Source organism: Mesocricetus auratus, unplaced genomic scaffold, assembly GCF_017639785.1.
Source record: "Mesocricetus auratus isolate SY011 unplaced genomic scaffold, BCM_Maur_2.0 Super-Scaffold_2245, whole genome shotgun sequence".
NCBI classification, from domain to species: domain Eukaryota; kingdom Metazoa; phylum Chordata; class Mammalia; order Rodentia; family Cricetidae; genus Mesocricetus; species Mesocricetus auratus.
This window is the reverse complement of record NW_024429180.1, coordinates 19,830,893-20,072,568: the sequence shown is the minus strand read 5'-3', so window position 1 is coordinate 20,072,568 and position 241,676 is coordinate 19,830,893. Positions and strand designations below refer to the sequence as shown.

General features: G+C 38.3%; 1 protein-coding gene and 1 long non-coding RNA gene across 2 annotated transcripts; both read right to left on the bottom strand.

The window, feature by feature from the left end:
• Nucleotides 1–11,472: 11,472 nt before the first annotated feature.
• On the bottom strand, nucleotides 11,473–224,905 carry Mycbp2 (MYC binding protein 2). The gene is given in 87 exon segments (XM_040750559.1): nucleotides 11,473–12,299; nucleotides 16,476–16,641; nucleotides 17,481–17,588; nucleotides 19,912–20,121; nucleotides 20,736–20,843; nucleotides 21,533–21,721; nucleotides 22,514–22,617; nucleotides 24,356–24,488; nucleotides 24,814–24,942; nucleotides 25,631–25,732; nucleotides 28,080–28,199; nucleotides 29,984–30,080; nucleotides 33,338–33,621; nucleotides 34,262–34,528; nucleotides 35,687–35,767; nucleotides 37,637–37,726; nucleotides 38,167–38,406; nucleotides 39,747–39,812; nucleotides 42,164–42,388; nucleotides 42,547–42,703; nucleotides 43,603–43,763; nucleotides 45,265–45,414; nucleotides 46,336–46,532; nucleotides 47,877–48,034; nucleotides 49,268–49,435; nucleotides 51,469–51,512; nucleotides 51,514–51,675; nucleotides 51,677–51,715; nucleotides 52,456–52,625; nucleotides 53,466–55,109; nucleotides 69,062–69,217; nucleotides 71,835–71,957; nucleotides 73,022–73,154; nucleotides 73,980–74,201; nucleotides 76,601–76,675; nucleotides 81,658–81,798; nucleotides 83,797–83,913; nucleotides 84,416–84,513; nucleotides 85,448–85,563; nucleotides 91,481–91,536; nucleotides 94,681–94,896; nucleotides 97,760–97,904; nucleotides 98,993–99,165; nucleotides 100,805–100,854; nucleotides 102,489–102,576; nucleotides 103,112–103,230; nucleotides 104,182–104,407; nucleotides 107,344–107,562; nucleotides 108,143–108,243; nucleotides 109,521–109,663; nucleotides 111,486–111,664; nucleotides 113,653–113,784; nucleotides 115,172–115,378; nucleotides 116,548–116,739; nucleotides 120,781–121,002; nucleotides 121,933–122,207; nucleotides 122,578–122,770; nucleotides 123,701–123,797; nucleotides 127,157–127,240; nucleotides 128,097–128,231; nucleotides 130,732–130,823; nucleotides 133,353–133,480; nucleotides 133,564–133,689; nucleotides 134,931–135,103; nucleotides 142,640–142,793; nucleotides 143,286–143,490; nucleotides 147,563–147,680; nucleotides 154,053–154,134; nucleotides 156,360–156,479; nucleotides 162,210–162,317; nucleotides 169,360–169,461; nucleotides 169,750–169,895; nucleotides 171,050–171,254; nucleotides 172,325–172,483; nucleotides 174,650–174,814; nucleotides 175,153–175,357; nucleotides 176,098–176,174; nucleotides 177,345–177,483; nucleotides 177,605–177,678; nucleotides 181,457–181,553; nucleotides 184,028–184,099; nucleotides 184,317–184,559; nucleotides 185,790–185,986; nucleotides 188,389–188,542; nucleotides 191,125–191,340; nucleotides 202,282–202,357; nucleotides 224,509–224,905. Coding segments are annotated over 87 exon segments (14,253 nt in total). The 5' UTR covers nucleotides 224,811–224,905; the 3' UTR covers nucleotides 11,473–12,183.
• Nucleotides 224,906–236,130: 11,225 nt separating this feature from the next.
• Nucleotides 236,131–239,191, bottom strand: LOC121141940. Its single transcript, XR_005878922.1, has 2 exons — nucleotides 238,595–239,191; nucleotides 236,131–236,272 (listed from the first exon to the last, which is right to left on the bottom strand). It is a non-coding gene; the product is annotated as an uncharacterized LOC121141940 (long non-coding RNA).
• Between the last annotated feature and the right edge of the window lie 2,485 nt (nucleotides 239,192–241,676).

The window sequence follows — 241,676 nt, the reverse complement described above, 5'->3', positions numbered from 1 at the left end:
ACCAAAAATGAATCATCACCAAGTCCTGTGTGTGCACTGTCTCTCCCTCATTCCCTCCTCCCTTCTCATCCCAGCTGCTTCTTCCCCGAGAGGGATCCTTCTGACTGCACGGATCACACTGATTAATCCAGTGTGACCTCATTTCAAAGTCTAGCCCTTCCATTCCCAGATCATACATCCCAAGGACCTTGCAAGACCTGGCAAACCTGGGGAGGGGGTTATGCTGTCCCCACACTCAGGCCTTAGCACAAAGGTTGGCCACTATAAGTTACCAATAAATAATTTATCTCATTAAACTACACATGCGGTTCTTGGTTAACACTGTGCCGGTCTCTGTGTTCGAGTTCGGTGAACGTCTCATTCCCACACTTAGCACAGTGTGATGCACCTATTAAGTCACACAACCCATCGAAGCACTTGAGAGGAAGTCAGGGTTACTAAGCAACCGGGAACACAGCCTGCTGTCCCCTCCCCTCCCCGGAGTGTTGTCAGGTGCTGACCTGCACAGAGCAGGTGTTCAAATATTTATTAAAGGAACCAACGAAGCGGAATAGTTGACATACGTTTCTGAGGAACACTAACGCCTTGGTTCTTGCTAAACTCTTTGACATCATCCCTCTCATTTTTGCTTTTTAAAACATCACTTTCCTCGGGACTCTACCCGAATTTGCTTATTTTAAGAAAATGTAGGACCCGCTGTTACAGAACCAGTTCAGCTGAGAAACAGTACACGGCCTTAGTGACTCTGATTGCATGGCTATTTATTGGACACTGACTGATCTTCCAACTTGACTTTTATTTAAGGTTTCATGAAACCTATTACGGGTTTATTCGGGGCAGGGTCAAACGTTGTACTGTATGGGTGCCCATGAACTGTACCTGTGGCGGTCCAAGGGCAGGTTGCAGGTATTGTTTCTTACCTTCTTCTATGTACGTCCTCAGACAGAATCAGTTTCCAGGCTTGGTGGCAAGTGTCTTTACTCACTGAGCTCTCTTGCTGGCTCTATTTTTATCTTTGTGTTGTGTGCGTGCGTTTTCCTGTGTGTGAGCACAGTGTGTGCACACCACAGTGTACTTGTGGAGGCCAGAGAAAACCTTCACTTGTGTGTCCTTGTCTTCTACGTGTTTGAGGCAGGGTCTCTTTGTGTTTCACCGCTGTGTGCACCAGGCAAGGTGCCCATATGCTTCCCAATATTCTCTTGTCTCTGCCTCCCAGATCGTCATAGGAACACTGGCGCGGCAGAGTTGCTAACATGTCTGGCTTGTATGGAGGTTCTGGGATTGTGAATTCAGGTACCAACGCTTACACAGCAAACGCCATTCTCACTGAGTCATCTCTCCAGCCCGTGACTTTTATTTCCTAACTTCTCTTCATTGGGGCTTCCTCTAGAAATGAGTTTTGCTATAGTTGTTTTTCTAAGCTACCTTCGATTACAATATGATTGGGTAAAAAAAAATGTCTAGGTCTAGAATATGGCCAGGTATTCCTGGAAGACTGTGGCTTTCTGGAGGATACTGGTAGACACCATACACGCTAGAAGCTGGAGGCTGTCACAGACCTGGAGACGGGCCAGAAGGAGACGAGCCGTAGCCCCTCCCCCCCTAAATTCCTGGAAAACAGAATAGTCTCTTCCTCTTGCAGCTTAGTCCAAGTCCATGTCACGAGTGTCCAGCTGCCATTACATCATTACAGCAGTGGTTTCGTGGCAGAGCAGGCTTGGGCTTTATGAGCAGAAAATTTTAGATTTTCACATTGGGATTATTTTTCCCCAGCAAAAAATTGTGGTAATAATTCTCCTGCAGCTGATGCATTAAATAAAATGCTAAATTTAGGATATATTAAGTAAAAGTTATCCTCACCTTTGCACTCATCTTCCAAATATTTTATTGTGGAATTAAATCACTTTTGTGAACACTTTTTAACTTGGTTCGGTTTCATTTTATGAAAAAGAATAAAAATTAGTTAAAACAAGCAGCTGACAGAAGGTCACACAGGTACACAGGACACTAAGGAGTGGCTTAGAAAAGTCAGGGCTTGCTTGGCAGTGGTGGCTCATGTCTTTAATCCCAGAGGCAGAGGCAGGCAGATCCCTGTAAGTTCAAGGCCAGCCTGGTCTACAAAGGGAGTGCCAGGACAGGCTCCAAAGCTACCCAGAGAAACCTTGTCTCAAAAAACAAAAACAAAAAATGAAAAAGGAAGGAAGGAAGGAAGGAAGGAAGGAAGGAAGGAAGGAAGGAAGGAAGGAAGGAAGGAAGGAGGGAAGGAAGGAAAACCAGGACTTACACTCAAGTCCTGTCCCATCCGAGCCCTCATTGCAAGCTACTAAAAGGAAATTGAGCTGTAATGCCCTGATGTACAGTCACCACATGGAACCTGTGACTTCACCCAGGCAAAACACAATGACAAAAGTTGGTAGGAAGAGAGGTGGAGGATGAAAAAGTAAATTAGTAAACACTGAGTCCAGAGTACTGCATATGTTTTTATCAAATAACATTACTAGCAAAATAAGGGAGATTTTGGACCTGAATAACTAAATAACTTTTCTTCAACTTGGAAACAAGGAACTTTTGTTTACAGAAAGAATCACTCCCTTTGGCCTAGCATATTATACAAAGCATTAGCAGGCTGGTCTGTACTTGGATGTATGAGCAGGGGGTTGGCCACAAACATCCTCATCATGTACTCTGTCATACTTTATCCCTAGAGCGTGGGGATTATATGATGGAGAACAGCTTCTTCATGAACACTGCTAAGTCACTCTGGGCACACACTGTAGTCCTTTGTTGATTTTCTTGGTCATTACTAACTCTATCATCTGAGATTCTTTCTGGCCAGGCATCTCACCACCTTTCTGTCAGCATCTTTTCCTAACGCCATGATAAAAATACTTTGACAAAGGCAACAGAAGGGAGAAATGGCTTGTTTAGTTCACAGATCCAGGCTAAAATCCATCATGTCAGGAAAGTCACAAGGCAAGAGCTCAAGGGAACAGGTCACATTGCATCTGCAGTTAAAAGAAAGGACCGACTAATGCACCCTAGAGGTCAGCTGACTTTATACAGTCCAGGGTCCCCTTCCTAGGAAAAGGTGCCACTCACTGAGGTCTGGTCTTCTGACTGTGGTTAATTTAACCATAATAACCCCTATAGGTCAAACTAATGTACAGTTATTAAGTCCCACTATAGTGTCTCTGCACCACAGTGAGACTGTCTTTCAGGTGATTCTTCATGTGTCATGCTGACAATTAAACCATCATTTCCCACTAGAATTGAGCTGTCAGCCAGCAAAATCAATGGGTCCAAGATAGTCTTTCCTACATGTCTCAAATGTGTAGGAAGCCTCTTACATGAGTGGCATTCTTCAGGTTAGTTTCAATCCCAGGGACTGTGAGTTAAAGTTTAATGCTTCCAGTGGCCTCATTATAATCTCCTGTTTCCCTGGAGGTACATGAAGGGGTGAGTTTCATCTTGGTACCGGCCTGTGTCTCCTGGAAACACGATAGTCAACTCTGAGCATGTGTTCACCATGAGACAACTCACTGCTCTCTCAACATGAGGAAGCTTCCACATGTCCAAATCTGTTTCTTCACCTCTGTTTCTCCTTCTCCTTCTCCTCCTTCCTCTTCTTCATGTTTTCCTTTTATTGAAAATATATTCTTTTCTCACACAATATATCATGGTTATGGTTTCCCCTCCGTCTCCTCCTCCCAGCTCCCCTCAGGATCCACTCATCTTCTGTCTTTTATTAGAAAAGAACAGGCTTCTAGGAGAGAACAACCAAACACGACAAAATAAAATGTTAAAATGAAGCAAAAACTGCATAACACAAGGAAAAGAGCCCCCAGAGCAGATACAAGAATCAGAGATCTGCTTGTTTTTAGACCCAGGAGCCCCATAAAAACACTACGCTGGAAGCCATAACAAAGAGGCAGAGGATCTGAGGCAGATCTTGCAGGTCCTGTGCTGCCTCTGTTTTTGTGAGTTCGTATGCACCTTGCTCAGCTGATTTAGGGGGGCCCTGTTCTCCTGGTGTCCCGAATCCCCTCTGGCTCTTACACTTCTTCTGAAGGGTTTCCTGAGCTATGGGGGGGCATTTGATGAAGACATCCCATTTAGGGATGTGTGCTCCAAGGACTTTCTCTCTGCATAATGCCTGGCTGTGAATCTCTTCATCTGTTCTTGCCTGCGGCAGGAGGAGGCTTATCCGATATTCTCTGATGATGACAGAATAAGGCACTGATCTATGAGTACAGCAGACAGCATGGACTCATTTTATTATTTATTTATAGCAGTATGTTTTGCTTTACCCTAAGTTTCTGGGGTATCTTGTTTCTGGCTCTTGGTCACCCGTGCAGCGCTGAGTATGGGTTCTGTCCTATGTCATATGTCCTTAAGTCGTAGTAGAAATTATTTGGCGACTCCCACAAATTTGGTGCCACCCTTATCCTAGCATGTCTTTGTCGGTCAAATGTTTTGTGTCTGAGCTGGTATTTGTGTTCCTCTTTTGGTAGCCTGCAGAGTGCCTTTCCACACTAAGGACCCTAGTAGATAGGAGTGAAGGCTATATGTAGGCACAATGTTGACTTCTTCACCATCAATGAGTTTTTTGGGTATTTCTCTCAGCAATGGGGCCCAACAGTCGGTCTGTGGGAGTAACCCGTCATCCTAGCAACAGCCTGGGTTGTTTGGGGATTTCCATGGGACCCCCTTGGCCAAAAACACAATTGAATGCAAGGGAGTCATGTAGTTGGAGGTTTCTTGTCCTGCCCACCAGTTCCCAAATAATCACTCTAAGGCTTAACATTAATTACAGTTGTTTGACCAATGGCTCAGGCATATTGCTGGCTAGCATTCACAATTAAATTAACCCACTTTTACTAATCTGTGTATCACCATGGGGCTGTGGCATACTGGAAATGTTCTGGCATCTTACCCCTGTAGGGGTTATATGGCGTCTTCCTGACTCTGTCTTCTTTCTCTCCTTATTTTTTGTTTGGATTTCCCCTTAGCTCTATTCTGCAAGACCATTGGTCCAAACAGCTTTATCCATCACCCAATAAAAAGCAACACACATTTGCAGCCCACGGAAGGATGCCCCACCTCAGAATCCAGTACTGGAAGCCTCCTTTGGTAACAGGAGATGACCAGCTGGGTCTCTTTCTCCCCTGTTACTAGGAGAAATAATTTGGATCACCTTCATATGTTTTAGGATGTTTCCACTGCACTAGGTTCCTATCTCTCTCAACTCCAGCTGTCTGTCCTCTCATTCCTTCCTTTAATCCTGTCTCTCCTTCCCCTCCCCACCTATCTTCCCAGTCTACTCCCCACCTGACCTGAATCAACCCACAAAATGTATTCTATTTTCCCCTCCCAGGGGAATCCATGGGTCCCATCCTAGTCCCTTCTTCTATACCTAATCTCTCCAGGTCTATGGTTTGTATTTAATGGCTAATTAATATATCTATTTAATGGATAATATCGACTTATAAACAAATACATTTTATATTTATCTTTCTGGATCTGTGCTACTTCACTCAGGATGATTTTTTTTAGCTCCATCCATTTGCCTGCAAATTTCATGATGTCATTTTTTTTTGGCAGTTAAGCAATACTCCATTGATTAAATGTACCACATTTTTTTTATCCATTCTTCTGTTGACAGACTTCTAGGTTGTTTCCAATTTCGGACTATTATCAATAAAACCACAATGAACATAATCAAGCAAATGTCCTTGTGGTAGGATCAAGCATACTTTGGGTATATGCCCAAGAGTGGTAAGCTGGATCTTGAAGTAGATTAATTTACAACTTTTTGAGGAACCACCATATTGGTTTACATAGTGACTGTACTAATTTGCACTCCCACAAGCAATTAAGGAGTTTTCCTCTTGCTCCATATCCTCAACAGCATTAGCTATCATTTATGTTATTGAGCTTAGCCATTCTGACAGGTGGAATAACAAAGTTGTTTTGATTTGCATTTCCCTGATGGATAAAGATACTGAACATTTAAGTGTTTCTTAGCCATTTAAGTTTCTTCTATTGAATTATTTGGTGTTTTGATATATCAAGTTTCTTGAGTTCTTTATATATTTTGGTCCCCAATGGGATGTGGAGTTAGTAAAAACATTTTCCCATTCCACAGGCTGCTGTTTTGTCCTATGGTGTTGTCCTTTGCCTTACTGAAGCTTTTCAGTTTCATGAGGTCCCATTTATTAATTGTCAACCTTAGTGCCAACCCTGTCAGGGCTCTGTTCAGAAAGTTGTCTCCTGTGCCAATGAGTTCAAGGCTCTTTCCCATTTCTTCTTATATCAGATTCAGTGTATCTGGTTTATGTTGAGGTCTTTGATCCATTTGGACTTGAGTTTTATGCAGGGTTAAAGTATGGATCTATTTGGATTCTTCTATATATTGGCTGGCACCATATGTTGAAGATGCTGTCTTTTTTCCATTATGAATTTCTGACTTTATAAAAAAAATCAGGTATCCATATGTGTGTGGATTTATGCCTAGGTCTTCAATTCAATTCCATTGATCAACATGCCTGCTCTTATGTAAATATCATGTGACTTTATTACTATAGTTCTGTAGCAGAACTTGAAATCGGGAATGATGAGACCTCTGGCAGTTCTTTATTGTTTAAAATTCTCTGGTGGAATTTTTTTCATTTTTGTATTTCAAAAATTTTTTCCTTTTAAAATTTATTCTTATAAATTTCATTTTACATTTCAACTAGTTTTCCCTCCCACCCCTCTTCATACCCCCCTCACCTCCCCTGCAGCCCACCCTCAGTCCACTCCTCGACAGGGGTAAGGGCTCCCATGAGGAGTCAACAAAGTCTGGCACATTAGGTTGGGTTAGGACCAAGCCGCTGTCCTATGCATTAAGGCTAAGCATAGCATTCTGCCATACGGAATGAGCTCCAGCAAGCTAGCTCATGTTGGTGGAATTTTTTTAGGGTCATTTTTGTATACTATATCATCTGCGAATAACAATACTTCTGTTTTCAATTTGTATCTGCTTGATCTTCTATAGTTGTTTTATTGTTTTAACTAAGATTTTAAGTACTACATTGACTAGTTATGGAGAAAGTGGACAACCTTGTCTTGTTCCTGATTTTAGTGGAATTGCTTTAAGTTTCTCTCTGTTTAATTTAATATTAGCCATAGGTTTGCTCTAAACTGCCCTTATTATGCTTATGTATGACTTTTTATTCCTAATCTCTTCAGGACTTTTATCATGACAGGGTTTTGGATTTTGTCAAAGGACTTTTATGCATCTAATAAGATGATCATGTGGTTTTTTTTCTTTCAGTTTGTCTATATGGTAGATTACAGTCACTGATTTTTGTACATTGAACCATCCCTGCCTCTCTGGGATTAAGCCATTTTGGTCATGGTGGATGACCTATTTGTTCATGGATTCAGTTTGCAAGTATTTATTGAGTACTTGTGCGTCTATGTTCATAAGGGAAATTGGCCTGTAATTCTCTTTCTTTGTTGGGTCTTTATGTGGTTTGGGTATTGGGGTAACTGCAGCCTCATAAACTGAATTTAGCAATGATCCTTCTGCTTCTATTTTGTGGAACAATTTGAGGATTATTGGCATTAGCCCTTCCTTGGAAGTCTGTTAAAATTCTGCACTAGGCCGATTTGGTTGGGAGAGTTTTAATGACTGCTTCTATTTCACTAGGGGTTATAGGCATGTTTGTTTATCTGATCTTGATTTAATATTCCGTCATAGTAGAATATTCCTTTATACTATTTTTTTTTTTTTGAGACAGGGTTTCTCTGGCTTTGGAGGCTGTCCTGGAACTCACTCTGTAGACCAGGCTGGTCTCGAACTCCCAGAGATCCACCTGCCTCTGCCTCCCGAGTGCTGGGATTAAAGGCGTGTGCCACCACCGCCCGGCTCCTGTATACTATGTTAAGATATGTTACTGTTTAATAAAGAGCTGCAAGGCCATTAGTTAGGCAGAAAGAAGTTACGTAGGACTTCTGGGGACAGAGCTCTCTGGGAAGAAGAAAGGCAGAGTCTCCAGACAGATGCAGAGGAAGCAGGGTGGGCAGTGTAAAGGAAACTGTGCCACATAAAAGTATGTAGATTAAAATGAATGGGTTAATTTAAGTTATAAGAGCTAGTGGGAGAAGCCTAAGCTAAGGTCAAGGTTTCATAATTAATAATAAGTCTCTGTGTCATTGGGAGCTGGTGACCCAAAGAAAAATTCAAGTATATTTAACTTTAGTAAGTGGTATCTACCCAGAAAATTATCCTTTTAGATTTTCAAAGTTGGTGGAGTACAGGTTTTTAAAGTATGTCCTTATGATTCTGTGGATTTCTTCTATGTGTTTTATGCCATCCTTTTCAGTTCTGATTGTTAATCTGGGTATTTCCTCTCTTAGTTAGATAAGGGGCTGTCTATCTTGTTGATTTTCTCAAAGGGCCAACTTGATGTAATTGATTCTTTGCTTTGTTCTCTTTTATCTTATTGATCTCAGCCTTCAGTTTCATTATTTCTTTCCCTCTGCTCCTCATGGGTGTGCTTCTTTTTGTTGTTCTAGTGCATTCAGATGTGCTGTTAAATTGCGAGTATGAGATCTGTCCACTTTTTTTTTTACATAGACACTTAGCTATGAATTTTTCCTCTTGTGTCCCATAAGTCTGGTTATATTGTATATTCATTTTCATTGAATTCTAGAAAGTAATTTTGTATTGACTCATTTCTTATTCAGTAGAATTGTTCTGCTGTATGAATTGCAAACTTTATATTGTTTCTGTTATTGTTGATATCTAACTTTAATCTGTGGTTGTCTGATAGGATGCAGAGAATTATTTCAATTTTCTTGTATCTGTTGAGACTTGTTTTGTGTTCAAGTATATGGTCAATTTTGGAGAAAGTTTCATGAGGTACATAATCGAAGGTATTCTTTTTTGTGTTTGGGAGAAATGTTCTGTAAATATCTGTTAGGTCCATGTAGTTTACAACGTTATGTTAGTGCTGGTATTTAACTGTTTAGTTGTTGTCTGGGTGACCTGCCTATTGGTGAGAGTGGTGTACTGAAGTCTCTCACTATCAGTGTGTGAGGACCAATATTTGATTTAAGGTAATAGTGTTTCTTTTACAAACTTGGGTGCTTCTGTGTTTGGGGCATAGATTTTAATAAGTGTAATATTCTCTTGGCAGTTTTTTGCTTTGATGAGTATGTGGTATCCTTCCCTACTTATTCTGATTAGTTTTTTTATGTCTATTTTGTCAATATTAAAATGACTACATCAGCTTACTTTTAGCTCCATTTGCTTGAAATATCTTTTCCCACCTTTTTGTCCTCAAGTGATATGTATTCTTGATGTTAGTCTGTCTTTTTATTTGGAGTATTGAGATCACTGATGTTGAGAAATATCAGTGATCAATAATTGTTGATTCCTGTTATTTTGTTGTTGTTGGTGGTAGTAGTGGTGCTTCCCTTTTTCTTGGTTTTGCTGGCGTGAGATTATTTCTTTCCTGTGGTTTCATGGGTATAGTTAACTTCCTTAAGTTGGAGTTTTCCTCCTAACATATTCTATAGAGCTGGATTTGTAGATGATATTGTTTAAATTTGGCTTTATCATTGAATGATCTTATTTTCACCATCTATGGTGACTTAAGGTTTTTCTGTTTACAGTAGTCTGGACTGGCATCTGTGGTCTCAGACTCTGCAGCACATCTGTCCAGGCCCTTCTGGCTGTTAGTCTCCATTAAGAAGTCTAACTCTGCTTCTTATAGCTAACTGGCTTTAGTAATGCTCTCACAACCAAAAAAACTACAAACCAATAATGACTTTTCATGAATTTTGAACCTTTTGGCTTGAGCATTTTTATGAATTTTATTAGAGCATGCAGAGACAATAGTGTTAATAGTAACCTGTGTTAAAAACTGGTATCTTTCTCTCACACACAACACACACACACACAAATTTTATTAAAAATTCATTTTGGGTACATAATATCATTCATCCCATGCTGGCTTCAAAGCTGCTATGTAGCTTAGAGTGATCTTGAAATTACAATCCTCTTGCTGTACTAAATTGTGCACCACCATGCCTGCTTTATGTGATGCTGTGGGTGTGGTAGTTTGAATGTAATTGGCTCCCTTAATCTCATAAGAAGTGGCACTATTAGGAGGTGTGGCCTTGTTGAAGTAGATACGGTCATGTTGGAGGAAGTATGCCAGGTGAGGGTAGGCTTTGAAGTCTTATATATGCTCAAGCTATGCCAACTGCTTCAGTCCAGTTCCTGTTGCCTTCTGATTAAGATGTAGCCAGCATCAAGGCTGCCTGCCTACCAGCATGCTTCCCGCCATGATGATAATGACTGAACCTCTGAACTATAATTGAGCCATATTTTCCTTGTAAGAGTTGCTGTGGTCATGGTCTCTTCACAGAAATAGAAACCCTAACTAAGACAGTGGGCAAGCCATTTTTGTGGGAGTGCATGTATGTGTATGGACAAGTTCTCAGAAGCCATCTACCCTGCCTTTTAAAGACAGGGTCTCTCACTGGCATGAAGCTTGCTGAGGATAGGTTGGCTAGTCATCAAGCCCTGGAGATTCACACCCAGAGCTAAGATTACAAGGTAGTGCTACTACACATAGCTTTTGTCTCCCTCTCTCCCTCCTTCCTTCATTCCCTCCCCATCTATCTAAAAACTGTGTGTTCTGGATCTCATGTTCATGGCAAGCACTTTACTGACTGAGATCTCTCCCCAGTTCCCAAAGTTGTTTTAAATTTTTCACAGCTGCTTAATGTAAATTAATGCCACAGTATTTGTTAATAATTTAACAAATTTTAGCCGGGTGTTGGTGGCCTATGTATTTAATCCCAGCACTTGGGAGGCAGAGTGAGGTGGATCTCTGTGAGTTCGAGGCCAGCCTAGTCTACAGAGCGAGTTCCAGGACAGCCTCCAAAACAATACAGAGAAACCCTGTCTAGAAAAACAAAAAAAAAAAATTAACAAATTTTAAAAGAATGGATCAAATCTTTCCTTGATGTCATGAAATACATAAAATCTGGCTTAGCATGAATTATAAATCCAAAATTTAACAGTTTCAATAGCTCAAGTGGCAAAAAAACATTCAACCAGCCAAATACCAGCAACATAAACAGGTTAACTAACTAATAACTGCATTGAAAGCTGTGCCTACATACACTGGGGTCTATGGAAGGTAACTCTATAGAAGACAAAGGCTTCTGGCTAAGAAGACAGATCCAGACCCATTCCCTAAGTGCTTCCTTCTGTCTTTGGCACATGCATCTACAAGAAGACATACCTCTAGGCATTTATTTTCATGGTTTTCTACCCATTGTTTAAGATCCCATCAATGTACTTTGTTGAGACTTTTATTTTCCCAAACAGGAAAGTAATGAGTTTGTTATAGGTGGGTTAGGGTTCATAAGCTGTTTAAATTGTTTTTCAAGAAATTCTTCACACAAATATTAGACTTTATCACTGTATAAAAATGTACAGTGGTTTTATTGACATGTACATTCCAATATGTTTACAGCTGCAAGATAATGAGGCACACTCAGTATTGCACTTCATTAAAATTTCAGGCTCAAACTTAACCTAGAAGTTTAAATGAAACTGCTTTTGTAATTTAGTAATTCTTATACAGGACAAACATTGATAGCTTTATATACAGTGTGATACTTATTACATTTATAGGCCTTACTAACACAATTTTTTTTTAAATAACAGTCTAGGAAATAAACCAGAATATTCCTCTTTTTATCCCCACCCGTGATGCAATTGTACAGGATTACAAAAAGGCAGTATACAATAAACAGTGATTATTTTTCTTTTTTGCTTGAAAGCCAGCATCATTCTTAGTTCATGAGTATGGTGATCCTTTTATATCAATTATCTATAAATGTCCAATGCTTCACAGGCCAATAACGGTAATGGCCACATGCAAACACCTCACAAGTTTGATATCTTGGTTCAAAAGAAGATAAACCAAAATATTAGGGCAATGTTCCGTAGCAAGAAGTATATACATTGTATTTGGCATCATTCTTGCACTGCGAATGGTTCGTTTTCACGGATGTAAAATGGTCCCGTTCTTATCCTGAGCAGAGTTAAACCTCACTGCATCCTCCCAGTGGATGAAGGCAACGTGCTCTCTGTAGACAAAGGATCTGACTGTTCTAAAAAGTGTGAGCATTTCTGCACACTCCACACCCCAGAGCAAACTCTTCCCCAGTGGGTGGATGGACAACATGCAGGGGACACTCAGTTCCTTCCAGCTGTTTGCCTTTGGGACCTGCAAACATTTTGAAGGAGGTAAAGGAATGTAGTTTTAAAACATACACATATAAATGGCAGATGATAAAACAAGTTATTCAGAGAACTAACATGACTATCAGTAAACTAAAAATAATTTTCTTCTTACTACATATATGTTCACTATGAAAACTTCAGCATGGCAAGTATTTGTATCTAATCAGATAACAGGAAGTGAAATGTCCCCTGACCCTTAACATTCTGCCCCGAGGACCACTGAGCTACAAAGCTTTTCCTATTGGTGGATGAGATAGTCATTTTAAAGCAAGGAGCAACAAGCAAAAGTGGACACAAAAGTCTCTCACCTTAATTTAGCAGAAATTTATTCTGCATGGGAAAATAGGACATTTTTGTTGGGAGAAGTTTTTTTTTTTAAAACAAGTAAAATCAAATTCAAATATAAATGGACAACATTTACATTTACATTCAGTGAAGAAAAATTTGCACACTGGTAAAATGGGAAGACTGGTAATGAGTGTCAGTTGTTAAAAAGTGTCTGAAGCAAGATTAGTGGCAAAGTCAAGATGAGTTTGAAATATGAACATTACAATAACAGACTGTAGCAGACTGGAAAGAAATACCTTGGGAAAGATACCAGTTTGCAATCAAGTAGGCTTATGCAAACATAAAAGAAAACCTGACCTTTTCTATTAAAAATTTCAAGATACATAATAAATACAGAGCGTGGTATGTGATCCGTGTTAGCCAGTATTCCAGTACTGAACAGTGACAGACTGATCTTGTGAGGTTCACAAAAGAAGAGGAAAAGGCATGGGTGTAGGTGAAGACGGCGAATCTCAGAGGAAATACCAGTTGCTGGCTGGGAGCAATGGTCTGAGCTCATGATGACCAAAGCAGTTACACAGCTTTAGACAAATATGGGCACAGGTCCAGGACGGGTCAGCAGGGAGGACAGCAGACACTGGACAATGAGTTGGTTATGGTCGTCATATACTATAAACGGAGCAGACCCCCATCTCCAACAACACTGCGGGCCATGTGACCTCCATCTGCTGCCTTCCGCATACTGCAGTCACTGGGTTTGCACGGGGAAAAGACATGGGGCGATTTACTTCACAGCCATTCACTGCCTACGGGTGTGAATGCTGTTGCCAGGTACTTGGGATTGAGAGATGAACGAACAGTGCATAGTACGTGACTTGCACTTTCAAGGAGCTCAAACATTACCTGACACAATGGTGAGAAACAGTAACAGCAACAGCAAAAACGAACAAAATGAAGGAAAACATCTGTAAGCACTGCAACCCTATGACCACATATTTTGTATAGAGTCTGAGGTGCAATTAACTTTCCTAAATCTCTGTCACCTGTTAGATGGACACAGCAATATTACACATACACGGTGATACGGACATTAAGTATCCTGGCACCAAGGAAATAAAATTTTTAGGAATGGACATGTGGGATTGATTATATTATAGCCTGAATATTTGATGGCCCTCAAATTCATAGCTTGAAACCCAGTCATCAATGTGATGGCATTAGGAGGTGGGGCCTTGGGACATGCCTGAGTCATCAATAGGAATGGGATCACTGTAAGTGAATTGACCTGAAGGCCTTCTGTCCTATGTGAGAGCGCAGCAAGAAGGCACCATGCGCCTAGGAACACGAGTGTGGGCCCCCTAGACACCAAGCTGCCAGACTTCCCCAACTCCAGAGCGGTGGTAGACAGACTTATCGGTAAGTTTGTGATTCATGCTGTTCTGGTAGACTCTAAAAGACCGTGGCAGTCAGTCTACTTCAGCTCCTCATCTCTACTCCTGTCCCCATACACTTTTAGACAGGCCCACGGACAGAGCGGAGGGTGGCTGGAGAACTGCTCCTCCATCCCTTCAAGCACACCCTGCATGTGGCCTCTTCTCTACCGGTTCCACTGTGTGCTCTCTTAACTTCTATTCACTCCAGTTCTCCCAACGCCTCGCAATGGGGAAGGTGTGGTGCTGGGAGGGAAAACTGTATGCTACATGCATCGGTTTCTGCCAATTCACCAATTTCTTTAGGCTCAACTCTCAATTTGTAAATGTGGAGACAACACTCTCCACTCTGGAAGTTTGCAAAAATTAAATAAGAAACTAAACATGAAAATGCCCAGAGGATGAATATTAATTAGTTCCTTCCTTTTGCCTTCTTAACTCTCGGGCTGTCTCACTCCTGTGATTCAGAGCTGGCTGAAGGACAAAGTCCCTTTGCAGTTGAACCTGGTCATCTGCACACATGGAAAGCCTGCCTTGGTTTGACCTCTCATCTCAGCTACTCCCCCCACTACGGTATCCTCTGGAATACTTACTTCTTTGCAAACGTCATCGTTTTTAAAAAAAAAAAACAATTTCCTTCATTAGTACACTTTGAATTTTCCCAGCTCACCTTCAAATTTTCTCAGCTCAAAACTGATTGCCCAGGCTCCTCCCATGTCCTCTGGCCTTTCTCCTGGTTCCTGCTTATTTCTAGACTTTGACCTGCAACTTCTACTGAGTCTCTACTTGCTTCAAGTGAAGACCCTCTCTGACACTCTCATTCCTCACCCCACTTGCTGGCTTTAGCTCACTCCTCTTGCTCATCGTCATGGCTCCCATCTTCATCTACTGACAATCACCCTAAATGCTCTGGCCCCTCCTAGCACTCTCAATTTGCTTCTTTCCAAGTCTGCTACCAACTAGAGGGGGTTTTGATGGAGATCAGTAAAATAATTTTTATTTGACACAAAAAATGGCAATATATTTCATATGACTGGAAAGTCAAAATGTTAATTCTTTTTAATTAATTATAAATCACCTGTTTATCTTCCCATCTCTACAATAGCTAATCAATGAAAATTTTCCTGTTTCTTGTCTATTTCGTGACATTTACCTGTGCACATATAGATGAGTCTATATCCGCACTCTCCCCTTTCTTCCCAAGGCAACACAGTGCTTTCCCCTTCTCACCTGTGCTGTGTTTGAGATCTACGCAGATCAGTACACAGAGACTCATTCTTTTTAAGTAGTAACTGACAATGTTTAGTGTCGTCCTCTGTTGGACACTAGTGCTACTGACCCACTTTTACTATTATACGAAGTGTTGCAATGGGTCCTATATACTTGCTCATTTGCATTATTCCCTGAAGTATATCCCATAGTCAGGACCGCAGGGTGGCGAGTATGATAGGTGGAGCTACGGCAGCGCTTTCCAGGGGACCTACCATTTGTACAAGCCACACGTGGGAGGAGGCTGTGCTTCTTAGCTGGAACAAAACCATATACTGTCACTTTGTACCTGTGTACACTAACTACAGAACAGCTCACATAAAATTCTCCTCTCTTTCTCATTTACCCTTCGCTACCCCCTGACTCTCAAGCCTGGTTTCTCTTCTCTATGGACCATGAGAGGCTCCTGGCATCTTACAATTTTTTTTTTCAGACTCTTGGGTTCTGTGTTTTGTTTTTTTCTTAGTCTGATCTCCACGGACAGTCATTTGTTTTATATTCTTGGTGAATTCTTTAATTTTCCTAGGTTTCTGGTCCTCACTGCAGCTACTTCCCAGGTATTCAACATCAAATCACTTGTCTATTTTATGAAAACCTCCTTGAGGAAACAAATAAACAAAACAAAACAAAACAAAAAAACCCAAACCACCCCCCCACTAAAAAGAAAAAGCACCAAAACATCACAAGCTGGGCCTGGTGGCCAGGTCAGTAACCCAAAACAGTCAGCAGGGCTGCAGGTGTGGGGCTCTGCCTGGTCTACAGAGTGAGTTTAGGCTAGCCTGGGAAACTTACTTAGACCTCGTCCCCAAATAGAAACTTCCAAGACTGTGTTCAGTGGTATGGAATTTGCTAGGCACCACAGTTAATCCCCCTGCTTCAAAAATCAATGAAAACAACCCTTTCACGTTGTTCGGCCGTGAATTTAAGATATTAACTTTTAAATGTTTGTTCTCCTTTCTCTGACAGCAGACTTTGGATTCTCAGTAGATACCATTCTCCTTCCTCAGGAGATGCGTCACTGGAGAGTCTTACACCTGACACATGACCTCTGCTTTTTATCAAATTCAGAAAGCCATCAGCTGACAATGGCGAAGAACCCTCCATCATTAGAAACAGTTTAAAACTCCGTACTACATACATCATAATTGTGAGCTGAAAATACTGAAACACACCTGCAGGACAGTGTGGGAGTTCTTCTTTAGGGATGCTAGTCATTCTTTGAAAATCATCATGACATGCATTGCAGAAATGTGTTGTTCCAAAACAGAAGAAGACAGCCACTGAACAGCAGTAGCGACACTTGTATTCTAAAAAGTCTGTTCCATGTTTGGGACACATCTATAACAAAAGATGAGAGAAACAAGATTATAGTGAGCTATCGCAACTATACTTACAATAGCTGAATACATGTATAGTAGACTCAAGTGCATAGCTTATTAATCAATATTTTGAGAGAATATGTAGCTCCCAAAGCTGATTAAAAAACCAATGGTTAAAAAATTAATGAGTAAACGTGTGGCCCAAAAGATCTGATAAAAGCCTTAAGTTCAAGTTTAATCTCCCACACAATCTATCTTAATGAGCAAACTAATTTCCTCATGAATGTTTTATTGAGCTAGAAAGCTGCACAGTAATAGTTTACTACCTACCAATCTCATAGGTATACGGTGAAAGTTTCATTAAAGATGGGAGAGCCTAAAAGTTTGAGAGCAGGCTTATGAAATGAAATTAGTAAAATGTTTTCCTCTTCCTTAAATAAAGTGATCACTTCATGGAAGACAACTATAGAATGAAAATATCGAAAGGGAATAACATACGTGAACAAATTTGAGATATCATGCACTATCCTGATTAGTATCAGAATACACTACATGCAGGGGTAGAGTCATGTATAAACGGTCTTATTTTACAGACAGATAAGGCTTATTTTCATTATTTTTAATTCTGTGTAGGTGTGTATATGTCTGCATGTGTGTTTGTGAATATGAGTGCAGGTGTTCTTGGAGGCTAGAGGTGTCAATCCTCAGAACTGGAGTTAATGAAGTTAATGGAATTAACTGGAGCTGCCTGATGTGGATGCCGGGAACCAAGCTTGGGACCTCTGGAAGAGCAGCAGCAAGTGCTCTAAACTGCTGAGCTTTGACTCTTTGGAGTGTCTAATAAAATGCTCTGCCTACCTGAGCCCTGGACACGTCAGAACAGGCACCACAGATGAGCTCTCTGGGGTCGTAGTCATCTCCTTGTCCAGCTTCAGCATCACAGCGAGCTTCACCACCGAAATATGCCTATGGAGAAAGCATGTTCACATGAAGCTAGAGCACGGGACATACTCCCACGTCATGCCATGTAAATATGTCTGTACTGACAACTGTAGGGAGAACTGGGGTCAGAAATGAAGCTAGTTATTCATTCATTCTTTCGTCTTGTTTCTTCCAGACAGGCTCTCTTGGCTGTCCTAGAACTTGCTCTGTAGAACAGGCTGACCTGAAACTCAGAGATTGGCTTGTCTCTGCCTCTGAAGTGCTGGGATCAAAGGTGTGCACCACCACATCTGGCTTAAAATAAAGCTATTCCAATTTGGGAATGGAGACACACATTCAGAAGGAGGGAGTCAGAAAAATTGTGACGTTAAAGGAAAATGGTGAGAGAACATACAATATTCCAAACAAGAATGAGGGATAGGGTATCAAATAAATACAAATGATGCTTTTTCAGGGCAAAGTTGGAAATTTTTCTCATTTTAAAATCTTAAAAACCATATTCTTTTCTAGTGTTTGAAACATGCTTATCAGTTCCTAGGTCACAATGACACGTAAGAAAATGTGCCTGACATAAATTAGGACAGAACTAATATCAATAAAGTCAATTCAAGCATCTTCTGGTCATACAATTTTTAAAATGAACAGAAATTTAATAAATTCTATTCAGAATACTGTTCATACTTACAAACCTATGCTATATTCAGAATCTTAATAATATTCAATATGAACACTAGAATGAATGAAATTATCATGATGGCCAGTTGGTTGTTACTTATTTTGGGCACAAAATAAATGAGGCCAAGAAATTGGGACAATTTACATGTACATTATGTCTGTAGTCAAAAAGCCGAGGATAAATAAGGTGAGTCAACATAAATCTATTATCTGTCCTAGAAAAACAGGCCAAAGCCAGGCTCCATTGATGCAGAGTTTACAAATGGTCACTTGTCAGCTAAATCTGGCTTTACTGGTATGTCACTTATGCCAGGCCATTTGCTTATTCCAGCAGCTCCCGTTTTCCATATCTTCTCCTTAGTGTGGCTTCTTAAACATATGACTGTTACCCCCGTGGAAGCACAATATTCATTTATGGTATGTGCACAATGATCACACATAGATGCTATCTTACAAATATATGTCCTTGCTCTTTCCTTGTGTATCTGTGTGTATATTCATGTGCCTATCATTTGTTTAGTCCTCCATTCATTACTTATTACACTTCAGAACTGTATGTCATTCTTTCACTACCTTATTCATTCTCTAATTAGTACAGTATTCATAGTATTGACTAAGCATCAAGTACTGGGTGTAGAGAAACGGAAACAATTCATCCTTTTTCTTTACAGAGCTTATGAAATGGGGCAGACAGACAAGTAAGCCAACAGAAACAGCGTAGGCTACGTGCTGTGATGGACACATACCAGACAGCAGAACTGCAGGCAGAGGGGGCGGTGCGGGGGAGTGCGAGCACATTACAGAGGAGAAGAAACAGGGGCTGAGCCCTGAAGGAGAGTCATATGTGTATAGCTACGGTGAAAATAGAAGAGAAGCGACTGTGTTCTACCACAGGGCCATCAGTGGTGGAGCAACCGTGGCTGGGTTTGGGGAAATGTGTGTGTTCAGCATGTTATTGGACGTGAGTCTGCAGAAGTAGACAGTGCTGCGCGATCAGAAAGAAGAAGGACCCAGACAGATCTGAGATGTACAAATACTAACCTACTAGCAGCACTCCAAGGGAAGGAAGGGAGTTTAGGGATGCCACAGAAAAGCTCAGGAAGACAGAGTTGCTCAGGCGTAACACAAAACACGGACTCGGAAACCTGCAGGCAGATGCAGAGGACTCTGCCAAGGCAGCCTGTACACGGGGAAGTGAGGGTGGTGTAGATTGTGTCAGACGCCAGGACTGAAGCATCTGTGAGAACTTTTAATGTCTGGTAAGTAAACCTCAAAGAATTTGGAAGGTCCTAATGGTGTAAGGGGCAGGAAAAGTCATGAATATACCAGAGGTCATCCAAACTAAGGAGGTACAGATTAGTAAGTAGGAGAGCTGGTAAAACAAGAGAGATTCACAGAGCGGCATTATCTAAGAAGCAGTTGTACCAGGCAGCAGGGATCAGTCATGGTGGCAAATATCCTTTGCATGGAAATACTACAAACTTTAGAAAAAGCCTGCTTAGGTAGAAAGTATTTCCTTCTCCCCAGTTAAGTAAATTACTTGCATTTGAAACACTGCACCAAGCTTCCTCATTTTTAATTGCTAGCTTACGGGTTAAGAATAATTGAAGAATAATTGTGTCAATATACAATTTCTCCAGTGCTTAACTCTTTAGGATACTTTGCAGCATACCTTTCTGCATTTGTAGCAAACGTAATATGCATATCTATTCATGGCATAGCCAGCCGGGTCATTATAAAACCTGACCCCAGGAGTTGTGATCGCTTCACTCTTATGTAGACCTTCGTATTCCAATCTCATTAAGGCTTTTCTTCTGACATCTTCATAGAGTTCTTTTATTGGATCAAGCAGGTCTTTTAATACTACATGATTAATTTTGTTCTGAAATACAAATAATATTTTTAAGAGAAGCATTTATGGAATATTTCAACAAACATTTTAATGTGTATTCAAGTGCCAACCATTCTAACAGGAGATCACTAGTTAGAAATGTGTTGTAATGCCAAAGAACTGTTCTTCTCTTAACTAGTTCAAGAAGTATTAAATGTCCACGGTTCACTTGTTAAGAGCAGATCTCAGGTCATGCAAGCAGCAGAGGGTCCTTTTCCTGTTACTCACTCACAGCCACGTCATATGACACAGCCTTCAGTAGGTCTGAATAGCGAGGCACCCACCACTAATACACGATGAGCTTAAATTAACATTTCTCCTGCCATATATCATGTTTAATTCAGTTTAGGGAGCTTTTACATGACAATTCGGTGACAATAACTGTGCCCCCTCAAAGGCCTAAATGGTAAGACAACAGTCTACCACTGAGGGCTATCTCTAATAAACCATAACTACTCTGGTTCTACTTGGATAAGGACAAAACTAATTGAGGCTGGGGAATGGAAAACAGGAACAGAGATCACTGGAAGACCCTGGCAGCTATCTGAGATGAAAGCAAAGAGGAAAAGAAATAATTCATAGGTAAATAACTTCAGGTTCCATACCTTGCAAATGGGGCATGATATGAATCCAAACGTTATCCTTGGACCAAGCCATCTGTTTTCCAAAACTCGCCGACAGCACTGTAAGTGGAACACATGACTGCAGTCGAGCTTAAAGAAAGAAACAAGAAGGACGTAAGCAAATGCAGTCATGACAGCACTCAAGTGATGGAAAGACTCCAATGCAGGACGGCTACGTGAAGCAGGCAAGAGAGACATCACGCACTTTAGTACCAAGAGAAACATCACGCACTTTAGTACCAAGGGATCTTCAGACTTTCAACACTTACTCATGGTACAGTACTGACTAGGATTTCAACTTACAATTTTTTCTAATCATGCATTAATGCCACTTATATAAAAACTACACATGTAATGGAGACTAGGTCAGGGTTAGTCAGCCACTATATAGATGAAAGAAATTACTGATTTAATGACTTACAGTTTTGTTGAGAATATTCATTATCTCAGAATCAATTATAAGAATTAAAAATAAACATAAATGTCAAAAGTTAAAACTCTTATTTAGAAAACAGACTGCTAGCTTCTATTATGTACGGAATTATATGTCGCTATGACATATTGTGTATCACAAAGATTAAGAAGAGCTTAGCTACTTGAAACTCTAGTCCTTTTCCCCTTCATATCAATTTATACATGTTCAGAAGCCACCGAGTGATAGGTGGACCTGCAGAACATACGGTAACAGAATTCCTTCTCCACGTATATGAATGAGCTTATGTTAACATGCTTATCTGTGCTCCTGTTAAAGCCTAGGCACATTTAGAAGCTGAGGCCACCTGGATGGCTGGAGCTGCAGAGAGCGCTTCGGTGAAGCAGATCATGCACATGTCGTCGGCGTCCTGCTTCAGGGTGCTAGCATTTTTATCGCAGCCGTGCAGACAGGGCAAACAGTGTTCTTCGTTTTTAACACCTCCACACGGATGCCCACAAGGATGCGTCTTACTACAGGCTATTTTAGCATATTCCTGTTGAAGACGGATTGCAATGGTTTACAATGATTGAAAAGGGCAAGTACTACTTTACAAGAAATTCCTACTAGAACAAAATAACAATGATCATTCTATGCTTTGGCTATAAACGAGGATTAACAGAATTTTCCTTTTAATATGATTAAAGGATTTGATTCCACATAAAAGAAAGGCACTGAAAACAAGTGAACTGTGACTTTAGCTGGTTTGGCATCACACATAGGCATGAAGCATAAAGTTCTGATGTAAACGTTTCTTAGTCACCAGCCTCTTTTGCCAAAACAGGGGTTAAAAAACCAAAACAAAGAAACCACACCTTACTTAATCTCTCACTCAAAATCTGAATTCTATTCAATCCAGAGCAGATTTATTCAGGATTCAAAAACTTTCAAACACTACAGGTTTACTTTAGGCAAATGAATGAGCAAAGGAACTCTGGTCAGATATATAACAAGTTTGTATATGTGTGTGTCTGCTGTCTGGCAAGTGTGTTGTGTGTGTGTTTGCCCATGGACGCCTGTGCTGGGAATCAAGCCTGGGTCCTCTGCAAGAGTAGCAAGTGCTCTTAGTCACTGAGTTGTGTGTTCTGTCCCATGTGGTCAGATACCTTAGCTGTTTCCAGAGCAAAATTAACTATGATGATGGTGATGAATAAGCATCACAAAAAGTCCCGTTTGGGCTGTGAGAGGGGACACTGCACGGAGGCAGAACCACACCCCTACAACGACTAGAGACTCTGTGAGACTACATGCTTTGCCTTCCTGGCCTAACCTCTAACGAGACACCTACCTGGCAGTCTGCATCAGAACAAACACTGCCCACAGCAGATAGCTCCGTTCCACTCCTGGACCCACAGAAGCGGCATGCTTCTGAACTACTTGTGGTGGGTTTGCCTAGGTTCAAGTAGAAGAAAAACCTTCCATGAAGGCATGCTTTTTATATTGCAATATAGCTAATTTTCAAATAGCAAACTAGATTTCTTTCAGTTACTAAAGGCTGTAAGCCACCTTAAATATAAAGTGAACAGTCACCAAAGGGGTAAGAAACTTAGGATCCATAAACTTTACAGGTTTATACCTTTTTAGCAGAAGAAACAGACTATATATCTAGTAAAGTCAGTAGGCTGAGCAGATCTGGCAAGTCCTTACTCATGCACACTAGATAAACATTCCAACTAAAAAATTAGAGTACACAGAATAAAGGGAAATGTTTTAGTATTTTTATATAACAAAATTATATGACAGTGAAAAATCTGACTAGATTAAAAAAACTGAAAAACAGAAAAAAAAAATCTGCCCCAGGCACTCTGCAACTCTGAAAATAATTTAGTATGTGGCAATATTTAAAGAAGGGTAAGATTTCCCTAAAGCAACAGCCTTGGTCACTTTCACGTACAGGTGCACACATTTTAGGACCAATCACTGATTCCAGAGATGACGGCAGAACACACTGAGGAAAGGAAAGGGCAGTTGCATTGTCAGCAAGGATGGTTCAATACTACATTAACTAACGTAGAGAACTGACAGATTGCAGGAGAAATTTTCATCTTGGTTGTAACATTAAGTTTGTAATATGTAGGGCTTTATGTTATAAAAAAGAAGAATGAAGCCAGGTGGTGGTATACGCCTTTAATTCCAGCACTCAGGAGGCAAAGGCAGGTGGATCCCTGTGAGTTTGAGGCCAGCTTAGCCTAGAGAGAGAGTTTCAGGGCAGTCAGGGTTGTTGCACAGAGAAACCCGGTCTCGTAAGACCAAAAACCAAACCAAAAAACAAAATCAAAAAAGTAGAATTAGAGTTTAAAGCATTGCTTAGTCCTCTATATTAGTTACTACAATTAGTACCCCAGGACTGTTCAGGAAGTCCTGAGACGCAGTAAATGTACAAAAGCCTCTAAGAAGTGCCACAAAATCAGAGGACTTTTTAGTTAAGATAGATATTAGTGACACAGACATGCTATCCACAGTGGCACATTCACATTTGTGCTCTTCACGAATGTGGGAGGCTCACTTATAAAGATGTAAGTAGGATAAGACAATGATTTCACAGAGGCTAATGGACCACCCAAAGTCACTGTGGTGGTTTGAATATGAATGGTTCCCATCGGCTCATGTATTTGAATGCTTCACCTGGGAGTACAACTGTTGAAAAGGATTAGGATTAGGAGGAGTGGCCTCCCTGGAGGAGGTGTGTCACTGGGGATGGGTTTAAAAAGTCCATGCCAGGCCCTGTCTGTCTCCGCCTGCATGCTTGAGGGTCAGGATATAAAGCTCTCAGCTGCTTCTCCAACACCATTTGTGCACATGATGACAACGAACTGATTTCTGAAACTGTAAGCAAACCCCCAACTACACGTTTTCTCTTGTAAGAGCTGCCTTGGTCATGGTGTCTCTTCAGAGCAATAGAACAGTGAGTAAGACAGTTACACGGCAGGTTAGTGACAAATGGGGTTTCTTGACTTTTAGTCTGATGCTCTTTCTAACATAGATGACTGTGTCGACCAAACACATGTGGTCAAATGCCATCATCAACCATCTATTTGCAATGAATAAACTAGTATCTAATTGATTATACAATGCAGACATAGTTCATCCTCCCTCTTTGAATTTATGACTCAACCTTTAACTCTTTTACCTGTGTGTTCTCGGAATTCCACCATTGCCTTCATTGTTTTAGAATCTGCTAATGCCATCAACCAAAACAGTTTTGTTCTACCACAGCCTTCATGAAGGTCAACCTTTATAGCTTCTTCTTCTTCTTTGAAGACCTGTTGTTCCATTACAGAAAAGGCACAAATGTGTTTGTGTTTCTGGGTAGAAGCATAGACTTAATCACTCAACAACAATGCTTTCTTTATAAAGCACTATAAGTTCCAGTCATCTCCAGTGTTCTTGTCAGTCTTTACGACAGCTCCATGTTTATAATTAGGGTGCTAATTAAACCTTGGAAAAAGCATTGGCTCACTTTATAGTTAATAAGCACGACAACAGAAATCTCACGTAAGGCCACCGATTCCACCACCCGTCCCATGCTACTCCAGAGTTCTTTCCATGCCCCAGATGCTTATCTGGGTATGAAGACAGAAATCCCACCTGTCTTTGATGAGTTTTGGTTCGCCGGTGCAGATGAAGGAATCTGTCACAGTCAGTACATAAATTTCCACAGATGTTGCATAAGATGATAGCTGCAGTTTCACCATCGTCATGGTTATCACACATGGGCTGGAATAAGGTATTTTCACATGCTATGTTAGACTTACAGCAAACCTCGGACAAATATTTATGACACTGACAGGCTTTATTCTAAAATCCGTAAAACGCTTTGAATTTGAATGTTAAACAGAACTGTTTCAGGTATATACTGAGCAATCAAAATCTCTCAAAACTATCCAGTAAGATTACTGTACACATGGTGTCAACGTTTAAAAAGATGTAACATTTTATTGACTTAATGTTCTTCTAGCTATACATCCAAATCTTCTGAATGATATATGAGTACAATTTATTATAAAAGCCCAGACATTCATCAGAAAATGTTGAGAGGGCTGACATCATGTCCCCTCTGAAATGACTGAAGCAATTCATAAGCCTCCTCTAGTTACATCTTGAAAAAGGGCATGTCACACTGTTCCTCTTACTGTTTTTCTTCCTTTTAGTCCCAAGAATAATCACATTTTGGCACAAATCAATCAGGCTACAAATTTTGTTGATATGAACATGAATCAGAAAAGGAGAAAGTTTTTTATATAGTCAAATACAAGGCCCTAGATTTTGTAAAGCGTGCAGTACTTTTATGAGATGAAATTGGGCAAACAGGACATGCTTTCAATAGTTTGATCTGTTGCTTTCCCCTACACACTATTACTAACTATAAAGAAAAAAAGTACTTACAAAACAATCCTGACCTTACCATTTGTTTCTGCTGCCCATCTTTTCCCATCCACCTTCCTGATGACAGGCGGTCCACGTGGTCCTGGTCAAGAACGCACAGTGATGCTAGAGCAAGCCAGAGCTGTGGAGGAGAAAGCTGTTCTACTACTGATATCTATGGGAACGCAGTTATGAGATACTCACTGACTCACACATTAACAGTCAAATCTGTGCTGGCTTAGTTTGGGAAGGCAGAGATGCTTAGGAGCAACTGCATTATCCTGATGTCGCTGCGTATGTGTGCCATGGGCCCAATGGATGCCAACTGAGCAAATGATTCTTTCTTTCTATGCAGAACCACTGTTTCCTACCTGACGTGAAAGTATCCTTCATCAATGATGTACAAAAATCAATCATTTACAGGAATATTTACTGTACAGGTCTACTGTGTATGTTTCCAGCTAGTACATCTCTATCCAAAGTTCTACATTCCCAATGAGATGATAAGTACCTATTTAGTTTTGCAGTTCCACAAGTAGTTTGGTACTTCTACATAATAACAGTTCTTCAGAAGTTTCTGTTGTCTCATAGGGCCTACTTTGGACACTTTGTCATAAATTAATGTCTATTAAATTTCAGAAAATTCTCCTAAAAAATCTGAGGAGATGGGACAGGTGGCCATGCAAATGTGAGAACTCATGTTCAAGTTGTTCGAACTCACATAAAGCTGGAAACGAGAGAGTGAGTGCATGTCTGAAACCCCAGTGCTCCTGTGCAAGGCGAGAAGCAGAGACTAGGGAGCAACAGGAGGCTTGCTGGTGAGCTAGCCTGCTGTTTGCAGCAGTAAACAATAACGTGATTCTGTCTCAAACAGGATGGATGGTGAGGATCAACACCTGAGACTATCCATAGGCACACAAGCAGCTCTACTCACACAGATGAACACCACACACAAACATACATGCACCTATCATCACGCACATATACACACATGCTATGAAACATTTCAACATTTCTGAGGCATATGAGAGTGAACTTCAGCTTCACACAGAACGATATATTCAATCATTAATGAAAATTTGAAAAAAAAAAGAGAAAGGAAATCTATACAAGTGAAAAAGAAACACAGAATGAAAGAATTCATGTGTGGTAGAAAGGGGTAACTAAAAATTGTTTAAGTGTCACACTCATTAGCATGGTAACATAAATTGGTTTTCTCTGTCCTAACAAAATATAACTTATCTTTTTTATAGACTTTGTAGAATGTAAAAAATTTCTATTAGTGTGACTGTTCCTAATGATGTAGCACTACCCTCTAATATCTTAAATCACCTTTGGATTATATAGCTCATAAAACCTGGTATGTTAGACATTAGATGTTTCATTTAAAGAATGTACTTCTATTTTGCAGAAGTTCAGCCCCACCGAAAACTGGTACGTGTTGTTTTTAAAAAACGTTTAGACTTATTTATTTTGTGTTCCTGAGTGCTTTGTCCACAGTGTATGCATATACATGTACAAGACTGGTATGTCAAGGGTGGGTGTAAGACCTGGAACTGGAGTCACAGCAGTTGTGAGCCACCGTGTAGACAGATGATGGGACCCAAACCCGATCCTCGCAAGAGTAACAATGCTCTGATTGCTGAGGCACTCTCCAAGCCCACACACTGTTTTGTAAAAACAAAGCAAACAAACCTAGTAGTTGAGTTAGGAGTTTTCACTGGAAAGAACTGTGTAGGAGGGAGTCTTATCTTGTAAGGATCATCAGTCTGTCATAGAATAGTGCTACGACTCAATTTACTGAGGTAAGCTACGGTAAATAGGTCATTAGAAAGATGATATACAAGGCATAACTTAGACTTTCCTAACCAGCACAGCCTCAGCTTCTTAAATTAATAACAAAAGTTGGTAAAAGCGCCATAGTGAGCAGTGATCACTCTTACACTCAATTCATAACAGTCATTTTTGACGAATACCTACTTAACTATACATGTGGACTGTGGTGATAAATTATTTATGATTTATTAAAACTTGCCTGAGGATTCAGAAAGCAAAGCCAGTCTCGAGCTATGGAACTAGGCAGTGGTGGTATACACCTTTAATCCAGACAGATGGATCTCTAAATCCAAGACCACCCTGGCTATCAGAGAGTGAATCAGAGCTCACACCTTTAATCCCAGGATTTGAGAGGTACAAAAAAGGCAGAGTCATTCAGTCATAGTCTCCAGCCATGCTGAGGAGAGTATAGCAGTCTGAGGGAATCTGGGGAGCAGTGAAGTAGGGAGCAGTTCGAGGATCACCCCTTTAGCCTGAGCTGAATTATAGGTAAGATCTTACTGGCTGAGCTGCTTTGTTTCTCTGATCTTCAGCTTGAAGCATGAACTCCAATATCAGTCTCTGGTCATTTATTTGTCATGCTACAGTGGACAAAGTTGACTTATTGATCACACATAATGATACAGACCAAATTTAAAAGGAAAAAAACTTACTCTAGTTGTTGCAATACACCTCACCGGAGACCTGAATTCTTCTTCCATCTTGGTCAAAGCAATGATGGTCTCCGCAATAGCATTTTTTGTCACCCGGGACCAAGCTTCTGACAGGTGACCCTATTGAGCAGAACAGAGTATCTTACTAAGTACCCAGAATTGTGTGTCACAGCAAACTTTTTTCTCTAAATTAACACCTCTCACCAAGGAGAATGCTTACTTATAGCAAGACCATGAACTTCTAGAGAGGGGTACAAACCATAAAGCCTTTACAGTCTAATGAAAATTCAATTGCTAATATCTATTTTGATGATTTTAAAGTGAATAAAAAATTAAAGCCTCAACATTGTATTTCTGTAGTGCTCAACACATTTTATTTCATATTTGGATCAAAATAAAAGGTAGAAATAAGGTTTCTATGCTTGGAAGTTTTGGCTATAAAATCTTGATATTTAATGTGAAACATATATCTAATAATTACTAAGAATCTAAGAATATACATAGGTTCAACCCACAAGTGCTTTTATTTGTACTGTATTTCTTTGTCTTCAGTGCTGGGAGTCCAACCCAGAACCTGTGCACAGCTCTGAAGAGATTTTGGTGTTAAAAAAAGATTTATTCATTTTCTGTGGCAGACAAGATGTCTTGGTGGCTTTGACTTGACTGCTGCTCTTCCAGAGGACCTGAGTTCGAGTCCTAGTAACCCATGTCAGGCAGTTCACAGCCTGTAACTCTAGCTCCAGGACATCTCACACCTTTCTTCTCTCCAGGGATTTGTACTTCTGTGTACAATCCACCCACCACCATAATTTGAAACCTTTTTTAAATTCATCCACTTTGGTTTTATATGTATGAATGTTTGCTTGCATGGATGCATGTGTACTGTGTAGTAGGAGATGCTGATGCCCCTGCAGCTGGAATGACAGACAGTTGAACCCAGGTCCTCTGCAAGAGCAGCTAGTGCACTCAAGGGCTGAGCCATCTCTCTAGCCCCAGCTACACACATTTTTAATGAGCACCAGTACTTTATTACAGAGTTCAGGTGTTCAAAACATTATTAAGCATTTCCATTTGACACACTTCCTGGAGAATGCCTATTTGCCATGGAGTCTAAGAAATTGTTCTCAGTTAAGAAGTATAATAGCTTGGCTTTTCTCCAGAATCTCATTCCACTTCTCACACCCTTGCAGTCAATCTGCTAATGGGCAACTGGTGTATTACCCCCCCCCCCTTTTTTTTTACACGAGACAGGGTTTCTCTGTATTGTTTTGGAGGCTGTCGGTCCAGCCCAGCCTCGAACTCACAGAGATCCGCCTGCCTCTGCCTCCCGAGTGCTGGGATTAAAGGCGTGTGCCACCACCGCCCAGCTTGGTGTATTCCCCTTTATGATGCCTGTTGTTCCCTCCAACTCCTCCCCTGGCTGTCTCCTAATGACAGTGACATTGAGCCAAGTGACCTTATGGAGCCAGCACTCAGGGGAGTGCATCCCCAAAGCCAACACCTTAGGATAGTGGTACAGGACATAAGTAAAGACATATAAAAGCTTAAAAACTCAGAACTGAAGAGGATGAGAAACTTCTACTTCTGGGAATATTTTTCATTCATTTTTGGATTTTCAACATAGGTTCTTTCTTAAGTTAGGAAGAATGTATTTTATTTTATGTTTTAAGGTTCTGGAAAACGTACCAAAATTTTTAGGTAAATTAACTGGGAGTTTGAAATGAACACAAATTTACCATCCACTGACAAGACCAATGGTACAGTGGACAACATTCTAAATGCAGTCTTTAAATAAAGCTTTAAACACTAGTAATGCACTTTATTAATGTAGCAGAGTAAGCTGTTTTCTGTGTCAATCAGACTCTTGCTTAGCTCACAGATGTCGTCAGGAGCAGGGGACTTACTGCAGCCATATCCTTAATGAGCTTAATGATGATCTCTGAGATCTGCGTAGGAGTTGATCCTTTCATCCACCAATGACTTTCACCTCGGCGGAGGTAACTACAAAGAAAACAAAGTAACTTTAGCACAGAGCACAGAGCACTGAATTAATTAGGATGTTTCCATTTTGTTGCACTTTCTTTCGTTTATTTTGGGTGTATATGTTATGTGTAAGGCCGGAGAACAACTTCCAGAGCGAGAACAACTTCCAGAGCGGGCTCTGTCTTCCCAGTGTGTGGGTGATGAGGCACAGGTCTGGGCCGTGAGGCTTGGCTGCAGGTGTTCTTCCTCATGGACCAGCTCACCAGCCCCAATTTTTTTTTTTGAGATGGAGTCTTGTTACGAAGCCTACACTGGCCTTTAAGTTACTAATCTCCTTCCTCATTTACACGAGTGCTGGCATTACAGGTGCCTTATCCAATTAAGACATTTTATTTTGTTATTCAGCTGTTCATTATTTTCATGTGTATGTGTGTGTGTGCTAGCATACATGTACATGCACCTAGGTATGCAGAAGCCCACAAAAGTCAGAAGAGGGTATGTAATCCCTCGGAACTGGAGTTATAACCCTGTAAGTGTGCTGGGAAGAGAACCCTGGTCCTTTGCAAAAGCAAAAAACTCACTCTTAACCACTAAGTCGTCTCTCCAGCCTGCAAATGTTTTTTTTTTTTTTTAAGTTAAAACATTACCCGAGGACTCTTTCTTAAATCTTAAGAGAACAATCTGCTAGGTCAGCACTATTCCAGTTACAGTCCATGGCCATCAACTGGTGCCGGTACACATGGAATAAGGAGGAATGCCAGCCTGGGTAGAAGGACGCTCAGGAGGCAAACCACTGCTTCTTAGCTGACTTTCTGTTCCTGTTAGCCACACTCTCTACGTGGAGGAAGTGACACTGATAACATTCTGGATTTAGCTGCTTATTGTCATGTGTTGGCTATATAATGTACACTAGTCTATCATTTAATTTTGTACTATTGCATACAAGTACAGAACATCCTGGCACATGTACCTCTATGCATGTATATAAAGTCTAGGAGAGATAGTGGAAAAGGTCAAGCATATTTAAAATATAACGAGGCATTAGTAACCGACACCCAAATTCATATTAGATGAAAATGCCTGGGGCTGGAGACGGAGCTCAGTGGCTAGAAGCATTTGTTGTGCTTGTGGAGGATCCAGGTTCAGATTCCAGAAGCATCATGGAATGTACAATTGTAATTCCAGTTCCAAGACAGCCAGTGCTCTCTTCTGGCCTTAATGGGCACTGCATGCATGCGGTGCATACACATACATGCAACAACAACACTCATACACCAAATAAAAATAAAATCTTAAGAAAGTCCATTCTTAAGCACTATACATACTTTGCTATTTAAAAAAATTCACATATGTGCTTCTTCGCAGGTGTGGGTGCGTAGGTGCATATGTAGGCCCAAGACTAGCACTTGGTGTCTTCCTTAATTATTTCTCACCTTATATCAAGGCAAGGTTTCTTACTGATCTGGAGCTCATCATTTTGCTTGTTAGTCTGGTTGGTCAGCCTGTGTAGGGAAATTTTTGTCTCTGTCTCCTTCCTCTGGAAACAGGCAGGGCCGCACCCCACAGGCTTTCATGATGATGAGTTCTGTGAGTTGGGCTTTGGTAGTCTCATGCTTGCTGCAAGCACCTTCCCGGCTGAGCACCCAGCCTGCAGCTGTTTACTCTCTAGTTCCCGGGATCTTTTCCTTTGGTCACTGACATTTGTAACTTTTTCTGTCAACTGTTACTGATATTTACTTATTGGTTCTTTGCCCTTTCATAAACATTATTTTAACATGTGTTATATCCGTTTATGCTGTGGAATATTTGTTTAATGGTGCAAAGATTCTTCTATGTTCCATTTAATGCTATGGAACTGTGTAACTTTGCCTGGCTAAAACACCTGATTGGTCTAATAAAGAGCTGAATGGCCAATAGCTAGGCAGGAGAGGGATAGGTGGGGAATGTCAGGCAGGCAGAATAAACAGAAGAGAGAAAGAGGGAGGAGAAGGAAAAGGAGAAGGAGAAGAGGACACCAGGGGTCAGCCACTCAGGCACAGGTCAGCTATGGAATAAGAAGGAAAGAAAGGTATATAGAATAGAGAAAAGAAAAAGCCCAGAGGCAAAAGGTAGATGGAATAATTTAAGAAAAGTTGGCAAGAAAGGAGAGAGAGAGAGAGAGAGAGAGAGAGAGAGAGAACCCAACTACAATGGCAGATAGTTTATTATGTAACTTTAGAGATTATCCAAGTAGTGCTTCAATTTAAACACATAGTATACATGCCAACTATAATCACTGTTATGTATCAAATCTCTGAAGCTTTTTCTACATAGCTTTTGGTATTTACACTTTGTAAATTTGAGATTAGAAAACGTTCTTCTGTAATTCGCCTCTGCAGAATTTGTAAAGGAATATATATATAAACCATTAAATGATATGAAGTTTATCCTTCTCATTATTTATTTATATTGTGGGAAATATTAACATAATTTGTTTTTGTTTCTGTACACTAAGGGAGTCACATTTAATCTTTTTCAACACAGATACATAAATACTGAATGTTACATATAAAGTTTATTTCTATATTCTATATGATATTCCTTTTAATTTAAACACATATTATTAGTGTGTGCATATATACACACACACAATAAGTGAGAACAAGCATACCCCATTGTGTGTAGAAGGAAGAGGACAACTTTGTTGAATCTGCTCTTTCCCTCCACCTTTATGCGGATCAAACTCAGGTTACCAACCACGATTGCATGGCAGGTGCCCTTACCTGCTGACTTATCTTGCTGGCCCTGGCATTCTTTTTATACATACATAGCCAACTGCTTATAGATGTTATTTGGTAAGTGAGCCAACAGGTGAATGTTGGGGGGGATAATCTTTTTATATACTGTGAAAATGTGTCTGGATCAAGGCACCTTCTGATTGATTTAAGTAAAGGGCCCAATGGCCCATATCTAGGCAGGAGTGGATAGGTGGGACTTCCTGGGAGAGACAAGAACTCCAGGGGAGAATCTGAGAGGAGGGATTTGCCAGCCTATGGAGAAAGTGGGATGCAGGGTATTGAGCAGAGGTAATGAGCCATGTGGCAGAACTTAGATTAATAGGTCAATTTGAAGTTTTAAGAGCTAGTTTTGAACAAGACTAAGCTAAAACTAAGCTTTCATAATTAGTAAGAAGTCTCATTGTCATTATTTGGGAGCTTGGAAGTTAAAAAAAGTCTGCCTACAGGTGGAATTTGTGATATTTAACTTTTTGATATGAAAATGAGGGAAGGCCAAACCTGGAGTTGAAAATCATTGGCAGGGTGACTGTTGTAACTCCTTTGCCTACAGTGGTACCAGCTGTCCCAGTGATGGTGGTCCCTTTGGCTTTGAGCTGGACAGTGAGTGCTTTGGCAATGCAGCCCAGAAACATGTCCAAGATTCCCAGCTTGTTCCAGTCTCCTTTCTCAGTTGAGTGAATGATGTCACTAATATCTGCCGGGGGAAGAGATTTCACTCCTATGATGCTGGCCAGACGACTGGGGGTCACTTCAGGCAATACTCGTCTTAGCAGGGAGGTCACCTGATCAGGAGATTGAAAGAATACATTTAAGCCCTGTGTTTACAGTTACTTAAAATGTGCCTAGTTTCTATTGTGTAGTTTCAAAATCCATGGGAAGAACAGAAGCATAATTTAATACTTTTAATAAGTTGTAATTTTCATTTTGAGAAGGAAAGAATATGATCTAAACATTTTTGAATTTCCAGAGTGGCAATGACCCACCTAAGACAGCATGAAAACAAACGAAAGAACAAACAAACAAACAAACAAAAAAAACAAAAAGCAAAAACTCCTTTACCTTTGTTCTGGATTAAATGACATAATATGTCTCTCAGTAAGAAATCAATCAATATCCAAAAAACTATCACACTACAGCAGTAAATGGGAACAGAATTTGCCGGGTGTGGTAGCACAGACCTTTAATCCCAGCACTCAGGGATTTCTGTGAGTTTGAGGCCAGCCTGTCTACAAAGTGAGTTCCAGGACAGGCAGGGATACACAGAGAAACTTCATCTCAAAACAAAACCAAAACCAAACCATGGAGCTGAAGTTTGATCCTCAACAAAACATAAAGTAACAAAAGTTCCCGTCTAAGGTCTAAGATTTTAGTTTCCAAGCAGCGGAGAAGGAGAAACACAAAAGGAGTGGCATGATGGGTCACCTGTCTCTGCACCCTAGGAGAAGCTGTGTGCAGCAGCGAAAAGAGGTCTTGAAGCAGAGTCAGCTGCTGAGCCAGGTACTGCCTTCCAACATTGGAGCCGCTCAGTGCTAGGACCATGGAGAGCAGCTCGAAGCAGTAGGCATCTGAGGAAGCGTCCTCATCACTAGGCTGAGAGTTGGCATTTTCCTTGCTGGATATGGCATGCTCCCACTCTTCACGAACTCTTGTGGCTTCCATGCGAATGGCTTGTACAATGTGAGCGCATACCTATGTGAAGGCAACGTAAGATCTTATTTGTAAGTCGTATTTATTACTATTATCAGAATAAGCAAGACAGGCAAAGAACGCAAGTTGATGCCTGATTTAATACTCCATTATATTATCCTTTTAACTCAACTTAAAAGCAATGGAAGAAAACTAGGGGAAACTATGGCAAAGAGTTCAATAATTAATTCGCCTGATATAAATAGCCAAATTAACGAGGCAGAAAAATAAAATATAAATTTTTGCTGTTTTCTTTCTTTTAAAGAAGATTTAATGCTATGTAAAAATAATAGACAGGGTAAAAAAATGAGTATTTCCATCTCTCTATTTCTTGATGAGTCTCCCTATGCTACCTACTCTAGGATTAAATTCAAGCCCTACTTCCTCTGTCATCCAAGCAGCTGAGATCGCAGATGTGCCTTTATGCCTGGCTTCTGTCTTCTGAAGTGCATATTCTATTTGCCTAGCATTCCTGTATGACGCTACGTACTCCACTACCTACTTATGCTTAAATAACGTTAACAATGGTATAGTTAGCATTATTAACTGCTCAGAACAGGAAAAAGGAATGTAATAAATGCAAATGTCATCTGTTATGGCCGGCTATTTACAACTAGAGCTGTAGGTTGGTATAGAAGCTCCCATCTACAGTCCCAGCATTTGGGATGCTGAGAGACGAGGACTGTGAGTTTAAGGCAGGTCTGGCTACTATCAGTCCATCCGTCCGTCTGTCTGCCAGGCTATCCATCAGTCTACCCACTCAAGGTAGCTACTGAAAACAGAGGACCAACAGAGTGATGCAACAAAGAATAGTGAAATAAGAAAGTTACTGTTTGTAACAAGTTTTTCCTTTGTTTTTGTTTCATTTTGAGACAATGTTTCACTACATATAGTAGGCTAGCCTTAAATTCTGGAACTTCCTTCCTTCCTCCACCGAAGTCTAAGTGCTGGGATCACAGGCAATGATACCATGACTGACACTTCAAAGGGATGCAGGTATCGCAATATAGTTATTCCTTTCTAGAAAAAGGCAGACACACATTCTACAGGACTTATGAAGAGGGAGCATTAAACAGCCTTAATGCATTCAGAGGACATTTTATAGACTAAAATCCCCAGACAACCCAACAGACGAGGACAATCGAACAGCGACTAACAAACCTGCTTTTGTAAGTTAGTCAGTTTACTCCTGCTGAATATGATTCCAACCATATGTTCTTTCAGGTCAGCATCGGATGTTGCCTTCACATAGAAAAGCAAAAACAAAAAAGTAGACTCTTCAGAGAAAATTTGTGTATTTGACATTTTAGAGTGCCCCAAGGAATAATTAGGCACATACTTTGAGGTGCATTTATTTTATGCAAGTATCTTGAGATATATTTATTTCAACTTGAAATGTAGAACACTAAGACAAAGGACAAGGCTTAAGGAAATGATTTTGACAAAGTGAACATAAAATGAACAAAATTTGAGAAAGAAAAGGTTACAGAAAATCAGAAAAAGAGGCAGAAATCAAAATCAAAGCAAATGTATGGAAAGAAATGGTAAAGGAGATGATTTATATAAATAAAAAGGTAACAATAAAACTGAAAGCTATTTCCTCAAAAACACTGAACACAATCTACACTACCCAAGAGAGAATGAAGACAAATAGCCAACACAAGGAATAAAGAAGTTTCAGGGCAGGTTTTACAAATATTAAATAGATAGTAACACTGTACTGTACATGATTTCTGCTAACAAGTCAGTAACCAAAACAAACTAGTTAACGGAACTACTAAAGCTTACTCAAGAAGAAATGGTTAACTAAAATAGTCCTGTACTTAGTATAAAAAACAATTTCTAGGAGGCAGTCTTTTACCATATGAGCTAGAGTATACACAACTCTGTTCCAGATAGTTATTTTCATCTGTTGTATTTACGTCTTTCCTCATTTACTTTTTAAAGAAAATATTAAAACAAAACACATATGCCATTAATCTCTCTGAATAGAGCAGTTTCAATTGTTCTGGTATATTCACAGATATGTATACCTATCTCCTGAGTTAACTGGAGATCATTTTTACCACTCCCAAAGAGATACTATACTACGTATCTATCATCCTCTAGGGTTTTTATTATTGCTACTATTATTTTATTAGAAAAGACAAGCCACCTACACATCATTAATTAGAGATCATAGATAGCATTGTTTATTTTACTGAATAGCAGTTAAGAAAATAACAAAGAGAAAAGACTATCCATTTTGATGTTATTGGTTAGCAAACTAGGAGGACAAGAAAACACCCTCAATCTGATTAACAGCATCTACAAAAAACAAAACAAAACAAAAAACAAAAAACTTCTGATAAGATCACACTTTCTTTTAAGATCCAGAACAAGGCAAGCTATCTGCTCAGTGGCTCTGCTCAACTTGACACTGCTCTGCTGAGTTTTTACATAATACTGTAACCCAAGACGTTGAGGCTTTCCTCTTAGGTGCAATGTTTCAGTAATGCAACTCTTTTAGAAGAAGGCCATAAAGCATTAAAATGCGTAGTTATTTCAGTGAAAATTTACTGCACACATGTGTAACAATACCCAAGGGTCAAATACAAATTACATATGTATGTGGCCTTTAAGCTAAGATTTAGCAGAAGAGGTAAGATGTATGTGTAGAGAAGCAACATGAAAGAAACCAAGACACGGGGCATGGTTACATTTTTATGAACTTCAGAAGAGGGAAAACTGTTTTCTGTTTGAGGATGTTGTAAAGACGTTTCCTCCTATTTTTGAGCTAGACCATGCAGGGAAAATACAATGGAGGAGGGAGAAGATAAGCAATGGGCAGAGTTTAGTGATTTTAAAGACACCAACAGCAACCAGCAAGCACCAATACAAAGCAGCTTCTATAGGTGGTAAAATCCAGCTAGCTCAGATATGAGAAGGCAAACTGCTTTCAGAAAATTCCCACACTTTCCATCTAATACAAGTTTAAAAAAAAGATACATATATACTGTTGCCAAATACTCATTAAAATGTAAAGTAACTCAAGAGTTAGTTGTCTTACCAAAAGTAAGAAAATGAAAATGAGAAATAAAATTTTAGGTTACAAATGAATACATTGTATACTTTTTCCTCTCCCTCAGGTGATGACAAGAGTGCTTTTTCCTCTTGTTCTGGTGTAGGTTCAGCATCTCCAGAGATGAGCTTTCCAAATACCTGACAAAGAAAGTAGCCATGTGAGAAAGAGCTAATGACAGCCATCACCTCTGAGAAAGCTGTATGGTGATCTAATTCTGAAGAGTCTTAACTAACTCATTATCTTAACACAGGGTGTGACTTTGTAGCCCAGGTTGTTCTAGAACTCATAATGTAATCCAGGCTGTCCTTAGGTTTGTGGCAATCCTTTTGTCTCAGCCTCTTGAGCACTAGGACTATAGGTGTCAGCCATGACACTCAGCCTGGACTCTGAAGGGCTGTTCTAATACAGGGTTCTTTTACATAGCACTCTCCACTTTTCTGAATCTACAAATGCAAAATTAGATACTGGTAAGCTTAAGAGAAGTGAAAACGGGCTACATTTGAAGCCAGAAAATTCTAATAGAATGATTTGCTATTCTCTCAAAATATATGTCAATTTATGCTATAAGGGTACTCACTTGAGATGTAATGAGTCTGAATACTCGGAGAGTCTCAGCTTCACAGTTCCTTTGCTGAGCTACACTGGCTGAAATCTGGCCTGCGATTTTTGTGCTTTCACCATCTTTCCAACCCAGGACTTTTACTTGTCGAACTCTTAGTGTATTTTCTGGGCCCTTTAATTCAATTTTGATGATGTGATTGTCTCCTCCTGGGAGTTCACTTGTTACCCAGCCAATATGCCTGGAATCCAAATCGACCTGGTTGAGCAGAAAAAGGACAGGAACCTGATACAGCAGAATCACTTTTATCACTGCCCTGGGCTTAGCATCAGTAACAGCAAGCTCAAATAACAAACAACTGCACAGACAGTAAAGGTTATCAGGTTATTCCCATTATCTTATTTAAGTTTTGTGAGGACAAGTATATTATTTACACGAGACAGAATAAAGGAGAAAATGAGGTTAACAGAGGTTGAGAGAGTCTCAGGTGATGGAGCTGAGAATTAACGTAGGTCTGACTATCATATGGTTTCCCTGTACAAATATGTGAGCAAAACTATTACAAAGACTTTCCATGACTCACCTGCATTGACTCTCAACAGAACAGTGTGAGCAGTGAGGTTCTGATTTATTTACCCTGCACTAAGCACCACTAAAAAATAGGTATTTTCATTGTGCTGATACTTCAGATGTGTGCAGCAGGCCTTTATCAATGACTGAATGTCAGTACAGAGAAAAATGGGTTTTAACACTTCTCCTCCAATGAAATTAAAATTACTCTCACTGTATTTGATAACTAAGAAGGGATCTGGAGACCTCTAGATGATTTATTTAGGCATATGTTATTAAATTCATAATGTCAACACTTCTAAATAGAGAAATTAATGGGGTGTGAAAAAATGCCAACTTTTTGGATAATTTTCAGATTCTTTAGTATTTGAATATTTCTCACATTAAATCTCAATATGATTTGAGAGAAGAAAAAAATTAAAGAAACTCATAAATTTTCATGTTATAAACTAACCCTAGAAGAAGAGCTCTGGCAGGGTTTTGGTTATGCACATCTGTACAAATCTGCAAATCTGCTTTCTGTGTTCCCCATTTTTGAAGCACACGGATGGAAGGTCACTTAGCTAGCAGAGACTTGTGTCTGTACATAATCTCAGACCTGTGCCCAGATATGACTTCACTTGTTTCTAGAATTGTTTTGTAAATGGACTTGCAAACTGGATATAGCTGCTAAGTTATAATGCATAGTTTTGTTCTTTCAATTTTTGTTTAGGTTAACAACCAATTTTAATTTAAGATGTAGGTACACGAAGTTGGGGACTATGAATCAGATCTGTGATGAATTTAAAGGCATTCAAATCTTTGTAAAGCAATGAGAGAATGGAGACTGTAGACCCAATGTAATATTGTAGGCTCATGACTGAGGACACTTAAGGGAAATAGTTGGGATGTAGTTCTTGGTTCATATACTAGTTGTTAATTTATTATTTTATAAATAAATGATTTATGTTCTCTTGGGAGTATGCCAATACTGAAACTCAACAGTAAAAGCTGAGGTTAAAGAAAAAAAAAGACAAAATTTCAATTACCTGTTTTATTCTGCACAAATCTTCTACTGCTTTACCAGTTAAGAAGGTCATCGAGGTAACTTTATTCTATAACAGACAATTCACAAGAGTTATACTATGTTCCCGCTCAGAACATCTATAACAAAACCACATTATTGCTTCTGTTTGCATTATCAGACTAATTGACCCCATACCATCTATCAAATTAACCAGTGCCTACAATTCCAGTTATCCCTTTCTCACAAACTCTTAGATTTTAGCCTTTATGTGCTTCCTCAGTTTCTCCTTTGCCTCTTTAACCAAGTTCTAATCATTCAATTCTGTATCTTCACATAGTATTTTAACAGTTCTGCTCTCTATGTGCCTCATTTTTGAAGCACATGGAAGGAAGGTCACTTAGCTAGCAGGGACTTGTGGGTGTCATGACTACTTCATGGCTTTAGAAAAGGACATCTTAGTAAGGTATATTCTATTCCTTTAAAATACACATCAAATGAGAGACGACAACGTTCACACAGGAAATAAATATTCAACAGTCCAAGCACTGTGTCTTAGTTCTGGAAGCCAGTCACCCTGGCACTAGAGTTGAGTAGTCTTATGAAAAGTACATCAAAAAAAAAGTCTAACATTAATTCCTCTTGAGTTACTTACTATGAATTATATATGTCAGTGCAACTCAAAACAACAAAGGCTATGGATAAGGCTCACTGGTGGGTAGTTTGGGAAACAAAGCAATATATTTTGTCAAGGAGCATATTTATAATACAGCTATCTCTTTTTTTTTTAATTTTATTTTCCAGTTTAAATTTAGATAAGAATCAAGGTTGCTTCACAAGTCAGTTCCAGGTCCCTCTCCCATTCCCTCCCTTCCTCCCGTGCCTTCCCTCCCCCCCCGTTATCCCCTCATTTCTCCAGGGAGGGTGAGGCCCTCCATGGGGGTGTCCATAGTGTGTCATTTCATATAGGGCAGGGCCTAGACCCTTTCCCAAGAGTTCAGGGTGAGAGTGCACCTCACATTGTTCTATTGGAGTCCAAAGTCCGTGTGTATACTTGGGATGGGTACTGATCTGCTGCCCAAGGCTCAATAGATTCCCTAGGCCTCTTCACTGACACCCAGATTCAGGGGGTCTTGATCAGTCCCATGCTGGCTTCCCAGGCTAATGCCTGGGATTAATACAGCTATCTCTTAAAGGGAAAGCAGACATTACCTGACATACTATACTTTTGTTCTGTTTTTTTCCACAATGAAGATGAATATTGTTATATTTATCTCTACCTAATAAATACAGAAATTCAATTTGGTTGCAATAATCATTGTGAGGAGAAGTATGTCCTGGTATAAAATGTACTGAGTCAAAGATAAATGTGTACTGAGTAATAAAAGATAGCCAGAAATGTTTTGACTTTTTCATGTAAGGTAAGTTATTTGTACCCATTGGAAATTCCCATTTCTAAAGAGGAAACAAGCTTGTGCCATGTTAGCTTAAGCCCCTTTGTGTATTTGGCACCAGGGCAATATGGACTAAGGCGTTAGCCTTGATGTGGATGGCAGATCACTGTACTTGGCTCACAGAGGGACAGACATGGCTGGCTTTACATCCAGCTTAGTTGAGATAAAACCCCACTATTTTCATTTTTACAAGAAAATAAACATGGCGCAGATCCGCAATGGATCATGGGAATCCACTAAAACCATCTACTTTGAAGCAAAAATTCAAATAAGTATTCTTCCCCAAGACCAAAGACAGAAAAGCAGTCTGGTAGCTGATGCTATTTTCTGGCTCAAGTAAACACAATTCTTTTCTTTCTTTCTGAATGCTTTCATTCAGTTGAAATGCTCTACTAGAGAGATTAGGCTAGGAAGACTAAAAATCATGAATATTTAAATTAGTTCTGGGACTATTTCACCTCTAACGTTAGGACTGAGGGTGTGAAGTAGAAGCCTGTAATTAATGATACTGTGGGCCTAAGCATGTTAAGTACCACTAGGTACTCCAAATAAGCAAACAGACAAACAGATAGAACAAAATAACCAAAAACCCAGTGGAGAGAAGAGAGTAACTTTTATACAGGTGTTATCATCTAAAGAGGATTTCTCTGCTGAGTCTTAGGATCTTGGGAACACATTTTAAAGGAAATTCCAGGCCGAGGGAATTGCTTAAATAAGGGCTAAAAGTAGAAAATCCAAGGATACATCTTAATCTTGTTCAGTTATAGCTATGGTATATTTGTGATCAGATCTCCTTTTAGATACAGTCCACAGTGTTTCCAGCCATATAAATCTATTCCTAGGCTTAAGGTTCATTTGAGGAATATAAAAATGTTTGTTTGGAGAAGTCCCAAAAGATAAACCTCTTTTGTAAACTCAGAAATGATAATGTCTAAAGGAACATAGTCTAAAATAAAGAATGAATCAAAAATTAAGGTTCCTTTCTCACCCCAAGATCCCGGGAATTGTCCACATGAACCGATACATAACGGGCATTAATTCCTTTTACACAGTTGATAGTGATGTTTTTAGTTTTGTTTTTATCTTCATCTCCTGATTCCCAAAAGGTTTCTGTGGAGCCATCTGTCAAGCTGCCAATCATGGCAGGTCGGCTTGATGTTTTTATGTCAACAATGCTGGTCAAGTCCTTTAAGCACATGACTATGCATAACTCCTAACAGAAAGAAATGTAAACATTCATAGGATTAAAAACGAAATCTTTCTCGATGAAAAAACAAGCAACCAATAGTAAATAATGTAATCAAATGGTTTATGAATCATTTTCTACATTTCCCACTGTTAACTATTAGAACAGACATGTAAGTGACTAACCTGACTCATGGCTTCAAAGCCAGACTGTATGCTGATACTGAAACTCTCCTCACTGTCTCCATCGTCTGACTTTGACAGGATATTATTAATGTGATGGAAGACATTGCTCTGATGGAGGAACTGATGATCAGACTGCTTGAACTTGAGGCTCCAGCATCTAAAAGTGTAAACAATACACAAAGCAATTATTTTCTGGGACGATCCAAGAGTTCTCAGAGAGGCTACTTCACTTCCCATTAAATATATTAAAAAATGCAAATACTTCAGTAAAAAATAAACATTGAAAAATTTCAGAGAATATAATGATGGAAACACATCTTTTGTTTGAGAAATAAAGGTAAGTTCTAAAGAAAATCTACCTATTTTAAATATAGAAAAAAGGGGGATATGGAGGCCAGGGCCACACCAGCAAGAATGAATGTGTGGTGAAGAGGAGCATTACACCACTCTAACAGCTTTTGCAACTTTATCCGTGTGGTAGTTCTGTAATGATTTATTGGGGTATAACATTTCCTGCACTTCAAAAATCTTATGAGGATGACAAAAAAAAACAAACCAAAAATCTGTTTTCTACTGGTCTTATCATTAGGGACATGGGAAACCAAATCTTTCTACCAGCTTATTTGTCATAGACATCATGGAGGATTTATAGATGTCTACAGTACACTGAATCAATCTAAAGTTACAGACTAACGCCACATTAAAATGAAGTGATATTACTTAAGGTGGCTTGAAATGGCCTCACACACCAGAGTCTAGAATCTACATTCAAGCCCCATGGCCCCATTTTGTTTCGGTTTCTGAGATTTCAATTACATTTGTCTCTTTCGGTTACACTGAAATAAAAGAGAGGGAAGGTGAGCAAGATGAGGACAACAGTCATTTGGGTTCTAAGAAGGGCAAACAGATACTAGCTAGAAAGAAAAAGGACTAGGACTTAAGAGATGAAGGCGGGGATCACCATTTCCATTCTTTGCATTTTACCATTTAAAGAAGTATTTAATACTTTGCATACTCCATAAATTTTTTCTTGTGTTAAAATAGGTGCACAGTTACCTCAAGGCCATCTGCTGCAGTGAACTGCCGCTGGGGAGGGACATCATAAGGTCAGAGATGGTTTGAAGTAAACAGTGGAATGTATGTGGTAAAGGGTGAGCAGCTTCTCCTGCAATCACTATGTCAGAGAGTGGATGTTCACACACTCTTGTATCTTTCTCCTACATTAGAAAGTGAAAAAGAATTCATCAGTTTGTATGCTAGAAGGGACATTTTAAAAAAAAGAATGTTATGTAACCACAACTTAAATGTAATAAGTACAGTTTCTAATTGTATTTGTAACATTTCTAGAGAAAACTGATAAATTATAAGTAAAATTATCAAACAAATGCAAATCACATATACATATGAATTCTAGTATACTTGCCTATCTTAGAAGACTAAATCTATGTGTGTATGCATGTATTTGTATGTGTATATGTTTGCATGTATTTTGTGTATCTGTTTATATATTAAAAATTATACATGTTTGGAAGTTGGGTACTCCCAGTTCACAGGACTTTTATGGGCACTACACATTAATAGAAAATTTGCAACAGAGATCATGACTATTATTATCTATGCACTCAATATATAATATTCTGGCAGATGTTATTCTCATGAATGGAAATAGCACAGTTTACTTCTCAGTGTACATCAGAACAAGCATTTTGTTTGTTTTCTTTCTTTTAAACAAGCTGTGTAATAAATCACATATTCATATAGGAAAGTTCATAGAAGTACAATTACTAAATCATTTTTAATTGGTTTATACAGGTGTTGCCAAATTTCTCTCCAAGAGGTAGTTACCACACAGTGAACATGAATGTACTTGTTTTTTCATTCTGTTGCTAATGGGTGCTTATCAAACTTTTTGAACTATGTCAATGGGCTAAGTAAAACACAAACATGCTTTTGCTTCTTTGAATGTCTTCTTGAGTAAGAACACCATACAAGTTCTAGTTTACAGCATCTTCTTCTAAAACATGTTTTATTCTCCGGATCCCATCTAGATTCGGTCAAGGCATGGCAGTCAACCTGATTAGACATGATATTTTCATTTCTGCTTTACGTTTGGACACTGCCCTCCCTGCTAACGTGTGTTCCCTACTTCGGGGCAGCACATTTATCCCACGTGTTGCTAGGCTACAATGGGAATTCTTCCAGCTTTAGATTCTCTATGTAATAGACACTGTTTGTAACACTGCAGTAATATACATCTTCTTCTTGATTACTTTATGACAATGATATTCAATTAGAAACCAGCTTTAGTCAGCATCTTTGACAGACAGAAAACACCAAGTATGATTAACACTTTGCCTATAACATCATTGTATTGTTGTTTTGCTTTTTTTTTCCAGGTCAAATAATCTGTCAGTTATTTCATGTAAAACATTATACTACACCAGAAAACATACTGCTTGGTTTCTACAAAAAACATGGAATTATGGCCATATACCCATGCACATATGGGAGGTGCTAATTGGACCGCGGTTGTTACTAGTAACAGTACCAACAACAAAGAGGACATAAAGCAGGAAGGGAGTAGAGTGGGTGGCACTGGAGGGAAACAGTGGCAGATGGGTGTGATCAATATACATCGTATCAATGTATAAAGCGCTCAAAGAATAAAATATGTAATCCAACGAGGAAATTATGGAGTGAAAAAGAACAAAAACTCACTTGCTCTGCATTTTCTTTGTTTGTTTTATTTTCTTCATCCTCATCATCTTCTGCTTCTACTGGAGAAGGAGTCAGCGCTGCCACAAAGTGCCAGAGAATATCATGCAGAGACGTTGTCTGGATGACGTTACAGAGGAGCCAGTTGAACGCCTGCGCAAACAGAGATAATGGGAAATAAATGTGAGCTAAAAATGCAGGCATTATTATTATTTAGAGATGAACATGCTATATAATGTGGCCCTCACAGAAAACACAATAAATTTGAAATAGTCAATTCTGGTCTTAATTAAAAAAAAAAAAAGGCAACAAGAAAACACCATTTACAAAATACAATAAAAATTCTTTTTAATATCAATTTATTTTGTTCAAGGAATTTTTTTCTAACCCAGATTTAAAACTACTACAAGTCCCACACAAGCAGCAGTTTGCTTAAATGTATAATTTCTAACAATGAATGTGACAAATTATTTATTACATACGTGTTAAAAAGAAGAAACATTTACCATATATAGGCCTGGGAAATACTGTATCCCTATTATTCCATAAAACGGAGGCCTGATAAGCTATTACTGGTAAATTTCTAACTCATCTTTTCTAATTCATCTTTTTTTTAAATTTACTTTATGTGCATTAATGGGAGGGCATCAGATCTCTTGGAACTGGAGTTACAGACAGGTGTGAGCTGCCATGTGGGTGCTGGGGATTGAACCCAGGTACTCTGGAAGAGTAGCCAGTGCTCTTAACCACTGAGCCATCTCTCCAGCCCCCTATTCATCTTCTTTACATGTTTATTATGTCATTTCATTCTAGTGAAATGTTCTGAATTAAAAAAAAAAGTTTAAAAGATAACCTCAGATTCAAGTAATAAAGTTGTACAGAAATAAAGATTTAGCACAATTAAACATAAAATTCTAAATTTATTCAAAAACCTTAAAATTTTATTTAGATGTGAACATTTTGTTCATTAGGCCAATGCCTTTAATTTGATGCAATCTGTGGTAAAAATAGTGGCATTGTTAAACAGGATTCCTATGTATTCACGTAATATTGGTATCATTAATGTATCTGTACCTCCATAGCAAACACTCGGCAAGCAGACTTCCTCAAGGCCTGCTTCATTGCTATTTCAAGGCCTTCTAGATCATGATGCTGTATAACAAATGCTAAAACTGGCCACTGGAAATTTCGCTCTCCTTTGGAGAGAGAGCTGTGGGCTGAGATTAGCCGGGAAAGCTCAGGTGATGGATGTCTCAAGAGGGAAGACCCAACTTCTAAAAAGGAAAAGAAAATTAGTCGTCTTCATAGCTAGTATATAATCAATGTACTAAATACTGAAAATATCTAGCCTATTCACTTCAAAGTCCTTTGTTCCTGCACATGACACAAATCATAACAATCTCAATTAGTGGTAAGGAAGAAACTCTCACTACACAGTTCTTACTTCCTTCAAATCACACAGAAACTATGTTGAAAAGGGAGGATTTGAACAGGAACTGACTCTTAAGTTCATACTTCCTACATCACTGTAAAAGCTAAGTAGCTTGCATTGTACCTGAAATCTACACCTCCCTTTCATCAGTTCTTAAAAGGCACAATCCAGGGTCACCTGTGAAGGGAACTCAGTGAGGATTGGTCTCAATTAGGCTGGCATAAGGGTATTCCTCAGAGATTTTTTTAACTGGCTTAATTTTAGTGGAAAGATGTACACTGAAAGTGAGCAGAACCATTTACTGGGTCAGGCCCAGGACTGAATGAAAAGGAGATAGAACGCTGAGCACTAACAGACATGGATTAATCCATTGCTCTCTGTTCTTGACTGCAGAAGTAATGTGACTAGCCTAATTAATAAACAAAACAAGCAAAAAAAAAAAAAAAAACGTTTCTCCCTTCAGTTGCTTTTGCCATGATGTTTTATCATAGAAACAGGAAATAAAACTAACACAGTGTCTCAATAAAAATCCTAAGGTATTTATTGAATAAGCCTACAAATTATTTAATAGTGCTCAATAGTATTTTTCTGGTGAATATTAACAAACATAAGCCATGTTCCTTCAGTCCATGCACTTGAAAGGCTGAGACAAGAGAGTTGCAAGTTTGAAGCAAGCCTGGGCAATACAGTGAGTATCTAAGAATAAGGTAAAAAAATCCTTATAATTGCAAATCCTTATAATTGTCCAGATTACATAACTTAAAAAACCCATTAAGAGTTAGTCCTGTCTCAGAAGTTCTGTGTCTGCTCTGTGTGATGCTGCCTTGAAGAGCTGTGAGCTTCTATGGATGGTGAGAAATAGCTGAATGCTTAAGCACATTTGGACCTCCTAGGTTCAAGGAAAGGATAATGATAGTAGCGTGTATGCAGGGGGTTAGATACCTAGCAAGTTAAGATCTTACAAGGCAATTTATTGAACAAACATTGATTGATATGAATATCTGATCTCACTGAGATACAAAATGTAGGAGCATTTATGACTGGGCCAGATAAAAGTACAGTCTATCACAAACTAGAAACAGATACACTGCTTTCCCCTCAGGTACTACATTTTACAAATTATCTGCAGGGAAAAAGTTTTTGACAGCCTGCTGACTAAATGCTTTTCTATATTTGTATCTACCAGTGTCTCCACTGTTAACTCTTCTTCTAGGGATGGCTTTAACTCGTGCAGGTAAAATGGAATGCTGCTTGTCATATTCAGAAGCGACGACGGAATATGACCTCTGGAAGACAGTCCTCTTAGCCAAGTCGGTGTCCGTTATGGGACTGGTCTCCAAACTGCAGACACATAAAAGAACAGGGTAAAAATTCATGAGAATCAAGTAAATGAAGTGCAATTATATTTACTTTTTAACTGTGAGTCGTCAGGCAATATTCATTATAAAAGATTTTCACTCTATTTCAGTACCCCATTGTAATCATCACAAAATTTATTCATAATTTACTTACGGTTCTACAGATTTCTAACTAATTTCTTAGTCTTAGAACAGTGTTGGCTTGACATTTGGGCTGTCTTTTTATTTCATCTGGCTTTTTACCTGATTTCCACATTTAAGCTTTTGTTTTTATTAAATTTGTCATAAACATCTGTTTCTAGGGTAAAGTAACTAGAGAAATTTTCTTCTTTTCCTTCAGGTGGATTTTCTTCCAGGATTTTTTTTTTAATTATTACATGACAAGCCAGTAATTTCATTTTACTAGCGTTTCAATGGGCAAACTGCTTTGTTTCCCAGCTTGCTCTGCTAAAGCAGTGTGTATTTCCTTGGATTTCTGTTCCCAGCCATACTTGGTACACACTATTTATTCCTCCCAGGGATAACACAAGCTTTCCTTTGCTCAGTGGAAGCACTCCCTGGGACCCGGATCTGTCTGAGCCTCGAATCCCTCTCACTTGATTTGATTTTCTATAACTGGATTTTTTTCCCTACAAAAAAACTTCTTTCTCCATCTTTTTCATGACTGTGGCCAGAGCAACTCCAATTCTACACGTCTAGCTGAAATTTATTACTAAATTACCAGCTTCTTAAATGATAGGTGCCACTCTTGCATTCCTGCCATGCCTTTCCTCTCAAGGATTCAGTGGTCGCCAAGTTTCTCTGTGCACTGTATTTCCTGAATCATGTCTGGCACCGACAACAGAGCTACATGGGAAGGCACTGAAAACAGTGATCCAAGAAGCTTAAGATTCATGATTCGTGCTCTGTGCCATTTCTCCATGGTCTAAACGTAGCCTCAAAGTCAACTTTCCCTCCTCTGACTAAAGGCATCACCCACAATTAAAGGTTTCAATATACTCTTTCATTGCAACATGAGTTGATCTTTTCTCTCCCAGTGGTCTGCCTCCCATCAAGAACTCTGTTCGTATTTGTATACTTTTCCATATCTTTCCATTAGCTAGCACAGCTGACCCACTGCTCTTCCTAAGACAGAAAGCCGTATAAAAGGACTGCAAGACTATTCTTTTATAGTTCCTCCAAACACTTGTCACTCAGAAAGACAGAAGTAAAGTACCTTGGTGGCATAGACTTCATATTGCTCTCTGGTTCTTCAAATACATTGGGACTTGCATCAGGAGTTACTGATATGTAGGGGGCAGGGACAGATGTCGAACGCAGATATCTCATTTCATCCTGGAACAGGTTGTCATCTTGATAGCCCACAAAATTTTCATGATGGTGCCTGCATTAAATTAAATCCAAGAATGTAAGAGTATAATGGTGATATATATATCTTCTGCATTTTAAATCTTCCTTGAAAAAAAGCAAAGCAGTACATACAAATCTACAAGTAAAGGGTAAATATTTGAATAATTGCAGAACAGACCAGTAGAGTCTGGTATTACTTTCCAGGTACCACAAACATCCCAAACTTAGAGGGATCTATTTTGTTTTCTCTTGAGAGCGTTTCCATCTTTTAGTTCTTGGTGAATGCCCACTGACTATCGAGGTGCTTAGGTGAGAACATCTGTGTTGAACCAGGCCTAGGCCTCAGTCATCACTAGTCATGCAGACCCATGACAATAGCCTCCTTTTACACCATTCTCTCTTCTCATTTTGTGTCATCACTGTCACAGTCCAGGCTTATATCATTTCTTGATGGGCTGCTGAAACATTCAGTTTTGGGTAGGAATATATGTATGTCAAGTTGGAAAACAACTGATAAGATATCCCTTGTGTTAGGGTGTATCTATCCGTGGAGAGCGGAGACTAAAAGCTTAAGTCCTCCATGCTGGCACTTTGTTTTCTTCCCATGTCTTATAGTTTGGTTTCTATTTTAATGCTACATTGCTCTACTTATTGTATGCGCGTGTGTGGGGTATCAATGCTTGTCAAGGTGCATGTGTGGAGGTCAGAGGAGAATAGTAAAAGTTGCACTATTCCTTCTACCACGAGGGTCAAGGCTTTGGACTCAGCTCTCATTAGGTTTGGTGGCAAGCAACTATCCAGCGAACCATCAGCCTGCCTTGACTCATCCTTTTTCAAACCAGAACAAAATATTGTAAACCTAAGATAACTTAAGATATGTTTGTATTTGGCATGCCTTATGATTTCTTTCTGGTCTTGAATGCTTTACATTTCCTTTCCCTTTCAATATGCCCTATTGTAATGAGTACAAACAATTTTAAAAGCCACATAACTTTGCCATTTAAAAAAAGGACACCTTTCAATGGAATGATTGGCAAGTCACAACGGCAGGCAATATCTAGAACCCTTCATTTATCAGCAAGTGGAAGAAACCCAACTCTGGAATGTGAAAGACTATTTTATAGTGTTAGTATACAACACAAGAAAGTGCAGGCTGCTCAGGCCAAGTGCAGTGGAGTCAAAGCGCACCATCAACATTTCTCCACCCTGACTTAGATCCTTTGTCCAATTTCTGTATTCGTTTCCACATCCCAAACTATGACCTTCCCATTGCAAACCACGGTGACTAGTTCCCTGTTTGAAATTCTTCCCTCATTGCCTCTGGTTACGGGAGAATCAGCACAAGCTACAGAGCTCCACATTCCACAGATCACCATTTCAAGTAGTCAGACAGAGAGAGTGAGATGTCCCTGGAGTCTGCTCTGCCTCAGTTCCTGGCAGATTCCTATCATGAGTCCTTCAAGAATCAGGTAAGCAGATGGCCCCCTGGGACGTGTTCCGTGGTTGCTTAGGAAGACTCACGTGCTCTATCAGTCCTCTCAGCACCCCATGCCTACTTCAATTTGAATGCACCCGGCACACCTAACAGGACACTGTGAAGGGCTTCATGACAAGTCTACCTTCCCGCCAGTGCTGAGTATAGTCAGGACTTTGACTATCCGTTTCAGTGTCCTTGGTGCTTGCCTGGTGCTTGTTTAAATGTGAACAGAATGAAGAAAGAAAAGACTTCTACAGGAAACATCAGTTTCTCTCCTCTTCAGTATTTCTGATTCAGAGACTGAAAGTCAACTAATAGAGACTGAAAAATACAAATCTTACTTCCCAGGATATGGTTTGTGTATTAATAGTAACAGAACAAATTGACAAAGTACCCAGTGGCATCAAATGAGCGCTCTACTCGCAGTCACGTGAGTCAGGGCAAGAGAGAAAGTGAATTCTGAAGGTTTGTTTGCTGCATACTATCTGCAGGAGTGTGCAGAGGAAGTCTTGAACCATTCTATGGTACGATATTAGTCATCAGAAGCTGTAACTCCGAAGGCGATTACAAACAGAAACAAAGCCTATTACCTAGCTAAGGTCTGCAAGTAGAGACAAGGCATTTTCACAGGGGGGGTCCTCAGAAACACCTTCTTTCACAACGGGCAGCTGAGACTGGAAAGGCCTTGCAGTATGGTAGCACAGGATGCTTGGTTCTGCAGCGCTGCTCAGGGACAGCAGGAAGAGGGCATTGGCTTTGATCACCTGGTGTGCTTCCATGGTGGGCAAGGCACGGGGGCGTCTTTACTTGCATTGGCTTTCTTCTAGACTGTTTGACCTGGCAAAGAAAGAATCGAAGTTACTGTTTCCTGCTTATATTATAGAGATAATTTCTTAACTTTTTCTGTTTCTAGAAATAAAAAATATTTAAAAACAGTAATAGTGATGCTGAAACAAACTATAACAAATCTAGCAATGGGGACCCTGGGTAGGGGTGGGGGTGGGGGTAAGGGGAGCTTTAGCAGAAGTCTCTGCCTGGGTTTGCCATTGGTACGAGCGATCTCCGATTTCAGAGTCCTAGGAAATGAGTGGGCATTAAGGAAAAGATATGAGGAGAAAGAGTAGAGAAGCAAAGGGGACAAGACAGAAGAAGGACGCTTCTTTGGTTTTGTTTTGTTTTTTTTTGTTTTCCAGACAGGGTTTCTCTGTATTGCTTTGGGGTTGTCCTGGAACTCGCTCTGTAGACCAGGCTGGCCTCGAACTCACAGAGATCCACCTGCCTCTGCCTCCCAAGTACTGGGATTAAAGGCGTGCGCCACCACTGCCAATCAAGAGTGAAGCTTTTTATATATGTGTAGTACAGGAGACAATAATAAAGAATGACCATAAACATTTGTTAACAAAGCCTGTGTACCCAAGGATATAACCTATTTATAAATTAAAACCCGTTTGCTTAACAAATACTGAGTTTGTATATTGTTTTTGTTATACAAGCTGAACTTTAATATCAATGACATGAAATTAAATAATGTACATCTATATCATGAACTATATATAACGTGAACGAAATGAAACTACCTTCTCCCTTGCAGCAGCCTGCTTTTCACGGAGGTATTTCTCTCTACAGCGATCACATACGAGGTACCAAGTGCTTCCTCCCATGCCCCCATCTCCACAGTTACCAGCCCAGCCGCCACAAAAATGCCCAATGCTATTGTACCCTTGTCCACCAGCGTACCGGCCACAACCTTGAAACAAACAGAAGACATGTGTTTAACGTTCTGGATGTCTTTGACCCTTAACATCAACAACAGATACATCTTTTCAAAGTAAGCAAAATCCTGAAGCAAGCATCTCATTTTTAATACATAAGAAGCAGTATGTTTGATTTTGAAAATAAATCTATCCATTAAATGATGTTCAAAATGTTTGAGATACTCTATTTTTGGATGAGCACATTAAAGAAACAGGGGAATATGGATACCTGTAGATTTATTTAAGAATGACAATTGAATATACACATATAAAAGAATGATATTTCAAAAATCAAATATTTGTAATACCATATGTGAAAAGGGAAGAAATATTCATACTGGAAGTTAATTTTAGTAATATTAATATATGAAAATATTTACCTAAATACAGTTCTCCGATAAAGCTAATGACACTTACATAAGAAAATCCCCCATCCCAATCAATATAATCTATTTCACTGATAATTTTTAACAGGATTCTAAATCAGAAGATCTAATTTAGAATTATATCTCCAGAAGACAGATGGAGGTGTGCCCTCTTGTTTAGACATGCTGTTATTTCTACTGCATAAAACCTTTGGGTAACACAAAATATTTTAAAATGTTTTAAAATTTGCTACACTCCAATTAAATAATAGTAAATTTCTTGATCCCATTACTATTAGAATTTCTCTATCTCTTTAAATAAACTATCCATGGTGGTCCATGATATAAGATTCTATAAATCTGTGCAACTGTTTCCCTACACTTTGGTGTAATTCAGAGGACAGTTGAAGTTAAAGTGATCTAGGTTACTGAAACTAAAGCACATACACACACAACTGCATCACTTACCTGGGTGAGCCTGTCTCATGTGGTAGGTCACTGGGTATGGGTGTGACTCTCCACACAGCTCACAGATAGTGTCTTTTTCTGGTCCGCCTACTGCCAGCTGGGCCATTTCTCCAAACAAATTGCCCCTTGGCCGAATTTCTGTCTTTTCTTTTTTCTTTTTTTCCTTTTTTGTTTTCTTATTCTCTTTCTCACACTCTTTCTTTTTAAGGACTGCACAGGAACCTGGACTTGGAAAAATCATATTCTGGGAAGCAGCCTTGATTGTAGCCAAAGAGATATCTTCCCAGAAAGCCACTAAGTGTTGTAAGGTTAAGGGAAGCGGAGACTTAGACTTCATCGTATGATGCACAGACATTTCAAAAGCGGCTTCGGACTTTCCATCCTCACATTTTTCATGGAGAGGTGGCTCCTTAAGCATAGATAAGACTTTATTTTTGTTGATACTCCCCATCTTAGATATATCTGGTCCATGAGGCGCAATGTTAAACATATTGAGAGCAGATGATATTTCCAATGAATGTCTATTTTTTAACTTTATTTCCTTTTCCTCTGTGGGTGGTTGGCTGTTCAAACTGCTTCTTATAGGAGCATGTTCTTTGGAAAGTTCAGGATTAAATTTCAGGAAGGAAGAACAAGCCATTGCATCGTGTACTATGCCTTCATGCCACAGAAAAGAGGCGAAGACGGCCCTGGCACACTCAGCCACAGATGGAGACATGGCTTGCTTGGCTGGCTCTAGAGGTTTGGCTCCATCTCCTTTGAAAAGGAAGTTAGATTTTTCTTTTTTGGGCCTGGTGTGTCTATTAGCACATTTCCGACTTATTTTGGGTGACGCTCTCATTTCCTGCTCCTCTTTCAGGGGTGCTTTTCCTATGCTGAAGTGCACTTTATTTGAACCTTCATCCACACTCTTAAAGTCACTGTTTTCGTCACAAGTGCTGTCTGTGACACTATTTGTTTTTAAAGTACTTGAAGTACACACTTCCACTACCTCACTGTGGAGGTTTTCCTGTACCACATGGGGAGACGGGGCTCTATTTTCAGATCCAGGGGAGTCTTTAGGATCCTTTGGTACTTGTTTTGGTTTTGGTGATGTGGATCGCCCCCTTAATGGTTCTGTGAGGGGCATTTTCTTCTTCCGGAGGGTATCTGGATCAAGTGTGTATGAGTCTGACTTGGAACGTTCCCGAGGAGGATCAAGTTTTGTCTTAGCAGGAGCTGTGCTTTTCTGAGGTAGATTTTTATCCTGCGGTGAAGAGGAGCGTGGAGAACCAGCACCAGATGGGCTAGACCTATTACTTGGGAGAGTCTTTGGCTTAGGAGATGATGACCTAGACCCTGGTCCTGGGGATTCAGATCTGAAGCTGGACGACACCCTCCCATCAGACTTCAATGTCTGCAAGGTGTTGTGGTTAGGGGACAGTGACCTACTGTGGGAATCTGACCTCAACTTTGCAGCATCAGATTTTAGCATGAGGGATTCACTAGCAGATAAACCTTCTGTGCCCCTTGGCTTCTTCTGGTCAGCAGCGGTCCGGCTCATGCGCCCATCAGGTTTAATCGATCTGCTGTGTTTAGAGGACAGCTCTGATTTGCCTGATGTAGAGACTGGTCTTGAAGATGTTGAGACGGTTCCTCTATCACCTGTATGATCCATTTCACAAAGAAACTTGTTAATAAAATGTAACTTAATGATAATTTTACCACTAAATACTAAAATAAAAACAACTCCAAAATCTACATTACTTATCATATATAAAAATGTTAATAATATAAAAAATATCTCATAAAATTTCTACAATATCATCATACATACAATACTACTATATATGTTTATAGATAAACTATTAGTTATATATATACATATATATATGTATATAAAATCCACGGCCCTTTTATGACTAATTAGAATTTAAACTCATCAAGAAACTAGAAAGAGAAAAAGCACTTTAAAAACTAAAAAAAAATATCATCCATATGAAATAATCACGTTAAGATATTGAGGAGAGTGAAACTTAGCATACTTAAGGTAATGACATAGGTCTTGTTGCATAAAGAAGCTTCATCTCTATAATTACAGTATTCAATTGTAAAAACACATACAATTCGGGTTAGTAAAGAGCCTGGAGAGGAAACATCTTAATTTACTGTTTTGATTAGAATGAGAGGAAAGTATGAGAATCCTAAAACTGTTGTGTATTTCACGGGAGTCAGGTTCTTTGTTATTTATAAACAGTTCCGTTAAGATCTCAGTAAGCTTAGCTGAAGGCCCCTGCAGACAAAAGAAAGCAAGGATCTCCCAGTGAGGACTAAAGTCTGAACTGGGCCCTTCGTGTCCAGAGAAAACAAAGAAAAACCTGGCTCTAAGTACCCTGGCCTGTCCTCAACCTTTCTCTCCTGCACAGCACACTTCCCTTGGGAGCAATACAGTCAGGGGTGGCCCTGGCTGGTGGTTCAGTGTAACACTACTTTCCTCCTTAAAACAAACAACAGCAAAGCCACTGCTGTTTATAGTGCAAAAGCTGTCTCAGAAGCAAAACAGTCTGGTCCAAGTGATTCCAGTGTTAGGAGAAAGCAAAAACCAGCTAGGTGTAATTACATGCTTTTGGAAAAGAGGTTCTAGGAACCTGAATTTGCTACCTGGGAATGTGAGTAAGTGTGGGTAATGTAGGAAAGTGTAGTCACACCGGAGTCATCTGTATATCAGAGCAGGAAGTGTTAGAGAATTTGTCCTCCTGGAAAGTTATCCAGGACAGGTCTGTGTCTTTTACCATTCAGTGATACAGTGTTAAGTAAGGTCTTGCAATATGGTTCAATCACTTTTTGGTGAACAATATATACTCATGTCCTTGAGTCTTTTCCTTCTACCATTCCAGCACATTCAGGTTCTCTGAGAATCCACTCTTTACAGTTATGGAGCCACTGGGTAGGGTTAGAATCAAGATGAGTAGCGCTGTAGTGAAATGAGAGGCATACCAGCCACGGAGAGCACAGTGGGCAATGAACCTTTGCTTCAGTTGCGACATTCCAATATTAGGAAACAGTTGCAATTCTTTGAAAGAATAAAGGTATTTTGAATACTATTTCTTGCAATGCTTTACTATTCCATCATGAATTTTCTTTCTTAAACATGGAAGTTGGTCTCTCCCTTCCTCCCTTGTTTTGGTATTGGCACTTTGTGCTCATTTAATTATATTCTCAAAATACATTTTGAGATTAGAATACATTTGCAAACAGCTATCACAAAAATTAAAAATATCAATGCTAACTGAGAGAACAAGGTAACCAAGTGTGCGTTTGACAAGGAAGAGCCACACGCTGTTTCCCAAGTGGTCTAAGAGGCTGCTGTTAGATTTATCTTCCCGATATAACAAGAGTGAAAAGCAAATTTAATTTATAAACAAACACACTGGGAGTTAACTAAGCCTACTCCTAGCCAATTTTAAGTTTGCTTCTTTGAGTTATAGGGCTTTTGTTGTTGTTGCTGCTGCTGTTTTTCACCTAAGACTTGCACGTTTTTAAATCGCCCATTTCACACTTACTTTAGGAACTGCACAGTAATAGTGAACAATCGAGGTAAGTAAGCAGTACACCTCATATTTCAAGACCTTACTTCAAAAATGAAATTTTACCTGGATTTTCCAGTTCATAGGAAATACCCACTTACTTTAGGACTCCCTCTCAGTTAGAAGGGCTCTGACAAGATTAGCCACAGCTGCTCCAGGTGTGAATAGACCTATCCAGGAGCACACGGATGCAGAGTGCTGGGACTGCTCTACAGTGCACACCCACTTAGCTCTAACAGGACAATCTGTCGGGTATTGGGAACACCACTTGTCCTATAGGCATGTGGGTTACCCAGAGGGTTAGAAACCACAGACATCTGCAGGCTCTACCTCCGTGTCTCCAGTAGAGCATGCTTAAGATCTGTTGGAATTCGAGTGCATGAGAATGGCAGAGAATCTGTTCCTAAGATGTAGTTATCAAAACATGACTAAATCTTTTTGAAGGGCATACGTCTTCAAAATGTTTAAAAAATATTTTTCCAAAAGACTGGTAAGAGCAGTAAACATGTAATCTAATTTTTGTTTATAGTTCTCACATGACTTTCAAAGGATTATGTAGCATGATTAAGTGTTACTAAAAATTATCATGTGGATGTCCCCAAATAACAATAAAAATATGTACTTCATTAAAATTATTGAACCATACATACTTTCACATGTAGAACATCATTTGGCTTAATACTTATATTTATAATATGGAAATCTAAACACTAAGCAAAAACTTCTAGCCTCTAAGGAATCATTAAGAATGGGCTATAAAAAGTATGTGGAGACAAATTAAATGTTACTGAACATGTTAAATTGGAAGGATTTATTCATTAAAGTACTAACATGATTTTTCTCAGCCAAATATTAGTCAGAGCATATGATGCCATAACAGAATATAATACAAATAATACTATATTGTAATATGATATGTCACAACATGTTGTATATATTTGGTTGTATGACCTAATATGCTAAATAACATATATGGATCATATATGGATCTGTTTCATGATTCTATTTACTGTACTTTTTATTTACTACTTATATGCTTTTTGTAAAATTTTGTTTTACATTTGTTCATCTGTGTATGGTGTGTGTGTGTGTGTGTCTAGTGTCTGTGTTTACATGTCAGAAGACAACTTGTGAGAGTTAGTTCTCTCTTTCCACAATGTGGGTTCTGGGGATGGAACACAGGTTGCAACACTTGGCAGCAAGTGGCCTTATGTTTAACTGAAGATCACTTTATGGTAAAAATATTTGAGTAAGCATTTGCAGTACTCTAAAGGACCAAATGTTTATTTTTAAATATTTTAAAAATGTGTCTATCAGTCATTTAACCCTTCTAAATTTAAAATATCAAAAATAAGTCACTGTAAAAACTGAAAAAATTTATGAATGAGGGTAGTGTGTATGCACATGTGCATATATTACTCCTTAATAATTAAATTAAAAAATCTTTTAACTTAATTTTCAAAATATTTCTAGACAATTAGAATGGAACAATGTATTCAGGCTATATACAGTAATACAAGTTTGAGACCAGGTTTGCATATGTGACACTACATTTATCCACGTTTATGATTTTCACGTATCATCTTGTGGCAAGTCTTCTCATATTCCTAGTTTATACAACCTTACAAAGACTTTAAAGACTAACAAGAATATGATACCCCAAATATGACAAACATGCATAATAGGATAATTTATAATATAGTATGAATAGGTATATCATAAATAACTTCAAATTCTAAATAAAATGATTAGCCTTAATTTAAAAAATGGAATGGCATGACAATGACTGAGGTGAAATGAAACTTTCTAGGCTCATCCTCCATCACTAAGAATGGCCCATTCACAGATGCATGTATACCCACCCTTCAGTTTGTGAGACAGAGATGAGAGAGCAGAGGCAGGCCCAGCTACACCAAAATTTTTGTAAATGCGCTCACGAGAAGCAAGGTTGCGAGATGGAGATTCTACGGTGGAAAACATTGGCAAAGAAGCAGCACAGATTCAATGGAAAAAAAAGCTTACAGAGAACACAAGCAAAAACAAAGCATTTCAAACGGTCTTCAATTATACACTTACTTAAAACTACTCTGAGCTTTTCAAAGGGTTTATATAAAGATAAGATTTAAAACAAAGGTCAAATTAGTGTATTTAGATGAACTGCATATGTAGTATGTCCAAAAATGTTATTAGTGAGGCTTACAGATCTGATAGATCAAATTTGATCATTTCTACTTAGACGACTATTTCTTTAGTTTCCTAAGTTTCTGTGCTTGTTTACCTGTTAATAAGGATTTATATATAGAAATAATGGTGGTAGAGAGATGTTATTTGTAGTTTACCTGTTGCCTCCTGGTTTTCAGAATGAATTCATTACTATGATCTCCCAGATATGTACCTCAGAATGGCCGAATGTTGACATCTGCATTTGTCTACTTTTCTTAAGGCTAACCCTAGTATTGAGTGTTTGTTTTATAGATGTTTTATCTAAGATATTAAATATTGTTAGTAATAAGTCTCATAACACAAATAAAGTACATTTAAAACTCACTGGGAATTATTACACATTTTACTGATTTTTCATGTAAAAATGAATGTGTATGCGATATTTAATAACATAAACTTTAAAGCAGAGTAAGCAAAACCAATCTGAATTTTCATCCCCCAACATCACATTTCAATCATGGCAATTAAAATTAATCAGTAGCTCTGAAATAAACTTTGGTAATCAGATAACTTTTGAAGACATTTTTGGAAATAAAAATCTAAGAGGGGGCTAGGGAAATAGTCCAGAGGGTAAAATGCTTGCTACGCAGGCACGAGGCCCCAAGTTTGGATGCTCAGCTCCCACATAAAAGCATGCACCTGTACCCCAGCACTGAGAAAACAGAGACAGGAGGCTCCTGGAGCTTCACTGACCAGCTGGCCCAGAGCAAACCGTGAGTACACGTTTAGTGAGAGACCCTGTCTAAACAAAAGATGGCAGAGAGCCATAGAGGACAATACCCAATGAAGACTTCCGGCCTCTACAATGGACATGCATGTGTATCTGCACACATAAAGGCACATACAAGCAATATACATGTATACACATGCCCACACAAATAAAATAACCTACACATAACCTATACTTCTAGAACAGTATGAGTAATGTTTTGGCTGATATATTTTATAGCTGATTTTAAAAATGAATTACTTACAAATTAAAACAAAACAATGAAAGACATTGAGTATTACATACCAGTGACTATTCTAGGCACTGAAAAGACAACGATGAAAAAAAAAGTCTCCACTCTTAAGGCACTTGTATTGTGTGACAGTTCAAACATAATGAAAACGCAAAGCTAGTTATCAAGAAACTTGGAAATTATTGGCACATACTCTTGACAATAGTCCAGGCCTGGATAGGACCGCCTAGAGGGTTGGCCGCACATGTGCAAAGCCACGGACACTTGTGGGAAGAGCACAGGAAGAACACTAGCAATGAGTCGTCAACCAGAGAACACATTCAACAGGGAAAGGAATATGCTTCTGGGAGGAGTGCACAGTGCAGGGCGGTCAGAGCTCACACAAAGCAGAGAACTCCCTGGGGGAGTTGACAGAGCCAGTGTAATAAAGCCTACACTTTATCTAGGGACATCAGAAGGTGCAGCAAGGAGATGCTCTCCCACGTAAATACCGTGTTGCAGCCTTTGTGACCATTGCTGATAACAGCGAGGAGGGTGAAGAATGTGATGTTTTTCTCTTCTTCAACAGGTAAGAAGCCAGAGAGCAGAATATAGCTCAGTGCTTGAGAGCCTATCTGGCAGGCTCAAGGCCCTTGGTTCACCGGTGTGTTAAGTGTTAAAGGAACCAACAACAAAGAGACAACTAGAAAGTGGCAGCTGCTGAATGGATCAGCCTGCCAGCCTGCCAAGGTTGTCCTCTCCTTCCAGACAGGCTGGCTACTGTAGGTAGGAGGCAGTCTTATCAGGGAGAAGGGGCAGGAGTGAGAGCTCCAAAGAATACCACGCTAACCACAAGTTTCCTTGTAAGACAAACTCCTGCCAAACTTTCTTATTGACATCTTCCAGGCTGTACTGCCATGTGTCACTCAGAATAAGTAGGAAGGACGTTTTATCAGGGTCTAAAGAATACTGTTAAATGACTAAAGAAATTAACATGCGACCAGAGGAATACTGATTCTGTTCACAAAAGAGACGCTTAACAAAAACAAAAACAAAAACCACAAAAAAACACAACTCTTTATGAGGATTAAATAAGTAATTAAAATTTCAACTCTATGGATGAAATAACCAATTATTTGATTATTTTCTACAACATTATTTCTCCTTGTGAACCTCGAATACTTAACCAGAAACATAACAATAAATCAATGAAATAAAATCAGGATTTTCTCCAGTGCCCACCTGAAGCTAATGCTACCTGTTCTATGTAAAAGTACCCCTCAAATATCATGGTTATGTGGGTGTCACTAGTTCTTACTTTCAATCCTAAGTATAATATTTGCTTTAACATAAAATTTACCCTTAAAACACTTTTTAAACCAACACGTCATTAGTTCTTTCATTTCTTTGCTTTGAATCTCAAGTATCAAGTTTCCTGATCACTTTATTTACTGTCACAAAACTGAACTTTCAATTTATTGGATACTAAGGATAAGCAAACAGTAAACCTTCCACATATTAATAAGGAAAGCATTCTAAAAACTTGTGGCTTTACTAAGAGCCTAACCCATGGCTTCTGGGGCATTGCTGAGGCCATAAACTCAAAGAATAAAGACATCTGTCGCCCTCTTGTGGCAAGTACACAAAACTGCAGATTCTTAGAACTTAAAATGTCATAAACAATTAAGCAATGGCCAAAAATGTTAAATTTCATAACTAGAGATAAGTAACTGATTAGAGAACTATGACAACATAACATCTCTCAAGGTTCAATGCTGTCAAGCTCTCAATTCTAAGGCTTTGGTGGCATAAGTTTTTTTCTGTCCCATTAAAATTAATGGATATAATTCTAGAAGAGAAATTTTAAAAACTTCAAAATGCTTTATGAATGATGTTACAATAATGCTGAAATTTGGATGCGGGCCCGGAAGCTTGTATTCATGCATGCGCAGTTACTTTTAAGATGCAGGAGAAGAATCTTCTAATTCCGTGAAGCCTTCACAGTGATAATAAAAATGTGTCAGTAAGGAGGAACACTGTTGCTGGGTTTTCTTACCCAATTTAATTCCTAGTGACTGTATATTTCTATTTTGTGAACAGGACTTTGGATATTTTTGACATCATAGGTTCCTACAATAAGCAGTAAATGGGTAGGCCTAACCTATAAATCACTCCCTTTACAGTTATTTATTAAAAAATTTTTTTTGAGACAGGGTTTCTGTGTAGCTTTGGAGTCTGTCCTAGAACTCATTCTGCAGATCAGGCTGGCCTCGAACTCACAGAGATCCACCTGCCTCTGTCTCCCTAGTGCTGGGCTTAAAGGTGTCTACCACCACTGCCTGGCTTATTTTAAAAATATTAAGAATAAGCTCACTGACTCTTGTAGAGACAATAAATCAAAACTTGGCTCTGGCCAAAGATGTAACTGAACATCTTGCAGATTAAAGAGTACATATAACTAGGCTGGGGATACAGCTCAGTGATAGGGCCCTTGTCCAGCATGTACAAGACCATAGGTTTGATCCTCATTGTTGCAAAACAACAACAACAAAAAAACACCAAAAACAAAACAAGATACAATTACATGTAGTGATTATTCTCACTTCTATCAATGTTTTAGAGGATTTAACATACATTGGCAGTGATCATTATTATATAATCCTAGTATGTCAGATGTCTGGAATGACAGCATATCAAAACATCCACAAGTTTTCTCTGTGGCAAATATATCAGGAGAAATACAGACTTATGTGACTAGGATAATTTTGTTTACATAAGCATAGTATACTAAAAGAACTTTAGAAGAAGAAAAGGGAAAATTTCAATGTAAGCACAGACTAGAAATAAATTTTCAACTAAAGTATGGCATTGTTCCGTATTATTGGAGTGTGTCCAGATGGAAGAAAACATAAAGTTGATAACCCTCCCAATATAACATTTCTATAAATGAATCTTCATAGCACATCCCTGATTATATTTTACATGAAGATATAACATAAAGGAAAAGGATTTATCGTTTGGAATGGGTAGAAAACTTATGAGCAGGGTTTTTTGGAATGTATCCTAGATCTTAGAATAACTTCAAAATGTTTAAGGAGATCCCTGTTGCTCTTTAATGGAGACATTCTCAGAAGAAAACTGCTTGTTATAAGGGGAAAACAGATTGTACAACAGAGAAGTCACCATTATGATCATAGGTGATTAACATTAACCATGATCATGCCCTGCCTCCGGATGTGCTACCCCGAGATGGAGCCAGGGATGAGGACATAGAACACAGCAAAATGGAATTCACAAGCAAAAATCGTCTAGTAAAAGCCACTTTTAAAGTACAGCACATGGAGAATGGGGGAAGGAGGTAAGAATCATCTTGCTGTTGCAAAGAAGGGATGTTAAATACTGATAAAGCAGAGGAACTATTTCATTCTTATACAGAGGGGAGAGGAAGGGAAGAAGAGAAGGGAGAGGCTGGGTGAATTCTGGCATGTTATTACAAGATAGCAGGAAACACACTGACTGTAAATTATTATTTACAACAGAAGTGTGAATTATTTAGCCAATGAATTCTCCATGAATGTCTAAAATACTTTAGAAAGTTATGGCACAAAAACAGTACTTAAAAATTAAAAGAATAAAAATACGGAATAATTTTTTAAGGTAATTATGGGTGGGCATGGTAGTACATGCCTCTCAACCCAGCACTCAAGAGGCTGGTTTCTCTGAGTTGAAGGCTAGCCTTGGTCTACAAAGTGAGTCCCAGGCCAGCCAGGACTACATAGTGAAACCCTGTCTAAAAATAAAGAAGCAATTGCTATTTTAGGAATGTAATATTCTTATTCACAGTTGTCCTTGCTCAGTTTAGCCTACTGGAGTCATATTCCTAAAGCACTTATTGTTTTTTCCAAACTCCGTAATTTAGAAGTAACTAACTGCAGAACAGTAAAGAAACTGTTGTCAAGTTGTAATATATGAGAGAAGAATAAAAGTTAAAAGGAAAAAAACCCTAACCTCAGCAGTTTTCCTCACATTCCTACACAGGCATACACACACAAGGGCAATCGATTTTTCTCTTCTAGAACAATAATTTCAGAAGAGTAATGGCATACTCTCTAAAATAACTTCTTAAACTTTTACTGATTCTTTGTGGGTTTCACACCATGCATCTCCATCCCACTTACCCCACTGTCTCCCCGCATCTGCCCACTGCACTGCCCATGCAACCTCCCTACAAGTCAACACCAAAATTAAAAGAAAAACCAAACCAAACAAAGAAAACACAAAAGAAGAATCTGGTTCTAGAAGCTGTAGTGTGGCCCACTGAGTCACACAGTTTACCCTTTAGCCCATTCATCCTTACTAGCAAGTGTTCACTGCCACGAGTCAAATAAAATAAAATAAAATGCTTCTGTCACCAACTTAAACATTATCAATTATCAAGCAGGGGACACGGGAGATAAGTCAGCTAGTAAAATGTTTGTAGTGGAACCATAAGGCCTTGGGTTTAGACCCCCAGCTGTGGCACACATCTTAAACCTAGTCTGAGGATGCCTAGCCCAACCAGTGGGTCAGTTGCTGGCTCAGTGAGGGACCCTATCTCAAAAAGCAAGGAGAGCAACCTGAAGTTGACCGCTAGTCTCCTCACAGACACAAACAATTACACATAAAAACCACACACATATAAACGTTACTAAATTATGCTGGTGGCCCTGTCAGATGAGCAGCAATCCTGGCAATCGAAGCTCAGGAGGTCGGCCCACCAGGAAGCAAAGCTCTGACGGGTGAACATTGGATGGACAAGGCCCCAAGAGCCTGGCCCCTTGGAACCGCGATGGCTTTGCATGTTGGCCACTGTCATTTTTCTCTGGAATCAGGCATGGTGTGAATGGGTGGGGGATCCCACTGCCTTTCAGGTAGTGTGATTGTCTCATGGCAATATCCCATTCTACTGGGCATTTATCTGTGCAATATTATGAAGATGACTTTCTTTTAAGCTGTACTGTTTAACTGAAGAAATGATTTCATACAATAATAGTGTTAGCTTAAATAGGATTTTCATGATTAAGGCTCTTAAGTATAGTAAGGGATTACAACAGGTTGACTTAGCAGATAAAAGCAAGATATGGTGCTGCCCCCACCCCTGATGAAGCAGGGGCTGCAGAGTACAGAAAATAAGAACAAGTAAATGTCACACAGCTGATTTCTTTTGAGGAGTCATATAGGCTGTGGTTTGGGTTAATGATTAAGAAAAGCAATTGAGTCCCAGAAGCTCAGCTAGCTCAAGTTCTTTTAATCTTAATGTTGAGAGATGTGTTCATGTATTTTGGTGTGCATCATAGCTAAAACAAAGCTTTAAATAATGACTTAGGTTATGTTGGGAAGTTTTTGTTAATGGCTTTGAGATAGAAAAATCTTGAAAAACAATTTAAAAAGTCATAATAGCTGAGCAAGGAACTTGTTGAGGTCAGGGAACAAGAACAATTATAGACTGACTACTGCTGGCTGACATACCTTTCTTGCTAGGATGGGTTGGTGATCAAGGGTGATGATTAATTCTTTGTATCCATTTTTTCCCTCAGTTTCCTAATATAAAAAAATTGTTGATGAGTGGGTATTACACTGAGGATTTAAAGTAGAGCTGACTGGTTGTTTTTTATATATAGAAGTCTAGATTTGTGATTATTTAAAAATTTTTTTAAATAAGATTACCTTTAATTAATTACCATAATAATAAAGTGATTGATCCTTTCTTTGTAACTGCAAAATGTAGCCTGCCAGCAAAAGAACTGGCTGAGAACAATACCCAACTGCATACACTCTGTTAATGTACAAGTTGCTTAGCTATGAATGCATGTGGGTTCCTGGGACAACTTGTTTTTCACCTGTAATTCATAAAATGTTTGATCACGTTAAGAGATATGGAAAATATGCTGGGCTTTACTTGAATTCATTGTAATAATTAACTTGAAAAGTAAAATGTGACCACATTGTAATTTTTATACTGTTTGAAAGATTTTGCTGGGATATATAAGTTGTAACGGAAAAAATAGTTAGAAGGAAGACATCAAGAGAGACAAAAGGGATACATTTAGATTGAGATAAGAAAAAAATAAAGAGTGTATGTGTGTGTGTGTGTGTGTGTGTGTGTGTGTGTGTGTGTGTGTGTTTTCCCTTTTTTTGCCAGCCCCAGAGAGTTAAACTTAACCCTACCTTTCTGGCCTGAGAGAATTAATTTGTACTCTCTCTGATAGAAAACCAAGTTGAGTGATTAGTCCGCAGAATCGGTGGCTTCATCCCCAGTCCCTAAGCTGCTGAACACTGGTCCTCACAGAAGAGGTAAAGTTAAATTAATGTACAAATTAAATTCAGTTTCTAGTCAGGGAAGACAGGAAAGGACTGAGCTGGATTTGGCATAGGGGCCTTCGAGAGGCCCCTCAAGGAGTTTCCCACTGTCAAAGAGTTGCCTTCAATGTCTCGTTGGTCTACCTTCATTAGTGCAGTGTCTGCCTTTGCATAATCCTGAAGGGAGGGGCATTCTGTTTGGATTATGCTTAGAAAAACATTGCTTCTAGGAATGCCCTGTTTACAATCCCTTTTAAAGTGACCTTGTCTGCCATAATTCAGACATTTAACATTTCAGTTTTTCTTCAAACTTCCTAGCATGCACCAACATAGTCATGAGGTTCAATATTACTTGTATATTCCTCTAAAGGTGCTGACCTTGCTTTTAAAGACCTAATTATCCTTTTGCATTGTGCATCAGCATTTTCAAAGGCCAGAGTTTCAATTATTAATTTTCTGGCTTCTGAATCTGATATTTACTGCTGATACCAACCTTTGTAAGGAATTTGTGAAGGGAGTATGAACAGATGGCTCAGTGGTTAAGAGCAGTTGAGGGCTGCTCTTCCAGAGGACCCTGGTTCAATTCCTAACACCCACATGTTGGCTCACAATCATCTGTAAACCATAGTCCCAGAGAATCAGACACCTCTTCCAGGCACTGAATGAAGTGGTATATGACATACATGCAGTCAAAAACATCCATACACATGAACTGCAAATAAAATAAAGCTTTGGCTGGGCTATGGTGGTGCACGCCTTTAATGCCAGCACTTAAGAGGCAGGGGCAAGTGAATCTCAGGGAACTTGAGGCCAGCCTGGTCTACAAAGCAAGTTCCAGGACAGACAGGACTGTTACACAGAGAAATCCTGTCTCAAAAAAGCAAAAAAACAAAAACAAAAACCAACCAACTAAACAAACAAACAAACAAAATCCACAAAGAAATCTGTGAAGGCTTCCTTTGGGCCCTGAATAACTTTAGTAAATGATTCAATTTTTCTTTCCCATTTCTTCAATTCTGTCTTAAGCATTCAAAGCTTCTGCATAACATAAAGCCAGGACGTGATCATCATAGTGATTGCCTGTCTATAGTAGCACCTCGTCCAATATCATTATTAGACAAATTCATCTTGTGAAAATAAGTCTGAATTAATTTAAATCTGTTTAATAAGAAGTTTTGGTCTGACTGTACTGTTTGTCTCCCTTTTCCCCTTTAAAACACCCTGCAACCAGAACATATCTAATTCTAAAACATTTGTTGCTTCATAAAATTAGTAAGGCAAGACTAAGTCTTCACATTATTTTCATTCTTCTGAAACTGCTTATCATAGATGGCAGAAAGGTATCTCACGCTAGTCTGTTTCCTTGAGAGTCTTAAGCGATACATGGGAATAGACATGTAATAAGGTAGAGAGGGACAGCAATTACATGTACAAACTACCTGTATTGATCACACCTGTTACATGATATTAATCCATGAAGGTTCACATTCTATATGTTTTTTAACTCATGTCGAGATTACTACAACAATGAACAATATAATTTGTTACCTAGTATTCTCTTAAGTAACTCTAGCAACAGTTATTTTGATAACTTGTAAAATAATAGTTTAGGCTTAGGTGTGAATGTACTGTAAACAAAGTGGTCATTCTTTTAAAATCATGTAAAGGGTTGGTAAACTGAGGCACAGGCAACATTCAGAGTTGAATTCCAGGCAAACAAGGAAACAACAAAAGGGCTAGGAAGTGAGGCTTCCATAAACTATCTAAGTCAGTGTATTTATTAGGACAAAAGAATTTGAATGCCAAAAGAACCTTCTGTTGTCATACAGCAGAATTTGTTTATGTGGGAAGGCTCAGAAAGCATTGAAGAGAAATGAAAACTCAGCTATAATCTATTTGAATTTATCATCTAATCCAATGTAGGCTACTATTACAGGTAAATGTCTAGAGTAATCCCAGACAGTAAAACTGGAATGAAATGATCAGTATAATGGATGAGGAACAAAATAAAGAAAGAGATGAAGAAACAACAAAGAAAATTCGGAAATCCAAATTGTTATACAGTTCATGGGTTCAAGTAGAAGAAGCAGACATGCACCTCCCTTTCTATCCAACTGCCACAGTGAAATGGGTTTATTCTTTCTGGGCATGTACCAAATAACAAAAACTCAATGCAAGTTATCACTATAACTAATGCTTACCAAGCCATGCATATTAAAAAAATAAAACACAAAATAAAAAATGTCTTTCTTAACATGTCTTATAGTATGAGTTTACTAGAATTAGAATAGAAAGAACAATGGTCAGATTTAATGACTCCATGTAATTTAAAAATATTTAAGTGAAAACAAATGTCTTAGCTGCAGATCATCTTAGCTCTGGATAGTTTAAATGTTTCAAAAGTATGGGAGGGATAACATTTAATTAAATGAAACCAGTCAGGAGAGTCCATAAGTAACAGACTGATCACTAACTCAGAAAAAGCTTCAGAAATGCTGGATGAGGCAGGTGAGGCTGGCAGACTTACTCTGAAGCTGAGGCTGCTGGAAGGAAAGGGGCTGTCCGAACACAAATGGGCTGTGGACTAGGGAAGAGGGAGGTTTTGCAGCTTCATCAAAGATGGAAGGAGCTGGGAGATTGGGCCGTGACTGAATGGAATTCAGTATGGCACTCAGTTGATCACCTGCAGTGGGCAAAACAGTCAAAACTACAACTTGTTACTCATTAACATCCAAAATGGCAAAGTCAATGGTGCTTTATGACAGTCAGGCAAATGAAACAGTAAATAAAGCTATGCCAATTCAGAAAAGGGGAAGCTGGTGATCGCTGTCCTCAAGTCAGGGATCTGAGTCTACATGCTGGTTAGTTTTGAGGTTTTTCGATGGGCATACTCCACCACTCTTACATAGTAGTCCAAAGAAAGAAACCCACCTGAAATTCATATATAACCTTCCCATTATTTATGACTGAAGAAAGGATCTGTGAGGGATGTATGTAAGTATACTGTGTTGGTGGGGAGCAACGAAATGAAGATCCTAGGTATGGAAAGAGGTATGTATTCCATGGTGCTCCATAACAACTAATGCACCCTGCTGAATCTGCAGAACAGTTCATGCAGAAAATAAGCACTGCAAGCTTCATTCCCTTAAAATGTATACTCAATGGGGACAAAGTACATTTTCCACTCCACAATACAACTACATCATAGCTATACATCAATACTTTTATTTAAAAATGATTACTGCCAAGGAAAATATATTTTGTAAAAGCAGGAATTATTTTTCTTAGATAATTTTGTAACTCCTGTAATACAAAATATGAATTACCTAATTTGATTGATATTTTTCTTATAATTAAACTTGAAGGATATTAAAAAATAGCTTGGGACAGAAATAATGCAATTAGATGAAAAACTGTATTTGTGAAAATATATGGATTTCAAATAGATTACATGATACTGAAGGGGGAGGCTTCATATTCAGATAGGCTGTGCAGAAACTGACAGTGCATTTACAGCTCTACTTAATTAAATAAGTGAAAATATCAACTGAGCTGCTAAGTGGCATAGGATTATATGGAATTATGTATTTACATTACACAAGTACTGATTTCTTTTAAATAAACACTTTAGATTCCAGAAATTATTTTATAGTTTATAAAGAGTTACATAAATTGTTCTAAAGAAAAACACTTTTGTAAACAATTTCTTGATCATGGGCAGTACAGAAGTCAAGAAAAAATGGGAACATTTGTTAAGCTAAGCAGTAGTTAGAAGTATTTCATTTTTCTCAATATAAATATAGCAAGTCCTAAATGCATGCTATTTTAAATAATATTTACAACAGCATTTAAAAAGTACTTTTGACTTCCATTTAATAAACACTTACAGCAATGCCTGTATTTCTTAAAAATTACTTTCATTTTTCTAATGCTTTAGTGAATTCCATTTTAAAGACTAACTTACAGTGATAGCGGTCATTAGTAGAGTGACAGGGACACTTTCAGGGTAAAAGCATACATTTGAATAAAGCATGGCTTTAGAATACTTTATTCCACAGGATCAGTGGCAGTAAGTAAGCACTTGAGTTTTTCACTTAAGAGCTGACGATAGCAGAGAAAAAGGAACATAAAGAACACACTACCCAGCACCTTCTCTTAAGTATGAAGAGTGAGCTTAAGTTAGCAGAAATCAGAGCGGCTGGAAGTATGCAAGCAGGCAAAGCCTCTGCCTGTGAAGGTGACTAAACCAGGAGAATAAAGGAACACTTGTGGACATTAATGAGGCTACCCATAAACGTGGCTTTATTTTAAACTAATTATTCTCAAACATCCAAACAATTTTGCATTTTTTATTATTGCTTTTTCAATAACTGCAAGTCAGGTAATTCACACTATATGTGTTCCTAGAAATGAAGCACTATGAATAAATACAATAAAAAAATGGTGGGTTTTTGCTTTGTTTTGAGAGGGTCTTGGTATGTATGTAACCTAGCTGGACCTCAAATCAACTCTATAGCTTTGGTTGGCCTCCTGCCCACGACCTATGCTGGGGTTACTGGACTACGGCACTACACCTGGCTTCAATAAACTTTAAAAGTCAAACTGCTCCCCGTAGACATCTTTCACCTCCTACCCGTCACTCAATGGGTTGCTGCCTTCTCACAGTGTTGCACATTTTCAAGGAATCAAGATTACATGCATTAGAAAGAACATCTGAATTCATCTAAAAAGGCAATTTTGGCTAAATTTCAGGAGCAAATTATCCCAGAAGAAATATTAGATTCTCGATGATGTTGACCCATTCATTAATATAGAGCTGTACACACTTTATATTCAAATGCTCTAGACTTTCCTGTTTTACTGCTTTCTCGTTCATTAAGCATACCATGCTCAAATCCATTATTTCATATAACTGTAACTACCACAACCAGGTTAGAGATTTACAATCACATATAACTCATAAAGCCCACGTATGATGTTACTAAGAGAAAATTTTAAGGGACTGATTAAGGAAATTCTTGGCTCATTTCCACTCCTCTCCTAGATATTATTTACTAGGTGTAGGGATTCAGATCTTCAGAAGACAAGCTCAGAATGAGTGCCTCTCACACAGAAACAATATGAAGAAGAACATACGCTGAAACTGGCATATGACCACACTGTGGAAAAGAACCCCTCTTAAATAAGTTGAGTGTTGGTTTCATATGCATACATTTTAACTGGATGAAGATATGTGGGAAGGTGTAAAAAGTAACAGAACTTACTGAAGGCACGAGGAAGACTCGCATTCAGATGCCTACCTTTATTATTGCCGAGGCCATAATCAAATCCTTGGGCACCGCAGGTTGCCCCTTTATTAAAAGCTTGTACTGAGAAAGGGCTTGGAGGAGGAGTTTGAGAGTTCTGATCCAGAAGAACTTGTTCTACAATAGAAGTCACAGCTATCAAGTTAATTTTGTATGTGTTATTCCCTATTCATATGTCAGAGAAAATTCTAATAAAGAGTTTATGATGGTTTAATTTAATCTGACCCCACAGATGGAACTAAGTTGAGCTCTCCATTCGATCAGCCTAACAGTTTAGAGTGTATGACAAATTTTGCTTTTGTCAATCAAATAAAGAAATTTAAAAACTAGATCTATGCTCTTAAGTAGCCCCTCTTGTTATGGCATGGCATATTATTGAGTATATTTCTGGGTAAGTAAATCTTATTGCAAACAATTTACATCAAGGGCAACTTAAAAATAAATAGGACATTAAGCTAGGAAGAAAGATATCTATCTATCTTCAAATAGAAAACATCTACTTTGATATGCTAATTTACAAATTAGCTCAAATTCACAGAACTTTGTAATGACACACTAGGAATATAAGGATAGTAGTCCTGTATCTATTCACAAGAGACTCAGCATCATTGTGAGACATTGAAAGATACAGTTTTGTCACCATCAGAATAAACAGAGGGGTACAAAAAGGGAAATCTTAGTGAGATCAATGTTGAAAACTAAAGCTGAAGGCTAATTCTAATAAAAAAAATAGGACCCTGCACCAAAGGTGCTATGTATTTATTACATTCTTTTCTTGAGAGAATATTAAGCTAAATGAGGTTTCCTTACACAATACTGCAATTGGTTTGAAAACTGAACTTCTAGCTTATGGTAGGAGTAAAAATTGAGGCCCAGACTTGCACTGAAGAATGAGGCATACAATTCACTTCAGTGAAACAAAAGTTTTTCCTACTATTAACAAAGTTGATAATTATGTTGTCAGTGTTCTTGTAATCTTCTCCTTCATGGTCATTCACTTAGTACTTATGTATTTTACAAGTCAATTTTGTAAGCTGTAAAATGTTTCAACCTTTAGATTTTTCTTTTATTTAAAAAATAAACATTCAAAACCTTCTTCAAGGAATCGATAATGCAATAAACATAAGATATATGTGTGTGAAAACTTAAGCAAAGTAAATCACAAATTTAAGCCAACTTGCCATCTTCATGCCGAAGGTACTGGTTTCCGCCTCTGTCTCTAGCTAAGGACCATGCCTCTCCTTCATCACTCTCACAGAACTCTACCATGCTGTTCTTATCCAGCTGCACCCATGTCCCTTCAGAATTGGTTACCTGGCACATAACAGAAAGCATCATTGATTGACTTGGTTCTTTCAGGCATCCAGCGGAAAACTAAAAAGCTTAAGTGGTTCTGAACAACACAATGATTCCAACACATTTCTATTGTGACATTAGTTTCTGAAATTAAGACCACAGCCTGAGGTAAAGACAAGATTGAAACTTCTGTAAAATGGTATTTCAGTCTTTAATTAAAATAATATCTTTAAAGCACAAAGCTCATCTCAGAGTGATATCAAGTGTGCCTAAAACCCAAAGCTCATCTTTTAGACCTATAATGTCCTGACAAAGAATACCTATTATTATGTCATTGGTGCCTACAGTGTACTGTGAAAATGACCCTGACCCTAAGAAATAGCATGACACACTACATCTTCAAGCTTATCTGCGGAGGCAAATGCCACAGTGGTCTAAAGAATAATTTTATTTGCTCAGGACTTCAGTGAGACCTGTGAATGGGAACAAAGAAACGAAAAATTTTGGAAGGTCACATCTCCATTCCAATTCATAGAAAATCTTTTAAATGCTGACAACCCATAACAGTACAATTATAATGATAAAAGATATATTCAACTATGAAGCACTTATATATACAATACAACTTATTTGTTAATATAAGCAATACAAATACTGTTTTCATGAGATAATTATTTTTTAAAAGCGCAGAAAGTTATGTTAGTATTTCCAGGACAAGTAAAAGTCAAGCAAGTGAACATTTAAGGACCTGAGATAGAAATGACAATCTGGAAGAAAATGGCACTTGATTATACTACATTAAAATGAGTATCATAAAAGTCATGAAGCTACAAGAGTCCATACCTCTCCCACTGCTTTGACTTTGTTTCCCAGAACTAACATTCCAATTGGGATACCTCTAAGGTTTGGGCAGCTTCTGATGTTGTGACCTGAAGGTCCTGTCTTCACTACCTTGTACATGCCTGGCCCGCCTCTCAAGAACGGCTTATCTTGTTCTTGCATTGCTGCTTCCTGTGGGCAGCAGTTTGCGTCTTTGAAAAAGTCATCAGTATTAGTTTTAGGTTCCTGAAAATTTGAATAGGAAAAGAAAAATGAGCAAAATATAGTCTATTACTACTGTCATAATTCTATTGTTTCTGAAGCAAGTCTACAATATTTCCAACTAAGAATATATAATTAAAATAGCAGCTAATACTACTACTAAGAAACCTTTCATATAAAAATGCATTTGAGGAGAAAAAGACCTAGCAGGAACAAGATATTAAATGAATTTCTGTCTTTTGTACCCCTACATTTGAGAAATACAATACTATAACATATGAAATAATGCTTAAAACATTTTAGCAAACCGCAGAACAAATGAAATATCTTTCTGGATTTGCTAGACCACCACTAATACATGACTTATCAATACTAGTGGCAGGGAAAAAAGGGGGCATATTTTTAGTAGAGAGGAGAGATTATCACTAAAGGCATATTTTAAAGAAAATAAATCTCTCTACATATTTAATATGTATGTATATATACATATTTAACAGCATTATTTCTAAAGGCGAAGACCCTACTGCATATTTCCTGCTGAATGTCAATGCTATGATGAACTGTCTCCAATGGAATACAACAGGAGATATACCAATGTACATGTATTTGCTTTGTTTCCCATTTGGGGTTTTTCCATTGTCCTCATTATTGCTTTCTTTGTGCTACTGACGATTAAAATCAGGCCCTTGAACAGATTAGGCAAGCAGTGAGCTACAGCCTACAATTATCATTTCCTTTAAAAAGAAAAAAAAATACCTACCTTCAAATATAAAAGTAGGAATTCTATGATTTGTATTGAATAAAAATAACCATAATGCATTACATGTAAAATTAGAATAAAATATGAATAAAGTTATATAAATATTGACAACACTAGCATTACACATGATAAACTTTTATAGCACATTTCTATTCCTATAAGTATCTTTATATTAGCAGATGCATATGTATTAAAATAGAAAACAAGCTATTAAATAAGTACTGGGCTAAAATATATGTAGATTCAAGAACTTTAATGTACCTTGGTAATGTAATAAAAATGATTACTAGCTTTTTAATTGCTGAGTTGAGACTAAGTCTTGCTATGTAGCCCTGACTGGCCAGTGATTAACAATCCTCTTAAGTGATGGGATTAGAGGTATATACCTATAATCTAGGCTCCTCACAAGATACTTACATGGTGGTAATGAAAGACCATAAATCTTTACTTAAACAAATATATACTGTGGAAATTATTTATTCATTATAATTACACTGCATATATCAATAGCCTTTACATATTAACAACCTATTGGAAATAAGACCTTTAGTGACTTGGAAAGAATATTAGATTTGAAAGTAAATTAAGCTTAAATTAGGCATTCATATTATCATGTACCTATATTCATAAAAATCTGTATATACACTTTTGTAAATGTAAAGAGAACATTAAAAAGTATAATAGGAATATAAACTTTGAATAGTGCTAGTATAATCACAGAGTTTTGAGTACACATTTAAAAATTCCTACTTGTCAGTGATAAATTTCAGTAAATACATTATGTTATAGAGGAGGCAACTTTTAGTCCTATTTACAAGTGCTTTTAAAGTTGCATGTTGACATTAAAATAAACAACAAATTGTATAAACAGGGGCTGAAAAAAAATTCAGTGTTATGTAATGATCTCCTTTCATCATTTACTAGATTTCACAGTAATTGCAACTTCAAGGGTAACAATGGGAAGTCATGGCAACGCTGATGAGAATCATAATCTATTCATCAAATGTAATATATGAGAAACTTATTAAGACAATTATCTTATCGAATCAATTAATTTTATCTAATCATTAATAAAGCTACATAAAATAATAGAAAACAAAGCATTTATAAAAGACAAAAGTAGTCCTCTTGTATTAAACTGTATGAAAATAATTGATGGGCATAAAATTATGACTGTCATGTTAAAACAATCTTAAAATGTACATTTTTCAATACAGATTGTACACCAGAATATAAAATTGGTGAATTTCAACTATATATATATATATACATATTTATATTTATTTCTCATTCAATTCCCAACCCATTGTCTAAAATAAATATTCAAAAGGTCAATTCAAAAGAGTAGACTAGGGGTAAAAACAAGAGTTACAAGGTCACAATAAAGTTCATTCTGAACAAAATAACTTGGAGCAAACTGTTGGAGAAGCTCATCAGAAAACGACTGCAACCATGAAGCCATGAAAAACTTCACTTCCTTTAAAGCGGTAACACATGTCTGAGCAAAACAAGGGGGAAACTCAATTGCAGTCCTTTGCAGACTTCGCCCCTGCGAAATTTCAGTTTACTAACCCTAAGCAAAGCCTCAAAGACACAATGTAAAGCCTGTTGTACATGCTGAAATACCTGGACAGTGTATGATTGTTCCTTACAGTTAACTCACCTGGGGGAAAAAAGCTTTGGAAGTCCATGAAAATACGTCCAAATCCCTGACTCCTTGGCTAGCATTAAAGATATTCTGAGCGACAAGGTTTAAGAAAGAAAAATATCAACAAGGAAAGGGATCAGAGTATCATCTGCAGAAGACGCATTCACAGTTACATTTTCTGAACTCCAGAACCAATTTGAAATATTATTTTGCTAAAGTGAAACTGAAGCCACCTGAGTAAACCACATGCCAAAATTCTGAAAAACAGGGTTTTGTCAAAAGCTCTCCATAGATATAGTGTGTCATGCCATTTACTAATATCAAGAGCCAGACTTTGCTGGAAGGCTTTAGAGTCAGTGCAGGAAAGAAACCTTGAATCTCTTAAATGAGAATGTTATTTGTTGTATAGCATAAGCGATATTTGTTTAATGACACAGAACAACCTGCTGTTTTATAAAGATGTCAACAATAGAGATTATATAAAAATGCACCTTTATAAATAATGGCATGTATGTAAAACATCACTTTTAATATCAAAATAAAAAAGTCAACACAAATGGGAAACAAACCATTTAAATATTTCCTCCCTTTTATAAGTGGAAGGAAAAAAGAAAATGAAAGGAAGGAAGGAGGGAAGGAAAAAAGAAAAAGAAAAAGGGAAGAAAAGAAAAAAGGAAATGAACAATAGATCTTTGGAAATGTTTCCAAAAACTACTAGCAATTTTTTAAGAAAAACATAAAGAAACACAAGCAGAATCTTTTATTAAAACGCTACTAACTAGTTCTAACTAAGCACTTAAGATCTCTATGTTGAATTCCAAAAATATTCTGTTAAAGAATAATTAATTCACAACAATATGGTTCAACTAAAAGTATTTTCACAAAACAATGACAATTACATGGTACATGCTTTACACAGATGCATCATACTATCAACCTACACTTAATTTTACTTAAAACTCAAATATATTCAATGTGCAGCAACCCTACAAATGTATTGCTTATGTAAAGACTGCTGACAGGTTATTTATTCTGTTTGGACCAAAAAAAGAGGACATTCAAATGTTAACTGAAGTATTTATGACTGGAGACTTAAACATGAAAGAAAAAATTTAAATTCCTGATCACTTATGTCATTTTAGACAATGAGAAGATACCTGCTACTTTCTATCTCTATTTCCTTAAAGTATGTGTGGGTGGATATAGTAACATATGTACACACACATACACACATGTATAAATACTAATTATATAAAATATATAAAAATGAGTTTCTAGTAATGTGCCTACCAATAAATTTAAAACAAAACTTAAACCAAAGTTGTCATTCCCTTAATTTTAGAATGCATGGACAATAGGTCCTCTCTCTTTAGGTAAAACAAAAACTTCACAAAGAACTCCAAAATGCTATTCTGAAGGAAAATAACACCCATGTTGGTGGATCAATGTATACAAGAACTTTTGGAGTGTTTTGTGGCTGTTCTCCCTCCCAGAGAATAGTGATGCAGACAGTTTGACGTAACACAATATCAAGATTTTAAGTTATTTTCACACTGATTATACATCTCTTTAGTACTAAGAGCAAGTGTTAAAAACAATGCTAGCTGATCCAGTATTAAAGACCGAATGTACTGATTTCTTTAAGCTTATACTCTCTTGAATCTCATTGTCCAACTTAAGTGTACCATGTCATTTAAAATGATGTGGCTACTATCTATGGCAACAGACTGCCAATGTAATAAATTTTGTCTATTCTAATTATATATAAATCCTAATTTTATAGATTTTACTTTAGTTTCTACAGTTGTAGAAAATTCCTAGACTACAAATGTTTAATGTAAAGTTAAGTTATTTATAAAGTATTAGGACATTGACCAGATAGAAGTCAGGAGATTAAAAATGAAATAATTGAAGAGTTTTCTTTTGAAGATTTGTAAAATTTGAGCTAAAGATATGAATGTTTACCAAAATAGTAATTTATCTAAAGTCTTAATTCTTGAGATAAGATAAATTTTCATACTATATACCTTCAAAGATTAATGTGACACAGTAATTTAAATTACTTCATTCTTAAATTCAATTTTAAAGATGGAATTTTTCAGTAGAATTAGTATATTAATGAGTTTTAGAAACCTAACTAAATTAACCAGCAGCAAAGTACAATTCTAAGATGACAGTTTCTCAAGACACAGAATATCTTACATAAATGAATAATTATTACCATGAAAATATATTATCAAACACATCGAATGTTCACGAAAAAAAATCACTCTGTTAGAAAAGCACAGAGCTAAGGGCTGTTAATTTTAATGCAGAAAAAAATACAAGAAAATCAAAATAGTGTATATATATATAAAATACTACAGTATTTCTTTAACTGTCTTGATCTCATTCTCATTAAGAAAATTAGTAATTAAAGAATGAAATAGAGCAGATTATAATAATTTAATAACAGCATATTTATTCATGCTGTATTAAATGACCTATCATTTATATTAAAAAAACAGCCTACCGTTACACATAAACACAAGCCCATTCACAGATTAAAACAAGGAAATCTCAAGTATGTCAAACATGTACTGCCAGACATTGAGCATTTCAAAAGGATGTCCATAAAATGCAAGAAACATTAGCTAACTACCAATCTGGTGATGCTACAAGAGAATCACAAGGTAGCAACGTTTCCCTTAATCCTACTCCATATCTTTAGTACTCCCTATTATTTTAATGTCATCATACTTTCTTTAGGTGGGAAACAATTAGTCTGGATAGGAAGTGATCTCTATACATGAATGCAAATGTTCAGACATTCTGATTGCTTCAGTAAGAATTCAGAATTTACTCACTAGCCCCTTAATATACATTCTTTTTGTCTTCAATATTCCTTACAATGTGTATTTGCCATTTTGATAAAGTACATAAAAATGGGTATTTAAGTTTTAAGTCATGAAAATCTCCACTTATAAGAGTGAACACATTTCAAAAAATTAAGTTTTTCACTCTAGGCAGGCAAATGTTTTGTATGCCATATGTATCTCTTTACTTATATTTTCCAAGATATATACAATTTTATTGTAAAATACTTTATAGCAGCAGTTCTCAACCTGTATATCGTGATCCCTTTGAGGGTAGTACATCAGATATCTTGCATATCAGATATTTACATTACGATTCATTAACAGTAGCAAAATTACAGTCAAGAAGGAGTAATGAAATGATTTTACAGGTAGGGGTCACCAGAACACAGGAATTGAACTAAAAGGTCAAAACATTAGGAAGGTTGAGTACCACTGCTTTATAGTTTTCAAATTACAGAAGTTAGTTTATGTTCATATGCGTATGTTGTCAACGTGTATATGTGTATAACCTCAGGACCACTCTCTACCTCCTTTGAGTCAGGGTCTCTCAATAGCCTGAGGCCCACCAATCAGGCCAATGAGTCTTAGGGATGGACTCTCCTGTCTAGCCTCCCCAGAGCTAGGATGACAAGCTTTTATCAGCTTGTCATGAATTTTTATGTGAGTGCTGGAGTCTGAACCCAGGACCTCCAACAAGATAAGAAACTTTATTGGCTGAGCTATCCCCTCACAGAACTTCATTTTTAAAACTTTCATTGACTTATCTACCATCAGAGCATGTTATAATAATTTCCTTCTTTTTTATTGGCAACTTTTTCTTCACATCTGCTTTAGAAACATCTATGTTAAGCCATTCCACAGCTTATCACAAAACAACATAACTGATTACATAATTATTTACCATTTTATAACTCTACTTATCTCCTCATTATACCAAGGCATACTAAACACAAAAAGATACACCTTGGAACCATGGCAAGTGGGGCTCTAGCACCTGTCCCACTAATACTTAAAATCTTGGAAGAATGAGAACAATCCATTTAACAAGACAGTGTCACAGGAAGAATGACATGAAACAAACAAGGTAAGAAGCACACATGTATGCCAGGAGTTAATTTAAGCAGAGTGATTATACCAGACAAAAGCATTCAAGTTAGATATCAAATAATACTGAAAGACTACTGTGAGCAACACTATAAAAGCAACAAACATGAGTAAGAATCTGTATTTAGTCCTTACCACTAAGGAGTTTAAGATTAAAATTAGACTCATGCATGCACATACTCATTCATGCGCACACGCACGCGCACACACATACACACATACACACACGTTAAAGATAAAGAAAACTAAATTCAACAAATAGCTGTAGTGAGAGAAAGAAGTAAGCCCTTTCCACGCTTACAGACTATGTACAACTTGAAAAAAAAGGGGAAACTTAATTTACACAGTACTTATCTGCTTTCTACCAAATGTCGATTAGCTATCAATTCCCAAGTATATCATATCAAAGCTATTTATTAGTGATATCATAAGGAACATGTAATAAAGAAGAAAATTTATTCTTTGTAGTTAAGCTAACAAAGTAGTGTGGTTACTACCTATTTCATGATATGGCACTCTAGCAAACAATGACTTAACCAAGTACTGCAATATCAAGGAACTCTAATGATTCTCTCAATCTAAGATTTAGTATCACTTGATATCACATGGTAATACAAGTCTAAAAATCACATCTTACATTAACACAACAGTATTGTAAATCAAGACATAAGGGATACAGAGGTAGACATAACACAGAAATAACTGCAAACTTTCATCATAACCAACTAACAATTATACCTATTTCTGAATGTATAGTAATACTAAGTAGTACTATTTTCTTAAATATCGGGTTAGAATTCACTATCAACAGCAGTGTAAATAAGAAAAAAAGTGTAACCATTTTAATTTCCAACCTCTTTGAAAGGAATTCAGTAGGTTTAGTTTTAATTTATTACTTAGTGTTGGTGACAGATCAAAATAAGCATTAGGAGCCTTCCCCCTGCCAAATTCTACTGTCTTTACACCAAAGCCCTCAAGTATTAAAGCACTTTGGAAGTAAAGGTTATATAGGTATGAATTACCTCAGAACTGAAAAGCCTTAATTAAAGAAAGATCTATAATGAGGACAGAGAACAACTATGATGCTTTTAAAAACCATCTTTCACTTACGTCAACAGGGACCAGAAGGCTCTTGCCAAGATGCTGATTAAAAGAGAGGCACCAGGCTTCCGTGTAACCATTCATGTTAGGAACATACTTCTTTATTGTCTCATCATTCAGCCTCAACCACACGCCATCATCATTGTGGATCTAGAGGGAGGAGAGCAAACAAGCTGGCTTTACTCTAAGAGCTAGCGGACCGAGAGTGCAAAGCAGGCACTCGCGGAGACTGCGTCTACTTTCACAACGGCAGCCGTGGGAGAAGCAGCCAGGAACACCAAGCAGCGAGACACTTTCACAGTGAGACTGTGAAAGCAACCTCTCACAGGAGCTAGACGTACAAAGAAACATGCTCAGGATTAATGATTTAACAGCAAATTTCATCATTTGCAAAAGAATGTGTCTTTCATACAGGCTACTTGGTTACATTGTAGGAAAATATTCCACGGACTTTCCAAAGCTAAAGCAGTTCATGAAGTATGTTTTAAACCCATTCTAAAATCCATTTAAAATCCCTTTAACTTTAGAAAGTAGTACTTCTATAGGTTCTGATTACTGTGTTCAACTCAGTTGTTTCATAAAGTACAATCTTCCCGAAAATGGAAAATAAATTAAATGCATAAACCTCAAAGAAAATGTCTATAAAAAATTCAAAAGACTTCCCAAAGTGTTTGAAACAGATGCCTTTCAAAATGGGTGGTAATTGGCATTCAACTACCAATTATGCAGGGAAGCTTTTCCAGCCACTTGCTACACCTTTCTATTCCACTAAATGGTATCTCTCCCTGATATATTTGTATATATAATTCTGTTTATCTATATTTTGTTATAGTTACTGCTGTCAGATAACATGAGTGGAATTTCAGGTAACACATTATTTATCGCAATCCTATGAAGCCCACTGTCAGGAAGGGGTTATTTCTTCATTTCTTCTGGAGTTATTGGCTAGTGAGGTCCCAAAGACCCCCAAACACTATTAGGTTACCTCCAAAGGTCTTGGTGACCACCATCCAGAACTTGACAGTAGGACCATATAGCTGAAGACATCACACACGTGACTCATAGAACACAGGTTTATCAAGCTGGTACTCAGGAAGCCTCATCCCTATTGGCTAACTCTCATAGAGTTGGGAGGTGCCATGCACACTACCAGATAAAAAAAGGAATCACTAATCTTACCTCCCTGTAGCACCATTGTCTAAACCAGGAACCTGTGACTAGACAGGGTACAGGCCCCAGGGAGAGCGTACTACTGTTTCCCTACTAGATGGACATAGAATTAAACTGACAGCTAACTGAGCTACATGACAAGCACACCCATCACCCCTCAGCAACTTCTTTTTTTGCAGCACATGGTGGTAACAGCAACCTCGACTGTTCAAGATGCAGACAGTGAGAGTGCTCAGACTTAAACGGAGCATCTCTTATCACATCTCCCCTCCCAAGCCTCAGGGATCACTTCAGGGAAAGACGGTAAGAGAGCCAGACGTGATGATGGCGAGAACGGTTTCCTGACCACAGAAGTGCAGCTGGGAACATGTAAAACGTAGTAGCTGTGAAGGCATCCACAAGACCTGCATCAGCTCAAGCCAGACAAAACCCTGGCACGGGGAGGGACCACGCCCTATCTAAGCAGCTATTGGCCACTGACAGTTTCTGGGAGGGACAGCGCAATGTGAACTTGATCGACTGAAAAAACAATACAAGCAACAATAAGGCCTGGAGAGATGGCTCACTGGTTAAGAGTACTGGCTGTTCTTACAGAGGACCCTGGTTTGATTCCCAGCACCTACTTGGTGTCACAACCATCTCCAACTCCAGTTCCAATGCACCAGGAACACATGTGGTACACAGACATACATCCAGGCAAAACAGCCACACACATAAAATGATGAAATAATAATAAAAATAAATAGAAGAATAAAGTTGAGTAGGTTGGGAAGGGGTGATGTATCTGGGAGGAGTTAGGGGAGGGAATGAATATGATCAAAATGCTGCGTAAAAATTTTTAAAGAACTGATAAACAAAAAAGACAAAAAGGTTCCCAAACTGTTTAGAACCCAATAACATTAAAGCAGTTTCCTTGTTATTACGCAATTATTACAAAAAGTGTCCAGAAGGAATCACTAATACCTATTTAAGAATTACCTCATCAATAAAAGTGATCGTTCCATTGACTTTTACTATGCCAATCTGCTCACTCTGAAGGGAAGGATGGCTTCGGATGCGGAGACCAGCACTGTCCTTGGCCACAAATTTTCGAATCTGAGAAAGGAAAAGAAATGGCAGTGGTAGAGAAAACAAAGACAAAGTATTGATGACCTATAGCAAAAATATAAAAGGTGACTTTTTAGAAGGGCATGATATAAATTCCATTACCATTGTTTTCATTTTTAACAGTTTACTCAAATTCCTTTAGTTATTTTAGATATAAGGAAATTAATATTTCTTTTAGTGGTAGAGAACATTTTAACCTTGAAAACTCAAATGTAATTTCAGTAGACTTTCTGATAATAGTACACTTTTAATACCAGAAAGTATATAACACTCATAAACTATTACAGAATACACAAAGAAACTAAACAGTAAAGTTGTACAATCTGAAATGATTAAAAATCTTAGGAACTACTTTTCAAACTGATTTACGGATACACAAAATCCAAATACTAAAATCAAGTAAAACATTAGTTAGTTCAGGGCTACTTTGAGGCATCAATGAAAAATTTGAAAACCTCTGGCAATCCCATGTTTGAGCTCCCTCTCTGACCTTATTTGGCTGAGGGTCAGCCTTTGGCTTGACCAGCTGTGTTCCTGGTGGGATCATCCCTTTTGGTGGATCTTTTACTTTTACTTCAAGGCCAGCATCTGAAAGAAAAGTAGTGTAGTTATAATACCTGACTACAAACGTAGGGGACTGTGAAGTCTAACCGTATCATAGACTATCTGACTTTTCATGTCATGTGAATGGGTGTTTGTTATGTCAATTATAGCATCTGACTACAAAGGTAGGGGACTGTGAAGTCTAACCGTATCATAGACTATCTGACTTTTCATGTCATGTGAATGGGTGTTTGCCACCATGTATGTCTGTTCACCACATTCATGCCTGGCGGCTGCCAGGACTACAAACAGGCATCACATCCACTGAAGCTGGAGTTACAGGTGGTTGTGAGACACTACATGGGTGCTGGGAAGTGCAATTGAGTCCTCTGGAAGAACATTCAGTGACCTTATCTGCTAAGCTATCTCTCCAGCCCCACATCATAGACTATTTTCAACAACTGAGATAAATATCTGAATTCTGCTTTCCATTTCTAAAGGTGGTTGATACTTAATGTGAAAAATAAGAAAAAGTCAGGAATAAGGTCTTGAGCTTGCAAAAGAGCAGGTAGTTCCCTCAGTGTTTAGGGAGAAAGGGAGTCCCCATTATTTAACTGGAACACATGGAATGATCCTGAACGAGTTCAAAATAAGAAGAAGAACCCCTCTTGTGACAAGTGCTATCCAAGAGCAGTATGTCAGAACACTATTCATCACCCACAGTGGTAAGCTCTGACTGACAGCCCCCAGAGCACGATCAGCATTACGGCTGGATGGCAGTGAGATACAGTACAGTAGTTAAGAGATGAGATTCTCCTGCGACACTGCAGCGGGATGTCTCTCTGTACACAGTGAATCTGTGTCGCTTGCGCTGCTTGATAAATAAAGCTGCTTTGGCCTATGCCACGAAAAGTAAACAACACAAGGATGACTTGACTCTAGTTCTTTGCAGCAACTTGCTATCTGAAATGATATTTACCTATTTCAATGCCATCGATGGTAACATGAATGGTGTAGAGCCCAATAGCCCCTGGAGTCCAGTTTGCACAGTACGTCCCATCGTTATTAACCCGAATCAGCATGTTTTCACTGGGCCTGAAAAGAGAAAACAAATGAAAAACAGGCGGATATCAAAAAAGGTACTTTCCATTATGCAGTTAGGATCAACAGCTATTTCAGCGAATATTTGTCTTATCGTACTGCCTGGCAACGCTACAGCTGTCACAGCATGCTCCCCAACTTACAAACAATCAATTTCACTCCGTCACCCCTTTCCGTCTTAAAGCCCCAACACTTCTCTTTTCTTCTCTCAGCTCGTTATGATTTCACTTTTCCCTTCTGGGAAAATAGAAGCAATCAGCTATAATTTCCACAAAGTCATCCGATTGTTAACCTATCTTGCCTCCTGTAGAAATGGATGGAACAATGTGGCTCTTATCCAAAGCCAGTTTTCCATTTGACTTGTGAAGCTGGTCCCCTCACTTTCTCTCATACCTCATTTATTTCTCCTACTCTACTAGGCCCTCTCTACTATCATAAAAAACTGCAGAATTTTCCATCTTAACCCTTATTCCTCTCTGTGCCACCCTCCTCTCTAACGAAGCCTTCATCTCTTCTCCCTGCACAGGACACTTACCTAAGACTGCCACACGCACTCCTTTCAATCTGTTTCTCCTCTCCACTTACCGTTACTAGAACTCTGCTCCCAATGCTTCACGGCAAATGCTGACATCTCCACTTACCGTTACTAGAACTCTGCTCCCAATGCTTCACGGCAAATGCTGACATCTCCACTTACCGTTACTAGAACTCTGCTCCCAATGCTTCACGGCAAATGTTGACATCTCCACTTACCGTTACTAGAACTCTGCTCCCAATGCTTCACGGCAACTGCTGACATCATTACTAGCGGCCCTCACGTCCCTGGCCTCAGGGCCATGTCTTCCTCTAGTAGTTTAATTTCTTGATAGCACTTATTGGCTGGTTACTCTCACTCTCCTGAAGGAATGTCCCTTGGGTGCAGGGACTTCCTGCTGGCATTCCTCTCACCTCATTAGTCACTTTTCAAGGGTTTGCTGGCTTCTCCTCTTCTGACTGGCCTTTAATTTATGAAGTTTGAGTCTAGATTTTATTTTTCCTGAATCATCTTTAGTTGGTCAATTACCTACCCATTAATGTAAAATACCATTTCCATATAGCTGACTCCCGAATTCACTTCTCCCTTGATCTTCAAACTATCTGCAGTTGCATAGCTGTATCTCTACCAAAATATTAAGTATCTGTGAACTGATATGGAATCTCAATTTTAACGTATCTAACAAAAAGCTCCTATTTCCCACTTTTCAAAATAAACAAAGAAAAATATAAACCCCTGCTCATTCCTAGGAATTCTTGAGAATCATAAAAATTATGATAATATATAGCAGGTGTCAGTAAATACTTTATGAACAATTTTAGTTTCTTAGGTGAAAAAGTCTTTGTCATAACTACTTAACTTGATCATTGCACTATAAAAGTGGCTACAGACAATGAACGAAATTGTGCTGTAGTAACATTTATGAAAATAGGCAGCAGGTAAAATGCGATGTATGAGCCAACACTGGCTGCAATCTGTTCTATGCTGTTCCTAAAGCCAAAGCAAAATCTGTGATCATTTTTAAAAATGTTTTTAATTGAAATAGAATTACATCAATAAACAGTTTTTCTTCCTTCCAAACCCCAAACCCACCCATGCTCCTTACTCTCAAATTGATAGCCATATTTTCTTGTATCATTATGAACGTATGTTTGTATATACAAGTATGTATACATATGCATATATATATATATACATATATATATATATATATAAATGCAACCTGCCAAGTCTGTTTCTGTTGTTTGTGTATTTACAGTTTAAGAGCAGACCCCTCCACTCTCTAGTGACAAGGTCTATTCTACTTATATATCCCACCCCTCCTTATCCACACTGACAAATCATTTCTAACTTAGTTTTTCTGTTGCCATTCTAGTTTCCCCATAATTTACGCCTGAAGAGCTGCCACAATGACTTTGCTAGGTGGCTTACAAGTAAATTCAGCCCATGTAAGCACAGCCTGCCAGAAGACACTAAAATATTTCCTGCAGCTCTTGGATTTATCTCCAAACATTTCCCTCTTTTCACTATTCTCGAGGCCCACCATTTTTCTTGTTCTCCACAGACATCAAACTCAGCCTGCCGCAGGTTTTCTGTAGCCTAAAGTGAACTGATCAACTGCCATCTAAATGGCACTTCTTAACAGTCCTCTCCCATCTTGCAATATTTTTGCAGTTTCCCACAATCCCAATGCTGTCTATCAAATGACTTTACTTATTACTACTTTGTTCACTTTTTAATAGTTTGTTCTGTATAGGAATGATGATATCATAAGAAATGGTACCATATTTATCTTGTTTTTAAGTGTACCCATGGCTTACTATATAATCTTTCACATGGCAAACGCTCAGTGATGACAATTGAATGAGTAGATCAGCCACAATTCCAGTTAGGTTCCAAACACCTAATGTATATGAAAATCTACTTACTACCAAATGATTTCTTTCATTCTCTTTCCTTCCCCTCCTTCTCTTCATGCCTCCATTTTCCCATTTCCCTCTTTCTTATGTAAGACAGGGTCTTACTATATAGCTAAGGCTACCCAGAGACTTGCTATGTCGTCAAGGCTGATAGGAACGCGCTATGGAGCCCAGACTGGCAAGGATCTCCAATGCTCTTGCCTCAGGTTTGTAAATGCTGGGCTAGAGCTGTGCACCATTACACTCAAGTTAATTTTGTCCTTATTCAGCTTGCTAAAAATTTATAATGTTCACATTTATTTATAAAGGTCAATTGTTTCTACTCTAGTACAAGCTCAGAACTAAAATCAAGCCAGAAAAAAAAATACTACATTCTTATTCCCAAGGTCACATCGTAGATTATATACTACAACTCTACCTTGTGTACAAACCAAAATAAAGTCAAACTAACCTAAATCAACTTCTAATTTTCCAATCAAAGTAATCAGTTTCAAATAAGGCCATATGAAGTGCAACACAGTGTAAGTTGGGTAATTATGCTTTTCATATTTGCTTCAGAGCCTCTTCCCAGGTCTTTGGAGGTGACCACTCTAAGTGCCATGTGATTGATGCTCAAGTGGCTCCCCTCCCTCCCCTCCCCCTCCCTCAGTGTCTGTCTGTCTGTCTCTGTCTCTCCCTCTCTCTCCCCCTCCCTCCCTCCCTCCCTCCCTCCCTCCCTCCCTCCCTCCCTCCCTCCCTCCCTCCCTCTCTCTCTCTGGTTTTTGAGACAGGGTTTGCTCTATATGACTATTCTGACACTCCCTCTGTAGACCAAGCTGGCTTCGAACTCACAGAGATCCTCCTGCCCCTGCTTGCCAAGTGCTGGGATTAAGGGTGTACACAACCATGCCCAGTTCAGGTATTTTTAAAAGTACTTTTCCTGCCAGAAATGCTGACATATGTCTATCATCTAAGCCTCTGGGGGGATGTAACAGTATATCACAAATTCTGGGCCATCACAAGCTAAAGAAAAAATCCCTGTTTCAAACCAATACAAAATAGAACAAAACAGAAAACAAAGACAAAAAAACAATGACAACAACGAAACCTAAACTTTCCTTACAAACTAAACTATAACTTAAAAAATACATTTAAATCTAAAGTTAAGAGAATTAAACAGAGCTTGGAGAAAAAGAGACATCAAAACTGATACAAGTACAGCACACAGAAATCTCTCCACCACACTCTGGGAGAAGGAGACAGGGAGTAATTAGACAGCAAAGAGCTGGCTGTGGTGGCACCCACTGCAATCCTAAGCACTCAGAGGCAGAAACAGGAAAACAATGTTTAAGATCAAGCTGGGCTACATAGTGAGACCCAGCCTAACAAAATAAAACAATAATAACTCTCAATAGAATAAAAAAATGCAGAAAATTACACTAACCCATCTAGACTACCCAATGTATATAGTTTGGAAACTTGCTGTTCATTCTCTAGTATCTTCATTTTATGTTGTGTATTAATAGTAATATAATTGACTAAAATTAAATAATAGTAGAAAATTTACATTTTATGAAGGAACACTTAATTAGAAATTTCAAAATGCTGTAGTTAAAAAAAACATTTTAGAAAAGAAGGTTAGTAATCCATTCCTGTTATGGGCATTTTATTTGTTAGCGTATGTTGTCTAGTTGGGGTACTGTCCTCCCTGCTACAAGATAACTCCATTTAAATTTGTGTGTGTGTGTGTGTGTGTGTGTGTGTGTGTGTGTGTGTGTGTATGCGGGCGCGCACGTGCGTGCGTGCATGCGTGCGTGTTTTGAACTCATATGTGCAACCGCCCTGCTTTGTGTTCTGTCTGGAAAAGAGGTTCCTGGGAGTCCCCCACCACCTCCACTCTCACCATCATTCCACCCTTCTCCCCTGAAGTCCCCAAGTCTTCTGTGGTGAGGGGTGATAAACAACCCATTTTGTGCTGGGTGTCTCTTGTTCATTGCATGTTTACCAGCTGTGAGTCTATGACAAGCTGCTGTTGCTGCTGCTGCTTCTTCTTCTTCCTCCTCCTCCTCCTCTTCTTCTTCTTCTTCTTTTTCTTCTTCTTCATGGCTTTTTTGAGACAGGACAGGCTTTCTCTGTATTGGTTTGGAGTCTGTCCTGGAACTCGCTCTGTAGTCCAGGCTGGCCTCGAACTCAGAGATATGCCTGCCTCTGCCTCCTGAGTGCTGGGATTAAAGACATGTGCCACCAACGCCCGGTGAAAAGCTTCTTGGATGAAGTATATCCATATGATATGTATGTACACATATACATATACATATACACATACATACACAGGAAGCGTCTACAGTAGCAGCTTCTCACATGGCTTTTTACAAAGGTCTTCAGTGTTTGTTATCCCTCCCCATATTACATCTTCTACCCCGCCCTCCTATTCTCCAGCCCACTTAATCCTTCCTGTTCCATTATTCCCTTCCCACTGTATGTTAGTGTATTCTATGTCCCTTCTCTTGAGTGACCTGCGCGCCCTCCCCACACCTCAGTGGGCTCTTACTGGTTTCCTAACCATTATCTCTTTTTGAGCTACTGGCCAGTGGGGTTTCCTTGCTCTTTATCCCTACTGACCATCTGTCACAGTACTGGAAGGGATAGCACCTATCTCATCCAGTGGGGACCCTGGAGCTACAATGACGACACATATGACGAGATGTGCCCATTGGTGCAACAGGGATACACACATCACGGAAGAACCCATTTCTGGTTGGATTTAGCTCTTGCTCCACACTATGAAAATCAGACTTGGCACCATTAATGGGGCCAAAAACCTGTGGCTAGAGAGGTCATAAGGCATAGAGGAGAACTTACTACTATTATTCTGTTAAATGGACATGGTATTGAAATGACTACTGATTAATACTGATATACCCCCAGATCTCAACCCTCATCCAAGAAGCTTCTCGCAGCAGATGGCACAGAGTCACAGCTGGTAAACATGCAGAGAAGAGGGGAGTAGGTAGTGGTCAGCTTAAGATGGGCTGTTTATCACACCTCTCACCAGGCCCAGGGATCTTCAGCGGGGAAGGGGTGGTGGATGACATCCAGGAACCTCTTTTTCACCCAAAACACAAAACAGGGCGGTTGCGATACGGACTTAAACAATTAGTAAAGATTTTAAGACCAACAAAAAATAAGGATCGGGTTTGGATGATTAAGTTTTAGTTTTAACAACACTGATGTGGGATAATTCTTGTTCACTATAAAGATTTGCCACGCATATTGGTTTAATAAAATACTGATTTGCCAGTAGCCAGGCAGAAAGCATAGGTGGGGCTACCAGACAAGGAGAATTCTGGGAAGAGGAAAGGCAGAGATGCAATTGTCAGCCAGACGCAGAAAAAGCAAGATGAGCATGCCACACTGAGAAAAGAACTGTGCAGGACAGAAACTTCCATCTATACAACACTGAGAAAACCATTTTTACCTTTTAGGAGTTGGTGATGCAAAACGCAGTTCTTCAAATGAGTAGTTTTCATATACCTTTAAGAAAGAGACAAGGAACACTGGTAACCTTGCAATAGACATTTCCATTAATGCCACGCTAAACTATCCAATAAATGAACTGAGAACACTGTCTATCCACACAAGAAAGAAATAAAAATGGCAAGACCACTTGAAAAATGAATTCCAGATGTGTTAGAGATATAAACAAACAAACAAAAAAACTAAAAAGTTCACGACATGATTGTTAATACTGTCAACTTGACAGGATTAGTCTAGAGTCACTAAAGAGACAAATGCATGGATATGTCTGTGAAGAATTTTCTAGATTGGGTTAAGTGAGACAGGAAAAGAAATTACAAGTGCTGAACTTAATAAGAAGGTGAAAGTGATATCTAAAATAAAAAAGAAAAGAAGGAGAAAGAGCAGAAGTATTTATCTCTCTCTTTGCTTTTGGCCAGTCTGCCAACCACGCTGGCCCACCATGGTGGAATGTAGCCTCTCAAGGCGTAAGCAGAATAAACCCTTATTTCTTTAAATTGCTTATCAGGCATTTTGTCAAAGCAATGGAAATTTAGCTTAAAAAGGCACAAAAATAGAAATCCTTCGGGTTTATTAAATTTTTAAATATCTCCAAAACAAAGACATTAGAGGGAAAAGTCTTCACATGGAAGAAGAAAGTGTTTAAATTATGTAACTTAAGTAGGATTCGGAACCTCAATACACACAGGTCAAGCCAATCCATATACAGGGAAAACAGCAGAAAACGGAATAAAACCAACGTATTGAAGAATAAATGTAAAGATCAGTGAGTAATGGAGAAGTTATTTAATTAAAATGGAAAACAAGGACATGCAGATTAAAGGAACAAATAGTCACAGAACAGTAACAACTGAAGTTCAATAGAAACTAAGTGATGGTGAGCACAGTGTCTGCAGCAGGAAGATAAATGTTGGTAATGTTTAAAGCAGTTTTAGACACGCTTTTTCTACAACCCAGCATTTATGTTCTAGAGATACGTTTTAGAGAATCTCTCGATGATGCACAAAATGAGACAAAACAAAGATGTTTATTTCAGGACAGTTTATATTAAATGTTCAGCAATAGGAAAATGGACAAATTCCAGAACAGTAAGCAGCTATGTACTTGAAACAGCTAATGAACAAATAACCCAGAAGGACATGTAAAATATAATGCCACAATACAAAATTTTGGGATACAAAATAAATACATGTATTATTTATGGCTAATTTACATTTTACATTTACAAAAGGACACACATGAGTGGGGGAGGGGTAGGAAAGGAGAGAAACAACCATTCCCATTCTATCTAGCACATCCTCTAACAAAGGTGTGGAATGGGGTGGGCATGGATTATGATTGTAAATTTTTTTTTTTTTTGGTTTAGGCTGGCCTCTAGAGTGTTGGGATTAAAGGCATGAGCCACCACCGCCCAGCTTAAAAATGTTCTTTTTTTATAAGCTGGCAGGAACCTTCTTAGTACAGGAGTAGTGTGTTAGTCTTATAAAAATAGCAAAAAAAAAAAAAAAAAAGATCTGAACCTATTATGGCAAAATGTAAAGACAAAAATGGACAGAATGTACAATAAACTTAGCACATTATCCTTGATATATTTCTATACTTTCAATATTACCAAATTAATTTTCATAGTTCAAGATCTTCATCTTCCCATATTCTTCTAGATTTATGAAGAAAGCACACCACTTACAAAGCCATCTTTCTTCTCTCCTCCTTTCTTTAGCATAAAAGTGAATCAGAAATTATCTGGCTGTTTTTATGTGTCCACAGGTTTTATATTAGATAAATGTAACTTAAGGTTGATTTTCCTGAGTTTCTACAGTATTCAACAGTTGGGAACCAGGTTTCCAGACTCTGTCCAACATCTCTACTTTTACTCCACAACTGTCAACCACACATATATAATTTATTAATAGACCGTATTTTATTTTTCCATCCTCTAACCTATGGCTCTCTACTGGATGAGTTCGCGGCATCCCTGCCTGAGCATGAATGAACACTTCAGAGACCCCTTGGGAATAGTACTGTGATTGTTCTAACCCTGGATCTTCCCAAATGCTCTTGAAATCCAGCAGTCAGAACAGGTGACTGATGTTCTGAAGGAAGTATAAAAATACAAAAGTATGTGTGAATGACAGCACTCCCAAGGAAGTTAAACCTTCAAAATGAAACCTTCCTCAAGTTCATTAACTGACTGTGACCTGTCTACTTTAGTACTCTAGGTAGTCACTTCTTGTCCACCTCTGTGTGACACTTGACATCCTGTGACTAAGAGGCAAAGAAAATTTGGAAAGTATTATTTTGACAAAACCCTAGCTTCTGCCAATCAAAGGGCTAAAATGCTGTCAGATTGCACCTCAGGCCTAGAGCAGAGTTCTTCCTGTTTTGTTACAACTTATTTCTCTGATGTCTCCAAATTCAATTATGAACTTCATCTTTTATTTTCTACATCCTTTCTTTTCATTTGATTCTCCGTTACCTTAGAAGCTGTGCTGATACAACATCTTCAATATCTCTTAGGTCTATTTGGACAGATAACTCACTAGTCTAAGTGAATAGACTTCCTGTGAGACATGAGTTCGAGTTCAGCCATCTTCCTATGTATACTGTTAGTGGACTACAGTCTTTATAAACCACCAGCACAATCACGCCTTTTAGTCACCTGCATCCAGACACTGCTTTCTGAAAATACCAAAATGCCGAGATTCATCCGTTGACAAGGGTTAGCAGATGCTTCGTAAGTGGAGCTATGTTTTAAATCCCATCCAAAAGACACTGTACACTGAAGACCTGGAGAAGCAGGGAATCTAAAGAGATACACCAACATGGGGGCTGCAAAAGCTCCTGAGTAAACCTAAGTAAGGGACCTAAGGAAGCCCGGAAGTCCTGAAGACATGTGTTCTAGCAGTCAAACACTTCAGAGGATAGCACCAGCTTTAAGTTACCTCAACTTGTTCTGTGATGGGATAGCCTCTCAACATCTGACAAAAACTGATGCAAAGCCTTCCTAGGTGAAGGAATTGCATTTTAAAGATATGCTGCAAGTCTGACATCTACTAGCAATGTTCTAGACTTTGAGTAATTGAAATGTTAAATAAATCAGTGGCGAAAGATAAATATCTCTGATAAGTAAAAATAAATTACCTTCATCATTGTTATAGCAATGTACCGTGCCTCCTTTACTATCATTGGCTCATACGAAACATCCAGCTTTGGTGATGCCAACCCACCAAAAGTCATGTCGGTGTTAGAAGATGTTGCTGCTACTGAAGGACTCCCAGGAATCCTTTGAGATTTCTTTACTTGCTCTTGCTGTAAAGATGTTTTTTTCTGAGAAACAGGTACAGCTTTCACTTCCACCTATCCACAATAATATAAAAAACAAATACATATAACTATTCTTGACACATCAAAAGAAATAATTTCAATTACAAAGTCAGTGATACAAGTTTTGTTAACATTGGTTTACCTCATTTCCAGGCAGACCTCATCTCTGTCTTACACACTGACAGTGTAAGCAGAGGTGTCATGATTTTAGAACAAATAATCAAGATTTCAAAATATAAAAATTAAATCTATCAGTATGATACGGAAAAAAAAACAGAAAGAATCTTTTGAATTCTCTCAGGAAGTAAATTATTTTATCAGATAACTCAAATATGAATACCTCTCATAGTATTTACTTGTAAAAATTTATCTGAATTCTTGGTGTTAGTAGTCTACAAAGGGGAAGTTGGAGAGATGGCTCAGGGGTTAAGAGCACTAGCTGTTCTTCCAGAAGACCTGTGTTCAATTCCCAGCACCCACATGGCTGCACATAACTGTAACTCCAGTTCCAGGGAATCTGGCACTCTCATGCAGACATACATGCAGGCAAAACACCAATGCACATAAAAATAAAGAAATCTTAAAAAATAGTCAACAAAGGAAAATATACTCATTAACGGCAGCCTTTAGAATTGATGATTTAAAATATATCAGAAATCTAAGGATATCTGTTCACGTAGAGCAAGAAAAGCATAACTAGATAGAACAGTTAATAATTTAAGCTACTGATTTTAAGAATCTAAACTTTGCAAATTAATCTAAACTCAGTTTCCACAATGATAAAATGTGAATGGTCTTCATCTACTTAGTTTACAATAGACAAACAGCTTTCTTAAAAGGCATATTAAAATACTGAAAATATTGACTGTTGCTAACAACTTGCCATAGAGTCAGGGGGTGTAGTTTGGTGGCATAGTATGTTTAGTATGCATGAGGCAAAGAAAAAGGCAACACGTGCTAAGAAGTACAACAAAAGGTTTTCTCCTACTTTTGCTTATTTGTACACCGATAAAAAAGAACATCTGAATCATAGGTAGCCACAAATTTTAACACATATGAGTAGCACATTATGGGTATTACTTTTGAGACAGCCAAGAGTAGGCAATCCAAAAATATGGATCACCCCACCCAATGTGTGTGCGGAAGTGGGGGATAAGCTTCCTCCAGCTCCATTTCTCAGGTGTCAGCCAATGTCCAGGGGGAGGGTGATTAAAGAGGGGATGGATGTTTCTCAGAGTCCTGGAACTCCTCAATGAGGCACAGGGATACATGTACAAGTATATTTGTAATCAAGTGTGGTAAAATTTGACAGCACTTGCTTTTTTGTTATACTTTGAATGTTAGATAGTGTTAAGTTGCAAAGATGAGACAATGCATAAGACATGACGGTGAACTGTATGCATATTACCTACCATATTGTAAGTACTTCAGAGTATATTATTCTGTCTTTCTTGTTATACTTTGAACGTTAGATAGTGTTAAGTTGCAAAGATGAGACAATGCATAAGGCATGACGGTGAACTGTATGCATATTACCTACCATATTGTAAGTACTGCAGAGTATATTTATTCTATCTTTTTGCTCCCATGTTGGGTCATGACACAGATTATTATGTAAGCTGGGATCAGAGTGCATAAAGGCACTATTAAATGTTGACTTCTGATTAGTATCAGAGTCAGATACTTTTATATAAGTTTAGGTTCTTGGTTTTAAAAGGTATGAACAATGAGTCTAAATCATTTTTTACTGAGACAGGTAAAAGATTATGTAGACAGATGTTTCTGTTGCCCCAGGTCCCATACAGAGACTTATATTAATTACAAACTGTTTGGCTTATTGTTCAGGTTTCTTATTGGCTAGCTCTCTCAATCATTAATCCATTTCTATTAATCTGTACATTCTGACATGACCTTATCTTACCTGAAAATGCCAGGGTATCCTACCTTCCCAGTGGCTACATGGCGTTTTTCTCAAGACGCACTCTCTGCCTTCCTCTTCCCAGCCTTCCCCTAGTCCAGTAGCCCCGCCTATACTTCCTGCCTGGCTACATCCTACTTGTTCATTGGCTGAATCAACTTTATTCATCAACTAACAAAAGAAATATATATTCACAGCATACAGAAGGACATTCCCCTATCATCATTACATTGATATTGTGTTTTGCTCATGCTAGATACCAAAGAAGGTATAAAGAACCTGAAAGAGTATTATTACAGTGATATAGAAAAACTAGTGCCCTATGAACAAAAAAGATTATGTATCTTAATGCACTCTGAACTTCCAAAATCCAAATTACCTCATAATTCAGCTTTGGAAGGGAAAAGGACTACAGCCAACCTACACAAATTTACATTTGGTTTAAATTATTTGGAAACACATAAAAGGTTTAAAAAAGCGAAGTCTGTATCACTAATTTCACTCAATATAATATAAATATCCTTTTCAACCAATGTCTTATGTAAATATATATAAATGTTTCATTCATTAATATATATATTTGTATTAGTCATTATCTTATAATCTAAATTTATTTGTCTATCAATATTAAGTTTACGTTATCAATATTATCTTTAAAATGGGAATTCAGTCAAGTGCAGGATGTATGAGTCTTTTAATAAATAGATACAACTAAAAATGCATCATTCACTCTTTTATTCAGTCCTACATTCCTAGAGACCTTATTCTATACGACTCTTCCAATAGACAACTTAAACTATCTTCTTTGCAGTCATGTAGCACATAACTAGGAACTAATTAATGTAAAAACAATTACCTAAGCAATTCCTCAGTGTCCTCCACAAAGACAGAGAAGTGAAAGCGAACACTGTAACTTGCCATTCTCAACCCTTATCAGTTACAGCAACATGTAGACATTTCCTAATCACACAGAATTACCTTCATGTTGGGAACATGAACCACATCTCCATACTGGTCTTTTGTTTGAACAGTTATGGTGGTGGGCCAGCCACAACGAATATCATCCTTATTCAGGATCAATGATGTTTTTTGAGGATCAGCATAGGAATCTGGCTGAAGCCATCTAAAAGCATTGAAAACATGAGAACATGAAATTAAGGCAAATAAACTAAACTCATGTTGAACAAAATGCTAAGCCAGTATCTTCATTTCTGATTCAGTGATAGTTACAATTATTTTCCTGGGAAGCAATTAAAAAAATCCATTAGACATACACAAATAATGCATGAGATTTCTGATGTTTACATATACTATGAAATAATATTAAAGTTAGAAAATATTGAAATTCTTATTATATAATAGATCTAAGTTACAGCTAATATGGAGCAGTGAGGGAGAGCAGCTTTCTACTATCAACTGGAAAGACCAGTTTCCATTTGGAAGCAAGGACAGAAATATTACCCACCTTGCTTGGAGCAGCTAGAATACTGACACTCTTTTTTTTTTAACATAACTTCTGACTAGCTTCTTTAATATGTCCACTTTCTTATAAAACTGGTCAATTTCTGATTGTTGGAGCTACCCATTCCCGAATCCATTTCACAAGTTGCATTTGACTTGGTCTCATGAGATGAGTAAGAAGCAATTCTATTATACATTATATATAAGTGTCTACAAACATAAAGTGAGGATGACTTTAAAAATTTGCTATTCCCTCCTGGTCAACATTTTGGCTTTAGACACCAAAGTGTAATCTCTAAATCTTAAAGTTTAAAACCAGAAAGAGGTTAGAGTTTTACATTATTTTTATCAGTAAGTTAACACAAGCTAGCATATCTTTTTAAACCCAAAAACATCAAAATGGCGCCAGGTGGTGGTGGCACACATCTTTAGTCCCAGCACTCAGGAGGCAGAGGCAGGTGGTGGATCTCTGTGAGTTCAAGGCCAGCCTGGTCTACAAAGCTACACAGAGAAATCCTGTCTCAAAAAACCAAAAATAAATAAATAAATAAACCCCAGCAAAATGGCAAAAAAATCCAATAAATTATTAATTGTCATATATTTTAAAATATTATCACCTTTTCTTCATGTTGAAAACACATAATCTGGATTATTGATGGGATTATTTTAACATCAAAATGGCCATTTCCTCCTTGATTTCATCGTCAGAGATGAATATTTAAATGAAATTAATTGTAATATTAAAAGTACCTTGCAAGCCTTCCACCACTTGATCCTGGGACACAGGCGATGAAGTCATCCAGAAAGGACTGCTCGTTGCTTTGGATTTGAAGTGGTAAGTTTCCTTCAAGTGCCTCTAAGATGGTTGGTGAATGAGAAAGAGCCAAACCCTTTCCAAGAATACCAGAATGAGTTTTGCACACCTATTGGGAAAGAAGGAACATCTTTGTATCTTTCTTATTTGTTATTTATTTATAAAAAGGCTTCACTGTATATAGTCCAGGCTGGCCTTGAAGATGGGATCCTCTTGTCTCAGCCTCCTGGATGCAGGGCATACAGATGTGTGATACTGTACAAGGCAAATATATTCAAATACAAACCTTTGCATGAATTTTTCAACATGCACACATTTTTGGTATGGCTTATTGGGGAAACTCATTTCGTCCTATGCCCCAGTCTGATGGTCTTTAGTAGAAATCCTAGTAGAGAAACACTGTTCTATCTTCCTCAAAACTCCGTGACTGTAAAATCTCCATGCTAGAGGACAAGGCCCATCATCCTATGCTGTGTTACATGCACATCTGGCAGCAGTGCTCCTGCAGGCAGTGGTGGGCAGCTCTCATCTTCAGTTCACATTAGACAATCATAAGTAAGCTGTGTGTACTGCACGGGGAGACGACATTACTATCTATACACATATACATACACGTACTTGGTAGCTTTTTAAAATCTAAGCATGTTTTAAATTACAGAGAAAATCATGGCTCCCTGTGACTATAGCAAAGTAGCCAAAGTACTGCATTTCGACAGCAAGTTATCAGAGTAAAATTGCATCCCAGGTGCGTGATTCTAGGCAAGTTATCTAAGTGCTTTGCTTCAATTCCCTGTAATGGAGACAAAAATCTCTGATTTACAGGGTTGTGTGATGCCTAAATGAACTAAAATACATGAAAAAGAAACACAAATCAGTGTTTTAATCCCTTTGATCAATTCATCTCAGGAGGTAAATGTAAAATACTAACTCTTAGAATCAGTAGAATTAGACACCAGCTTTTATTCTCAACTAACCAGATTCTTACACAGAGTATGTAAATTCTATGAACTTCAGATTCTGTAAGATGAACAAAAAAACAACACTAACTTTAAGGTTTAACTGAAAAAATAAAAAAATAGCATTAAAGGGTCTATAAACTACAAAGTATACAGATAATTATGTAAGTAAGTACACTAATAACTACATATACCTAGCACAGGATACAGGCCCAATCTAAATCAGTACCACCCTAACTTGGACTCAATATTCTCTGGTAAGTGGTAAAATGGAAAAAAGTAGGCATAGTCAAATGGATCACACTCCTTTAATTCAGCACAGGTGGCGACAGGAGTGATATGGCTGGGTGGAGACAGGAACAGTTCAGTCTAGGCAGTCTGAGAATGCAGCCTGGGGACAGGATCGCCACTTTCGTCTGAGCACTGGCAGAAGTAAGAACTTGCTACTAACTGGGCTGCTATGCTTCTCTAATCTGCAGCTTTAACCCCAATATCGGACTCTGAGTTTTTATTATTAAGAACAATTAGAATTCATGCTACACAGATATAAATGAAATTTCCACAGCTCTGAAGAGCATCCCTGTACCCTAGCTCCTCTTTTCCTCAAGCACATGGCAGTAAGCGTTCATATGGGCCCTCTCATCGAGAGGAGACTTACGTTATGTGTCTCTAGAATGCCAATGAACAGGAATGAAGTGCTAAACCACTGAGTCTTATGTTCAAGAAAATAATCATCATGTGAAAATACTATTTTTAAACTAATGAACAGAAGTTACAATGTTTAGACAATACCTGCAATGCAGCCTCTTCAAGAATTTCAAGATCTTCCTCCAACTCATTACCTGTTATGCAAATTAAAAAGTTTTACTAAAATATACTAACAACCTTTCCAACCCTTTGTATTCACTATTTGTTTTTGTAATCTTGCTATTATAGATTGAAGAGATTTACAGTTCCAGATAAATAAAGTAGAAGACTTTACAATGTATAGTAATTTTTGGCATGAATATAAGCTATAACAGTTACAAATGTAAAGGTGTAGGCATGTTCAACCCACGGTCCAGATGCTGCAAGTGGCTAATACAACTATGAATGTAGTCCAACACAAAATCATAGATACTTACAGCAATATGAAATTATTTTTGTATGTGATATTTTTATGTGTGTGTATAAGTCAATGACATGGTTCTTGAGTGTGAATTTTGTAGATGACAATGTCATGTTTCAACGTTAAAAAGTTGTATAAGTCTGAGAAAGTGACTGTATGAATGTACTTATGTGTGAAGTTCATATATTTATTATATCTTACATTTAAATTATTTCTTTTTTACAAAAACTTAAAATGATTATTTTGAGTAATAAGGTAGCTATATCTCAGATAACAATGATGACTCATCCTAAGGTATTACTTACCTGTGTCCTTTAGCCATTTTCTCTTTTATTGTAAAATAAAAAAGGTTTTATTTATTGATTTTTCTTTGAAAATTATGAAATAGTAATATGGCTCAAGGGAAACAGTCCAGCTGACTAGAAGAAAGCATGGAATAAATATATTCCCATCAATGCGGCTCCCATAGAGAAATCCATTGTCAACAGTTTCATATTGTTATTCTTCTAGAAATTTTACATGCAAATCTTAACTCTATGTGGGTTTGCCAGCATACATAAAGGTGAACACGCATAAACTCATACATAGACGTGATGCTGTCACCAAGAATGTGACCTTTTTCTACAACTTGAGGTTTTTTTCATCTAACATAATATGAAAAACTTTCTTTCTCAGGCCATATAGTTATACTTTCTCTATCATCCCCATTAGCTATCTAACTAGGTTTCAAATGGCAGATTTGGTTGCATCTAGGTTTGGCAATCAAAGGCACTGCTATCTTCATTAAACATGTATTTTTTAACCATTTATGTAAGTATGCAATAAAAAGGTCAAATCAAAAAGTAAAATTTTATCAGCTATTGACAAAATTCTTCCAATGATGGTGCTAATAATTCTCTTCATATAAAAATATTAATACATTAAGAGGACAGTACAAAGTGACTAATATTAAGCAGGACTGAGGAAACTGAGCAAGAAAGGGAAATAAAAAGAATGGCAAAGAAAAGGGTAAAGAAAAGGAGTAAAAGTTAATATAAGATGGAATGAGAAGGTTTTCATGGGCTTTCCAAGTGAAAAAATAAATATGTGCATGTGTGTGCATTTTCATATATGTATATATGGAGTGTATATGTGACAGGTATATGGAATATATACATATACGTGAATTTAAGCATATAAGAAGGTTTTAGGATACCCTTAAGTTTACATTTAAACAAAATCAAGACTGTCAAAATAGCTATTACTCATACATACATGCAGTCACAGAATTTGTATTGAAAGTTTATCTTCGAATGCTCTGTAACAAATGCCTTACTTTTAACTTTTCTTCCGAATCCTTAACAACACCTCTTACTTAGCTAGACTCACCAATAGGAAGTGCCAGATCCTTCTTCATCAGAGCTGCTGCACAGACCCCACCGAGATTGGCTAATTCTTTTTCCAGCTGAATAACTCCCTGGAGAATAGCATAAAATTCACTACTTAAAAAAATGTTCGAACATGGGTTATGAAAACATTGTAAATCAAAGTTAAGCTCTGCAGATGAAACCAGAAAGACTGATGCTTAGTTGGCAACTGAGAAAGAGATTTATTATTACACCCCATGTTGTTACAAGTTTGGGTTTATACATTCACCGTCCAAATCATTTTCCATTCATATTTAGGAAGATTATGACCTTGGCTTTATTTTAGTGTTTGATTTAAACATTTAAGAAAATCTAGAATAAGTTAAGTCATCGTGTGAAGCTATGCTTTGCTATTGACTAAATGCAGAGCTACTTTAGCCTGGGCACACAGTTATGATTCCATGTAAGCTTCCTTACACGGGGCCACACTGCATCCCCATGACGAAGAGTAGTAAAGCGTTTAATACATAATTAACTACACAACACTTTAAATAGAAATCTCTAGCTTGCAAGACATCTTCATTCAAAGGCAGCTTTAGAAGAGCCAATTATTCTTAACAGACTGGAAAGATAGTTTGTTCTTACCTCATCAGGTCCAGGGCTAAATTCATATCCAATTGCAAAACACTTGAAACCATAGAAGGAGGCTTTATCATCTTTCACATAATCTGAAGCAGTTTCCAGTGAAAAAAGGGCTTCATTTCCTTAAAAAACAAAAAGTGTGTGTGTGTGTATGTAAGCAAGAATCAGTCTCCATTAGTAAGGTCAAAATCTGAAAGAACTTGATAAAATTTCATTATTTTATCATATAAAACTCTTCAAAACAGTTACTAAAATGGAAAGAAGACTTTTTGAGGGAGAGTCCTTTATTTACTTGCACAAGCCATGTTAAAAGCAATATTATCAAGAATAGAATCATCCCTATAAACAAATGGTTGCTAATTTCCATTATAATCAAATCCATTTCCTTAAGCCTACCCTTATATAGGCATTTTTCCCCCAAAGATCTATTAAATACTGAGTACCTGGACTAGTCTTCTGTTTTGAATTAAGCAATCTTCTACCCTGCTAACTGGCATTTTCTGATCTCTTAACAAATCAACCAATCCAACAAAAGTGGGTAAGAATCAAAGAAAAACTCTAAATTCATTAAGGCCAGATTATATGAAAGATGACAAAACTTCTTGGTATGGTTTTAAGTCTTTGAAAAACTAGTTATTGTTAACCGGTTAAAATTAAAAAGTTTAAAAGCCTAACTTTCTTTTACAGGAAGACATAAATAACAGAAGTAAGTACGTGCATTCGCATACACTCACACATGCATGCACACTCAGGGACTACATTCTACTTTGGAAAGATAGCAGTTACTGGGACAATAAAAAAACAAATCCACATTTACACTTTTTTTTTTTTTAGTTTGTTACCAACCATACAGAAGACTCGGTGTTCATTTTCCCCCTCAAAATCTTCAAATAATCACTCTTCATAAATTTAGAGCACACTATGCCCTTTGCCCAACAGAGCTTACTTTTCTCAGTTGAAACCAAGACCTATTAAGTCTTTACTAATTTGCTCTGCAAACACTTCCAATGATGCCTCATTAATATACATACATGTATCCATGTTGACTATAGATCAGAAAAGAGAAAATTCACCTGGCAACACTAAAACCATAGTAGGCCATCCAGAGGATCCTGAATATTTCTTTAATTCTATCCATGAATTAAGGTTTTCATGAACAGTTGTCAGTTTTGGTCCATATCCTGAGTTCTGAATAGTTCTGACAGGGATAAGCAGACGGAGGACATCTTCTGACTGTGCAGTGCCACACTGAGGGTCAAATTCGATTGTCATCCATCTAACACATTCTGGGAATGTCACCTGGCAGTAGACAAGATGACATGAATATACATGCACACACCTATATCTGTTTATGTATATGTATGCCTGTATTAAATGAAATGGGAGAATGATACGTCACAAAAAGATGGAGAAATAAAGGAGAAATGAAGTGAAGGAAACAAAACAGACGTCTTATAATTTAGTTTTGGAGTATGCGATTACTTAAATATTAGAAAACAAAAGTCAATTTAAAATCAATTCATAAATCAAATTACATGTATGTACAGAGAGCCTTTTTCTCTAAATGGCTGATTCCAGAGCTGATGTAAGAAATGTAAGCCTAAATACTTGCTCATTCCAGGTAACAAAGATACAAAGAAAATTAGAAGGGAGAATCTGAAGTCTCAGTAAGGTACAGTGAAGAGACTCACATCCAGCCAAGAAATGGGCACAGTTTCTTTAACAATCAAAAGTTGAGGAAACCAAAAGGCAGAGATGGAAGGGGATGAATATATTTACATACAAACAATCCCAAGTACTCATCTTATGTGAATTCAAATTCAAACAAAATCATAAATTATGTGCATTTTATAATAATAAGGAATCGCTAATTTTTAGTGTTATGACACTAGGGTTATCTTAGAGGGTTCTTACATTAGAGAAATACAAAAGAAAATCACATGAATTGTTTTACAATAATCTAAAAGGGAAGGAAGAAAGTAGAAAATAAATGAAATGGTTTGATTAAGAGCTTAAGACTTGAACCAAGGATGAATAAGCAGGCTACTGTACTGCATTGCCTTGTCTACTATGTATCTCCCATTTCTAAACAAGACTGAGCGTTTTACAAGCACAACACATAATTATATTAAAAAAAAACCATGATTTGTTCTCATTTATTTACTAAAAGGACTTGAATACTATAACCTTAAATTTTAAAATATTTCATTTTTATTTTTTATATAATATTCTGAGTAGACTACTTTCGATTTTCAGAGTTCAGATTTGGTACAAAGTGTGATTTATAGGCTAGGGAAACAGCCTACAAATTTGGCTAGTTTGAGGACTCAGTGTAGTTTCCAGGACCTGTGTCAATGTAAAGAAATAAATGCTGGGCACAGCAGTCTAAGCTTTAATCCCTGGGTTGGGCAGGTGAGGGCAAGAAGACCCTTGGGGCTTGTTGGCCAGACAGGCTAGTTCTATTTCAGTGAGAGAGACTGTTTCAAAACAATGAGGATAGTGTTTAAGGAATAACATGAGGTTGTCTGTCTTCTGGCCTCTTTATCCATGAACAAATATGCCCATAGAAACACATGTAAAAATACTATTTACAAATTTTAAGATTTATATTCACAATAATTATAAAGCATAGCAGAGTTTAGCGTTATATATTGTAATATTGTTAGGAAAATATTTATAAACAACTTTTAAAAAAATCTACCAAAGTATAAAATATGTAAGGTAAAAGTTCTGCCTTCCTAGATAGACCAAATACTATTGATCTTTAAATAACAAACAAGCAAAAAAAAAAAAAGGTAACAATAAAATGACTCCTAATGAGTCTCTGTTATACTCATACTCTGAGCCATGTTCAACCATCATCAGAGAAGATTCTTTCTGCAGCAGACAGGAACAAATATAGAGACCCACAGACAGGCAGGAACAAATACAGAGACCCACAGCCAGGTATCATGTAGAGAGAACAGGTAGGAGGGAGGGAGGGAGAGAAGAAGGGAGGAAGGGAGGGGGAGACAGGGGGAGGGAGGGACAGGGAGACAGAGAGAAAGTTTGAAACACAGCTCTAAATGGGAAGTCTCCATCAAATCCATCCCTAGACCTAAGGAAACTGTGGAAGAGGAGGTGGAAACGGTGTAGGAGCCAGAAGGGATGAGGACACCAGGAGAACAAGACCATCTAAACAGACTGAGCAAAGTACATATGATCCACAGACACTTAAACAGCAACAGGGCTAACACAGGTCTATACCAAGCCCTCTCTGTGGTGAGATATTATGTATGACTTAATAAAGCTTGCCTGAGGGTTCAGAAAGCAAAGCCAGCCACAAGACATAGAGGCCAGGCAGTGGTGGCATATACCTTTAGTACCAGGACTCAGGAGACAGAGGCAGACGGAGCTCTGTGAGTTCAAGGCCACCCTGGGCTACACAGGAGGGAATCAGTCCAAAACAGTAACAGAGCTCACGCCTTGAATCCTAGCACTTGGGATCCCATGTCTTCCATACCAGCACTAGGGAGGCGGAGACAGCAGTGCAGAGAGAGGAGTGTCAGGAGGGGACAGGAGCTGGAAGCACTTGCCTCCAAGGATTCATGGAGAGCACTGCCCTCTGAGGACAGGATCTCCACTGTGGTCTGAGGCAGAGGTCAGAGCGAGTGTCTGGCTGCTTTACTTTTCTCATCTTCAGCTTGAACTCCAATCTCTCTCTCTCGGTGTCTATTATTTGTGCTCTACCTCTGAGTATATTTTATAGCTTTTGGTTTAGTATTTTTATAAAGTGTATATAAATGAGTGGATCTCTGATTCTTGTGCCTTCTCTTAGGGCTCTTTCTGTTAGGTTGCCTGGTCCAACTTTTGATGCTATAGTTTTTGCTTCATCTTACTATATTATTTTGTCATGTTGGGTTGTTATCTCCTAGAACCCTGTCCTTTTCTAATGAGAGACAGAAAATGAGTGGATCCTGAGAGGAGAAGAACTAGGGAGGCATCGAGGGAGGGGAAACTGTAATCAGGATAATCAGGATATATTGTATGAGAAAAGGATGTATCTTTAATAAAGGAGAAATTCTGTCTTCAGGTCTTCTCTAGCCCAACAGTTCCTAGTCATCTGTGGGTTCTTTATACTTAAGTACTACACAAGAAGTGACATTTCTGAACACACACAAAATGCTCCTTCAGATGTCAACAGAAAAATCTCAGAACAAGGTTCAGATCTGAGTCTTGCTGAGGATGGTCCCCACCTTGTAGTGCATCACACAGGCAGGCTTGTACGGGTGCTCACTCTCGATGACAGCATAGTGATTAGAAGTGGTACAAGCCGACAGGCCTTGCTCCGGTTGGTTTCCTGTGGTGCTATCAGTTGACTGATTGGGATTGAACGCAGGGGGTGCATACTTCTGATTCAAAATGGCAACTGAGGGAAGCAATTGCTGGACAAGGCCAAAAACTTCCACAGCAACCTAGTAGATATTAAAAACACACATGATTAAATAAATGTGAAATTCATTTTACTAAGGAACTATTCTAATTGTTAGTAACTCTTATCAGTAACAATTTCTAGAGTTTCTATAAAGTATTTTCAAATAAAAGTGTTTTTAATGGGTAAAGAATTTTATCTTAGATATTATGTCAAATTGATCTGTATTTTAAAACCTTTGCTTTTCTGTAGCCTATAGTAAATAGCTTTTCTTGATATTTAATTATGCCAAGGACTGGCTAGTTTATGACTTTCCTCATGTCTTACCTCACTACTGTAAATGTTCCTTTGCTACTGTTATTTTTTACTCAAGGTGGAGAACTGGCATCAAACTCACAAATTTTGAAGTAAGCAGGTAACTTAATCTTTCTTTATATGTCATATTTATAAAATACATCTTCAAGTGTGAAATCAATATATAAATACACTAAGTCAATAAGCAATGCCAGGAATAAAGAGACTTAACTAATAACTTCTACAACCCTAGTGCCTCAATGCTTAATACATCTTTAAAGGGAAGCTACTCAAAGTAAGATTCAAAGTCATAGAATTTAGTTACACACCTTGGGAATAGCAGCAGCTACTGGTCCTATGTAGGCTATAATAAGGGGAAGCAGCATGGAAAACAGACTGGAAGAGCTAAGCAGTTCTGGAATGTCATCAGCTAAAAAAAGCATTAAAACTATAGTTAGAAAGTTGTTTTTTTATACTGTATACACACTAAACTAACCTATACCATGTTATCCTCAGAAAGGTATGGTTGACATTAACTACATGTTTATAAAGGACAGGTTCAATTTACTGTAAGGGATTTATTAGTATGTGTTATCTCAATCCTTATAATTGATAATTCTTACTTTTCAGAAGGGAAAACCAAAGCACAGAGTATTTGTAAATCTTATAGCAAATTCCTAATGTGTTCTATATACATATGCCTGTAAAATGCTAGAGCCAGGAGTAGAACCTAGGGCAATGGTTTTAAACACAGCTATATGAGTGACACTAGGCAAATTATTTAATCTGAAAAGCAAGGTAACAACAATGTTTCTTCCCTGATTGCTGCTAGGACTAAATAAGTCAACACGTATATAAAACACTTAGGATAATTTCTGTACATATAAACATTCCAAAAAAGCATTTGTTACCACTGAGCTATTGTACCTTCTATTTTCCTATGAAGAACTTTGCTGATAGCCATTTTAGTCATTTTTCCATTTCCTTAAAAGATAGGCTAAACTAGATATTTACATTTAGGATAATTATTCTGCCAAATATGGGTTTCTAGACCTGTTGCACAAAATAAATGAAATATCTTCAGAAAATAAGTTTTGAATCTAGCATAAACCTCTGGGATGGACCAAATTTTAGGGGAAAGGATAACACTGAATATTTGACATGAATAATTCTCCTGACAGTACAGAGGATGCCCAGAAACCAAGAGGTAGGCAACAGGAGAAAGGCAGCAATGAGATTATTTGGACATTTCCATCCGAGACAAACTGCATGAGTGGTCGCACTATGGCAGCTTGAGCTAGGTACTAAAAGAACAGAGAAAGAATAATACCACCGGAGTTTCTGCTGAAGGAATAGTCCCAGGAGAGGGATAGGGTTATCCAGGCATTTGGGTGAATGGTGACACTTAACACAAAGAAAAAAAATTCACTACTAACTAGGAATAAAGAAAAAAAATTGACTAGATGGGATGTTTCTCTTATTGTAAACTAAATAAAAGCAAACAGTGATTTATTTAGATCACTCTTCAAAAAAATCTTCCTCTAAGTATGAAGTGAGTGAATGATCCAAGATCAATATATGTATAGATGAGTAAGGAACTAAACACTTTGGGATTCTACAAGCTGTCTTCCCTTCATTAACTATGCACAGAGGGTAAACTAAAGATTCTAAACTATGGTATTAAAGAAAGGAAAAAGATAGTCTTACCATCCACAGCAAGAGCTCTGTGCAACAGATCCTTAGCAGCTCGAACAACAGTGCTTACCACAGAGAGAGCTCTGCTACAGTTTTTGTCTTCTTCATTGGCTTTACTAAGAAGTTGGGATTGTAAATCTCCATCAAATTCACTCCTGTGACACAAATAAGAATGAAAATAGCTTGCATTGGTCATTTTAGGAATTATATTCAGATCAGAGCTTTCAGGAAACAAAGTAAAAACAACAGTTAAGACACATATATGTAATTATGTTAATTTAGGAATTGATAAAAGCTTTGAACAAAAACAAAGCAGAGAGTATAAAGTAAAGGGTATTATTTTATATTAGATTAAGTTGTTCTTTGATGAACTAATATTTAACAAAGACCTGAATTGTGTTTAAAAAATAAATTATAAAAAGCCCCACGAAAAATGTGAGACAACAGTATCAGGAGAAAGAGAACCAGGTGCTGAATTCAAGGAAGAAAACGCAGACAAGTGCTGGTACAATGGAGAAGAAAGTAAGATCTGAAGGGATGGAAAACCAGGGCAGACACTGCGGAGAGAGGCCACAGCAGCCGATTCCCATTCCATCAAAAAAGAGGAGTCAAGAGGCAATTACAGTGGGTGTGTTCTTCATTTTTATCACACAACGTGTTGTACTGTGGAGAGCTGACTGTAAGGGAACAGGGAAAGAAGAGATTCATAGAGAGGCTATGATTAAAGGGGTTGGTGATCAGCAGTCTTATCACAGGAATGATAGACAAAGTCAGATGTAGAGCATTTCACAAATACGTCTGGCTGTCAGGAATTATCAAGCAAGATGCAGAGTGAAAGAGAAAGACATCTGGAATGATCAGGTGTTTGGTGACAAGTGTGACTACTGTGGACACATTAAACCCACAACATCTATCAGCCAACCACAGAAAGCGTCTTCAAGGAGGATATTTGGTGTGGACTTAAGAGAGTGTCAACTGGAGTCCATCTTCCTTTGAACAAATCTCCTTATCATAAGTCATTACAAACGTGATTTGAGAAAGATGTTTAACCTCTCAATACCTCAATTCCCTCTTCTATTAAAAGGGATAGGAAGAGTGCCTACTGTGTGACTAGCCTAGGCAACTACAGGTAGAACCAGATTTGCAACATTAGTTATTAGCGATACAAACTTAGGTTGAGGACAAAAGTAATGGCACTAAAACTATAGGTATGTTATTATACAAAATAATGAGACACAATGAGTTATGTGTATTTAGTTTTTTTTCTTTTTTTGCCCAAAGATTATAGTTTTCTATTTTCCACTATTTACCAACTAAATAGTTTGCTAAAATACTATAAGAAAACCCCCACTATTGTATCATATAGAGTCCCAGAGGCCAACCTGAGCAGGTAAAATATCTTTAAATATAAAATCATTCTTTTTATGCCAGAACCAAGGTAATGGCAGCCACCACCTGGACTTAGGTTAAATAATTAAGAAAAGAAATGAGTAAATTCTACTTGTATTTTAAAGCACTATCATGAAATTAAAACATAACATCAACCACATATATCTCAGTACAAAAAAAAGGTTTCAATGATATTAAAAGAATAACAAAAGTTTAAAAGCATTCACCTTTGCCATGCGGTGGTGGCGCACACCTTTAATCCCAGTACTCGGGAGGCAAAGGCAGGCGGATCTCTGTGAGTTAGAGGCCAGGCTGGACTGACAGCCTCCAAAACAATACAGAGAAACCCTGTCTCGTAAAACCAAAAAAAAAAAAAAAAAAAAAAAAAGCATTCACCTTTATAGTTAATACTGAATTTACATTTTTAAATGAAGAATCTTCACAGGAATTTGACTAAGTATGTGCTAAGAAGATAAATTGTTTATAATTGTTTATTTTAGTTACATTATCAGCTTGGCATGTTTTCTACAATAGTAAATGTTATACACCATGTTAGCACATTTCATTTCTAATTATGAGTATACCTACCTATAGTACAGAATCTGTGGGATTTGTCCTCTGGTTTGGTTTGTGCCATTACTGCTCAAGCTGCATGTGCTGAAGGTAAAAGTCACTCCATCCGGGCACTGAACAGTGGTCATTCCTCCATCTCCATTGGCTGTACGACTTCCATAGTTCCTCAAGCGCACAGCATACTTAACATTTTCCTTCAGGATGAAGATATAAAGCAATGTTACATTTGTTCATAATATAAGGAGAGAATATAGAAAGAAATCTAGCAGTAAACTACTCAAACATACTGAAACTTTGTAGTCATTATAAATAATTTCACCAAATGAGTTAATGAATCTAATAGCTAATATTTGCTGATTATGTTTTGAGTAACAGAATCTACCCTAAATACTTTATATGATCTAACTGAATTAATTCAAGTGTCCTCAGTATCTCAGTATTACCCGACAAAAGAAGAATTTGAGGTCGAGTTGTTAAACAACTTGCACAAAGTACCATAGCTAGTAAGCAATGCGACTAGCAGATTACCATCAACAAATACGGGAGGTTCCCATGCTTAATTACAAACATAAAATACTAGTCAACGTTGTGGTCTGAAAAAAAAATGGCTCCATTAGGGAGTGGCACCATTAGAAGGTATGGCTTTGCTGGAGTAGGTATGGTCTTGGTTGTCAAAGTGTGGGGTAGGTTTTGAGGTTCCTATGCTCAAGCTCTCTCTGCCCAGTGGCATAGTTTATTCCTGTTGCACGCAGATCAAGATGTAGAACCCTCAGCTCCTTCTGCAGCCCCATGTTGTCTGCACTTCACCATGCTTCCGCCATGATGATAATGCACTAACCCTCTGAAACTGTGAGCCAGCTCAAGTAAATGTCTTCCTTTATAAGAATTGCCTTGATCATGGTGTCTCTTCACAGCAAGAGAGCACTGACTGAGATAGTAATGAGTACTACTATAATTTTTTTCTGTGAGTTTCAATTCTTAAAATAACCCTTGACTATGTAATTTTGGATCTATTACATTTTTATTTGGGGAGAAATTTACTCAAGAGACAAAAATATGCACACATAGGGAAAAATCCATGAATATGGCATATAGGAAAACAGAGCTACAGATACTCATGCTTTATGACTCAGGTTGCTTTTACATATCTGCGCTGGACAGTTTTATGTCAACTGTACATAAGTTGAGAGCAGGTGGAACCTTACTTGAGAAAATGCCTCCAGAAGATTAGGCTGTAAGCAGGCCTGTAGGGCATTTTCTTAGTGACTGATGTAGATGGGACTAGCCTGCTCTGGTGGACCTGGATTCTATAAAAAAGCAGGCTAAGCAAGGTAGCAAGCAGTACTACTCCATGGTCTCTACAATCAGGTCCTGCCTCCAGGTTCCTGCCCTGTTTGAGTTCCTGTCTTGACTTCCTTCAGTGGTGGACTACAATTTGGAAACGTAAGCCAATTAAACCCTTTCCTCCCCCAGTCACCATCATGGTGTTTATCACAGCAGTAGAAACCCTGACTAAGACAATATATAAGCTGCTCTTTTATTAAGATCGTGTGTGTGTGTGTGTGTGTGTGTGTGTGTGTGTGTGTGTGTGTGTGTGTGTGTGGTGGACAGATCACATAGGATCCCTTGGAGCTGGAGTTACAGGTCATAAATAAACCTCCTGATGTGGGTACTGGGAACAGAACTCCAGTCCTCTACAAGAGTAAGTGCTCCTAACCACTGATGTAGTGCTCCAGTCATCAAAGCTGGGTGAAGTCTCTGATGAGTCTACTTTACACTTTAAAGGATCCCCTGTGCTCTTAACTGCTCTGCTAGTTATATGGCACCACTCATACCAACTCTTAAGACCACATTTTTTCTTTGTAGCATTTTTGGTGCAATGTACATTGGAAAGATGAAGACTAATACCTAAACAGTTTCAATACTATGCTACACATGGAGGCACATTCTCTGCTGTCATTATTTAGTCAGGATGACACTACAGTAAGGATGTTAAACTGCCTCACCAAAAGAAGTGACTCAAAGTACTAAAGTGATACTTTGCCAGATTTAATAAATCTCACATGGGAGAATGAATACACATACCTAATCATTCAGCCATCTCTCCAGTCCATTTTTCATCATTTTTATCTATATAACATTACCTCTTTGTTAAAAAAAAGAAACATGTGTTTGAAATTACCTTTAAAGGAACAACTTTGTCAAGTCTGATTTCTGCTATGTCACTGGGTGAATCGTCAGTTGTATAAGTTCCTTTAACTAATTCTAGAGATGTCCATCTGTGAGAATGAGTTGAATCTCCTGCATGTTCACTCTAATGAATATACAAAAACAAAATTCACAAGATGCTTAACTTTATTGCAGGAACAATTCTGATTATAACCCATTATTGTCTTTAGGCAGTTTATTGCCTTGAATATAAAGTTAGTCATGGGTTGGTGAAGATGGTTCAGCAGGTAAACAAACTTGTCCCCAAGCGCGACAAGCTGAGTTTGATCTCTGAGATCTCCCACATGGTGGGGAGAACTGGCTTCACAAGATGCCCTCTGGTCTTCGCATAAGCACCTCAGCATATGGATGCATGTGTGCACACAAACTCACATGCACAAATAAATGTATTAAAACACTGAAATTAGTTATTAGCACTTCTTTATACATTCTAAAGAAAGATTTTGCTATTCTAAGCCATTCACTTTTATCTTGTTTCCTGAAGAGATTAAAACATAAATTGACTAGTATTCTCTTAGGCCTTGGAAGTGTTTGAGTATCTTCATGGAGAGACTGCACATAGAGCCTAATGAAGTAGATGTTTGATGGGAGATGCCATTCTGTAAATCTGTCTCTTATTGGTTGTTGACTAAAGCACTGTTGGTCAATAGGGAAGCAAGATAGGTGGGACTAGGAGTTCAGGAGGACTCTGGGTAGGAGAAACACAGGGAGTCACGATGTAGCCTCCAGAGGAGTAAAAGTTCCGGACCCTTTCTCCGGTAAGAGAAATACTAAGATTAACAATTATGGGGTAAATACTTAAGTCAGACCTAGCCAGTAAGAAACAAGCAAGGCCAACAGCTTCATAATTAATACAGCATCTTGTGTGTTATTTGGGGACTACAACATGGCAGAGCCCAGGTGACTGGTGGGGAAAAACTGGCAAGGAAAACGCTTCTCTCTACAGATGTTAATTGAGATTACTTGCTTTAAAGAATCAGTTAAACAGACGCTATTTACAAGAAAATTGTTCTCATGTTTTCTGTCTCATATCAAAGAAAATTTGCAAAAAATCAAGCACTTAAAATAATTTTGATATTGGAGAAAAACACTAGCTAGTAAGAATTTTCCATTAACATTTCAATAAAATTGTTTAACCTTTGATAGAGGAAACAGTGTCCACTTAAACATAAACATGTTCTAGAATCATGAATAATGATAATAGCAGCAAAAAAATACACAAGACTTGGAATAAAAAAGCTTAGTTATGCACTTCCTAGTTTTCAGTTCTACTTAAAATCTCTCCATTTCTGAAACTGCAAAAGATAAAAGTAAAGTAAGGTAGAAGTGTTCCAAGATGCCCCCAAACAACTATGTAAGGTAAGCTTTTGGTTCAGATTCCACGTTGTCCATGAATAGACAATCTGTTAGACTCTGAAGGTTTGAGGCCACCATGTCTTGATAATGGTAAATGCTTCAGGAGTGATACTTACGTCATCAACCAAAACCTCTAATTCGTACTCGTGTATACCACCTCCTCCATAGACAGAGAAACCAACCACAACAATTCCAGGTTTGTCTACTGCAAAACAGATTGCATCGGGGGATCCATTTCCAGTGTTCCAACTCCTTCCCTGACTTGTTTTTGTGAATCGGTTAGCACTGGCTTTTACAGAGTGAAGAGAATTAAGTCCATCAACCTGTGAACAACAATTCCATCAGTAGCTGACAACCTGAGTAAACTAGAAACAACTGAAGCGAAGTATCTAATAGATACAAATTAGACATGAAACATTCATTTGAATGGTATCTTTCATACTATGACAGGATTTTCAAAATTAAGCCACAATCTGTTTGGGGGCAAAACAAAATAAACCAAAACCAAAACCAAAAGCATCAAAATCAGTAAAGCACTCAAATGAGTCATAAAAATGGCTGTGAAAGGCAGTGGAAAGAGAAAAATAATATTATTCTGCACAAAATGTAAGGCACCTATCAATGTTTCAAGGTGACCGTATCAAACACTTAACATGTGATACTTCTTGAATTTTTTACAATGGCTACAGAACAAGATGAATGCTTGCTATCACTGAACTATGCACAAGAATTGTTACAATGCTGAAGTTTAGTTTATGCATATCTTAGCACAATTACAAGAACTATGGTGGAGATGAGACTGAGTTTTCATGTGCTTGTATACCTAACAGGGCAAATTGCACCTTCTGCTCTTTAAGCACCATGCCTTTGTTATTACCAGCCTTACTCAGAACATTACTCCTCACTTAGCAATGGAACAACTGGAGCAAGCCCATGCAGTTGTGTAATGTGGCAGATGATATATACTTTAGCACACTCTGATAACCTGGGTATATCAACAGGACGCAGTTAAAAGATGGCATTGGACAGGGGGATTGCTTTGTCATAGTATTTGTACTATGAACACAGAGACCTGTGCTAAGATCCCCAGTACCCTTTTAAAAGCTGGAATTGTAGCACATTTGTAACCCCAGTAGTAGGGTCAGATGTGTAGATGATAACCTGGGGCTCTCTGACCAAACCGTCTAGCCAGTAGATGATTCTCCCATTCAGTTTGAGATTGTAATAAATGGTCAATAAGGACAGAGAAAGAGGCCTAACATCAGTCTGTGGCTTCTCCACACATACACACATAGCAAGGTATACCTGTATGTATACATGCATACACATCACATTCGTGCACATTTTCCACACACGCACACGCAGTTTTAAAAAGTAAAGATAAAATGAGTAGAGCATAGAACAGGAAGGCAAAAATTACTGCTTTACTTTTTATGTATGTATGTGCTGTTCATGAGCACACACAAAAGGCAGAGGAAAGACGGTTCCTTACCTCAGACCCCAGGGCTGACGCCGTCAGTTCACTGACAATGCTGGCCAGTAATCCACAGGTGTTAGAGACCAAGTGTGAAGAGAAGAGCTCATTTTCTCTCCGAAGGCTGTTTCTAACCGGAAGCACAACAATGACCAGCATCTTCTCCAGAACTTCCCGGAAGCTTGTCATCCCCGAGATGTTCTCTTCACTCTGTGACACACACGAAGAGAGAGGGAACAGCATTGCCTTACTTTGCCTCACCGGAGTTCTCAGGTGTAAAATTCTTTCCATAAGATAACCTCAAGTTCTAGACCTGAATTATTGCTTCTTACCCATAATTTGCATGATATGTTTTTATTAGCTTTGTGATGTTTTCACATGTTTTCTTATTTTAACTACATGGCAGTTTATAAACTATCTCTACATGCTAGGCAGACAATTACTCATCCTTTTAAAAACTCTTTTTCTATAAGATAGGATTTCAGTAGAACTTGAGTCTACAAAAACAATCACAGTTACTCCTTTTACAACTACTACTGTATTTAATTTCTGAAAGAAAACAAAACCCCAAACTCTGCCAGTAGAAATTACAGGATAAGAAATTATATTTTCATTAAAATCCAAACTCCATAAATATTTTTCAGAAAATACTGAAAGCACTATAAGTCAGCCGATAGGTAACAGAAGCTTCTGTCATTTATTACACGCTCATGTGCTGTAACCCAGTGTGAGGAAGTCACAGTATTCAACCACTACTTCAGTTTTACCAAGGACTGGAGAATCAGACACTTGCTATCTAGTTTCAATTCTTTCATCAAGCTTCAGCTTTCCAAAATCGGGGGTATTGTTTGCTATGACTCAATTTTCAAAAGCACAGTCTTAGTCCCTGGATAAGTTCTTTCATAATAATTATATTCCTTACTGCTTTATATATAAAAATATTCATGAAACCATACAGTCTGTGTGACGAGCGGCCAAGAAGCTAAGTCATTTTCTTCTCAAATCAAATATGTAAGTGAACAATCCATTTAGTAATTACATAAATTTTCAGTTAAAGCAAACATCAGCATGACTCACTATCAATTTCCCTCTTAAAGTACAGTCTTAATTCTATATACAAAAGTGATTCAAAGACTTTTCATATTTTAGTCTATTGATATCTGAATACTAATATTATGAATAATTTCCAACGTAATAATTTTTGGAATTAAAATAATCCATTTTTTACTTTACTAAAACTCAAATGACTGTATCCCTTCCGTCTTCCTATTCTGCAGGAGCTCAATCACTGCACCTCATACCTTTAGGAAACGTCTACAGGAGAATGCGAGCAGATGCCTGCTTACTTTCTAACTAGCAACTGTCAAGAGTGACACGAGAAGCTGCTCCAAGGAGTCTGTCAGTGTGACACGTTAGAGAGCAACATGTCGAATGCTAGGGGGCTGTAGCTTTCTAACTAGTTCTAGCCAGTTTTAACAATTCCATATATTTAATTTGGCTTTAGAAAATTTGGCATCAGAGATAATGGTATTTGCCAATAGTCCCAGTACGTGGGAAGCTAAGGCAGAATGATCAAGCTTCAGCTAGCGTAGATTATAGCAGGACAAGGAGAATTCAATACTTTAAAAAAATGTACTGGGCCAATAATCATGACCACAAATGAAAAGCTAGCCAAAGACAAATGGTTAAAATACTTAAATAATTTCTCTGTTCTTTTTGGACTTTCTAATGGTATTTTTCCCGTGGAAACTATAATGTTACCTTTAGGTGTATTACTCCAGATTTCACACTTTAGCATAATTGTGAAATGGGACTTTTTTTCCATTTATAAATTCTTTATATAAAATATAACTGAAAGCTACTGAGCTTCCAAACGAATACTTAATTATTTGAAATGTTCTAAATATATGTATGTATGAGCATGGCTGACCATTCTATGGCAAAATGTTAAAAGGTATAATGTCCAGGAGACAAAGACAGGGACAATGGGATAATCACATTTTAACTAAGAATACATAAAAATTTGAATTTAAAAAGGCAACGAATGAATATATATTAATTGTGGTATATTTTCAAGGACTTTAGTTTAAGCACATAATTAATTATTGGGAAAATGGGATAATCACATTTTAATTAAGAATATATAAAAATTTGAATTTAAAAAGGCAACGAATGAATATATATTAATTGTGGTATATTTTCAAGGACTTTAGTTTAAGCACATAATTAATTATTGGGAAAATGGGATAATCACATTTTAATTAAGAATATATAAAAATTTGAATTTAAAAAGGCAACGAATGAATATACATATTAATTGTGGTATATTTTCAAGGACTTTAGTTTAAGCACATAACTATTACTCACAACGTTAGCATTAAAATATAAAATTCTAAAAGTAATTCCTAAAGAAAACAGTAGAATATCCCTAAGTTCATCACCCATGTTGCTTTATCTCAGTATTTTCTTACAATAAGTAGCTTTTTGCCTAGACATTTTACAGTCACCAATATTTATATACACTTTTAATTTTTAAACATTCCAAATATAAATATACCATTTGAATGGCTGAATGAAGTTCTATCAAGTTAATAAACCCAATTCAGTTTTTCACTTAGTAATGAGCATTCAAGGGTCTAATTGAGGTTTCTAAACTTTCTTTTTAGCAAGTAAATGCACAGCTTTCATTTTTCCAATTATTCTTCCTATTCCCTGTGAAAACACTGACAACATGAAGTAGTAAAATGATAATTTGTCATCTAAAAATATCTGGTAGTTTGCAGACACTCAATTCAACGACTGTGTTTGTTTTTGACCCACTTCAACTACAACCTAGTTAAAATTACAGCAAATAAGCATACAATAATTTCTAAAAAGCTGAAAGAGATATTCAGACTAATTTAAATTGTAAAAGCCCATCTATAAGATTAATATATTTCTTCATAATCTCAGAGCATAGAAACTTGTAAGAAAAAATTTAACTTTTTCTATTTTTCTAGAAACAATTTGCTATCTCAATATTTCTTTCCCTGGCATTCATTAATAACTACCAGTAAGGCTGAGGTTTTCTGATGCTGGCCCTTATAACATTTTAAATATCTACAGGCATCCTATAAAAATGTCTTTAATTTTTTTCTAGAGGGCTTTCTAACAATGTAAAAGCCGTTACTAAAAAATATTTCTTATGTCTTTTGTTTTACAATGTTTAGCATGCTAGAAAATTTTTAATTGAACCCATTTTCATAATATTTTTTGTATACTTTATACATTTATTTATTGTGGGGGGTGTGTGTATGTGTGTGTGTGTGTGCGCGCGCGCACACCTCACACATGTGGTTGTCAAAGGACAACATCTGAGTGTAGGCTCTCCTTCTACCATGTAGGTTGGTGGATGGTGGATCAAACTTAAGTTGTTGTGCTTGGTGGCAAACACCCTTATGTGATGAGGCATTTTGCCAAACATACGTTAGAGTAGAAAAGATTGCTTACATTATCTGTAATTTAATTTCATATGATACAGCAATAAATTATTATGTAGGTAAATACTCTATACTCACATTTTAGAAGTGAGTTGTCATGTAAAATAAAACTGCTTACTGTAGTGGTCTGAATAAAAATGGTTCCCATAGGTTCATATGTCTGAATGCTTGGTTCCTAGTCAGTGGAATGACTGGAAATTAGGAGACGTAGCCTTGGAGGAGGTGTCACTAGTGGTGGGCCTGGAAGTTTAAAATTGCATGCTATACCCAGTCTCTCTCTGCCTTCTGTCAGTGGATCAAGATATAAGAGGCTATGTCCCGTGCCACTCCTGCCTGTCACCACACTCCCTACCGTGACGATCACTGACTAATCCTCTGAAACTATAAACAATCCCCAGTGCTGCTTCTATAAGTTGCCTTGGTTACGGTGTTTCGTCATGGCAATAAGATAGTAGCTACACTAGCCAGATGTGCTGGTGCACGCCATTAATCCCGGTACTCAGGAGTTAGAGGCAGGCGGATCTCTGTGAGTTCAAGGCCAGTCTGGTTTACAGAGCTGAAAATAAAAATAAGCAAACAAAGTCGTAACTAAGATATTTATCTTTTAGTTAACAGGAGAATTAGAGCATAGCTCTTACCATGAAACAGATGGTCATTTGTCAATCATTTGGCAGACATAATTATCAATACGGAAGATGAGGCACCAGCCCATGCATGTCGCCACTTACTGCTGTTTACTTCTCCGATCTAAGACACTTCTGGAAGGACATACCTGGCTGAGCTTTTCCATGTGTCCCACCAAAAGCGGGAAACGATGAGCTAGTGTGGAGTCATTCTCTGTGCTGACTTGCTTGACAATTGACCGCAGCAACACTTCTCCATCATACGCGATAGGGAAGATAGATGTCAGCTTAACAGAAGTGTGGCACAGAGCTGACATGACAGCTGCAAGGAGCCGGCTGCTGGACGTCTTAAAGTTTGCTTCTTGGATGTCCTTTAAGAACAAAAAGAACCCTCAAATGCTGCACCGATGCAAACCAAGTTTCTGCAAATACACCAAAATTATCTGCTACTCAGTCGTTTAAGTGGCTTTATTGCAGGGTAACACCGCATCAGTACATTAAAGCATAATTAAATTATTATCTAGTGATAATGGGGAGGGGTGGATGCAAGAGAAGCTTACTTCCAGTGTGTTTATACGTGTGTATTTCTTTACAGTCATTAGTTCTATCTAGCATCATTTTCAGTGTGACACGTTAAAGGACTCATTAGAATCTATCAAACACACTTACTCTACAAGTACCGAAACTAGTTTTGACTAAATTGAATAATACAAATTGTACTTTTGTAATACCATTTTACTAAGGTCACAAAATTATGTTATCATACCCTAGTTTATGCATGTATATATGCAGACACAAGCACATACAATAAAAATAAAAGTAAAATTGTACAACATGAGTACTGTAGTCTCCAATTATCAATGTCAATATCTCTTTCTGCCCTATGGCTCTGTAAAGCATTTGTGCCAAGGGCTTTAAAATTCTGTGATTTGGTGTCTTCATGAGTAAATGAATGATGTTAGCATATCCTTCACTCATTTCTCTCTGTCCATTCTTACATCTGTGGAGACCCCGAGGGCCATTTGTTTTCACACAGTCACTATACTGTCCCCGCCCCCACTCTCAAATAACTTCACCTACAGACTGAAAGAAAAAGTCAGCAGTTACATAAACATGCCTTTCAATTTTATAACAAAGAGATGATACAAGAGAATGAAACAAATTTTTACATTTTAGCTATACAAATGACACACACCAATCTTTGTCCTAACTGACAAAGTTGAGCATTTAAGGTAATTTTCTTACTGAGTATTTACGCAATATATTTCATTTTCAACCAACATATTATGAGCTTAAACTACCTGATCCAAACAGTTGAGCAGGTCACAAAGGCAAGCCCACTGGAGCGCAGGTGTCGGGTAGAAGGACAGAAAGCAGGCGGTGAAGGTGTTGTGGCACTCCTGAAGGACCGCCTCCAGGAGGCTCAGGGGCTGGCTCAGGTAGCCCTGAGGGTCGTTATCCAGCTTCACCATGCAATGGTCAACTCCTTCCGACAAAATTTTTCTTAACAAAGTTCTTGTCTTTCCAATACACTCTGCTAACTTGGTAGTTTCTTCTACAACTGCTTTTCCTGTAGCTTTGAGAAAATAAAAGTGTTAATAAACCAAGGTATGGACATGATAATAATAATTCAGCCATTTATTGTATAAGTAAAAAAAAAATCAGACTTTGGTATTATAATCCAGAAATGAAAATGCTTAGTTTATTTGGGCTACAAAATAATTTTTTAAAAATCTACATAGAAAAAATTACTGTCATTAGTATTTAAGTCTAAATTTGTGATTGAATTTTTTTTCTATTTGATAAATATAGTTTAAAAGTAACATTTTTTCCTCCCTTAATTTTAGAAGCAACTTAATATCTTGGGATCTTAAACACTTAGCTATCTTTACATTAATTCTCTTAATCTCGGAAATGACTTGTTTCCATTATTTAATTTACCATACCTGACACTGGGTATATCTCACAGGTATAGACTCTCAGTAACCGCAGACAACAGGTCCCCACAAAGCGCAGTCTCTCTAAATCCAGAAGTGTGGCTGTGAACTGGAACCCTTTCAATCCTCTAAGTTCTTCAACTCCTAAGACTAAGGTGGTCCAGCTCCAGTGAAGAATACTTAGCAATGACTCAAAACATTCCTAATCCACAATATGAAAAAACACACAGATCAGTTAAAATGAGTCAGTTTGAATATAAGAGAGCAATAGTGGCTTGAGACTTCACAACTATCTTGAACTTTTGCTGAGTTTGATAGGTGAAATGAAACACGTGTACATTTTACATTTTCATTTTACCAGCATAGCTAATTTATCTTATAAACATGGAGAGAAGAAGGAAATAACTCATGGTTTACATGTTTCTTTGACATTATGTCAGTACAGTATAACAACTTAAAGTAGTGTTAAAGTGTTATAAATCAGTGATACCTACACCTCTATTTAAATAACTTGCATATTATGATGTACAATAAAAACTATAACCAGTTCTTAAAAGCCTGACTTGAACTGAAAAACTCATGCATGGCTTAGGGCTGGTGTTGCCTGCCGACTTACATCGTCTGAAGACTGTCACACTTACAGGACAGCAAACACTAAATATCTCAGAGTGGAGCACTTGGCTCCTTAGTCCTCACCAAGGCCCAGATGACTGCTGGTATAATATAATAAATGAAATTTAAAATAAATGACTGAATACATTTGTTATATAAACAATTTCAATAACCTAATGACCATAAGGTCATTTATAGGTACATATAAAAATTTTTAGAAAGAGCAAAAACAGTCCTGATCTTAATAAAAAGATACCAAATCACTGTTTAGAAGGGTGAGTGTCCAGTTAAAAAAGTTACAAGATATTTCAGACATAGAAAACCCAATTCTGCTGAGCATGGTAAAATCATAGGCAACATCTTTATTTTTCCACTGTTTAAAGTACACATTATGTTTGCCTAAAATACAGACACCACAATAAAAGCAAATCTGAGTTCATAAAACTGTGCTGAGAGAGTCTTAGAATGAAAATTCAGCAATGGGTAGGTAGCGAAGCTGCAACGGTTACAAATGGCTTACCACTGAGACAGTTCGTGCAAACGATCTCTTTAGTATGTGGACAGGCTCACTAGTCTGCTGCTTGCCTTTGGAAGCGCTGCCGTCACTGGTTGGGAGTCTGGGGGTAGAAGACAGACAGTATGCTAAATTCAAGTAAGTGTCCAGTGACACATTTTGATGTACATTTTTCAGTATCAGTGAAGTGCTTAGCTACAAATGGAATATCCACATTGTTCCACTATCCCCAATCTCAAGGACCATCGTAGAAGAGGGAACAGAAAGGCTTTAAGACCCAGAGGTTGGGGTGGACAGGAGCTAACAGGAATGCCATAGTCATGAATGCAGAGCAGCTCCTGTTGCCAGCACGATACCAGCACAGGACCAAGTCAGCCAGCATTCTATTACTCTATTACAGGGAGGAGAGGAAGGAGTTATGACAGGTAATAACTCCTGAGAGAAGAGTGCTCAGTTTTCTTTATGGGTGTGGCCTGCTCTGGGAAATGCCCCACATCCACGAGCACAAAGAAGGTACAAATGGGACTCAGTGGGTTCTCTCACAACAGATGAAAACTGATACAGAGATCCACAACTGGTCACAATGCAGAGAATAAATGATTGTGGGGTGCTTAGTTCCAACTGATATACCTACAGCCCAAGCCTATACCTAAAGCTCAGGGAAAGTCATGTAAGAGTGAATACAAAGATTTTAAGAATCTAGACAGTGTCTTCTAGATATGACAGGCAAGCTGCACCCACAAAATTGCAACAATATGGTTGTCCAAGCAAGACTTGCATAATGACACCTGTTGACATGTCAATATGGATGGGAGAAGTCTCCCATGACCCCACCCACATATGGCTGCTGAGAGAGGGGAAATCAGTGTTCTCCAGGGAAGGGAGATCCTGATAGGTTATCCAATTCCAAGTGGTCAGCACTAAACTCCTGAGAGCAACACTAAATAGACCCAGTACGATATATCATCTATCCACCCACCTACCTACCCACTTACCTATTTACTTACAAACCGATACACAGTGTATATGTGTATGTGTGTGTGTTGGGGGGGTGTATGTATAACATCAAAGACTACAAAATTCAACAAATGAATTAGAGAAAAAATTTCAGGTTTTAGTGTATATTAGAAAGGATGAGAATTCACCTTCAAAAGTCATATTCTCTACTAATGTACATATAGTTATTCAACAGTAGTCCATAAAAGCAGTCCAGTGCAATTTGTTATATTCAAAAAATACGAAGGGCCTGGAGAGATGGCTCATCTGTTAAGGCCAAGGCTCACAAAATTCTGCTAATATCAAAAACAATGGCTACAATATATAATGTAAAAATCAAAAATCCTTTCTGGCAAAATATGAAGTTTCTAACATTTAAATTCTTTAGTGATTACCAGAAGAGAAGATACGGAAGAGTTATTTCTTCTGCTTGGGGGGGATTATGTATAATATGAAAAATATAGTTTTAATGTGAGTTTATAAGAAATCTAAAAATAGACAATTAGCAGATGATATATGTCAATACATGTTTGAAATATTGTGAATTAAAATTCTTATTGTTATAATAAACAACATAAACACTTTGCTATTTCAACTAAAAGAGGATATTAATGGTAAGAGATTTTCCAATGTGTTCTGTCACAAAATAAATACTGTAAGACTATCAGGATGGAGAGAAGGCTGAGTAATGGGATATGTGCCTAGCATGTATTGGGTCCTAGGTTAATTCCCAACACAAATAAAATAATGACTATAAGTTGATTAGGCCTACGTCTAAAATATCCTCCCATCCTAATTGACATTCTTTAAGACATACTTTATTAGTTTATAACATTCTGAAATTGGTATTAAAATCAACAAGTAGATTAAACAAACAGCTACTGACATATTGTTATTGCTATAATATTGGTACCCTGCTGTAAAGAGAAGCTTTTTCTTGTGAGAAGCCTTCCCGCCTGCCTGGTTCTAGAGCCACATCAGTCCCAAATAAACACACAGGAGGCTACCTAAAGAAGAAAGGATAGCTACTCAGAGGACCACCAAACATGCAATAATATGACGTATTATCAATGTCTACATCTCTCTATTTTGTTATTGTAATTTCTATTTCTTCCACTTCTTACTATGCCTGAGTCCCAATTCATCTAATTAATGCTGGCTTTGGAGTTGGATTGGCTCTCCTGCTTTAAACCCAAGCATACTGTTAAAATGCAATTCAGACTTTCTGTATTATATCAAAGAGCCATTGATATAAGACAGAAACAACAACAACAACAAAAGATATATACGGGGACTGTCATCTGTGTATATTTGATTCTTTCTAAAACTCTAATCTCCTTCATGTGAATTATCTTCCTTAGGGTCGCCTTTCCCAGTATTCATACACATAAAAGAATTTCTGTGCTAACATTAATATTTCAGTTTTCCAGAGACAAAGGGATTTCTTGACAGCGATCTTCAGCTGCTTCAGAAAGAGAATGTGGATTCACTTCCCCGACTCAGCCTGATTCGACTGGATACATCTAAACTGCCCCACATCATCGACCCCACCTGACAAGCACCATCCTGAAACCAGCTTGGAACTACATCACTCAACACATCGTCAGGCCAAAGAACTGATACAGTGCATCTTCTACAATCTGATCAGAGCTTCAGACAAGAGCTTCAATCAAAATCAAAAATCTAATCCGGAACTTCAGTCAAGCCTCTCCTGAAAAATGGAGACTAACTGACCTACTTAAGACTCTTGTTACACTAACAATTTCTTCTCACAGGTCCCCATGATTGTCATCGTCCCACTTCAGCAGGAAGTAAATTTGAGAATTCCACGTCCCTTCTCCCTACTATTGACATTAGAGAATAGTTTACGTCCCCTCTCCCTACTATTGGCATTAGAGGATAGTTTACACCTGTTAGTGTTAATTTGCAATTATTTTAGGGTTGGGATTGGAAGGAGGTGTTCAGACTTAGGCATCCCTTTCAGATAAGTTTAGAATTTAGGTGGAATGGATATGTTTAGTTTAGGATAAGTAGATTATAACTTAATTATCATCCTCTACGTATATATGTTGTATATGTTTGAGTTTGTATCAAATTTAAATCTCCTATTTAGACTAAAAGGGGAATTGTAGGAGTGAACCCCAAAAAGCTATCCGCCCAACAGGGCGTGGTCAAGGTAGAGATAAAAGGAAGTGAAAGGTAAAGGGGCTTCCCTTTTCTCCTGGAAGCCAGCCAGGTATCGTTATACCCTGCATCATGAAAAATGTAAAGTCTGATATAGAAAACGGTTATAAAATTATATTAATATTATCTAAGTATTTTATTTAGCTACATTTTGCCAGTATAACATTAATTTGTTCAATGTTTTAATAATTTTTCCATTATTATGCTGTATATTTATAGTGATCTTATTTCAGCACAATCAAAGGATAAACAGTATTACTTGACTATAAAATGTTTAAATACCTGTATAACAGTTGAGGTATCTGACCAGCATTTACATCAGTACCATTATTTGATTTCTTTGAACTCTTGAACTGGAAAATGACCCTAAAGGAGAAAAAAAAGAATAGTAGGATACCAAAAGTGACACACTCTAAGGTTCACTAAGTAAGGAATATAATAATAATGCTCTTAAATTTTATGCTAATGAAAATTACTCATTTGTTAAAGAAAAGAATCACTTGTGAAACAGCAATGCCCTGATTGAGAGTTGCAGAATTATCAAAAAGATGAAGGACTGCACTTGAGGAGCATCTTGCCTCTATCCTTCCGTTTGGTTTCACCCCAGCAGTTAGCTTCTAACTAAAGATTTCCACTTTGCAGAATGAAGGCAGTGTCAACACATACATCTAGTGATGCCAGTTTCCCAGAGTCATGATATTTCAATTTGAACGGACTCTATGTTAGAACCATGCTATTCTGGGTGAATATAGTTCTAGCCAATATCTAACAGTGAGCTGAAAGAGAAACATCCCGTGACAGACTTAACTTCCCTTAAATACTTATCAACACAGAATTCACCTCAAAAATTACCATGTACCTTCCATACTATGTACTTCTATACTACAATGTTTAAGAGATTTCTCTTACAAATCACAGTGACTCTGTGTGTGTGTGTGTGTGTGTGTGTGTATGTGTCCAAATCCCTAAGCATCCTGTACCCTTCCTCTGTGTAATCTCTAATTTGGTTATAACACTTTTAAACAATTTAATACCCAGAAAGACACATATGCCATCGACAAGAATAATGCAGTCTTCTCCGTTGTCTACATTTTAATTTAGAATTCTGGCTAAATGACATACATGGTTATATAAATTGTATTAATACTCTATGAAACAACAGAACAAGATCCCACAAACAAAAACAAGAGTTGCAGAAGTCCAAATTCAACACTATGCTTACCCATCATCTGTAGTAATAGAAGCTTGTCCATGAGACCCACAGTCACTGCTGGGACCTGACACTCGAGCCCATGCTACATACCACCACCCAGCTTGCAGGAGAACCGGCTCATCAAACATCATTGCATATTTTTCTCTAGAGAAATTAAGAAGTCGACACATTTGAACTTGTCTGATACATGCATTTACTTTCAAATACCTTATGCCAAAACCCATGATACTGCTCTTTTTACTTTAAAGATTCTTGTCTGGCAAGAATCTTATTTTAAATTTTGGACACCAAAACAAGTTTCAGTTCCTTATGTTTAGAAAATCAAATTATATTTCTTTCTTCTCTTTATGGATTCTACGAAATATTTAAATCTTATAAAACTTTCAAAGTGACTACCCTAAATGTCATCCTAGAACCTACATCCAGTAACGGATGGAAGCAGATGCAGTGACCCAGAGTCAAGTACTGGGCTGGGCTGCTAGGTTTTGGGTGAAGAGAGGGAGGAGGGATCATATGAGCGAGGGGGGTCAACAAGATCATGACTGGAAAAACCATGAGCTGATCTAGTGGGAGCTCATGGACTCTGGACTGACAGCCGGAGAAACCCCAGGGGACCAAACTCGGCCCTCTGACTGTGGATGACAGCTATATGAGCTGATTTGTCGGGGGTGAGGGCTGGTAGTGGGACCAGGACTTATCCCCAGTGTATGAGCTAGCTTTTTGGAGCCCATTCCTATGGAGGGATACCTTGTTCAGCCTTGATACAGTGGGGAGGGGCTTGGTCCTACTTAACTTGGTATGCTAGACTTTGTTGACTCTCCAAGGGAGGCCTTCCCCACTCTGAGGAGTGGATAGAGGGTGGGAAGGGTGAGGTAGGAGGAAATGGGATGGAGGTGGAACTGGGGGTTGGTATGCAAAATAAAAACATTTTAATAAAATAAATTTTTACAAATTGCTATAAAAGCATTAAAACTTAACCCTAGTTTGTGGGCTATTTATTCAGCTAAGTGTTCTGAGAGTTAATATGTCAAGAAAATGACTCTCAGGTCAAGGATTCTGAGTGATGACTTCCTAGTTTGGAAATTTGAGGCAAGTTACTACAATTCTGTATCTCAGTTTACTGCAACCCTGACATGCAAATACATTGTTCTCATGTATGAAATTCCCTCCAAATATTTGCATTATAAAAAGAGGGGAAATATTTGGATAATTGAGTTGTCTGAGGATAGTGTTTGGAATTGAGCCTGTTACAGAGGACAGACTCTACATACACAAAAAGTTAACTTAACAGAAAATGACATCGAAAGGTAAGACTGCCTGGCGGGTGGCAGAGTAAAAGTAACTGGTTTTAACTGGCACCGGCAATGAGAAAAAGAAAGAGCAACAAGGAAGAAGAATGCTATGAACAGATTTGTATAAAAGAAACCAGGAGGGAAAACCCGCAAGAGGGGATTCTGCTTTGGTAATGCATTATGATGGATAAATAAAAAAGACAACTGCGACCCATAAAAGTTAGGGCCTGCTGAGTAAGCTAATGAAGAAAATGTAGGTGATTCTCTACCACAGATATCACAATTGGTATCTTAGAATCACAATCCCTTGCTAAAAATTCAAAAGCAAATGACAAGGGTTTAATGACATGATAAGGTTTTAGTGAAAGTTACCTTTTTAAGTGAATTTGTATAAACAATAAAGGTTAAAAGTAACAACAGCTAGGGTAATGTGGTGGCTCTCAACCTTTCCAATGCTTCAGTACTTGACTACAGGCACTCATGTGGTGACCCCAGCCACAAAATATATATTATGTTACTGCTTCATAACAGCAATTATGAAGTGTAATTCGTAACAGTAGCAAAATATTTTTGGAGACAGGATTTGCCAAAGGAGTCATGACCTACAGGTTGAAAACCACTAGTCTAATGCTTAAAGTAAAGAAACAGAGGCTAGGTAGAGTGGCACACGCCTTTAATCCCAGCACTTGGGAGGCAGAGGCAGGTGGATCTCTGTGAGTTTGAGGGCCAGACTGGTCTACAGAGTGAGCCCCAGGATAGCCATGGAGCCACAGAGAAACCTTGTCTCAAACAAATAAACAAACAAAGCAATAAACAAAGAAAGCAATAGACCAGTTTTTCGTTAGATATACTCTTATTTGTTTGTTGCCTTCTTTATTTTTAGGTATGCTCTTAGTTATCAGAAGTATGTCTCTAGTAATAAAAGTAAAACCAATGTCATACCTTTATTTTTGGAAACATGTACCTTTATTAGAAAAATGTCTTTATTCACCTTTTAAGGTTACTTTTGTATGGCGTGTGTGTGTGTGTGTGTAATCTGCACTGAGAGTCTTCCTCTGTTGTTCTCCACCTTATTTCTTGAAACAGGGTATCCTACTAAACCTGGAGCTCACTGGTTTTTGCTAGATTGATTGGCCCGTGAGCACTAAGGGTCACCTGTCTCTCTACCCTGCAAGCCCACTTAACAATGAAATTCTCAGAATGTATCTCCATCACTAAATGAAGCATAACTTTATATAACTAAACTTCCCAACTTATTCAAAACTTCCTTTTAAATATGTATTTGTAAATTAAAATGAAAATTTAATTTCAAGTATGTAAAAACTATACTGAATAATGAGCAAAACATTTACCTAGCAGCGCAGTCATAAGCCAACACGTCAGTCTCTGCAAGAAGGTCTCCATCAGTTTCATGATCTCCTCCATCAGGACCCAACTCAAATAACTGTAGTAAAGAAAAACAAATTTACCCCAATCACTCAGTTTTGTGCATCCAAGTGTCAGTAGTCTTAAATTTTCAACCACATCCTAGGGTCTGGAAACCTACTTCTACCTCAGACTTCACTAAATTGCCCCAGAGACCCCAATATTCTTTGTTCTAAAGCAAATGAGCCATCTTCCTCTTCTTGCTGTCCCTGCTCTGTGCAGTGGTAGTGTCTTTAAAAAGCCTGTGCTCACACTTCTAGGCCATCACTGTGTCTACTCTCTCAGCAGCATAAAAAAATGGGATTTCTGAAACCAGCTTTAGCTCCACCCCCTACTCTAACCCAGTTTATATTTACTAACTTGTCTTTTCTTTTCTTTTTCTTCTGTAGTGGTGGTGATTGAACTCTGTCCTTACATGCTAGGTAAGTCTATTGGTTAATAGCAATTTATTTATAAAGAATATTTGATTAGAATACTTTGAGTGTAAAATTTCCCAGTGCTTTCTCTTTGTAGCATAATATAATGATCTGACCATAATCTGCCTCTTCACTGATACTCAACAAATACTTTAAAACTCATACAATGTACCAGTCACAGTTCAAGGAACTGAAGACATAAGGATGAAAAACAGACTAGAAAAAACAAACAAACAACAACAAAACCACCTTTGATAAAAGTCTGTGGCAGGGAATAGAATTTATAACTTTAGATGCTCAGCAGGGGAGTCAGGGTCAAAGGTGATGAAGATGTGAGACACACAGGTCTTGATGAGAGTGTGGCTAGAGAGAAGGGCCAGGCAAGGATGCTGAGGCTGCACTGCTTAGCAACCCTGAGGAAGAATCAGCAAGTCATGGTGTACAAAGACAGTGAAAAAGCAAGTATGACATAAACTCAGACAGACGCTCCAGTGAGTTATGATAGGCTCTTTGGTCCTATCCTTTAAGGCACTGGTTCTTAACCTGTGGGTCATGACCTTTTATGGGTCCTATATCAATATCCTGCATATCCAAGATTTACATTATGATTCATAACAGTAGCAAAATTAGTTACGATGTAGCAATAAAATAATTTTATGGTTGGGGGTCACCACAACTTGAGAAACTGTATTAGAGGGTGTCAGCATTAGGGAGGTGGAGAACCAGAGCTTTAAAGGCCTTCCTCTATCATAGGAAGACACTCACTATGATTTGTGATAGTCTACACCTCAAAAATCTCTAAAGCCAGAAGGGAGAAATGCATATTGTCTTGAAGAACTTGCTAGATATTATCAAACATACATACACAAACATATATTACCAACTACATATATACCATCACGATGAGCTTTCTGGTACTATCAAATATACATATATAAACATATGTTACCAATTACATATACATCATCCTTATGAACTTGCTGGGTGTTATCTTCTAGAACTAGATGACTCACTGAGATTGCTTTTCTGACTGATGGACTCAAGCCATTTTGAACTACTTTGTACTGAAATACAGCTGAAAGACTAAAACTACTGGATTATTATTATAAAGATGTGCTTAGGGTATTCTTAACCATTATTCTATTTCTATGATTTATATTACCATAGGAACTTTAATTTTTACTAAATTCATTCTAATGTTGTCTGTAATTTTAAAAGTATATATATTATCATCAATAGTAGAAAAAAGTATACATTTTTAAAAAGTTTTCAGTGTTGAGGTTTACGAAGACTGTCCTCAAAAGTAGTCAAGAGCTTTAATGTATTCCTTTCATTTGGGGGTATTACTAACAAACCTTAAAAAAGAATACCTCTCACAAAAGAGCTTGGACTACAATTTCTTGTGAAACATGATACTGGAATTGAGGTAAAACTTAACAGTATGGAAAAGTACAAAGAGGACAACTACAGACACAGTGTCCACTCTAGTACTGAGTAAATGAAGCTGACAGGTAATCTACAGACAATGACTGCTGGCTCTTCCAGAGATAAACAGGTGTTGGGAACTTGTGATTTCTTTACAACAGGCAAGATCATAATCACACAAGATAGCCTGAAAACCACCAGATTAACTTTCAAACCTCAGGGGTCATTCTCTCTTGGTCTCCCAAGCAGCTAGGCTTACAGGACTGATAAATTTTTATACAAAAGACAAATATCTCCCCACTTCTCACTTTATCTCTAGTCCCCGCCTGGGTGTGTGTGGCGGGTATATGTTTACACGGTACTTGACAATGAAAATGCTGAAGACTTAAACACAAAAAGGTGTGCATCCTGTCCCTACAACAGATCGAGGGTGGCCACATGAAAGGGTGCAGCTAACTAACCATTTGGAAGTTTAGCACAAAGCAGTGGGACTGGCTATGAATCCTTTTAAATTACTAAAAACTCATTTTCTCCAAGTCAGTGATCTCATAGCTTTGAGTATGAGTTTAGCAATGTTCCCTTTCTCTAACAGAGCCATTAAGAATAAGCCAAGGTAAAAAAGGTAAAAATGAAGCATTCAATAAGACAACAGACTAAGCCAAAACAAATGTCTCCAAATGAAACAGTTACAGTATGATGAACTTTACCTTTATTTTAGCAGTATATTCTCCTCTACCTCCAAAAAGACCAAGGCCACCAAGTAAAATGTCAGTGTCAGCACTAAAACGTATGGCTTCAACTGAATGGGCAGAGTAACCCCAGCCCCCTCCGTGACCTGAAAGATGTAAATAATGATGGTTTTAAATACGCATGCATTTCTGCTGTTAGATAGCATTTCCTAAGTCTAAGTATACATACTTTCAAACCTGTTTACTACACTGTAATCTTCCTTGGAATACACTTTCATTACTGCTTGAGTTTCTTCCTCTGTACTTGCAATGCCCATCTTCAAGTCCTGCATAGCAGCCAAAGTATCAAGACAACCTAAAACAACAAACAAGTCAACTTCAAACCCTTGAAACAAAAACTTCCTGCAGTACTGATGCTATTTAATGCTATGCATGGAAAATTAAAATAAATAAGTTATGAATGTGCCCCAATAAATATAATCTATTCCTAGCATTAAGCACTTCATGGAAGAATACATACAATCAATTCTCATCTGCATAGATAATCATCATGCTGAAAACATAAGTTATTTGTCATTTTTCACAAAACTAAACTTCTGAAAAATAAACCTCTGAAAAATCGGAACCACTTTATTTTTGGTCCTTACACGTTTCAGAACATCCTAAATCAATTAGATTTTCATTGTGCTCTTAAAGAAAGACATACTAGTATGAAATAACTTTAATGTTTGTTTTGGATGTTTATAACGGTTAAAAGGAAATCTTACGAAAAATGAGGAATTATATTTATAATCTACTAATTATGCTTAGACATACGAATTTATAGTTGTAAATGCTATATACAAATAAGCATGTCTTTTTGTAAATCTGCATGAGTGCAGGGAATGCATATTTGTGGTCACATATATGAAAGTGTCTATGTGTGTATAGGTAAACATGCATGTATGTGCACATATGTTCAGGCCTAAGACTAAGGAGTCACATCAGGTGTCTTCTTAGGTTGTCTTCTACTGTGTTTATTGACGCAAGGTCTCTCAACTGAACTCAGAGCCCACCAATATGGACCTTGCTGGCTCCAGGGATTCTGTCTCTGTCTCCTAAGCACTGGAATTATAGGAGACCCACCAAACCCTCCCAACACTTATGTAGTTCTGGAAATCTGAAGTCTGGTCCTGATACTTGGAAGGCAAACTTTACCCACTGAGTTGTCTCCCAGCTCCTAAATGAGTCTTTCTGGATAACCATTTTCTAAAAATAACACAATATACAGGTTATGTGAATTGCTTTAAATAAAAACTAAGAAAACTCTAGCAACTACTTATTGTAAAAGTTCTGTATCTCAAAGAAGTTAAATAATGATATATGTAAGCACTATAGGAACATATTTAGTCTACAGCTCTATAAATTTTTAAGTTCAAGTTACGCAGAATCACATCATTATCTTTTTATTAAGGAAATTATATACAAGGATGCTTTATACTTAGGCATTCACTTCTCTTTCATGATATTGGTCGACTTCTTCTGTATCATTTCATGGAGACCAAATTTCTTAAGAAATTAAATTTATTTCAGCTGAACGTCAAAGGGGAACCCTACCCAGAATGTGCAAGGCTGCATGAGATCGGGTGGTAAGAGCCCTCGATCCTGTTGGTAGAGCAAGTTCTGGACTTAGAATACTACATCTGGACTGCATGTCTGTTGCAGAAGGAAGTCTGGCATCAGCAACCACTGCATTGTAACACCAGAGCTCTCGGGTACTTGGTCGGAACCTAACAAGAGAGATAACAATTACAGCACCTCAACACATAGCTAACTTTGAAAATCTTCTAAATTATAATTGACTACAGAGTAAACAATAAGTTAATGTACCCAGGAAAATACATGTCTCATTGTTTTCTATACCTAAGCTAAGTATATAACTAAAGTAGTTTAAACCACTCCCAAAAAATCTGACAATAGTAATATAGATTATAAAACTTTATAAATATTGAAGCAACTATATACTTAAATTTGATGCATACCAAAAAAAAAATAAAGCTCTCTTATACCAAAACCTCCACTAACAAATTAAAGACAAGGGAAATTTGATAGAAAATGTGAAAAATGCATATGCAACAATACTAAATAGTCCTAATCCGTAGGAAACTGCAACAGAAAATCAATCCAATAGCAGTAAGTGGGCAAATGACATGGAATGCTACAAAGCAGTACAGTCTCAATAAAAACTATAAGGAAGCCAAGTCACAGTGGCCTCTTACCATTAGCCTATGATTTTTCTACTCAGAACAAATCCTCAAACGGCTAGCAAAACAGTGAATGAGGAGTTATTATTTAATGAATATAGAGTCTCAATTTAGCAAGATGAAAATGTTCTGGAATTCTATAGGCTATAAGGTTATCTGTATCTGTATATTTTTAAAAGGGCATACAGGTTTGTTACATTTTTATTAAATTGTTTTCTTTAAATTTTGTATTTTTAAAGGTTTTTAATTAAGTTTAGTTAAATAAATTCAATTAATATATTTTAAAATAGACAATTTATTAGCTAAAATAGAATTATCTCACGTGCCCCTTTCTTTCCTCCTTTTACCCCACCCAGCAACTCTCTCTCAGATAAAAAAAGAAACAACAAAAAAAATTTAAATAGTACTTTAAACAAAATAAATCCTATAATAGAGGCTTCTATAATTAATAGGAATAACATCACACAGCTGCTTTTGAGAAATGCTGTTAATATAACTTTTCTTTTTGAATACAATAATTTTCTTTCTGGTTGCTTTAATAATTATCTTCTGATCTTTAATTAATGTTTTGCTGTAGCAATAAAAATCTTTGGACTGCAGATAATTGAAAAGTATTTCTAGAAAACTTTTAGGCATTACATTTATAAATACTGATTTTCCTCTACCATCTCTAATCTCTCCTGAGATGCCAATACTTCCCTCATGAATCTGTTACACGTTCACATTAAAACCTTCAAATATGTAAACATGAATCTGAAGATTACATGTTTTTGCTTTGCTACATCATTAAGCATAATATATTTCCTGCAGCTGGGTTAATTCTTTTTTTTTTTTTTGTGGCTTTTCGAGACAGGGTTTCTCTGTATTGTTTTGGAGGCTGTCCTAGAATTCACTCTGTAGACCAGGCAGGCCTCGAACTCACAGAGATCCGCCTGCCTCTGCCTCCCAAGTTCTGGGATTAAAGGCATGCACCACCAACTCCCGGAGAGTTAATTCTTTTCCAATATTTTTTCAAATCTTTAAAAATTTATGTGTATACATGTATGTATATGTGTAGTCTATATATAAGTATATGGTACCTGAAGAATCCAAAATAGAGTAAATCAATAACTTAATAATATACCTTAAGGCATTTGGAAAACATGAATAAATCAAACCCAAAGGAAATAGAAAGAAAAAAACTCAGTAAGGTCAGACATTAATACAATAGAAATAAAAAAAAAATGACTAAGAGTCAATTGAGATAAAAAGCTGGTTCTTTAAAAAACTAAACAATATTAACAAATCCTTAGACAAAATAATCAAAAGAGGAAGAATATCCAAATGAATAAAAATAGATATGAAAGGGGAAACAGGATGAAATTCGGAAAATCATCAGGCCATATCTTACATCAAACCTATATTCCTGAAACTGGAAATTGTAAAAGAAATTGATGAATTTCTAGATACATATGATCTACTAAAATGAAGCCAACAATTTAAATAAGCAAATTAAACTAACCAAATTGAAAGAAGCAACTTAAACAGACAAAGGATATTGAGTCCATAATAAAAAGATGCTTAGTTGATAGCAAATAAACAAATAATAAATATAAGTGAAGTCCAAAACCAAAAGGATTGATACATAGTAGAATTCAAGACTTCCATAGAAAGGCTACTGCTAACACTAATTATATTCAAATCATTCCAAAAGATGACAAAAGGACTTCTTCCAAACTCTTTATAAAGCCAGTACTCACTACCATCATACCAAAGACATATCAACAACAGAAAGGAAAGATATCATTCTCCTGACAAACTAAAAATTCTCAATAAAATACTTACAAGCTAAATTAAAAATCACACCAAAAAGATTGTTTATCAGATCAAGTTGCCTTTATAAAAAATGATGCAATATATATACCAATATATTTAATTCCTCATATAAATGGATTCCAAAATAAAGTATGAAATTATCATCTAAATATAAAAAGGCCTTCAACAAAAATACAATATCTCTTTGTGATAAAAGTCATTGACAGGCTACAGGTGGAAGGAATACATCTCACCATAATAAAGAATACGTATCTATCACTAACTTGTAGCCAATATCCTGATAAATGGAGGAAAAGCTCCAAGCATTTCCACTAACATCAGAAACAAAACAAGGGTAGGTATCCCTCTTCCTACTAATCAACACAGTTGTACATGAAGTCTTATGTACAGCAGTAAGACAACTGAAAGAGATCGAGAGGATATAAACAGGGAAGGAAGAAGACTCCACCAAGTAACTTCTACAGCTGATACACACTGTTAGCAAAGTAGCAAGATACAACATTAACATACAAAAATCAGTAACTTTTTAAAACACACGCCGTAAAAGAAATTAAGAAATCAAACCTATTCACAATAGCCACTAAAACCAAAACCAAACAAAAAGGCTGGAAATAAACCAACCCAACGAAATGAACTATTTCTACAATGAAAATGTTAAGACACTTGTCAGTGTCCATAAAGATGGCTCCACTCCATCTTGGCTCAAGGACACAGAGTTCAAAAACTGTCTTTAGTAAGTCATAAGACCTAAAAGTCAAAGGCATGGCTACAGTAGGATGTTCGATCTTGGCCCTGGATGTCTTATCTAAATAACAACAGACCTGGTGTGAGGTGTGGTTACTGAAACCTTGGAGAAATGAAGAAGAAAAGTCTGTTTATTCCGTATACATGATACCATGTTCCCCTTTTTGGTTAAAGAATATAAGAGTGGTGAAAACTAAACTTGGGGCGCATTCAGTATTAACTGATTCTGCCCTCCTGACATCTGCTGTGACTCCCTTTCTATTTAACTGCTTTAGCTAGCCTTGCGTTAGTCCATACTCCCCTCTGAGGAGCAAACCATGGGCTGCCTGCCTGGCTGGCTCTGACTGCAGCCCCGCAAAGACAGCTTCCCACAGACACTAGATAGAAAGACCTGAAGCCCATGTATCAGAGGAAATACACAATGTGAAATGGCAACCTAAAAGCAAGCTACAGAATTAATGCAATCTCAATAAAAATTTCAGGGACATTCTCCACAGACATAGAAAAAATGCTCTCAGATTAATATGGAGAACGCCCTACTCCAAGTCATCTTCTCCAGTCCATCTCCATCCCCTTTGGGACTCTGCCTCATGGTGCAGACGCAGGGGTCCCATAGTTCTTCTTCACAAAGCCCTTCCGCCCATAATTATCAAAACCGCTCCCACTGTACCTAGTCTAGTTTTCTCTGGCTTGTGGAGGTACTCCAAGCTAAATACACAAAGGCTGGAGGTTAGGATCCATAAATGAGAAGGAACCTGCTCTACTTGTCTTTCTGAGCCTTAATTACCTTGATTAGTATAATAAGTCTAGTTATATATTAGTATATAATTCCAGTTCTATTCATTTACCTGCAAATTTCATTTTTCTTCATAGTTGGAATAAAATTCCATTATGTGTATGCGGTTATTTGCCATACTACAAACAAGTTCTACAAACAAAATGAATCCCCTAAGGGTAAGTTATGGTGCAGGTGCTCAGAAGGTTAAGGCAGGAAACTGCAAGTTCGTGGCTAACTCTGGCTACACAGTGAGTTCTAAGCCAGTCTGTATAGTACTGTCTTGACCAAAACAAACAAGCAAACAAAACCCTCCCCCGAAACCCGATCAACCACCTCTATGCACCCGCGTATTAAACAGTTAATAAGTATCTGTTAACAATGCAATTAGCATAGCAAAAGTAGACAACCATAATAGTTCTGTTTACTGCTGCTGCTAGCATGGGAAAATATGGATAGCTATTGGGAGCCATGCAGCCTAGTGTCCAATCATCATGTAACTGCCTGTCCAATGGTTTTCTCGGGGCAAGGCGCCCGTGGAAACCGGACTGTCACTAGGAAGGACCAGTCGTCCACGGGACAGCATAGGAATGTGTGAATCCGTGCAGCTGGCAGGCTCTTCTCTGTCACTACACTGTTGATTCTTTGGGCAGTTTTTACTTTTACTTTGTCAGTTACACATGCAACAGCTGTAATTTTCCCAGGAAATTCTGTTCCTTTTTAAGTATTTTCTCCCTAAGATTCAGCAGGAAGTTAATGCTTCTTAAATTTCTTATCTGGAATTACAAACTACAACTCCCAATTCTGGGAACTTTTCTGACTCAATGGAAACAGTTAGGTACATGTGAGAAAACTACACTCGGAGCATTAACCCTGTCTCACAGTTCTGGAAAGGAGAATAAGGCAGGCATACACAGACTGGGGGGGAAGCCTCAGGAACACACATAGTGCCAACCATTAAGAGGAAGTTCCCTGAACACCAAGCATAGAATCATCAGTAGGATCTGGTATTTCCAAGAGGAGAAAATGCAATGCAAAGTATGGGGGGAAAGATCCATCTTTACCACACACAGGAGCTTACATTGGTGGAAGAAGTATGGTATAGGGGGATGGGAAAAGAGCGCTTGTCAGTGTCCACCTTTACAGAGAGACCGAGACATGGGACCCCCTGTAGACATGGGAGCCGTAGAGAAGCGTGTCTTGCAGACATGAAAGAATTGTTTGGGTTTGAATGTCACTGTCGTTAGAGCATTGTACCCACGTCCATTACTTTTAAACTTTGTAACCACAAGTAGCTGACAGCTGACCTAAGTGCTGCAAAGGCAGGATGTGTCTGACTAGATATTTAGTTAAGGTCTTAAAAATGCTCAACTCTATGTCTACAACAAAGTTGGGGGGGGGGTGCACAACACGGGACATGGGACTTGGAGAAGCATGAAGGGGAGTGGTGGTGGAGCTTTCATAATGACCACAATGAATTCCTTAAGCTGGGATGTATTTGTTAAAGTCAGAAATAGAAGCCAATAACAAAGCTGTTCATGTAACCTGGTAGGAAAAGCTCTGTTTAAGTAGCAATAAAGATGGCCTGAGCTATTCGAGGCCACTTGGGTGTAATTCAGTTGGCAGTCAGAATTTTTCCTAGTGCTGCACCCCAACTCCACCTCAGGATCTGAACCCAGGCCAAGGCTGGACCCTGGCAGAATCCCATACACTGTAAGTGGGAATATCGAAAGAAAATTTCAGCCAATGAATCTATTTCAACTCAGTAATCCCATTTCTTTAAAAAAAATCTAATTGATTTATCCTGGTTTATATGTATGTGTGGACACGGTGAGATGTGGAGATCAGAACCCAACTCTAAGAGTCAGCTTTCTCCATCTATTACATGGGTCCCTTGAGATAAATGCAGGACAGAACTTGTGTTGTCAGGTATGACAGCAAATGGCTTAACCTGCTGAGCTATCTTGCCAGTCCAGCAATCCTACTTATTCTTTATCTAAGAACCTTTAATTATGTGTACGTATGTGTGTCTGGGTGTGGATATGTGCACATGAATGTCATGCCTATAGAGGCCAGAGGAGGGCATCAAATCCCTGGAGCCAAATTTTAGGTTGTCATAAACTACGGCCTATGAGGATTCTAGAAACAGACCTGAGGTCCTCTGAAAGAACAAAGGAGCTCTTATGGCTAAACATTTCTCCAGCTCTGTAACCCCTTTGCTTGAAAGTTACACAGCTGATCTGAGCAAGTGGGAGCTCATGGACCCCAGTCTGAGAGCTGGGGAACCAGCACAGGACCAAACCAGGCCCCCTGAAAGTGGGTGTCAGTTGGGAGGACTGGGCAGTCTATGGGACCTTTAGCAGTAGAACAGTATTTATCCCTAGTGTATAAATGGGCTTCGGGAGCCCATTTCCCATGGAGGGACACTCTCTCAGCCTAGATACAGGGGGAGGGGGGCTAGTCCCTGTCCCAAATGAGTCCCTGGAGAGTGGATGCAGGATGGGATAGGGGGGAGGTAGAGGGCATGGGAGGATGGGAGAGGGAACTGGGATTGATATGTAAAACAAGACTGTTTCTAATTTAAATAAAAATTTATTTAAAAAAAGTCATGTTACAAGGATTTATATTCTTTATGTATATGTAACTCTAGGATATGTTTCCATGGTTTTGTGAGGCATCTCAGGTAACAGCATACATAATTTAAAAAACAATCTAAAATGTTTGCTAATAGGTAAAAAGTTAAGCATATTTAGCATGACCTAAATAAAGAATTTTACGACTAAGTAGGTTTTTTAATAAAGAAGAAATTGTTACTGAGAAAAAATTTAGTTCTTTAAATAACTATACTCATATATGTAAGTACCTAAAGTTAAATATAAATAAAGCATAATACTTTGGCTCAGAATAGAAGGTTAATGGGATTTTGTATGGAGGATGAAAAAAAAGTCTGAAGCATGACCATAGTTTTTTCCTACATGTGTTTTCACTTTGGTTTTTAAAAATTTCATACATTATTTAGGTAAAATTTTGAGTGGAAAACAAAACTATTCTTAACTTTTATCAGATGTTTGTAAATGTTAAGTTTCTGATTATTCATGAGAAGTCAGCTCCTAAGGAATGTGAAAGGAAGCAGACAAGAGACAGAACAGCAAAGTTAAATTAGCTAATGGACCCACAATGCCTGCCATAGTTGCAGAATCCAAGGACTGTGTAGGAAGTCCCAAGGAACACAATAGTGATGGTCCAGACAATGGAAAGAAATTCTGAACCCAACTTAAAGGGAACACCTCTCAGCTTCACAATGGAAACAGAAGATTGTCCTTTGTCTGTTAAATCTCTTTTGGAACAATGAAGAAAAAGACGAAGAAACTAGTCCTTGGGAATATCTACCTCATTCACTGCTGCCACCACACATGAAAAGGGGAAGGTCCAACCTGTTACTTTACAAAACAGATCACACCCCAGGAAAAGTAAACTAATTCAAACTACTTTCTACTCCCCAAACTGTTAGACATTTATTTCTAACTCAGGGTCCAGAGACCAATTCTGTCCTATATTATTGGTGCTATGTTTTATAGTTATGTGTACATTTCTGTCCCAGTCTATTGATGCTGTGTTTTACAGTCATGTGTACAATTCTGTCCCATCTTACTGGTGCTGTGTTTTACGGTCATGTGTACAATTCTGTCCCAGCCTGTTGATGTTGTGTTTTATAGTCATGTGCTTACCTCCAAAGCACGTCATACACAGGATCAAGACACACACCAAATCCTTGCAGATCTTCTTGTTCAGAGTCATTAAAAGTCTTACAACTTCCATCCACTTTATTGATAAGAAGGCATTTAAATGGTGGAGGTTCTGATATAGAAGCAGGTACCAAGCCTTATGAAAACACATTTAAATATATTTTACTTTGCATCAACTTTATATATTCCTCTAAGCCCACAAGGAAAGCAGTATTATCAACATTTTAACATGAAGAAGCTGACATATGCCTAAATGGTATAAAGGAGTCTGTTTCTGTGTGGCAGAATTAAGACTACACCTCTGACTACCTAAATCTACAATGAATGCTCATAAACACTATGCTCTAAACCTCTACTGTAGAATTATTTGCTGTACCATGGACTTAGTTTCAAGTGTGATCATCATAATCTACCATAAGAATGAATTTCAATAATTACAATAATCACTGAAAAAGAAAACCACTCATGACACTCTAAGTCCTGATCCCTTTATAGTATAGCTCACATTTCTGCCATTGCGTAGCTTATGAATATGCTGGTTTTTAAATTTCCCAATTAACCGATTTTTCTATCACACAGACATATGAAAAGGTACAGATATATCTCATTATTAAGACAAATTATTTACCTATTATGTGTTTGCTAGCAAAAATTTCTGATGTTGCAAGTACATGAGAATTTATAAGTGCTTCATCAATTCGTAAGAAAGTCTGGTCCCCACTTGCACCTATCCAAGTGGCTTTCCGTCCATATTTTGATCCAATGTTAGGCATGGAGGCTGGCTTGGCATTCCAATATGGTACATCCAAAATGGGTCGTCCCAGCTGTCCTTTCTAAAAATGAAATAAATCATATTATCCAGATTGTTGAATAAATAGTATGCAGGTTCTTTAATGTTAAGATAACTGTCTATAAAAGTAGCTTTATGAAATCTGATTTTTATGTATTTTTAATTTTTCTTAATAAACAAATGTGGAATTTGGACCTAACGTTTTCAAAGTAATAGAATAATTTTATTACTTCTTACTATTATCATCTTTTAACAATGCATGGTTTATATGTTTGTAGTAAACTAAAGTGTTTTTCATAAGCAATGTTTCCAAACTACTCTGTATTTGCCTAAATTTAAATGAAAGGTATCTGCCTCCTTTAAAGGGATTACAGGTGTGCGCCATCACCAACTGGCTTCACTTTGACATTTCAAGGTAACAGTGTAAAAGGAAGGCACTCAAGCTCACACACTGAGAAGACATTTTGTGATAAGACAAAAGCGTAAATAAAGGAACTGAGAATAAACTCAGAAAACTGGTCAACGCAGTTCTTACACAAAGTTTTAGTTAGTCATTTCATTTTATGTTTTAAGATAAATACTAGGAATATACAGTAAGGTGTTTCTTAAAAACAAGTTAACTCACTTAAAAAGTGTAACTGCCTAAGGGTAGTTGGTTAAAGAAATGTATTTCAAAAGTAAAGAGTTGCTCACTATTAAGCCATTACCTGAAAAAATAAAAGACCACTGACAATGGATTAGATGATGCTAATCACTGTGGTTCAGGAGCCATCTCTCTCCCAAAACTGTCCTTTCAGAAACCTCTGAAGAGATGACACCCTACCTCATGGTTCCCGAATATTTAATGCAACCTTCCCAATGAGAATAAGCAACAAACCATAAAAAAAAAAAAGAAAAAAAATACCTCAACACTTCAGGAATGGGAAATGAGAGAACACAGACTACTGCAAACACTCACTTATTATCCTATGAATACTTCTACCCTTCAGCATCACAGCCCAAACACAACACACAGGCTGACTACAGAAGCAACTAAGCCTTAATCCTTACGCAAACACCTAGGGAAGGACCAGAAGCTAATAAAAGAAGCAAGTAGCTAGTGCTTACCCTTGTCCAAATATCTATTTTTTGACAAAGGGGGAAAAAAGCACAAAAAGGGAAACAACAGGAAAAGCACACAATATTCAAATATATTCTGCTCTGTGAAGGAAAGGAAGTCACACAGACTATTAAGATAAGCATGTATTCCCTTACCACCACCCAACAAATGTGAAGAAAAACATTCAGAAATATAGGCGCCTAAACAACCGCATAGGCACTCAAGAGTGTGGTGAAAACTCAGCCGTATTTGAAGTAAAGTCTGCAGCTAGAACTTCTTAGTCTAGAAGGCCATAATTGATTTCACATTTCCCTCCAGAGGACACAAAAGCAGCACACAGAGCAAGTGAATGAACCACGTTATGATTTTATAGAAAATGACTTAAACCTGTAACCAGAGGAAGAAACCAAATAACCAAGTTCTCTTCCACTTGTCTAGCAAGCCTAAGGGGATAGGAGGCACAAAAAAGGCCAAAAAGGAGAAATGAATAGAGAGGACTTAGAAAAGTGATGATCTCCTCCAACAGACAAAACCAGACCTTCAACAGCAAGCTGGTAAATAGGTCAGGACTTGACAGTTCATAGCACCAACCACAGCTATCAGATCAGTGCCAATCAAAAGGCAGAACAGCACATACTGTTGTCAAAGCTCTGGAGAAAGCCTCTTTCATACACAGCTTCTGACAAAAATAGACTATTAGCACACACAAGCCTACCACAGCCCTAACTTCTGATCCAGAATTCTCAGTTTTTAGAATTAATCTAAAAGACACATGTCAAATAAGATTATTATGTTATTAAAATATAAAGTACCTAAATGTATAAGCATAAGAAACTGAAAAAGTATAGTAAGAATATACTGCATGACAGGTACCTTTGAGAAATTCTACACTGAGTCAGCAGACACTGCACAGAGATATGCAAAATCCTAGGACACAAGCAACTCCAAATCCACAGAGATGAAACAAATATGATAAAACCGAGCTGTGCTCCACATGCTTGCCTAGTGCACATTCACACGCTTGCTCTCACTACCTGCTCCTTTCATCAACATTTTACAAAGCTGGAGGGGGAAAAGAGAAGGGGGATGTGATTATAATCTCAAAAGCTTATTTCCATAAAAGAAAAGCAGATGGAACAACGTCAAAGAGCAAAACAAAAGGCTTTATATTTGGTCATCACAGGTGATTACCTAAGAGACATAGCTGAGGAAGAGGAGTCTCTGCCTCATCCTTTTGGCTTCTGTAAGAAAATAATATAAAACAAAACCATGGCCAGATACAGCAGAGCAGGCCTGCAACCCTCTCATTCAGGAGACTGAGGCAGAGTATTGAGAATCTAAGGCCTCATCTCAACAACACCAAAAAAGGGTACATAAGAAAAGATAACCATGTAAGCATGTGTGTGCCAATACACGTTCACAATAATAGAAAGTGACATTTGTTATGTCTTATTCCGTACAAGTACCATTAAGGCAATGAGCAACCATGGCCAGAATATGTAATAAATACTCTGAGAAAATTAAAATACCTGTCAAAGATAATGCTTTTTTTTTTTTTTTTGGTTTTTACGAGACAGGGTTTCTCTGTATTGTTTTGGAGGCTGTCAGTCCAGCCCGGCCTCGAACTCACAGAGATCCGCCTGCCTTTGCCTCCCGAGTGCTGGGATTAAAGGCGTGCGCCACCACTGCCTGGCAGATAATGCTTTTTTAATCCTACGGAAGCTATATAAAAAAAGGGGGGGGGGGACAGGTAAGACCTGCATAAACTGGCAGAGAGTGAGACGGCTAATATTATCAGCTTGACAGGATCTAGAATCAATGAGAAGACACACCTTCGGGCACATCTGGGGGTAAAGTTTCTGTACTGGGTCAACTGAGATTGAAGACCCATCCTGTGTGGAGGCGCACCATCCCGTGAGCTGAGACTACGTACAGAGTGAAAAATAAAAATCAAAGCCAGGCATGGTGGCATGTGCCTTTACTCTCAACACTCAAGGCTGAGGCAGGCCAATCTCTGTGAGTTAGTGGCCAGCCTGATCTACATAGAGAGCTCTAGGCTCGTCAGGGCTTTACTGTAACATCTTATTGTAACATCTGGTCTCCACAAAAAAAAAAAAAAAAAAAAAAAAAGAAGAAGAAGAAGAGGAGGAGGAAGATAAGGAAGAGGAAGTTGAAGACGAGGAAGAGGAGGAAAGAAAGCCAAAAGAAAGGTGACTGACTATATAACTAACACTATAACCAGGTGCGCCTCCAACAGACAAACCCAGACCCTTAATAGAAAAATGGCAATTGGGTGAGGCCTTGACAGCTGACAGAACCAAATAGTCCCTGTTGCAAGTGAATGTAAACCTTTTATATTTTCATTATTTCACCTGAGGAGCAATATTCAAGGTTGTCCTCTAGCCTTCACGTGTGCCCTGGCATGCACACCTCACATATACATGCCCCCACACATGAATGCAGACAAGTATGCTCACACACTTAGAAAGACAGAAACTGTTGAGTCCACGACTGTCACCACATCATACATTACAAGATTAATAGTCTTAGGAAGATTTTCCTTGATATCCACGGAATCAAACTATATAAAACCCTCACAGCAGTTTCAGTTTTTTCAAGTTTTGACAAAGGCAAAGAGGGAAACAGACTAACAAAAAGAGAGGACAAAGAAAAGTGATTTTACACAAGATCTTAGGCAAAAGGACAAGCAGTCATAAGAAAGTATTGTTTTAAACAAACTAATTTAAAATCTAAAGTTTCAAAAAGTTCTGAGGTAGAAATAGCTCTTTATGTTCAGAAAAATTATTTTGTTACAAATTAGATGAGAAATACCCTTTCAAATGGCAGAATCAGCTCCATTAATTGTTTAAAAGCTTTTGATTTGCAATAAGCATGTCCAATTCTAACACAGTTGCTAAATTCAGTAAGTTCTAATGCTGAGCTACAGATGAAAAATATTTGAAGTGATAAGGCAATTGTATAATACAACATTATTAATGTTTGAAAAATTCCTTACAGAAAAACTTCCAAATGTGAAGACCTGTCCATCCATTAAAAGGACAGCCGTGTGGTTGCTGCCGGCAGTGACTTGTGTGCTAGGGCCTGGCAAGGCTTGAACAAGAGTGGGGCATCCCCTAGGTTTAAAAAAAAATAATGAGTCAATTTCTTACAAGAGTCAACTGAAACATAAAACAATGAATAAACAGTAAAATAAGGAATTGAAATGATCAAGGCAGTACTAGGAGCATTCAGCAATCACTTGTTAGGTGTTCTACACCTGCCTCTACGCTAGATACTAGGTAAACGGACAGTGACTTTAAGGAGGTCAAGAAAAAGACCCTTGAAGTTCACCACCCTAATCATGAACACATAATTTTAACTCTTCAAAATACTGGAGCTGACGTTAACAGGGGAAATTCGCTAAGCCTGTACACTGGCTTAGCACCTAAGCAACAGGAATTCAATTGAGAAATTAGATGAAATAATTACTTTTATGATCTTCTGTTCTAATGTTTAGCAAGATGATATAATCCTGATGTTAATGCAGTAGTTAACCACTCAGAACACGCACACTGAGAAACTCGTATGCAGCTAAAGCTCAGGACCTAGAACTAGACAGCCCAGGCTTCATAGCAAGAGACCAGGACATTGACCAAGTCATTCATTATGTTTCAGTTTTTCTCCTACAATACAGAGAATAGTAAGAAACTGTGTCTATCTCATGTGACTCCAGGGAGTTACTCATAGTAAACACATAGTAAATGATGTGTTAGGAAAATGATGGCCTAGTATCCTTACCTCCTTCTATAAACTACGTTATTAACCATTTTTAGTAACTGGAAAAATACTCATTACAGAAGAAAACGCACACACTAAGAATGCTTTGTGTCTAAGATCAAATTATACTTTGAATTTTCTTTAATTATGTAAAATGTGTTCACTTAAATTAGATAGAATACAACTAAAATGACTTGGAAAAGAACAAGGCTGTCAACTAGAAACAGAAGTTAGAGTAAGTTTATCATATCATAAAAATATGATCTAGGAATAATGAGGAAAACAATTTTAATTTTTCAGATAGGCAGCTACTGTCTTTATTTTAACAGGAGAAATCTGCTAACCTTGTGAACTCAATGGCATGTGATGTCTTAACAGAAATTCAATCAAGCAATTAGATGTAATAACTGATTCCATAATCCTCAGCCTTGGGAAATGATTAAATATGGAGAAAAGAAGCAACAAAGTAGATGGTAGAAATATTCACTTATTACAGCTCATTACAGAGCAGAATGAAGAGGTTTTGGCATTTTGGGTATAAAGGAGGACAGAAGAAAGAATTCTTGGGAAATGAAGTGGGAAGAATTACTGAGAGAATCTCCAGAGGACAAACGGTGTGCATGCCAACGCTCTAGTAAGACAGCGAGCACCAGGGCAGGCGGGAGCAAGCAAGGCTCTGCAGCAGACATGGAGTTCTCAGAGAGAGGCAAAGCCCCTTCAAGAGTACCAGTAATAAAAGAAAACCAAGGAGAACCAACAGCTAAAATCAGAAAGGCAGTTGAAGAACAGGCTTGTTCCATTTACAATAAAGATCCGAGGAAGCATTAATGTAGGCAAGTAGACTTCAGAGGTCAGAGGGAGAGGAAACAGAACTGCTCAGACTCTAAAGAAATGCCTAGACAGAGGCTCCAAGGAACGACGAGAGCACACCTCTCTCTCACTGCCATAAGGAAATGACGGCATGACAGGAGTTGAAAGGAGGGGTACATGGTTAGTGGGAAGGATTTCCGGTGTTGTTAAGGAGGGCTACACGGCTAGTGGGAAGGATTTCCGGTGTTGTTAAGGAGGGCTACACGGTTAGTGGGAAGGATTTCCGATGTTGTTAGGGAGGGCTACACGGTTAGTGGGAAGGATTTCTGGTGTTGTTAAGGAGGGCTACACGGTTAGTGGGAAGGATTTCCGGTGTTGTTATTTTATTTTTATTGTGGTTATGCAGACCCTGTGCTGAGAGAAGGAACTGGTGAACAGAACAATTCAAAATTAGATAATTTGTTCAGTTTGTGGTGAGGGGAACAGATAATCTGAGATTAGGACTGAACAAGTGGAGTTTTGAGATAGACCAATAGGATTTCTAGGAAGACCATTACTGAACTTCAGGAAATCTTAAAAAAAAAAAAAAAACTAAAACAAAAAAAAAATCTGTAGCTTGTAAATAAGTTTTTGGGTTTACCTACAATAGACTACAGAAATTTTACTCTATTTTTTCCTGACAAGAATGTCTATCAAGTTCTCAAAATATTTTAAAGTTTTAAAACCAAAACAAATAACAAAAATAAAGCCACACAAAAGCAGAATTATGCCCACTGTAGAGATATAAGCTGATGTATCTGGTGATGTAATTCTTTACAGATCCTTAAACATAGCTATAACAAATACAGGCAGTTTAATGCATTTATGCAGGATACTGGTGAAAAGTTGAAGCAGTTTCTAAATTGTGTAAGAAATAATGTGAAAGGGAAAAAGAAATAAGAGTAGAGAGAGCTGCAGGAAACAGAACAATGATAAATTCAAAGTCGTGTATACGTGTATACACATATGTAGTGAAACAGATATATATATGATATATACTCATAAAATAGTTAAACATATGTTAAAACAGAAATTTTATAAAAATATATAGAGAGGAAAACAGAGAGAGAAATGTATATGTTATATATATGAATATCAAGATAAAATATCTATATAGGATCATTACACTAAACTGAAGTCACTTATTACCATAATAAAACTGAATGTTAAGAACACTGAGCTACATTAAATTTTTGATGAATAACAGTTTTTATACATAGGCAGGCAATAAAAGGAAAGAAAAGCCATGCCTCAAAATAAATAAAGGGTAAATAAAGAAATAAATGAAGCAGGCATTTGTTGCTTGTTTTTCAACTAGAGAATGCAGTAATATGATAGGAAGAATACTGAAAAGACAACTGATTCTCAATTCTGAAGACAGAGAGTTTGGGCAAATGATCTATTGCCACTTCAGAAGTATGCACTATGAATTAATGTCCTCATGGGTACATCAGTTCAGATCACACAAGAACTAAAGGGAAGAGTTCTTAGACCAGTTAGAGTTTATAGAGTACTTACATACAAAATGCTATCATTGAGTTCTACAATAAGTGTATTGTCAGATCTGAAGACTGCAAGATGTCTCCAAACATTAATTGCAGATCTCTGATAAGTTCTTTGAATTTTTTCCATGACACTCATGGGTTCATTTATTAAATTATTTGAAAAGGAGGGGAAGAACAGAAAATAGAAATTACATCTGTATGTGTGTATGTGTTCATTCCATGCACTTTACATGTATTACACATATAGTGCAATGCTAGACAGGACCTGAAAACTAACACTCAGAGAAACTACAATCATATCATTTGTAGGAGGTGATGAGGCAAAGACTGAACCTTGTTTATAGACTTTCAGGTGCTATGATCAAATAGTGTATTTGGGTACAGGGCAAGAAGAGAAAGATAAAAACTCAGAAACATTATCTTATTCTAAAGCACCAGAACTACATAGTTCTCAAGTTCTGGCTTTAAGTTTACAGAGAATGGTAAATTAACTTGAAATTCAGAAACTTAGAAGCACAATGAACAAAACAAATATAAAAATTTTAAATCTTAATAGACCCATTTCAGGAATAATTTCATAAAAGCCTTATAAGCCTTTGGACATCCATTTTCAAAAAGTATCAAGAGGGGGATTACTATAGTAAAAAACATTTGAGCCAATAAAATCAGGTTTGACTCTATCATAGACTATTGTTTAAAACAAATAAACTATTAAAAGGCATCAATAGTAATGCTTAGCATTTATTTAACACGTGTTACAGGCTAGGTTCTGTGCTAAGTTTATAACCTACCTCATCTCTGAATTCTCACACGTACATCTGAGGTAGGTACACTTAATCCTAATTAACAATGGAAAAACCTGGAGCATAAGGCTAATATTAATAATATCTCCTCTATGTCTTACATTACAGACACTATGATAGTTTCATTAGTCAGCATATTTTAATAAGTGCTAACTAATAAAGTGTACGTGGTTACTAGAAACATTTAAAAATACATCCAAATACATACTTTAATTAAACCAAACATCTAAACATGTTTTGCTTTTGTGCTCATCAATATGTGTGCTATAGAGGTTTTGATTCTTAATGGATTATTATTGTAAAGGATTATTCAACCAAATAAGTGATGAACTCTTTTCCAAATTAAATAGCATCTCTCATAAGTCACACATGGTTCCAGGTCAAAACAAGGCAGATTAAGAAAGAAGTGGTCAGGATGAATTTCTAATCCACTGATATATCATGTAGGCAGACTATGCTGTGTCAACTAGTTTAGCTCTGTCAAAGCCACATGTGCACATGTTATAGCTGAGAGGAAAGGTATCCTGACAACTGGGATCCAAATAATACTACAAAGTCACACTGCTCAACAAACCTCACACAAGAATGTACTGGGGAAAACACAGGAGGGTGGCTGTGTCTGCTTAAGAGAAGAAGCAGAGAACTGAGTAGGAGGCAGGCTTAAACAGGGTTTCTTGGGGGAAGACTTTTCCACAGTGGAGATTTCAGGGTGGGGACTGGTGGAATTTCAAGTTCTGAACTCGGGGTGAGCTCAGGGATTGGTGGGATTTCGAATTCAGGGAATGGTGTAGGTTTTCAAGCCCCGAGGGTGGGGCAAACCCAGGGATTGGTGGGATTTCAAGCCCCCAGGGTTTTTACCCTGTAACATGCCCTGAGTCTGTCTTTCAGTTACACACTAAAATGAAAGCATGAGTAAAAGTCTTCATGTTGGAAAAGAACAATGTTGAGAAATTAAAACACATCCCATGGGGCTGGAGATGGTTCATCAGCTGTGAGCACTGGTTGCTCTTGCACAGGACCTGGATTCTATGCCAGCACTGACATGACATGGTGGCTCATAACCAGATGTAACTCCAGTTCTGTGGGACCCGACTCCCTTTCTTTTCATCTGGAAGCACCAGACATGGGATACAAGACACACGTGCAGACAAAACACCCATACATATAAAATAAATAATAATTAAATTTTAAAATATTAAAAAATAGATCTCACTAGAGTTTAATTTTTTAAAAAAATTTGTTTCAACATCAAAAGTTGTATTTCCTGAAGATGATAAATTGGAGTTATCCAAAGTATTAGGCATATTACTGTGATTTTGCTATCTGAGGAACTCACTACAAATGAATGGATGGTGCTGAGTAGAATAATTAGGAAAATAGACCAGAATTTTAGGTAGCCTCTTCATTTTAGAAGCTGATATGAACAATCTCTCCCCCCCTTTCTCCCCCCCCCCATTTCTCCATGTAGCCCTGGCTATCCTGGAACTCACTCTCTCTCTGTAGACCAGGCTGGCTTTGAACTAACTGAGATCTGCCTGCCTCTGTCTCCCAAATCCAGGGATTAACAGTATGCGCCACCACTGCCTAACTCACTTTTCTTTTTCTAACATGCTGTTTCACAAGTACTTACTTGCAGAATGACATTTAAGCAAAGTCTGACTTTTCAAAATGTGCTCTTTTACACCACATGACTGAGGCCTTACCACGTCTAACTGCAAAGCCCTTTCTTCAGTGTGATTATCAGCTAAATATTAACAACCACCACTGTAACTGTGCTAATAAACTTTTCTGTGCCGTAAGTCTTCAATGAGAAACAGAACAAAGTGTTGACTTATTCTCAACACACCTTACAGAATCATTGGCTCCTATGTGAGTTAACACAATGAAAACTGTGTTTATTTAATATCTAGAAGAAAAGGATGCCTTTCTTTGAAGGGATATAAATAAGAAATCACAGATGTCCCTTTGATTCTGGCAATGATGCAACTGTACATAGAGAAATGAGGCAGGCTGGAAATTAGGATCTTCTACAAACTCAACTGCTGAGTTAAGTCTGGCCAGATTTGACAAATAAATTCATTCTCTGAAGATATAAATATATATATATATATATATATATATATATATATATATATATATAAACAGCTTAGATTTTTCTTCAAGATAACCTACTGCCAGGGCATACAGCTGACTTACAGCCTTAAATGATGCCTCTGGATAACATGGTACGTTTACTACCTTTTCTACTGCCATGTGGACCTTGTGAGAAAGACTAACTGCAAATAAAGAATGCGGATTTTGTAGTAGGCCTAGTCACTCTTATAACTAAAATGCATAAAAGGCCTATCAACTATTCTCATTAAACTATAAAATAAACTACCTCACATAAGCACTCAAGCACAAAATCAAGAACCACCAACAATTCTTGGGCTATGTTCAGGAAAGCAGTAGTACATTATTTCAGTGTACACATACACAACCACACGTGCACACACACAAAACAAACAAAAAGGTGGGAAAGAAAGAAACATGGAGAAAAAATACACTATATCAAAATAAAGTTGGTCAGTACCTGGAGTTGACATCCCCGTGTCCCAGTTGGCCATGCTGTCCATATCCAAATGTATAGACATCTCCATTCTCCATCAAAACCACTGAAACCAACAGTTTTATAGTTTTGCATGAGCATTTTATATTTTTATTATCATTCACAGTTAAATCTATCGTCATTAACATACACAATAAAAAGGATTAGATGGATGAGTGACAGGAGGGCAGTGTAGAGCAAAGAATATGGGGAGGGGTAACTAACATGACAAACTTTGAAAAGCAATACAGATAACTACTAAAGAAGAAGCTTCCTAAAGCATACACATATAAAAAGAGTATAAATCAAGTCACTCTACAATGGTGGGACAACATCACAACTAGACAACACATGCTGATAACAATAACAACAACAACAACAACAATAATAATAAAATCATAATAATAACAACAAAACCAAAAAACCCACTGCCAGGAATGAGTTATCTCTTTTTGAGTTGCTGTCCATTGTGGTCCCATGGAACCCCTATTATAAGCTATTAGAAATTCTCTTAGTTCATCTCTACAACTTGATGGTTAGGCCCTACTGCCTACTTGCATATACTATATACTTGAACTGTAAAAATGGAAAAATCAAGGAAGAATTGTTCTTGAAGCTTCATCTCTATAGCTTTCAAATTGCTACATGCACACTACCCAAAGAGAAAGCAACTATCATTGTTACCCAGTTTAGAACCAGGGGTGGAAAGATTGTAAAAGCCAGAGATGATGGATGACTGCATGAAAACAGGATTTTCTAGACACAAAAGGGCAGATGTACAAATGGACTGTGACAGTATGACCAAGATACACAAGGCCACAACAGACAAAATCTCAACATGGACCAGGGGAGGTGGGCATAAAGTCTAGCACAAGAGGATGAGCTGTTAGCATTTGATAGCTATTGGCAGAGGGAGAGGCATTTTATTCAAGGATGTAAACCCTGGTAGGTCAACTAGTCTTCAGGGCAGGTCCCACACCTAAGAGTCCCTAGGCAAAACAAAATGGACTTAACAGGTTAAAAAAAAGAGAGGGTGGGGAAAAAGGCTGGGTACGTAGAGATGTAAGGAAAGATCTGGGAAGAGTTGAGGGGGGTGGGGAATGTGAATATGATCAAAGCACATTGCATAAAATTCTCAAGAAAATAAAAATTGAAATTTAAAATTAGGTAAGCAAGGTGTGGCAATGCACACCTTGAATCCCAGTCTGTGGGAGGGAGAGGCAGTTGGACCTCTGGGAATTTGAGTCCAGCCTCATCTATCCAGTGAATTCTAGGTCAGCCAGGAGTACACAGTAACATCTTGTCTCAAAAGATAGTCAATATAAAAATTTGGTAAGAGTGGCTTGCATAATTCTACATTTAACAAAAAATGTAACATTTTTGGTTCTGTAGAATATTTTATAGATCATACAATGTGTGCTTCTCATAATACATACCAAAACTTTTTCTTGTTGTTGTTGTTTCATTTTTGTTTTTGTTTTTCAAGACAGGGTTTCTCTGTGGCTTTGAAAGCTGTCCTAGAACTAGCTCTTGTAGAGCAGGCTGTTCTCAAACTCACAGAGATCCACCTGCCTCTGCCTCCGAGTGCTGGGATTAAAGGCATGCCCCACTAACTCCAGACTCATACTAAAACTCTTACAAGTACTATTACTATTAAATAACATTATTTAGTGATATATGTTGGTTTATCTTAATAGTAGGTAAGCACACATAAAATTCTGTTCCTAATATCTAGAACATTTAGAGGCAAGCAAGTAGAGTGGGACTCTACATAATTATACACATCAATACAACAATAGAACCTAAGATTTGCTAATGTTTTATCACATAAGAAAACACACTGACTTAATTTTTAGTTCTTATAAAGGTTGAATAGTGTAACCTAAGCTATTTAAGTGGAATGCCAATAATTTACTAAGAATCTATTTTATTCATTTTATTATTTTAAAGATATATTTCTAACTCAACATTAACAAAACATGGGGTAATATATTGTAAGCGCCATGAGATATTTAGAATTGAAAGGCAATTCAGGAATTTTTCATTGCTAGTAATCTCTTGAACTGAATTACAAAGTTTATCAGCAGACAAACTAGAAGTTAGATCTCTTGACAAGTACAGTACTTTCATCATGCTATCGTTTTGTTTTTAAGAGATTCTGCAGGACAAAATCCTCATCAGCTTGAGAGATACTGTGCCTTGATGTACAGGCAACAGGTACTGTTTGTCAATTCTAAGCAAGTAACACACAATTGTAAAAATGAAGTTATACCCCAAAGTTCCAGCTGCTACCTGAATGGTGAAATCCACAGCTGACTTGTACTGCTCGGAGCTCACAGTCAAACCTCACGGAGCCTGGAGGATAGGTTGTGATTTTGCTTGCATCCTTTTCCCCTCTATCTCCACTTCCATCTGAAAATGTTACAATTCACGATTACACCATTATTCATTTTCTCTATAATTTTTAAGTCAGCTTACTATGGAAGAGAGAAAACTGTTAAAAAGGAATAAGCAAGAAGACCCTGTTGTTGTTAGAAGTGATAGAACAAGAAGCTACCTGCAAAGAAGCCAGTCTGAACAGATTTTTTTTCTGTTATAAATACAACTAAACCAATAAAAATAGGATCTGATTATGGATGAAAACTAGCAAGCTAATTAGCTGTATCATAAAATTCACAATTAAGTAATAAAGTTCTAATGTGCAATTTAAGTTTGATATGGGAAAATTTAGTTTGTAAAAAAATAACTACATGCAAAGTCAATTAACAATAATTTTACTTAGTGATACTGTTAGTACTTGCTAGTTACAAAAGCCTAGTAAACTCACAATTGACAGATTTCTTAACCAGCTCTCAGAAAGGCTTTTGCCTTTCTGCCTGCCCACCAAAATGACAGAACTCAACTAAGATTAAAAAAAAATGTATAAAGACCAAAGATCTTCGGCCAGGCGGTGGTGGCGCACGCCTTTAATCCCAGCACTCGGGAGGCAGAGGCAGGCGGATCTCTGTGAGTTCGAGGCTGGGCTGGCCCCACAGCCTCCAAATCAATACAGAGAAACCCTGTCTCGTAAAACCAAAAAAAAAAAAAAAAAAAGACCAAAGATCTTCATTCAAGATACTATAGTTCAATGGCTTAGTCCCAATCATCAACCCTCTCTAACTTTTCCTTTCAGTATTCTAGTTTGTGGTTTTCTTCCTGGCCCTACCCACTACAGCTTACCAAATCTTCATTCTGCTTTTGTTCATTTTTTTCTATCTTTATTCTTTTTATAATTTTCAGCTCTCAACTTGCTTTAGGCTTCTTTCAGTGACTGCTTTCAGTATTTGATTTAGAAATGTATGGTAGTCTAACCATAGCATCCACACTCTAGAATAGTAAAACTTCAATTTGTTAATGTGTGAATAAGACAGACAGCTTGTTTTTGAAACAAATATGACCTTTATGTTATCAATATTCAAATTCCTTTCAGATAGTATGAATGAACATTTGGAAGGAATTTCAACAGGTCAACTGGGCTAAACCATTTCACTGTAGCATAGGAACACTACACAAGTATATGTAGTAAGCAGATACATATGTGAATCTATAGACACATATTCTAAATTCTGTATTTTACTACCCATTTAAAAGTATTAAATACAAGAACATTGACTCTTTAGTTTTCCTTTCATTCACTCTGATTTAATTTCATTAATATTTAAGGAACACAAAACGTGATCTAAAGTATGACCTCCTTTTCTATAAAAAAAATAATAGCCTTCATCTTAAAAACTGTGACCACTTTCCAGCACTAGGGCAGTAAAACCTCACTAATTCAGAATAGCATAAAATGGGTAGGCCCATGTGACTTACTGAAGAAGAATTAATTACAGAATATTGAAGTAAAGGTTCAGTTTTGTTATCTTCGAGCAATATAGATTACAGATTAAATTCTACAATGAAGAAAATGTTCCCCTACATTAGACTTCAAAACAGGCCAACATTACATTAAAATGTACCATAAACATGAAAGTCCTTTAACATACAAGAATTAACTGCTGGACCCAGAGGTTGAAGGCACGTTGAAGGAATCCTTCATTTCTTGAGCCCTTGGTTTGAAAAGCTAGTGATTTTAGACAGGTTTCCCCTTAAAAGTATGACCCTGAAAATTCAGAGGAAGAAATTACTTTGAATTTTTTATTGAAATATATCACAAATACTACACCTGAATTAGTGAGAGGTTTTACTTTAACAGGATAAAAAAATAATAACTCTTTTGCTAAGTTTTCTAATGTGGGTTTGTCTGTTAAACCAAAGAGGGGGAAAACAAATAAAAAATTCTAACAGTTTCAGACCAGATGAAATGTATCCCTCACCTAAAGGCTTCTTTCTCATCTGGTAAGATGGTAGACTATATCCATAGCCTCACACAAAAAGGAGTGTGTTTCCCAAAGACTATTTAATCAAAGACTAGATGGAAAGAAGCTCTATAGCTTCCTCATAGCTTGTAAAAATATACAATAATGAAATACAAGTGTGATTTAAAATCACAGTAGTTATTTCACATGATTTCACCAAACTTAATGAAACACGTTAAATATGTGACTGTATCTACCCACTTAGAAACTTTGACCTTGACTTCAACATTTTTCTCCTCCCGTAAATTATAGCTAACATAAATACAAACCCCACAAAAGAGAAATAGCATCAGAGAAGATTTTAAAGATCTAATAATTTAATAAATAAAATACAAATAAAAGAATGAAAGATTTTATTGAGATATCAAAATTCTACTTAGAAACATTTTGTCAAGAGTTATTGTAAACACCCTATATATAAAATGATACCTTAATATTATGATTGTGGGAGTATTAGTAAAAAAAAAATAAGAATGAGTGTTAGTCACTGGCAGACTTTTTAAAGACACACACACACACATACACACACACCTGGGTCTTGATATAAGAATAATACAATTGTAATAATTTAGAGTTTTTTTAAGTTTGGAAAAGAAGTGCCTATAAACAGCCAAAATGTAGTTCAAATCAGGAATCAAAAAGTGAAACTCAGTAAAGTCAAGTTCATTACTCAGAAAAAGATTAATGAGCAACTAAAGAATTTTATTTTGTGTTACAGAAAAGTATGTCTGAATAACCTTATAATTGCCCTTAGCATGAGTACAACTGTCTTTTTCTAATCCATGTTCACCTGTATCTATCACGTGAGAGTAAAACGAAATCTTGGCATAAAATACTGTATTTATCTTGTGATCATATTTGTAAGTTATATGTAACTCTGTAACATCTAAAGGACTATAAACTCTTTAAAGCCATGTATTTTTGAGCTAAGCTTAGTCATACAAACCTAAAAGTGATCACAGAACACCATGAGTGCTTTGAGCAAAATCATTAAATAAAACATTGAGCAGTAGCACCTCAATGTCTTAAGCACTTGATCTGTGTTAAACATTGCTAAATTTTGAATGCCACAGTGGATAAGTGAGTGGTTGCATTAGAACCCTAGCTGGTGGCATAACAACTAGACGCTGGACACTGGGCCTTCCGCATTTGCCTTCCCATGCCCAAAACAGCAACAATGCGCACCTCACAGAACTCTCTGGAGGATCAAGCAAAGTAATTTACACAAAGTATTCAATCAATATTTACCATTATTGTTTATTATTATTTGACCTAATCAACATAGCAGTTCAATGACACAGGTATTCTCTTACCATTTACTAAACATCAAGCAGCCATGCAACCAGTAGAACTAACTTAGAATTTGAATATAAATAAGGCTCATATGTTTTGGGTTTTTTTTTCCTATCACCAAGTCACTGACACCTTAAATCTTTGGTTAAAAATAAACTACATACTTGATGAAATTGAAAATTTTGTACATTCAAGAGAATTCTAAAATAGAAGAAGCAAAGAGTGAAGTTAAAAGAGTTAAGGCTGGCATTCATGGCAGATTTCCATGTGTAAAGGTAATATACATATGTCATATTTCTTAATATAATCTTTAAAGTGCAAGTTATTTAAGCTTTTAAAATAAAGACATGTAAACTAAAGAGACTAAAAAATTTATGACGCTAAAGAGATGAACAAATTGATGAGCAGCCATGTCATTTGAGTAAATGAAAGATTTAGTATGAAAACTGAAACATTAAAGGTCTAATATTTCCAATATATTCTATAGCACTCCCAAAAAGAAAGAGCAGAAAACATTCCCAAGTGCTTAGAAGGATGCCTTCAGAATGTCACACCAGTCACTCTAAAATAGATTCCAAGACCATTTCTAGAATAATTCAGATGTTCATAACTAGGTATGACATGTCAAAAGACATCTCTGACTCTGAGAAGTAGCTGGAGATAATGTTAATCCAGGAATCATTTTTGATAGCTAGTTTATGATAACATTTCAAACAACCTACATATGTTACACAGAATTCTACTAAGTGACTCAGTCTTACACAGTCAAGTTTTGTAATTGAAGCCTGTCATGTTGTGAATATCTCTGAACTCTTTGCAGTTGGCTAGAAGCTCTTCAGCTTTCCATCTTAGAAAGCACTGCTAATAAATCTAGTTTTTAACCCCTAAAAATCCACAGGACAGAAAACTAACTGTTATCATCCTACAATTGTACCAGCAACACAATTTATAGTAATACTTAGGTCAAAAGATAACAACTAGCACAGTGAACTTCTAAGTGGATAAAGTAAAGGCCAAAGTATTAAAAAGAAAAAGTGTATAAAGGGAAAATATTAAAATATAGTGAAATGTAGTAAGAACAGTCAATAGAGAGGAATAAAAGACAGGACAGTGAATAAACAGTCGACCAATTAACATAGTGTGTGGAAAAGAATTAGTGAGTGGAAAATTAATATTTACAGATACATATACTGTTCTACTTTAGGTAAAATTGTAGAAGAATCCCGGTCATACAAGAGATTAGGAAGATCTGCACTAAAAGTGGAGTATCATACCACAGGTTCTGGAAAATAACAATATAATTTACATAATTTATTCTAAAAGAACTATTCTATAGATTACATACACATGAGTTGTTTGATAACCCAGTAAATAAAGCAAACTCAGTTTTATTGTAACAAATTTTACATTTAAAACACATATGTCCTTCAATATTTATGCATTAAGTTTTTTATGGTTTTTTATGCATTAAGTTTGAACTTCTTGTTTTGTCTGCTTTGTTTTGCTTTGAGAGACAAACTGACAATCAGAAAAAGGCAAGTAATAAAGCTGGCACTACCAGTCATGTATGAAAATACTCTTTAAAAGACAGGTTAAAGTCTCTTGGCCAAAGGAAAAAAACCAAGATATGCATGGTTATTAACTTGTCTATAAAGCATGTATTTTTAAAGCTGTCTTCAGCTCTGCCTTTAACACCCAATATAAGTTGGACTAGCTAATGAAGTGTAGTTGTTACAAAGCTAGAATTCAAGATAAAATATGTATATAAATTAAAAATTACCTTCACTAAATTATTTACTGATACAAGCCAAGCTATAACTGGTTGTCCAAAACAAGTATAAGCATGCCTTGGGATTGTTTTTCTTAGCTCAGAACTCGGCATAAGAAATAAATGATGTAGAAGGTGACTCCTAGTCTCTCCCTTTGGTTAGAACACAGACCTCTTTTGAAAAATGACAATACATCTACTTATTCTCTATTTATATCTAATTCTATAAGACCCTCAAATAGCAAGTATTTCTATATTCCTGTATGCTGTTAACATTAAAATAACAGAAAAATGCACTGGCAGTCTTAACGTATTTTATATATTATATTTAATAATTTTGTTAATGCTAAACCATATTAACATTTTAAAAAGGACTAAAGTGCGAAACTGTGATCACCGAAATCCCAAGGGTAAAGGATATACAGAGAAAGGAACGACACCTCTTTACCTAGGAAAATAAACGAAAGAGATGCACTGTAAACACAGTCCTTAGCTCACAACCACAAAGAGAGCGGTCCCACAGGCACACAGAAGCAACCCTTGCAGCATGTTCTTTCTCCTCAGGCTGGACACCCACAGAAGCAAAGCAGCAGAGTCAGTTTTTGCATTTTCCCAGAGACAAAACCCAATGAGTGGAAGAAGTTGGGAGAGCATCCCACCTAGGTGATAAGGAAGACCAAATACCTTTGTGCTTGTCCCGTTTATGCTTTAGCTGAGCTGGATGGGATCTGAGTCTGGCTAGAGCCTGTTCTCGGTGGTTCATAAAAATAGGACCAGCAAATACAAGGGGGCCTGAGGAGAAACATTTTGTATGTGCATAGAAAAGCTCACAAAATGAAAACACTATAATGAACAAAAATAATTCAAACTAAACTATATGAGAAAAATTATTTTTAACTGTTTTGGACATTTTACTTTTTTTTAATTCCCCAGTTCATTACCTAGTAACCATCCAACACATTACTTGCTCAAGTACAGTTTATAATGTAAAAATCCAATTTTTTATCTTTAAAAGAACTGGGCACTTACTAACAGTCTCAAATAGATAATCTTAAAAGTATTTTTCAATACCATATATTAAAAATTAGTAAATATATAATGAATGAAAACAAGTTTGTTTACTTTTGAAATAACAGAATACAACGAATTTTTAAGTTAATCAATAACAAGGTAGTCCAGATAGTTCCAGATCTAGGTCACCTTTATTATAAAACCAAGGTAAAATTGTTATTGACATTTCTACATGTTGTGAAAGTATTGTAAAACTAGATGTTCAAAAGCAAAATCCAAAAATGTCTAAGTGAGTAAATACATATATATCTATGTATGATTAAATATATACGTGTAAACAAGAATAGATTGAGTCTCATATCGACAGTAGATAGGACTATCTACTTAAATTAACATTTTAGGGACATTAAATAACAGTCATTAAGTCATTTATGTCTGTAGCACCATTATACAAAACATAATCATACATATTTGTTACTTGTACTTTTTTAGTTAAGGAAAATATCTACTCAAAATGATTTATAAAAAATTTTAAGAGATCATTTTTCCTTGTGAACATTTAACTTGAAAAGAATTTTAATTAATTTATCTAATAATAAAAAATTAAAACTACAGTCATAATAAATTTTACAAATAGTTTAAATATATTAAACATATAAACAAATGAATAAAGAAACATTTTGACTATGTTCCTAGATAAAACAAAAATATGAGTAGCACCAATAATTTGAAAAGACAAGAAAAATATTTTATGTGATTATAATACAAACGTGCAAATTTAATGTCAGAAGAATTAAGTATTATTTCCCTATAATCAGCAAGTTCATATAAATTGAGCTTTACTTCTAAAGGAAGCAAAGCACATACATCAATAAGTACAAAATGTCTTATGTCCTCATTATGTGTTACTATCAGTTGATTTATTAAAGAAATTAGCAAACGTAACTCTTAAGGAATTTCCATCTATAAAAAAGAATACTGAACACAACTTATAGTAAGTTATATTACCCTTTTCTGACTTTCAAGTCTGATGGAGATATTTTTACCTAGAAAAATACAGCTACTGATTCATTAATTAGTCTTTCACTAAATTCAATCTTTTAAAAATCTTTGGATATATAAACACAGACATTACATCAGCAATCACTAGAAACAGAAAGCTCCAAAACAGCACTGTATCACTGAAACAGTTTTCTCAGATACATAACTAGATCATTCATTTATTCACAAACTGTGGTTATTTTATAAGTAGTAGATACTAGGTGTCACAAGTAGTGATTATAAATACATAGGACTGCAACAGAAAAACAAATGAAAACAACTCTATGATATTATACTAAGAGCAATAAAAGAAGTCTGTGTGACATTAAGGATAAAAAGCTCTTCGGTGCAATTTGTTTAACTCAGAAAGGTTTTAAAAGATGTGGAGTTAACAAGAGAAATGGAAAGGAAGATATTACAGCTAAAAGACTTAGAAAAAACATGAAAATGTTAAGCAATATTGTTGTCATTAAAAAAACAAAACAAACAAGCAAAAAAAAAAAAAAACAGCAACCTGGAACCAAAGTTAGAGAGTCATGGCCAATGAGTCTGTGTGCCTGGCATGATGGTACTCCTCTATAATTCCAGCACTTGGGAGGATCACAACTTCCACAACTTCCAGTCCAATCTGAGCTACACACTATGACCCTGGGTCAAAACAAACATGCACTTTTTGATAGAATAAGCCTCCATTCTGCAGGTAACCAGAAATCCCTGAACTGTTTTCAACCAGCCAATTTGAAGGAACAACTAGTAAATAAGACATAAGCTCTGCTTCAACAATCACACAACCTAAGGGGTGGGGGGTTACACACTGCCAAATGAGAAGTTATTGTATTATAGTATATTAAAAGGAAATACACTAAAGGGGCAGGAAGAGACAAATGTTGGGAAAGTATGCATTGGGGAGATACTAGAAACACCAAATAAACACATCTAATAAGTAGATGGAGTACTACGGAGGCTTAGTGACAGGAGATAAAAAGGAAGGGGATGCTGGAACTAGGAATACGAACATCTAGGAGGCTGCAGGGAGAGAATGAGCACTGAACATGAGGGCAATCAGGGTCCCTGGACTGTAAACACAGACGGGCCACTCGTCAGGACACTGCAGCATTACTCGTTTGGGCAAAAGGTGAGGCTGGCTTGGAAAGGGAAAGAATGGGGTGAAGAACAGCTGAACAAGGGTTTCGCTGCAACACCAAAAAGAAGAGGTGACCTGAGCAAAGATGGGAGCAGCCGGTTCTCAAAGAAAAACCCAAAGCTCCTGAGGAGTTAAAAAGTCGGAATGAGTATAACTTACTGGCTTTTCAGTACAAGACAGTGACTAGAACAAGCCTGGAATAATTACAAATTTGATATCTAACAGCTCCCTCTGTTAATGTGTTTAAAGTGGATTTATTTGGGGCCCATTCACAAGCAGGTAAAAAGAATGAAGAATAAATGACAGAATTAAATAAGACAAGATTTTCAGACAGCTATTAACAACATATAGAAATAATTTTAAAATTATTCTTGGGACTGGGGATACAGCTGTGCAGGAAAAGTGCCTGCCATGTAAGCATGAGGACCCAAGCTCAAATTCTCACACCCACATTAAGAGGCAGGCATGCACAAGGACATCTGTAACCCACAAGAGTAAGGCAGAGACGAGTGAACACCCAGAGCGCTCCAGCTAGGCAGTTAAGCTAAAAAGGCAAGTTCCACATTCAAGGAAGAGACCCTGTTACAAAGAAAGGTTAAAGTGCAGAGTTACTGAGGAAGGCATCTCAACATTCACCTAGGGCCTCCACAAATGCTAACGTGGACACACGCTCCTGCCCATACACACGTGTACGGACACACATATTACACATGTATCTCTCTCACACTCTCTCTCTCTCACACACACACACACACAATCTCTTTCTCTCTCCCTGCTTCTGTCTCTGACTCTGTCTCTTTCTTTCTGTCTTCTGACTTAGAAAACTATACTTCTTCCCATTTATCCTAAGGAAAATTGTTTAAAAATTCTAAAGAAATTTCAACTCAGAGGTGCTTATTATAATTGCATCTCATTAATTGAGGCAAAAATCTAAAACTAACCCATAAAAATTCACAATTAATTTAAATACTATGGCATCTCCTCAATGGAAGAGCATTCAGGCATTAAATTACAACTTAAGGAACTGTTTTGTTCTGTTTAAATAAATAATTAAAGATGAAAATAGAATGCTTTAAATGTATATAACAATAGGCCACTTTCCTAATTATATATATACCTATACTTTTTAAATGTATAGCTATCTGCACAAAGTATATCTCAATTGAGAGAAATATGGAAATATCTGAAGTAGACTATTTATTAACATAATGGGAAGACTACAGAGGGAAGAAAATGACCTATGACATTATAAAAACTGTTCATAACAATGAGTAAATAATAAAAAAATCAGTATATAAACAGAAATATATAAAACTTGATAATAAAATGACACTGAAATAAGTAAAATTTGTAACTGAATCAAAGAACAGGGTCTAAATTATTGTATGACTTCAATTATTTTGTATGTGGTAAAGAGTATTCAAAAATTAGAAAGAATTTTAAAGAGGAAAACAGGTACCAATATGTACTGTAGGATAAAATCATCAAAAATAACTACACAAAATTATATATACAATTTTTAAAGAAATAATACCAAAATTCCGTTTATATCTTTACATGAAAATCTTTTAACTGATTATTTCTAAATGCTTTATATATTTTAGTTTTAAAAGATGTTTATGTGTCATTGGAATTGAACTAATACTGTATTTCATGTATTAATGGCTTTAGGGTCCTAACAATAGCAATACTAACATGGCCACTGTGACTAAACAATTTTTTATGTATCAAAATAGAATCTGTTTCATTCTGGAGAAAGAGCTGAGGATTTTTCTGTATCAGCATCAATGTTTTACAACTAGAACCAAAATGTAAGAAAAGTAATTATGCCATAGTCAGAGCTATGCCAGTATCACTTTTTATAAAATGGACTACTACCACTATAATTCAACAATCATTTATACCTTAGCACACGCTAGGCATTTTCACACTTATCACCAATATACACTAACATAGTTAGGTAGGCACACCCCATTAAAAGTAAGGAAACAGGTTCAGGGAGGTTAAATTCCCAAGGTCTTCTCTATACAGCAGTATAGCTAGGCTATCCGTGTAAACTATTATCCACCCGAGGTGCCACCAAGAGTGATAATGCTATCGACCAGCTAATGTCATAGAAAGAATAGCTAATTGTACCAAATAGGCCTTAATAGCTAAACTGATTAAATGGGCTTTAATACAGAGCTAAGTGCTTTAAAACAACTAAGACAGACTTAAAACATAATGAGAAAGACGAGTGAGGAACATAACCAAACCCTTAAAGTACAAACATGGGTATACATCCACCACTAATGAACAAGAAGAGGGGAGCAGGAATATGAAATTTATGTCACCGCTGTTCTTGTATGGGAAAAGACAAACAATCTTTGCAGCACTGAAACACTGACCACTAGTCCAGCAATGACTCAGATAGAGGACAACGATGGAACAAACTTTGAACCACACTGATCTAAAATACTGGCTTACCAGTTTGGAATTGCCAGAACCCCCTGAAAAACTTGTTAAAGAACCACGATGCTGTTTTGTTTATGATCTAACAAATGAAGCTTGCCTGAAAATCAGAGTGCAAAGCTAGTCACAGTCATAGAGGCCAGGCAGTGGTGGTACACACCCTAAATCCCAGCACTCTGGAGACAGAGGCAGACAGATTACTGTTAGTACAAGGCCATCATGAGCTACACAAAATCCAGCAAGTCTAAAAGAGAAACAGAGCTCACACCAAGGTGACCTCAGCACTTAGGGTCCCACGCCTTTAATTCTAGCACTAGAGAGGACTATAAGGCAGGAGGAGACTGGAGCTGAGGGACTCTGAGGTTTGGTGGAGAGGAGCGCAATGTGAAGCAGTCAGAGGTCCAGTGGATCACCCTATGACTTGTCTGAGCACTGGTAGAGGGGAGAACTCTCTAGTGGCTGCTCACTTTACTTCTCTGATCTTCACCTTTAACCCCAATATCTGTCTCTGGGTTTTTATTATTGATACCAATTAGAATTCATGCTACAAAGAACACTTTGCTAGGCCCTAATATCCAAGTTTCAGATTCAGCACGACAGGGGTAGGATCCAAGAACTGGTACTTCTGGTAAGTGCCCATGTAATGATGGTCCCTTTGAGACCCATTACAACAAATGAAAGCTCTACTTTGGATAAAATCTATGAAATTATTGGGTTTTGTAGGTCACAGAATAAAAAAATGCTTTGGAAAGAGATAATAACAAAAATACCAATAAAAGAAATAAATTTCCATGTTAGAGACACATATAAAAGAATTTCAAATTTCCCAAACATTTATGAAATATAAATAAGAACAGCACATGTATTAATCTTATCAAACTATTTTAAAGACAATGACTTTATATGCATAAAGTCAAAGTGGCAAATGTTCATTGAATCAGTCAACACTGCTTATAAGTTTCTGTAAACAATAATCTGCACATTCCAAAAGTTTAATACATTTTTCAGGTACACCATTTAGTTATTTATTGCACTTCATAAAGAATAACTAAGAAAAAACGGACAATAATGGTAACAGGTTACCATGAGTTTATTAAAAAGTATAAAGTAATAGATTTATTTCTGTACCAAATATCCTGTACTTTCTTTTTTGTTTGTTTGTTTTCGAAATAGGATTTCCCTGTGTAACTTTGGAGCCTGTCCTGTAACTAGCTCTTGTAGACCAGGCTGGTCTTGAACTCACAGAGATCTGCCTACCTCTGCCTCCCAAGTGCTGAGATTAAAGGCATGTGCCACCACGGCCTGGCTATCCTGTACTTTCTAAGAAGTATTTAAGATATGCAATGTCAATAAATTCTTCTGATTAAGAATTTGCTTAATACAACAATAAAAACATAGACTTTCAAAAATTTGTTATATTACTATTCTGTGGGAGAACAATTTTTGTAACATAATAGTTATTTCTGCCTATTGGATATATGTTAAAATGTCATTTATATACAACTAGTATTAAATATATTTTCAGGCCAAGAAATTGTCCTAGACAAAAAGGAAATAATATAAGCAATAACCTCACTTTGCAAATAAACATGACTTGCAACTCATTTGTGTATGTGTGTATAATCTTTTTGCTAAAAAAAAAAAAAGACAAAAAAAGAACAATAATACATTGGACTGCAGGAAAGCATAATGATGTTATGTCAAATGACAATGATCATGAATGTCTAAGAGAACAGAAATGAGAAGCTTACGTTAAACTAAGTTTTGGCCCATGGTGTCCTAGTAAAGCATTGATCCTTAAATTTGGTACTGTCGTCACTAATGGTATTTATATTCTGCAATGGCACAATTCTTTTTCTTTTTTTAACAGTCTAACTGCAGACAGGCTTGGAATTTGTGGTAATCCTCCTGTCTTAACACTGGAGTACTGAAATTACAGCTCTGAGCCATCATGCTGAGTTATATGGCACACATTTTACTGTAGGTTGGTGAACATGCTACTGAATTAAATGTATTATTTTGAGGATAATTATAAATGTCATAAAAAAGTTCCTGTAACCTTCATTTGCTACTCGGATGTTACACATTAAGGATTTCTTATACAATGAGGGTATTCTGTAAATGTTTAAGTGTCTCAGACAGGGTATGAAAATTTCCCTACACCTTTTCTCTGTGGCTGCATCTTACCTCTTCCATCTTCTAGTCTGTGTCTTCTAATGACACGTTGTCGTTTTTCTTCTTGCCGTAACTGAAGATGTTCTTCAATATTGACCCCAGGTACAGGGACAGCTGGATAATTAGCCATAACAATAAAGGAACACATATTACACAAGTACAGAACAGTCACACCTATATGAACTTCAATACAATAAAAGCTAACAAAAAAACAACCTAAAACTCAATTTTGTATTCTAAGAATTCTTATCATAAAGAAAAGTCATGATCATAACAGTTACCAACAGCAACACTGCATATATTAGCCATTACCGTTTTTGTAACATGTCTATGATAGAAAATATTTCACCTATAGAACTACTGAGTTGAGGGAAAGACAGTGAGCATAATTAAATCAATTACCTAAAAGGAGGTCTAGAGGTATCATTTCTTTCACTGCATCAAGAATCCCTCTTTGTCTTGCCTCTTGGCCATCCAGTTCTCTTGCACAAGCCTTGCAGCATCCACACACAGCGCAGCCAGATTCTCCCGAACCACAGCCACAGATCCTATGTAGAAGGAAGCAAACCAAAGACAGGTTTCACTGAAATCATTCTAATCTTTCAACGGTATTTTCTCTAACCACCTTTCCATCGATTTCTAAGGAAAAGCAGGAATTCTTAAAAATAATGTGTTACTGTTCTAATGAGGGTAACTAACACCTATGCTACACAAAATCCAAACAGACTGCACTTGTGTCCATTACCTATTCATGCACAGTCTTTAATGAGTTTCCCCAGTAAGTGCTAACAGTGTTTAGCACCAGGATGGGCTGGTGACTAGCAAACACGAATCAACTCTGTCTCCAGGAAAACTAAAGCAGGGTGTTGGCATCCTTCAGTGATCAGGCCTCTTACCAGCATCATATGTCTCTCCCTCCTCAATATATATATATATATATATATATATATATATATATATATATATATATTGGCTTTTAGTTTTTCGAGACAGGGTTTCTCTGTATTGTTTTGGAGGCTGCCCTGGAATTTCCTCTGTAGACCAGGCTGGTCTCAAACTCAGAGATCCGCCTGCCTCTGCCTCCCGAGTGCTGGGATTAAAGGCGTGTGCCACCAACGCCCGGCTCCCTCCTCATTCTTGATATTCTGTCATGTCCTGAGTGTCTCTTTCCACTGTGACTACCCAATCCTCTGCTGCGACTGTGTCACTTTCAATCTAACTGAGCCATGTAACATGCTTATCACAAAAGAAAGCCAAAATGACTCCCTGAACTTAGATAGGATGTCAGTAAAGAATTTCTTGGTAACACTCTCCAGAGATTTAGAGAGAAAATGTGTATCTCTACTCAAGCATCCTATATATTTGATAAATTACAATTGCCATTTAAAATCTTAGAAAAAATACAAATAAGCCTAGACTTGAAAAAAACATGACTTAATTGTAAATAATGGCTTCAATGAACCAAATGAAAAGAATGCATAGTTAAAGATGACACCAACTAGAACTCAATATAGCAGAAAATAATGTAAGTATTATCAAGTTTAGGGTTGTGTGTGTAGTTGAGTGGTAAAGCACTTCCCTGGTATGCCTGAAGCCCTGGGTTTGAACTCAAGACACCACACACACACATAAAAGACAGGGAGTTTTGGAAAACAAAAGCAAAGCGGGAGCATGCTATTCTCTTGGGTAGGAGTGGTCTCACCCTCCGGGCACTCTGTCGGGACGCCCACTGCTGACACAGCTGGCGCCATAGCCTGTGCAGTCCCCACACACTGTGCACACCATGCACTGCTCCAGCTTCCACTTGTGCATGCCTGGAGGGCACATCATGGACTTCTCGTCTTTCTCATCTAGCTCCTCTTCCAGGTCTTCATCCATGGCTGTCGCCATGTTCTCCACTCCAAACCCTGCTTGACAGAGCAATTTATAGTTGTATATGGGTTATTTCCATGTCTGGAAATAGGGATTTCCCAACTTAAGAACACACATGAAACCCTGCTGTAATCAAAGTCATTATTGACTCATCAAAGGTATTCTCATCTCTCTTACCTACAGCATACAACCAAAAGCACAGCCACTCAAGGTACCTAATGTCTGATCAGGAAATCAGCTCAAGCCTGACGAGGTGGCTAAGCCATTAAAAGGCTAGGTTCACACAATTGAGCAAGTGTCCTTGTGGCATGGTAGAACATCCTTTGGGTATATGAACAGGAGTAGACTAGCTGAGTCTTGAGATAGATTGAGTCCCAATATTCTGAGAAACACCACATTGATTTTCAAAGTGGTATGCAAGCTTGCAGTCCACCAGCAATAGAGGACTGTTCCCATTGTTCTACATCCTCACCAGCATAAGCTGTCACTTGTGTTATTGACCTTAGCCATGCTGACAGGTGTGTAAGATGGAATCTTAGAGTTGCTTTGATTTGTATTTCTCTGGTGGCTAAAAATGTTCAACATTTCTTTAAGTGCTTTTTAGCCATTTGGGAATTCTTCTTTAGGTAGTATACATGACTAAACATGGAGGGTAATATTGTTGATAGGTTCCTGCCCAAAAGTAGCTAAAACTGAAGATAACCATTTGAGAAATCTGCTTTCCATGAATAATTTAGTCATCAAAAATGTTAAATCAAAGAATTTCTACTACTGAAAATGCTATTTTTGCAGTGACAGATTTTTTATCAATAGTTACTATCAAATAAAAATGTAAGGGTTTTTAAATTTATAAGAAATCAAAGCATCATTCATTTAAGTGTTTTTAATTGTTGTGTACCTATGGAGCAGTGTGTCAGACTCCTGGAACTGGAGTCACAGATGGCGTGAGCCGCCACATGACTTCGGAGACAGAACTGGTCCTCTCAAAGTGCAGCAGGTGGTCTTCACTGCTGAGCTGTCTCTCAGGGCATTCATTTTTGAAACAGTTAGATTCCTCACTATGTTCTACAAAGTTAATGACAATATGTAAAAATTAAACTCCTACCTTTCCCTCCTTGGTTCATAGCACCAGTGTCTCGTCCACACTGTCCTTTATTATTTACACCAAATGTCCAAACCTCTCCATTTTTCATTAAAACACAAGTGTGAGCTTTGCCCATTGCTACCTGAGTTACAAAATGGCCTTTCAAATCAGACACCAAACCTAGAAAAAAGATGCAAAATTAACAAAAACAACAAAAATACTTAGAGGAACAACTCTTAATGCATAAGTTATTTTCTTAGGAAAAATAGTTCACCAAAATGGGGAACAAGTGACTGAACACTGGTAGATAACCATCAAATTAAATAAACATTACATAGAGACAAATATGTCCTGGAACATTACTTCCAGCTAACTTCTTCTGCCTGCTTCCTCCACGTGCCAATCAATACCTTTGAAGAGTACTCAGAAGGATCCAGCCCCTCTCAACTTTGGACTACGGGCATAACTTTATGAGCCTTTACCTGTGTAGACTTGCCTCAGCAAAAACAATAGTAAAACACTTATAATAATAAAATGAAACAGGATTGTTGCTATAAGCCCTGTAAGATTTTACATAGCACTAGTAGTGCTTACTATAAAATTACAAGCATATTTGTTTACATCCAGTGCACACAACAAGTGCACATGCGTGTTCATGGTGCACACGGGTAGGTCAGAAGATAACTTGTAGGAGATGGTTCTCCCCTCTCATCACCTGAGTCTTCAGGACTGACTCAGGTTGTCAAGCATAGCAGCAACTGCCTTTTCATGCCGACTCATCTTACCAGTCCTCAAAAGACAGCTTTTGAATTCCTAACACTCCCCTTCACAATCCACCCCAGTATTTCTTCAAATTCCCTTATGTTACTGTCGTGTGCTTCACATTCATTTGCTACTCTTATTACTTATTGTTTGCAATCATTTTAAAATTCCAAAAGCATGCTTAACCTTAATAAGAAGTAATAAAAGTGAAAACTATTAAGAGTTAGTTTTCTACGGTATATTAAAAATTTTCCAAAATTAAGGCAATTATTTAAGTTGTAAAACTTCCTAATTTCAGTATGTAGCACACTTGAAAAAATATGTACAATAAGTATTTTATGGAACAAAGTTTGATATTAATACTAGACGATTATTCTCTAAGTTCTTGCATGTTCTAGGTTCTGTGCAGAACATTCCTTAAATGTTCTTATAGACTTACAAAAATAAGCTACGAAACAGATACCATACATAGCCTCTTTTTAAGGAAGGAGGAACAAAATGAAAACTTTGAAAGCTAAATAAATGTTACCCAACTAAAAACAAATCTGGCTACAGCCACTGAACAATATCCACTTAAGTCTATCACAAATAAACCTTCTACTACTGCAAAAAGGCAGAAGACCTTGTCTGGTCCAACCAAACCTTTATACATAAATGCTCAATTTCTATCATCATTTTAGCATACAACAGTTAAGGCTATGTATTATTTTAAAACCACAAATTGCTATCCCAAAAGTCTGCTCACTGAGAATCTGAATGTGACCACATTAAGTCAGCACTTCTATTACCTGAGAGCAGTTTCAGTTAATAATTAACTGCTATACATTTTCTACATGCTTGACCTCTCTATCCTTGGGACAATCACTTAACTTTCCAATCATAAGTTTCATTTATTCTAGACTCCTTTTTACAGCAAAATTCAAAGCCATTACAACTAGGTCTCATATAAAATCTTCCCAACTGAGATGACTCATTCACTATACTCATTCATTACTAGAAAAAAAAAATCCAGCAACCAAATAGTATAAAGCTACGAGATTAGAACTTCTAAATATAAAGCTATCTAGTTATTATATCCCTCTTAGCTATATTTAAAATTTTAGGTTTATCAGTCAGGCACTTGATAAACTGTTAAATAAATCTTGAGACTTTGTGCTAGGTATTACAAAAGAACTAGCAAGGGAAATAGTAATACCCCCATTGTCTATGTGAGGAGACAGAGAATTCAATGATTTTAAATTAGCCTTGTTATAAAAACTGACTGCTGACAGTGACTAATATTAACCCAGACATGTTACATGAGCACTTTGGTGTCAAGGGAAAGCTTTCCAGACAAAGTAGCTAAGGGAGTTTCCTTCACCGAGTTCATAACTTGTTTTGTCTGAATGAATGTCAGATCTTCTAGTGGCAAAATACAAGGCAAAACATCTTCCCCAAAGTTTCATATTTGGAAGAAAATGCGATGTATGTAGAGAAAGCATGCTACAAAAGTTAACTTTCTAGACACATCTGTGTTATATCCAGTGATTCATCCTGAAATCTTTTTTTGCCTAAAAGTAAGGTGATTGTTAGTTTTTAACTTACTTGAACTATCAGAATAAATAGCATCTTTCCCAAACATGTATAGTTCTCCATCTTTAGAAATGACAGAACTACTTCCATTATTGCAGGCTGTGTATACCACAGTCTTTCCTTCCATTTTAATAATCTTTTTAGGTTTATAGGGTTTTGACTGTCGTCTGCTCTTAGCTGAAAAAAAAAAGAATGAATGTAAGGTATCTATATGCAAATAATAATGAATTATATATGAAGCCAAAGAAAATGAACAACTTGTTTACCTTGTTGATACATTTCATTAAGTCTCAGAAAGGCCTGGGCTTACCCCCATGCAGACACTAGTCAGGAACTTGCTAGCCTCTTATAGTCAACTCATATTTAGGCTATCACTGACAGATCCTCTTTCTTTGCGGCACAGTGAAATTCCCAAAAGGAAACACCAGTTTCCAATAGACTGCGTGTGTGCACACACACAAGCTGCCGGGGCCAGTGCAACTGAGGTGACTACACCAATGCTCTCAGGGACTTACTGGATTCTCCGTCTTCTCCTTTGCTTGCAGATCCTGTAAAGAACACACTTCCGTCCTCCGCAACTAGAAGGGCGTGTGAGCCATCGTGTCCAACGGAGAAGTGTACGATCTTGGGAGATTTGGTAATTGGTAACTCAACCCATTTTCCTGCTGAAGGACCACCTTGTTTGATTCCAAGACTCTGGTACTTGCCAGTGTAATATACCTTATATGTATAAAGAAAAGAAAACCAAAATTAGACTGCCTTTTAGAACAGAATAGTGTACCAGGTTTCACAAGTAAGAAAGTAAAAGCTTCCATATTTTATTGAAAAGTAAGAATAACAAAAACCTTCATGACCTGAGGGAGATAGAAATTGACCCATTCAAGTTTACTTTTTATGTGTGTCCCGTATAGATACACTTTTTTACATTTCCATAATTATACTCACAGGAGGAAATTCATAAAATTTGTTAAAGCTATACTCAAATATATGCCTGAGAGCTTATATTCTCTGAATTCCCTTAGCTATCGTACTTTCTCCTTATATTTATTAGACAAAAAAGAAACTTCAGTCTATATAAGCTAACCTATAAAATGTACATGTTAATTAAACATGCTTCCATGTTCTCTAAAACATATGTTGTATTAGTTTTAGACATTAGAACATTTAGAAATTTGTGATATCTCATATCAGAATAAACATAAAATACAAACTTAAACTAATTCAAAATTAATGGAATCCATAATTAAATACTTGCAAAATTTTAACTTTTTTAAAGTTTACAAATTTTTAGGGTCTTAAGTGTCACTACTCTTTCAAAATATTATTTTCAACATTAATAAAAGTTTACCATGTAAAACACTAACAATATTTAAATATGTAAATTATCTGAATTGTGTAACAATTTGTACTGTCTCTCCAAGCAGAAAAAGTTCATTTTTGAAACAAAATAAGTAATTTACCTTTCCATTTGCTGTTTTCATTAGTGCAAATTCTCGTCCAGCACCAAGAAGCGCTGACTCCTCATCAAATCCTGTACCTTTGACAAAACAAGACTGTTAAGTATGACTGCATTTCTAACTTAAGTAATTCCAAGTACACCATGAACGCTACGAATAACTCGGTCAACTCAACAGCACTGTTAAGGGCTAAAGCAGTCAGGGCATGGTGGCACACAGGTTGAGACTGGAGCCCACGAGCGTGGGAACATGCTGGCTACAGAGAAAGGCCACTACAAACGAAATGAACAGAGCACAACAGACGAAATATTATCACGTGCTAGATTTTAGAGCAATAGTAGGCCCACAACTTCAAAACAAAGATAGTTTTTCTAACCTTGACATATTTTAAATTATTACCAAATAACACTTTATGACAAAACATCAATAATTCAATGTCAATAGTAGTCACTGCATTAAGGTATAAAATATTTTTATTGAGCATAACTAGTACTAAACATCACAAAATACATAAATGCTATCTCATTTGCTCTTCAGAACTACGTTCTTCATTGTTCAAATGGACAAACATAAAGTTTAGGAGTTATCCAAAGCCTCTAGCTCTTTGGGATCGGATATAAATATGATCATATCTAAATAAAAATTTTCACATTCTCTGTCCTCTTCTTAGAAGAAAATTTGCTAAATTTAAAAATATGTATACATACATGCATATATTTCAAACTGTAAATTAAAATTTTCTATGTAGTATGACATTTGGTGAGATACAAACAACCAATGATTCTGCGAGTTTTTAAACTAGAAAATTTGAGTTCAATTTGGCAATTTTCCCATAGAAGGGGAGATGTATAAAAACCCTATCAATTAAAATACATGAAATAAAACACTCCCAAAGACGAAAAATTTAAAAGGCAGCTCTTGTACAGATTCCTGAGTTACAAAACTGCACTAATAAATCTTTAGTAGTACTAAATTAGTGACTCCCAGTATTTCATCCATAAGTCTAAATAAATATGCTTATTTTCTTTTGCTTTATTCAAACTGATAACTGAAAAGTATTATTATTAGTCACTTTTCTTAACACTTCCTAATATCTTGTCTATTTACAGGCTGTATTGCCTATTTACTTCTATATATTAATCAAAACTTTTGTTTTAAAGTAATAGACACAATAGCCACTAAATTATGAGCTGAACTGCTGAAAATGCAATTTTTAAAGGTAATAAAGAAGATTTATTTTATCATCTTACTTATTATATGCAAATCCTTTTCCAAATCAAACAGTGATATTCCACAGGCATGTAAGCATTTCCTGGCCAATTTAAGCTGTAATTCTTGTTGCAGTACAGGCTCAGTGCTTGTGGCAAATATTCTGACAACAAAGCCATCCTTAAAAGAAAAAATCAAGAATACTATATTGCATAAAACAGTCTTCTGGCACTTAATAAAAACAAAGTAATTTAAGAAAAAGTGGTTTCATTTACAACTGCTGATGGTTCCAAGCACTTACATCTCTTGAAGCAGCTATCTGATTAATATACTCTCCATCAGTAAATAAAATATTTTGACCTTCAGTGTGACAATCTATGCAAATGAAAGAAAAAGTAATATATTACACAACAAATAAGCAACTCGAGAAATTACTTTACTCCTCTGCTGAAGTTAAAATGAGAGCTCTTCACACAATAAGAATGGACTTATATACTCAAAAGGAGACTTTTTAAAAATAAGAATTACAAATTAAAAAAAATAATTCAACTGAGAGTTCTGGTTACATGTTAAGCTTACATTTATAAAGCTAGACTAATCAAGGATTTGAGGACCCACCTAATCTCAAAATGAATTAGTATCAGATATAGTCTGAGAATTGAACATGCACCATGATAAACAAATAGTGTTGGTTATGACCACTTCAAGTCAATCACATGCACTGTAGGTAACACTACCATCAGACATACATTCCAGTCATTAGTGTCACGGAGAAATACAGATAGATATAAAGCTTCTGTATTTGAAGTATATGGTGTCCAACTGCAGATATCCCTTGCTTTACAAAATAAATGTGAAAACTACTCATGGATTTCCCATGTAGAAAGTCAACGTCTATTCCAGAATATTTAGTATGTTTAATGTTCTACACTTTCTAACCATTTATCCTCCTCAAATCCAACAAATCTATGTTTCTTTCTATCTTTTTGTCTCAAAACAGTCAACTATCTCAGCTACCACTCATATCTGCCAGCACTGAACATATCTCTGTAGAACAGTGCACTGCATACTTTGATCAAAGTAATGCGCAAGCTAATTGTGACAAGGGATACCAATATCACAGGAGGACACACTGGAACATGTGTTAGTGACTACTGCTAGTAACACAAAACTACAAGCAAAAATCAACATCTGTATAAGTTATATCCTATGAGAAAACAAGTATTCAGCAAGCAAGTCTAAAAGCACACACACTTTCTACAGTAACCATGGAGAACTAGGATGAACCTCTCCATTAATCACAATACAAAAAAGAAAATTTATTTCTAGTTCACCCTGAATCAACAAAATATAAAACTCTGGTTTTTGGAATACAGCAATGGAACCCCCCAAATAAGGTACATCTTTGCCCAAGAGCTTCATACTAGCATACTTCCTTATTATAAATATGCAAAACACAGGCAGACCCTTACCAAATAGGGAATTCAGTGATCACAAACTGGAAATAGAAACTGGGAGACAAGGCCCACTGGTAGCCCAAGAGACTTGGTAATCAAAGAGAGGAGAAATCGAAAGAAAGAGTTCCTAGTCCACTGTACAGAATACAAAGAGGTGCAAGAAAGATGCTTCTCAAGCTCTAAGCAGTAAGATTTTAAACTAAAAAGCAAAGAAGAAAAACTCATTATAATTTCAGATAAATGCAGGGGTGAGGGAGTGGAGTGGCGCAAGAAGAGTAGCCAAACAGCCTCGTGACGAGGCAGCCTGTCACCAGACGCCCACAGCGAATGACTAAGAACACAATTTAAAAGCAACCCGAAATATAAAGACTCATGACATTCAGCAAGTGCTGTTCATCCACGCTGCAGTAAGATGGCGACAAAGCTGACCAAGAGATGGAACTGAATGAATGACTGAATTACCAGTTTCTGCTCATTTTGAACATGGCACTCATTACCACCTATAATCTGACGGTTACTACTGCTCTTCTCGATTAAAGGCTAGAGAGAAGAGTTGTCCCTTCCCAGGGAAAAAGTACATGGTTTTATTGAAGAAAATGCACTCCATGCCAAAGAAATGAGCAAATGACAACATGCTTCTTCAGGCGTGAGGGCTGGGTCTTCTTGTCACTTCATATCAAGATTTTCTCTTTATCTTTTCTTTACCCGTTGTGTAATGTTTTAAGACAGCATCTTCGAGACTATATCAAGCAACATCTGCAAGCTTGGAAGACACACTATGGGACTATCCTCCCAAAATCTGATTTGGTCTTCAATGTCGGTACAGCATATTTATGAAACACAGAAAGCCACACTTGTATGGTTAAAATTTGCATTTATGATAAATGATGCAGAATTTAAACTGAATAAAGACATTAATAAATCATTTTTAAATATGGTGAATAAAAACCACTTTTAGGGAGATATTTTTAGATTTTCCTTTCATTTACATTCTTTATGAATGAGATGGACAGAAGTTACTCTTTTGTACCCATCTACTTAGGAGGCTGTCCTGGAACTCACTCTGTAGACCAGGCTGGCCTCGAACTCACAGAGATCCGCCTGCCTCTGCCTCCCGAGTGCTGGGATTAAAAGCGTGTGCCACCAATGCCCGGCCTCAAAAAAGAACTTTTGTTGTATGACACTATTCTAAAATAAATGGTACAGAACCAGAGAGAAGAGATGATCTTACCATAGTAATTTTTGTACCAAAAAAGACAACTGGAATAATCTCATTTCAATATATATTAATCAATAAAACATAATTTATAATATTAAAATGATGTTAAAAAAAATCTAAAGACTTGGAAACATATTCAGTAATAAGTGAAAGGTCAAGTTCAAAAATAGCATTATGTAAGATGGGTGGTGGTGGTACACGCCTTTAATCCCAGCACTCAGGAGGCAGAGGCAGGCGGATCTCTGTGAGTTCGAAACCAGCCTGGTCTACACAGCAAGTTTCAGGCCAGGCCAATCAAAGCTGCACAATGAGACCTTGTCTCATTAAATAAATAAATAAATAAATAAGAAAGAAAAAAAGAGAGGAAACTTTTTTAAATCAGGAGAGTGTGGAAGGGGAGAACGATTTAGGGAAACTGAAACTGGGGGTGGAAATAAAGTATATTATGTTATACATGTATAAAAATGCCCTAATGAAACCCATTGTTCTGTACAACAAATATATTCTGATACTTAACATTTCTAAAGCTGCAGTTATTAAACAAATGACACAGCCCAAGTCTTGTTTTAAAGTAAAAAAAAAAGTAGACTCTGAACAGAGTTGTTAGAAGATGATTTTCTTAGGCCACTAATTTTCCAAACTGTTCTGTCACTACATCGACATGAAGTATTTCATTTGTTCTATGGTACCTGCATATTATTTTGGGAAAGTGAATATAAAAGTTCATTTTCTAATGAAGTTAAAATAATACTTTAAAACTTGACAAGCATACAATGAGCAGTTTATGTCTCTCAAGGTGTTCTTTTTTTAAAAAAACAAAATTCACTCTTTCAAGAGATCAAATGCTTCGGAGTATTATTTGCCATGAGATTACTAACAAACACACTAAATATTTAAGATGTTAATGTGATGAACTGTAGAAAGCAGCAATGGTACAAACAATTTTAAAGATGTTACAACAGAGAATACTTATGCATTTACCTAGACTTACAGAAAAACTAGAACTAGTGCCTCAGAATTCAGGAAGCATGCTGTATAATGACAAATGAACGGTGCCAAACTCGCTGTATCAAAGCTTTAGTAAAAAGTGTATGTGACGGAACATTAACGGTTTCCTGGCCACACTAAGCACTATCGCTGGAAGTCCTTTAATCCAGAGGAAAACCCTAGTGCACTGTTAAGATGGTAAATAGCAAATAAAAAGTCTCGATGGGTAAGGATAGGGTGTTATAGCCTGTAAATGGGTATGAATTTGGAAATAAACATTGAACCTCATTGTATTTGTTTCTGATGTCTAGTATCTTCATATATACTCATTTACTGTAGGTTATAAAATGGTTTACATGTCACAATATTTAAAAATTCATTTTTAAGCAAGGGCTGTTCTTTGCTAGTTACTATTTACATGTTTAAATGTCCTAACATGCACATTTCTGAAAACTACTTATGAAGAAAAATATGACTAGTTAAAACATACCTGGTAACATTACAGTACCATCTTGTTCCAGTGTTTCAGGGCTTATTCTTATGGCTGTCATACTGTGGTTATTTACATCTCGATATAATAAATAACCCTGGTAATAAAAAAACTTTTATGATATATAAATATATATATATAATTTTTAAAATATGTTTTCATCACTAAGAGAAAAAGCAACTGTATGTCCATAATATATTTTGATGATATACAATAAATAATGCTATCTAAAGGATATAAAAGATTAAAATTTTAAATTTTACTTTAGATGGGAGGTAATTGATAAGAACTTAAGGTTAACCTGTAGCCTGCACATGCACGTCATATGATACGCCCTCATACACGTCATACATATGCATGTGCACACAATAAACTCAACTCCTAAAACTAATACATTTTCCATGACATCATTTTCTAGATAAAGCATAAGTTAAATTAGCAAGACATTTTAAAAGACAATCACTTTAACATTTAAAACTTCAAAATACCTCAAATATTGATATTAACAGGATAATTCCTCACATATGTGGTGGTTTGAATGAGAATGCCCCCCCATGGGTTCATGTGTGTATGCTTGGTCTTCAGTTAGTGGAACTGTTTGGTAAGGATTAATAGGTGGGGTCTTGTTGGAGGAGGTGTGTCACTGGGGGGTAAGCTTTGAGTTTTCAAAAGCCCAGGCTATCTCTCTTGTTCCTTCTCTCCCTAGCTTCCTTCTTTCCTCTCTCCCTTCTCTTCCCCTCCTCTTGTTTTCTGTGTCTGCCTGCAACTTGAGCATCAGATGTGAGCTCTCAGCCATTGCTCCAACACCATGTTCGTCTTCCATGATTGTCATGCCTCAGCCCTCTGAAACTGTAAGGAAACCCCTAACTGAATGCTTTCCCTTCTAAGATGCCGTGGCCATGGTGTCTACTCACAGGAACTCAACAGTAACTAAAACAACATAACAATTTATTTCGTTTTCAACGTACTTTCAAATGTCTTTTATCATTTCATGCTGACAACAGATCCTGTTTGACGGAGGATGTCCTCCTGTACATACGTTTCTCTTATTGGTTGATGAATAAAACACTGACTGGCCAATAGCCAGGCAGGAAGCATAGGGAAATCTTTATTCTGTATCCTTCCCAAAGGGAACCTGGGCTTTGTCTTACAGACAGGGAAACAACAGAATGATGTATTTCTGACTCTTTTTCTCCCTCTTTAATTCCTTTTTTTCATGAGAGGAAGAGCGACAGTATCTGACACTGAACGTAAAAGCAAACTGCCTGTGTTGACTGCAGATGAGACCACAGCATCCACAAAGAACCATAGGGCTTTCTGTTTGCCTCTCTAGCAGGTGCTGTCCCTCTGGGGAAGGCTGCAAGTGGCTGCCAGAAGGAATAAGATCTAGACATAGAATGGAAGAGTTTATGGCAAGGAATCTAATTTGGCCTCATGTCACTTACTCATTTTCAATTCAGAAATGCTAATGAAAAAGGTGGCCTTTGACTCTTATCCCCAGATTTGCTTAAAGGAGGTGTTTCAATTCCCCTTTCAAGGAAAATAACAGAGCTAGGTACACTGATTTGCTATGTCACTCAGCTACTAAAGCAGAGTCAGACCTGTAATTGCTCCACCTATGACTCTGAGTTTACAGTCTTCACCTTACTCTAACCATATTAACAAAAACACAGACCTGTAATTGCTCCACCTATGATTCTGAGTTTACAGTCTTCACCTTACTCTAACCATATTAACAAAAACACAGACCTGTAATTGCTCCACCTATGATTCTGAGTTTACAGTCTTCACCTTACTCTAACCATATTAACAAAAACACAGACCTGTAATTGCTCCACCTATGACTCTGAGTTTACAGTCTTCACCTTACTCTAACCATATTAACAAAAACACAGACCTGTAATTGCTCCACCTATGATTCTGAGTTTACAGTCTTCACCTTACTCTAACCATATTAACAAAAACACAGACCTGTAATTGCTCCACCTATGATTCTGAGTTTACAGTCTTCACCTTACTCTAACCATATTAACAAAAACACAGACCTGTAATTGCTCCACCTATGACTCTGAGTTTACAGTCTTCACCTTACTCTAACCATATTAACAAAAACACAGACCTGTAATTGCTCCACCTATGACTCTGAGTTTACAGGCTTCACCTTACTCTAACCACATTAACAAAAACACAGACCTGTAATTGCTCCACCTATGACTCTGAGTTTACAGTCTTCACCTTACTCTAACCATATTAACAAAAACACAGACCTGTAATTGCTCCACCTATGACTCTGAGTTTACAGTCTTCACCTTACTCTAACCATATTAACAAAAACACAGACCTGTAATTGCTCCACCTATGACTCTGAGTTTACAGTCTTCACCTTACTCTAACCATATTAACAAAAACACAGACCTGTAATTGCTCCACCTATGATTCTGAGTTTACAGTCTTCACCTTACTCTAACCATATTAACAAAAACACAGCACTCTGTATGAGTTTATCCAGTGAGCATGAGCCATATGGTTTGAAAGGTAAAATGATTTTATTTATTGAGGATATTCTCCTACCTGGGCATACCCTAACCAGGACTTTTTTTCTTTTCTGTTTCTGATACGGGATGTAGAATTATATATATGGCCCTGTAAAAAACAAAAACAAAAATTTGTCTATGATCAGATTAGTAATTACTAACCAACAAAGTGATAAAAACATGCGTAATATTTAATATTTCCAATTATAATTTTCAAGTAAAAATCAAAATTAGACAGTACTAAAGGGATCAAAAACAGGATACAACTCAATTACTGAGATATGGCTATTACTGTTATAATCAAGAACTGTATATAATCTTATTACCCTAACTGTTCCACTGTATCCAGAGCCTATTTTGTATAATCCATCCTTGCATAACAAATAAAGAAAAAATCCATCATTCTGAAGCAAACAGTGGTCATCTTCATCAACAGATACTTCTTTCAATGGCCATCTGTGCATTAGAGCTGCTTTCTTAATGCCATTGCTAAACCAGTCCTGGATCTGAGTCTTTCCAACCAACACTGCCTGCACACTTCTCTGTAGTGAATTGAGTATCATTGGCACCTATTCAAAAGAGAAGAAATGAAAAGACACTTTAAATCGTCTTCAAACACAAAGCAGGCAAAGTAAGATATGATTATAAGGTAAGTAAATCTCAAGCAAACTGGACTTCTGTCATTCACTTTCATAAAATCTTGGCTAGCATGGGACTGATCAAGACCCCCTGAATCTGGGTGTCAGTGAAGAGGCCTAGGGAATCTATTGAGCCTTGGGCAGCAGATCAGTACCCATCCCAAGTATACACACGGACTTTGGACTCCCATAGAACAATGTGAGGTGCACTCTCACCCTGAACTCTTGGGGAAGGGTCTAGGCCCTGCCCTATATGAAATGACAGACTATGGACACCCCCATGGAGGGCCTCACCCTCCCTGGGGGAATGAGGGGATAACGGGGGGGGGGGGGGAGGGCACGGGAGGAGGGGAGGGAAAAGGAGAGGGACCTGGAACTGACTTGTGAAGCAACCTTGTTTCTTATCTAAATTTAAAAAAAGAATAAAAAAAAATCATTATTGATTAAAAAAAAAAATCTTGGCTAGCATGCCTTGTTCTCTGTCTTTACTATATCTATCATTGCTTTGTGGACCTCAGACCATGGCAATATATTCTGTTTTATTATACACTACCTTTCTTGTTCTCTGTCCATGGTTCTTATTTTCTCTTTCTCTGCTGTATTTTGTATAATCTCTTTCTCTTTAGCTCACATTTGTATCTTTAACCATACTACTATTACTTAAACCCGCCTTTAATTTTCTAATTATAAAATTGTAATTATTTTACTTGTCACCTCTTTTGAAGTTGATTTTTCTTTTCCTTATTTCCTTCCTCCTTTCTTTCTTTCTTTTTTTTTTTTTTTGTGGTTTTTACGAGACAGGGTTTCTCTGTATTGTTTTGGAGGCTATCGGTCCAGCCCGGCCTCGAACTCACAGAGATCCGCCTGCCTCTGCCTCCTGAGTGCTGGGATTAAAGGTGTGTGCCACCAATGCCTGGCATGATTTTCTTTTCTAATGTGACTACTTCTGAACTGTATTCATTAATCACAGCTTAAATATTTGAGCTTTTGTCAAAATCTACTTGTTGTTTTATGATACAGAATTAAAATCACACACAAGCTTAAATCAAACAGAGATCAAAATACTAAATAATTTAAAAAGGCAGAGAATTTCTACTGACAGAATGAAGAAAAGTGCAACTTGGCATCTTCTAAATTTCTTAGCAGCTAAAAATGAAATACCTGAATAGTTTGGCAAGCATGACTGCCATTGTTGGTTAGTATAGCAGAGATGGCCTGGAGTGTCCTTCCCGTTTCTCCCCAAGAAGCCACCAGACTAAAGAGGCAAGCACAGGAAAGTGCTGTGAGGGACTGTCCTGTGCTGTCATTCATCCCAGTGCTCCGAACAGTAATTTCCAAAAGGAGCTGGAAGAGAGACTCTGTGGATAAAACAAGATTCAGTTACGTTCATTTGAGTTGTAGAACGTGAAATATGCATACTTGTTACATCTTGTTTCACTATATATAAATTTTAAGGCACCTGAAACCATTATTTTGCATTAGTTTTTGTCCTGCTAACCCCCTCCACAATTAAAGCATTTATATAACAAGGGATTAGAAAACATTTAGTTCTACCCCTTACTTTTATAACTGAAGGAATAAAATTTGTCTAAGGTCATATAAAACAATCTTGCCTATACAAAAAGTTCATCTGATGTGGGAGGTCCTTCTGTATGCTGCGACTATGTGCTGCTTTTACTGATTGATGACTAAGGCTGTTTTGGCCTATAGCAGGGCAGAATATAGCTAGCAGGAATCCAAACAGAGAGACGGACAGAAAGAAGGTGGAGTCAGGGAGACACCATGCAGCTGCTGAAAGAGTTAGATGTAATGTGATGTGGTGAAGCACAGATTAATAAAAATGAGTTAATGTAGTTGTGAGAGTAATATGTCTGAGCCATTGGTCAAACAATCATAATTAATATTAAGCCTCTGAGTGTTACTCAGGAACTGGTAGGAGGGAGAGAAACCTCCATTTACAGTCATCCATACAGTTACAGCTTATCTTGCCACAACCTTGTCCTTCAAGTAAGACTGTAGTGATATATTACTTATGATTTATTGAAGCTTGCCTGAGGGTACAGAAAGCAAAGCTAGCCACAAGCCACACAACCAGGCAATGGTGATATAGACCTTTAATCCGAGCAGCTGTACTAGCTAGCCACAGAGTCAGGTGGTGGTGGCACACACCTTTAATGCCAGGACTCAAGAGACAAGCAGATGCATCTCTGTTAGTTCAAGGCCACACTGAGCTATATGAAATTGATCCAGTCCTAAAGAGAAAGAGCTCACAAAGGTGATCTCAGCACTGGGGATCACACACCTTTAATCCCATGGCCCTGCACTATGCACACACTGCCAACAGGAAGCGGACTAAGCGACTTCACAAAGGAGCACATGGAGCTGGAAGGAAAAGGTGGTGGTAGCGCATGGAGCGAAAGGGGCGGGGTGTTTTATCCAATCCCATTAAATGTACAGTGTTAACAGGATTACTGTCGGGACTGTACCACAAACCAGCAAAGTGATTCTTAATCTGCGCTAACTTTTATTTGGTAGCAGCAGTTAAGTGCCTTGGGCTGGGGAGAGAGGTATATGCCAATGCCATCTTTAATTTTTTTCATGATATCTTCCCTCCTCCAGTAAAATAAAACAAAGTTAAACCAAAAAAGAAAAGAAATGAAATCACTGAATGTGACCATGAGAAAGAAATGACTGGCATATAATCAGGTTCTCAAAATGTAGATCTAATAAAATCCAAACAGGTAGGTAGGGCATAGCTGTATATATGTTAATACTAGTAATTGAGAAGCCAGGGAAGGAGGAATGAAGTTCAAAGCCAATCTGGGCTACACAGCAAGGCTTTGATTCTAAAAAAAAAAAAAAAAAAAAAGTGAAGTGAAGCCAGATACAGAGAACAAGGAATCAAAATCTAATTCTGTCAAATAATGTTGTCCCCAGGCCACCAGCAACAATATATGGCACAGAAACTTATGCAAAGTATCGGTGTTTGGTTCCAGCTTAAATCTACTGAATGAGAAACCCTACACCTAAGTTACAAGATAACTTGGATACAAGCTAATGTTTGAGAATCATATCTCTATGGCTGTCAGGGTAGTTTCCCATGTTGCTAAAACAATCTAGAAAATTCCAGACTGACAGGATCCATGGTTTACCATCAGAGAAAACAATAAGCCAACTAAAAGTTATGCTTCGCCTGTATTTCTGTCATAATCTGCACAATTTTCTCTTTCTTACATGATTATATGCTGAGCCTAGGTTCGCCATATGAAACACAAGCAATGCTAACAACTATACTTAAAGAAAAGCCAACACCTTTATGTAATGAAAATTGCTACTAAGTCCGACTTGATGAATACAAAAGAAAGGTGCTCTCTCTAGAAATTAATTGTACCATTTGGGGTTTGTGGCATTTACTCCCCACCCCCTACTATTTTAAATACTCTAGAGTAACAAGTAAGTAGAAAAGATGAGTATTTGCTATTTGTACATGAGTATTTAAGTTAATGGGGATTTTAGGGCTAGGGTATTATTCTGGAATTTCAAGGATTAATGTTTGGTTTCTCCCCTATTGTTACAACAACCAAGAAACTTTGCATACCAGAACTCTTTAGCTCTGGTGAAACACAACAAAATAACAGCAAAGTGAAATTCCTGCTTTTTCTGTACCCTGTCAAATGCAGATTTCACTTCTTGTTCTTGTGCATGTTTCGTAAGAGACGTGGTTCAGTTTAAGTTTTTCATTCTAGGCATAAGCTCTTACCTAGGACCTCTGGTGGCTCTGATTGGAGTCCTTCTGGCTGCTGGCCTTGAAGCACATTCAGCAAGGCTTGGAGGCTCCTTAGACACAGGGATGGATGAGAAAATCGAGTCTCCTTGATCAATTCAAAGACTTCACAAAGCCCAACCTCAATGATCTGTTTAATATGAAAAGACGATTACACTTTCTAATATGTACATGAATAACACTTTCTATAGTCTAGTGCAAGTTATCTCAACACCAAATAAAGAGTTATGATATTTAAATGGAGAAACAAAAACATTTCTTTTTTTTCTATATTTAAATGGAAAAACAAAAACAGTATTTTTTTTTCCTAATTTAACATAAGGATTTTGAAAACCAGGTAGCTATCTATGTACAAGGCTAAGAACTAGAGGCATTATTTAAGTATTAGTTTGGATACAACAAAGTCACAGCAAGACATCGTGAAAACACCTTGTAAACCTGCTAAGGAGCAGATGGCATTCACACAGAAGAAATGGGCCCTGTTCATTTAAAGTGCACTCGATTGTATGCAAGTAGCTTTGTTGTACTGACATACAACAAAGGCAATTTTAAGACTGATGTCACCTAGTCCTTCTCAAAATGGTACAACTGCAATATTATTGCAGGTAGCATCCCCTTCATTTGGGCATGATGATCATGAGAGGAACTAGAAGGCTGCTCAGCAAAAATATCACTGGTAGCTTACTTTCATTGTAATAGTCCTCATTGGGCCAAGAAACCCCTGACTCTCCTTAGCAAAAGGAGCAAATCTCTAGTTAAAGATTGAAAGGAAAAGTTACAATGAGCTGCTATCGTCACTTTGGCAGACGAATGAAACACTGGACAATAAAGTCCTGTTTCTCAGCCAACATCAATATTCTGAGAGCCACATATAGCTTCAGGATGTGGTAAATTATGTGGCGAAGGGACATTAAGAATTAAAATAAGACAAAGTAACAGGAATACTTCAAAAAATAATTCTATGACCAAATATTCTTTGTGCTGAGATTTTTAGATTGATGATGTGTACATCACATAAATGCACCCTTCTGAACACTTGTGTGCTACTCACTAGAGGACTTATGATGACATACTGGACCAGCATTTAGTATATTATGCAACATTTGTGTTTCTCTGAACTTCTGATTTCCATCCCTAGATTGAATTTTAATCACCATGATTACCACAATGCAGTGTGATCTTCTCCCAACAGTGTATTATTCTTACAAAAAGTATACAACACAAGTTCTCAAGGGGTTATCCTTTTTTTTTAATCTTTCCTAATTAAGCAGAAGAAATCACAAGTAAGAGCCCATAATCCACACCTTTAGTAGGGAAGAGATAAGCATGTCTATTTTAGGTTATAAGAAGACACAGAGAGAAGTTACAGTCAAAAACACCAGGGAAAAGGAAAAAAGAAAGGAAAGACACACATTCTAAGAAGGCTGGTCAAGAAGCAAGGATGGTTACAGGGCTTCACTCTTACGAAACAGAAAGCTTGTCAAGTGCTGACTGAGAGGTGATGAACCCACCAGCACAATCAAGGACAATGCACACTTGGGAACAGCCACCACAAACCATGCAAGGCTGGGAACATGAGCTCCATCTGCCCTGAGAACTCAAGTAAGGTATTCCATGTAAAAGCTATTGAAGAGATACTATGCATAGGTGTGGGGATCTAAGTAAGTTTCCAAGACAGTTTTGAAGCACCAATTTAACACCGTATGAATCCTTTTTGATAAAAGAATCAGTTTTAAGTTAATTTACAAGAAAGTAATACACATGAATCACTCATAGAGGTATCATTTTAAAATGTCTTGTATTTTCCCCTTTTTGTTAAGAGTACTATAATAATGCTAAGGCTGGTGATGTAACTCATGAACAGCAATGGTGTTGGGTTACAAGGATCTGGACTTAATTCTAATTGCTATAAAAGAAGAAAATAAAAACAGAAAAAGACAGAGAGAAGGATGGAAGAAAAAAAGACTATAGCTCCTATACTGAATACATATACACACACACAATGTGTGATAAAGTTAGTCATGAAGTAAACCAAAACTTAGAACAAAGTACATCAAGAATACTTTGTTCAGCTATAATATGAAATAGTCTATATGCTTCTGGTAATAGGAAGTGACATCAGAACAATATAAACTGATTTGTTCCTCATCTGATTTTTTTTTCCCTAGGCCAGGGGAGCAGAATAGCAAATGTACAGTGTCAAGATTAAACAGACAAGAAAGGAAGCTTTCAACTTAACTGCTGCTAAGGAACCTTTCCAGTTCTATTTCAAGAAAAACCTCAATATAGCCTGTTTCTAGGGCTTGCTCTCAGTGGGATACACCTATAGCTCTTGGCTTATGCCAGGCTGCACTTGCTGTTATGCTTATCTAAGTGGGAGGTCACCAGCTCAGGGCTCCTCTCCTCCATGAACAGGGCTCCATGCTGCACACAGGCATACCCACACTACTGCTTTAGTGCACAACAGCCCTTACCAAGCCACAACACTGACTCCCTGAGTGTTGCCCATGTACATCCATCCCACTGTGTTGCCAATTACTGATTTCGTGAGCTAGCTTAAAGTCCCATAGAGTTTTCCTGGTCTACCACAAGGCTATTTTAATCCACAAGCCATGTTATTCTTAGTGCACAATTTTAGAAAAAGCAAGGTATCTCAAGAATGTATGTAACCAGAGCACTTACAGGTAATGGGTCTAAACTTCCATGGCTTACCTTTGGCAGCTTGATAGGGGGCTCCTTGGACTCCTCTTCCTCATCACTGTCTGATTCTCCACTCTGTACAGAGTTCTTAGATGCAGCTGCCAATGATGTTTCCTTTTTCTGCCATTCCAAAACGCAATGCCGTACATTACAGTAAATATTGAAGGCAGAGGGATTGCTATGTAGTTTGATATCTGGTATAATTACTGTATTCTCCAAGTTTTCAGACTGAAATAAAAAACAGAACATTTCTGTTTCACATTCTTTTTGGTTTTCATTTTATTGTAAATAAAAAAGTATAAACAGATTAAACTGACTTGTGGATCTTGTATAAGGGAAAAAACAAATATCTTAGATAAGTAAAATTATATTTAAAGTACTAAAATACTTAGTTCAAAAATGGCTTCCTTCTTCTATAAATAATTGGGAAAGAGCAAGAGACAATACCTCTTGAAATAAGAAATATGTTAAAGTTAAAAAAGCAAGTAACAGGAACATCTTTTTCAAAATAATAAAAATAGCAAACATAAATACATTAACAATATATTAAAAGTAATACATGACTGGTATTTAATCCAGAAACAATGTTGAAGCAACACCAGAAAAGCAAATAGTATAATTCCTGCAAAGAACAAATGTAATAAAGTAATAAACATAAGATACTACATATAAAAATGGTAAAAGCATTTGACAAAAGCCCAATACCAATACACAACTAAAAAAAAAAAAAAGTCAAAGCAAATCAGTAATGGGAAGGTATTTTCTCAACTAGACAGTGTGTAACTATGGCATTATCTTATCAGATATGGCAAGAGACTGACCGCCTTGTTCCCTGGATTGTAAGCAAGGCAGACATTCTCAGGGATTCAACTCAGGGTTGTTTCTTTCCCGATGCAATCGCCTGATAGAAATGGCTAAGAAGAAAAGTATCTTCTTGCAATGTCTTTATTTCCTGAACCATGCAGACAATTTTCAAGAAACATCTACTGGAAATACATGCAGGTACAAAGAAATAACAGAACATAAAGAATAGGCACCACCCGTATATGAAGAATGAACAAAAATAGTGTTTAGTGGCTGGACAGTGACTTGGCTCAGTGGCTCAGAGCACTTGCTGCTCTTGTAGAGGATCTGAGTTTGATTTCCAGTACCCACATACATACCTGCAGGCAAATACTAATCCACGTAAAATAATAAATGAATCCAAAAACTGCCATTTTAAAAAGAATACAATTGAAGTCTCTGACAGGGAAAAACACCTGCCAAGCACACATTCACAAAGACTAGTAAGTGTCAGAAAATATTCAGTATTCTCAAAACTCAACAGTACAACAACAAAAGAGAGTCAATAAGCAAATTGTGGACAGAGATGCATAGATATAGCCCTGAATAAGAAACAGAGAATTTTTTAGCCAGGTGTTGGTGGCACACGCCTTTAATCCCAGCGCTCGGGAGGCAGAGGCAGGCAGATCTCTGTGAGTTCGAGGCCAGCCTGGTCTACAGAGCTAGTTCCAGGACAACCTCCAAAACAACACAGAGAAACCCTGTCTCGAAAAAACAAACGAAAAAAAAAGAGAGAACTTTTATACATAAGCACAGTATCAGCATCATTAGGTCTTAGGTAAGAAGTAAAAGAAAATGACATATGGTACACAGCTATCAGAATCTCTGAAATTACCAATGGTGCCAACCCTGAAAAACAGGGAAAGATACAGGCAGTTACAACACCAGCAGGCAAATAATAATGATACAGCCACTCTGGAAAAAATACATCTCTTACAAAACTAAACGTGTACCTACAACATAACCCAAAAATTTCAATTCTCAGCAAAAACAACAAAAAAACCCATGTTCACACAAAAATCAGCAAGTAAATTTTCATAGATTTACTCAAACTTAGCTCCAAACTAAAAATAACCCGGATGTCTTTTAACTGTGTAAATTGCTATTCTGCAGTACCGTCATACTGGGATACGACTAATCAGCAATAGAAATAAACTATTAATTAATATATGTGACAATTTGGATGAAGTCAAAGAAATTACATCAAGCTTTTGTTTTTTAAGGCCAATCCTGTAAGCACATTTAAGCAAATTTCTTGAAATATCAAGATTGGGTAAGGAAGAACAGTTGTCACTGCCCAAAGCCAGGAAGATGACAGTGACATGTATGCCTATAAAGGATAGTAAAGAGGACTCCTACGATGGAACTGTTCTATATCCTGGCTGGGATAACAGTCACAGAAGTAACCAAGTTACACAGACATAAGCATATGTAAATCTGGGGAGATGCCTTAGTGAGTAAACAGACTTGACTTGTGAGCATGAGGAACTCAGTTCTCTCCACAGGAACCCACAAAAAGAGCTGATGCAAACGGTGAAGTGGACCTTAACCACAGCGCCAGGGAGGGGAGATAGCGGGATCACCAGAGCTTGCTGGCCAGCCAGGTCAGCTAATCAGGAGACTCCAGGTTCAGAGAGACACGCTTTCTAACAAAATAAGATGGAGACAGCTAGCTGACATCATTCTCTGCGTATGAACACACGTGCACACACATGCATATGCATACACACACACACACACACACACATGCACGCACGCATGCACGCACACCTGGTGACGTAAGAATAAGATGGTAGAGTGCACCAATGTAAAATGTTTACAAAACTAATTATATAACATGCTAAAAATAAAGAAAAATGAGTGAAGGGCTTAAAAGATCTCTGTAAATTATGAAAAATAAGAAATATAAGTAGTGTTTTAACACTACAATGATCTCAACATAAATTATTTTTTAAAATCATAGCATCTAAAACACCATCAAAAAATAAAAATAATTACAAATAAATGCAATAAAATGTATATGAGCTTTATGTACTAAAAACTGAAAAATGTATGAAGTAAAATTGAGTAAGACTTAAAGCCAGGCAGTAGTGGTGCATATCCTTTAATCCTGGCACTTAGGAGGCAGAGGCAGGTTGATCTCTGAGTTCGAAACCAGTGTGGTCTTCACAGCAAGTTCTAGGACAGTCAGGACTTTACAGAGAAACCCTGTCTCAAAACAAAACAAAACAAAACAAAACAAAACAAAAACAAAAACAAAAACAAAAGATAAACAAAGAAAATACTTAAATAAATGGACAAGCATCTATATCATGTTCATAGATTGAGGAATTATACATCATTAAAATGACAAGTCTCATCAAGCCTACAGACTCAATATAACAGCAATAAAATTATTAAGGCTTCTAATAAAAAAAACTGACAAGGATCACCATCATACTTACATAGAAATATGAAAGACAGAAAACAACTGTGTTAGCCTGTATCTACCACTGTAATCAGCTGATGAATGGAAAAGGTTTACTTTGACTCACAGTTCTGAAGCTCAGTTCTATGATATTTGTTCCCCTTGCTTTTGGGCCAGTGGCAAGGCTGTGTACCATAGCAAGGGGAGCAAATATCATAGAACAGAGCTTCAGGCAGAGGCAGGCGGATCTCTGTGAGTTCCAGGCCAGCCTGGTCTACAGAGTGAATTCCAGAAAGCCTCCAAAACAATACAGAGAAACCCTGTCTCAAAAAAAAAAAAAAAAAAAAAAAAAAGCTACAGTATGGATTGACAGAAAGACACATATGTATATCAACAAACAGATTCCAAAATTACACCCCAAAAAAAATATGGTTAACTGACTCTTACAAGGTAATTCAGTGGGAAAAAATGAAACCATTTTAACAAATGGAGCCAGATCAGCTGGATAATAATGAGAAAAAATTGAAGGTTAACACTTAAAAATTAACTTCAAACAGACCATATACCTAAGGGTATCAGATAAAACTATAAATCTTTGGACAAAACCTAAAAAATATAATTTCTGCAAGTTCAGTGTAAACCAACACTTCTTAGAGCACAACATATATGAATCATATAAGGAAAATACTAATCAATTGGGTTAATCTTGTTCTTCTAAAGTTTCATTTAAAAAAAAAGTGCAGTCTCATCTTCACACAGCATACCCAAACTTAAGGGGGGGGGAATTAAAGTGGTGCTAACAGGAAGTTTATAGCAATAAGTGCCCACCTAAAAATTTGGTAAGATCTCAGATTAGAAACTTAACAGAACTGAATGTTCTAGAACAAAAAGAAGTAAGCACATCCAAGAGGAGTAGAGGGCAAGAAATAATCAAACTGAGGGCTGAAATCAATAAAATAGAAACAAGAGACTATAAAGAATCAATGAAGCAAAGTTGGCTCTATGAGAAAAATCAATTAGACAGACAAACCCTTATCCAAACTAAGAGACAGGGAATATCCAAATTAACAAAAGCAGAAACCAAAAGGGGGACTTAACAACAGAGACTGAGGAAACCCACCAAATCATAAGGACACCAATCTAGAAAATCTAAAACTAAGCTTCTGGATGGGTACCCCTTACCAAATTAAATCGAGGTCAGAAAACAATTTAAACAGACCTACGATAGAAAGGAAGTCATTAATACTCTCCCAGCCAAAAACAAAAAAAAAAAAGCCACCTAGGGCCAGGTGATTTTAGTGAAGAATTGTACCGACTTTCAAAGATGAGTTAATACCAATACTCTACAAATTATTCCACAAAATAGAAACAGAAGAAACATTGCCAAATTCATTTTATGTAAAAGCCACAGTTATCAATATCCAAACCACATAAAGAGAATTACAGACCAGTTTCTCTTTTGAGCATTGATGCAAAAATAATAAAATACTTGCAAAACAAATCCAAGAACACATCAGAAAGTTCATCCACCATGATCAAGTAAGCTTTATCCCAGAGAAGCAGGGATGGGTTCAATATATAAAAATCAGTAAACATAATCCACCATACAAACTAACTAAAATAAAACAAGCACCAGAGAGTCTGGATACTGTACGCTATTGTGTTTTCCAGTTTTTTGATTGCTCAGGAAGGAACAACTGCCAAAGTACACTTAATTATAAATGCTGCTGAATTAATTCAACTTATATCTTTTGAAAATGCCTTGACTTCAAAATTTAAGTATAAGGATATGTTACTTGGGAAAGGAGTTTTTGTTTATGTTTCTACAGAAAATGAAAAGCTGAGGATTCCTTTCAGGCTTCTGTGGTTTGATGAACCAAAACCCCCAGAAGCAGTGGACCAGGTGTTCCAACAATTGAAACAGCTAAGATGCTGCAGTCTTACAGACCCCAAAAATACGGACTTGTACAGGTTTTTTAGTTTTGTCATGATCCCTATGGTATGAACAGTGCCCCCTTCCATCACGAAGCAGTTTATAAATCTTTGTTTTCATTTAAATGGGATTGTTTATAATTGGTTAATGATCATAACCAATTCTCTTCTTAAATGAAAAAGGGGATTATTGTATGGAAATGAGTACTTTGTATTGGTATGGTTTTTCATTTATTGATACAAATTCAAGGTCAATTTTGTGATATGTATATTTCTCCTCTTGATTAAGTATTGTGCTTATACTGATCTTTTAAAACGTAATGAATAATTAAATACAGACTATAGATAGTTACTTATAAAGGTCAGAACTTATACTTAGGTAAGTTAGGTTTTCTAGATACACAGAAATATATTTGAGATAGATAGTCTTCAAACCTTTCAAAGACCTTCAGAAAATGGCCTTTAAAATGGTTTAGGGTTTTTCTTGACAATGAGAAATATCTGCTCCTGGCAGCACCAATTATGTCTGAGAGGAAGATGGGCATCGAAGAAACTCGTTATGGAGATTGTTTTCAACATGGCAAGATTAGACATTTGGGCAAGAAACTGCTCTTGCCTAGACTGTTTGACTGTTGCTGTATAAACTGGATATGCAGGACCCACAGGAAAGTGACTGTTGAACTCAAATAGTCATTCAGGGTTCCTGCTTCATGGAAGAGTCTATGAGACTTTCTGCAGGACACAGAAAAATGACTGACAGACTGCTGATGCAGATGGACAGTTTAAAATTTCCTGCTTTGCTGAGAAGTCTTCCAGACACACTGTGGTCTACGGGCTGAAGATGGATGCCCCAACGTTACAGAGGAACTTCAGGTGACTGTACAGGTAGCAAAATGTCTGTCAATTCTAGTGTTTATATGTTATCCTTCTGTGGTCTTTGATGGAGTTGAAGACAGATAATTATAGATTTCCTTATTTATGATAAAAGATAAGCTACATATAGAACTTTGGACTCACAAGAATGGGATGGATGATATTTTCTTTAAATCTTACTGAATGTTGATAGACAAAGTATTGTAACTGTGTTCTTGCTTGATAGCTGTTCTGTTATATATAATTTGACTATGTTAAAGTTAAGACCTTTCTTTTTGTTTAGACAGAAAAGAAGAGATGATAGGGGAAGTCCTGTGTATATGTCAATAAAGCACTGTTGGCCAATAGGGAACCAAGATAGGTGGGACTAGAAATCCAGGAGGACTCTGGGTAGGAGAAACATAGGAGAAACACGGGGAGTTGAGATGTAACGCTATGGGGTAGGAAGCCTGGAAACTTCTCCAGTAAGAGGAATACTTAGATTAACAATTATGGAGTAAATTACTTAAGTCAGAGCTAGCCAGTAAGAAACAAGCAAGGCCAACAGCTTCATAATTAAAAATAAAAAAATAAAGCAAGCACATGATCATCTCATTAGATGCAGAAAAGGCCTCTGACAAAACCCCTCATGATAAAAGGTCTGGAAAGATTAGTGACTCAAGGGAAATACCTCAATATAATAAAGGCAATTTACAGCAAGCCCATAGCCAACATCAAATTAAATAGAAACATACTCAAAGAAATTCCAGAAGCAAATGCGAGTCTGCTGATATCGCTGGGCTACTCCTGTCCCCACTCAGGGGAGAGGCCTTGGCAATCTATGGGGCCTCTGGTAGTATATCAGTATTTATCCCTAACATACATATGGACTTTGGCAGCCCATTCTACAAAGAGGGATACTCTCTCAGCCTAGACACACAGGGGAAGGTCTAGGTCCTGCTCCAATTGATACGACAGACTTTGAAGATCCCCCATGGAAGGCCTCACCCTCCCTGGTGAGCAGGAGGGGGTGGGATAAGGGGCTATGGGGGGGGCATGAGAGGAGGGAAGGGAGAGGGAACTGGGATTGACATGATGTAAAACAAGCTTGTTTCTAATGTAAATTAAAAAATAAAATAGAAAAAAATTCCACTAAAATCAGGAACAAGAACAGGTTTTCCACTCTCTTCATACCTATTCAATTCAGTGCTCAAAATCTTAGCTAGAGAAAAAAGGCAACTGAAGGAAGAGATACAAATTGGAAAAGAAGCCAAAGTATAGTTATTTGCAAATGATATGATACCAAACATAAGTAAGTGAAGAAGTCCCCTAAAAAATTCCACCGGGGACTTCTACAGCTGATAAACACTTTCAGCAAAGTAGCTGGATACAAGATTAAGGAAAATAAAAATAAAAATAAATCAGTAGCATTCCCATATATAAATGACAAGTGGACTAAGAAAGAAATCAGGTAAACAATACCTTTCACAATAGCCTCAAATAACACAAAATATCTTGGGGCAACTCTAACCAAGCAAGTGAAAGACTTGTATGAGAAAAACTTCAAAACTTTAAAGAAAGAAATTAAAGTTATCAGGAGATGAAAAGATCCCCATGTTCATGTTAATCACAGGATTAACACAGTAAAAATGGCCATCCTACCAAAAGCAATCTACAGATCCAATGCAATCCCCATCAAAATTCCAACACAATTCTTTACAGAGCTTAACATGACAATTCTCAACTTCAGATGGAAAAACAAGAAACCCAGGATAGATAAGACAACCCTGAACCATAAAAGAGCTGCTAGAAGTAACACCATCCCTGATCTCAAGTTGTGCTACAGAACTATAGTAATAAAACCACATGGTATTGGCATAAAAACAGACACACTGATCAATGGAATCTAATTGAAGACCCAGACATAAATCCACACACATGGACACCTGATTTTTCATAAAGAAGACAGGAATACACACAAAAACAAAAACACAGCATCTTCAACAAATGGTGCTGATCACGATGATGTCTGCATGGAGAAGAATCCAAATAGATCCATATTTATTACCCTAAACAAAACTCAACTCCAAATTGGTAAAAACCAGATACAATGAACCTAATAGAACAGAAAGTGGGGAACAGTCTTAAACATATTGGCACAGGAGACAACTTTCTGAACAGAACCCTGGTAGCGCAGGCACTAAGATCAACAATGAAAAATGGGACTTCATGAAACTGAAAAGCTTCTCAAAGACAGAGGGCACCATCACTTGGACAAAGCAGCTGCCTACTGAATGGGAAAAGATTTTTAACAACTCCACATCCCATGGAGGACTAATATCCAAAATATATACAGAAATCAGATGTAAAAAGAACAAATAATCCAATTAAAATGGGGTACATTCTAAACACAGAGAATTCTCAATAAAGGAATCTCAAATGGCTAATAAGCACTTTTTTTTTTTTTTGGTTTTACGAGACAGGGTTTCTCTGTATTATTTTGGAGGCTGTCGGTCTAGCCTAGCCTTGAACTCACAGAGATCCGCCTGCCTCTGCCTCCCAAGTGCTGGGGTTAAAGGCGTGCGCCCGGCTGGCTAATAAGCACTTTTAAAAACGTTCAACATCCTTAGCTATCAGGGAAATGCAAATTTAAACTACTTTGAGATTCCATCTTATACCTGTCAAAATGGTTAAAATCAGTAACCACAAGTGACAGTCCATTCTGGGGAGGATGTTGAGCAAAAGGAACACCTGTTCCACTGCTCATGTACAGCCACTATGGAAATCAATGTCGGTTCCATACAAAGTTGGGAATCAGTCTACCTCAAGACCTAGCTTATAACATTCATGGGCATGTACCCAAAGGATACTCATAGTACTACAAGAACACTTGTTGAACTATGTTCATTATTTCTTATTCATAATAGCCAGAAACTGGCTTATAACTAGCAGTTACAAGTTAAATTGACCCGTATTTTTATTAATCTACGTTCTACCACATGGCCTTTACCTCTCTCTCATTCTTTGTGTCCAACTGGTTCTCCATCTCCAAGGCATCTGTGCACCCAGACTCATGTCCACTTCCTCTCTTTCTGCCCAGAAGTCCTGCTTATGCCTCCTGCCTAGCTATTGGCTGTTCAGCCCTTAAGCCAATCACAGCAACATATCTTCACAAAGTGTACAAATATCCAAAAGAGTAACCCAGACACAGAAGGATAACTATGGTATATATTCTCTTATAAATGGGTATTAGCCACTAAGGAAATGATAACAAAGCTATAATCCATAGACCCAGGGAGGTTAGGTAAAGAGGAGGGGTCTAGAGGAGAAGGCATGGGTCTCCCTGGGAGAGGGAGATAGAATATGAGTGAACTGGGAGTGCGTGGGGATGGGAGGTGCAGGGAGATCACATGGAGGATATCAAGTAGGGTGGGGAAATAAAAAAAAAAAAACTGAGTCACAGAAGAGGATAAAATTTTTGGAATACAGATAGCCAGTTCCAGGACAGCCAAAGCTACATAGAGAAACCCTGTCTTGAAAAACCAAAACCAAACAAACAAAAAACAAGTAGCTGGGCTTTGGTGGCGTATGCCCTTAATTCCAGCAGAGGCAGAGGCAGGCGATCTCTGTGAGTTTGAGGCCAGCCTGGTCTCCAGAGGACAACCTCCAAAACAATACAGAGAAACCCTGTCTAGAAAAACCAAAAAAACCAAACCAAACCAAACCAAAAACTATTATTTATCCAGGCCATCCATCCAACACAGCTTTCCTCTGAGGAGCTCTCATCTTGTCCACATGACACAGCCACTCATTGCTGAATTACAAACATAACAGTTTTAACTATTAAACATAATTCAGTTTAAATAAAGTCATACATTTGCTAGAATTCAATAAAATGCCCTACCTAAGACTCTCTGCTAGAACTTGTGAAAGCGATTGCTTTTTACTAAAAGAAAATGAAGTTGATACTGCCAGAAGCTTCAGTCCTCAGTCACACGCAATAAGCCCACATACAATGGAAGAAAAAATGAGAGACAAAGACACAAATTTCCTATTATTTAATTCCTGCATCCAACTATGTTTCAATATAAAGCTATCAAATAAATTCCACCCCCACAAACATATTAGTTTATCTTTGATTTACTATTTTGAAGTATATTTTATTTAGTTAACATCAGCAAAAACATTAATTTAGAAAAGCAAGAAACACTTCCTTCGGGAAGTTAAATAGAATATAAAGATCTGGTTAAGCTCCTGTTTCTATATCCCAAAGCAGAACAGCTCAGAAACCAGTTACAACTACTCTTCTTATTTCACACTACTGATGTTCAGGGGGAAAGATTCCTCTACAGAAAGTAGGCTCTGGTCACTGCAAATGACAAAATGAGAGGGACTTTATGTCAGGATTTCTACAAAAAGTGGAAATACCTGGTCCCTTAAGGCCTCTAACTCAAAGAATATGCACAGCCTTTTCTGTGTACAGCTATGACTAATCAAGCTCTGAGCAGAACAGATATATCAAAAGGCTCCTTACTTCACCAAGAAAAGCATACAATGAATCCAAATCCAAACCCTAATGCACAATCCAAGTTTAGTGTTTCTAGTACAAGTAGTCAGAATGGAAAAAGAAGAGTGAATGCATTCCTCTCAAGAAATGAGTAAATATAGTGAGAATAAGTAATGAGTAATCTCAGCACCCAGATATTAACTTCTAGATATTAACCAAGAAGCTACTCAAGGTAGATTAATGAATAACACACCAAAAGAAGAAAAATAATAAATGATTTGCTTATGGGGATGTGGACATGGTAGAGCATGCAGAAGTGGGCGGCCCCACACTCATTGCAATAGATAGGCTATTAATAATTCTTATTAAAAGAACATGACATTGGGAAGGAGGTGGCTTGGTAGGTCCTGGGAATAACTGGATGGAGGTCGTGTGAGTAGGTAAGATCAAAATGCATTGTAAACAGGCATAAAAATTCCAAAGAATAATTCAAAAATTACTTTTAAAAAGAGGCTTTTACCAAATTACTTTAGCACATAAAACATAATTTTTTACTAATTATACTCTATTTTTAAGTTTTTTCATTTTTGTTCCAATTACTATGTCAACAAGTTGCTAGTAACTTTACCTTGTTTCTTGTCTTTACTTTTGACTTGCTCTTCTGTTTTCGTTTCAATTTCTTCTTATTTAAAAGTTTCTTATTCCTAGAAATGAAAGTGCAAACATTATGAATATTTACATCGACATATAAAACCAGTGAAAACAAGAATTTTTAATATATACTTGTATATTTCTTGCAGCTTCTATAAAGCAATATACTCTAAATATACATATGGATAGTAGTATCAAAGTAGCTTTTAAGAAGACAACATTTAAAGCCAGGCAGTGGTGGTACACGCATTTAATCCCAGCAGAGGTAGGCAGGTCTCTGAGTTTGAGGCCAGCCTGGTCTACAGAACAAGCTCCAGGACAGCCAGGAATACACAGAGAAATCCTGTGTTAAAAAAAAAAAAAACCAAAGAAAAAAAAAGTAATATGTAATAAATAAATAATTACAAAAGTATTCTATAAAGCCTTTCATAAAAGTAAAGCATTTAAGGCATTAAATGAAGTTTTAAAAAGAAAAACCTTTCTTAGGGGCCAACCAGATGCTGATGGGGTGGGGGGTTAAGGGGCTTAAATCTGGCAACCTAAGTTCAATCCATGAAACCCACATGGTGGCAGGCTAAATGTCTCTGAAATTTGCATGTATGTTGTAGCACACTTGTACACACATGCACACATGTACATGCACACACACAGAGTAAACATACTTTCTATGTGACTATGCTTAAATAATAAAGACACAAAACTTGTTCTTTGTGCTAGTGAAAGCTGCAATGCAGAAAGGTTCAAGCAACTTTTTATTAAATTACTATTAACATAAAGAAAATCTTGAGGGACTGGAGCGATGGCTCAATGATTAAGAGCACTGGCTGCTGTTCCAAAGGACTAGGAATCCATTCCCAGTACCCAAATGACAGCTCACAACTATGGGTATCTCCAGTCCCGGGCATTAGATACCCTCATCTGATCTCTGCTGGCACTGTATGTACATGTACACAGACATTTACGTAGGGAAAACACCCAGACACATATAATAAAAACCAAGGTTTAAGAAAGAAGAGAAAAGAAAATCTGAGCTCATATCCTTAGCGACTATTCCTGAGTGTCTCTGCCCCAGGCCTTCTGAGTCCCAAAGCAGTAAAAAAATAAAGGGGGAAAAGGGGAATGAGAGGCTAGGCAATATTTCCTTTTTATACAATCCCATATTCTGAATGCTTCCTAATACCAAGAAATACACTCCTAGGTAGCAAAGACACAAAATAAAAACAACAGCTTTAGCTCTGGAGGAGAGCAGAGACTTAAGTGAAAAGCATAATTTAATTATCTAGTAAGAGATTGCTACTACTCTAAGAAAAACAAAACAAAAGAGAGCCTGAATGGTGGTTCTCTGCCTGTAATCTCAGCATTCATAGTTCTCAACAGGTTAAAGCAAAAGAATCAGAAATTTGAGGACATCCTGTGCTACACAAAGAGATATTGTCTAAAAACAAAAGAAACATAGAAAAAGGGGACCAGTGAGACAGCTCAGTGACTTTAGTTCAGTTCTTGGATCCTATACGTTAAGGGAGAGAACCAACTCTAACAAGTGGATCTCTGATTACACATACACACACATGGGGGGGGAACCAGGGAGGAAGAGAGAGGGGGAGGGAGAGAGAGAGGGAGAAGATGGATGGAGGGAGAGGGAAAGTATTAGCAAATAGATGAATGTAATAAAATAATTTCAAAATAGAAAAGGAGGAGGTAGAGGAACTGAATGGGGAGGAAGATAAAGGAGACAGAAGATGAGGAGGAAATAAAGATGATCACAATAATGATTATAGATGTTGAAGTCAGTTCTTTTTTATTATTATTATTTAGGTTAGAAACTATCTTGTTTCACATGTCAATCCCAGCTCTCTCTCCCTCCCTTCCTCCCCCACCCTCTCCACCAGGTCCCCCAGTCCCCCACCCAATCTCCACTCCGATCCCCAGAGAGGGTGAGGCCCTCCATGGTAGATCTCCAGTAACTGTCATTTCATCCAGGGCAGGGCCTAGGCCCTCCTCCAAGAGTCCCGGCTAAGAGAGCTTCCCATATCGTGGCATGGGCACTCAAAGTCTATTTGCACACCAGGGGTAAATACTACCCAAGGCCCCATAGATTACCTAGGCCTCCTCACTGACACCCACATTCAGGGGGTCTGGGTCAGTCCCATGCTTTCCACACAGCCATCAATCTGGAGTCCAAGAGCTCCCCCTTGTTCAGGTCAACTGTGTCTGTGGAGTTAAACCAGCCCACTATTAACTCCTTTGCCCATCAGTTCTCTCTTTCTAACACTGGATTCCAGGAGTTCAGTTCAGTGTTTGTCTGTGGGTATCTGCCTCTGATTTCATCAGTCACTGGATGAACATTCTGTTTCCTAGACTCTCTGGCAGTGCGATTGTATGCTGGCACTCCCTTGATTCATGTCTAAAATCCGTAAATGAGTGAGTACATACCATGTTTCTCTTTTTGTGACTGGGTTACCTCACTCAGGATGGTTTCTTCTAGTGCCATCCATTTGCCTGCAAATTTAAAGATTCCATTGTTTTTTTTCTGCTGAGTAATACTCCATTGTGTAAATGTACCACATTTTCTCTATCCACTCTTCGGGTGAGGGACATCTAGGTTGCTTCCAGGTTCTGGCTATTACAAATAATGCTGCTATGAACATAGTGGAACAGACATCCTTGTTGTATGAATGAGCATCTTTTGGGTATATGCCTAAGAGTGGAGTTGCTGGGTCTTGTGGTAGACTGAGTCCCATTTTCCTGAGGAATCGCCATACTGATTTCCAAAGTAGCTGTACGAGTCAGCAATCCCACCAGCCATGGAGGAGTGTTCCCCTCTCTCCACATCCTCTCCAGCATAAACTGTCGTTGGAGTTTTTGATTTTAGCCATTCTGACAGAGTTAGATGGTATCTCAGAGTTGTTTTGATTTGCATTTCCCGGATGGCTATGGATGTTGAGCACTTTTTCTCAAGTGTCTCTCAGCCATTTTAGTCTTCTCTATTGAGAATTCTCTATTTAGTTCTGTACCTCATGTTTTGATTGGATCCTTTGGTGTTTTGGAGACTTGCTTCTTGAGATCAGCCCTCTGCCAGATGTGGGGTTAGTGAATATCTTTTCCCATTCTGTGGGCTGCCTTTTTGTCTTGCTGACTATGTCCTTTGCTTTACAGAAGCTTCTCAGTTTCAGGAAGTCCCATTTATTAATTGTTTATCTCAGTGTCTGTGCTACTGCTGTTATGCTCAGGAAGCGGTCTCCTGTACCAATTCGTTCAAGGGTGCCTCCCACTTTCTAACAGGTTCAGTGTGGCTGGATTCATGTTGAGGTCTTTGATCCATTTGGACTTAAGTTTTGTGCATGGCGATAAACATGCATCTATATGCAGTCTTTTATATGTCAGCATGCAGTTATGCCAGCACCATTTGTTGAAGATGCTTTCTTTTTTCCATTGTATAGTTTTAGCTTCTTTGTCGAAAATCAGATGTTCATACATGTATGGGTAAATATCAGGGTGTTCAATTTGATTCCATTGGTCTACCTTTCTATTTTTGTGCCAATACCAAGCTGTTTTCAGGACTACAGCTCTATAATAGAGCTTGAAGTCAGGGATGGCGATGCCTCCAGATATTGCTTTGTTAAATAAGGTTGGTTTGGCTATCCTGGGTCTTTTGTTTTTCCATACAAAGTTGATTATTCTTTCAAGGTCTGTGAAGAATTGTGCTGGGATTTTAATGGGGATTGCATTAAATCTGTATATTGCTTTAGGTAAGATTGCCATTTTTACTATGTTGATCCTACCTATCCAAGAGCATGGGCGATCTTTCCACCTTCTGATGTCTTCCTTAATTTCTTAAGGTCTTATAACTACCATGAAGCAGTGGCAAAGAAGGGGGTAAAAATCCCCTCCATTCCCTGGTCTCTATAGCTACCTAACCTCTGTGGATACTCAGATTGAAACACACACACACACACACACACATACACACACACACACACACATCTAAAGCTTGAAAGATAACATCTACATATAAGAGAAAACATGTAATATTTGTCTTTTGGGGTCTGGGTTACATCAATCAGGATGACTGTTGCTAGCTCCATCTATTTACCTATAATTTCATTTGTCTTAACAGCTGAATAATATTCCATTGTATAAATGTTTGAACATTTTGGCACAAATGTCATGGTAGTAACCAACCAGGTTCTGATTGAATTTAAGGCCCCAGTCCATGAGACTGAGCCCGTATGTGACACTGCTGTAGAGGTCAAGAACCTGAGATTAGACAGGTCATGGGCCCTAGGAGAAAGTACATTCTTATTGTTCTGTTAAAGGAACATAGCAATAAAGCAGTGTGTGTTTGAACATTTTTTGAATAAGAATAGTCTCCACGGGCTCATATGTTTGAATGCTTAGTCACCAAGGGAGTGGGACTCTTTAAAAAGGATTAGAAGTATCAGGAGGTGTGGCCTTGTTGGAGAAAGTGTGACACTGGGGCTATGCTTTGAGGTTTCAAAAGCCCCAGTGGATGCAAAATCAAAAGCAAGCAAATAAATCAAAGACAACAGTAAAATGTTTCCAAGAACACAGTAGACAAACCCTAATTCAGCAGCAAATAAACGGGGAACCCAGGTATCACTGGAATTGTTCTCGCCCATGCTGCGTCACAGAAGTACACTGCAGCCTTGCTCTGTCCACACTGCACAACATGCAACAGAGTGCTACCAACACCACCAACACCGCCAACCCGGCCGCAAACACATGCAAGAGGGTGCTACCAACACCACCAACACCAGCCAACAGGGCCGCAAACACTCCATCAATTTGATGCCACTGTATGCTATGTATACAATGTTTCCTTCTCTTAGGGAACATGATTTAGTTATGAAAACAATGAATGAATGATTTTCCTATGGACATTTTCAGCATGTATCAAATTAGTGTCCCTTTAGACTGTATTAAAGTGTTGCATTTTAAAAGTTAATTACTTGAGGTACTTAATTGAACTTCATAAAAATTATTAAATCATTTTTGGCTTGGCCTGGACAGTATTTTCAATAATTTCTGAAATAGCCCTATACTAAATATTTATGTAAAACAGTACTCCCAGCACTAGTAATTACAAAATATCAGTAACTTTGTAATGGCTAAAGGTTCTTGTCTGAGACTATCTAGTATCCATTAATGAGTTAATTCTTTGTGTAAAAATGAACAAATATATCCATCCGTTAGTACACAAATTTGCTTTCATCTTTAGTAAATGACAAAACTTACATGTATAACAAAGGTTCTCTTTAAATAAATTTCCTAATGATTTTCAATGTTTAATTTATATACCTATATTCTTAGGTCATGTAATAATTTCAGGAAAATGAAGAGAAAATATTTAAGACAACTCTAGCCTAAGGTACATTTTACAAAATACTGTATTAGAAATGGTTCGTATCAAATATAAAAATATGTATGTATGTAATCCAGAGAAACCATTCAAAATATTACCATGCTTATTGATATCAGTACTTTTAAATTATCTTCGTGTCCCATGTATAAAAATGTGTTATTAGCTTCTACTTCTCTAAAATAAGGTACTGTAGAGGATCAAATAACTGCTTCCTTCTGAGACTAAACCATTGTTAAGAAAGCTCTAGAAGCAATGAGCACTAGACAAACAGGGACAGAACACCTCATGCAGTGGCATCATCTTGTATGAAAATATGAAGCATTAGACACAAATGAGAACTGGGCTTCATTCAGATGACCACTATTAAAGGAAACAAAAACTAGTGGCTCTTTAGACAAACACATGGTGCAGAATGTCACTGAGTCACAAATACCTTTTGGAGGTGGTGGCGATAAATAAGTTACAGGGTCTCATTAGAAAACCCAGGCTAACCTTGGAGTCACCGCTGTTTAAGGTGGACTCAAACTTTCTATTATCCTGCTTCAGACTCCTAAGGACACAGTAATTCTTTCATCAAAGGAAAAGTAGAGATTAACAACAGAAAGAGAATTTTAAATTCTCCAATGTTGGCAACCATAAATAAATAAATAAACAAGCAAACAAACAAATGCGCCTTCAAAAAAGTTATGTCAAGCATTTAGTCACAATGGAAAGTAAAAAATATTTCCTGTTAAATGTGAATTAAATATGATGTCAATACTTGTTGAAGGAATATAACTAAAATAGCACTTCGATAAAGTACATAGCTTTTTGCATATGCCTAAATGTGAATACTGAAATAAAAAAGTTTAAAAGTAAATTATCTTGGCTTACAATTTGAGAAGTTGAAAGAAAGCATGAATTAAATGGAAGAATGTAGAGTGGGGGAATAATTTAAGAGCAAATTAAATAGAGAACAGCGATTCAGCAAAGAAAACCACAACACTAAAAACTGGTCTTCTGAAAAAAGTTAATAAATCTTTAGCAAGATTTGTCAGAAAAAAAAATGTTAAAGTATAAATTACCAACACAAGAAATAGGAAAGGAAACATTACTAAAAATGCTGCTACAAATTTGACAACCTAAGCAAAATAGACAAGCTGCTTGAAAAATAACTTCTAAACACTAGTTAAAAAAAAATGCACTATCTAAGTATTTCCATATCTATAGAAGGAATTGAAAACCTAATCAAAAGTTTAATAAACTGGGCAGTGGTGGCACATGCCTTTAATCCCAGAACTCTGAGAGGCAAAGGTTGGCAGATCTCTATGAGTTCCAGGCCAGCCTGGTCTACATAGCTACACAGAGAAACCTTGCTTTGAAAAATACCAAAAAAGTTTAATACAGATTCATGGTTTTGATGGTAAATTCTTCCAAAGAACTCTACAATAGTTTTAAAACAGTGGCAATCATGGGCTAATTTTTGCAGAGATTATAAAAAGAAATATTTTGTAACTCAGGTCAATTCTTCTATGTAAAAGTCTGAAATGATATTTCAAAATATGAAAATGCCTATGAAATAATTTTCTATAAAAAAGAGGTACAAAACCATCAAGAATTTATAAGTGAGTTTCTAATGTCATTGGGCATAATCCACTTTTTAAAACCCAGTCAATGAATAAAAACCATGTATAAACTAAAAATTTCTACAGAAAACATAAAGATTTTTATATTTCTTTCATTTATTCTTCTTTCATATATTATTTCCCAACCACAGTTTCCCCTCCCTTTATTCCTCCCAGCCCCCCTCCTCACTCAGATCCACTCCTCCTCCATTTCCCTCCAGAAAAGAGCAGGCCTCCCAGAGATACCAACCAAACACAGAATCACTAGACACAGTAAGAGCAGGCATAACCCTCTTATCAAGGCTGGCAAGGCAACCCAAACCCAGTAAGAGGAAAAGAGTTCCAAGAGCAAGCAAAAGAGTTAAAGACAGCTCACTCCAACTGTTAGGCGTTCCAAAAGAACACCAAACTACATAACCATAACATATATGCAGAGGTCTAGTTCAAATCCACAGAGGCAGAAATTACATTTAATCTCTGTAATTAATATAATGATACTCATCAGTGTGTCTGGAAGCATCACAAATTAGAGAGGACTATCAATCTGATTATTAATCAGAAAACTTATATTTACTTAACCCACCATGCTGTTAATAATAACAAGATTTTTAACAGTTCAAGGTGATTTAGGAGAGATTCACACATATATCATTTATGCTTACAACCACTCCATTGCAAATTTCTAAATGAGCAGAAGATAGTAAGAAAGGTGTAAAGCTTTTCTAGCAGTGGGCAGAGGAAAGGGAAGGGAGAGAGGGAGGGAATGAAGGAGGAGGGAAGGAAGGGAGGGAGGGAGAGAGAGAGGGAGAGAGAGAGAGGGAGGAAGGAAGGAAACTGAGTGACAAATGGAACAAATGGGTAAGGGGAGGTTAGGGGAAAACCTCTGAAACAGTGTGGCTCTCTAGAACATACAGAATTACACTCTACACACAACAAAGATAAGACGGAAACACATATTTTGATGCAACTGTAATCTATTCACACTAAACTTCAGAGAAACAACCCAAGAGTAATAACAGGTAACAAATAATGAGGGACTAACACTAACATTAGTGGTAATAGCAGAATTAGATACAAGATAGACAAGCAAATGAATTTCTAAAAGCACTATACAACATGAATAAAACAGAGACCTCCAAAACAGGGCAACCCTCAAAGAAACAAACACGGTGAAAATAAAAGTATTCAGTAAGTGTCAAATAAATTTAATCCCATACTGAAGTATCTATCTTGATTTGTATCCCTCAAAGCCACAAGGTGCTTCAAGAATCTGCAGACCATGGTTGCTTTGAGATATGGTCTTGGTAAGGGAAATCACAAGTGACTTAGAGAAAGGAGTTAATCAATAAAAGGTGCACGAGCTCCCTAGTTTTTGTAAGGTGGTCACAAACTGGCTTCAACCAAAAGAGGAAACCTCAATTGCGGAACTGTCTCCATCAGATTAGCCAGTGGGTATGGCTGTGGGGCATCTTCTTGATTAACAACTGATGTGGGAAGGCCCAGCTCAGGTGCGTAGCACCATCCCTGGGCTAGTGGACCTGAGTTATGGAAGAAACCAAGCTAGCAAGGCAGGAAGAACAAGTCAGTAAGCAGTTTCCCCCAGGAGCCCTGCCTCTGTTCCTGCTTGAGTTCCTGCCAGGCTTCTCTCAGTGAATATGATCAGGGACTGTGAACCAAATAAAGCCTTTCCTCCTCCAGCTGCCTTTGGCCAGTGTTTCATCTCAGCCAGAGAAAGCAAACAAAGACAGTGCATTATGAAGCTTGTTACTATGATGGCTAATTCTACTAGTGAGCATGGCTCCCAGGAACTCTGATTGTAGGTGAGGGAATTGAGTTGCTTGTTTATCTGTTTCCTAATTACTGACTGAAAACATTTCTTAGGGAAAATTTCTGAGAGTCCTGCAAAACTTTCAAGATACAAAGTCACTGATGTTTGCAGGAGACAGCTGGAGATGAATAACAAAGAGATACAGCTAGACAAGTAAGAACACCTACTACAGGGTCTCTAATATAAAAGATCATTTCATTTTCCTCTGTTTCTAAACTACCCCACCTTTTCCCTCTAAACATTAACTCGTACTCCCTCTCTAACCTTACTATCCCACTAAAACGTAACCTTAGCCAGGCAGTGGTGGCGCACGCCTTTAATCCTAGCACTCGGGAGGCAGAGGCAGGCGGATCTCTGTGAGGTTCCAGGACAGCCTCCTAAACAATACAGAGAAACCCTGTCTCAAAAAAAAAAAAAGAATAAAACCTTTCCATCCTCCTGAATAAGGAATAGATAATAGTCCATCATTACATTACTTCTTTTTTTAACTTGCATATATGCATGTATGGTGTATGGATGCTTATGTTTGTTTGTGTGTTTGCGTATGTGTACACATGTGGCAGCTACGGGGCAAAGCTAGGTATCTTCTTCCTTGATTCCGCTTTGCCTTGCTTCTGACACAAGGTTTCTCACTGGATCCAGATCTCACCAACTGGACTGTGTGGCTAGGAACTCCAAGTATCTTTCTGTCTCTGCCTCACCAGGCCCAGGTAACAAAGGAACACAAGCTTGTTTGTTTTTTGTTTTTCTTTTTATGAGTGCTGAGGCTCCAAACTCAGGTTCTCATGGTTGCTTGACAGGCACTGTAGCAAATAAGCCCTCCCCCCAACCCCTAGTATGATCTCTTAATGCCACCTTCGTGATTCTGTCTCAAACATCTGCTCAAGTGGCTACAGAAAAGGAGGCAAGTTGTAATGTCCTATTCGTGTCATATTGTAATATCAGCAGCCTAGACACATCTGCTAGGTACTATTATTATGTAATAAAGATTTTTGGAAAACTACTACAAGTATATTCCATTAAATAAAGGCAAATACAACTGAAGTACAGAGAAAAAAGTTCTCGGTACAGAAAAAAAAATTTAAATCTAATTCAACTTTGTAAAATTTAAAATTTCATTAGATAATTCAATAAGAAAATGGAGATAGCCCAAAATCTGTAAGCTTGAAAATGGGTCGATATTTTAATCCAATTTGGGTTAGCAAGATGGCCCAGCAGGTCAATGTGCTTCATGTGCAAGTCTGAGGACCTAAATTCAATCCCCAGAACCCAAATAAAAGCCAGATGTGATGGCTCCAGCATGTAATCTCAGCATTGCACAGTGACATGGAAAAAACTGCAAAGCAGTGCTGGCAGCAGAAACAATGAGACCCTGCCTTAAAAGCACCGTGGAAGGAGAGAAACAACCCCAAACATCTCTCCTGACCTCCACACACCAAGTGTCTTCCTCTACCAATCTCCCATCTTATCTCTTAGGAAGGTTCTCCTCCTGAGCCTAAAGCTCATCATTTTGGCTAGATTTGCTGGCCAATAAGCCTCTGTTGTCTGTCTAAGCTGGAGGTTAGTCTTGAACTGCTGAGCCTGGGTTTTATGTGAGTAATAGAGACCCAAGCTCAGGCCCTGAGGCTTGCAAGCAAGCATTTCACACACTAAACCATCTTCTCAGTACTTGGAAACTATTTCTTATATCACTAAAGAAAACTCATTCAAAAGTATTACCAGAGATAGAAATATGTGATAATAAAATTTTAAAAATGGATTGCACCAGGATTTTTAAAAAGTGTGTATATATATCTCTCTCTGTGTATCTCTCTCTCTCTCTCTCTCTCTCTCTCTCTCTCTCTCTCTCTCTCCTCTCTCTCTGTGTGTGTGTGTGTGTGTGTGTGTGTGTGTGTATGAGTACAACACAGAAGGAAAAATCAGGTACCTGCAAAGGCCAGAGGCATTGAGTCCCCCGTGGTGATAGATGTTATAAGCTATTTAATGTGGGTGCTGGGAATCGAACTTGGGTCCTCTGCAAGACCAGTACACTCTCTACTGAGTCATCTCTCCAGCACCAACACATCCGAATTTTTAACAGTTATAACTGTATATGTATCCAACAGAAAAGACTAAATTATGTAAGACAACCACTGACAAAATTAAAGGGCCAAAACTATTTTAGTACTCATCTATAGTTACTGTTGAGACTTAAAAAAAGGGAATACAGATATATAAAATGTCCAAACAACTCTTCACTCAAATTTAAATAACTGACTGTGGTGGTTAAAACTGATTGTCAACTTAATTAGGCTTGAAAGATACACCTAAAAGACCAGGATAAAACACCTCTGGGATATGTCAGAGGGTATTTCCAGAGACAGTCAGATCATAGGGCTGTGACCTAATTAGCGGCTTAATTCACTGATAGATTCAAATTCTCAATAGTCACTAGGTGGAATTACAGAAGAAAGTTTTTGTTAGAGGAAGGCAGCACTGTGGGATGTGCCTTAGGAGGATAAATCTGGGCTCTCAGTCCTTCTTCCTGTTACTATTCTTTCCTTCCTGGCTACTGTGAGGTGAGTTTTCCTCGGCCATGCCCTTCTCCATGGTGCCTCTGCCTTGCCAGGGACTATGACTGAAACTTCAGAAAACCAAGCTGGAATCAGGCTCTCCTGCCTGCTCTGTGCATGGCATCTGTCACAGCAAAAACATCCTAACCAACACACTGCCTCTTCGAGAACTCTGCATCTCAAGTCAAGAGAAAACATACTCTTTTTTAGTGCAAATGGCACAATTATCAAATTGTGAGCAAAAGAAAAAAAACGTTTTAACTAATTTTTAAAGACAATATAGTTGACATACTTACTAATGTAGATGGAAGAAATTTCCCAAGGCCCCACCCATCGAGAGAGAAATCAGTCTTTTCAAGGGACAAACCACGACTGGTTACCCAATTCCAGTGGTCAGCCCTAAACACACATACTCCTGAGCAGCACTAAAAAAGAGCTGATGAATTTGAGAGTGAAGGAAGGGGAGTAGAGGAAGAGTTGGAAAGGGAGAGAAAAAATGGAAAGGATGTAATTACAATACTCATGCATGAAAGCCTCAAATAAATTAATTTTAAAAACCAAAGTTATATCAAGTTTTTAAGAAAGAAACTACAGCAATTCTGACTCCCTTTAGAGCAAAAAGCAGTAGGCACACTTCCTAGTTCATTTCATGAGGCCAAGATAACCCTAACATTAAACTTGGCAGGCAATGAACTACTAGAAAACTACAAACCAGCATCTCTCATGAATGTACATGCAAAAGAACACCTCTAAATTTTATCAAATTGAATCAAGCAATATATAAAAAATGTTAACAGCAACCAAACTGAAATGTAACCCAGGTAGGTATGTATCATCAGAAGATAAATTACAGGCTAAAAATAATCTATGACATGGTCATATCAATTGATGCAAGAAAGGCATTTGACAAATTCAACCCCCTACAGCTAGCATCATGCTTGCTGAAAAGCTACAAGCTTTCTCACGAAGATCTGACACAAAGCAAAGGCACGGTCACTAACCACTCTTTATCAGTATCATTATAAAATAAAAAAACCTCTAGTTAATGCAATAAAACAAGAAAAGGAAATAAAAGATATGCAGATTAGGAAAAAAGAAATGAACCATCTTCATTTGCAGATGAAATGACTGCCTATGTCAGAAATATAAAAGAATAGACAAAAAACAAAACCCTGCTGTATCTAATAAGAAATTATAGCATGGTTGCATGTACGTTAGTGGTACACAAGTCAACAGTTTTCCTATATACAGGAAGCAAAGTACAATATAAAATGATACATTCAACAATGAAATGTGAAGATGTAAATCTAGTAAAATACATACAAAATCTTAATGATGAAAGCTGCAAAATTCTGATGAAAGAAACAAAATAGCAAATATTCCATAGATAGAAAGATTCAATAGTATTATCAATAAGTGACTCTTCCTAATCCATTAATCCATTGGTCTAATACAGTATCAGTAAATATCCTAGTAAGTTATTTCTGGGATTCTAACAAATTTTTCAAAAGTTTATGAGAAAGACAACACCCATAATAGCTAAGACAATGTAAAAAGAAAAAAGTAAATATCTCACTTCAAGATTTGCTAAAAGGCTATGGTAATCAAGACTGTGTAGTGCTGAAGAAACAAGAGACAGACCACCAAGAGAACAAAGACCAGGGGAACCCACAACAGACACACATAAATATAGTCAAATGGCAGTTAGCAAAGGAGCAGAGCAAAGCAATAAAATAAAAGATGATGTAGCAACTAGTCACCCAGGAAAGGGGAATCTAATATAGATCTTGCATCCTTTACAAAAATTAATTCAAAATGGAAAATAGGCCTTGTATGCAAAACACAAAACAATACAATGTTTAGAAGATGTAACAGGAGAAAATCTACATGTCCCTGAGTATGGCAACAGTTTCTTAAGTAAAGCAGTAAAGAATGAACCAGGAAAAAAATAATTGATAGGAGAACTTTCCATATTAAAAAAAAACAGATCTGATAGAAGACTATTCAAGCACTCTCATATCAACAATACCAAAACAACCATCTAGGGGGGGGAATGAGGAAACACCCTGACACTTCCCCAAAGCGACAGAGAAGTAATAAATAAGCACCTAAAAAGGTGTTCTACAACAGGTGTAATCAGAGTAATACAGATTAAAACAACAATGAGATCCATCGATCAGAATGTCCAAAATCCACAACACTGACAACACAAATGTCAGTGAGGATACAAAGCAACCCAAACTCTCACACCCTACTGCAAGCATTATTTCATACATACAAAATGGTACAGTCACTTGGGGAGAGAATTTGGCAGTTTCCTACAAAACTAAACATGACCCAACAATTACAGATCCTGGAATATATTTACCCAAAGAAGCTGAAAACCTATATCCACACAAAAACCTGCATATGATGTTTATAGGAGCTTAATTCATACTTGTTAAAACTTAGGAGCGGCCAAGATTCCCTTCCAGAGAACAAACTATGACACCCCCCAGATGACAGATATTATTAAGTATTAAAAGAAACAAGCTATCAGGCCATTAAAGAGAGGAAGCATACCATTAAGTGCTTCTGATGGAGTCTATCAAATATTTAAGAACACCAAGCCTATGCAATGTTTAATATAATTATTTACCTAATTCATTTTATGAGAATAACTATAATACTAAAGTCTGAGAGACACCCAGCGGATCACTTAATGCGACAAACATTTGTGTTCGTTGTGTTGACAGTCTTACTTTCCAAATAGGTCCATAAGCCCTACCCAACGAAAGACTTCTTTGGAGTCCTGAGCCCCACCAATTGTAGCTTCAAGTATAACAGAATGTTCTGTATTTTCTTGGAGAACTCTGCATCTCAAGTCAAGAGAAAACATACTCTTTTTTAGTGCAAATGGCACAATTATCAAATTGTGAGCAAAAGAAAAAAAACGTTTTAACTAATTTTTAAAGACAATATAGTTGACATACTTACTAATGTAGATGGAAGAAATTTCCCAAGGCCCCACCCATCGAGAGAGAAATCAGTCTTTTCAAGGGACAAACCACGACTGGTTACCCAATTCCAGTGGTCAGCCCTAAACACACATACTCCTGAGCAGCACTAAAAAAGAGCTGATGAATTTGAGAGTGAAGGAAGGGGAGTAGAGGAAAGACTTCTGATGCCCTATCAGATGAGCTTATGATATGTGGTGCATGATGAGACAAACAGATCTCACTGATACTCCTCTGGTATAACATGGGTTTCTAGTCTACAAAAACACCTGTGCTAAGGGCAGCTATTAGGCACTGTAACAATTCTCAAGCATGGAGTCGGACTGAACAGGCCACCCTATATTTCTGATCAGTAATGCTTGATTTTTTGCAAAAATAGGATGCCATCAAAAGAATGTACTATTAGCTGAAGTCAAAACCAGTAACTACTTCTAGCTAGTGGTTTGAAACAGACACTCATATTTCCTTTGAAAAATTCAAATACTAAATGGTACTTCTATGGATCTACTATGGTGAATCAGAGAATCTCAGCTCAGGTTAGGAACGTGTGTGTGTGTGTGTGTGTGTGTGTGTGTGTGTGTGTGTGTGTGTGTGTAGGCCCATGCACACTCCTTTGTATAGTCCCTTCTTCTGTAACAGATCCAGTGCCTTGAAGCAGGTTCCACGAGTTTGAGTGTTTACTGGTTTGTTACAGCCAAGAGTGACAAGATCAGCAGGCGGTGCAGACAAGGCAGCATAGACTTCTGCACAGTCTTCAAGCAGTACAGACTTCTGCACAGTCTTCAAGCAGTATAGACTTCTGCACAGTCTTCAAGCAGTACAGACTTCTGCACAGTCTTCAAGCAGCATAGACTTCTGCACAGTCTTCAAGCAGCATAGACTTCTGCACAGTCTTCAAGCAGTATAGACTTCTGCACAGTCTTCAAGCAGTACAGACTTCTGCACAGTCTTCAAGCAGTACAGACTTCTGCACAGTCTTCAAGCAGCACAGACTTCTGCACAGTCTTCAAGCAGTATAGACTTCTGCACAGTCTTCAAGCAGTATAGACTTCTGCACAGTCTTCAAGCAGTATAGACTTCTGCACAGTCTTCAAGCAGTACAGACTTCTGCACAGTCTTCAAGCAGGCTTTTTCTAGTCCTCACTAATACATAACTCTACAGGCCTAGAGAATTCAGGAAATGTTAAAGCTGCAAAAGTTTACAGATGGATCAATTCAAAGGTCCTGTTCTAAGGGCCTGGATTCCATTTCAAACCAGTCAGAGCACTGACAGTGGGATGGCCAATGAGAACCTTGAAAGTGAGTTGATTCTTTGCTCCTTTGCCTACTGCAAATACTCCTCTACATATTGCTAAAAAAGAGAAAGAAATTCCTTTTACCTTTCATGCCCAGTTATCTTCAGCCTTTCTTCATCACTCTGATCTGTCAATGTCACTCAGCAACTTCATTATACTACCCTAACAGTAAGTACTTCCCTGAGCCTCTCAAAAGCCCACGATATAGTACCCACCAGGACATTTCCACTCATAGAAACCACACCCCAGTGCCCACTCCAATAGTCACCTCGCTGCGCGTGCTGACAGGCACCAACAGCAGTGCTCAGCTGACACTATCGGAGTGTGGTTTCCATGGCAGCCAGCACACAAGCAGGTTCCTCAGGCTGCTCTGGTAGCAAGTGAAATGGAGATGTGCACAGCAGAACTTACCGTGGAGTGCTCTGTGAATAAACAGCTAAGGGGAAGTGAAAACAGCAGCACTGAGCAGAACACTGCAACTCCACCATAGAAAGGCCTCAGCCACCACCTTGGAGAAGCCCAGGTTGAAATGGTCCTTTAAAATTGTCCTGCCTCAAGACAAAGGGGCCAGGCACCAACACACCAGCACACAACAATCTATGAGTGCAGTGGACAGGAGGCATACCTGGGGGACAAAGCTACCTTCTTAGCTGTCAATGTTGCCCCGGAGCCAGAAGAACATGAGCCTCAGTTTGGGAAGGAGGGCAGGTAATCAGAGGCTAACTATAGCCCCTGCCACATCAACTGGACTAGGACACCAAAAAGCACTATTAGATAGAATTTAAATTCTAATAAAATGACTGACTCAGACAAAGACTATCCAAGATTAAAACCATTAGGTGAAAGGTACAGTGTCCTTACTCCCACAGTGATGTGCTCATTACAAACAGAAAAGCATAAGTTACAGGGCAGAGGTCTGCTGGGCACTGTTGTTAGCCGCAAGGACAGCCAGCAGCCTATGACTGGGCAACACACAGTACTCAGTAATATACTAAACTAAAACATGTCTTCACAGAATCTAATGAAGTCTTAAGGCCTGATGTCTATTTACAAGAAATACAGTGTGGAAGACAGAAACATGAACAATAGTGTAAGGCCCTGTCCTAAAAGGAGCTAGGTTTACATAGCATTACAGAAAAGGTATGATGCAGTAATAGTAGACAGGAGATAGGAGTAGGAAGGCCTCAAGTAACTTTCTGAAGTGGTGGAAATAGTCTATACGTGACTGCAGTGATGGTTCCAAGATTCTTTAAATATACAAATTAAGTCTTCACTAATCTAACCCCCACACTAAAAGAGTATGCACATTTAATCTATTGTTGAAAAAAACAGGAAGTGGGTTTTGCTGATTTTTATGCTGAATAATTTACAATATGAAATATTGCTATCAAATTAACACATGGTAATCTATTAGATTATCATCTGGCGTACTTTTCTTTTTAAGATCCAAGACTTTTCACTTCTCTTGTGCTAGGAGACTAATAATGCAATTTGCACTCCTACCAATTAGTATGCCAACAGAGTAGTACCTTTGCCTTAACATGTTTATAGAGCACACAGGATTCCACAGACATAAGCAGCTGCGTGAAGAAAAGTACTTCCTATTCACAATCACAGATACACATACCTAATTCAGCCTACATTGTTCCCTAATCCACTCCTGTAATAATGTCTCTTCTTAGCTCAAAACCATCAGGATTTTCCCAATTAAAATTTCATTTTTCTTGTTCTTCCAGATACTGTCCTTTTAACTAATCTCTCCAATCCTAGAATGATCCTACCCCTCTCCCTCCTGATATCTACATTCTAACATTAATAAAAATGCTAACATACAAACTGCCTTCCTCACCTCCACTCAGGACGTTGAGCAGGCCCAGGGTGCTGCTATCCCTTTGTCGGAACAGTTGTTTTCTTGGAGATTTCATTTAACATTTTCCTTAAATATCTGCCTGTGTACTTTCACCCCCAGACAGACAATACACTCAAAACTAGGCACTTCAACATTAAGTCTTAATAAGACAAAAGGTTACTTCTAGGTAATAACCCTCAACATTTTCAGGGTTGACCACTTAACCTTTTATAACCCAAATTCCATGCACAGATAGGATGGACCATTTTTATTCTGTTCTGTTCTATTTTGAGATGGAGTACCATGTACCAGAGGTTAACCTTGAACTTATGTATCAGAATCTGGCCTTGAACTCCTGACACACACACCCTTCCTGTATCACCCAACTGCTGGAATTTTTAGAGAGTACTAGCATGCCAGCCAAATGACATTTCTAAAAAAGCAAACAGTAGCAAAGGGACTAATTAGCTTATCTGAAAAAGACCAGGAATCTTCAGACTGGTCGTAATGGTCTCTAGTGTTTACAGAAGGGGTGCTCTCCTGCCACTGCAAGACCCAGTATTCTCACACTCTCTATCTCAGCTCAGCACTTCCCTCTGGCATCACTTCCCTTTTCACTGTACAGTCAGCCAAAAGTTTTCAGTTTCTCTTTTTCTTTGACCTCCAGTCACATTTCAATCCTAAACCAGTCAACGATAAATTTTCCTCACTTATCTTCTAATTAGTAAGGCTTATAATAGACTGATTGGAATTGTAACTATTAACAACATCAACTGACATTTAAAAGGCATTTAACATGTGTGGGTATGCAGCCTTCAGATTACACACCTGTAATGACAGCAATCAGAAGGCTGAACCAGGAAGATTGTTTTTATTTGGGGGCTACACAGTGACACTGTTGGGATTATATAAGACCCCAAAAACCATAAAACAAAACATACAGGCTGTCCTGGTGACACAGGACTGTAACTCCAGCCATCAGGAGTCAAAGAAGCAAAATTACAAGTTCAAGGCCTGGCAGAGTCTACAGAGCAGAACATGTCTCAGACACACACAAACAGCCCACCTTTACACAAAAAAGAGGTAAAATTGGAATTTGAACTAAGACAGTCTGCAGTCTGTAACATTCTACCATAGAAGTGTGACTCTTCCCAAATGTCAAGTTATATTACCATTCAGAGGACTGAATAAACTTTTTCCTGACTTGCCTGGCCAGCCACTTTTTCGAAGAAAATGTTATAATTTCAATCAGTCTCACTCATTCAAAAGCATACATTTTCAGTCACTGAATACATAAGAGCTATTCCTACATTTAACAATCACTGATCCAAAATCCAGTAGTAACAGGCAAGACTCTTGCTTTTCTCTCTATCCTCAAACCCTCACTTTCACCAAAGAAAACAAATCCCTAATATTTAATAACAATGTGCCAAGTGCTTACAAATATTTGTTCATCTAATCTACGAAACAGCCCACATTATTATTATCTTCACTATAACATTAAGAAAACTAAGGCATGAAAGTTATGTAGCAGTCAAGGTTACACAACGAGCAAATGACAGAGGACAGTCAGGACTTCAAACCAGTCTGGTGTCAAGAGTCCAAACTCTTAGCTCAGCCACTTTGTAAAAAGCCTTCAAAATCCTATAGAACTGAATTTGTTCAGTGTGTCTTAGTTATTCACTTAACGTTTTTGTTCCCTGAAGCACAAGTTTGTTCTCTTAAGGCCTTTCTAATTTCCTCGCATGTACTTCTAAATCTCCAGCTGCAAGACATACCAACTTAAATGTCAGTTCCTAAGCGGAACTTTGCTGACCCTATCACCTATAGCAGCTCAACTATCAATGCTCAACTATGAATCACATGAAACTGGTTGCATCTCCTCCATCATTACTTATCACAAGAAATGGCCAGCTGTTACCACCACCAAGCGCACACTCCAAAACATTATGGATCTTGTCTTGCACTTACCTGCTCTGCCTTCAGTATCTACAATAATGTATACCACGGACACTAATTTACAGAGTAAATACCAAAAAACAAAAAGGACGCTACCCTATCCAGATCACCAGAAAGCATAGGTAAGTTGCCATTTTCAATAAATTATCAGTCTGTATATTTAGAGATACTTCGTTTCCTACAGTAAGGGAAGATCAACCCCTAGCTTTTCCATGGCTAACCTGTCGTCATCGTAAACCTGCTTCCATTGACTTCTATCAATCATGCCTTCCTTCAACTTTTTAATATCCTCCTCTCTACTTAGGTTTCCATAGTTGAATATCTCTCTTGCCCTTCAATACTGAATAACTGCCTGCATGTCACGCCCGTCCCCTCCCCCAGGTTGTTCAAACACTTTCCACCGCCCCGTTATACCTCATTACGATTATCCCGGTTATGACCATTTGGCCCAAAAGTTATCAAGGCTGGGAAGCTGTTCCCACTTTCTTCGGTATCTAGCACTTCTGAAAACTTTTTCTTTCCTTTACTAGGACCTAGGGTGTTTAATTTCTAATCTCTTCTCTTGGTTTCCTTTATTGTCTCCCTTTTCTCACATTGTCTAGAATGCCGGCCCTATTCTCATCTATCTCCTCTAACTTAGTGCCCTATAAAAATAACACTAAATCCCAACTCCTCTTCCCTACCACCTGTAATTAAGTGACTGAATTTAACCCAATTCACAATAAAGAAGAGTTGTAGGTGAAAATATGGGGGGAGTAAACTATAATATTGTGAACAAGCATTGGGAGGCATTATCAAAGTAAGGTTGGTTTCTGTATTTCTTGAGCTAACTCAACCAATTCCTCATTTTTTATTGACAGTTTTCAGAAACTGATCAAACTAAAATTTACCAATTATAAGTAGATTAGCCTACATTTAATTTTGTCTACTACTGCCACTACAGTCCTAGATACAAAAAAGCCATTTATTAAAAAGCAGTAGAATGTCAAAGCAAGAATATACACCAGAGATTACTGCATATATTTGGAAATAACATAAAAAGCAATTTTAAATCTTTAAGAGGAATTTGTGCAGATGTAGAACAGTGCAATAATTTAGATACACATAGCTCAAGCTTAGGCCTAATTCCCAGGGTAAATTCTCTAATGTGATTTGTGCTGCTTTCCAAAACCATTAGCAAGAAACACATTTGTGACATTCTTACCCTCGTTCTAAATAGCAAAGTGTAGTTACACACATTTAAATCCTTGACAACTACTGATGAGCCCAATCCTGTCGACAAATACATACATCTGGTCTATCTGGAAAGGGTGTAAATAAAGTTCCACCTTTACAGTTCTCTCCAACAGATAAGCCATAACACATACTGGTACACTAGCTAGGCTTACTGACTAGACCTTTCATAACGGGAGAAAAGGACATCTGACACTGCCTTTTTGCCACACAGCCATCAAAAGCCACACTGATTTATGAGGGAAAGAAAAAGAAAAAACTTCACCAAACTCATTTTTTAAAAAATCCTACTATGCTTTCTCAGTGTTCTGTAAGAGGCCATAGGAAGAGACAAAGGTGATTCCCAATTACCACTCTCAAAGCTGTGAAACAAGTCAGTCACCCTCCTTCAGGGTACACGACAAGTTAAGGCATGGGAAAGAAAACAGCAGGAGTCTTCGGCTGAGAAAATGGAAGTGATTTGACATCTGTATCAAGGAAGTTGAAGATGCAGCCAGTCTAACTGAAAGAGATCTGAGAGCTACATAGATAGCAGGTGAACCCTAACCCGTTGTCCTATGTTTAATTTCTTCGGATTTCTTTTCCATTTTCCCTACAAAACTCTCTGTACTCTCAAACCTGCAAGTAACAGGAAACAGAACATAAGATGAAGGGAAATGGCCGATGGGACGTCAGAACAAGGCAGCAGCTGCAAGCACATTTCAAGGCCAAAGGCCCCACAATCAAACCGCACTTCTAAAGACCCCTTTCAATCACGTCCGCACCAACTCCATCTGTATCCTTTATTCATAAGGCTCCTAAAATGAAGCCACTGGCTTGGCATCTAAAACATCGCTATGCTCCCTGTCGTGAAAGGCGGCCTTTACGGAGGGGGGCAGCTATAGGAAGGAATGTGATGGGGAGAGGGCGTGCAAACAGCATTGCAGCTCAGACACTAGAAATGTGAGCACATGCCCTTAACGGCTCTTGCAAATTCTCTTCATGCATTAAGGTCGTAGCCCTCTCTGCCATGCCTCCTTTCTCAACAATACACACACGTGTCACGACAGACCAGCACCGTCGCCCTCCCTGGCGTTATCCGAGACGGTCTTCCCCTCCAAAAGACAGACGGACAGACAGACAGACACACACACACACACACACACACACACACACAGACACACGCGCACTCACACGCGCGCACACACACACGCACACACACACACGCAGTGGTCACCACACCCTCTTGCTATCACCAAGTGCGTCTTCCATCAGCTTCCAGCGGAGACTGAAAGCGCCGTGCTAAGTACGTGGACACACACGCACCGGTACACGCGCGCGCGCGAACACACACACACACACACACGAGAGGGAGGGAGAGAGGGAGAGAGGGGAGAGAGAGAGAGAGAGAGAGAGAGAGAGAGAGAGAGAGAGAGAGAGAGAGAGAGAGAGAGAGAGAGAGAGAGAGAGAGAGAGGGGGGATGCCCATGCAATGTGGCGCAGGGAAGGGCGCCCCGCAGACTCACCTGGAGGCCGGGTGTGCAGAGCCGCTGCCGGCCTGCTCCCTGTCACTGAGCGCAGTGGTGTAAATCCTCCGGTAGCGGTCGGCCAAGGCCCGGCCTGACAGCAGCAGCTGATAGTGGCCCCGGGAGTCCGTGGCGGGCAGCCCCAGCCCCAGCCCCGCGGCGGCCACCGAGCCGTCGGGAACCGGCATGAACAGCGCCCCCGGCGCCGGGGAGGAAGAGATGGTGGCGGCTGCGAAGAATCCGTCCCCGCCGGGCCCGGAGGAGGCGGCGGCGGGGGAGGCAGTCGCCGCGCACATCATCATCCTCGCCGCCGCCGCCGCCGCCTCCTCGTCCCCGCGGACCGGGCGGGCGGGCGCGCGCCCTCGCAGCCTCCGCCAACGACGACGGCTGGAGCGGCGGCCTCGGGCGCCCGCGGCTGGGACACTACAAAGCCAGCGACCTCCTCCGCCGCCGCCGCCTTCTCCTCCTCCTCCCCGCGCCGCCCCCGCCGCTGTTGGGGCCGCTCATCTAACCCCGCCACCCGCGGAGTGTAAGGAGGAGGCGGTGCCGCCGCCGCCACCACCGCCGCCGCCGCCGCCGCTACCGCCGGAGCTGCCCGCAATGGGAGGCGACCGGCCTCACGGAGCATGCGCAACACCTCGCACATGCTCAGTAACCGAGCCGGGCTCCCCCCGCCGGCCCCACCCCCTCCGCCGCCGCTGCCTCCGCCTGCCTCCCGGGCTGCCGGTGCCGGGTGGTGCCGAAGCGACGCGAGATCCGCGCCTCCGGGTTTTCCTAACAGCACGGGGCGGAGGAGCCTGTCCTGCGCGGGGTGGGGATGCTGTCAGTGGCCGCGGTCTTCTTCAGGTAATGCGGTTGGCTCGCTCGCGGAGAGAGAGCACCCGAACCTGACCGAGAGAGGTGCCTGTCAGTCAAAGGACCGGGTCCCCGGTCCGCGGGGCCAACGGGAAAATGACCTGTGCCGAGCGCCGGCCAGGGCGCCTCTGCCCGGTTGGAATTGGGGGGCGGGGGTGGGAGGGCATTATATTTAAGTCTCTTAAAAGTAGCTTTGATAACCAGGAGTCGCCGTGGCTAGCTCCCGTCGTCTCGGCACTTGAGTCTCCGAGGCAGGAGGATTGCCCACAAGTTCGAGGTCACCCTGGACTGCACAGTGTGTTCCTGGCCTGAGCTGTGAAGTGAAAGCCGATCCTAAAAAAATAAATAAATACAACCGAAGAAAGCATTGAGTAAGAAAAATAGTAATTCGTATCCCCGCCCCCCCCCCCCGGGAAAATGCAATTAGGTGTATTAGCAAGCCATAGTTATATCCAAACTCCTGTTTTGGCATTTCTTCGTGCAATTATTTCTCTTAAATGTTCTGTTAGTGGCTCCTTATTTAACCTAAAGCTGAGTTTTTTATATTGGCAGCATTCGCATAACGACTTACCTTTTTGCTGCCCAGAGTTAAATTACCAAAGATAATTCTTGAATACGACTTGAAACTACAGGTGTGAAGAAGATTGTATTATCTGTGTAGAATTAAGATTATATTATCTGTGTAGAAAACCGTTGTTTTCTACAAAAATGTGGCATCTGCTCACTGGTCTTTGTATCTGTGCCTCTTTAAAGGGGTTTATCTTAAAGTTGCACCTTAGTATTTGAAAATACAAACAAGGACTGGAGAATTACGTTAATTCTAACTGAATAGATGACGATGCTGAAAGACTGACTTTTAATTGTGTCTTTAAATGATAGACTTACAGCACCTAGAGTAATACTTAAAGAACTCTCTAGACATGGGATGATGAAAACACAGGAACAAAGACATGGGAAGTCAATATTTTAATACTTGTTAAGCAAGTTTTTATTTTGTTTCTTCAGCTACGTTATAAATCCACTCATACATCCTTGTTTATTTTTGTGTCTTTCTCAGTTACTAGTCTGGAAGTTTGCACATAGTAAGCATGTAGCGTGTGTTAAGTGGGCTCCTACCCTGATGTGTCAGGGTGGAAAATTACAGACCTCAGTGGTGAACAGGATGCTTCCCATCCCACCACTGCTCTGGGGTAAAAGAGCATGACACTGGGGGCCCTGAAGGTTGCGCGTGGCAATGGAGCACTGATGTTGCAGAAGCCAGAATGAGCTGCCTGCAGGGATTTGAAGTCAAGCAACCTTGGCTTTGGATCTTGACTTGGCTTCTTAATACTTGTATGTCTTTGGGTTAGCTTCCCTCTTTAACTAGTGGCCAAAACAATGCAGACCACACAAAGCATGGAAGATGTCCATCTTCTCATGCGACAATCTATTCCAGAAATGGCAGTACGCGTCCAACAATAGACTTTTGCTGGGGGGGGGGTGTGACCCAACCCATTGATTGCACATCGGGGGACAGATATTGGTTAAGTGACTGAACGTCTGCACGGAGTGTTGGGTCTCAAACCCGGGACAAATGGCTAACTGTGTTGCCTGCATAACGTATCAAAGTGAATCTGGCTGTCAGGCTCTCCCAGTGGTCCTCAGTCCCTAGCTGTTACAGGATATGGGTGACATACCCTAACCCCTACCCTGAACTTCTCCAGCCCCGAGACTGGACTACCCTTCCCCGAGTTGCCTTTCCTCTTATAATCCAGACATTTGTGGTTACCTGACCCTCTTTTTTTCTACCCTCCTGGCCTCTTGGTCTCCCCTCCCCCTCTCTTCATATGGCCAGGCTCAGAGTCAGGCTCGCTGGACTCTCCCGGATGCCCCTGCCTCTGACTATGCCCCATATCTACAATAAACTTTCTCCTCCACCATACCTAGGAGCAGTCATGTCCTTCCTTTTTTTATTTCTTCTTTTTTTTTTCTCATTCATAGAGGAGCTTTTCTAGTGAGGACTTGGGTGGTAGCATAGCCCTTGCTACCCAATTAGTTTCTAGTGGATACCGACCCCTGCTCTGGTCTCTGGGTTCCGCCCACCTCTTCCTGACTTTCGCTCCGGTCCCAGACTGTACTTTAAAGTACTACACTAGCACCTTCCCCAGCCTTCTGGGTACTGACAAAACAGGGCAACTGGATTTCCCCCCGAAACCCGATGTCATTGGGCCGCGCCACTAGGCGTGCGCAGAGCCCCACACATGCTCACTTTAGGTATCTGAGAGTGGCGTTCTGTTGCGGTTGGCAGCGTTTCCTTCCACGCCAGCGGCAGCGGTCGCCCTACTCTAGATTGATAGCCAATGCAGCGGGGGTTTTTCCCTCCTCCTCTTCCTGCCTCTGCGCTGCACTGTTTTTCCTTGGTTCCTGCAGCTGCCACAGCTCTAGCTACTTTAGAAGGCTTCCCTGGGATGGCGGGGAACAGGGCACAAACCAGAAAGGCGAGGGTGCTTGGAGTCACCCCATTCCACTGTCAAGGGGACGAAGGTCTGCAAGTCAAGTCACGAGGACCACGTTAGCTATCCCTGCAGATCCTTGCTTGCTTTGCGTCCAACACGCGAAGCCGAGGGAGAATTCTGCTACTCCTAAATGCCCTACGCGCCTGAGTACTGGGTGGAACCGGGTCTTTTGCTCCACAGCGCACTATGCAAAATGGTAAAATGATTTATTTTTTTCATCCCGTGTGAGCGCTGCTAGAGTCCTTTGGGCGCTGCCATCTTAGCTGCAGCTGCAGCTGCGCTACCGCACTGTACACTGTGTTCCCCGGGGTATGAGCAAGGGGGCCACCCTGGAACGGCTAGGTGTCCTATGGGGCCGATCCCAGAACATGACGCATTTGCCTTCAAAGAGTATCGTACAACTGTAGGGAAAAGGGACCAGTCAAAGAAACACACCCTGAGCAGAGCCAAAGAAACACACTTTGGCCCTGCAACCAGAACCAAAGAAATGTACCCTGACCCTAAAACCAGTGCCAAAGGAACACACTTTGTCCCTGGAATCAGAGTCAGTGAAAGAAATGTACCCTGGCCCTAAAATTGGAGCCAAAAGGCTAAAAAGGACCAGAGAAAGAAACACACTTTGGCCCTGAAACCAGAGCCAAATCTGACCCTAATCCTGTGTAAAAAGTAACCAATCCCGGAGCAGAGCTCTAGCCAATCTGAGCTCAGCACTGAAATCGGACCAATCCCTACCCTGGAAAAACTTCCCCAACCCCAGGAACCCCTATATAAACCCTGTGTATGTTCAGCTTGGCTGGTCCAGCTGTCTTCCAATAAACACCTTTGGATGAGCTTCGGGGTGAAGATCTTCTTTTGCGGCTGCGACAGAGCAAAGGCGACCCTGGGCAGAGCAGAGCAGAGCGAGCAGAGGCGACCCTGGGCAGAGCAGAGCAGAGCAGAGCGAGCAGCGCTGTAACACTTGCCCGGGAAACCTTCCTTGGCAGAGCGGAGTTGTTACACTCTGCTCCCGCCCGGCTCCCTGCTCTCCGCTCGGCTCTCCAGGAGCAGAGCTGAACTGTAGCAACTTCGCCCGAGAAACCTCCTGCGGAGCAAAACTGCTACACTAGGCGAACATCCCCAGCTGGAAGACCCTGTCCTGCCGGAGCGGAGCTGACACACCGGAGAAGCCTTTCTCTGAGGCAAGGCTGTAAGCTGCCAAGCTTACTGCAACCTGTGGTGGTCCTTGGCTCCCGAGCTCCAGGATACCTTTCTACCTGAGCTGTGTAACACTCAGTATCCTTGGCTCCCGAGCTCCAGGATACCTTTCTACCTGAGCTGTGTAACACTCAGTATCCTTGGCTCCCGAGCTCCAGGATACCTTTCCACCTGAGCTGTGTAACACTGGGTATTCTGTGACTCCCGAGTGCCAGAATACCTGACCCACTCACTCCTGTTCCATCCTGTCCTGACCCATCCCGACGAAACGCTTACATTTGGTGCCGAAACCCGGGATAGGCTCTCCTGGTGCCTGTGCTCCCTTTCATGGTCTGAGCCGCACTGGGATCCTATCCCTCATCTTCAGTCTACCCGTGACTTGGATAGGCTCTCCTGGTGCCTGTGCTCCCCTTCGTGGTCTGAGCCGCACTGGGACCCTATCTCTCATCTCCAGTTGGCCTGCAGCAGACTCGCCTTCCAGCTCACCAATCGCTTGACACTACATCCACCATCAACGATTGGGTAAGTCTCCCCTTCAGCTCCCTAAGTCAGGGATACTTGTAGAGACGGAGGTACCCCAGCCAAGGCCCTTAAGGCTACAGCTGACCCTCCTCACCTTACCCCAGCCTACCACCCTTGAAATTGCAATCCTGCAGTTTCCTTAGGCCCCACCGGGTCATTGCGTCCCTTCCTGACCTCCTCCCTTGGAGCTGGCTGTCGTTGCACAGCTCCTCTAGGCCCTTGCGGCTTCTACGATTCCAATCCTGACCCTTTCCTTTGGATGAGACCCTTTTAGAGCTCGGTTTCCGTCTACGCCTTCTGGCCTCTAGAAAAGCCCTGGTACCAGGCGCCGAGTCTCTTCTGGCTTAGCCGGGCTAAGCCTGACCCCGTTGAGTTGGGTGACGACCCTCTGAACGGCTTGGTCCTCTTTCGGTGGTCCTCCCTGAGTCCTGGGGACGCCCTTGACTACAGGCTGCAGTGACCTTTTCCTTCTCATCCATGGGAACCGTGTCATCCGTACCCTCCCATTCCCCCTTGGGATGCCTCCTAGAAAACCTCAAGTCTCTACACCTGACACCTGAACTAAAGGGTTCTAAACTTATTCGCTTTTGCAATAAAATTTGGCCTAAATACCATTTAGATAATCAGTCCAAATGGCCACGTAATGGCACCCTCGATCCCAATATTATTCGGGACCTTTACAACTACTGTGAGCGATTGGAGAAATGGAAGGAGATTTTCTATGTCCAGGCTTTCTCTCTGCTACGCTCCAAGCCTTCTCTCTGTGCCTCATGCTCTCCCACTCAACTTCTTTTGGCTAGGAAGTCTGAACAAGATGATCCCTCTACTACTTTTGATCCAGCCAATGAGCCTTCTCCCCGTCGAACAAAACCCTCAGCTCCCCCTCTTGTGCTGGCCCCTCCGATTTCCCTTCCTCCCTCTTCAGTGACAAGTCACCCTAGTCAGCATTCACTGGCACCCTCCTTCAGCTCACCACCAACAGTCCCTAGTCCTCCCACTACTCGGTCCCGCTCCACTAAGGGACCACCCCTTTACCTCCCCAACCTAAACCAGCTCCAGTTCTCCCCTTGCGAGAGGTTGCTGGGGTGGATGGCTTAGTCAAAGTTCATGTCCCCTTCTCATTGACTGAACTCTCCCAAATAGACAAAAGGTTGGGATCCTATAGTGCCAACCCTTCCACCTTTATTAAAGAATTCCAGTATATTACCCAGTCCTATAACCTTACCTTCCGTGATGTTTACATGATTCTTACCAACAATCTCCTCCCTGAGGAACGCAGGCGAGTTTGGGAACAGGCTAGAATCTATGCAGATGACATCTATCAAACTGATGATACCTACCCAGTTGGATCTATGGCAGTTCCTGACCAGGAGCCTGACTGGGATTACAATACCCCAGGGGGCATCCTAGCTAGGAAGCGGTTTTTAACTTGTCTCCTGGCTGGTCTCCGTAAGGCTGCTCTTAAAGCAGTAAATTATGAAAGGATCCAAAGGGTCATCCAGGACAAGGATGAAAACCCATCCCAATTCCTAGACCGTCTTACAAAGGCCCTCTTACAATACACCAATGTGGATCCTGAGACTCAAGATGGAAACAAACTCCTTATGACCTACTTTTTTTCCCAAAGTTACCCTGATATTAGGGCCAAACTCAGACGTCTAGAAAAGGGCCCCTTAACTCCACAGTCAGAAGCCCTAAATGTGGCATTCAAGGTGTACCATGGAAGGGATGAAAAGGCCCAAAAACAAAAATACCTGATGATGGCTAAAAGCTCTTGGCCAGCCAAAACGAAAGCCCAGGCTCCCAAAGGACAAAGGCTCCTACGTCCTTGTTTCAAATGCGGTCAGGAAGGCCACTGGGCCCGGGCCTGTCCAAACCCTCGTAAACCACCAGGACCATGTCCAAGGTGCGATCAAGAGGGACACTGGAGCATTGATTGCCCCCATGTTCCTGACAGCATGGGGACATCAATCCCAGATCGCCCTTCAACTGACCTCCTTGGCCTGGCCATTGATGACTGACGATGGGGCCCGGGCTCCCTTGGCCTGACCACCGCCATCTCCGACAGGGAGCCTCGGGTAGTTATCATAGTATCAGGGAGGCCTATCTCCTTCCTCCTGGACACTGGAGCCACTTTTTCAGTCTTGACAAATTTTTGGGGACCAACCACTCTTTCTTGTTCCTCTATTGTCGGAGTAGGAGGACAGCCCTATCAGGCCCAACAAACCCCACCACTTAACTGTATCTTTAAGGGTATCCCCCTTACTCATTCCTTCCTAGTGATACCAACCTGTCCCATCCCATTGCTGGGAAGGGACCTTTTAGCCAAAGTGGGAGCCTCCATTTCTTTTGCTCCTCCTATCCGTTTGGCCTCAGGTTTGCCAGCTGTTCCCCTTCTCCTCCTCCTACAAACCACACAGTCTAACACACTTCTTCCCTTACCATCCTCTCAGGTATATCCTCAGGTATGGGACACCCAAAATCCCTCTATAGCCAAACATCACACCCCTCTAATCATCCGACTACAAAACCCTGCCAAATATATAACTAAGTCTCAATACCCACTTTCACTCCAAAGTCTCAGGGGACTCAAACCTCTCATCTCTGACCTCCTGAGAAAAAGTCTTCTTTGCCCCACTTCTTCCCCCTTCAACACCCCCATACTTGCAGTCAAAAAACCTAATGGAACCTACCGCCTGGTTCAGGATCTCCGACTTATTAACTCAGCAGTAGTGCCCCTTCATCCTGTAGTTCCCAATCCTTATACTCTACTCTCCACCATCCCTTCAAAAACTTCTCATTTCTCTGTCCTTGATCTCAAGGATGCCTTCTTTTCTATTCCTCTAGACCCCCAGTCACAAAATATCTTTGCCTTTACTTGGACTGACCCAGACACTCACATTTCTACACAACTTACTTGGACAGTCCTACCTCAAGGGTTCCGGGACAGCCCCCATTTATTCGGTCAGGCCCTAGCCTCTGATTTATTCTCTTTGTCTCTCCCAAAATCCAAGTTGATACAGTACGTAGATGACCTTCTCCTTTGTAGTCCATCCCTAGAAATAAGCCAGGCCGACACCTCTACTTTGTTAAATTTTCTATGTAGCCGAGGATATAGGGTATCACCCTCTAAGGTCCAGCTGTCCATTCCTCAGGTAACTTACCTAGGACTAACTATTACTCCAACTCATAAGGCTATTACCCTAGATAGAAAAAACCTAATACAATCACTTACAGTCCCCACCACAAAGGATGAAATCTTATCCTTCCTAGGAATGGCCAGCTTCTTACGTTCTTGGATTCCTTCCTTCTCCCTTCTTGCTCGCCCTCTGTATCAGGCAGCCCTTGGCCCATCACATGAGCCTCTCCTTGCACCTGTTACCAAGCCATTTCGTCAGCTTCAACAGGCCCTCCTACAGGCTCCAGCCTTACACCTTCCAGACTTAACGCGTCCCTTCTCTCTCTATGTTACTGAGAAAGAGGGATATGCCCTCGGGGTCCTGGGTCACCAACTGGGACCTTCCTTTGCACCAGTCACATACTTATCAAAAAAATTAGACCACACTATCCAAGGTTGGGCACCTTGTCTGCGGGCTCTGGCTGCAGCTGAACTCCTCATACGAGAATCAAAGAAGTTAACCTTTGGGTCTCCTACTACTGTCCTCTCTCCTCACCACCTGTCCCATCTTCTAACATATAAGGGTCTCCAAACATTACCCCCTCCAGAGTTCTCTCCCTTCAGGTAGCATTAGTAGAGGATACAACACTTACCTTTCAGCCATGCCCACCTCTTAATATTTCAAATCTTCTCCCCCAACCAGTCTCAAAATACTCCCCATCTCACTCTTACATTGAGACCCTAGAAGAGTTACTACCTCATCCTACACATATACATGAGGGAGCTCTACCCCAAGCCACCTATACATGGTATACGGATGGCAGCTCCTTCCTAAACCTGTCATACCATCTCTTATTTCAAACCTTAATCTCTACATACAAGCTATTAAATAATGTCTTGCCTAACCGCTTTGAAGAATGCTGGTTGTGTGTCCCTCCTGGGTCAAACTCACAACCACCCTTTGTGGCCTCACCCATTGTCTTAACAGATTTTCCCACTTTGCCACTTCTAAACTGCTCTGAGCCAAACATTACTACCACCCCTTATCTCTCCCACATCTCTCTCTTCGGTATCTCAGACTGCTTTAGCTCAGCAGGAACACACCTTGTGGGCATTCTAGATTCTAAAGACTGCAACAATACCATAACGCTTAATACTACCACACAGCCCCTATGTCCAAACATTCACAATGCGTCGATTCTCTGTGGCACACAGGTATACCACTGCCTGCCTGCCAGTTGGTCTGGGACATGTACCCTGGTGTTCCTCTTCCCTAAATTAGGAGTGATACCTGGTGAAGAGCCCCTACCAATTCCCATCACTAAGTTTATAGCAGGACGACATGACAAGCGAGCAATTCAGATCATACCCCTCCTGGCAGCTCTGGGCATAACTGCAGGTGTGGCCACAGGAACAGCAGGATTAACCATTTCCCTAACGATGTACCATAGGCTTTCCTCACAATTCATCCAGGATTTCCAACAGGTAGCTCAAACCATCCTCACCCTTCAGGGTCAGATAGACTCCCTATCTGCTGTAGTACTACAAAATCGGAGAGGACTAGATTTACTAACAGCAGAAAGAGGTGGACTTTGCCTCTTTCTCGGGGAAGAATGTTGCTTTTATGTTAACCAGTCAGGAATAGTAAAGGATAAAATTCAACAACTTCAAACAGACCTTCAAAAATATAAAGAACAACTTGATAGCTCTGGCCAGTGGATCACTAATAATCCAATATGGAACTGGATGCTACCTTTTCTAACTCCTCTTCTCTCTGTTTTCTTAATTCTACTAGTGGCACCCTGTCTTATAAATTTTTTGTCTAGATTCCTTCAACAACAAGTTCAAAAAATTTCTAACCAAACTTTCAACCAGTTGTTATTACAGGGTTATCAGCCCCTAGCTAAGGAACCAGAAAGCTACAACACCTGGACACATCTGGACAAAGATGAAGATTGCCCCATGAACCTCGACGCCCCCATTCAGCAGGAAGTAGTCTAATGATAACACCGCCCCTTTTCCAAACCCCAGTTTTATTAAACAAAAAAGGGGGGAATGTAGGGAAAAGGGACCAGTCAAAGAAACACACCCTGAGCAGAGCCAAAGAAACACACTTTGGCCCTGCAACCAGAACCAAAGAAATGTACCCTGACCCTAAAACCAGTGCCAAAGGAACACACTTTGTCCCTGGAATCAGAGTCAGTGAAAGAAATGTACCCTGGCCCTAAAATTGGAGCCAAAAGGCTAAAAAGGACCAGAGAAAGAAACACACTTTGGCCCTGAAACCAGAGCCAAATCTGACCCTAATCCTGTGTAAAAAGTAACCAATCCCGGAGCAGAGCTCTAGCCAATCTGAGCTCAGCACTGAAATCGGACCAATCCCTACCCTGGAAAAACTTCCCCAACCCCAGGAACCCCTATATAAACCCTGTGTATGTTCAGCTTGGCTGGTCCAGCTGTCTTCCAATAAACACCTTTGGATGAGCTTCGGGGTGAAGATCTTCTTTTGCGGCTGCGACAGAGCAAAGGCGACCCTGGGCAGAGCAGAGCAGAGCGAGCAGAGGCGACCCTGGGCAGAGCAGAGCAGAGCAGAGCGAGCAGCGCTGTAACACTTGCCCGGGAAACCTTCCTTGGCAGAGCGGAGTTGTTACACTCTGCTCCCGCCCGGCTCCCTGCTCTCCGCTCGGCTCTCCAGGAGCAGAGCTGAACTGTAGCAACTTCGCCCGAGAAACCTCCTGCGGAGCAAAACTGCTACACTAGGCGAACATCCCCAGCTGGAAGACCCTGTCCTGCCGGAGCGGAGCTGACACACCGGAGAAGCCTTTCTCTGAGGCAAGGCTGTAAGCTGCCAAGCTTACTGCAACCTGTGGTGGTCCTTGGCTCCCGAGCTCCAGGATACCTTTCTACCTGAGCTGTGTAACACTCAGTATCCTTGGCTCCCGAGCTCCAGGATACCTTTCTACCTGAGCTGTGTAACACTCAGTATCCTTGGCTCCCGAGCTCCAGGATACCTTTCCACCTGAGCTGTGTAACACTGGGTATTCTGTGACTCCCGAGTGCCAGAATACCTGACCCACTCACTCCTGTTCCATCCTGTCCTGACCCATCCCGACGAAACGCTTACAACAACTAAGGCAGATCTTGCCTTTGCCGGTTTTATTGTGGGCGTATTTTTCTGTCTTTGTGGTTAATAAGCTCATTTCTCAAAAGACTAAGTCTGTCGTCCTGCAATGAGACCATGGCTTCATCTTTCACTTTTAGGACCGCAGGTTTTCGCCATTCTTTTCCACTTAACATTGTAAATCTGGGCTACAATTTTTTAAAAAATTTTATCCCATTAATATTTTTTCTTTTCTGCATCTTAAAAAATACATTTTTAAAAAAAGAAAGCTACTTTTGCTATAGTATAGTAAATTACAAGGCAGGAACCATGATGAGTATGTAAAACAAGAAAAAAAGCCCTGAATTTTATTTAAATGATCAATGCTCTATTGGACACAATGGTATACGTATATAGTCCCAGGATTAGGAGGCTGAGTGAAGGCAGGAGGATTTCCATAAGTCCAGTGAGGCTGTGTTTCTGAAATAAGAAAAATATTTTTAATCAAATAGCAATGACGAGCTTCCAACACAGGAAGCATGTATACTATCAGGCACAAAAGAGGTTGAAACCGTGGGGCCACAAGTCTGTGTGTTTTCCTGTACCATAGCATACAAAAGCATTTAAAAACGAGCTTGGTGGCTGGGAACAAATTGGTGGAGAGGGAGAGTGATGTCATGTTTCCTCCTTCAGTGACCTCCACATTTTAAGGGTCATAGAATTATGGCATTTCGAGCACCTATGATGGCATTTCAGTCTGCAGCATTTCAGATAGCATTACTAGCACCAAACTGAAGATACAAATTAATGAGGTGGTTGGAATTCATCGTTGTCTTTGAACGGTGTCTGACTGTCACCACACACTAGCTCCAGACACCTGGCCTCAGGCCATCCTCTGTGTCGTTAGAACTATAGGAAGCCACCACATCCATGTGAATATAAATGGTATACAGTAGCTCTCGGGTGCTCTGATAGATAAGCATGGACTTATCTTTTTATGATAGCTTTTAAATATTCCTACAGGCAATTAGCTCAGGTTCTAAGAGGATTGAGTTACATTTGGACATCTTCATTCCTCAAAAATCGATTTCAAATATTACCTGTGGATACAAATCACAACTTTTTGGAAAATCATATTTATGGTGTAATTCCACCAGTTCATGCTTTCTTGACCAAGACAGAAGTCATATGAGGTGTAACTCTGCTAAGGGCAGAAATTGAACCACAGCATTTCAGCTTTGAACAATTCACTCTACGGCCATATGCAGTGACCGACCCTTGTAGTAACAACACTCAGAAATCTGAGGCAGGAACATAGCCAAAAGTTCAAAGACAGCACAAAAGAAAAACATCACTATCATTATAAATATTTAGGTTGGTTTTTGTTACCAAAGTTAAATACTTTCAAGGACTGTTAAACACTAAAGGACTGCTGTAATTCATGTATAGCATAGCAATGCTTTTTCCTCAAATAGAACAGGAGTTTAGGAATCCAAACTAGAAAAATAGTTGCCCTGATCCCAGTGACCCCTTACAATATTTGTTTTTTAAGCCATGTTCATAGACCTGAGGCTCAACAATGTCATGTTCCCACCAGATGATCCATAAGAGCCCCATTGGAATATTAAATTATAGTTACTTTACTCATGCGTTGGTTCTCTCTCTTAACAAAAGCAACTGATGTATCTCTTCAAAGATAAATGGGGCTACAGTTACATATGAAAATGGAGAGTATGTTTAACATACAAGTTGATTTTCTTGGTGCCTGTGACTTAGTTTTAATGTTAAATCAGGCCCACAATCTGTATGCCTGAAGGAGGTGACCAAAGAAAGGCCTAGATTTCTCAGGGCTGCTAAGACCATTAAAAGTTCTAGCTTTTGCAATAGTGGGTAAAGGTGCCGGTATGGGAAAAGCATTTGGAGCTCTAGCTGTACCACATATCTGCAGGGGAAACAATACCTCACACAGACTCTTGACTATGTAGTAGGCATTCTATAGGAGAGACTGGATCTGAGCAATATTAAGACTCAGTGGGGCCGGGCGTTGGTGGCGCACACCTTTAATCCCAGCACTTGGGAGGCAGAGGCAGGTGGACCTCTGCGAGTTCGAGGCCAGCCTGGTCTACAGAGCGAGTTCCAGGACAGCCTCCAAAACAATACAGAGCATCCCTGTCTCGAAAAACAAAAACAAAAATAAAAAAGACTCAGTGGTACTGATTCCTCCTTCAGAACTGAACCTCTTCCCTCCCAGCTAACAGAAGTGTGGCTGATGACAGTTCATAGTCGATGGTTACTGCCTAGCCAATGGTGATGTTGGAGGTGGTAATTTAACAGTATAGTGGTGAGGGGTCTAGCTGTTTTGCACTAATTTGGGGGACACCTATAAAGACCATCCCAAGTCTAGAAGCTATGCTTGCTTGCTTACTCTACTTTTTAAAAAAATTCTTATTGCTTTCACAGTTGGATATACTCTGCAATGGAATTGCTGGATCGTCTGAAAATTTATTTTTTAAGGAGTCTTCATACTGGCTGTTGTTTCTTTCCTAGTTTGTTTCTTCACCTAAAAAGAATTTGAGAAAATATTCTCAGAAAATACAGTCAGTTCCCTACTTCCACACATCCTGCTGCCTCTGATTTTGGCTCACTTCAGCTTTTTCTGTATGCTCTTACTATGTTTTTAAAATCATGCTGTATGGGAGGAAATGTTGCTTGAGTAGCTGGGGGTGTGACTCGGGCAGAACGTTTCCCTAGTGCGCATGAGATACCAGGTTTAAAGTCCAGCTCTGAAAAGAAGAAACTTACTTTAAAAGTCTGCTTAAATCTGTGACTAAATCTAGTTGCCACAACAGATAAACCGGAGCAGCTCCTCCCAGATCTACTCTGTCCCTTCACTGAACTTTGGTGTCCCAGGAGGTTGGCTCTTAGGGACTGCATCAGCTGCACTCCTGGGAGGCCCCATTGCTGGGGTTAGCTAATGAGGGCGCCGGCTCTGGAGACACGGTATCCAGGCGTCTCTGGAGACACGGTATCCAGGCGTCTCTGGAGACACGGTATCCAGGCGTCTCTGGAGACACGGTATCCAGGCGTCTCTGGAGACACGGTATCCAGGCGTGTCAAGGTGTTCCCTGCTTTGTCAGCACATCTGGCAAAGGCTGAGCCAGTTTCTCGCTGGGGCTCCTGCCCGGCAGCTCCTCCTGGGCGCCAGTCAGAGCTCTGATTCCTGTTGTCCATTTAGTTGTAGGGGTGGTGACAGCTTCCTGTCCCCATGCCTCTTCCCACTCTGTTGACACATCTGAGAGTTCTTTCATTAAAGTCTATTAATTTGAATTATCTGGAGCAACTTGTTCCCTGACAGAATTTGGGTGATCTGCCTCACGTCTCAGTGGCTTAATGCTAGTTTGCTCATCACACGTGTCATAGTTGGATGCAAGTCAGACAGCATTCTTTATTCTTGGAATGTTAGCATATGGAATATGTAGTCTCCAACATGAAGAACAGTGAGTTGAAAGCTTGCATGAGATGCTAAGAGTCAAGTTTAAAAAGACTTTGCGTCACTTCCCCTGAATTCAGTGGCCAGAAGCTGTCACAGGGCCCCCTAGTAACAAGGAGGCTGGATAGTGACAACTAATACTCAGGCATTTCTAGTACATAACCTGAGAACCACACATCCCCTGTCTGCCTTGTGGTTTCCTCTCTGCCCCCATCTTCTTGGGTAGGGATCTTAGACTTTTCATGGGCAACTTTACTGGCTCTCACTGCCTGAGAAGTCCTGAGAACTTCCCCGGACTCCTAAATATTGACTGTCGCCATCTTCTTTCTCTACCTGAACTTAGAAAGTTCACTTAGTTTGAGCTGAACCGGAACTACTTCTGATACTCTATTGTAACATCAACACTCAGTTTCCTCAAGACTTACCTTAAGCCCCATAAAGCTAGTCTTCAGCCTGACAAGTCAGGATGACAGACAACTGAGCTTCAAACACCCACACAACAAAGGAAAGACAAGATTCCCATAGTGAGAAACACTACCAATGACCTAAATCCAGATGTCTAGGCCCCATCAAAAAATAAATAGTAATCATGAATAATCAAGGTAATAAATCTCTGCAAAAATTAATGCTGCTATAATAATGTTCCCAAAGCGAGTGACTTAGATAACACATAAAACAATGCTTTTAAAAGAGAAAATGAACATGATCAAGAATTCAGATATGAGCAGTGTCTGAAGACAGCAAATACATAGCTGAATGAAATAAATAATTTAAGATATGAAAATAGAATTTTAAAAAGAGATAGAAGCATGAAACGAAAAATCAAAAGGAAAGAAAACTTCACATGAAGGACTAAACAATAGTAGGTTAAGTGGAAGAGAGACTATCAGACCTTGAAGACAATGAAGAGAAACTAGGTCACTCAGAAAATGTCAAAGCGGAACCCAAGAATGGAGCATGCAGGGACCCCTTTCCTGTTGTTCTCATGAAATCCCCTGACCCCACAACTTACCGAGAAAGAGCTTAATTCACAGTTCAAAGTACAGTCACCATAGCAGCCAACTCAAAGGGGCAGGAGCTTGAAGCAGCCCATTACTCGCTATCCAGTCAGTTTCCAAAGAAAGAGGAGGGTGTGCAAGCTCGCTAGAGATCAGCTTGCTATCTCCATTTCCCAAAGGTCAGGATCCCAGCCCTAGGAATAGGCGCTGCTCATGTCCTACTTTAATTCAAATGGTCAGGATAATCTCCCACAGGCCTGCTCAGAAGCCCTTCTTCCAGACCGTTCTAGCGTTTGTCAGCTTGCCCATTAATACTAACCATTACAATGCCATTCACAACAAGAGTCTCTCTCATTGACTAAGTTCAGTTCCGAGTCATCTTTGCCTCTTAGGTTGCATTTTATATAGAATGTGCTCTATTCTAAAATGAACTCTATCATCAATTGTTATAAGGCTTATTTATGTGGCACCTAGCTGTCAATTTCTAGTAGAACATATTTATGCTATGCATAGACATTTGCACGTCTCTTAATGTTTACTGAATTTAAGCTTCCCAGTTGTATTACTTATTCTTTAAAGATTTATTTTACTATTTTTAGTTATATGTCTACATGGGAGAGGGGTTTGTGCACATGAGTACATACATTACAGAGTTCAGAGAATGTTGGATCCCCTGGAGTAGGAATTCAGGAGTCTCTGGGTGCTGGAACAGAAAGAGAGTTAACTATAAAATAATGAGTTTCATTATGATATTTCGTGTGTGTGTGTGTGTGTATGTGTGTGTGTGTGTGTGTGTGAGATGGGGAAGTCCTGTGTATATGTCAATAAAGCACTGTTGGCCAATAGGGAAGTAAGATACATGGGACTAGGAGTTGAGGAGGATTCTGGGAAAGAGAGACACAGGCAGACACAATGTAGCCCGCCAGAGGAATAAGAGGTCTGGACCCTTTTCTCTGGTAAGAGAAATACTTAGATTAACTATTATGGGGTAAATACTTAAGACAGAGCTAGCCAGTAAGAAACAAGCAAGGCCAACAGCTTCATAATTAATATAGCATCTTGTGTGTTATTTGGGGATTGCAACTGTGGCAGGGGAAGACTACACTCTACATATGATTGTCAGGAGTGGGATATGAATTTCCACGTAGAATGACAAGAGCTTAAAAGGAATTTTAGAAACAAAAGAACGGAGAGAAGCACAGCTTCTTGGTAGCATCACTTTTCTCAGGTGGGCTCTGTTTTGCTAGAGACAAGTAGAAACTCACGTGGCTCCCTTAAAGGAGTCTTCCTGACTCAGCATAAGCAAAGAAAAAAATCATCAAGGTTCTTTTAGGAGGCTCTGTTAACAGTTGAATGGTGTGCACAAGCATCTGGCAGTGGCAGTGACCACATCTCC